The sequence below is a fragment of the Scylla paramamosain genome, chromosome 22, assembly GCF_035594125.1.
Source record: "Scylla paramamosain isolate STU-SP2022 chromosome 22, ASM3559412v1, whole genome shotgun sequence".
In the NCBI taxonomy this organism is placed as follows: Eukaryota; Metazoa; Arthropoda; class Malacostraca; order Decapoda; family Portunidae; genus Scylla; species Scylla paramamosain.
Genome location: NC_087172.1, coordinates 14082430 through 14304929, shown reverse-complemented (window position 1 = coordinate 14304929; position 222500 = coordinate 14082430). Strand labels below are relative to the sequence as shown.

Sequence of the window (222500 nt, the reverse complement as noted above, 5' to 3'; positions counted from 1 at the left end):
TTACGTATTTCCTCTTCATCTTCTTTATTTTGTGCGTATTCCTCCCTCCTCTTCTTCTTCATCTTTGTATTACTTTTTCTCCTTCTTCTTTTAGACAATTCCTGTTGTTCTTTCTCTTCTTCCATTTCTTGCTCTTGTTCTTGTTCCATGTTCCTGTTATTTTCTTTTTCATCCTTATTTTATTAACTCTTCCACTGCAACGTGTAACACAAATATCCACGGCGTAAAAGGCAATGTACAAAATCCTCACAAGCAACTGTACAAGCGAAGAAAACCCGTTAAAGGAAGTGGCAGGCTTTTCAGTATCCAGCCATTGTGGTGATCAAAGGTGGCTGCAGAACTACAAGGAAATATCTGAGAGTGGTTTGTGATTCAGGAAAAAAAAAAAAATGTATCTTTATAATAACAATGTGAGAAGACTTCATAAAGAGCGGTAATAAGAATATAAAGAAATAAGGGAAACTACAAGAAGCCTATCTACCTGGTATTTCTGTCATCCCTATCCATAAATTTGTCTAAGCTTCTTTTAAAAGCTCCCTAAGGACTCACCACTTAGAAGAGCCTGACTGCTGAATCTTTCCCATCCATTCACCCCTCTATTTAAGAACCAATTCATTCCTACCTCTATTATAAATCCAACTTTTCAATCTTGACTATAATGTAAGGGAATATTTTGAACGAAGGCAGTGATGCATGACAACGACAAAACTAACATGATACTACGATTCTACTTATTAAAAAAAAAAAAAAAAATAGTAACCAAAGCAAGAGGACGATACGAGGAAATATATGGATAGGCTTCATATAAGGACTATCATTGCTCTACTACGCTACCTAACTCTCGGCAAACTGTCTCCGCATGACTGCTTTCCTACACCGCCAGTACAGAATAAGGTCCTCTAATCGTTTCCCATAAACAAAGAATATTGAAGAAAACGCGGTTCACGTTTGAAAGAGCCTTGAAATTCCTTTTTTAAACAAGGTCAGGATTATCAACAGCGACATCAGAAGATTCATTTTATAATATCGTGATTTGCCTGTGAGATTTTTGTTTTCGCAGTTCCTTCAAGTCTTTATATTCCCGCCTTCCATTACACGCTATTATTTCATTTATAAATGCGTGTTGTGGCGGGAGGTAACGAGAGATGATGAAGTAAATTAAGCTGAAATATTGTATTCATCAGGCCAATAACGCCTTCAACTACGTAATTATCTTGTTCATTTATTTATTTTTTTTTTTTTTTATGCATACAACTGCCGGAGTTTTATTTTGCATATTTATAAACGTGTTCTGGCAAGCGTCGCGAGGTGGTGAAGTGAATGATCTATAGTGCTGTATCTGTCAACCCAATAACACTTTCAACTATCTAAATATGTTGTTGCTGTTGTTGTTGTTGTTGTTGTTTAAAACCGCAGGACTTCATTTACACGTGTTCGGAAAGAAAATAACGTGAGATGATGAGGTGAACAATCTATAAGGCTGAATTTACCCCAAGCCAACAAAACTTTTAACTAAGTAACTATGTAGCTGTTATTGATACTGTTTTGTTTTTGTTTTGTTTTTTCACGTATATAATTACCGAACTTCCTTGATAAACACGTGATGTGGCAGAAGGTGGCGTGATATGATGAAATTAATAGTCCGTAATTCTGTATACATCAAGATAACAACACCTCAGATTGTTCAATTATATCTTTCTGTTCTTTTCTTTTCTGTGTATACAACAAGCGATCTTCATTTGCACGTTGGGGAGGAGAGTGGGGGGATGGTGATGTGAGGTGATGTGATAAAATAACCCGTAATGTTGTGTTCGTGAAGCCAACAACACCCTAAACTGTTTAATTATCTTGTTGTTGTTGTAATTGTTACTTGTTTGCATATATGTAACTACTGCACTTCAGTTACGCGTGTTCTGGCGGGAGGTGACGCGAGGTAATGAAGTTAATAATCTGTAATAAAATGTAATGTAATTTAAGCCAGTAACACCTTTAACTATATGTAATTATCTCTTTTTTATATATAATTACCGGTATTCATTTATAAACTCGTGTTCTGGCGGAAGGTAACGTGAGGCGGTGAGGTAAATATTGTGAAATTCTTTATACGTCAAGTCAACACCTTTAACCATGTAATCATCATGTTGTTGCTGCTGCTGTTATTGTTTTGATGTCTATAATCACCGGCTTTCATTGGTATTAGTATCATGGCGGAAAACAATGTACAATGACGCGGTAAATAATATGTAACGTTGTATTCATCAAGCAAACAGCACTTCTATGTAATTATCTTTTCTTTTTTCTTTTTTAATGTATATATTTACCTGTTTTCATTTACACGTGTTATAGCGGGTGCTGTGAGATGACGTGGTAAACAGTTAAACAGTCTGTAATGTATTTCTCAAGCTAACAACACCTTCTACTGCCTAATTACCTTGTTTCAATATAGATTAACCCAAGTGTCTCTATTTTACTGGATTTTTTTTCACATTTTTTTTAATCTTCTCTTTATTTTCTGGATCATTCACGATTACTGTTATTATTTTGTCAGGCGTGGTACAAATAACTGATACACAGCTACCCGGCGTGTGTGTGTGTGTGTGTGTGTGTGTGTGTTTACTGCGCCATTCATGCTTCTGGCTATCACTGGTGGGAGAAATAACAATAATTTTCACCAACACTTCTCGCCGATATCAAACTTTGCAACATAAATAAATACATAAATAAATACACGAACAAATACGGAGGGTAAAAAAAACTAATGAAAATTCTGTATAAGACGAGAATTCATTGATGTGGAAAGGAACATATTCAATTTGGATCATAATAAAATAAAGGTGTTTGTGATTGTAGCAAGATATTGAAGTCTATGTGCTGAAAATAAATATATAAAGAAAGTAAAAGCAGAAATTGCGTTCATCATCATTTCGGTATTGTTTATATATCCAATACAATTAATTCTCACCTTTATGAAGTGGGTGATGAAAGGAGAGGGAGTGATAAGAACATAAGAACATAAGAAATAAGGGAAGCTGCAAGAAACACCAGGCTTACACGTGGCAGTCCCTGTATGAAGTATACCTACCTATTTCCACCTATCATCCCCATCCATAAACCCGTCTAATCTTCTCTTAAAGCTCCCTAATGTCTTAGCACTAACAACATGATAACTGAGTCCATTCCACTCATCTACCACTCTGTTTGAGAACCAATTTCTTCGTATCTCTTTCCTAAACCTAAATTTTTCAAGCTTGAACCCGTTATTTCTTGTTCTGTCCTGGTTGCTGATGAGAGATGGCTGATGAACAGGTTTTATTTCTTCTTCTTTCTTTTCTCTTTTATTTTTATGTATTAACCCTTTCACTGTGATACGAAACCATTAACAGTACCGGAAGTAAGGCATGGAATCTTTATAAACCATCTCCAGAAAAGTAAGGGATGAAAAAGAATAGATTTTGCAATTTCTACCCAGTTTAAGGATTGGAGGTGGCCGCAGAACAAGTAAAGATGTCTCACAGTCATTAGTAATTAAGGAAAGATGTACCAAATTGCAGAAGGCTTAAAAAAATAAATAAATAAATAAAAGAATGATTTTAGGTTCTGCTTAAGTGTGAGTGTGTGTGTGTGGGGGGGGGGAAATACCCAAAATAAAAAAGGATAATACCGTATGCCTATAATCTTAACTTTTTTTTTTTCCATATTCTCACAATGATTTTTGTTCTTTCTTTTTTACTCTTAACACCCCCGCTCTTTTTTTTTTTTTTCGAGTTCATGGTATCTGTTGAGTTACACGCGTACAATCTTACATTCAATCAATTTTCACTCCATTTTCTTTGCAATTCCCTCAACTGATATTTATTTTCCCTCAGTTTAATGAAAAAAAAAATAATAATAACTAATATATATGTACATTGTAAGATATACTAAAATAAACCACTTCTAATGTAATTGTAATGACTTCGACTCTAGAACTGCTACTGTATAAAGATTTTCAGTTATTTATTACTTAACTCACAATATTTACTCTCATTCACGTTGCAGTTTACTTATTTATGTCTGTTTGACTTGTCTGTTCCCTCCGTGTAAGATTGCCGGCCTGGTATACAGATAGATAGTAGGTAGATAGATAAATAGATAGATGGATAGATAGACAGACAGATAGATAAATAGACGGAAAGATAAATAAACAGACAGCAGGTTATTAATTCATTACCATTATTATCATGTAGTTTAATATTGCACCAATCGTTAGTGAGGCATTGAATTCTATATAAGTGTACTCAGGACGTGCATTCAGTCCTGTATTCATTTCAGTATCAGCGATCCCATAATGTTCACTGTAAGAATTGTTGTTATCGTTGATTCTGGAGGTGAAAATTGTTACCGTTGATGCCTGGGCTAAAAATTTCTGGAGGTGAAAATTGATTCTGATTCTGGAGGTGAAAATTGTTACCGTTGATGCCTGGGCTAAAAATTTCTGGAGGTGAAAACTGATTCTGATTCTGGAGGTGAAAATTGTTACCGTTGATGCTTGGACTAAAACCTGCTGCTATTGTTTTATTCCTGAGGCACTGAATCCTATAACTATACTAAAGGAAGTGTATTAATTCCTGTATTCTAATCAGTGTCGCCGACTTTATAATTTTCTGTGTTAATATTGGTGGCGATGGAAGGAAGCGACCCGAGCTGAAGTGATGCAGGCGTTAGCGAGCCCTACACACACACACACACACACACACACACACATATATAATTGCTTCTTTTAAGTTCATTATCAGTAGTAGTAGTAGTAGTAGTAGTAGTACCGTAGCTGTTTTTGTTATATAAGTAGTAACAAGAGAAGGAACAAAAGTAGTAAAAGAAATTGTAGTAAGAGTGAAAGAAGAAGAAGAAGAGGAGAAGAAGAAGAAGAAGAAGAAGAAGAAGAAGAAGAAGAAGAAGAAGAAGAAGAAGAAGAAGAAGAAGAAGAAGAAGAAGAAGAAAAAAAGGAAGAGAAAGAAGAGGAAAGACAGAAAAGAAAAAGAAAAGAAAAAAAATAGAAAAAGAAAAAAAATAGTATAGTAGTAGCAGTAGTAGTAGTAGTAGGAGGAGGAGGAGGAGGAGGAGGAGGAGGAGGAGGAGGAGGAGGAGGAGGAGTAGCAGCAGCAGTAGAGGAAGGAACAGACAGCAGCACCATCACTATCATTACCATCACTATTTTCGAGGCACAGGTTACTGAAACACGTCTTATCATTCATTGCTTGTTGGAAAAGGCGACGTACACAAATACAAGCGAAGGTCGACCGAAAAATCTTCTTATTCTAGTAAAGTGATTTGCTTCCCATTCATTTTTCTATCGTTTTCATTATTTTCTTTGTTTACTTCCCTTTGTGCTTATTGTTATCATCCGTTTTTATTATTATTATTATTATTACTATTATTATTATTATTATTATTATTATTATTATTATTATCATCATCATTATTACTATTCTTATCTTCATCATTTATCATCAGCATCAAAATTCCCATCCTTTTCGTCTACTTTTTTATTATTCTCCTTTTCTTTACTTTCCTTTCTCCATACTGTTGTTATTCCTTTGATTTTTATTATTATCACTACTATTATTATTATCATTCTTACAACCATCATCATCATTTATCATTATCACCACATCTCTTGTCATTATCACTCATTATCACTTACTGGAACTTATGGCTCTTATTTTCAAGCACTTTTGGTTCTCATTGGCAATTTTCACGAGCCACAGAAATGATGTATCAGATTTTCCTGTATTTTTTTTCCCCCATTGTTAAGTCAGAATCCTTATTAAACTTCAACCAGAATCATGGAAACACCTTTGAAAATTCGATACTTTCTTTTCCACTAGAGGCTGTTACAATTAACACGCAGCCTAAAACATTTGACATTCCCCGACTTAGTCTACAGTTAGTTACAAGTTGTGAAATCTTGAAATTCTGCCTATCTACTTATTTATCTATTCATTTATTTATTCATTTATTTAACTATTTTCATTCTGTTTTACTATTTTTGTTTATTATTACCCCTATTTACTTTTATTTCTATTTATTCTTTTTTTCTTTTTTTTCTTTTCACAGACAGCATGTAGAGGAAGGATTAGAATTGATTTAGACATTTAGCTTCTTGTACAGCACCACACGACGAATTTACATAACATGAGAGGCAACACAACTTCTCTTAGTGAGGCTGGGACCGTATTTTCAAAAGCCGTGACCCCATACCGCTTCTGTTGAAAGTTATTAGGGTTCTCAAGGACGTGTTCATGAAGTTAGTAGCAGCTGAAGACAAAATAAGCATTCTTAGGGGAAAACAAACATGAAAATCTGATTAATAGTCCCTGTAGCCTTTGAAAATAGTATCTATCTCGAGTGCTTAGCTTCTAGTGAGTCATTTGGGTTCTCAAGGGCGTGTCCATGTCAATGCTGAGTGAAGAAAAACTGAGCAACTAATGGGAAACAACAGTTTGGAATCCTGACAAACCATCCCTGTAGCTAAGCGTTTCAGAACACACGAGTCCTGCATCACTGTAACACAAGCTGGGAATGGAGTCTTATTGGTGTTGTCTTGAAAACACTGCATTTTTTCCCCAAGGCAGAGTCAGAGCATCTTAATCTACACATGTATCATAACAGAAACGGCAAAATTGTAAGAAAGAAAGAAAGTATGAAGAAAAATGCGGTATATCAAAATAAAACTTGTATAATGGTAAGGAAAACGTATTCAGATCACCAGTGCCAATAAAAGAAGCATTAAGGTGGACACATCTACTAGAATTTCCCGTTTTCCCTAGTAACATATGAGGAAGCCGTTTTCCTCCGGACACACCTCAGTGGTAACCATACGTTATCAAGACCAAGTTTAATATTTATTAGAAGAAAACTTTCACCTTTAGCGCAGCACAACCTTTCTCTCACAGCCCACGAGGTTCATCACAACACAGCACAGCACAGCACAGCACACAGCACCGCGGCGCCACGCACGCCAGGCACGCCTCGCCTCCATGTCATGCAAACAAAGAGAGTGTCGTAACCATTCCTCACTGCGTCATTGCCTGCCATCCAACACACCACATACAAATCCCGTGCGCCGCCTCCGTCCTGCTCCACATTATGCAAGCCTCGCACAGTCAACACAGACACTGACGCACAACACAGCCGCACACATCACATCAAGTAAATCACCACATACATAAACTTTTATCCGCCAAGATGAGATTTTCGTGACACAGAAATCCACTTATCTACGAACTACGCGTGATTTCCACTAAGCTATCTACTGAGTACCTGCAGCCCTCCGCCAGGCACTCCCTCCCTCAGCCGCGGTGCTCCAAAAGACACGTCCTGTCCGTGGGTTCTTCATCAGGCGACACTCCGGCAGTAGTGATCCGCGCCCTGGTTCTCGCAGCGCCATCTTGCTCCCCGGGATGGTCCGCTTGCTCTACCGTGACATCTTGAGCGGGGGACGGATGCGATGGCTTCTCTGCCCCGTTTTCTGTCTTCACGGAAACAAACACGACTGCTTTCTCTCCACTTGCGACTTCCTCTGGCTGGCTGGCCTCACACGCCCCAGCACCGAGGTCTTGTAGCGCCATAGTTCCTTTTGACACCAATGCGTCGTCGGATGTGTCTGGTGGTGCCGTGGCCGCGTCTGTGTCTCCCTCAGGTTCGCAGGCCTGGGTTCTTTCGGCGCCGCACACCTCACTCTCGCCGCCTACGCCTTGTGTCTCCTGTTCCTTGAAGGATTCGCATTCATGGGGCGAGACACCGCTACAGCCAGCGTCACCTGTAGATGGCGCTGTGCATAATAAGGTGCTAAGGAATGCCAGTTTACTTAATGTAGGAATGGATGAGCGAAATGTCTTTTTGAGAGAGATGTCAAATTATGAAGTTAAGTCCAAGAAATAGAAATTAAGCATCTTCTCACTCATTTCTTGACACATGATGTATCTGCGTGTCAAACTGTGAAGTCGAGCTCGGGGATTAGGGCAAGAAATGGTGTAAAATATTAAGAATGTCTCAGAATGTAAGAGACTCAGAAATTTATCAAACCTATGAGACTTAAATATGTCAGAGGAGTGTGTGTCTTACCAACCTGTCATATTTACAAGACTCAAAAGTTGTCAGGTTAATAAAGCTATATAATAAATAAATAAATAAAAGGAAAATAGAATAACAACAACAACAACAACAACAACAACAACATAGCTCCCATACCTGCAGAGTCCCTGTGTCGCGTGCCTCCTGAACTGCTGACGGAGGAGAGAAGGGCGTGCGGGGAGCAGGACAGGCAGCACTCCCTCTCATAGCATTGTTCGTACTTGCACCGCAGCAGGCACGCCGAGGGGTCCTCCAGCGTGCCCGTGTTGGTGGTGAGACACTCTGGCTGGATGGTGACCTGGGGGAGGTGGAGGAAACCAGGTCTTTAAGTGGTTAGTTCTTTAAGAGGTAGGGACATAACAAGGATGACGTAAGCAAAATTCTCAGCATCAGTAGTCAGGATGGAACAAGAAACAATGGGTTTAAGCCTGAAAAAGTGAGATTTAAGAAAGAGGTAGGAAGAAATTGATTTTCAAATAGAGTGGTGGATGAATTGACTCCGTAATCAGGTTGTTAGTGCTGAGTCATTACGGAGCTTTAAATGATATATAGACAGACAGACAAACAAGAGAGATACATCGACAAGAAGACAGACAGACAGACAGAGGCACAGCGATAATGACAGACAGAAATAGATAGATAGATAGAAAGAGATAGACAGACAGACAGACAGCGACAAAAGGACAAACAGAGAGACAGAGATAGACAGAGACGGGCGGACAAATACAGGGACAAAACGACAAGGAGACAGAGACTAGAAGACAGAGAAATGAAGAGGCGAACAGACAGACAGACAGGCCCCCTACATGCGTGATGCCCTCGTCCAAGAAGAATTGACTGAGGGCGGCCTTGGTGGCGAGGTAGACGCGGGGACACACAAACACCACGTGCGCCGTCGCCACCACCTGCAGGAGAAACAAAAGACTGTGTCAGTGCGTCGCAGCGAGAACAACTAAAAGACAAATGAATAAATAAATAAATGAATAGTTAAATAGCTAGAAATTAATAAATATAGAAACAAAAGACTGTCTCAGTGCGTCGCAGCGAGAACCAATGACAAAAATTAAGTAAGTAAAAATAGATAAATAGATTACTCTCTCTCTCTCTCTCTCTCTCTCTCTCTCTCTCTCTCTCTCTCTCTCTCTCTCTCTCTCTCTCTGTGTGTGTGTGTCACTTTACGTGAATCTAAATACTTGTGGAATGTTTATTTTTCAAGCAAATTAAGTAAATAATTAACTACTAACTAACCAGTAAATAATTAACTAACTAAATAAATAAATAAATAAATAAATAAGAAAACTACTAATTTCATTCACTTAACTTCTCTCAATTCAATGATTTATACAAGAACTCATAACTAAGCTTAATTCAATATACCCAGGTGGCGCTCACACACACACACACACACACACACACACCTTGCTGGGCGTGAGGGTCCAGATGTGGAGGTGGTGGACGTTGACAATGGCCGGGAACTCCTTCATGACGCGGCTCTGGAAGTCCTCCACGTCGATGTGCCCCGGGATGGTCTGCAGCAGGATGTGGCAGCACTCCTTGCCTGCCGGAGTGTACCGCGTCAGGACTCCACGTGTAATTAATTGATGTCTGGCTTCAAGTATTCCCACGCTTATTAGTATTGTCATATTTATTCTTTCTTTTTATTTTTATTCATTTTTATTATTATTATTATTTTTACAAGGGAGTTTAGGTATGATAGTAGGCAGAAATACAAATAGATCGGCAGATTATTATTATTATTATTATGAAACACGTTGCTCTCTTATCACGATTATTTCCAAAGGCTACAGAGATTATCAGCCGGGTTGTCAAGAATGTTTCTCCCCTTAACAACGTAGAAATCTTGTTAGTCTCTCGTTAGAAACATAAAAACATCCTTTAAAAATTGTCTAACTTCAACTAGTATTCTGAAACACTGCTCTCTCACCATATTTTTTTTTTTCAAACGCCACGAATATTATCAGCCAGTTATTTAAGAATATTTCTCCCCTTAATAATGTTAGAAATCATGTAAACCTGTCACTAAAACCGTAAAAACACCCTTAAAAACCTGTGTAACTTTAATTATATAGGATCTTTATAAGGTAATCGGTTGTGCTGCGCAGATGCCTTTCAAAATATGGCCCTGATCTCCTCTCAGGACCTGTCTTACCTATAATATTAGAGATAAAACCCGCAATTCAAATGTGTTATTCCCTCAGCTGTGTTTCCTTCCTTAACACAACAAACGTGTCTTATTAACTACCATCGCAACACCTGCATGATCAAGACACTTTTTTATGGTGAGTTTTGATATGACTCTAATTAACTAACAAAAGGCAGTTGATCTATAACAATGTCTTTCCTAATGACACGCTATAACTCTGTCCATAATACTTAGCTTAGTCTGTCTTAAAATCCATTTCTACTATGTGTCAAAGAAAACGTTCCTACCATAGGGGTGACTGAGCCAAATGAGGAGCGCCGCGGAGGTGACGGCCAGGGCAGGATCTATGTAGAGCGCCACCACGCCGCCGTTGTCCCAGTGTACCAGTGCTGCACACACCTCCATGATCACCAGCCCTGCCACGTGTACACCTCAATAACATGCAACACCGATATTTAAACTCCTAGAATCATAACAGTCATCCAGTAAGTACATATATTTATATTCTTGTTTACCCCTTATCGAGTTCAGTGACATTAATACGATGACTCGTAAGGAAGAATATCTTTACCTCTAAGTCTTTATTGGAAAGAAAAAGGGTAGCAAAAAAAAAAAACGGTGATAGGAGCATTTTCCTTACGCACTTCAGATTCCAACGATAGATAAATATATAGATAGATATATAAACCAGTTGATAGGTAGCCATATAAACAGACTGGAAGATTGATAGATGGACAGAATGACAGGCAAATAGATAGACAGATAGACAGATAGATAGATGGATAGATAGATAGAGGTAAATAGAGAGGTAGTGTGATAGATGGATACACTGACTGATAAACTGATTAACAGGAAGCTATATAAACAGAGAGAGAGAGAGAGAGAGAGAGAGAGAGAGAGAGAGAGAGAGAGAGAGAGAGCATCGTCTTTCAAGTACGAGTATAGGTAGCACGTACAACTAAGGAACCTATACTGATAAGACAAGACTGAGATTGCAAGTGTAAGTACGTATGTAGCTTATCAATGCGTTGCTTTTAATATTCTTTTTTTACTTTACTGCTGAAGGACATCGCTAAGTTGTTTATGATGTTAGGGTAAGTGTGTGTTATTACTCCAAGCTGAAAGAGAGTTTATCTTATCACCTCTTTACCTTTCCATCAGTTATATGTTAGGGATCGCATCAGTGTTGTCCTTACGTTCCTGTCCTACTTGCTCCTACTTGCTGTATTGAGTCTTAAGTCCTTTCGTTGAGCCGAGTTGAATTTGAAACACCACACACACACACACACACACACACACACATACAGTTTTACGTTTTTGTCACTCAGTCTTATACCAGGTTAGAGTTTTCTTAACAGTACACGACGCCAACCCGTGACTCTAGGGATACGACGAAAGAAGAAGAAGAAGAAGAAGAAGAAGAAGAAGAAGAAGAAGAAGAAGAAGAAGAAGAAGAAGAAGAAGAAGAAGAAGAAGAAGAAGAAGAAGAAGAAGAAGAAGAAGAAGAAGATCAACTATACTTACCACAAGTGTCGCGTACCACCTCTTTGCAGATTTGCCGCGCCCTATTAGTCCTGCCCCGAGACAAGGCGTCGCTGGAGAGGGTGCGCCGCCCTGCTTGCACCGCCTCCTGCGTCACCTGCCTGCCGACCCACACGCTGCCAGAGTCCCGCATCTCCAGGAAGCAGCCTTGGTGGTGCGTGTAGCCTGGGGGAGGAGCGGCAGTGAGGGGGTTGCTGTGATTTGTGGGGGGGGGGTTCCATAGTCACTATTTTTCGTTTGTTAGCCAATCAACAAAGCCACTTCAGCTCTAATCGGGTTCCACAGTCACCTCCGGCCGCTGGTTTTCGTTAGAGGGTGTACGAAAAATTGAAATCTTGGTGAGGAGATTTTCGGGAAGGCTAGGACAGACAAATGCACAATACCTGTCTATATTTTCAGAATTTTTAAGGTCATGACTCGTAAAAAGATACAACAGCTTTTCAATTAAATAACATCCCTCTACACTACATTATTTCAAAATATAAAAAAGTACGAGAAAAACTGGATATAAAAAGCCTATACAAAGCGAAACAGGTCCCCCCCAAAAAAGAACAAGAACAAGAAGAAAAAGAAACAACAACAACAACAACAACACCCTGCAGTACCCCGTGACCGCCCACATACCATCACTACACACACACACACACACACACACACACACTGCACCTCACTCCACACCCCCACAAGGTCACTCCATGTAAACACAACCAGACCATTACGCAAGACCTCTTTGTTTGCGCTTGGACTCATCTGTCTCTTGATAAGCGGCAGTCTGAGGGAGCTGTACTACTGATAGGCGCTCTGTGTTCCATATCTCAATACAAGCATCGTCTACACCCCCCCTTCCCTCCCCAACTTGCTCCCCCACCCGGCCTTTGTATCCCACCCCCCTCCTCCTCCTCCTCTCTAAGTTCAAATGTCCTCCCCGTGGCTTCCTGTTGCTTAGCGCTCTGTTTTGGGCACTGTGTGTTGATTTGTTTTGCAGGGAGTAAATCTTTTCACTGCAGCGGTCCTTTTTTTGTTAATAATGAAGTAGAGCGTGAAGTGGCGGGAGGTTAAAGAAGAAAACGGGAACTTGGCAGCTTAGAGTACTGAAGAAAATGGTGTGCATGGGTTTTATATACACACACAAGGCACAGAGAGTTTTGAGTTGATTTATTTATTTATTTATTTTTTTTTTTTGCAATGATATTATCTAAGTTATTAAAGTCAAAATGTTACTACTACTACTACTACTACTACTACTACTACTACTACTACTACTACTACTACAAGGAGGAGGAGGAGGAGGAAAAAGAGGAGGAGGAGGAGAACTTCTATTATTATGTGAGAGAGAGAGAGAGAGAGAGAGAGAGAGAGAGAGAGAGAGAGAGAGAGAGAGAGAGAGATAACAGAATCATAAACTTGTCGGGTAAAGTACAAGGTCCATCTCTCTCTCTCTCTCTCTCTCTCTCTCTCTCTCTCTCTCTCTCTCTCTCTCTCTCTCTCTCTCTCTCTCTCTCTCTCTCTCAAATTAATATAAGTTCTCCCCCTTCTCCTCCTCCTCGTTATAGTAGTAGTAGTAGTAGTAGTAGTAGTAGTAGTAGTAGTAGTAGTAGTAGTAGTAGTAGTAGTAGTAGTAGTAACAGTAGAAGAAATAGTAGTAATCATAACAACAACAACAACAACAACAACAACAGCAGTACTCGTAGCACCAGCAGCACCACCAGCAGTAGCAGCAGGAGCAGTAATATTAACCCAAAACACACCTCCACAACAGTACAGTCTCCACGCCCCTGCATGGTGTGGTAAGGGAGAGTACTCACCGCCAATAAGACAGAAGACCAGGCCGTTGAGAGCCAGCCCCACCCCGCCCAGGGCCATCACGGGGAGGGGGTGGTGCATGGCGTCCTGTAAGGCACCGCGAGTATTAGTTTCTCTCTCTCTCTCTCTCTCTCTCTCTCTCTCTCTCTCTCTCTCTCTCTCTCTCTCTCTCTCTCTCTGAATCTTTGTCTCTCTACGTGTTATTCTGTATGTTCGTCTCTGTCTCTTTGTCTCTCTGTTTTATTTATTATTCTCTCTATCTATTCTTTTATTTCTTTCTCTCTGTCTGTCTGTTATTCTCTGTATGTATGTATCTACGGATCTACCTTTCTAATTATCTATCTGTCTATCTATCTATCTATATATATATCTGCAGTACCTGATGGCCCACGTGGAGGGCAGTCTGCACGGAGTCGATGGACACACTGAAGCAAAGGGCGGTGAGAAAGAGCAGAGTGAACAGCATGGACAGCACCTCCAGCCGCGCCCACCCGAACGTGTTGTGCAGCGACTGGGGGCCGGAGCTCACCTGTGGAGAGTCACCTGTGCCGTAGGTCATCGCCAGTAATAGTTTAAAGGTGTTAAATATTTCATGATTAAAATAAACTTATTCGTTTTTCTCTGTATGTCCAAGTAACTTTTATTTCCATGCTGCTTTGAATGTTGCCAAAGACGACCATTGCAGTGGAAGGGTTAAAGTTGTCGCAACTGTAGAAATAAAAGACGGGATTGTAAAGAGACAGTCTGAGAAGTGTTCGCTTTACTATATTTTACCGTCCGGAGTTAAATGGAGGTGTTAAATTGTTGCGGTTATTCAAAGCCACATGTGAAGAGTCGCTCAATGGTTTCTCTCCCTGTTCAAAGTCCATTAATCCATCCAGTGCCGCACACCATTTCCAAGCTTCATGAAATCGTTTTACAATGGTCAGTCTGGAGTAAACAAAATGATAATTGTAGCGGATAAGTAACTGAAGATCATTTTTAACCCCTTGATTATAAAAAAATATATATATAATCCTAAACTTAGTGGGGATCTTTACTGATACACAAAGCAATATTACTATAATGCTTTGTGACTGGAAGGGTTAAGGGCGCTACGATTCCAAATATTACCAGGATTCCAAATGACACATCTGTAGTGCTAGATATGCCTCATTACCGTCATGTATGGTACCTGAGCGTGTTATTTGGACAGAATTTTAATATGAAGTGTCGCCTGATTCATAAACAGCCATAAAGATAATTAGTGACGTTGTTAAGATCGAAAAACACCTGTGGGAGCTAATGCGTGTCAGTGTGGGGAGGTACATTCATTAGAAATTCATTGAGGCTCCCACACACCTGAGCGGATCACGTATGTTAGCGTTAATTAATCAAATAACAAGTAGGATCAGGTGCACCTTCTTTTGAGAGTTACCTGGCCTTTGCTATTAACCATATGCGTCAGATCTCAAAGAGTGGTAGCATTCCTGCGCACACCTGAGCCTTTTAAGAACACCTGCATGTCACCTGTGTTTCTCCGCGGCGCCAGGGTGAGGCAATGAGTGTCACCGGTGGAGGGAGGGAAGGGCTGCAAGTGTCTTTCGTCTCTCCCAATACTCTACCGTGATCTGTAGCTTCATACACAAAACTTATGAAAAAGGCACGAAATTTAACATAACGTAACTTCCACACGCAAATATCATTCTTTCCTCGTGCCGTATTACGCACCGCCGAAAAAAATAAACAAATGAAGCGAAAATAAGATAGACTGATGCATAAACAAATAAATAAGTAGGTAAAATGACAAGCAAAAAGCATTTCCATGAATAAATATAAAGAAATAAATAATAATCACTTGCATAAATAAGCTAAGTCCATTTTTTGGCATTTTCTTTTTTTTTTTTTTTTCCATAGATCAGTTTTCCATCAAGTGACGCATCTTGCGGTTCTGTCCTGCCCACGGTGTGTGTCTGACATCGGCCTTAACTTTTCTCAATCTCTTATGAAAGTTAAGAGAATGGGAGAGTTTTCATCTCGCCTTCCGGAAAAGTTACATAAAAATACTTTGTGAAAGTGACTATAAAATCTTCCGGAGCTTGAGTGGTCTAGAATTTAACTTATTTTTCCCCTTTTAGATATGAAAGTTTATGAAATGAGACGGTTTTTCATCTCGACTTCCGGAAAAGTTAAAAAAAATTGTTGTTTATGAAGGTGACAGCATGATATTTACCTTAACTTTCCTTCCTTCAATATCAAATTTAGGAAAATAAGACAGGCGACTTCTACAAAAGTGAAAAAGGACTTTGTTTGCGAAGGTGACGACACAACATTGCGGTGACGTTAATACAACCAGGAAGGCGGCACCGGGGCAGTGACACTTGGGCGACACGTGAGGGTCCCGTGCGTACCAACTGGCGGGGTCTCGTCCTCACACGCTACTCGAATCTGTTACCAAGGTTTTGATGAGCATATTCTGAGACACCTCAGCGCCATCTCCATTATATTCACAAACTTCTACTAATTGAAGTCTAAGAGTTTTAAGGATTTTTTTTTATGGTTTTCCTGACAGATTAACGAGACTTCTATATTATGAACAGGAGAAACACTATTGAGAACCAGGCTAAACGTCTCTGTGGCCTTGGAAAATAGACGTGGTGAGAGTAAATTGTTTCTGAATAAGGCTTGAGGTTAACTGAAGATTGCCCGTAAGTAAACTAAAAAAAGTTAGTGAGGGTCCGTGAGTGTGCGTGTGAGACTGCATTCCCCACCTCTTCCTACACGGCGAGTTTGTCTAACGACGCAACGACACACACACACACACACACACACACACACACACACACAACAGAACTATGACTTGACGTAACAGAGTAAGAAAGGACACAGTCAATCACGTTCTCGTAGTCATGATCAGTTACATATTCAGTGTCGTGTAACATATGAAACTTAAGAGGCCTCTCGATATGTAAACTTCCATTTGGTAAGCGAGTACAAGATGCAGTTCATTCGTATCGGGAGAGTATTATTCGTTTCTATTACTCGCCGTGTGGAAAGGGAAGGGAATGCACGGGTCCGCACACACACACACACACACACGGACCCCACCACCCCACAAACCATCATTTACGAGTGACTGTAGGTACATTTCTTCCAAGGCCGTTTAATTAATCTATCGCGTTTCGTTTGGGAGTGTACAGGGGAGGTGATGAGACGTGATGGGAGACCAAAGCACAACACGAGGCTTGAAATAAAATTGCGTGGAACAGGAGAGAGAGAGAGAGAGAGAGAGAGAGAGAGAGAGAGAGAGAGAGAGAGAGAGAGAGAGAGAGAGATTAAATAAGAAGGAAAGAAAGAACTAAAGAAAGAAAGAAAGAAAGAAAGAAAGAAACAGTATCACAAACAATCACAAACAAACACCATCAGAACGAGATTTACAAATAAAACCGTACACACTAAGAAAGAGAGAAAGAAAAGAAAAAAGAAAGAATGAAAGAGACAGTATCACACAGAACCACAAACACCACGTGAGAGAGAGAGAGAGAGAGAGAGAGAGAGAGAGAGAGAGAGAGAGAGAGAGAGAGCAACGCACCTTCATAGCCAACAAGCAGCCACAGAGGGTGAGAACGTTGTACAGGGTATGGTAAGCCTCGACGCGCAATGTGAGGGAGTGCGTGAGGTGGGCGGCCACGAGCAGTACCGCGGAGAAGGCAAGAGTTAGCGTCAGCACCAACCACAGCTTCACGCGCGGTATCTGACGCAGCAGGTCCTTCTTTGCCTCCGCCATGGCCAAGAACGAGTGCTTCCCTCCTGCGTGCCTCGCCTCACCGCTTCTCACTCACTTACTCGCGGTGCCTGTAAAAAAAAAAAAAGTATGGGATAGGTTTTTCAGTGGGTTTGGTGTTGTTTACTGTTTCATGTTGGTGTGTGTTTGGATGTTGGTGCAGCAGTTTGTGTCACCGTTCACTGGTTCCTGGTGTGGGCTTAGTTAGGTGCTGGTGCAGTGGTTTGTGTCATTCCTTCAGCAGCGTCAGTGATGGAGTGTGCTTAGTTGATCGTTTGTAGCTCGTTCGTGTTACGGATTGTTTGGTTAATAGTAGTACATTCTCAAACTTTATGTGTGTATATACGAGTACATTCTCTCTCTCTCTCTCTCTCTCTCTCTCTCTCTCTCTCTCTCTCTCTCTCTCTCTCTCTCTCTCTCTCTCTCTCTCTCTGTGTGTGTGTGTGTGTGCTGTCCTCTGCTGACACATTTTACTTCAAGTTTAATTTATGACATACTAAATACTGATAACTTTTTTTTACACTGGGTTACATAAACACACATTAAAGTCAATAAAATAAAATCTAAGAGCTGAGTGCAGAGATAAAAAGAGAAAAGTTTAAGAAAATAACAGCCAAGTAACAACCCAGTCACCACCGCAGGCCAGGCAGCGGCGGGGGACAGAGGTCACTTCATCCGTCACCCTGTAATGAAAACTTCCCCTCCCGCACCTGCCGCGCGCCCTAATGTGCCTCACACCAGCGAGAAAGAACTTCTTTACCACGAAAAAAATGTGTAATTCTTGGAAGAAAGAGCCAACAAGGGATCCTTAATGAAGGCGAGAGTATTTGGTAATCCCCGGCGCGGCGCAGTAGCTCTGGCACAGCAGCGGAGAGCCGAACCCCCAAGGGAGCCACGCCTGGACGCCCACTACAAAATAGATCGACTGTAGTGCAGCCTGTGCCCCACCCAGCACCACAGCCTGATGCACCACCCAGCACCACAGCTTCACGCCCACCCCACACAACAATAAGTCTATATATGTGCGTGTTATTTATAGCCTCCACCACTGCTGACGCCCGCGCCTCGCACTCGCCATGCGGCACCTCCATGGAGCTCAGCCTCGGCCATCTGGTACAAGCAAGCGACAACCACGCACACACCGCCACCCACTACAGGGCCTGTTCAGAAACGCTTTGCTCTCTCATCAACACTACTTTCAACGGCCTCAGTGGCAGATGTCACGAATGGTCGAGTTTTCTGTGTTCGCCGGCTGGTTTAATTCAGAAGTTGGTCAACATCGCCCCGCGGAGCAGAGTAGTCATCTCAAAACACTATATTATGTTGTACTATTCATTTCCCGTACTTAAATTCCTTCTAATATAATTCCATTGTTATGTTACGATGTTATTTGTTGATATTTACTTGAGTTTATACGACTAACATGATTTTATAGAGCAAAATATAGTCGCCTTGGTGTACCAAGCTCTCTAATTTCTATAGTTTAATATAGCAAATATACCGTAACACACATTTTACTTTGCCTTTGCAGATATTAATGCTTCTCATAAAACGTCCAGAGCAAATTTCGTTCAGTTTTCTTTATGAGAAAAAGGAAAATCTGTGGCCAAACCGAGTGTTGCGGTGCTTTTAGTGCCACGTCCCTCAGCTGTGTCTTGTCATATCCAGAACATGGTGCACCTTTTGACTTTATAAAGCTTCTCAGGGCGGGCACTGTCCATTTGCTTACTCTGTTAGGTGTGTCCATGATGCTGAATAACTTCTGTGTTCGCCAAGGCCGAGCATCAGTTTGTTTTGTCATTGTTTTGGTGGCAAAAGACAATCTCAGTATCAGACTTTGGTTTCTAAGATACGAAAATAAACTATTTTAGGGAGCATTATATATTAATGTCTTCTGAAAGTCTGCTACAAGAGAAATAATTTTGAGTTTCATCAATTAAGATGAATTAAGATGAATTCATCAATTAAGATACAGATTGTATAACACACACTGCATGTGTATAACCTTAATTCTGCTATCAAAAGCGTACGTATCGTAGATACATATTTAAAAATACTCCTGTTATTTTGCTATTTCGGTAGGTAATAACAATAATAAAAAAAAATAAAAAATCAGTATGCTAACTTGTGAAATTTTATAATACCCGGTGAATCTGGCACCTGCAACTTCAGTTCGTGACTTCTCCCATTGGCCGATTCTTAAGAGAGTTTCTCCTGCTCATAATGTAGAAATCTTGCTAATCTGTCATTATGAGCATAGTGCTGCTATTCTGCAGTGAGCGTTCAGGCGCGCCCCCGTGTGGATTCTCCAGCCCAGTGCCCGTCATGCCGCGTAGGTTACAACACTCATCTTTTACGTCTGACACCTGAACTATATATTGCTTCAACATATATCTGAATACATTCATTCCTCTAATAAGGATAAAAAATATTAATGTTTCGTTCATTTGAGGATAACAACAATGATCTTGGTGTGTATTCCACGACACTTGACAACGCTGCTTCCCGACGTTGTCAAGGTCATACAGTGACAGGCCACGGCCACGCACCACAGGTCAGGCAGAAGCAGGGGACAGAGGTCACTTCATCTGTTACCCTGCAATGAAAACTTCCCCTCTCGCACCTGCCACGCGCCATCGTTTGCTTCACAGGAGGGAGAAAGGAAGAAAAAAATGTGTATTTCTTGGAAGAAAACCAACAGAGGACCCTTATTGAAGGCGAGGGTGTTCTCTGATCATCCCAGACGCGGTGCGGCGCGGCAAATTTGGCAGGACAGCAGTAAGCCACACCTAAACGCTCGCTACAGAACAGACTGACTATATATAGAACCATGTAAACACCATTAATAAACACTGTCACTTCAACTAAAGCCTTTGGAAAGTATTGGAGGTGTGGCGCAGAAGTGTTTCAGAACATGGTCTTCAGTTTCATGCCCACACGCAGCACACCACAGCGCAGCACAGCACAGCACAGCACAGGACAGCTCCGTGCTTTACCACGCCACAACCACACCACATTACCACCATAACCACCCACCTATCGTTAACACCTCACTCACTAGTCACCACAACACAAGCAGTGCCTCAGAGTGCCACGCGGTACAGTGCCAAGTGCCTATTCCTGTGCATGTTGCTAGTTACGTAACGAGAGACACTGTTCCCTGGCACGTAACACACTATCACTGTATCATTATATCGCACTGGCCTCGCTCGTGTTGTTATCCAGCGCGTGGGGGGCGACTGACTGAGTGACTGATGTTCCCGAGCCGCCGCGATGAGCCAGAGTCTTGATAAATGCCAATACTCGCCATTAATATTAAAAAAACAACCACCGATGAATAAGTTCTTGGCGTGGAGGAAAAAGCATTCACTCCACGTCATCACTTTTTCTCCTTATCGCGCTTGTCAATACACTGCTTCGTTCTTGCCTTCAGGGTAGTGTTGGTGTGTCAACCTCCTCTCAGCGTTGCCAAGCCGCGGCTCAGCATAGGCCGTGGGAGCCGCACTGATTGCTAGAGCGCTACCTGTTACCACGAGGATATGCCCTAGCCACCCTCGCCTGATGGAAAACAATAGTAGTGGTGGTGGTGGTGGTGATGGCTGTCCCTGTTGCTGTCTTAATGGTAATATAGTAGTAGTAGTAGTTGTAGTAGTACTAGTAGTAGTAGTAGTAGTAGTAGTAGTCATAGTAGTGATAGTTATTCAATACGTTGGTGCGCGTCACTGTCGGTGTAATGTGCGGCTGGGTGGTCTTGATGCAGGGAACACCGCACCAGGGCACCATTGCTCGGGGCCCCTACAGACGCTCAATTGGGTCTTCCTGTGCCTTGTTAAGCGGCAGGGCATGAGGGTATAGAAAGGACCAGGGAGTCTAGATGGGCGGAGGGGCTGGTATGTGGGTGAACGGGTGAAGGGGGTCATGATGTTGCTCTGTCACTGTGGCGTGTTTGTGACGGAGTGACAGGGAGAGACAGGGAGAGACAGAGTGGGACAGGGTGACAGGACAGGTGAAATGCATTAGGTGTGATGGAGTCTTCTTCTTTTATTTCTGTACTTCAAGGAGATTAGCCAGGGGCACAAGGATAATAATAATAAAAAATATATAAAAAAAAAACTTATAGTCGCCCCACTCCTTTTTTGGCCGCTGGGGTGGGGTGGGGTGAAGTCAGCAGCGGGAATTCCCCCTCGGTTGTCACCTGTGCGCCACCACAATGACAACTAAATGTCTCTCATGGTGTTAAGTTGTATTTCAGTATGTTCTAATTACTCACTTCTAAAATAATATTGTATATATTTATGACCGACTGAGTTTTTTGATGGGAAAACAATTACTGAATATATTTTTCATTAGATTTGGCAGGTGTGCTGTCGAGGCTGCACTGATCTGATCCAGCCTGAGAGAGAGAGAGAGAGAGAGAGAGAGAGAGAGAGAGAGAGAGAGAGAGAGAGAGAGAGAGAGAGAGAGAGAGAGAGAGGGAGGGAGAAAAAACCAAGGGGGGGAGTGGGAGATTAGCAAGTATGGGCGAGGTGAAGCTATGTATAGGACAAGAGAAGTTGGGAAAACTTCCCGCTTCGTGACAGCCGCCGCCAGAATGGCCAAAAAAGGAGCTGGACGAGTATAGCCGCTTCCAAAAAGTAAAAAATAAAAAAATAAATAAACAAAAACTGAAAAAATATATAGAAGGTACATTATAATTTTTATTTTAATATTGTGCAGGTTTATTACTTTTACAGCCCTTGTAGTGTAGTGCAATACAATAGTGAAGTCTCAAGGCCCTGCTCACACGAGACGATTTCTTTCACTCGCGGGTTTTGTATCGCGGAGTGCGAGGCCATTGGCAGTGTGTGGGAGTGCTCACGTGTAGTCACTTGTCGCTGGACCAAACGCGAGAGTTGATATTTTCTTTGCTCTCGCGCGTTTTCTTAGCAACTTGAGGTAGTAAATCACGTGTTTTAAATTTATATGTTAATTTATGTGTTAGTATGGAGCCGTACACACGAGGCGACAAGCGCCGCGATTTCATGATGACTTGGCGCTTCACTGGCTGGCGAGACGAGCACGACGGCCAATCCCCTGCGGCCACTCCACGTGGACAGCGGAGTCGGAGGAGTCAGCTGATCACGAGGAATGTGACTTCTTCATGGTGCTTGCTGGACATGTCATCTTGAATTTGTGCAAGCAGGTCGTGGCATGATTTGATTGACATTCTTAGGTAGCTGAAGGATTTGGGTTCATGTTCTCGCAACTTCTGGTACAATGTTGTGAACCTGCCACAGGCAAGTATGTTATGTAAAACAGGATGAACACAATGTCGCCTTTGATTCATCCCCTTCAGACGCTTCCTGCCACGATACGATACCCAGGCACATGCTACTACTTTAGTGACCAGGCTGCTAATGACACACACACACACACACACACACACACGAGAGAGAGAGAGAGAATAACACTACAAGAAACGCCTCGTGTGAACACTCCCCGAGTTTGCAGTCGCGCGAGTCAGATCGCCTCTTTATACAAGACCTGTGTTCTGAGTTGACGGTTTATTAAAGATGATATAAGTGTAAGTGGTAATTGTTCTAGACAGTATATAAAAGGTTGCTTTCTTCTGATTTTTTTTTTCTCGGGCCAACCCTACCTGCGTGCCGAAAAAGTCATCTAACATTAAAAAAAATGAATAAATAAATAGATTTTACACGCTAAAAAAAAAAAAAAAAAAAACTTAAACTTCACGAGGTATAATTTACTTATCCAGCTCAGATTTTGGGGACAACTAATTATCCTTTTACAATGCCAAGACTTGACTGAGTTCATGACTTACGGAGAGCAGGTAGACAGGTATGAGGCGGCAAACAAACACATAGATGAAGGTAGATGGACAACTCGTAGTTAACAGTAAATAATAAATCTAAAACTCAACAAATTAGTGACAATAAACTTGCCTTCCAGATGCCACTGCTTGTACTGCTGGCTGGAGGCCCACCCACCCTGGAGGACGTCTGGTGACAGTCGCCCGCTAACAGGGAAGCTACGGCGAGCACTTCCAAAGCTTGCATTCCTCCCCTGGCAGACCACTGCTCCTCTTGCCATCACGAACACGCGCTTTAGGTCTGATCTACCTGAAACCACAACATTTTGCATAACAGTAAATTTTATAAGTGGAAAATTATGTGTTAGATTACCTGACGCCTTAATTTCCTACACAAAATACGAAACCAAAAGCAGAGTTACTCACATATATCTTTCTGTGCACGTGGTTCTTGTTACTGTTTTCTTTATCAGGCTTTAAAGTACACGGAACTAACTTTAAAGAGAAACATTCACATCCCTGGCTTAGTCCATATGGCACAGTAATTTCACACACAACTTATGTTAGTTTATGCTTACAAAAATATGGCGGAAACATTAATATAAACTTGCTGTCGCCTACCTTGAATAAACTTTGACGCCTGAAGTAAGTTCTGAACCTATTCATAAACATTGATCTCTTCTTAAAATATTCGATCCCTTTCTTCCTTAAAAAAAAACACAGAAATTATGTTTTTTAGCACACTTTCAGGCACGCGAATCAATGTGCTTCTAAGTAACGGGGCTGTGATGCTGCAGACACGCCTTTTCATGGGGATTCCTTACCAAATACTGTAAATGTGTTAGATAGGTAGATAGGTAGATAGGTAGGTAGGTACGTAGGCAGGTAGGTAGATAGGCAGGCATAGGTAGGTAGATAGGTGGATAGATAGATACAGTTTGTGCTTCGAAATTAGTGTTCATATATTCTTAATAATGACCAAGAATAAACTCAACACTCCAGACTTACCTTAGACGTTAGACACTCTGTGATATGACCTTTGTTCCTCGTGAGTGGTTGGGTCCTAAGGGGAAGGGAAGGCGGCCAAGGTAAGACATCAGGGTGCTTTGTACTGTTCTCGCCGGATCATCCTTTATTGCTTATCATAATGCTTCCTGGGTTAACTGACGAGCTCTTGTGACATCAGAGTTCCTTCATGATTCACCTTTGTCCTTGGTTTCATGGTTAGTCAATACAATACGGGAATAAAGTCCACCCTGTCGCCGCTCACCTGCCATCACTCCATCAGCTGATCGTTTGCCGCACACCTCACGCCTTCTTCCTCCTCTTGTGACCTCTGGATTGAAATACGCAAAACAAGTGGCAATTACCAACTGAAAATCATTACCAAATATTAGATGATCGATTTTAAGCCAATTTAATGTAAAAGTATTAAGATTCTTCTACTTTACGAGATGCAGCAAAGCGAAGTGGACAATTTGAACCGAAACGTTGTAGCGGCGAGAAGAATGAAAACAAACACATCACCGCCAAGCTGAGGGAACTCCAAACTTGACCCAGTGACGAAAAACTAATGCACGGTGGAAGGAGACGAGATCCTAAGGTGATGCAAGGTGTATTATATAACAGATGAGAGGGGGAGAGAACCAAACTAAAGGATGTCATAGTGATAAGCGTGTTTGTCTGCCGAGTGAAATATATTTGTCTTTTATACTTATTTATTGTGAAAGAGTTGTTATCCAAACCTGAACCTTAACTTCAAAATTCTTACTAATTCCTGCTTCTGTTTTGTAAAGTGTATACCATAAATTGCTTGTCTTTATTCATTATGTCGTGCTATTTTATTTTTCCTTCCTTAAAATAATAAAAAAAAAATATATATATATATATATATATATATATATATATATATATATATATATATATATATATATATATATATATATATATATATGCACTACATCCTGACAGGAACATGTATGCATGGATTATAATTGTAGGCTGTGTGATTCATTTCCAGGCTGGACATTGATGTAGAAAGTGAAGATGTCATCTGGGGAGGGTCCGCCAGCCCATCTGGTGCGGGTGCTGGAGTGCAAGCAGGGAGCAGTGAGGGCTGTCAGGTTCAATGGTGAGTATGTCTTGTGTGTAGTGTGTGGTGTCCAGCAGACAAAAGATGATGTGCCATGTCTGCCTGTCTAGATTAGGTAGTTCTGATACACTCATGGGCTGCACACTTCATACTCAGACTAGATGTGTTCTGTGAGTCATGTATTCTTTGTTTCAGTGGATGGTGGCTACTGTCTGACCTGTGGTTCAGATAAATCAGTCAAGCTGTGGAACCCCCACAAGGGAACCCTCTTACACTCCTATGCTGGCCATGGATATGAGGTCCTGGATGCCAGGGGCTCCTGTGACAACTCGTAAGTATTACCACTGTTCTGAAAGGCAGGTTCAGTGTGGCTTTACCGTCTGATGGCAGCTCATCAGGCTGCATGGCTGTCAATTCCTTTGCTTCCCAAGGGCTTCTTTTAAACCTCATCCATCAATGAGTAAAATCTGTTGTGTCCTGTCTTTCAATAATATAATTTTCTTTAAGGGCATGAGAGTTTTTACAAAAGCACAGATGTTTTCTTCCAATAATATCTTCCATTGAGCTTTCAGGCTGCTTGGGAAACCTAAAATTTTCTCACATTCTAGAATGTCATGTCCATTTGTACTCCCTTCCAGACTCATTGGGTCCTGTGGTCTGGATAAATCAGTGATGATGTGGAATGTGAGCACTGGAGAGTCACTGCGCAAGTTTCGAGGTCATGCAGCAAGGGTGAATTGTGTTTGTTTCAATGAGGAGTCCACAGTCATACTCTCTGGCTCCATGGATGGCAAGGTCAAGGTCTGGGACTTGCGCAGCCGCAGGAACGACCCCATTCAGGTGAGTGGCCTTGGTGGAGACTAGACACAAACATCTTTGTTGTTTGTTTCATGTTCTTGTTCTGTTGCTCTGTTCCATATTTTTTTCCCAGTTATATATATCTATATCAGATGCTGCTCCCATGAGCTGCTTTGAATCTTTATCACCGCTTGGAGAACAGGAAAAAATGGACAAGGATGAACAAGACCCCAGCCCACCACCACCCTTGGGTACAGTGGAGAATAAAGAGAAAGAATACAAAGAGATCAGCAGTCATCAATAATGGAAGAAATAATAAAAGCAATATATATATATATATATATATATATATATATATATATATATATATATATATATATATATATATATATATATATATATATATATATATATATATTTATTTATTTATATATTTATTTATTTATTTATTTAATTTTATTTAATTTTATTTTTTTATTATTATTATTGTTATATTTATTTTATTTTTTTTTTTAGGTGCTAAAGTGTTATGCCATTTTTTCAGGACTTGGATGAAGCCAAGGACTCAGTGATGACAGTGAGCATTTCATCCCACCTAATCCTGACAGCGTCTCTGGATGGCTACACCAGAGTGTATGACCTTCGCAATGGTCAGCTTACCTCAAACTGCATTGGTGGTATGGACTGTTGCTTGTTCTTGTATATCTGTATCTTGCACACCCAGGATCCTAAAGATTATTGCATACAGTTCTTCCTTGAGTCCCTCTAAGGGATAGAGAAAGTTTGTTTTGTAAGGAAATATTCAAGTCATCAGGCTGTGTGGCACTCCTGTTGATAGCATTAACATGACAGTTAAATCTACAGTGTGTTAATTCATAAGTACCCTTCTCTACTTAGTGTGGGATGGATATTAGTTTGTGCTGTGCACTAAAGTAATTAATGCAAAAATGTTTGCCCTTGATATTTGTGACATTGTTCCAGAGAGTGTGACATGTGCCTCCCTCAGCGGGGACAGCCAGTGCATTCTGAGCTCCACCCTCGGCTCCTCACTGAGACTCATGGACAGGGAGACGGGGGAGCTCCTTGCCCAGTACTCAGGACACAACAGCAAAGATTATAAGGTATCAATAAAGACAATCCTGTGTGATGTAATAATCATGAGATCTCATGTAGAGGAAAGTTATAGTGTTTGATGAACTGGCTTGTCTGGTGGTCATAACCAAAGATTTGTCAGGAAAGTCTTGGTATTAGCCATCCAGATTGGAATTCTTTTCTATTTTTTTATAAATGGCAATTCAGCATTTTTTTTCTTCTAAAGCCTCCTTTACACATGACAACTGTTTTTAAGTATGAAGTGAAAAAATAATGTTTTGTGTGAAATAGATTTCTAGAATAAATGGAGCTTGAGATTGGTTTGACCATGTGTCATGTGCAGCAGTGCTGAGTGACAGGCTGGGGGCAGCATGCTAGTGTGTGGTCCAGCATGCCGTGGAGGTTTGCTGTGTTACTTATGAGTGTACTGCAATGAAACTTTTTTTTTTTTTTTTCATATGTATGGTGTTTTCTTTTGGCCAAAGCTTGTTCCAATGAGTGGTATGAACTATATACTTCCCTTTGATGATAGAAATCCAAGTTTATAATTAGATCTTTTTAATAACCACAGTTTCTATCAAGTGTTCATGACCTGCCACAGCATGCCAGTGTATGCACCCTGTCACAGGTGGCATGTATTACATGAGGTCATGTAATACGTGCTTTTCAGGTGGAGAGTTGCTTCACATCGTCTGACACCCACGTGATGTCAGGCTCTGAGGACGGCTATGTCTACTGCTGGGACCTTGTACAGTCTACTCTCACCAATAAGTAAGTAAAGCAACACCAGAAAGTAAGAGGTGTGGTTCATTATAATCAGTAATCTCGTTACTATCATAATTTTTAAATAGATGCCTGTTCATCTCATGGCAGCTTGCCAAGCTGTATGCTCTCTAAGTCTCCCTGCATATGAGAAGATCAATAAGGTTCCTCTGGATTACATAATTCCAAGTTTTTGTGGAAGTTTCTCTCAGAACTGTACCAACCTCATTCAAACTTCACTCTTTTCATCCAGTCACTTCATCATCCCATTAGTGCATACTTACTAAATTGTTATATATATCATGAAACATTTTCTTTTTGTGATAGTTTCCTTATATAACAACTAAGTCATTCTGTCACTTTGTTCTGCTTTTTGCTAACACATTTGGGTAAATCCAGTAAAATTCAGACTTTCCTCTTTGACAGACTAGAGCATCGAGGCAGTACAGTGGTGCACTCCCTGAGCCCACACCCCTCCCAGCCCCTGCTGCTCACTGCCTCCCTGGGCCAGGTGTGGCTGTGGTCAGCACACCCTCAGACCTGAACACTACAGATGTGCATGTGTGCATTTGTACTGTGTGGTGAGGTGAGGACAATTTTATGCCATGATTTTCTTCATCAGTTCCATCATTAGTTCCAATGCATCAGGTTGAAATCCATACAAATCAGGGTAGCTGGGTGAAAATAAACAAAAGAGTTCCCAGTTCTCATGCTCTATCCCTTTTTTGATATGCAACCAACTATGCATGACCTACCCTTCTGTCCCCCATCACCCAACTGTCACTATGACTCTTACTTGAAGCAAAGCTCTCAGCTACAGCAGCTTGCCTTTATAGCCAGACAAGTAAATAATTCGGCAACTTTTTTCACAAGACCTTCAGCTTTATTGGCAGTGAAGCTCTACTCTAAGCAACATGGTGGAATGATAGGGGATGGCTGAAAATAATGCTATACAACCCATTTTAAATTATTCTGAAACATCACTTGCACATTCCTCCACACAGTGCCTCATGCAGTATCAGGATACTGATATGGAACCAGAGGCAATAGTATGGTTTTTATAGAATTAGAATTTGGCATTCATTAATATGCCACATTTATATAGTGATTAGTCTCTGAACTCAAGACTGTCATGAAGGTAGGAAACTGAAAAACCTTTCCACGTTAATAAATAATGAAAGACAAGTATGTTATTCATGTTTATTTGTGCAAAGTGAGAGTACCATACAATAACAAACCTTCCCTAGATAACACACAATTGGGAGTGATGTAGGAAGCAGGTAAAAAAAAAGTGTAGTCTGTAACTAATGTGCAAAAAGTGTACTCTAGAAATGTTTAAACATTAATGTAAAACTAAAAATTACTTTATGACAGAAGAGTATTGACATGAACACAGTAAACAATCACTGATATCTTTTTTTTTCCCTTTTCTTTCTTTTTTTTTTTTTTTTCAAAGGGGAGTTGAACAATGTTTAATGTTTCCTTTTGTTGTCACATTTCACCTGCTGATATTAAATATTTCATGGCGCAAAGAATACACTGATTTTTTTTAGGTTACATTACACAGTATATAATGCACACAGTCCCCAAGTCAACTTCAGAAAACACTTCTAAAAAACACTTTGGAACCTTTCTTCAGCAATGTGAGACCACTGGACAGCCAATTAGTGTCACTCAGGGAGCACAGCAGCTCCTGTCATACATGTTGAATTAGCTTATACTTTGAAGTCACTGCTCACCTGCATCAGATAACACAGTGAGAGTTAGAATAGCTCTGCAAAGTTAACCTTGTCTCATGTTCATAACATGCCCTGGAATAAGCAGAACAATTCTAGTCTTCCTTCATAAGGGGTCTGTCCAGGTGAACCATTGCAAAGACACAGGCAAATCTAATTGTCATTATCAGACCTCAAGTGCAGGTTCCAAAAAAACAAAACCTATACTTTGGAAACACCTCACACAATATACTTCAAGGAATTCCTAACAACCCAAACAGTATCAACCTTACAATGCTCCCAATGCTACAAGACAGATTCCTGTCACACAGGTTTATTTTGATGTGAGAGGGGAGGAAAAGGTAATGTGCTGGGAGGGTGATGCAAGCCTTTGTAAGGTCTTCAGCAGTGTCGGCATTTCAGTGAATGATGAAGACGAGAGGCCCTGCTGGAAGGCTTATGTCTTCTTGCTGGCTGTTGATTATGGACTGTTTTCTAATGGGTAGTATAATTATTCTTATTCTTTAACACAGGAGGCTGTATAAATCTTGATATATTTTGACCAACACTGGTCACCAGTTTAGTTATGTCTAGGGTAGGTAGACTAGAGGTATGCATTTGCATATTATGTTATGCATATAAATATAGATTAGATCTTGCTGATTAATATTACAAAGTAATCTTGTTGATTAATATTACAAAGTAGAATAAGTATCAGTACAAAGAAAAATATATAAAGTATTGGGATTGTAACAATGTAACTGTAATAAATACACAAGTAATATTTTTAAAGTCATTTGGTGACTAAACACCGGGTGGCAGTGTGGCACCTTGGGAAGGCTGCTTGGCAGGTCCAGTGCATAATGCCATTGTAATTATTCACTGGAAAGACAGATAAGTACTTGGGACAGTTCTTTTGAACTGTCACCAAAGCTGTTCTGAAATCTGTTTCTGAAATCTTAGTAAAGCTTTGGAATTAATGGTATTTGAAGCATTCTTAACATTGTACACATGTGGATGAGAGAACCTGCAATATCACAACCTTGCCAGTGTTGGGAAGTGCCACTGCCACAGTGGATCCTGAGCCACATGACACAGGCAGCAGCACTCCAGCCTTGCAGGAAGTTTTTTTTTTATTCATTTTGTGTTCCATGTATTTAGTAAACCTTGGGGGAGACAGAAGTAAGTTAGGAGTAACAAAAATGTGTGGTATTCTTGTGATAGTCAGGTGTCGATGTATCTGGAGAGTGTGAGAGACGTATGTGGAACGAAGGTCACTTAGGGTTGAGGGTGAATCTGGAGCCAAGTGAGCGCAGGTGTTAGTTGGCTGTCGGAGGGGAGGGAGGAGCACCATCATCCTGAGGTGAGGGAGAAAGATGGACTGATCAGGCAAAGAATATTCTCCAGGCAGCAAACCATGTGTTGCTCAACAAAGTGGCAACCAACTGAGGTCTAGTGACATGTCATGGCTAGATCATGTTATTACAAGATAAGAGACTTGCAACATATGTAAGAATTGAATACTCAGGCAACATTTATGTATGTTGTGATATCTTGCAAAAAAAAAACCTACATCATCTTATTTAAAATCTTTAACATGACTCTTTCTTGTCAAGTTTTTGGAATAAAGATTACTGATATTGCTAATATTAAATAACTAAGATATATACAGTCTACATTTCCCATCAAATTATATGTAAAATAATTTGCACAAAACCAAATAATAACTTGTTTCCTGAATTTTGTATGGCATAATGTTGTAATGGAATGAAAGAACAGTGTAAGTTTAATTCCTTCACACAGAAGGGGGGGAAGAGAGCAATCCCTCACCTGGTTACTGTTTGCAGGCTTGGTGTTGGGGTCAGAGCGCAGGGAGCTGGGTCTCATGAGGAAGAGAACAAAAGCCAGGAAGGTCCACATCACAGCCAGCAGTGTGGTGTTCTCCATACCACCTGCTGTGATGGAAGACCTCGGCCCTGGCACTGAAGCAAAAATGAAGTACCGTTACCATCTTTCTCTCAAGAGCAAGCCACGTGCATTACTTAATGTAGCATTATCACACCGCTTCATTTGGCTGTCATGTATGGCCTGCTTGTGTCTGCTACCTCATCAAGGCTTCCATTTTTTAACCTACAAGAAACACAGGACTTTTATACACTGGAAGCAAACGTCATTATCTCAAATTATATGCAAGACTGTTCTATAGGAAGATAATCATTTAGAGGATAACAGAACCACTTTTCTTCCCTATAATATCTATAAAATAAACACTTGGTTTAAATAAAAAAAAAATTCTCTCATTCACATCCAGCACTTGCATGACTATTCACTGCTGCTTTACTTACACTCTGTGAAGCACTCATTATCTGTGCAGTAGCTTTGGGATTGCCGCAGCTGCAAGGAAAATCACAATGATCAGAGCACATGGTGACATTAAAAGTATATGTACATACTCTGTACATGGAAGATATACATAAAAGATTTCCATAACAAAAAGAAGTAAATATTTAATTATGAAAAAGAATCTGTAAGTGACTTCCAGTGACAAAAGTGAGCAAAGAGACACATAAAACACTCACATTGTGGGCACACCATGCAGTGCCTCACAAATACACCACCACAGCACAAAATAACTGATACACGAGGCAGGTGTCCAGTAAAGTGTTGCTAAAAACATTGCCACTTGCCACTTTTTAGCAAGTACTTGTCATGATCACCTAACTACCAAGCAGTGTAAATTGTCAACTGCTGTATAGTGAGAGCTCACCAAGTACTGCTGCTCTGTATTCATCCCCTGCTGTCCTGGTCTCCCTACTGCCACTCTGTCTTCCACCTCAAATTGCACACTTACCCCAATCCTCCTCCTCCTCCTGTTCCTCTACAAAGCTTGACAATATGATCTGTCCCTTCACAATGCTTCACTCACATCCTCAATCCCATGTCTGCCTTTTAATTATATGTTTGTTTGACAATTTTTCATGATGCTCCTGCATTTCTACCTCACTATATTCTTTTCTGCAGTTTCCAGCCTCTTTACATCTTAATGGACTGTTTTACAACCATTAAACATGATCACACCCACTCTTACACCAGCTACTTCTGTTCCATCTCATGCACCATAACAAACAGCCAAAGAAAAGTGTGAACTGTAACATTAATTAGTGTGGAAGAAGAATAAGATATAACAAGCTATGTGTCCCACTCCTAAAATATGAATCACTACAAGTTGGGTAAAACAGCAGCATAGTTGTTCAACAAACAGTGCAAAGAGGCCAACACTGAGTACAGATGTCCTCTGTTATCACTGCCACATGACCCTCAACCATCCATACTGAAGCCAACATGTTGTCTCATTTCATTGTGTTCTGTATTCATTAACAAAATACTTCTTTGAAAAATTAACTTCTAAAACTTAGAAATACAAGAAATGACAAAGGAAAGTTAATACAAGTTACTGATATTCATAACTTAGTGACAGCCGATACAGGGGGGAACAACATTTGTAGATTCAAAAGCTATCTAACCACCATGACTATATTCAACCTCTATGAGTTTACTGCAGGTTAAAGGCCTTCCTGACCATCTCTATTCATCTCTGTTGGCTGAGAGGCACAGTAAGTATGTGGAGCCTTGGCTGAGTGGTATTAAGCCAACAAAACACCATGCTGGCTTAGGGTGTCTTGGCAGGACACACTGGTCTGATCCCTCTTATCAGACCTGCCAATGAAGAGCTACCGATCCTGAAGTACTCAAGCCTCTTCATGAAAACAACGTAGTGTTAAATTTAGCAATAAATGGCTTAAAATACAAAGCTCTTTATAGTGGTACCTAGTGCAGCCTTCTTGTGACATATCACAACACAAATCAAGGGAAATGACAGGTGGTGGGAGGCCATCAGGTGTGCCACTGATGTGTTATTCTGAAGAGACCAGTCTAAACTACCAAATTGAATATATATATATATATATATATATATATATATATATATATATATATATATATATATATATATATATATATATATATATATATATATATATATATATATATACACATCATTCCCCTATATCAATGCACTTTGTTAAATATGCACAAAACATTCTTGCAAGCTAGATACTGATGTCAAGAGTGTGGATAAAAATTATAAGTATCATGTGTATGTTTGTTGGCCCAGCAGGCCCCAACTATTGAAACACCACCTGTTGAGGGTAATGAGGGCCCAGCACCTGGTGACTCACCAAAGATAGGAGTCGCCTCATGGCCATCTCGTGGCTCCACACACACTCGCATGGATCAAATCCTCCATCAGCCATTTTGCCGTTCTGAAAGTAAAATAAATCTCACTTAATGCTTAGTGATGTTTTTGAATGCTTGTCTTCACTCCATTATTTTAATGGTTGTGTGTGCACAATTTTTATGATCTCAAACCACGTTTAATTTTATTAAAGGCCAGTGTTAAGGGAAATAATAAACTTGCCTCTGTTGGAACAGGATAGAGAAGGAAGTAAAATTAGAACAATGTACAGACTATTGAAAGGCTTGGAGGTACTGTGCATAAAGTATCTATCAAAAGACCAGACCTGCAATGTTCAGGAAGAAGGTGGATCAGTCAAATGCATCACAATCTTCAAGATAAATTAGACTGTAACAGAAAGAAGAGACATCAGGGGCACAGTTCATTTCCTTGATGTTGTTACTGCTGGATAAAACTAGGAATACACACACACACACACACACACACACACACATTTCCTGTACATCACACCAGGGTAGAACATTACATACACACAATGGAAAGAACAAGGCAAGTGCGGCAATGATTCAACCCAGACTATCAGGAAAACTCTAATGTGGTATAAGAAAACCATAAAAAAAAAGCAGAAAACAGTACAGGTGTTAAGCCTTAAGTAATAAAAAGTCTCTCATTCTCTCTCTGCCACACACACACACACACACACACACTACAAGAGGAACAAAGAACTCATTAACACCAGCCAAAGAAACAAGGAAGAAACAAGATGTAGGAAGAGAAGGAGTGGAGGCTGGAGAAAGATGATGGTGATTAAGAAAGGAAGCTAAAGGAAGAATATGTCACTGAGGGAAGAGGGAGGGAGGGAGGGAGGTAGGGAGAAATGAGGTCACATGGTGGGGAGAGAAGGTAAGTAGGGAGAGGGAAGAGTGGGTGGACTGAGGGGCAGTAAGAAGGGAAATGAGTGGGAAGTGGGAGAGAGAAGGAAGGTGGGATGAGAGAGAGAGAGAGAGAGAGAGAGAGAGAGAGAGAGAGAGAGAGAGAGAGAGAGAGAGAGAGAGAGAGAGAGAGAGAGAGAGAGAGAGAGAGAGAGAGAGAGAGAGAGAGAGAGAGTTGGGAATTGTAGGGGAGGGATGCACATCTTCAAAAGGTAGCAAGGTTCTTACATTCACTGGCCCACATGGTGCATCATTGTTCAGGTACTATAATGATACTAATGATTATCGAGTACAAAGCTATGCACAAGGAATTCATTATTACATTATACATAACACAGTAGTTTGATTTCCAGCTTGAATAAAAGGTCAGGATGGATATTAGAAGATGCACAGTTCAGTTTTCAGCTTCTATGGAATATTGCAAGAAATTATTTTTCAGTGTACATCATGACTTTAATTTTCCAACAGAATAAAAAGACCAGGACAAACAGTTTCTGGAGGGAGATACACATTCATTTAATACACAGACTAAATAAAATAGGATGAATACAGCCTGATGTTATGTGTACAGATTAGGTTGTTAAGTTAATGTGCCTGTGGTGCTGAATCTTGCACCCCAACCATGGATGGAGGAAGGAGGAAGCAATATTGTCACAGGAAAACAAGACAATAATTCTGTAAGCCACATCAGCAAGGGCACTTTTCCTACACCAGTTCCTAGCTGTCAGAGTAAGGCAAAGAAATCTGCAGTTTCAATGAATACTGAAATCATCACTTTACATATAACTGAAATTGCAAGGTCAGAAAAATACTCTCCTGAGGTGTAACATTTAAGAATGGTATAACAATGTTCTTGATTTCTGGCACCCCATATTCTATTTACTAATACCAATATCTTTTGATTTATTTATTTATTCTCTTGTACAATACATTAGCTTAAAGTAAAACCCGTGGTGACTAAAGGGGCACTTTTTTTTTTCCTTATTCTTACAGTTCTTGTTTTTAGTTCTTGAGATCTTGGGGTAAAAAATATACCAATAGCGAAATACAGGAATACTAAAAAATAAAACAGTAATACCTTTAAATAGTTAATTTTCCGAAAACACCCATCCAAAAACAAAACATTATTTATTTTCTTGTTTCCTGATAACACGAGAAAAAGGAAAGGATGAAGTTCATTATTCCGTTATCTCTCCGTTATCTCTCAATCTACCGCTTTGGCATTAAATGGGCACTCAAAATGTAGCACACGACGATGTGAACGAGGAACTGACCGGAGGATGCTGCTTACGGAGACAACACCAAGAGCGCAAGACAACCGCGAACCTGAACCACCCATGGCCACCAATTACCGTAATGTGGAGGCGGGTGACAGGCGCGGCTCCACTCGACCTTCACATCCACTCCTTGAATGCACCATAAAAACAGGAAAACATATTTAACGCTACTCTGAAGCACAACAGTACACAACCAGCACGCAAAGCCACTGGCACGTGTAACACCACCACCAAGGGGGAGAAGATAAGAAACACACACGATAGAACGCCATTAACAAGTATAAATCAACAAAAACAATGATCATCTGACAGATATTTCATCGCCCACTTCTTTCTCGCTAGTAACCTCCTTAATTTCCACCCCCCACAGATATTAACCCGTTGCCCAGTCATCTCAGGTGTTGCGAGCTTGTGTTCTACCTTTAATCAACGCAGGTGTGAGGCCAGGTGAGCGAGAGGGGTGTAGGGAAGCACGAAACAGGTACAAGTTGCCAGGGCCGCCCCTCTGTTTACTACCAGCTGACGTTGCAATACTCCCCCAGTTCCTGCCTCTGATGTGCCGACCTCTGGCAACTCTCTCCTCTTTTCTCTCTTATCTCATCTCTTCTCGCCTTATTTTTCTCCCCCACGTTGGTCTGTTATCATTGCCCTTTTTCCCTAAGTCATCTATTTATTGATTTTGTATATCTTTTGGTTATTTCAGCCCAGTTTCTTAAACCGTTCTTCGCTTTTCTCCTTTTCCTCATGATGGCTTGTTTTCGTTATTACTAATATGCCATTCTGTATATATTTTATTCATTTTCAGACTCTTCCTCTCATTTTCTCTTTTCCCTCTCTCTTCCCCTATCCATATCCAACGTTAGTTAAAATTCGTGTGTGTTTATCCATCTCTAATTTGCTAGTTTTGCAGTTCGATGAGATCTGTATGCCTTTATATAATGTCCTTTTCAGTTTTCTTTTCGTGTAATTTCTTTTCCTTTCTTTTCATTGATTTATTATCTTATACAATCGCGTCCTGTTTATTACTGCCACCTGTTTTACAATTTTGCAGGATTTCAGACCAATATTTGTTTAATGTTTCGTGAATCACATGTTATCTTCCTCCCCTCCTCCTGTTTTCTCTTTTAGTTGCCAGTTTCTCATTTTATTTATCTAATACCTACGTGGTTTTCCAACTCAGTGTAATTTTTTATCTTATGTTTCCGTCGGCTATTCTTCTTCTAATAATCATCATTCCACATGTTCTGTGCATCTTTTGGTCTTAATTACAACAGCTGGTATTAGATAAATTTGATGTCTTAACTGTTGTTCATTGTTTTTAACTGATAATAAAGATAAACTTATTCATCACACTTCCACGAAATTAAACAAGTTAATCTATATTTCCGTCATTTAATACATAGTTATCTCCGTAATCTATAACATTACTAAAGATAATTATAACGTAAGCAAGTGTTTGGCAATGGTAACTCGTTTGATGTGCTGTAAAGATGACGTTTTGTAGAGATTGCATTAGTGTGTTCAATATACAATGAAAAATACTGATAATAAGGAAAGGAAAATATGTGAAAAAAATGTCTTCTTAAATTTCGAAGGCTTAAATGAATAATAATGGAGAGAGAGAGAGAGAGAGAGAGAGAGAGAGAGAGATTGGTATGTAGTCTTTATTCTTGAGGCTCCTCTTCAGAACAATATAAACACTACTTGTTACTAATAAGGGAGCGAAAACCTGATTCACCGTTAGAGAGAGAGAGAGAGAGAGAGAGAGAGAGAGAGAGAGAGAGAGAGAGAGAGAGAGAGAGAGACTTTGCCATGGTACACAAATATACACAGGAAACATAAATTAATGAAATAAAATACTAGGAAAATTCGAGCCAGACCGAAAATCATCCAAATCTCTCTCCTTCTCCACTACTCATTCATTACCTTTTCTCCTCTCTTATCCTTATCCCTTTCATTTACCCTCCTTCATAATCTCTCTCTCTCTCTCTCTCACATTGTTTCTGTCCTCCCTTGACACTTACGGCCAGTCTGAAACCCACTCCAGCCCTGCCATGCATCCCTCCACTGACATATTTCGTTCCATACTGCTGTGTGGTGCGGTAACTCAGAAGTGACATACTCTTCCTGTGTCAGTCTCCCCATAACACACACACACACAGAGAGAGAGAGAGAGAGAGAGAGAGAGAGAGAGAGAGAGAGAGAGAGAGAGAGAGAGAGAGAGAGAGAGAGAGAGAGAGAGAGAGAGAGAGAGTATTCTTCTGAGTTCTGGCTTTCATCACAAGCTGGTAAGGTAAGAATCATCACAAGCTGGGTAGGGTAAGAATCATCACAAGGAGCAGGAGGAAGATAAAGTTGCAATAAGACACATCAGTTCAGCAAAGTATTTATCGACCATCACTGTAACAACGTTGAACTTAACAGGTAATCAACACCCCCTCTTGGACATCCCACAAGTTTGATTCATTATCTGATCTACCTACTTAGCTATATCTGTGGTATCTCTCTGTCTACCTATCTAATCTCCTTACTTGTCTGTACATCTATGTATAGGCACGGAATCACAAGTATTAACCTGCAACAAACAACCATGGTGTTGCTTAATTAATATTTAGCATAAACCCCTTTAAGTATATTTTTCATAATAAATTAAAAAGATTCATGGAAGACCTACCTTATTTCTCACAATAGGAAACCTTCCATGTCCTGCACATCTGCTCTCTGATCATTGTAACAGTTTTTACAACCTTCAACAAGCAGGCAAACACACACACACACACACACACACACACACACACACACACACACACACACACACACACACACACACACACACACACTCACATTCACTTCTTCACTTTGGTAATGTGTGGGGCTGACACTTTGACCTTCCCTGGGAGGTTCTTGGCCAAGTCTTGTTCCTTGACCGCCCTGAGCAGGTCTCTTTCTCGACCTGAGGCTGTTTTGTCCCCCATGAAGAGAGCCAAGGCTGTCTTACATGCCTTGCCCTTCTTTCCTGGCCCTGGTGTCAGCTTTACCTTGTACCTGTGTGATCCAACAGTGGAGGAGGAAGGATAAAGTATTAAATAGCAACAGCTTTCCTAAATATCATAACAAATGGACATTTTAAAAAAAAAAATCAAGAGAGAAAGTTGAAGGATACTGTCTTTCACACCAACAGACAATGTGAGGATGTTTTGAAAAGTTTTTATCATTGGCAATGGAAGGGGGGGAGAGGAGTGGACAGACAATGTGTGGGATGACACACTCACTTGTAGTTAGTCATTGTGTTGTATGGTGCACACACTGGCACTGCAAACAGCAGCTCATCCTCAGCCACAGGCAGGGCTGTCAAGGCATCCAGAATGGCCAAGTCATCAGCCACCTGCAATAATCCTCTGTGTAGCAACTCTTACCAAAATCAAGATTTTCTTCCTCATTTTCTAGTTCACAATATTTAACAGATTTATCTTCTTTGTGGGAGGATTTTGAAGAGAACAAATAAATAAAAGTGATAGATACAATGTAAGCATGTGAAAACAATATTTATGAAAATAAAGGAATGGAAAAGAAATATAATGTACAAATAAGAGAAGCAAGTGAAATCTGAAAGTGAGAAGACACAAAAAAATACAATTACTTCATTTGTCATAAGTTCCGACAACCATCTTCTGAAGAAAGGCAACGTGTCATGGAAATACAGTGGTCCTTCACCATGTACTTTCCTATCAACACATTCCACTAACAGAATGTACCTCCTGATGCAAGGCATGAACACCATCCACAAACCTGCGCTGCCTCCTCATCCTCCTCCTCTTCCTCCTCCTGCGCTGCCTTCTCCTTCTTGACAGCGGGTGTCTGGGTGTTGGCAGCCTCAGGGGGAGGTTTGGGGCCCTCTCTACCCCCTGGCACATTATTCTTGGGGCCTGCACGTGTGGGTTGAGGTGCTTTACCCTTCCCCTCCTTGCCTCCCTTCTTGCCTGCCTTGCCCTTCTTGTATTCCTTGTTGCTGCCTGCTGACTGGGGGAAGAGAATTTGGAGGATCAAAAGGTGTGAAAATCCATAACTTTCATTATTTTCACCCAGTAGAAATTATCTCAGATGTGGACCAAACTATCCTATTATGAACAAATATAACTTTTTCACACACACACACACACACACACACACACATACACACTTTGTAGATACACAGACAGGGCAATATGTCACTCAAATTCTGCATCTATCTACACACACACACACACACACCTGTAGCAGACTCATCCTTAAGTTTCGCTCTTCTTCATCCTGGTCACGGTACTTCTCCCTCTTCTTCATCTTGCCTTTCTGGCCACGCTTGGGGGGTCCTCCCTTGCTGCTCTCATTCATCCCCTCCTCCACCTCCTTCAGCTGATTAGTGTGACCAGGTGCTCCCTTCTGTCCTTCACCACCTTTCTTTCCTCCCTTCTTACCTTTAGGGACACAAGAGTACATATAAAATCTCATCTTAACCTAAAATCTGTTGCTAAATAATTAAATAATTAAATCCTGTTTTTCCTCTGATTAATAAGATGCACACTCTTCTTTCTGGCATCATTCTCATCAAATAAACAATGACACTGAAAGGTGAATACACTACCACACAACAGTCTGACACTCACCCTTGCCACCAGATGAAGACACTGAGTTGTTTTTCCTTCTCTGCACAACAACTGGCTTGTCATCCCCCAGGAACACCACCTCTTGCCCTTCCCCTCCCTCATCATCTTGCCCTCCGGACTGCCCTGAGGTGTGGGAGACGGTGGACACTGTTCTGGTGCGCAGTGAGAATCTGCAACAAGGATATCAATGAACAACTTTTCCTTACTAAGATTGTTGTCTTTAATTCATATCCTCTTTTGCTATCTGGGTTCCTCACTGGTACTGCTATATTCATAGGCTACTAACACTCTAGAGAGGCTCCCATTTAGCCTTATGCAATAATAATAATACTAATCTTTCATTATACCAGGCAGCCATCCTTCAGAAAGCAGGAGAGCCAAGCAGAGTGCCTGTGTGCATACATTTGCAATTACATTCACATGTGTGCTTCAAATCTTAGTTTTTATCATGCTGCTAATAAGAACTGTCTTCATGTCACAAGCAGTATTATATTGGATTACTTAAATTTGTGAAGGGAGAGTCACTAGCTTCAGTCAATTAAACAAAAAAAGTTGCTTTAAATTAATGAAACTGAGAAAATTAGTTGCTACAAATTACAGCACACAGAGGAAATGAAGATGGGACACTGGTGGAATGGTGTGGTCACTGGGAGGGAAAGACCACACTGGCATCCCAACACAACACTCACTGGGCGCCTCCTATGTGGGACATCTCCACCATTGTATCGGGAAACTCCACAGCCTCCTCTTGGTGCTTTTCTTCTGCATCCTCTTCCTCACTCTTGACATCTTCTGTGCCTTTCTCACTGCCTTCATCCTTGTCTTCAGCCTCCTCTCCTGAGATGGTTGCAGTCAGTGAATTCCTCAGACCTTCTAGTAGGACTTTCAGATGCATACAAAATATATTCATATCCATCTTTACATGGCTATATATGGTAACCTAAAATATCTACTTAATCTTACATGAAATATCAAACTGGTCATAGAGGAGAGATGTAACAATGAACATCCTTACAAATGAAAGCTTTGAAGTCAAGAAGAATCAGAGATGTGCTTGTATCTCAAATAAAATCTAGTCAATACAAAGGTGTGAGGCACAAAATGATAGATGGCTTTACATGACTCTGAATGACAAGGGAACCTCAATCAAACCACCACTGCAACACTCCTTTATCGCACTCACAACTTTAACACAAGCTGGGAAATAATATAATGGAGAGCCAATTAACTTCCACAAACCATTTTCTTCATCATTCTCTTCTTTCTTCACAGTTTCGTTTCCTTCCTCCTTAATTTTTCCATCCTTGGATGACTCCTCTTCTTCCTCATCCTCCCCCTCTTCCTCAATCAAGGGAATGTCGTTTTGGGCATCAATCTCCTCCACGTGCTCATCATCTTGGGTGCGGACCTTCCTCTCCCCTGCGTGCCTGACAAAGGTAGATGTAAAAGACTGGCTTATGTACTTGTTCTGAGACTCATAAAAGGTGAGGTGAGAAGAGGACTGGCAATAGATTTATTTATTTTTACACTTATTCATTCTGAGCCAAGTAATAAGAAGAATGAGAGAAAGAGAGTGAGAGTGAGCACTATTTTCAGAGGCTAAAATAGATGCATAAATTGGCAGTTATGGAGGTGAAAAAGAAGAAACCAAAAAAGAAGGTACAGTGCCACAACAAGATAACAAAGCACTGGCAAGGGTTACAAGTGAGCCCAATCTACAGGACAATAAGGCAGCGTCACCACACCTGGGGATCGAGTCGTCCTCCAGCCTAAAGAGGAAGCCAAAGCCATAGACAAGGTGGGAGGGCGGCAGGAAGTTCTTCTTGCCCCTCACCATGAATGAGCCGGTGGTGAGGTACTCTCCAGAAGGGGCCGTCTTGCTCACCTGGTTACCCCACACCCACCATGCTGACGTCACCACCTTCTCGTCCCACGCCCGGCTGTGCAAGGTGTCCCGTTACATTCATTTGTCCACATAAGTTTAGGCTAAATATATCTGATGTGGTCACAGTAAGGTTCCACTAGACAGCATTCAATCTTTGTGTTGCACATAAGGGAAACACTGCCTCTTCATAAGATGACACAGAAATTGTGGTGTCACACTCAGAACACTGCTCATATGATCTTCATGGTTACTTATCTTTTTGTCACCCAAACATCACTTATCTACTAAATACTTCATGCAGATTCTGGCCAAGTGGGTCTTTGCAATGCACATCAATATGTTAGAGACTGACGCAATGAAACTTTTAAGAAACCATGGAATTAAAAATGTTCTCTCATGTAGTTAAAGCTAAAAAAAAAAAAAAAGTAACAATAATCTAACAAAGAAAACTCACTTAGCAACACAAACACACATACACACACAAAAAAAATAATATAAAAGAAAAAAATAGTTTCCCTCATAAAGGCAGTACCTGTAGCAGAGTGCCATGATGCCAGCCTCATGCAGGGACTTGGGGGGAGGTTCCCGGCCACTGGGGTTCTTGATCACCACGCTGGCTGCCCCATGCATGTCAGCGTGCACATACACGTCTCCCGGCCGCAGGTGTCGCTTCACCAGCAGCTCGTTCTGTTGGCTGTCCCGTCCTGCCAGCACTGGACACAGAACACTTACTTAGACCTGTGCTATTTTATGCTTTGGTTCCTTATTACAACTACTTTTAATATGTCCTACAGGATGCTATTGATGTCTTTTCGTGATCCTAGTGATAGTTGGATCCCGTCCTGCCAGCACTGGACACAACACACATTCACTTGGCCCTGCACTCTCAAATGCTTTGGTGCCTCAATGCAACTTTTTGATAGGCTCTAGGCTATTGGTGTTTTCATGATCCTAGTGATAATTTAATAAGAATTCTGCATCAGCATTGAGAAAATTATCCATATGAACCTGGTTAGTAGTTTCTGTTGGCTTAAAAACAATCCTAATTAGAACCCTTAGTGCTACAGAAAGCCACAGCACTTGCCAAGGTAGTTTTCTGAGGAGATGAACCACAGGAATTTTTCAAACCAGAACACCTTCCTGGCCTTGTTGATGTTGGTGATGGCAGCCACCTCCTTCAGGGTCTGCTGGGTCTTCCTGGCTGTCAGCTGCACCACCTTGTGAGACGCACTGATAGTCTTCTGCTCCTTCTGCGCTGCTTGACGCTTCTGGTCAAAGTACCTGGATGGGCCCACTGTCACTATTAATTGCTAGTCAGACATACACACACACACACACACACACATCATGTAGTGTAGTGGTCAATATGTCGGTCCTACTCAAAGATCAGTTACTATGAGCTCTTAGCTATTTCTATGGCTGGTTGAGTGACCAGCAAATGACCACAGGTGAATTACACACACACACACACACACACACACACACACACACCTCCGAGCATTGGCCATGGCTGAGAGGTCAAGGTCAATTTCCACCATCATTGGCCGCATCTTGGTGGACTCATTGCCTTCCTCTCGCTCCTCGTCTGAGTCCAGGAACAGGTCGTCCTCCTCACAGTCATATGGATCACTGCAAAAATACAATAACATTACAAAGGACCAGAAAACACGAAGGAGAAAAGAACCATCCTAAAGTTTCCACACATCAGGCAGCCCACAGACGACTCCTCTGAGACCACCTGACCCACCTCAGGAGAAGAGTCATGCTGTTGGTCTTGAGTTTCAGCTGCCGGATCACCAAGGCCACAGGATCCCCTCGTGCCTGGGCCTCGGCTAGCAACTCGTCAATCTGTCTCCAGTCAATCTGGTTGGCAACGGTGCTCCTCACTACAAAGATTGCCTTGTCCACCAGGTCCTTGTTGAGCTCTTGTTGTTGTGAGAAGGGAGGGTAAGATTGAAGTCTTGAATATCCATGTTATTTTTTCTCACTGTTACTCATCTACCAATACAAATACTTATATCTAATTCTTTAACATTTGCAATTAAGCATTCCACTCTCATCATTCACACTACTACACACTCTCTCTCTAACACATGCACATCCAACATACACATACCAGCACTCACCAATCAGCCAGCCGCACACACCTCACACTTGGCAATCACGTATTCCAACACACCTTGACAACTCACCAATCAATCTTCCCCGCTCCTCATTCTCCCTCTGATGCTCCACTAACTCCTGCAGTCGCCTCTCGTGGTCTCTCTTCACATTCTCCAGCTTGCGATGCACCTCCTTCTCCTTCTGTACAGCCTTCTGGTCTATCTTAATTGACTCTAACTTGGAGAAGAAGTCGTCACAAGCTGTGGAAAAGGCCAAGCATGCACTGAAGTAAAGAAGTAATTCTTTGTTTATATATCAGGCCAGCAATACTACACTAGGTGACCCAGACAAAGCACCACACACTCATAGATAGACAGATAGATAGATGGATATCTTATTGACCACGAGGACATATCACTGTAACAAATACATTTTCTTTGCTCCAATTTACAACTCATCATTGTAGGCTCAACAGGAAATATTCATATGAACATAAAAAGAATTATAAGCGCTGTATGATAATAAGTAAAAATTTGTGTGTTAATAGTAAACAAATAAAGAACTAAATACAAATGTCATTCACACTCTTTGCCCTGTCGGATGTAATTAAGGGGAGGTAAATACAAGTCTTAGCATAGAGTTTAGTTCTCAGGCGCATGTGAGGAGTAACTTGTAGCATTTATGTATGAAAATGTTCCTAATTGTGTTAGTGCTTTATCTCACTTGCAGTTTTAAAATGTATGGAAACTTGAGTACATGAAAACTTAAAACATAACCTTGACTGAGTAAAGGAAAATTGTTCAAATAATGTTGGAAGATGCAATATCAAAAGTAATGTGGTTAATGTTCTTTACAGTTTTAGATCCCTGACAACTACATACCTTGGTTGAATGATGGAAATGTTTCTACCGGCACATCAGCATACTGTCTGAAGAGCATTGGAATGAACTCTTGATAGATGGGAACATCCTCCAGTGTACCATCCACCTTGCTTCTTTTCTCTATCTTCTTAATGATGTATCCCTGCAACACACACACCACCTAGAGTCAATGTTTCCCTTGCCACACACCACAACTTCTTTGAACTGCTCTTCTACCTCAACTGCTTTATTTCTTGGTATTCTCTCTTCATCTTAATTCCTGTGATTTGCTGACAGTCTCCTTGCAAAAGTTTACAACTGACAGGTTCTCAGCAGACCAGAGGACTTGCTGAGGAATATTGCTAAGCACAGTGGAAATAATGAAAGAAGTGTGAAAGGTTATCTGACTACTGACCAGGACTACAAAAGTCTCCCAAGGACTGACCTGAGATGCTGGTCTCTTGGCCCAGTCTGTGACCACTTCCTGGGCATGGCAGGCAGCAGTGTGCAGACGGGCCAGGTCTTCCTCTGTCCTGAGGCACTGAGTCACCTTGGTATTGGGTGGCAGGCCTGCCTCCAGCAGCTCATGCTCCACCACTCCACCACCACAATCTGCAATGCCCACCCATTGCTCATAAAACATAAGATATGGAAACAAAACAATGCAAAAACTACAGTACACAAAACATAATGTGTACAAAGAGGTGAACCTCAATTTAAGCATGAGCTACATTTCTTATAATATGTTTGCAATTCTAAAACTTGTGAATTACAAACAATGGTAAGCATGATTCTTTTTATTCAATGCATTTTATGATAATCATAAGGTAATCTATAAATTGTTATTTATATATGTGAATTCCACATTTGTAAACTTGGAGGAGCAAAATTATTTTCTTTTATTTGTAATTCTGAAAATTCATAAACTAAATGTCTGTGAATCGTGATTCACGTATTTATCAATGAAGCACGGAAAGCAAGGAGTGAGTATCTGATTGCTTTTCCTTTCTGTTTGCAGAAACTACTTCTTGACTGCAGCAACAGAAGTAACAAAGAAAGGAACTAACCCAGCATGGGGATGAGAACTTTCTTCACGGTGGTGTTCTCCTTGGCGGTGGAGAGTGCTGTGCGCAGGTCCTCCACAGATGGGGTGGGGCGGGCCTGGCGTGCACGGTCTAGAGGGTACTTTTCATGCACTGCCAATCTGGGAATTGTGAATTAGTCATTTTCATACTCTTAGCTCCATCAGCTCCTGGTTTAAATTCGAAATAACAATAAAATCATAGAAATCTGCAAGAAGACATTTTAATCAGAATGAAACCTAGGAACCTACCTCACCTCCTCTCCTTCCTTCCTGGGCCTCAAGATGTTCAGGATGGTGTAAGTGTTGTCCGTGAGCACAATGTTGCCTCGATCATACAGCTCAACAATGATGTGGTGCTCGGCCTCCTGCGACCCAAACTTGAGGTCCAACACTCGGTCAACACCAAGCTGCTGCACCTCCTCCAGCCTCTTGTTACGCAGGTGCTTCCGCAGCTGTGGGGGAGATGCACACCTTAGAATCATGTCATTACTTTATATTGTCAATTGCCTCACTTCAATGGCTTCTCCTTAAGCTTCATAAAATGGTCAGTGTGAAAGTGTGAGTGATTAACTGGCAATGAGGTGATTTGATGCTATCCTTGCTTCTCTCCTGTCCATGCCCAGACAGACATAGTGCCACATAGAGTATTATTTTATCTATCATTAATTACAGCCATGTTATCCTTGTGTAATGTTTATCAATAAATCACCTGTCCATTGATATCAATCATCTTGTTGTGGATACTGTAATGCACCAAAACTTGTAGAAATCATGATAGAATAATGAACAATTTTGTTAACTGACATCCAGCGTCCACATATCCTGCCAGTGTATGTCTCCTTCCTATACTTGAATCTCAAAACATGGCTAAACAAGAACTCAAAATGCATGTATATGTGTATAGAACCTTTTCCACTCAGAACAACCTGTACTCTCACCTCTACCAATATCCACAGAAACTTGTGTTACACCCTGTATGTGTGTAAAGACAAAAATATTGCTGCACTCTTGAAACTGAAGACATGGAAAGCAAGACTGGGATACATCTCACTTATACACAGTCATCAGTGGTGCCACAAGCAGGTCACCTTCATGGAGAAGCCGGACGGTGCAGGACTCTTGGGCCACTCATATTCTGTGGTGTGGACACGAGAACCGGACTCCAGCAGTAACACACACTTCTGGTCCGGCTTCTGTAGCTTGATGAGGTACGTCTTGGAGTCCACATCATATACCTGGGCCACCCTCAGCCCCACCACCCTGCACAGGAGGACTGATTAAGTGAATGGTTCAATGGTGAATGCCTCAACAATGCCACCACAGAATACAGGAGCTCATCACTGTACCTTTGTGGTAATAAATCTGACTTATAGGAGATAAACTGACTGACTGGTTTAGTGTGCTACAACAATAGGATCAAATGACAAAGGATCATGTTACTCTCTTTTGGGAGACTAGCTTAACCCAGCATTCATAAATAATTTTCAACAGTGCTGTGTGTGTTGATCACTTCATACTGAGCAACTTTGAGTACAGATTTTTTTTGTAACCCATCACGCCTCAAGCACTGATTTATTCTGCATGTAATTCATCCTCATTATGTTGTATATAACTCCTACTCTCAATACTGTCATTATCTTCCAACTAGAAACACTGTCTCCACTGTTTCAAATTCATTATAGTTCAACAGTACACAAGATAAGAACAGCTATGCCTAAAGGTCACGAGTGGGTTGATCTGCAAATAGAGGACTGGCATGTGAGCTGAGGTCGGGTTACCTCTGCTTGAGCTCAGCCACCACGGCCAGCAGGTCCACCGTGGTGAAGGTGGTCTTCATGGCTGCTGCTGTTGCTGCTCACCTCCGTAAAACTGCAAGAAATAAGCACTATGTCAGAATTAAAGCCAAGCATACAAAATGTTGGGCTAAATCTTCAAGATAATGCCAAAAAGATGACAGTACTTTACAATGACTAAACAAGTGCCCTTGAGATTATTAACATTCATGAAGGTATTTGTACTAATTTTACCAATATGTCTTGTTTTTTATGTATTACACCTAAATATCCTTTACGTTCAAGGTTGATGAAGCTCCACCTGGGAAAAGACAACCACCACAGCTTGACAGGCAGTGTGTTGTGTAACCTCAATGTCCTGCTGTGGGTTCAATCCCATGTCACCTGTCAGGTTAGAACAGGCATCGTTCCACCCTGGGTCACCATCTAGAGCACAGGATGGTTAGGCAGCGTCACCCCTTGGCCTGGCTGCTTAGGGCTTCCTACCCAACCATAATTTATTTATATTTTTGTATTTTTTGTGAAGTAAACCACCAAAATCACCACTCCTTATTATCTCATCACCCCGTTGGCAATGAACCTTCTGATTTGGTTGTTTGGCTGCGTGTTTGTTAGTCACTGGTCATTCCCTACACATCATTTGGTAATTTCTCACAAGTGAGAAATTGTCTTGGGTAAGTCAGGACAGAACCACCATTGGCAACACACAGGAACTGATCTCAAAGATTACCATTAGAGGGAATGACCATGCATCAAACACCAAACATCCTGACAAGTTTAACAGGTTACCAATCAGGGCAAAATCACCAGGGCTCGTCTGGACACTTGCCGGCCTTGGCTATCTGCTGTCAGTGGTTAGAATATCTTAGCAACACTGGCTGGCAAATATAACACGTACATTACTAACATAAATTGTGTATGAAATCAGTAAAAAAAAAAAAAAATAAATAAATAATAATAATAATAATAAAAATACTGCAACAGCCTTATCCAGGAAATAAGGCCAAGCTAACTAACAACTACCACTGTTTGTCTGAAGTAAAGCCAACACAGTAAATGAAGATCGTAAACACACAACTCACTGACACACGAAGAGAAGGAAAGACAGCCACCACCTGCTAACAGAAACCAGCCCTAGAAATCTGCACCCAGTCATGCCACTCGTCACTAAGTTCTGCCAACATCACCAAATATTTCCTTCTTCAGCCCTCCCGTGTCCCTTCACCTCTCCTCGTCTGATGAAACGCTCCTACCCACATGTGTCTGACAGAAGCTGGTGGTTATTTAAAGCAGCATAAGGGCGTAATCAGTACGTACACTCGGACACACACGTGCTGGTATGATTTGTTGTGGAGGGGATACCATTACGAAAAAAAAAGATGGGGGGGAAAAAAAAAATAAACTTGTACCTTGTCACCCTTCCCTCTCTTCCCCTCCCTCGTCCTTGCAAAGTTGGTTGGCGACGTAAATGTACAGGAAAATACAGGAAATTATGTAATAACAGAAAAATATAGTTTAAGTTGAGTGTTAATGGTGAAATGGTGCCTTGGTTACAGAGCTGAAAACTGAAAAAAATGACGCTTTACTTGTGTTTCGCATGCCCAAACACTATAGTAGTATCAGCAAATTCAACTATGAAAAATTAGAAGCCTTTATCCTATATCACAACTAATTATAAATAGAATAAAGAATTAATCTATTTCATGGTTTACATTTACTACTACTAGAAAATTCTCTCGAAAGCCTGAATCTCTAATTAAAAACCATACAAAAACAAATTACCGCAGAAAAAAATATTATTAACTATATAAAAATTAGAAAAACGTGTTTATAGTCCCTCCGAGGGCCTTGCCGCCTTACACTCACCATCTCTGTGAAGCGTCTCCAGACACCAAAACATCTAGCAGAGGTGAGCTGCCGCAACATAATCTCCATTTCCCAGCTGTTTTTAGGTGTAACTCAATAACTCCGGAAGTGCAGACACGTAAGAAGATCCCGAGAGTAGCTGTGTGCGCTGTATGAACGCCGTACGAGGGCCAAAAGGGGTAGTTTTGGACCCAGAAGTGGATGCGGTGTGTGGCGGTTCCTGGACGCATAATTGTCCTTCGGCGGCGCGGTTCTGAAAGGTTCCCTTCCCTGTGTCCCGGCCGGCCTAGTTCATTCTCCCCGCCTCCTCCTGCTCCTGCTGCCTCGAGTGAAGAGGAAGAGTTGCCTGCAGAAGGAGGTTTTGTTGTAGTGTGGGCGTAGGAACGAAGGAGTTTAAATGCCCGGGAAAGATTCGGCGTGGGGCGTCCCGGTGTGTCCGGTTTGCTTGTTTACTCGTTATTTGGCCGAGCTTGTGTTCTTTTGACTCTTCCTTTTCTTAAGTATTGCCAGGCCAGGAAAACAATGTGGTTCTTCCTTCGTGCCCGCTACTGGGCACAAGTACAGCGGGAGGAGGGGAGGTGGTGCGACCGCTTAGCTGGCCCTGCCTGGACTGACGTTTGATTGACACTGCGCGGCTACCCTACTTCCTCCCTCACACCCGGAACATATTTCATATACACACACACACACACACACACACACATACATAACAATATTGTTATTTTTTATTTTATTTTATTATTATTTTTTTTTTGCATGTATCTCAACTTGTTTGCTCATTCACTTGTTATCAGCAGTGCTTGTTATTTGCTGTATGGTTTGTTTATTTTCTTTGTTGGTTCACTTATCATCCTAGCCTTTGTCTGTTCCCCGTGTCTGGTTGTTAGCTCGCTTGTTATTACTTCTGTGAAAAAACATTTATGCAACAAAGTGTTACATTGCATTATTGGAAAATTAGAGATTGCATTATTGTGTTGCTGCTCATGGAAGGTGCTAAGTTTTGGAACCACAAAGGGATACCTTGGGAAATAAGCTACAGGCCACACTTTCTCTCTCCATTTATTTATTTAATTAGCCCATTAGATTTGGTCATTCTTTTTTCTAATTGTGCTATTTTTTCAGAATAGTTACTGAGCTTTTGTGTAAAATGCTGCACTCTCATTATTCTGGCAGCCATTTCTTGAGTGAGATGTCTTGCTGGCTACTTGTCCACATTTAAAGTCAAGATGTGTAGTGGGTTAGTTTGTCTGTTCCCCTTGCATTACACACTGAGTCTTAACTTCTCTTTGCTTGGAATGTGATTAATCTTGACAGCAGCACCAGTGTCACCAGCCTGTGTTATCTGCAGGTTTGATGCAGGACACGAGCATCACATCCTGTTAAAACACTCTTATGGCATGTAGTGACTCGCTGCTTCTTTTCCACACATACATTCTTCTTTTGGAATTGTTGAAGATTTTTTTCTTTAATCATTATCAAGAGTGGTGGGTCCATATGTCACATTTTCACAGTAATAAGGTCAAATGTTAAGGATTAGATCAATGAAAAATGATCAACAAATTACTAAAAAAGAAAAAAAAGAAAAATTTTGTAACATTGCACCATTGATAAAACATATTAAGAAAGATTTCAAAAAGTTTTAATGTCTGACTTTTAAAGTTTACAAGAAATTATTCCTGGAATCTCCTGACATTGCAAGGAAACATGATTTATATTCCTTGCATACACATTGCCTGTTGTTGTCTTACACCATTTGCATGTTTGTGTTGTGTTCTGCATAATACATATTCAGGGATGGTGCTCGTTCCTAACACTTGCAGTATCACCACCTGCAGTCTGCTTCTGTACGTGAGAAGGTGTGACAGCAGACATAGAGACAGAGTAATAGCCAGACAGTACCTCCTCCAAGTACCATCATGTCTGTCATGAAACCTCATCAGAATCATAACACAAGATTGAAATTCTAAAGTTCTGACAACTTTGATGGTATTTGTTGATTGTTGAAAAAAAAAAAAAAAACAGTTTGTAATACAGGTATAGGACTTGAACTTGCCTTTTTGTGTTCTGTGGGAGTGTCTTTCATTAGTTTGTTTCCTCGTGTTTATGTTTTGATCATGTGACTGGCAGTGTGTTTATGTGGCTTTATATTTGCTTCCATACACTTTTTCAAGACTGCCACTTTTAGTGGTAGGCGCTGTTTTGATGACTACTGCCAGCAACATTGAAATGCTCGTTATGGTGATATGACAGTGTGCACATACTTGACATTGCATTATATGATGTATTTGTGTTTGTTCATTGTCCATAGGTGTGAGTATTTACAAATATTGAAATCTGTTTACTAACAAGGACTTCAAAGCAGCAAAATATCACAGAGGAAGGACAGTGAGTCAGTGAAAGGAATTACATTACAGCAAATATAGTCACACAGCACCAGTGATGAGACACAAGCACAGCAAAAGACACCACAGAACACACAAACAAGTATATAAACACACGTTGCCTTTTCCCAGATGGAGGACGAGGGCTCCTTGGACTGCTACTCGGCTGGTGAGGACATCGTGGAAAACGGCAAGGGTCAGAAGGGTGGGGAGCAGCACGCCAGTGAGGACGGGGACGAGGTGGTGGATCTGGAGGCCAACAACCAGGATGTGGAGTTCACAGAGGAGATCATCAATGTGGAGGGCAAGGACAAGGACGCCAAGGACAAGAAGGACGGGGACGACAAGGACGACAAGGACGGGGGTGACAAGTCCAAGAAGAAGAAGAAGCTGCCGTCCATGGAGGAGGACATCGGCATTACCACCTTTGCCGGGGAACACAAGGGCTTCTTCGGCATCATCAAGCAGAGGTGGGTGGTGCAGGTGATGGTGCTGGATACTCTTATTAATATTACTGGTTTTCTTTTTACATATTTATTTATGGAACTCTTTGCCTTCTTCTTCTTCTTCTTCTTCTTCTTCTTCTTCTTCTTCTTCTTCTTCTTCTTCTTCTTTTTTCTTCTTTTTTCTCCTGTGACTTAAGTTCTTTCAAATGGGAGGTTTCAAAACACTTATTCTGTAATTTTGGATGATCCTTTTTGGCCTCTCTAATGACTGGCACTCTGAGTAGCCCTTTTCCTTTCACACTTTTTGTTGCCCTAGGTCAGTGCCCCTCTTCCAAAAAAAATAAATAAAAATACATGTATGTGTGTTTGTATGTTTCCATCTTTTTCTAATCCATTTCATTCCTTCATTTTTTTTTATTTAGCGGTTTTGTCGTTGAGGGGCAGGGCAGTGAATGCAGCCAGCATTCATGGGGGGCTTAATAAATATTCATAACCTAATTAGTAATGAGTGTCTTGTCAGGTGTTCAGGCCCTATCTGTTACCTCTTGCATCAGTTTGTCAGTGTTTTAAAATTTGGGGCGTTACATGGTACAGTTATTATTTTTTATTGTTTTGTGGTTTGTAACTATTATTGCTTATTGCCTTTCCTCAATTGATTTTTCTTGATTTTTTTTTCTTGGTTCTCATATCTCCGTTCCATGTGGTTGTCTCAGGAAGTCTGCTCTTTTCTTTCCTCCATGTTGTCCTATCTTGGGCATTTCCTCTCCCTCCAGACTTGCCACATCCTCTCTCTCTCTCTCTCTCTCTCTCTCTCTCTCTCTCTCTCTCTCTCTCTCTCTCTCTCTCTCTCTCTCTCTCTCTCTCTCTCTCTCTCTCTCTCTCTCTCTCTCTCTCTCTCTCTCAAGTGGTGCATTGTTACTTTTACTACATTTTAAATTTTTATTTTTCAGTAGTGAGCAAGTTTTTGTTTTTGAAAATCAGTTTATTGAATTGTTTGTTTGTTTGTTTTCTATTACTGTGTTTTGTATGTTTCATGAATGTTCCTTTTTACCACTAACTACTGTAATGAGGGTACAGGCAATGCAATTTATTCTTTATTAGGTATATCTTTGAAGCTTTTAAAAGTGAATTATCAGCAGATCATTGTCTTCACCATGTCCATGTGTCTGACTGTCTGTTTGTCTGGCTTTCTAGTAATCCACAAGTTTTTCCTGGAATCACATGAGATGTTTATTTGTTCTTTCATCCTTATCATTTAATTTATTATCTTTTTTATTCTCATTCATTTTCCTTTCAATTCATCAATTTATAGAATGTCTGTCCCCACTATTCACCCATGTACTACTAATCTTTCTGTTTTATCCACTTACCTGTTTTCACTTATTTACATTACCACTAGAGAGAGAGAGTAATTCGACCTCTCCCAACAGGTACTCAGACTTCCAGGTCAATGAGGTGGACAGCCAGGGGAAGATCATCTCGGTGACCACCCAGACCATACCTGATGACCCTGAGGAAATACCAGGTGGGGCCCTCATTGCACCTGTCACTGGGCTGCTAGGGAAGTCAAGGGGGCCAGAGGACAGGTTTTGTTGTTTATTGTGCTTGTTGTTAGATCAGATGTTGCATGTTCATTGTTGAATAGTTGATTACTAGGCTCAGATTTCTTATGGTGACTTGGGAGGCGAAAAATTTTGAAAGTACATGAAGTGTCTGTGGATAGTTCTGTCAGTGGGCATTAAGGTAGTAAAGATCTTGTAGTGGTCAGGATTGTCTATCCAAGTATTGCTTTTAGGTGGTTTCAGTACTGAGAAATAGTCTTAAAAGTGAAGCAGCCTGGTGGTGTGTGGGTTCATGCATGGTTAAGTGGACAAAGATTCATGTTCTTGGTTGGATAGAGACAATTTATGCTCTGTTATCATACTCTGGGACTCCGCCAAGACATTCTAAGCCAGTACTGTTTACCTTCATTCTTCTCACCATTGAATCTGAATAGGGTGATAACGGTGATGCAAATAAGAATCAAGTTCATATTTTCCCAACATTTCTACTGTCCTTGAAGCATCACAGTCTCTCCCTCTCTCATCACCATGTCCTTCTTACAGACATGCCCGAGTGTGTGCCAGAGATGCTGGATGACACAAAGCTGCGTGAGCTGGAGAGGCTGCTAGGGAAGCTGAAGCCCAAGAAGGAGGCAGAAGAGGGTGAGCAGAAGGAGCCCATTGAGAAGCAAGCCAAGCAGGATGAGGAAGAGGAAATAGAGGCAGAGGTGGAGGAAGTAGAGGATGGGAAGCAGAATTCCACCAAGGAGGATGGTGTGAAGGATAAGGAGGAGGAAGAGAAGGTAGATGGAGAGAAGAAGGAAGGGGACCAAGAGCAAGATCAAGATGAAGAGAAGAAGAAGGAGAAGAAAGGTCCAGAGATTGAGCGTAAGTAAAGTTGCGTTGGAATGTTATAGCAGAAGAATATAGAGAAAAAATAATTAGACCCAGAAAAGGAAAGATAGTGAATGTAACACCATAGATAGGACCTGGTTGAAGGTTTTGTAAGGTATAATGCATCACAGTAGATGATATTGCACTTGCTTGATAGGCAGAGTGTTTGATAGTTGCAGCTCATCATGTGACTTGCCCTTTGTGGAATGATATACCCAACATGAAGGAAGCACAAAAGTCTTGTTTGCTGCTCCCAGTGCCATAACTGAATGAACTTGCAACATGTGCCCCTCCATCCCTCAGATCTGCCATCACTCAGTGAGATTTGGATCAACGTGGACCTTGCCTCCCCGGAGGACATTAGCAACGTGCACCAGGCCATCAAGCACAAGTACCGTGGAGTGGACACTGTGTATGGTGAGACTCCTGATGGAGGAAAGTACATCGTGGCACGGAAGAGGAAAGGTGGGTGTTTGGTGGTGTGTGGGCATGTTTGCGTGTACACATACATCAAGCTTTATGTTTTCTTGATACAACCTAGCTTTCTTATCTAATTTAACTAAGGATTCAGTTCTTTTCTTCTATGGCTTGTTACCAATTAGCCTGCCGTATTGGAAAAGTCTCACTGTTGATGGTGGTTTGTTCCTGTACCTTTCAAGCTCCACCAGAGGATAGAGTGTCATGTTACCATTAATGTGAGATCCTTTGTGACATGCAGCATTCGTTTTCATTCAGCTAATCTCAAGATGTGATAATTCCTTTCTCTCTGTTCAGTTATATTGAAGGTAGGTTGTTTCATCATCTCAGTTATATTGAAGGTAGCTTGTCTCTCCTCAGGTGGACTTCAGAAGGAGAGAACGCCTTGGCCCAAGGACCAGATGTACACCACGTTTGTACTCTTCAAGGAAAACGTTGAAACAGTGGAGGCCATCAACCAGATTGCATGGAAGGCCAGGTGTGGAGGCAGTGGTGATGTAGGGGTTGGCTTGGAGTTTTGCAAACAGGGAACTCCATTTCAGATCAGATCAGATGATGTTTTGCGGTACAGCCTTTGCAATGGCACCCTTTTATCCTTCCATGTCTGCTTTTTTTCTTTTGCATATTGGTTCTGTGCTTTATTTTTTTAGAGATTTTCTTCTAGTTTATCTACTTTTCCAGAATATGTTCTGTCAAAGTCTACATTCAGTCCTTTGTTTCTTAACTTGAATGTTTTCCATGTCAAACAAAAATCTTCCCATAATTTCACTCTTGTTTTCTATGTAAGCTCTTTGCAACTTCAGGCACTCCCTTCCTTCACTATCATACTCCACTGAGGTGTGATAGTGCATTAGCTTGTCCATGATCAGCTCATTTGTGCCTTGCTGAATGATACAGGAAGATGAGGCATCCTAGGGGCTTGTACTCCTTATACATAGGAGAGAAGATCATGATTGTTACAGTGGAAAAATTCAGGTAGCAGCCTCTCTCTTTATCACTCCCTTGTAGCTTGTGGTAATGTAACAAGGAAAAATGTGCATGTGTGGTGATGAATTTGCCTCCCTCCTTTTAGGGTGAAGCCCAGCTGTTTCGCATATGCTGGAACCAAGGACAAGCGAGCCAAGACAAGCCAGCTGGTGTCCGTCAAGGAGGTGAGTATAAGCCTGCCTTTCTGATCTTGCCTATTTTGCTTCGGGTATATGAGAAATTCTACAACCTTAGCAAATTATTCATCTTTCCAAACATTCTTTCATCCCTCTTACTAGTTAAAGATCCCTTACCTTCATTTAATCTTCCTAAATTTGTATTTAGCTACAGTTGTGTCTAGTTCATCAAGCCTGTTTCCTATATAAATGCATTCTTGTGGACATATCCAGATCATGGGTGAAAATAGTTTTGTGAGTGAAGAGAGTGGTGTAGATGAAAGGGAGGCAATCCATGTTTATCCCAAGCATGAGAGCTCCTGGGATAAACCATTCTCTCTTGTTAGTTTAAGGCAGATGTCAGGTAATTACATGTAAGCATCACCTGCTATTCCCTTGAGATGTGCACAGCTGCAGTATATCACTTGGTTAAGTGTGGGGGAAAAGTTGAACAGTGTGCAGGTGAAGTGTGTTGATTGCTGGGAATCAGAGAAGCATGTCTGGATAATGTGTCTTAGAGATATGTGTATTATGCTGACCTTTGGCTTTCCAGAAAATATCAAAGTATCAAGGAATGATGTCAGGTTTTCCTGTATTACCTTTATTGAGACAGGGTGTCTGAGGAGGGCAGTGAGAAATAAGGATGTATAAAGGAGACAGTTGGTTTTGGGAAAGAGTAGACTGATGGACTAGAGCATGAAGTATTTTGATGTTTCAGGCATGTGGAGATGATAAAAGAAGAACAATTGGCGGAAAATCTTGATTGTATGTTAGATGTGTAAGGCAAAGGATACTACTTCAAATAGGATGGATGGACAATGTGAAGAGAGTGTTAAATGCTAGACAGGTGTATGTGAAGCAAGAGGGAGTGGCTGGATGTAGAGTATTTATAAATGCATATCCTATGTTGATATAGTCTTGAGGGCCTTGACTGGAGGTTCTTGCATCTGGTCAGATGTGGGAAGGAATATGGGCCTATTATGGTGCTGTAGATAGAGAGTGAGATGGAGGGATGGAATTGCATTATAACTGCAAAGAAAGAGAGTCACAGAGGAAGATGCAAGGGACAGAAACAACTGGAGAAAACTTGTACATGGTACAAACCCTTGACTCTAGGGAAACAGCAAAAAAGAGATGGTGCTGTAGGATTGAAGCAGTTTTGCTGTCAGGCTCTTATGCTGAAAAAATCTGGTATGTTGAGCAACTGATCCTTGCACTGTATGGTTTGGGAGGATCTGTCTTCTCTCACTTTGAAGCTTATAAGCTAAGATGTGACTTTATTTTAAAGGAATATTTATGGGTGTTAGAGTGCAAGTATGGCATTTTGTCTCCTTTCTGCTTTTATGGATAATTTCAGCAAAATGTGTTGAAAGAAAAGGTATGCCTAAACTCCTGGGGTGGAGTAAAGTGGTCCATGAGACATCCATCTCCATCAGGAGCTTGATGGGACTAAAAGTGTGAGTGATGTGTGTATGAATGTTTGGTGCTTGTCTAGACCATCCCTTGTGGGATTACCAGCCTGCTGCATAGATAGATATCGAAAGATATATTTTCTTCTCAGTTTGTATGACTAGTGTGTTCTCTTTAGGTGTCCCCGCAGCGGCTGTGGTTGGCCACCAAGAACCTCCGCTCGGTGCACATTGGTAACTTCCACTTCACGGACAAACCCCAGAGAATCAATCTCCAGTTTGGCAACCACTATCGGATTGTCTTAAGGTGACCACCTGACCCTCCTTCAGGCTAGAGGTCGGCACTCTTCTCATTTTGGACTGAGCTGCTGCCTCTCACACTACACACTAGCTGTCTTATTTATTTTTACTTTTATTTATTATTATATTTTATTATTTTACTCTACAGATCAACATGTTAATCCACCAGTCACCAGATACACTACCACAACACCACCATACCAAACCATCTCCACCACCACCACTACCACCACCACCAGTGTTTATGAAATACCTCAGTAGTAGGCTGTAAAAGGCAATGTGTCCAGACTGTCATAAAGTGTTCCCCTCAAGTTCTATGTGTTGGCAGCTTGGGGTCTGCCTCTAATGAATGATTGCCTGCATGTGACAAACAACAACTAGCAATAAGCGCCCATGTGCAGAGTACGTGGGGAGGCATGGGGAGAGGCGATATCTAACTTGGCTCTGGTGTTCTTTTTGACAGGGAGGTTGATGGGGCAGATGATGAGGTGTTAGAAGCTGTTGAGTCTTTGAAGACTAAAGGTTTTATCAATTTCTATGGCACACAACCTTTTGGCAACAACAGCGTCTTTTTGCGTGGTGTTGGTTGTGAATTACTCAAAGGCAACTGGCAACAGGTGAGAAAGTTTGGGAAGTGGCGGTGGTAGGCTGCTTCATGGGTGGCTAGGCAAAGGTACAGGTATGGAGGAGGCGGAGTGTAAGTTGAAGGTAATGGAGTGGAGTATGGTACTTAACTACATAGATATAGTGCTGAGTATTACGATTAAGACATAGCGAGGAGACGAGGAGGAGGAGGAAGGATGTGTGAATGCAATTTAAGTGTGTTGATTTCTCTATTTCTTTCACCAAGCAGTTGGAGAAATGCAAGTTTCATGTGTGCTTTTTTTATTTTATTTTTTTTTTATATATACTCCAATAATTACTGTATAGTCTCCCTACCATACCCTACCACACTGAGGACCCTCCACTTGAACACCAACACTCACCACTCACACTTGTCCAACCCAGCCAGTATTCAGACTCCCATCATACTTACTGGTACATGGCATGTGTGTAAGTCACAGTTGTTATACTGGTACACCTGTTCATGCTTTTCACATGCTCTGTATTCATTGTTCAGGTTCTGCTCACATTTCTCTGTGGCTATTGGTAGTTAGGGAGGCACCCAAAAGAATTTGAATTTTAGTTTGCATTAGAAGCAGGAGGAATTGTATAAAAAGGCATATGGCTCTGATTACTACATAGTATTGACCTATTTAATTTACTTTGCATTGCCTATAGTATTCATTGCCATTACCTATTCAGCTTCTTTGCATACTCAGGGTATTGTAACAGATTGTTTTTCCAAAATGTAGAGTGTCATGTAATTCATGTGTATGGCACATGAATCTCCACAGATTTAGTTGAACAGACCAAGATTTTATGCTCATGTGCATGGCTCATTATAATTTAACAGTATTTCTTTAAAGTTTGTAGATTCCTGTATTGTGTTCTTTTCATTTGTGCTACTTCTCAGCCAGACATGGTAGAAGAGGTTAAGTGCAGCACTCTCAGATAGGTTGGGTTGGCTGTGTGGAGAGAGGGGATTCAATGAAACAATGTAGATGAGTGCATTCTGTGAATTGGAGAGGGTGTTGGAGTGTGCATGATGGAACGGATTGACAGTAAGAAATGGAGACTTCTGTCATGGCCATCCCCTAAAGAGAGAGTCCCAAGAAATGAGTATCAGAATAAGAGTCATATGTGAAAAATTTTTAGTTTAATGAGTGTTAGAGGAGTTAGAGGTGAAGACAGTGTGCTGGAGTGTGTGGGAGATATGGATGAGAGAATTATCGCATGCAAGCATTGGAATAAATGGAGACATTTCTGTCTTGGCCTCTCCCTTTGTGGAAGTCTTAGGAAGAGGATATGTTAAGGCTATTACATTAGTTGGCAAAGCTCAGCAGGGCATAATCTTGGCTGTATTCAAGTTACAATCAGTAGGAATTTCCATTGAATTTTCTTGCAGGTTATATAGTGATACCTGAACAATAACAATGAAGCAATTGTGCTTAGTGACATGGCACCATTGGTTCAAGTAGTGAGAGTGGGGTGACAGGTGCCGTGGATTGAGACGAGCATAGCCACAGAGGGAATGCAGCAGTAGGAAATAACCATAGCTGTATTTAAGCCTTAAATAAGAACTATAGAAGTATATATGTTTATCTGTTAAGAAATCATTTGGTAATACAGGTCTGCTTTAATTTACTGATGTCTGCTCAAAATTTTGTGAGGGCACACCCTAAGTGTTATTGCAGGATAAAGTGTGATGGTTTAGAAAGATGAAGAGTGTGGTAAGGAGAGTGTCTTCCGTGTGTGATGTGGATATTCAAGGGAGGTAGTTGATGGTGAAGACCATGGCTGTGGTATTGCACTGGTCATTGAAGGATAATACAGCAAGGCAATGGCAATTTCTTATGGAAATGAGGTTGATTTGTAATGATATTGTTAGACAGTGATCTCAAGGCTTGAATGGTGTGTGATGGATAGCTCAGTTCAGTCACTGGTAGGTGTAAGTAGCATACTGATGTGTTTTGTTCCTCTAACCAGAACTCCCCCTTATTGTGGGAAATGGAGATGTGATGAGGTTAACAGTACTGTGGATGTGCTTCACAACACAGTGTTTGTGTTCTGCCTTTATGCAAAATTTTGCAGTCTTGCATTGATCAGCTTTTTTTTTATTATTTATTTACTTATTTATTATTTGCAGTTGTCAGGTGAACATGCTTTTCTCAGAAAAAAATGTCATAACAAAGATGTGTTGCCCGTCACAAAGTGAAGAGTGTGGACTTGATGATTGAAATTGATTGATGAAATCTAAAGAGAAACTTGCTGCTAAATTGAACCAGACCTGTATTTGTACTTTTTAACATATTTATGATGATTTAATTTAAGTGTAACACTGTTTATTCTCCAATTATTTATGCCCAGGAAATATTTTTTCCAAAGTTTTGTAATTGTTTTCAGCTTATTACAAAATCACAGATAATTTCTGTGTAATCCCTAAATTTTGTGGGCTTTAGTGCTTCCTCTGGCCATTAACCTGTGTTTGGGCCCCATAGCAGGTGTGCTGACCGGCCATCAGCTTTGTTGTGGCATTCACTCTAAGTGTCTTGCCCATGCTTTCTGCACTGTGCTTTTTCTCCCACGCAGTGAGTTCTTAACAATTAGGTTATGTAAAAAAGCACCAATATTTTTCCTCCATATATTTTTTTATATGGTAGCATTTCTATGAATGTTGTATAGTATTTATGTAATAGAAAACAAAAATTAAGATTATAAGTTAATAGACAATTGGAGCATTGTCATTTTTGCTGTATTTTTGTGGCTGTAAATTGAAATATGTATATAGAATTTTTTATTACACTGGAGAATCAGTTTCATAAATATGAGTGCAGATCATTTATCCATTCTTTCACCATGCAGTGACTCATCCTGTGTTTCTTCTCTTCTCCCCCGACCCTGTTTCCCTCCCTCAGGCAGTGAACAAGATTCTTGCCCCACGGGACTCTGATGTGCCAGACCTTCACCGCTGTCATACCACGTGGAAGGAGACTGGTGATGCAGAGGCGGCCCTCAAGATGCTGTGCAAGGGCTGGGAGGCCACAGTTGAGTCTCAGCTGCTGACTGGCCTTGTCCAACAAACCGGCAATGACCTGGTGGAGGCTCTCAACCGGGTAATAAGACAAGGCCTTCTGTTGAAGTGTGTGTTTCTTTGTCTTGTTAATGTGCTTTGGTCTTCTCTCAAATTTTCAAAATCTCCCATTTTCAGCTTTTTTTGAGCAGCATGCATGAGGGATTTCCACTGTAACCAAAAGATTTCTACTGTAACCCTTTGCTCATCTCATTTCTTCAAAAAATAGAAAATATGTGGTTCAAGCATCCTTTATTACCATTCTCTTACCTCACTGCAGATTCCACGAACCACCCGCTCCCTCTATCTCCACGCCTACCAGAGCTGGATCTGGAACACCATTGCCTCTCGTAGAGTCAAGAAGTATGGCTTGAAGGTGCTGCCCGGCGACATAGTGCGTCGTAAGGGCTCGGATATGGAAGGTAAGTTCAAATACTATAAAATCATCATTCACTTTTATAGATAAAGTTTTTAAGTGTGAGGAATGGGAAGTGTTAATCATACATATTTTCAAAGTCAAGTTGTGTCTTCTGTGATGCTGCATATTATTAGATAAAACTATCATAACTGTGTGTGGGTGGAGATGTGGGGTAAAGTGCAAATTGTTTAGGTTACCTTTTGTGGTGACACTGATCTGATATATGGAAGAATATATCTGTACGAGTAACTTGGGTAATAGGAGTGATCCTTGAATTTCTTTTGATTAATGCTATTTTCTCTTCAAATTACCTTCCTCACTGTGTAGGCAGAGATACAGAATTGCATGCTGGGGGTGAACTTAACTAGATCACTCTGATAATTTTGCTACATTCTCAGAAATGGAGGAAGACGCACCTGAGGCCGAGGGTGAAGAGGGCAAGAGTGGAGATGAGGCTGAGGTCAAGACGGAGATGGAATCTAATGGACAGAATATGTCTGGCTTCCACTTCCTAACAGAAGAAGAGGCTGAGACAACAGACATAACTGATGTAAGCAAAAATGAGATTAGATTGAGAGAACAAATCCCATTCAAATCATTGGGAGGATGTGCTTCACTCATGGGTACAGTTTTTATTGCAATTATTTATCATTCTTTTTCCCTTAAAAGTGTAATGTATTTTTGTGATTGTTGTAGAGTGTAGGTCTCTTACTTCCTTTGGTTTGTCATGTTTATGAAAGCTATCAGCATTGATTGAATGATGGTATGCTGGGTAAGTGAAATTACTTAGTGTTCTTGTGCATATGCTAGACTGATGTAATATAGTTAATGGGTAGAGTATTTATGTTGGAGATATTTAGTTTCCATAAGTGAATGTTCATGCATATGAGTGGTTAACAGAGTTATGGAATTCAAGTCTGTTGAAGTGTGTTAACTCATACAGAGACACTTCGTATGATGCTAATATTCTCAGTCTTGTGATGGACCATACATGTTGTTTTCTTGCTTTCTTGCAAGTTTGTGGCCAATAATGCATTCACCAATGTACAAGACAGTGCCAGAAGCAGTGAGACAGTGGAATCCAGAACTTATAAAGGTGTTTGACATTTCAGGTGGTGCTGCCTTTGCCTGGCTACAATGTGGAGTACCCCAACAATGAGATCAAGGAGTGGTATGCCGAGATGCTGGAAGCTGATGGACTCTCCTTCAATGCCCTCAAGCATGAGATCAAGTGAGTCACTTAATTTTTTGTTAGTGTTTCTGCTGAAAAGGAAGTTAAACATAAGTATCACCATCTTCTCCCAGAGTAAAGGTTTGTTTTATTTCCTTTATTAGTCTCTCTCTCTCTCTCTCTCTCTCTCTCTCTCTCTCTCTCTCTCTCTCTCTCTCTCTCTCTCTCTCTCTCTCTCTCTCATCTTTCTTTTATAGCATCAGCATTGATCATTTGCACTACATTAAAGATATAGCTCAGTAACTAATTACTTCTTTGTGCAAATGGAAACAGAGCGAAAGTTCTTAAATTCCATGTGTAGAATAATCTCCATGTGTAGATTGCATCATAATATATTTCTTGGGACTGTTCCAATGAGGAGAGCTATGGTGACAGAGACACCTTCCACAGGGCCTATGCTGCACGTGGTGTGTACCGGCGGATGGTGGTGGTGCCCACAATGGTGGCAGGCCAAGTATGCTACTACAGGGATGCCACCAAGCCGCTCCTCCAGTCTGACATGGACAAGCTGTGGTCAGTCAAGGTGGAAGACAACATCTTGAAAGGTACTTGTTCTGCAAATGAACCAGTTGACCTGGACTAAATGTATTATTCTGTTATCCACAAATTTTTATTCACATTCCTTTCACTTCCATAAGTCTAGAGTCATTCCTTGTACATGGTCCTTTGCTCCCAGATCTCAGTCTGTGGGCTTGATTTGTAATGCATTTTTCTCTCTCCTCTGCAGAAGGTCCAAATAAGTCTGCTATTGTGGAGATGACTCTTCCTACGTCCTCTTATATTTCTGTAGCTCTGCGAGAACTTCTCAAGCGAGACACTTCTTGGCAGGTAAAGTCAATGTTTTCATTTTTTAGTTTGACTGTCGATGCCTCATTTTTATATTCTGGTTTGACAGTGGTTGCCTGCTTCCTCATCCTGCCTCCCCCAATGGTGATGCAAGATCTTTGACTTGATGGCAGCACAAACTGGGTGAAAACTTGCTTCCATGTCTGTTAGCAAATTATTATTATTATTTTATTTACTTTTTCCCCAAAGTTTATTGAAATGTGATATATTTGCCTTAGTTCCTGTGGCAGAAAGGTTTAGCAGTGATAGTAATTCATAAATGAATAATTGCTGTGAATTTCAGTTCCAGGCGGCCCAGAACATGCCCAGTAATGTGATCGACCGAAGCAGAGACCTGAGCCGTGGCGGCCGTGGACGTGGAGGACCCTGGAGGGGCGGTGACCGAGGCTCCTGGAAGCCCACACCTTGGGCCAACACTTGGAGGGACGACCGCGCTCCTGGCTGGCAGCAGGGCCGAGGTGGGAGGGGCAACTTCAGTCCGTGGGCAGACCAGGGCAGCTTCAGAGGCCGAGACTATGGCTGGAACAGAGACCGCATGGGGTATGGAGCCCATGTGACCAGTCCTGGATCCTGGGGTCGAGGAGATAAGCGCCCCTGGAGGGGGGGAGACAGCTGGGCCAATAAGAGAGGGAGATACTGAGTATGCGCTGGCTAACGTCACAGGCATGGCAGTGGTGTTCTGCAGATCATGAGTTTGGTGTCCATAGGCTGGTGTTGTCTGACCTCATTGTACTTAGTGTTGGTCTGCAGAGGCAATCAGAAGGCATAGATGTTCAAAAAGTTAATGTATTAAGTTCAATTGATGAATGTTTTCATGATGGTGAACTGACTTGTTTATTTCAGAGCATCTCTTACATTTAGCAGAGCACTAGTGTTATAAGGAAAGTAAAGCTATCATACATTATCTTGAGATGTAATTTAACTAGTTTCAGTATGAGAGTTCAGCATTGTCAGAGGAGAGGTGAGGTACCATTATGATTTCCCTGTTTTATAAACTTTTAAACGTGTCTTTTTGAGACAAATATAGAAAGGCTTTATCAGTAGTAAACTTGACTGTCTTCATTTCAGTTAACTTGTTTTTATACTGGCATTATGCTGTTAACTGGTTGTGTGGTTAAACCAGCCACATGATACTCAGATTATGTAGATCTTATGAGAAGATCAAGTGGAAGGAGCTAAGTTCCAAGCACCAAGTTTGTATAAGTTGTGTATTACCTAAAGTTCTTGAATGTTTACATTTTAAGAAAATAATCTCTTTTGTCTGGTAATTTTAGAAGATTTTCAACATTTAATGAAATCAATAATCATGTATGTATTAGTAAATATCTTTGTTTTGTTACTACACACAAAGGTGCTAGTGATACCCAGGAGCTAGCACATACCTCGCACTTGCTTACCGAGAGCCTGAAGAACGGGCACATGTCCCTGAGAGCAGCAGCGTGCTCACTTGCCCTGTCTTGATCATGAGAACTTTCATATTTGTTTGAACTGGCAAGGAATCCAGCACACATGAGATGCAGTCAGGTAAGCATGACTTCGGAACTCACGGCCTAGAAGGTAGCGAGGCAAGTAGCACTGATTGGGTGTGTGGGATTGGAGAAGCTCAGTTAATGTAGGGCACTGGTGAGACCACAAACCTTCAATCCATTGTCATCATCTCAAGAATATTTTTTCTCCCTCACAATGCTCCCATTCATTCCACATTACCTTTCTTCACTCCTTTACATGTTACTGCACTCTCCACCTTTATTAAAACAGACTTGTTTCCATTACTTTAGTCAGCTTCTTGGTATTCTGTCAATATTCTCTCCCAGGATGTCTCCCACCACCTCCTTACCTAGTCGTCTGCTCTCCCACACTCTTGTTGCCATACCCTTCCTGTCCTGTAACACCCAAAGCCACTCTGAGGAGGATAATCTCTTTTGTCTTAATCCCTGTCCAAGTTTTATTGCCAGACCAGTATAGGTAGCAGTACTTTCTTATAGACTTATCCATCGATTTTTCAATGTGCTATCAAGTTCACTAATAATTTTTGTTTCCATATTTATCTTTCCTGCAATTTGCATTCCATCTTTCTCTGTTTGATTGTTTGATGAATGTTGCTTATCCAGAATAGTTAATAGTAGTCCATGTGACATTCATTATCAGCTGTAGGTGTGCTTTTATGTTCACTGTTATTTTATATGAACACTTCAGTAAGTTTTGTAACACCTGCTGAGTTACCCATTTTTTGCTGCTGCTTACTTTGAATTATTTACACACTATTTCCTATTCATTTTGCATTTCACATTTAGGTCTCTCTCTCTCTCTCTCTCTCTCTCTCTCTCTCTCTCTCTCTCTCTCTCTCTCTCTCTCTCTCTCTCTCTCTCTCTCTCTCTCTCTCTCTCTCTCTCTCTCTCTCTCTCTCTCTCTCTCTCTCTCTCTCTCTCTCTCTCTCTCTCTCTCTCTCTCTCTCTCTCTCTCTCTCTCTCTCTCTCATCCCTGTAGGGGGAATCAGCTGCCAGGCAGCAGAGTATAGGCAGTATTCCTGAAGGCCATGAAGTTTTTTCCATGCCACTCCAGAATATTTTTTGCCATAAAATGTGACTGAAAAGGATGGAGTGAAAAGACAGAGGATTGGGAACTCCCTCCTTTTGTATTCATATTCTTACGATTAAACATGGCATGGTCTATGTGGCTACCCACCTTCAAGGGGCACATCAGCCTGGTAAAGACCTGCATTAGACTGCCCAGTACTGTAGGGTTTAGCATACGGCTCCCCCATGTGTGAATGCTAGGCCAGGAGGAGACAAATCAGATTTGATGCAATGGCTCATATTCACCTAGCACTGGATATGTGTGGAATGTTGAACAAGTCTTGCCTTCCTGGTACAGGTGGAAAGTTTGCAATCCTACCCTCTTATTTAGTGAGTGCTTAGGCCAAGATAGCAGATGGGATTCAAGGCACACCCTGAGGAGTGAACAAGGCAAGGTGCTGAGAAAAGTTTAAATAACTTCATACCAGGCTGAGATACTCCTTGAGAGGTTGACAAAGTGGCATAGTTTCCATTCCCTTTTTTCTATCTTTTCAGTTGCCTTTTACAACATGCAGCAAGTATGGTGGTAGCATTTTTCCAACCCAGCTGCTGAATGTGATGCCAGGCTAGAAATATTGTTGGATAAGAGAATAAGTGTTGGTGATATACTTAACAGGTTAGTAGTAAAAGGAAAAAAAAAAGTAAGTGACAAGAAAACCAGTGTCAGTACAAGTAGTCCTGGTCAAGGTGGAGAATGTAAGTAAAAAAAGGTTAGCATGTTTGTCACAGATGCTTGATGTGTTCACTTGGGTACAGCAGCGCTAGTCTGGCTGTGGTGCAATGAGGGTGATATGGACAATAATAGCTGGTCTGATATCTTCTCAGTAACTCTACAGGTTCTTTCCAATTATTCATTCTAGCTGAGGCCTCAGGATCTTTTGATTCCCACTTATCAGTGAATAGGACAGTATTACAAGAGTATTTTAACTTTCTTTGAAACAACTCAGTCTGCATATACTCGTACAAGTACTAATATGTAATGCAGTGACAAAGAGAAAAATGCAGGGGAGTGGATTTAGGTCTGCTTCATGTGTTAATGCATCTTTTCTTAAATGCAATAGCATATATTTTGATAAAACAAAGAAGGGAAGTTGAAGAGGCCCAATATACCCCAATGTTAAGTGCATCTATGAAATTTTGTTAGTCTACCTTCATCTCCATCAGTTTGCTTCACAGGTTAGCTTAGGCCTTGGCATTTTCCTGTATGTAGGATTTGCATTTGCTGTGCACTAGGGTGAAATGATGTAATGACACCAGCAAGGACATAATACTTGTAGTTTAATATTACTTGGACCTTGAGAGCACAGATTAATTTCTCATTGCATTGTCAGGCAACTAAGTATTTCTCTCCTTGAGAGTTGTGTGCCTCAGCTGCTCACCATGGCATTACAGAGGCAGGTGCTAAAGTGTGCCTGTTATCTTAAGGGTGACAGAGCTGGCCACTCACTACTGAGCTCGCAGGGAAGCAGGATGTGCAAAATGAAACACCACAAAAAGTTGGTCCAGGACTGTGCAGTTGTCCTCTGTGATGGTGTGTATAGTTATCTTGCAAAAGTGGATCAAGATAATCCATTCATGCTGCATCACTCTTCACCCAGCAACAAATATACATCGATGCTCAGCTCAAGAGGTTGGATGTTCAGGGGAGGAATGTGTGTGTGAGTGTGTGTGTGTGTGTGTGAGCATGGTGTGTGTGTGTGTGTGCAGGACTTGCACCATCTCTGCAGAGGAAATGAGTCACAGGAGCCTGCACATAGTTGAGCACTTCACTTACATGAATTCCTCAGCTTTGATTTATTAGGTGGAAGTCTTTAAAACAGGTAAGACAAGCTTTGGGAGAAATTACAGCTAACGTGTTGAGTCGGGTACATGCAAGTAAGTTCTGGCCAGCTTCTTAGCCATCCATGGTAAGGTGTTGCAGGAGTCATACATACTAGTTAGTGTTGTAGTCATTGGTTCTACTTGGACATGAAGGTGAAACTTATGTCAAGCATAGTGTAACTGTTGTAGGTAGAGCTACTTTTTAAATTCTTCCAAGTATCAATTATAAGTGAGTTATATGGGATAAGTATAAAAAATATATTACTTCATTTTATTATAAACAACTTCCTTACATGCTCAGAAAAACACGATACTTCACATAACCTGTATTCACCAAGACACTCATTTGTAACGATAAAACTTTGAACCATAACATCCATCAATGGTCCCACACACTTTCTTGCACAGATTCACTCTTATCCAGGGAAGTTCAAACCTTCAATGCCACTCTCACACAAGACACTTGTACTAACGTATCTGACTTTGGCGTAACCTTCATGTAATGTACAACTTTCCGCGTGATTTTGCTTAATTTATATTAAAACAAAGACAAGCTACTTGTAGATTCTTATCAGAAATGATGAAATACAAAATAATATCCTTAGCTGATTCCCTTCAGTTCTACAAGAAAGGAGAGTGTTGCGTTCCCAGGGATGGCCGGAGGAGCCCCCTTCTTGCCATAACTGTTGGGACAAAATAGAAACTTGACATATTTTCAACAAAATACATGTTTGTAAATTAATCAAAAGAATTTTTCTTTCTTAAGTAAGACTTCTTAGCTGTAACTTTTCTTTCTGAATGAATGCCAAAATAACATTGTAACATTTTAAGAAATGTTCACTGTAATAAAAATATTCTTTTCACTGCATATTTGTATATTTATACTATGTGCATCTATAATTCTAGTTTTGTGTGTGTGTGTGTGTGTGTGTGTGTGTGTGTGTGTGTGTGTGCGCGCGCAAACAAATATCAACTTACACAAAAGGCATTAAAAAAAATAACAAAATAATTCCACCATACAAAGCAACTTACGCCATGTGGGGAGGACAAGTAATTTTTCTCTTGCCACCAATCCTCATGCCACCGACTCCAATGTCCCAGCCCTTGATGACCTCACCACTCCCAAGGCGGAACTTGAACCCTTTGCCAGTGTCACACTTATCAAAAATCTTCTTGTTGTTCATCAAACGGCCCACGTAGTAAACGGACACCTGAAGTAAAGGCGGTGTTAAAGGGAGACAAACACTTGCTTATTCACAAAAGGACATAAAGATGTACACAAAAGAAGTAATGTTTATTTTTTGGCATTAAAGCTGACAACTTACCATCTTGCCACTCTTTGCCTCGGGTCCTTTGCCCACCACCAGATCTTCACACACCACTCCGCCCGGCTTCACCGTCTTGGGCGTCTGAGGTGACTTGCCTAAAGAGGAAAAGTTGGCATGTAATAAACCACCTTGGAAATAAGAAAAGTTCAATATAACAAAAGTTTAATAAGTTTTTACTACCATGTACTTTCTTAACTCTCTGCCCTTTAGCCTGCATTAAAACATGACAAGTGATATCTTCCACCAGCCCACAGTGCTTGTGGGAGCAAAAGGTCCAGTAAATTATTCTAGAAACTATTTCATCAGTGTTTTGTGCAAACCATAGTTCTAGTTTGGTTTGGCAGTTCTGCAAGTTTCTGCAGGCGGTTTTATACATGGTATTGTGCTGTGATTAAATCCTCGTCATCTTCATAAGAGAATTTTGTGCAATTTTCTACTGGATTTGGACTAGATAAGTCATGAATTACAAAGATCACAGCACTGGGGAATACACAGCATCTTATGGAATGTTTCTGTGTAACACTTAGGATTTTAACTTCAGTTACTGAGTTGACTTTGCATGGTGCTATAATACTAGTGAATAAAGTAAAACAGTAACACTTACTTGGCTCCTTGGCTGGGATCTCTGATTTTGGAGTTTTCTAAAATAGAAAATAAGGCTGTAATTCCACTATTCTTCATTAAGATCTTGAATAGGATTATCCTTCATTGATACATAGCTTGGTGAATATGATTATTCTTCATTAATATATACCTTGATGAATGTACTTCACTTCTGGGATTTTTTTTTTTAACAACAAACCAAACACAAATGGGAAATCCACCAAGAACTAAGTTGTTAAAAGCAAACAAACAGCACACGACAGTTAACACGAGGTGCTCACCCCATTCTGTGTCGCTGTTGCATTGGCTCCCTGAGGTTTATTGGGAGTCTTCTTGGCTTTGTTTGGTGCCCCACCCTCACCACCAGGAGTCTTGGGAGTCGTGGGTGTTTTAGCATCCTTGGGGGTCTTTGGTGCTTTGGGTGTTTTGGCACCCTCACTACCTGGAGTCTTGGCACCTTTGGGAGTCTTCTCTGCCTTGAAAACAGCAACTGGTTCTTTTGTTGGGAATGCGTCTTTTTTGGAAGCTGAAAATGGATTCCAAGAGATCTTTACATGTATATTCAATGAAAAAGGAAGTATTTAACCTATGAATGAGTTAATAATCCTGATGTTAGGAATATTAATGCCTACTTACCAACCAACAAGCAACAGTCTGACAAACTAAATGGTTGGACAAACTGCTGATGGTTCAATCAATACAATGATATCCGATTCCATCTTACTTTACAAAAAGGCACCTACACAATACATCTGCCTGCCTCAGGTGGCTTTGTTCAGGAAAACTTTGCAATGTTTCAGAAAATCCCTACATCAAAACTGGCCTAGATGATGCAGACCTCTCTCAAATACTTCAAATGAGATAGTACATGAGATTGAGTCATGTGTGGGCAAAGGATACAGCAAGATATTATGATGCCTCACGTCTCACATTGCTTACTTTATTAACGTGTAGGACAGGGTTGTGTTGCATGCCAGCTGCACTTATAAATGCAGCTACTCACCCATATTGTTTGCCTTCTTTGTCTTCTTTTGTTCATTTATCATCGTTATTTCTTCCTCCTCTTCATCACTCTCTTCCTCCTCCATCTCATCTTCCTCATCTTCATCCTCCTCCTCCTCATCATCATCATCATCATCATCTATGTCTTCCTCCTCTAGCTCATCCTCCTCTTCCTCACTGTCGTCTAGCCCATCCTCATCCTTGTCATCCAAGGCCACTGTTTCTGGTTTCTTCACCGTCACTGTAGCATTGGCCTTCTTCTCGGGTTTAGTGATGCTCACCTTGCCCGCTACTATAAAGACGTGGTTGATCAGAGTCTCTGCATCACCAACAATTCCATGAAATTGCACAACATACCAATATCAACAGACTATAAGTGCAATTATCAATAACTAATGTAAGAATAAACACACTGAGACATGATTCTATATTTCTAACCATAGAGATACTTGCATTATTTTCAAGAATGCAGATAATACAACTCTCATTGTACATCCTGAGGAAAATACAGCCTAACATGAAGACCAATGCATGAGGGAAGTAAATTGAAAGAGCAAGAGGCTACATATATGTAAATACAGTAGTGAGGCACAGTACACATGGAGGTTGAGGATGTGTCAGTGCCCAAGGTATACTGCAGGAATAAAGATTGTCTTAATTAGATGTGGTGAAGATTGCCATGGTGGTGAAGTCTAAGGTGCTGCCCTTCTGTCAAGGATGGGGTTTTGGTACCTCAGTAAAAGTCTCATATGGCTGAAGATTTATCCTACTTTCAGATCAATTTCTCAGTGCCTCTATGAGTGCTCTAAGAGAGAGAGAGAGAGAGAGAGAGAGAGAAATCCAAAATACATTTAAAATGATTCAAGACAAAGCACACTGCTCCTTCAAGTCACATGCCTGGTACAACATCCTTGTTAGGAGTCACTGGAGTGATTTTCTGCAGTTTTGCCTTTTTGTTGCCTGGCGAGGAGCTCTCTTCTGGCTTCCTCTTGGTAGACACATTAATTAATGTTGGCACTTCTGGAAAAATGTACAATATTCAACTTGTGGGACCACAAAATTGTAAACAATGCAAAATGCAAGAACAAAAACAAATTGAAAATGATGTTGTTTACAAAAGATTTATGCTGAGTGCTTTTTGATATAATGATACATTTACCTGAAATGGCTAAGTAATCAAGAGGAGACAGAACAGGCTTGTTCAACTGAAAATATTAACTTAAAGAACTTTAAGTACACAAAATTTATGAGAAGAAAAATAAAAAATAAGGATTATTCATCTTGAAAGCATTTAATATACCAAACTACTGTTATAAACTACACTAATATTAATCCACCCTTTCATACAGAAGACTCCTTCACGACATTTAAAAGTGTGTTAAAAAAAAGGGACTCGCCTTCCTCATCACTACTCCCTTCGTCGTCATCCTCCGAGAAGAGCTCCTCGTCGTACGTCACATAGCCAGACAGGTGCACGTTGCTCTTGGCTCCCGTGGTGTAGAAAGAAATGCGACTCCCAGAATCAAACTGGAGGTCGAGAGGGAACTGGAGAATGCCGTGCTTGTAGCTCAGGTTGGCAATGAGTGCCTCCGTGTCCCCTATGTCCACAATAACCTGTGGGAAACACAAGGTCAGCAATGTGTCTGGCAGGATTCAGGTGCATGGCGAGCTGGCAGACTTTATTATGAGAAGAATTAAAGCTCTGACACCACATGAGTCACCTCATGACCCTGCGTCCCACCTTTTCGGGATCAATATAACGTCTGGAGTACAGACATGCTTCTGAAACAAATATAATAATCTTGTTACTAAAAGCATATATACATATTTTTTTTAATAGGACATGCAAAACTCACCCTAACAATGCCATGGTCCTGGGTGGAGGTGTCAAGGACAGCAGCTGAGATGTGGAAGGGGCTGTCCACCACCTTAGTGTAACGCTTGCCAGGCTCAAGCAGCAAACCTGTGACATGCACCAGACCACATTATATGAGAGACTGCAACAAGCAAGAACAAATATGTATATACAGTCATTTAGTTTAAATGGGAGAAAATTTACTACAAGAATAACAACATAGATTAATTAATTTTAGGATGACTTTATGCCAATTCAGTATTAGTCATTAAATGCTAAGTTGCCATACAGAGATTCCTTGCATATAAATATTTCTTTATACAAAAGTCCTTTTATTGTAGAAGGTACTTCAACAACTTTATGCATATGGGCTGACTTGTAGCACGATGAAAAAAACTTATTGTGATAGTCATGACACAAGACTGAACTTGGCTGCGGATACCTCTGACTGAGAACTGACTGCACCTTTCAATAAACTTTCAATGCTGCTCCAAACAAAATCATACTCAAACTCAGAATGAAACAAGGAAAATTATATGCTAATGTACTGCGATTTCATCATTAGTTACCCAAAAAACTTCCCACTTCCTTACCAATCTCCTATTCAAGTTGTGTATAATTTAACTAGACTAGCGAGAGTCTGTGTTCAGGATTAATCCACAAATGGATTACCTGTGATAATGAGGGGAGGGGAGGGGGCAGTTATGTTAGGTTTATGTCCTTAAGGGTGGGGGGGGTCCAGGAGGGGCAAAGCCCCCCAGTTAGGCTTAATAATGTTACAGTAGTGTCCTTAAGGGGGGATCCTGGGGGGACAAAGCCCTCCAAGTAGGTTAGGTTGGGCTAGAATTTCAAGCTTTCAAAATAAGGTATATCATCCCTATACTTTTCATTAATGTTCAAATTTAGCTTAATTTGGCTTCCCTCAGCCTAAAAACCCCGATTTCCCACGAGGTTTGTTGGGGATTGAGAAAAGAATAAAGGATGCATTGTGTTAAACTGCAATTTTACTCTCTTACCTAACACTACTTACAATGGACTGCCACAGCTGCATATCTAAGATACCTTGATATTTCACATGCAATTTCTTCTACTTAGTTGACTGGCCTGAGTAATGGGGAAGCCAACCAGGTTGGTAAGCCTAGGTTGGTAGGTATGTTGGGGTGCATACACCCCAACATACCTACCAACACCCATATTGCTATACTCCCCACAACACTAACACTCTAATAAAGCCATCCGCAACACATAATGACACATAAATAACACTAGGTGCAGGAACAATAAACCTCCGAGACAGGTGGCAGGCAAGCGTACCTCGGGTCTCAACACACGAAACCCTCTATTTGCATTTGCTTCATATTTAACCTAATCAACTTTGCACCACACGCTTACCCAACACGCACAAGACAAGCTGAATTAATTACTACGTTAGATGTAGGGGTATTGGGAGCAGGAAGCGGTATTATTTGTGTACTCACTCCAGAACATGGTGGCGGTGCACGTGGATCAGCTGAGAGGAACAGCTCGTGTTTACCGCCCTCGCCCCGCCCTGGTTCCTCATTACCTTGCCCTCATATATTGCATTACAACTAAATTTTTATCTCCATGTGCTTGTCTTTTAATCCTGTTTGCTATTTTGTAACAATATCTGCCACATGTGCATTTTTTTTCACGTGTTCAGTGCGCAGTGAGGTACTGTAACTTGGGATATTTGTAATAATTCCTGTCTATAAAACGTATCATCTTTTTTCAGCTATTTATCTCTTCGAATATTCATAATTTAATACTTAGATCTAAATAATCGTCCTTAACTAAAACATTAAACTTCGAATACCTGCATGTAGTGAAGCACCACAAAACGCCTTCATAAACACGTAAAATCTCACGATAACAAATAACTATACTGTTTAAGTAGCGTACTAGAAGCGTGGCTGTAAACTATAATGGTATGTAGGCAGCAGTAAGGGTGAAATGAGTGGTTGACGAGGGCGAAGCCAGGGGCGGTGCGAGGGTGGGGACAGGTTGTTGTGTGTAGCGGCGGCAGGCTGAGGCAGCAGGCGGGCAGCAGCAGGCCAGGCAGGCGGCGTGAGGCGTGTGTCTGCTCAGCCCGCTGGCTGCTTATTAACACCACCAGCACTTTCAACACCTTGCCCCATGCCGTCCAGCAGTGACACGGACAAGGTGAGTGTAGTGTCGTGGTCTGGAGTGGCTGGGTGAGGGAAAGCCGTGGCTACGGTAAGGTGCCAGTGCCCTTACTCCTGACTGACTTTTATTCCACGCAACCCAACCACAACGCTTACAGAAATTTAAGACTTCGAACTCGAAACTCGAAGCAGCAACACTACAGTGAGGAGGTGTGGCCTGACGTGGTGTGTGGTGTGCGTGTTGCAGACAGGAGTGTGTGCGCGTGTTGACCAAGGTGTGTGATGAATTGTCTTCATTAAACCCGACCAGCCTTAGCCTATCGCACCAGAGCTGCCGCAGTGTTCTCTGTTCTGCCGTAGTTACATACAGAGGAGGCACCTAGCCTGTTGCAATGAGGCAGGTGTGTCCTCTGCCTTCTGCACATATACACTCCCCTGTGGCCAAAACAATTAATAGCACAGCACAGTTAAGTCATGCATCTTGTATAACTTTTTAAACCTCTCTCACCATGTTCTCTTACTTGGCGGGGTCTCTCCAACCAATGTGTAGTCAAGACTGGGCAAGGAGAGGGAACTCAGAACTCAGAACTGTCTAAGTCAGATAGTAGTCAGTGTAGCAAGCAGTGCGGCAGTGTAATGTCACTGCAATAGAGACTGGTTTAATGTATCTTCCATTGAGATCTGTCATGGGGTCTGGTAAATGTCAGTTGCAGTCAAGTCTTGAAGAAAATGGGAAAGAAAGACAGTAAGGAATGAAAATAGTGTGTAGTTAAAAGCTATAAATTTCATCACCCCAAATAAGAATGGAACTTTGACTTGAACAGTGCCAAACTAGTGGATTCAACTCACACTTGCTGTCAGCTCCATTTGTTGTCTGTACTGGTGACAATCTCCCAAAACTAAATTGTCAGCACACCAGACGACTTAAGACTGAAAGAAAACACTTGACACAGTGGAGGTAAGCTATGTAGGTCAGGTCACCAGTAATAAAACCTTATACATAACAAGGTTGTATGACTGACATGAACTGAAATCAAATAAAATATTCTAAATGTCATGTTCATTTCATTAAGTTTGTGAATTGTACATACCTGTACATGACAGACTTCAAGATAAAATAAATATGTAATAATTTACTTTTTTATTCTTTGCAAAGATGGAAGGAGTGGAAGCAGTGGATTCAGTGTCACAGGGAACAGAAGCGGCAGAGGCAGGAACAGAGGTAGTAACACAGGATGATGTGGTAGGAGGTACTGCAGCCTGTGTGAAGACAGAAGGCAAGGCTACTGCACCCAGTGTGAAGGCAGAAGGCAAGGCTTGTGAACCCAGTGTGAAGGCAGAAGGTGAGGCTAGTGAACCCAGTGAGAAGGCAGAAGGTGAAGATGAGGCGTCCTCAGAGAACACAGACAACCCAGGTTCCTCAACACAGACGCTCAAGAAGGAGGTGGATGAAGAGAAAGGTGATGGTGAAGGAAAAGGAGAAGAAGTGGAGGGAACAACCAAGAAAGATGCAAAGCCAGAACCCAGGAAATCTGTTGAGAAGAACGTGGGCATCACAGAGTATGCTGGTGATCATGCCGGCTTCTTTGGCATCATCAAGCAGAGGTGAGAGGTTGGTCCAAGTATAATGGCAGACTCCAGTCAGTGCTTGCTTCTTCATCAATACACACACAAGAAAAAAAATATACTTGTAAAATGCATCAACACACACACACACACACACACACACACACACACACACACACACACACACACACACACACACACACACACACACACACACACACACACAGCATGTATAAGTCTTTCATGGCATGCTTCTTGGCAAAATGTATTATCTTGGGACTTGCCAACAACCCCACCTCCACCCTTACCTCCCTAGCTGCTAGAGACGTCATTGTATAATCCTGAGAGTTCAGTCATGTGACAGAATCTCACAAAGTGTCTGTGTTACCAGGCAGAATGCAAAGAGGAGAAGGGCTGCTGTTGTTTTCTGGTGTCATTTAAACATCATAGTGTTCAAATGAAATGTAAATGTCTCTTTCTGGAATATTTCTACATTTTTCAAAGTTACTTGCTATAATTTCATAGAATCTTAACTCAGAAAATAGTAAGAAACTCTGTATACATTGTTCCCAAATGCTGATGCCTGGTATCATGCTCTTAATGCCTTTTAATACCCATTGGGTGTGTTTCTTTTTAAATTTTTGTAAATTGTTTGCACCACATGTGCCTTCCTTTGATAAAGCATTCCTTTGTCCTGTTGCTGTATTTGGAAAACTGTATTTCTGCACATATTTACCTATTTCTTCTTTGCTTGGTTTGGTTTCTCTGGTATCTCAAGCTTTTTATTTTATTAAACTTTTGTAAACCATAATCATATATTTTCTTTCTTCTTCCAACTTCAGTAATTGCAACTCTAATCTTCCCTCAGCTTTAACTCTGAAGGCTTGGTACCCATTTTATAGCTGCTCTTTGTATTTTCTAGTTTAGTTTCCTTAAATATAGATTTTACACCACTGCTGCATATTCCAGTGTGGGTCTTATAAAAGATGTCATTGTTTTGTTTACCATATCACCATATATATGTGTTCAACAGGTATTGTGACTTCATTGTAAATGAAGTGAACAGTGGTGGTGAGATTGTCTGCATCACCGAGCAGATGGTTCCTCACGAGCCAGAGGAAATTCCATGTAAGTCTTGAGATACTGACAGACTTTTTGCATATCTCCTTTCATTAGTGAGATGAGCACAATAACTGCTACACTAGAGTACAGGTTTGGCCTCAGGGGCAGTCAAGGATGAATGAGATCTAATTCAACCTGCTGCTGCCCCACTTTACAAAATTAATTTCTTTTCCCAGGTGAGCCTGTTGATCTTCCTCCAGAGCTTACCCCAGAAAAGATTAAAGAGCTGAACAAACTGGCGGGTGTGAGGGAGCCACTCAGGCTGTCCAGAGTGCCCCCACCATCCCTGGGATCTGAGGCAGTGGGGGGAGCTGATGAAGAGGCAGGGAAGGCAGATGAAAGCCTAGACACAGACACAGAGAAAGTATTGGAGGACCAAGACACATCCATGAAAGACGAGAGTGAGAAGGAAAAGGAATACACATCCATGGAGGAGGAAGGAGAGAAAGAATATGAGGAGAAAGAGAAAATGGAGGAACATGAGGATGATGATGACGAAGAGGATCATGAGAATGAGGAGGAGGAGGAGGAGCACATGCAGGATGAAGATGAAGAGGCAGGCATGAAGGAAAAGAGTGAGGAGTCTGAAGCACAAGCCAAGGACAGTGACCAGAAGGAGAGGACGGAGAGAGAAAATGGAGAAAGCGTCAAACCCAAGACTTCCCCCAAACCTCGTGAGTCTCCCAAACCATTGCTGATAATTCACTCTGTTGATCCTCACTGCTCATTACTCTACAATAAAAGGGACCCTAGTCATTACTGTGGAACATAAGGGAACTTATGTATGAGAAGCCAGTGAGTCTACACATGGCAGTCATTATGTAGTAGATACATATGATCATGCGTTATTTCTATCAATAAAATGTCTAATATTCTCTTAAACCTATCCAAATAACTCTACATCAATGTAATTGAATCTACTCCACTCATCTTCCAGTCCTATGGTTTAAGCTTACGTATATCTTTCCATCTTTTTTTTTAAATCTGCATCATACCTGAGCTCATTATTTGTCATATTGTAATCATTAACCCTAAGAACCTTGTCCACATCTGTGCTGTTGAATAACATGAATATCTGGTCTCAACTATCATATTTTATTATTATTGTTATTTGGATATCAGAAAGTGCAAGGTTAGTAAAAGCACCATCTTTCCATCAGGTGCTCACGAGGTGCTGATCAATGTGGACAAGATAGACAAAGAAGGCCGCACTGCTATCCACCGAGCAGTGAAGGCCAAGTACCGCACGGTGGACAGTGTGTACCGGGAGCTGCCGGACGGGAGCCGCTACATCGTGGTGCGCAGAAAGAAAGGTGAGTCAGGTACAGTACAATTTGCTCTGTTTTGTTTAGTACTACATAACTTTTCTTGCATGTGTGTGTTCAGAAGACAAAGAGAAAGAAGGGTGTCACAGAATTTTTGCTCCATTTTATTTAGTACATAACTTCTCTTGCATGTGTGGTGTGTTTCGAAAAGAAATAGAATCACCAAATAAAGAAACGAATAGCCCTTTGTTCTATTGAGGGAGTGACGAAGTGGTTCCTCAGTAGGGGATTCCCAGCCCTCTACCCTTACTCTCTTTAGTTTTCCTTCACAGCCTATAGAAAACACAAACATACATTCTAAGTACCTTTTTGGAGATAACTATTGTGTAACTACTCTGTGAATATCTGTAAAATGTGTCCAGCACCCTATTCTCAACTGAATGGCTGGTGGAATGAGCCGTAGCCAGAAGTGAAGTAGGGTTCACGTCCTTCAATGATGGTAATGATGATGACTCCACCACAGCAAGTGCAATACGGCGAGACAAGAGTCTGTGGCCCAAGGCTCAGATGTACACCACCTTTGTACTCTACAAGGAGAATGTGGACACCATGGAGGCCATCAACCACATTGCCTGGAAGATCAGGTGAGTGCAGTGCAGTGGTACACCTGCCACTGCCTGGTGGCTGTGTAGGCACAGAACCTGGGATCTCTACATCTACGCATTGAGTTGAGGGGTTTTTCTTTCCCAATTAGTTATTTCTCTGATTTTGTTACTTTCTTTACTTTTTCCACAAATTGTTTCACATGCAATGTTAATTTGTTGTTTGTTGATATGTAATAGTATTATGTAAGTGCTTGTGTGACTATGCATGCCAGTGTGGATTTTTCAGTTCTTGGTGTGGAGGAGCCTTAAGGGATTTGTTGAATAATGAAATTTGAGTGTAGATAAAGCATATAGTAAAATTTTGCAGACTCCAGTAATGCACCTGTTAATGGATGAGGCTGATGCAAATGTTGTTTCACAGAGTGAAGCCCAATAACTTTGGCTACGCAGGGACCAAGGACAAGCGAGCGAAGACAAGCCAGCTGGTGTCTGTGAGCCGAGTGAGTCCTTCCTCTGGTTGTGTGGCCCTTCACATTTTCCTGTGTGTTTGAATAGCAAGAAATTGGGATTTGTATATGTAGTGTAAATTATTTGTCTTGAGATAGTTAATTGTCTTCAGTTTATTTATCAATTGTTTTTGTAGCTAGAGTGCATGATGGGTAAACTGTATTACATTGTTAGTATATTATGATAGAATGCCTCTCAACTGTCTCCTGTCCTAGAGGGTGTCCACAAAAGAATATTTTGTCAGACATCACCTTTCCATGCCCCATTTCACCATCACTTTCCCTAACGCTGCCCTTCACCTCCATGTGTTTATATCAGACTTCATCCTTTCTTCCATCACCTTCTCTGCATCTCTTCCCTGAGCTTCCCTTCGTCTCCATCACCACAACCTCTGTGGCCACGGGGCAGCCGAGGCAAGTAGTCTCAGTGTGGTAACCTTGTGTGTGATGTGTGGCCAGGTTCCACCACACAAGCTGTGGAATGCCACCAGATTCCACAGAGGCATCGAGCTAGGGAACTTCCGCTTCCGACCAACCCCTCAGAAGCTCGGCCAGCTGCGGGGCAACCACTTCAGAATTGTGCTCAGGTAGGATGCTCACCTGTGCCCACATTCACTTGCCTGTCTTTGATTGGGTGCTTGTCATTCTGTACTACCTCACATAAGAAATTCTAGAACCTCAGATTAAGTAACAATTTTATGTCCTTTTATCTGTCAGAGAGGTGAAGGGGGCTGATGAATTGATCACCTCAGCCATTGAGTCCCTGAAGGTGCGTGGCTTTATCAACTACTATGGCCCACAGAGGTTTGGCACCACCAGCATCCCCACACACACAATCGGCAAGGAGCTTCTCAAGAGCAACTGGCAGCAGGTAGAGGAAACTTTTTGATGCTATGGCTTTCCTGTAATGATTCTTCTCTCTCTCTCTCTCTCTCTCTCTCTCTCTCTCTCTCTCTCTCTCTCTCTCTCTCTCTCTCTCTCTCTCTCTCTCTCTCTCTTAAGCATTAGGTGGTAGCTTTATATTTATGTTGATGAACCTTCACTCTCTCATGCCCCTCCCAGTCCCTCCTTCCATTTGTTTTCTCCATTCTGTTCCTACTACATTAATTTTTTGTCTGTTTCCTTCAATCCCTTCCCCTTCTCCATCTTTCCGTACCTTATTCTCTTGCTCCTTCCCTTAATCCTTGCTGTCCTCCTTAATTTGCCCTACCACATTTCTTTTTCCTCTCTCATTTCTTTAATTCCCTCCTTTCCCTACTATATCTTCTATTTCTGCTGCCATTCCTCACTTTCTAAAGTATTTCCTTCCCTTGTTGCTTTTTTAACTCTGTCTTCTACTTCATCTCTCAATTTTTCACTCCCTCATTCACCTGTATGTCAGTCCATCCTTGCTTTTTTCTAAATTCTATCAGCCTTTTTTTAACTTCAGTGTTCTCCCCCACCAGGCCATCAATCTCATTCTCTTACCCCGGGAGAATGACATCCCCGAGCTGAACCGCTGCCGCAAGAAGTGGAAGAAGACAGGAGATGCAGATGCTGCCCTGCGTTCTCTGCCGAAGGGTTGGGAGTCTTCTGTGGAAGCTCAGTTGCTCAAGGGTCTGGTGCAGCTCAATAGCAATGACCTCGTGGGGGCTCTTGGCCGGGTGAGGCACTGACTGGACTGGTCTTTGGTGTGTGAGGGAGGAGCATAAGGTGGGAAGGTGATGTGTGTCATAAGAACATAACACAAGGGTAACTGCACAAAGTCATCAGGCCTACTAGTAGCAGTCCTTGTTACAACAGCCCTTTACCACACTGAGATGTGAGAACGATGCTGAACTAAGCTTGGTTCCCATACAGCTGCTGAAGGAGGGAAAAGGGATGAAAAACTATGGAGAACCAAGCTGGGTTCAGCATGACTCCCACAGAAAGAAGGAAAAAGAAAAGGAAACTATTGTATAATATTCCCTACCCTACATGTTTAGTGGGTATAGAGGACTTGCACAGATGTTCAGGAAAGATTTTACTTGGTCATTATAGAATATCATTAGTTACTTGCTTCATCATCTTTGGGTGTTTATAATAGTGACTCAGGCTTATAATATTTACATATCCTTAAAACTCACACATGTACTGCTGAAGGTTATCATAGCACATAATTGCTTCCTCAGGCTTTTATCTTCATCAAGTTGTAATGTCTGCTGCAGATCCCACGAAACACCCGACTGCTGTACCTCCACGCCTACCAGAGCTTCCTTTGGAACACTGTGGCCTCGCGTCGTATACAGAAGTATGGGCTGAAGGTGCTGCCGGGGGACATTGTGCGTGTGAAGGACCACACGGCGGTGGAGGAAGGTCAGGCAGAAGTGCTCAGTTGTTCAGGGTTGAGATGATATTGGTGATGGGCTATGACAAAGTATGCACTTCATTGAGAAAGAAATATAATGATGATCAAAGAATTACCATTTGTCTCATAGTGGAAATTTTCTCTCACCTAGAAAAAACATTCTAGTAACACTTGTCACTGCATCATTCAAACTGTGAGATCTTTGGTCATTTACAAAAAGAAACAAGTAGATTATCAACATTGTAATTAATTTTCTCAGAAAATTCCAATACATGAAAAATGACTAGAGAATAAAGGCTCCCTGCCCCTCTCATCTTCCCCAGAACTCCCAGTGACGACACCATTTGACTCGCAGGGCAGCGGGGGCGAGGGGGAGAAGGTAGGCACTCACTGGTGGAATGAGGAGGTGACCAGAGCTGTGCAGGAGAAGAAGGAGGCATATGCACTGAAGATGCAGACAGAGGGGGTGAGTGAGGAGGAACAGAAAGAACGGCGGAGAAGGTACCAGGAGGCCAAGCAAAGGGCCAAGAAGGTAGTGAGAGAGAGCAAGCGTAAGTCAGAGGAGGAGCTCAGAAAGTATTGGGCCAAGCTCGAGACTCTCCCCCCACAGGCATTGGAGGACGAGAGCAACGACGGCAATGAGTCTGATGCGGAGAATGGCACCAAGGAAGACAAGGTGGCCGTGGAAGGGGAGGCGTCCACCAAGCCTCCGAACCTCCACTTTCTGACAGAAGAGGAAGCGGAAAAGACAGATATTTGTGAGGTGAGTTTGGGAGAATCCACTAGTACTTATCTTGTTTTAATTTGCTGACGTCTGGCAAAAGAAGGTAAATGACACACAGCACACATCAGTGCACTGTCTTACTTGTGGTTTAGTGGCGACTTGGCAAGAACAAGGGATGTTTTGAGTGAGTTGGCTGGATGGGCAGATTAGTGTGTGTTGAGATGGTTTTGGCATGTGGAGGGAAAGGAAGACAGTAAACTAGTAAAGAGAATAATGCAGTCAGATGTGCATGGTGAAAGGTCAAAAAGAAGGGCACACCTGGAGTTGATGAAATATGTGAAGAGAATAGTATTGGGAGAATCCAGATACCTATGTTTCCAATGACAGGTGGAAGCAGCATCTTGGTAACATCTTGGGCATTTCAGGTCTTGCTGCCACTGCCCGGGTACAATGTAGAGTACCCAAAAAACGAAATGAAGGAATGGTATGAAGAGTTACTGCAAGCTGATGGACTCTCATTTGATTCCTTAAAACATCGAGTCAAGTGAGCACCTCTCATGTTATTATTTAATGTAGTAGTTGCTCCCTTGATATGTGGGATGAAGAACAAAATGGCGATCATGATTGTTGCAAATACAGAACTGACTATTAGTTAGTATTCATCACAAAACTTATTCTCATCATTACTTATTTCTTGATTTATTTCCCCCAATTATTTATGAAGTTTATTTATAATTTCTAATTGAAATTATGCAACCCTGATTCTTAGTTGGTTTGTGTCAGGCTTGTGTAATGTGTGTGGTTGTTCAACTTGTACATGGATGGGTAAATATAAAGGTGTTAGTCAGAGGACAGGTTTCATCTGTAGGGAAGGAAAGAATGTGGGATCTGAGTCACCTACTATTTGCTGATGATACAGCTCTGGTGCCTGACTCAGAGAGGAAGTTGAAGAGTGGTGGAGTTTGCGTGTGCTTGTGGGAAGAGGAAGCTAAGAGTGAATGTTAGTAAAAGTAAAGTAAGAGAGAGATAGATGGGGAAAGGATGGATGTAAGATTGAATGGAGAAGAGATGGATTGTTTCAACTATTTGGGATCAACAGCTGTATTGGGTGGAAGAGTTGAAACAGGTGAAGTGTACATGAAAGAAGCAGTAAAAGTACTTAGTGGACTGAGAAAGATCCTAAAACATAGGACACTGGGTATGAGTGTAAAGAGAGGATTACATGAGGGAATAATGGTGCCAACTGAAACGTGGAACATGGGAACTGCAGAGAAGAGACGGGTGAATGTTATGGAAACAAAGTGTTTGAGGAGTATGTATGGAGTAACACGGGGGGACAGATTAAGAAATGAGGAGGCAAGAAGAAGAACTGATGTTTTGAGAGAGTTGGCTGGACAGGCAGATCATTGTATGTTGAGATGGTTTGGGCATGTGGAGAGAATGGAAGATGCTGGCTCCCTGTGACAATGCCTAGTGATGGTGTACTGCAGAGCATATGCCGTGGGTGGGGTGTACCGGCGGCTCCTGGTGCGTCCCAGCAATGTGGCTGGCACCATCTGTTACTACCGGGATCCCACCAAGCCACTCATCCAGTCTGACATCGACAAGCTGCGGGGCATTGACGTGAAGGACAATGTTTTAACAGGTGAGTGGGGACTGCTATTGCAGGGACCATTTATATTCTGAAACACTTCTGGCTGCATCTCCACTATTTTCAGAAGGCTCTAGTCAAAGTGACACAAGGTTTTTTAAGGGTGTTTTTATGGTTCTAGTGACAGATTAACAAGATTTCTACATTATCAACTGGAGAAACACCCTTGAAAACATGACTAATCATCTCTGTAGTCTTTGAAAACAGCTGCAGTGAGAAAATAAAACATTTCTGAATACGGCCCCAGGCTGTCATGTGAGGTGCTGCTCCTCATTGTGCTATACTGCCATGCCAAGTCTGAGGATTTCACCACCTGAGGACATGCAGATTTGGTAACACTGTTGTTTGGAGATGCCCTGATGATGATTGGCTGAAGTATTGATGTTTCTTTTTAAATGTGCAGCATGCTGACTGTGTATTCTGATGTAAACCTTTTATTGTGAAATTCCTGACTATTTGTACAAATCTAATCCAATTCCTTGTAAGTAAGTAAATGTTTTGCCAAGAACATTAAGTCAGTTCATAGCTTATTTTAAAACACGCTGAAATAAATTGGGTAATGAACTGGTGAGAGCAATGCCTGGTGACATTGTTACCAAGTTCATGTGTCTTAGAGTGGTGAGGTCACCATGATAGGCCTGGCATTTCAGAATAGGGTCAGAAGCAATGTTTGATTTATGAAGTAATGCAATCAAGTTATAGTGAAATTATCAAAAATAACTGAAATTGATATCATAGTAGAGGTCCACACAGCTGGAAACCACTTTGTGGGGGTCTTGGCACTGCAACAATGAGATGATATGGTGCCAGTCTTGCTTGTGGAATGTGGAAAGAAAGATTGTATATCCTTGTCCGACAGAGGGACCCAACAAGGGAGTCATTGTGGAGATGACACTGCCTTCCTCCTCCTATGCTACCGTGGCCCTCAGAGAGTTGCTCAAGATGGAGACGTCCTCACAGGTTGGTAGGCAGGTCCCCTTGTGTGTGTTCTTACTTAATTTTCCTTACCTGTTTTTACAGGACTGAATCAAGCTAGTAGTGTCCTGCCTTTTTAAAGTTAATTTATCATATTTATCTTTGAAGCTATGAATGCTCTTTGCACACACAACCTTGTCAGTCAGTGCATTCCATTGACTGATTTCTCTGTATTTTCTCACATCTTTCTTCATTCATTTTTTGCACAACTTCTCACTGTGTCTTCTTAGTGTTGATTGTTGTGGCATCACAAAATATGTGATATCAATCTTTTCTTTTTCCTTCTACACATTTGTACACACATTTGTTTGTGTGTGTGTGTATATATATGTCACAAATGGATATATATGTATGTATTAGATTCCTATTCTTTACCCTTACTGTATTCTGTTTTTTCACAGTTCCAAGCAACCCTGAACACTGTAGAATACACTCCACGGAACAGGGACTTCAGCAGCCGGCGGGGGCGTGGTGGAGGCAGGGAGGATGTCGGAGTGTGGAGAGTCCAGGGCCAGGGCTATCGAGGCTCCTGGAGGGGCCATGGCGATGGGGGACCATGGCACCAGGGGCGGGGCAGGGGTGGTGACAGGGGAGGGTACAGAGGGGGGTTCAGGGGAGGACGTGACTATGGCTGGGGTGGAGGAAGAGGTGGGTGGAGAGGAAGAGGAGAGAAGAGGCCGAGGAGAGGTGGGGACATGTGGAATCCGAAGAGGGGGCGGTTCTGATCAGCCGCCTCGTGTGGCTTCGCTGGCTGCCTGTGGCTACGTCTCACTCGGCTCTGGAACCTTGGAGGGGCTACGTATTGAAGTTTTTCTAATTCCACATTTTATTCTGGATACATGCAGTTGAATTATGTTTGTAGCGTTGACATATTCCTTCCGTAAAATAGAGCTAAGTTTCTCAACAGACTCATGTGCTGGCTGGAGTAACACACACACACACACACACACACACACACACACACACACACACACACACACACACACACACACACACACACACACACACACACACAGTTTCATTCAGAATTGCATCAATGAATGTGTTGCATAATTAGTCAAACAAAATGTTAGAAGTTTTTAAAATTTAATATTAGCGTAGGGCATTCTTTGTGTATTTTTGCATAGGTATGTATGAATGTATAATTGCACATTACCTTGTTTTGTATTTAGGAAATGTCTAATTATGCATATTTCTGGTACAGATTGGTTGAGATGATTAACCCCTAAGCTTCAGGTATGAGCACAATTTTCATTTCCCCAATATGGGAGGTTTTGTGATTAATGCCACAAATTAGGTGTTTTTCATTGATGTCCTGTAAAGGAATTTTAATTAAAAACATTATAGATTTTATCGTGTAGTCACGGCCAATCCTTTTTTCTCTGTGATAAAACAAACTGGAAGCATTTAGGTTATACCATGCCATGGATACAGAGTTTGAGAGGTGCTACTTTCAGCTGAGATGGTGCACATGTTCTTGTGAGCAGTAACCAACTACAGCTCCTGCCCTGCACAGGGAAGAGGAGGGGCTGGCTGCAGCACTGCATCCTTTCATGCATTCAGGCATGGGGAAATCATTCTCACCATTGTCATCCATCATGATGGTGAGTTACACTCCAGTAAGGGGTGATTGGTACACTAGGATTGCCATTAAACTTTGAACACATTTTTCCAGCACTATTGTGTGTTCCCTTGATTGTGCCTCTTGACATAAATCTGTAAGTTGTGTGGGCACCTCAGAGATCCATTACAGGCAATGGAAAAATTTTAACCATGCTTATGGTGGAGCTGGATGTGAATAGCTGTGCTGTGATGTGACAGCTAGTGTGAAAATTGCTGGGTTTGATTTTAGAACATTGATATGCCTCAGCCTGACCAGTCATTGAACACTGGTTGTTGCTAAGATGAGCATAGCTGCAGCATAAGTCTGTCACCTTAGGTTATTGTGGTCACAGTTTTCCCAATGTTTCCCAAGCTCACTTGTGAGGCAGTTTGTTGCCATCTTGTGGAACTCTTTCAAGGCCATCCCCTTGGGGAAGTTCTTATGAACAGGCAGCTAGTGTAAATAAATAGGTAGCACAAAGGATGGCACTTGACAACATGAAGCAAGCAGAAAGAGGAGTTATTGGTGTCACCCAAAGCTTAGGGGTTAACACTATATACACCAGCTGGTGAACGTGTGCACATCAGGTAAGTGTTCAATGAGCAGTGCTGAACGGTAGACTGGACCGGTGGTGAAGTGAGGCAGACAGCAGAGTAAGGACTCAGCTTGGCTTCCATCTTTAATCAGTAAAGGACTGTGACTCATTTTTAATTCAATCTTGAACATTTTATACAAGGTTGGTGTGGCCTTCACACATCCAGTGTTATTTATACCAGGTGAAAAAAAAAAAATTTAAACGATGCAGGAACAATTAAAGCCATATCATGTACATCCTACATTTTATTCTTGGACTTTGTAAAGTACAAGCTGAATCATCTTAATATTCAGACTTAAATCCATTCCATATAACCTGCATTTACATTTGTTTATTTAACATATTTCATTACTTTTATAGCTATACAAGACATTTATTCATGTGACAAACCTGAGCAGTACTGAATGGACACCACATGGCTTGACATGTTTAGATGTCCAAGAAAATTTCACGTGGTTTTGCTTTGTAGGCTTGACCGAAGACAAAAAAAATGGTGCTAAAGCTCATTCTTCAATGGGTATTTTGTAGATTCTTAAAGTTATTTGAGTTTGGTAGCTAAGAACACTTAGTGAAATACTGTATGTTTTGTCTTCAACACTTTGTACTAAATAAGGTAATACTGTAACAATTTTGATGTATCATTCAGTATAGACTGTAAATGCTCCTCAAAATGAAGCTATAAATGGACTGGTTTGAGAAACCTAGTGTTTTCTAATGCTTTCCTTCAGGATTTGAGAAACGAAACCAAAGCATTCAGCAATAGCTGTAGTGTATGCATGCACGCATCTGTGCACACGCATTGTGTGAAAGAGAAGTCATCACTACTAATGGTTATACACACAGCTGTCCTTTAAGCACATAGTTATTAACTTTTATGTGACAAAGACAATGTGGGTTGCAAAAAGCATATGCTTATGTATGCAGCACCCAAATGTGTTACACAAATGTTTGAGGGGGCTATAGTGTAGTCTACACCTTAAACTTTACCTTATGCTGGGACATGAAGTGTACATGCATAATTTTACAATCACAAACCTTCTCACACATTATTTATGATCAAATAAAAGAGAGATACCTCTAAACAATATCTTGAAAACAGCTCCTAATGTTTAGATGGCTCTACACTAAAATAGATAAATAGTGGACAAGCAATGAAGAGAAAAGAGCCAAGACTAACTGCACAATGAGGGAATGCTATAAGAGGAAAGGACTTGAGACCTTCCTGTCATTGCCAACTGCTTGAAGGATATTCTGGGATGGAAGAGGGCCAGACATAAGGGATACATATGAGAATATAGTATGTATTGTAGATGTCATTCAGCTCAGTTCGTCCACATCCATTATCAGAGCAGTACTGCAGTTGTGAAGGATTTTGATCTTGTTGAGGCAAAGACCTCAATGCTTTTTTCCATGGATGGCCAGCAATGCTCTGGTTTTCTGTGCCTCAGGTGCCAGGGACTTGGTCACTGTGATCACACACCCATCATGCAACATGTGGCTGATGAGTGTTGCTGTGTTGCGGGCGTCACAGATTCCTGAATGCTCACGCCCCTGGAAGGTCAAGCCCAGGTCCTGCAGGGCACCCGCCAAACCTTTTGGGCTCCGCCTGTAGAACTTCTGCAAAAGATGATGATGATGATACTGATACATAATGCTGACTGTAATTAGTATGTATGTATATTTTTGGGCCACAGCAATGGAGTAATACAACTCCAACATGCAGGAGAGGCAAGCAAGGAATATTTATGTACAAACACTTTAAGGTCAGCTAAAGTGAAAGTATATACTACTTATAAAAGAAGCTTCCCACCTTGTACAGGAGCTTCACATCAGCCCATTGATTAAAGAAATCAGGTTTTCTAATCCTTTTGCGTGTGCATTCCCGCTGTAGGCAAATCTCAAGGTCCCAGTCTAGTAGGCAGAAAGAAAAAAAAATGGAAGAATTAAATTGTGCCATTAGTAAAGTAGGAGGAGGCAGTAGACACCTGCCGAAACAATAATTACTCCCAGTGAGGTCTAAAGCACTGTTCAGGGGGTGCTGTGAACTTATCATTAAACCCAGCTGTGACCTCACTGAACGTTTCCCTTTGTGTTTCACAACACAAGGGGGCAGTCACAGCCTGCCCTCTAAAGACAACTCTCTTCCTCCACACAAAACTACAAGCACCTAATAACACACACACCCTTCACTCAAAAATTTTAAAATCATGTAGAACACCACCTCTCCTCTTCTAAACCTCATCTTCTTTTCCTCACTGAAACTCAGGTGTCTGAGGCAACTGGCAGTAGCCCCTTTTCTGTTTCCTACTACTTTCTCTATCCTCATTTTCGATCCAAAGCTGGATGCTGCGTTTATGTGCGCAATGACTTAACCTGCTCTCGTGCCCACGCTCTTGAATCTTCCGAGTTTTCCACCATCTGGCTACGACTACAGAGTCACTCTCATACTAAGTTTATCTGTGCTGTATACCTCTCACCTAACTCCTCTGATTATAAGAAATTCTTTGACTACTTAACTTCCAAAGTGGAGCACATTCTGACCCTCTGCCCTTTTGCAGAGATCTCCATTCTTGGAGACTTCAATGTTCACCACCAGCTTTGGCTTTCCTCTCCCTTCACTGACTATCCTGGTGAACTAGCCTACAACTTTGCTATCCTCCATGACCTAGAGCAGTTGGTGCAACACCCTACTCGTATTCCTGACCGTCTTGGAGATACGCCCAACATTCTTGACCTTTTCCTGACCTCTAATCCTTCTGCTTATGCTGTCACCCTTTCTTCTCCGTTGGGCTCCTCCGATCACAATCTCATATCTTTATCTTGTCCTATCGCTCCAATCCCTCCTCTGGATCCCCCTAAGCGAAGGTGCCTCTGGCGTTTTGCCTCTGCTAGTTGGGGGGACCTGAGGAGGTATTTTGCTGATTTTCCTTGGAATGACTACTGCTTCCGTGTCAGAGACCTGTCTTTGTGTGCTGAGCGCATAACAGAGATGATAGTGTCTGGCATGGAGGCGTACATTCCTCACTCTTTTTCTTGTCCTAAACCTTCTAAACCTTGGTTTAACACAGCTTGTTCTCGTGCTATACATGATAGAGAGGTGGCCCACAAAAGATACTTAAGCCTTCCATCACCAGAATCTCATGCATTTTATATTTCTGCCCGGAACCATGCCAAGTCTGTTCTCCAACTAGCCAAAACTCCTTCATTAACAGAAAATGTCAAAACCTTTCAAGATCTAACTCCCCTCATGTTTTCTGGCATCTAGCCAAAAATATCTCCAATAACTTTGCTTCTTCTTCTTTCCTTCCTCTATTTCAACCAGATGGCACCACTGCTATCACATCTATTTCTAAAGCTGAACTCTTCGCTCAAACCTTTGCTAAAAACTCTACCTTGGACGATTCTGGGCTTGTTCCTCCCTCTCCTCCACCCTCTGACTACTTCATGCCACGTATTAAAATTCTTCACAATGATGTTTTCCATGCCCTCGCTGGCCTAAACCCTTGGAAGGCTTATGGTCCTGATGGAGTCCCTCCTATTGTTCTCCGAAACTGTGCCTCCGTGCTTGCACCTTCCCTAGTCAAACTCTTTCAGCTCTGTCTGTCAACATCTACCTTTCCTTCTTGCTGGAAGTTTGCCTACATTCAACCTGTTCCTAAAAAAAGGTGACCGTTCTAATCCCTCAAACTACCGTCCTATTGCTTTAATTTCCTGCCTATCTAAAGTTTTTGAATCTATCCTCAACAGGAAGATTCTTAAACATCTATCACTTTACAACCTTCTATCTGATCGCCAGTATGGGTTCTGTCAAGGCCGCTGTACTGGTGATCTTCTGGCTTTCCTTACTGAGTCTTGGTCGTCCACTTTTAGAGATTTTGGTGAAACTTTTGCTGTTGCCTTGGACATATCAAAAGCTTTTGACAGAGTCTGGCACAAAGCTTTGATTTCCAAACTACCCTCCTACGGTTTCTATCCTTCTCTCTGTAACTTCATCTCAAGTTGCCTTTCTGACCATTCTATTGCTGCTGTGGTAGACGGTCACTGTTCTTCTCCTAAATCTATAAACAGTGTTCCTCAGGGTTCTGTCCTGTCACCCACTCTCTTCTTATTATTCATTAATGATCTTCCAAAGCAAACTTCTTGTCCTATCCACTCCTACACCGATGATACCACCCTGCACTTTTCCACGTCTTTTCATAGACGTCCAACCCTTCAGGAGGTAAACATATCACGCAGGGAAGCCACAGAACACTTGACTTCTGATCTTTCTAAAATTTCTGATTGGGGCAGAGCAAACTTGGTACTGTTCAATGCCTCAAAAACTCAATTCCTCCATCTATCAACTCGACACAACCTTCCAGACAACTATCCCCTCTTCTTCAATGACACTCAACTGTCCCCCTCTTCTACACTGAACATCCTCGGTCTGTCCCTTACTTATAATCTGAACTGGAAACTTCACATCTCATCTCTAGCTAAAACAGCTTCTATGAAGTTAGGCGTTCTGAGACGTCTCCGCCAGTTTTTCTCACCCCCCCAGCTGCTAGACAGCGTGGAATCAAAAGCTTTTCGTCTCATCAACTCCTCTCCTCTAACTGACTGTCTTCAGCCTCTCTCTCACCGCCACAATGTTGCATATCTAGCTGTCTTCTACTGCTATTTTCATGCTAACTGCTCTTCTGATCTTGCTAACTGCATGCCTCCCCTCCTTCCGCGGCCTCGCTGCACAAGATTTTCTTCTTTCTCTCATCCCTATTCTGTCCACCTCTCTAACACAAGAGTTAACCAGTATTCTCAATCATTCATCCCTTTCTCTGGTAAACTCTGGAACTCCCTGCCTGCTTCTGTATTTCCACCTTCCTATGACTTGAATTCCTTCAAGAGGGAGGTTTCAAGACACTTGTTCATCAATTTTTGACCACTGCTTTGACCCTTTTATGGGACTGGCATTTCAGTGGGCATTTTTTTTATTAGATTTTTGTAGCCCTTGGCCAGTGTCCTTCCTACATAAAAAAAAGTGAATGATATTAAACCAGAAGTAGATGTGATGAAAAGTACTTGTAGTAAGGTATGGTGTGGCTTTTTTCTTTTAATAAAATGCACCCTTGCAAAAAATAATACATGGACAAATAAACAAATGACCAAAAAAGATTCCATGTTTCACCTGACCATGTAGCAAATGTTACACGGTTCCCTGGCACAGCAGCACAGAAGGACATCTTATGCTGCTCACACAGGTGTTGCATCCACTTAGAGAAGAGGCAAATACAGGTCCCTAGAGGAACACCAGCATCTACTTGTTCCTGGGTTATGCCTGTAAAATTGAGAAGCATAAGTAAATTTTGCCTTAAAAAGTGTCTCCATGTATGACTGCTTTTGTTCTTAGAACAACTTTATGAGCCAGAAGCTTTCTTAATGATAAGCTCCTTCAGTGAATGTATACCTAGATTGCCCAGTGGAAGCCAATGACAACCAAAGCTAGAGGTGAGGACTGAAACCTCCCACAACATCAGGTATCTGTCTAATCCTCCTGTCTAACCAGTCCATAGTTTGTGTACCAGTCAAGTTGGTGCAGAAGGATGAAAGGACAGGCTGCTCCATGGGCATCACATATTGCTGGAACTCAGAGATGACCTCCCCAGACTGCAGGTTGAGTAGCACGGCAGGAAACTCAATGATCTCGTGTTGGGGTGCATTCCACTTCCCCTCCCAGCAGGTGGATTCAAAATCAAGTACCACCAGATACTGAAACTCCTGCTCTGAAAGAAGAGAGAAAAAAAAAAAAAAAAAAAAAAAAAAAATAAAATAAAAAAAAAAAAAAAAAAAAAAAAAATATATATATATATATATATATATATATATATATATATATATATATATATATATATATATATATACCCTCCTACGGTTTCTATCCTTCTCTGTAACTTCATCTCAAGTTTCCTTTCTGACCGTTCTATTGCTGCTGTGGTAGACGGTCACTGTTCTTCTCCTAAATCTATTAACAGTGGTGTTCCTCAGGGTTCTGTCCTGTCACTCACTCTCTTCTTCTTATTCATTAATGACCTTCTAAACCAAACTTCTTGTCCTATCCACTCTTACGCTGATGATACCACCCTGCACTTTTCTACGTCTTTTCATAGACGTCCAACCCTTCAGGAGGTAAATATATCACGCAGGGAAGCCACAGAACGTTTCACTTCTGATCTTTCTAAAATTTCTGATTGGGGCAGAGCAAACTTGGTATTGTTCAATGCCTCAAAAACTCAATTCCTCCATCTATCAACTCAACACAACCTTCCAGACAACTATACCCTCTTCTTTAATGACACTCAACTGTCCCCCTCTTCTACACTGAACATCCTCGGTCTGTCCTTTATTTATAATCTGAACTGGAAACTTCACATCTCATCTCTAGCTAAAACAGCTTCTATGAAGTTAGGCATTCTGAGACGTCTCTGCCAGTTTTTCTCACCCCCCCCCAGCTGCTAACTCTGTACAAGGGCCTTATCTGTCCATGTATGGAGTATGCTTCACTTGTCTGGGGGGGTTTCACTCATACTGCTCTTCTAGACAGGGTGGAATCAAAAGCTTTTCGTCTCATCAACTCTCCTCTAACTGACTGTCCTCAGCCTCTCTCTCACCGCCACAATGTTGCATATCTAGCTGTCTTCTACCGCTATTTTCATGCTAACTGCTCTTCTGATCTTGCTAACTGCATGCCTCCCCTCCTTCTGCGGCCTCGCTGCACAAGACTTTCTTCTTTCTCTCACCCCTATTGTGTCCACCTCTCTAATGCAGTATTCTCAATCATTCATCCCTTTCTCTGGTAAACTCTAGAACTCCCTGCCTGCTTCTGTATTTCCACCTTCCTATGACTTGAATTCCTTCAAGAGGGAGGTTTCAAGACACTTACTCATCAATTTTTGACCACTGCTTTGACCCTTTTATGGGACTGGCATTTAGGTGGGCATATTTTTTTATTGGATTTTTGTTGCCCTTGGCCAGTGTCCTTCCTACATAAAAAAAAAAATAAATAAATAAATAAAAAAGATTATATATATATATATATATATATATATATATATATATATATATATATATATATATATATATATATATATATATATATATATATATATATATATAATTTTAAATATAGATGACTTGCATTACAGCAATGGCAAAGTATCACTGCTCTGCAACTCAAATTACACAGTAGAATACAAGTATTTTTTAACCTATGTATTATTTTCTAGCACTTGTACAATGACCCTAGGTGTACACACATACTTGGTTCATGATACATACACATCACCAGTTCTAGTAACTAATATTACGGTGCATAACAATACTGATTAATGTCAGTATTTATCTTGGATTTTTCCATAAATGTATTGCCAAGCAAAACCACTCATTAAAGGCCACTCCACCAGCAATCCCAGACAATGATCACTCAACACACCAACAGCAGGCTTCCTGGAGGTGGTGACATTCTGCTGCCGCTTCTGTACCAACCCCAGCTCCCTGCAAGAGAAACGCACCCAACCTTTCAGTAGTAGTTGAGGCAAAACTGCAGAGTCAAAGCTAGCACCCTGCCACTGAGGGTGGAGGGCTGAATGGCAGCTCTGGTGGAATCAGCCATCCTCATCCATAAATGCATCTAAAGGTGAGTATGGAATTAACCTTAGTCATCTAAATTTCAGACATTACTTAATTTACCTGCAAAATATGACGCAATGAATAAAATGAAGTGATCAGCAGACATGAAATGAATCAATTTAAACCTAACCTCACTTAACTTAACCCTATGATGAAAATACTATTTCTATATCGATATCCTATTCACCCTCCTGACACTATCTAAAATGTGTGCATTTACTTTATTCCACTCATCCTCAACCGTACTTATAAACCAATTCCTGTCGGTATTCTCTTAGTTGAGCTAGACAGAACTGACAAGTGGTTACATAGCGAGTCGTTTGGTGGCCATGGGTGTGATGAGGCACGGGATCCTGGCAGGAACATCCAGCAGGCACAAGGCGGAGTGTTGCTTTCAAGTTTCCCTCCTCAGTCCTCACCAGTGTTTTGACCACATTTTCAGTTTCGGCGCATCGCAAGTTCGGCTCATAATGATCAAAATCATTGTTATTCTGATACGTTTCCATCAATTTTTATGCATTGTTTACTTATAAAATTATGGCTTACACATTAGAGTAGTTAGAAGTATCATGTAATAGATAAAGCATTTTGGCTGAGACTGACATATCAACCTCTGAATTTAATGTTTTAAATTTACGTTGGAGAATGCAGTTTGTGCAGTTTGAGCCTTTGGATCGGCAACTCCTGTAGAAGAAAAACGAATAAAATAAGCACCGCTCGCCCTTTCTCGGCTTTTTACTACTCAGACGGATATTTCACTAAGAATACGCGCAAGTACTTATTTTTGTCTCAGGTCTGTGCTGGTGGGTGCTTAGCTCAACATATGTCCGTCTAAATATAAAGTAATTATCAACTACAACCTGGCATTGGCTCATATATGTAATTCACCATACATTCGTCTCTCCACACAGTCCCAGTAGCACCACCATCCATTCCCTTCCTATCTGCTCCACTCTTTCATTTCCATCAAGGATTCTGACACACACACACACACACACACACACACACACACACACACACACACACCAGCTGTTAAACGAGATAGCGCAACACACACACACACACACACACACACTCCATCACCATCTCTAAAACGAGAGAAAGGGCAACACACACACACACACACACACACACACACACACATTCCATCACCATCTGTAAAACGAGAGACAGGGCAACACACACACACACACACACACACACACACACACACACACACACACACACACACACTCCATCACCATCTGTAAAACGAGAGACAGGGCAACACACACACACACACACACACACACACACACACACACACACACTCACCATCGCCATCTGTAAAACGAGACAGGGCAACACACACACACACACACACACACACACACACACACACACACACACTGCATGTCTAGAAACACCTCGAAATATCTGGAAGAAACATTCGATATCAAGCTATTGATGAAAAAATAAAAAAAAATGGAATGGAGCTAGGAAGGTGCCGCTATGATGACGTCACGGCTGATGATGTCACGGCTGATGACGTCATAGAGGGCCGTTAGCTACGTGCGTACGTATTTTATTTTGAAAATGACCCCTCGAAAAAACGCAGCTAGACTCAAATGCTTTACATTTTATATTCCGACTTGCCACATACTTTAACTAACATCAAAAATATCAAGAGATTTCAAAGCTCAGTAATAATAAAGAAAAATAAGAAGAACAATTTGGAAAAAAGTTGGAACCTTGATCCCCATAAAAACCATTGAAAAGTCCGCCCATTTTGACATAACAAGAATAAAAAAACACTTTAAAAAATATGAACTATTCTTTAAAACATTTTGAAGTTAGTTAGAAGCAGAAATAAACCATTCACCAAAAGAAAATTAAAAACATTGTTGGAACATCAACACGAAAAAGAAAAAGTTCTACAGTTCACAGTTTTGACTGAATAAGAGTGAAAACACTTTAAAAATCATAAGCATTTTTTTTAGAAGTAATAAGAACCTAATAAAGGCTGAAATAAAGAATAAAACTTTGACGACCGTTAAAAAAGTGCCAAAAATACTCCTTATTTATACAAAAACAACGCCAAAATCAACATGTTTCACGTAACACACACATGGAAAACTCTTAAAAAGCAGCTAAATATTTTTAGAGACCATACAGTCTTAGTTATAAGCCGAAATAAAACAGTTATGAAATAAAGAAAAATAATATTGGAACAGGCTGGAACAGGCATATCCAAGATGGCGGCCAGTAAAGAGGACGACCACCATATTGTCTCATTTAACCTTTTTCAAACTCAAACAAGGCAATGACAGTTATGTTTGAACAGCGGATATGAAAGCTTAGTCATGGGGTTCCATTTTGTGACAGGATTGGCTTGATTGGCTTGTAATAGTGAGAGATGAAGCAAGTAATTGCTGGTAAAGAGGGACCAGTCAGTTTGTTTACATTTTCAAAAGTTAATTTTGGCAGTTTTTAATTTTCTGTCAGGGTTGATTCATTGATATTTTGTGCTGGAGGTTAGGTTTGAGTAGGTTAGGACGACTTAACATCGTCAAATATTGAGCTATTCATTAATAGTCAGGTTAAGTAAGGAACGTGGAATATTGAGCTACATAAATATATTCGTAGCGTTTCCCTACCTTATCGTCCCCCTGTGGCTGTGGTGGCAGTGATGGTGCAGGGGCGGCAGGCCGGCTGGTGACCTACCCTGGCAGCAGTTCATGGCCCAAATCTTTCTTTATTTTGCTTGTTTTCAGCCACTACTGTCTCCAGGCGTTCACTGATAGAGTCCACACCTTCCTCAGCACCAACCAACGAAGGTTCAAATCATGTGGAACCCTTGGCGGCAACTGTACAGGCGTGGCCACACACACACGTACACACACGAGATATACAGGCAAGGAACTGAAACGGCCGCGTACAACCACCCGTAACAGGAGCAACACTGACTGGTCTCAACTTGGCAACTTTTGTTTATTTTCCTGCTTTAAATGTTTCAAGACCTTTTGTTATTTATTTTCTTATTTTCACGTTTTATTAAGTTTCTTTGGACACTTTCAGAAAGTTTATTACGATTTTGTGAGTATTTTGTTTTGTTGTTTTCATACCGCTGATAGGTTCCACTATTTTCCTTTACAAGTTAGATTACATGATTTTGATTGACTTATAAAGCTCTAATTCGTTTTAAATATACTTTTTTTTCTTTTATTTCCAGAGAACTATCACAGTCCCCCCTTAAACACTCCAGAACCTTTTATTTTACCTCCAGCACACCACTTCTACCCTCAAAGACCCAGTACTTATCTGCAACATGCCTATAACATAACCAAAACACCTCAAAAGCAACTCCAACCACACTAAAACACCTTAAAACACCTTAAACACTCCTAAACGCACAAAAAACACCCTAAACACATCGAAAGTGCACCAAAATATCCCCAAACACACTTAAAATACTCCAAAACTCACCCAATTGACTTAAAACGCATCGAAAACACACCGTACCTACCCAAAACACACTCAAACTCATCCATAACATTCTAAAACACACTTAAAACATCCCAAAACACTGAAAACGGCCCAAAACACACTTAAAACACCCCAAAACACCCAGACTGACCTAAAATACCCACAAACGCACCCAAAATTCCCCGGTATCCACACAAAACACACCCAAACTCGTCCATAACATCCTAAAATACACTTGAAACATCACAAAACATTGAAAACAGTCCCAAACACACTTAAAGCACTCCTAAACAAGCCTAAGACACCCCAAAACACACCAGGAACGCTAAATATTGACTCAAACATCACCAAATCCCTAAAACACACACTTCAACACCCTTTCAACACCTCCAGACACACTGCAACACTCCCTAAACACCTCCAGACACACTCCAACACCTCTTAAATACACCAAATACACTGGAAGCACTGTCAGGGAAGACAAATACTACCAAGACAGACAGGGCAGCAGGGAAAATTAAGCTAAATATTGTTTTCTTATCATTTTTCTGTTTTACCACCTCCTCTATTCCTTCTCCCTTCCTCTTCCTCCTCTATTTCTCTTATTTTCTTACTCATTCTACTCTTATCTACACGTCTGAGTTTAGAAACACGTGGAAACACCAGGAAAACACTGCAAAGTACGATAATTATTACCGAGGAGACAGCGGAGCCGATCAAGGTCCCTGGTCCATGATGGCGGCCGTGACGTCACGGCAATTTTACGTACCGTAACGGATTTCATTTCGAAATTGACCCCTCGAAAAAATGGAGCTAGGCTGGAATGCCTTATATATTCTGACTTGACAAATACTTAAACTAATATTCACAATATTAAAACAGCTCTAGCCTGAGTAGTATTTAAAAAATATCCAAATGAAATATGGAAAAAGTGTTGAAATATTCGGCACCATTTAAATCATTGAAAAGTCCACAACATTTGAATTTTTAGGAACGTAAAAATTTTTAAAAAATCTGAACTATCATCTTACACAATCAAAAGTGACCTGGAACAAGAAGTAAACAAATAAAACCGAAATTGTGTAAAAACCAAGTGTTGAACCTAAATACGATTAAAAACCACTGAAAAGTCAACCTATTTTCATTCAACAACAAGATAAAACACTTTAAAACATACAAACAATTTTTTCAAGCAATGAAAAGTTAGTTACAAGCTCAAATAGAGAGACAATAACACAAAAAGTGTTGTAATAACAACTTTTAACAGGACCATAAACCATTTTTAAAGTCCACTTATTTCTCTCAACAGGAACCAAAAAACAATTTAAAAATCATAAGCAATTTTTAGAAATACAAAAGACGTAGTTAGAACGTGAAATAAAAAATCAAGTTTGTCAAAATACTGCTAAAAAAACACCCCGCATTTTCGGCAAGCAACACAAAATTCAACACAACTCAACACAAGCCACGAAAATACTTCTAAAGCAAATAATTATTTTTATAAACCATAAAAAACATGCTATACCAGCAGAATAAAGAAGTTAAGAAAAAAATAAAAAAATATTGGAACCCACAGGTTGAAGCAGGTTGGCAGAGGTAGCCAGGCATCATGGTGGCCCTTGTCAGTGGAGAGAACGGCCGCTATTTTGCCTGTTATTCTTCCATCGTAACTAAATGAGGCAATGGCAGATATATCTAGCTAGCGGATATGAAAGCCTAGTTATGTGGCTCCACTTAGTGACGTGTTAGGCTTACAATAAGTGACAAATGAAGCAGATATTGGCGGACAAATGGGGAAGGCTGCCTCCACCTCAGCTGATAACATTAGATAAGTGTATTTTTTTGACGTTTTTATAATTCCTGTCATGGTTAATTAGTAAGAGTTTTGTGGTGGAGGCTTGGAGCGCTTGTGGCACCGTGGAATGCTGGGTCACGTCAATATATTCCTAACCAGGTGCAAAAACATGAAATACGAGGCTCAACAATAAACAGTAAGGTTAACCACTGACCTGACAGCCCTGTGTTGTTGTTGTTGTTGTTGTGGGTGACACGTAACAACACTATCACAGTTACCGCCTGTTACATCACACTGTGCAAATTAGCTGGCTGGACAAGTGGTGGGCCGGTTTCTTACCAATATTATCCCTTGTGGCACTGCAGGCACCTCCCGGCAGGCACCAAGCTTGCACCAGCACACGCAGGCACCCACCACGGCCCCTGTCACTGTCTTGTTCTGCGAAAATACGTTAAATAAAGCACCAGTTTATGGCACCCTTTTAACCTAGTGCCTTGTGTCTGACGTCTGGTTGTGTCGTCCGTCCCAGCCTGCTCCGCACAGTACGCAGGCAAACCTATCCACAACACACTTAGCTTTCAATAACAAGCACCAACTTCTTTTATATTATACTAAACTAATAGAAAATTAAATATAAAGAATTATAAGCGTGTAAAAATAAATCTCAGGCCATTATAACTGTAATTGTCAAAGTATCTAGATGTTACTGATTGAAGCGCCAAATTCAAACTGGTCCTGGCGGGACTTACACTGCAATGTCTCGTCCCTTGTGTGGCGTAATGTGAAATCATTGAAAAGCTTGTGTGAATTGAAGGCTTGGCTTAATACTGTGTTATATCTCAGCTTATCATTATTAAGTATTTACCATTTGACGTTAAAAAACAACAATACTTCACAGAGATATCCAAGTATAACAGAGGCTTCCATACTGTAGCTAATGATCAACAGAGAATTACCAGCCTTTCTCTGTGTGTCAAAGAGAGCCCTTAGGGAAACGTTCGTGTGCGTGTGTGTGTGTGTGTGTGTGTGTGTGGGTGTGTGTGTGTGTGGTATGGAAAGATATAATTGCTTAAGTACAGCCTCTCTCTCTCTCTCTCTCTCTCTCTCTCTCTCTCTCTCTCTCTCTCTCTCTCTCTCTCTCTCTCTCTCTCTCTATGTATTTTGCCTGTCTGCCCTCGTGTGTGTGTGTGTGTGTGTGTGTGTATCTCATTTATTTATTTAAGTTATTTTTCTTCTTCACGCAGATAGTAATTGACGAACACAACACACCACGTGGAGAGAAGCAAGGTGTGGAGTACCCAAGCCTCTCACAGTCCATGCTAGTAGACTCACCCTGCATGTGGAGATCTCCCAAAATGCACGGAGGTTATTCCAGAGCTGCAGGACAGAGTACTTGAGGCCATTGGTGAACAGAAAGCTGAGGTTGAACAAAGGTAGAGTAAAGATTACACTGACATTTGGGACATTGACATTGTTTGTTACCAGTATTATATTGATTCCTTTTATTTCAGCCAAGAATTGATAGCTGCCCAAGGTGTAAGCAAGATTCACAATGATGAGGTCATTGTGACGTGTGCAATGTGTCCACTGGTCTTGGCCTTCCTGACCAAGGCAGCCACACAAAGGAAATTCCACGTTATTGTTGCCGAACGTGCCCCTAAATATGATGTAAGGTGTTTTATGCGTCTCTTTCACGTCATCGTGTCTGATGTGCACAATACATAACACAGGGACTGCCACATGTAGGGGTGATGGCTTCTTGCAGCTTCCTTTATTTTATTATGTTCTTATGTTCTCAATACATCTTTTACTTGTGCAGGGTCACCCAGTGGCAAAAGCTTTATGTACTGCTGGAATTGAGACAACATTAATTCAAGACTCTGCAGTGTTCCCCATCATGTCACGTGTCAACAAGGTCATCAAAGGTCATCGTTGGCACCGAGACGGTGGTGACCAACGGAGGCATTGAGACCTTTGTTGGTGCAGCCTCTCTTGCCTCACCACCAAAGTTTTATTCTGTTCCAGTAAGTTTTATTTGTTAGTCATTATCCTGATACCTCTTTCAGTGGGGCAGTATTTGAAACATATTTACTGTTGCAAATTGAACAGGGAAGGTATCACAAAAGTACATACCATTTTATTCTCACAGAAATTCTTGATTCCAGTTTTTGATACATTCCTTTTCCACATGTTTATTTCGTGTAGGTGGATATACATTCCTCGTGTTGAGTGTTGGATGGTCCTTTCTCAAACCTCAACCTATTGTTGTCTCATGTGGAGCTAGATACTATCAGATCAGTACCTATATAATATTGAAAATCATGGCATGAATTGTGCATTTTGCTTATTGTCACAAATCTTCATTTTCAGCTGTATGTGTGCACTCCCACATACAAATTTAGCTTGATGGGCTGTGAAGAAATAAGCCACCAAACCACCACTTCTATTATCCCAGAGGGAACAAAGTTTTGGCTGTCTCTAAATACTGCGCTGACTCAGCTAGATTACGTTCCTCCAGAAAATGTCACCAGTTTGATAAATAACAAGTGAGTTTGTGTTGTTCATATGACTGTGTGGTCCTTTCAAGGTGTGATGTTGGGGGATCATTTAATTTTTTCATTTGCTTTCCTTGTTGGGCCTGGGCTGACCTCAGGAGACATCAGTATTTGTCAGCTTTATGCACAAACTGTTATTTAGCACTGTACTTCATCTCCCAGTAAAACTTCTGATCCTAAATGCATCAAATGAAAGGCCTTTATGTTTTACTTATGAGTGAGATAAACAACTTACTCAATTTATTATACAGTAAAATCCCTCTCATCCGGCAGCTTCAAGTATCCGGCACATTTTTCTCCGAGCCTTAAAATCAATAAAAAATCAATGTGTACTCAGAAAATCAATTAAAATTCCCACGCGAGGCATACTCCGTCCCCTTGTCACCACAGCGCACTGCTTCGCGCCACCCGCAGCCCACTGCACTGTGTTTACTCAGTGACTCAGTCCCGCGTGTGCACTGTTTATCGCCCGACGCCTTCATCACGCCTAAAGTTGTAGAAAAAAGGAAGTGTGTTGTGCTTACATTTAAGCAGCTGATCAGATCAGCTGATCATTGTTGTGGTAAGATGCGTGAGTGTAGGGTGGTCGTTGTGGACATAATTTCACTTCTATTCAAGTATCCAGCGCGTCGGCGGTCCCGTTGATGCCGGATAAGAGGGATTTTACTGTACCCTGTTTATCTTGCACATCTACTCACTTAGCTTTAAATAATGGCTGCTGACCATTTAAATCTCTTTTATTTCAGTCGAGGTACTGCACCATCCTACGTGTACCGGCAGCTTAGCGAACTGTACCGTCCCACTTCTTGTGTAACAAGAAGGTAACAGCTTTAATCCTTGCAAATAAGGAATAAGAGAAAAGAGACACACCTGCCATTTGTACTGTTATGCTGTAGTGTTCTGTCATTTTTTTCCTCTTTTATCCTAGAACCATTTTTGGTCATTCATGTTTCTAAAAATTATTATACAAAAATGTTGAGCTTAATATGTTTGGTGTAGTTTTTTGTAACATGTGTTATTGTTAATGTGTGTGGTTCCCCTCAGGAAGAATGTTGCAGTATTAGCAGTAATGTTACAGCCAATGGAAGTGTCTGTATTGTGGTTTGGTGGGAGGTTAATTTGATGTATTTTTAGAGTTGTGCAGGATATTATAGCAAGCCCTCAAAATAAAGAAAATAACTATAGAAAACACTCCTTGTATTGAAAACACCACTGCAGAGAAATCTCTAATGAAACAGGAAACCCTACATTCAGTACTGTGTGGTTGTTGCAGTAACACTGAGCTAAATGCCTTTTGGATGGTTGTACACTAAAAATAATGTAAAAATGCCTATAAACAACTGTCCGTCCCTGCATTAAAAACCTTTCATCATAAAATTACACACAAGATACTCAACCAGTGCATGAATGTTCAAGCGGTACCATTTGCTCCCTTCTGCACAGCTTGCAGCAACACTTCTGGCGCTGCATAGTGAACAGTGAAGCACGGTGTCTTCGTGCTGCCATCCTTTTCCTTGTCAGGCATCAAATGTGCAAACCCAAAATCCACAATCTTAATAACTGAATCTTCAGAAGAATCCTTGAACAAGAGATTCCGTGAAAAGATGTTTAGATTAGAATGGCCTCGGAGAAGGATAATATCTGAATGGAATAAATTCATACTTTTTATTATAAAGGCCATACAAATGATGGAGATCAATAATATTCCATGCAATAAATTCTTTAAAATAAGCAGATGGAAAATCAATGCAAAAAAACTTCCTTTTTTTACCTTTCCTTTCTTTTCTTTTCTGTCTATCCTCAACACCAACCCTTTTCACCCCTGTCTGGCTTTAGGTCTCCGTGAACACTGATGCTTTTCCTGTGCACGTAGTGAACTGCTGACACCAGGTTCCTCACGACGACCGAAGCCCGAGGCGAGCCTCTGTGAACCTCTCGTGTTTCCTGATCCTCTGGGGCAGCCAGCTCTCCACCTCCAAGGAGCTGCATCACAATGTAGGTGTGTGCCTGTGAAACCAACATGAATTAGATACAGGCATACAATGATTAAATGCAAGGAAAAGAAAATAATATGATCTTAAACTAATTGTTACTTAAACTGTTACTGATAAATCCTGTTGTTTTATATTGTAATTCTACACAGTAAAAATATAGATTTGAAAATATACTTTGTAAACCTCAGTAACTTCCACTACAGCCCATTAAACTAGAACCATGAAAACATCCTTGAAAACCCCAGTAACTTGCACTACAGCCTGTTAGACTAGAACCATGAAAACACCCTTGAAAACCCCAGTAACTTCCACTACACCCTGTTAAACAAAAACCATGAAAACACCCTTGAAAACCCCAGTAACTTCCACTACACCCTGTTAAACAAGAACCATGAAAAACACCCTTGAAAACCTCAGTAACTTCCACTACACCCTGTTAAACTCGAACCATGAAAACACCCTTGAAAACACACACACAGGCAACCCTTTCCCGGCCACACACACACACAAACCCTCTCCAACACACACACACACACACACACACACACACACACACACACACACACACACACACACACACACACACACACACACACACACACACCCCAGAACACACCATACCTAATTGGCAGTTGCTTTTTCAGTTCCAGTCTTAACACTTCGCATAAACCCTCTCTGTGTAATTGCCATGACCAGGCCCAGGAAGGAAAACTTGCGGTCCTGCGCCAACGAGTCGTAACTATGCTTGTGGTGGGTCGCGAAGATCAGCGTTAACTCCAGGCTGGAATACAGGAACAGGTAGAGGAAGTAAACTCGGCTAAGTTGTATTAATTTCATGCGTTCTACAGAGAGAGAGAAAGACAGATGTTTATGAATGAAGGGAGAGGAGGAGGAGGAGGAACGGGAGGTAGTGTGTGTGTGTGTGTGTGTGTGTGTGTGTGTGTGTGTGTGTGTGTGTGTGTGTGTGTGTGTGTGTGTGTGTGTGTGTGTGTGTGTGTGTGTGTGTGTGTGTGTGTGTGTGTGTGTGTGTGTGTGTGTGTGTGTATGAATGAAGGGAGAGGGGGAGGAGGAGGAACGGGAGGTGGTGTGTGTGTGTGTGTGTGTGTGTGTGTGTGTGTGTGTGTGTGTGTGTGTGTGTGTGTGTGTTTCAGGAGTAAACATAAGGGAATATTTGCTAGTACACACACACACACACACACACACACACACAATACTACAAACACGAACAAACACACAATACTGAACATACAAACACACACACACACACCTTCTCTGCCCAGGCCCTTGACACAGCTGACGGAGAACAGAGCCCTAGGATTGATCACCTCCCAAGCCTCGGTCAAACTGGCACCGATGTCCCTCCTCCTTCTGCCCTGCGGTGGAAGAACAAGACACAAATCTGACTCACACACGACGAGACAACAGCGAACGTAAACAAACAGTGTTGCCAACTCAGGGAAAGGGAGTTTTACTGTACAAGGGATAAAATACAAGTGAATCACCATGGAAACACCCTTTGAAAACCCACAGTAACTTCCACTACAGCCTTGATAACACTACTTACCCTAGATCACCCCCAAACACCCCTATATAACCCTGAAACACCACCAAGACACCATTAAACACCCCAAAACAAACTATTTACCTCAAAACACTTGCAAAACACTCCCAAAACAAAATTAAACACCCCAAAACACACTATTTACCTCAAAACACTTGCAAAACACTCTCAAAACACCATTAAACACCCCAAAACACACTATTTACCTCAAAAACTTGCAAAACACTCCCAAAACACCATTAAACACCCAAAAACAGACAATTTACCTCAAAACACTTGAAAAAACACCCCCAAAACACCTCCAAAACCCCAATAATACCCAAAAAAAGACAATTTACCTCAAAACACTTGAAAAAACACCTCCAAAACCCCAATAATACCCAAAAAAGACAATTTACCTCAAAACACTTGCAAAAACACCCCCAAAACATCTCCAAAACCCAAAAAATACCCAAAAAAGACAATTTACCTCAAAACACTTGCAAAAACACCCCCAAAACACCTCCAAAACCCCAATAATACCCAAAAAACAGACAAAAACAGACAAATATACCCAAAAACAGACAATTTACCTCAAAACACTTGAAAAAACACCCCAAAACACCTCCAAAACACCCCAAAATATCTCAAAACATTCCTAAACACACAAACAGGAGTGTAATGAATTAATAAGTGAAAGAAAGCAAGAGAATGTAAACAAACAGATGATAATGAAAAGAAAAGTGATTTAAATGAGATTGTTAAGATGTTTTGATGGTTTATGGTAAGGAAAATGAGAGAAAGGGTTTGTAATGAATAGAAAGGGTTTGTAATGATGACAGAAAGGAAGGAATAAGAGGGAAAAGTAAAGAAATGAGGAAAGGAAAGAGAAAATGATGCTTTACTCACAATGCACCTCTCTTTAACAACATTCAGAGACACAAGGAAATACAAACAAATTACAAAATAAGCAAAGAAAGAAAAAATGAAAGGAAAAAAAAATAAGCAAAAATTATACAAAAACAAAAAAAATATACATAATAAAAAAAATAAATGAGAGACACACACACACACACACCTCAGGCAGCGATTCCTGGAAGAAGACAGCAAAGAATATTATGTTAGCCACAGTGAGAGTGCGTGCGTAGACAGCCGAGGCCGCGAACCACCCAGTACTTCCCCAGCGGGAGAACGCAGCCCCCACAGTGTGCCCGACGGTGAAGCCTATGCTGAATGTCACGCCAATCAGTGCCTGTGGGTTGAGGGGAGGTTAGGAGAGGGTAGGCTGGTTAGGTTAGGTTAGGACACACCGACAACACACCACAATATAAATAAGAAATAAAATAATGCATAAGAAAATAAAAAGTTAAAAAAAAGTAAACTAACAATATATTTTAAACTACCACAACACCTTTAAACACCCTCAAAATACTCCAAAACACCCAGAAACACTCCAAAAACACACCAAAACACTCTCAAAATAACCCAAAACACACCAAAACATCCCAAAATACCCCAAAACACTCCAAAAACACACCAAAACACCTTCAAAATACCCCAAAACACCCCAAAACACTACAAACACATCCCAAAACACTCCAAAAACACACCAAAATACTCCAAAAATACTCCTAAACATCTCAAAACACATCAAAACATTCCAAAAACATCCCAAAACACTTTAAAACACACCAAAAATCCCAAAACACCTCCACAACACCACAAAACACTTCAAAACACCCCTTAACCACCCCAAAACACATCAAAACACTTCACAACACACCAAAAACACCCCAAAACACTCCAAAAACACCCCAAAACACCCCAAAAACACCTGAAGACTCCCTCAGAACACTGAAATAGAATAAAACACAAAATAACAATAATAAAGAAAACAAGCTGCAATATTGAACAGCAGGAACACAAACAAACACACACACACCCTGTAAACAAACAAACAAACAAAAAATAAATAAATAGATAATAGGATAAAAAAATTGAAAAAATAATAATAAAAACAAGCTAAAAATATATAAACCAATACAAAACACAACAAACCCACTTAATTACCAAACAAGACAGAATGGAACCTCGCAGCGAAACCGATGATATGCTGGTAATAAGTCACACAGGAGAGCTGAGAGGAATACAAGCCGCTGGTGTTGTGCTTGGAGTAACAGTCGAGGAGAGCAGGAGACACGGGCAGCACCACCTTCAAGCCGAGCAGGTCCAGGATCAGACTGCCGAATAACACCTTGCTTGTCCGTGCGTTCCTCTGTGGGTGATAGGTTAGGTTAGGTTACGTTAGGTTAAGTGAGGTTAGGTTATGTTAGGTTAAGTGAGGTTAGGTTAAGTGAGGTTAGGTTAAGTGAGGTTAGGTTAGGTTAGGTTAAGTTACGTTAGGTTAGGTTAAGTGAGGTTAAGTGAGGTTAGGTTAAGTTAGGTTAGGTTAAGTTAGCTTATGTTAGGTTAGGTTAGGTTAAGTGAGGTCTTTTTTATCTTTTATTTTTTCTCAGTATTTTTTTCTTATTGTACTTAGTTCCCTTTGACCAGTGTCCCTCCTATATATACAAAAAATAAAACAAAATAAATAAATAAATAAATAAAGTAAAACAAGAACATTTTTACGACTTTAAATCATTTTCCCGACACACTTGTGCATGGAGGCAGTGTTGCACGAGTGTTGAGTGACAAATATTGCATCTCAGCTTAGCAACACACACCAACACACACCAACACAACACCCTGCTCACCTTCTCCTTGATGTCCGCAGCCTGTACTGCCCCTCTGTCCCTGCCGTCCACCTCACCACCACTGCCGCCGCCACCGCCATCGCTGCCGCCAACTTGCTTGCCGGATCGGAGGGTTGCCGTTGCTCTGAAAGTTACATTAGGTTTGGTTAAGTGGGGCCGTGGGAAGAGGATGTAGGTTAGGTTAGGTTTGGTTAGGCTAGGTTATGTTAGGTTTGGCTAGGTTTCTTTAGGTTAGGTTAGGTGAGGTTAGGTTAGGTTAGGTAAGGCTTGGCTAGGTTAGGCTTGCTTAGGTAAGGTTTGGCTAGGTTAGGTTAGGTTAGGTTAGGTAAGGCTTGGCTAGGTTAGGCTTGCTTAGGTAAGGTTTGGCTAGGTTAGAATTGCTTAGGTTAGGTTAGGTAAAGTTTGGTTAGGCCAGCTTGGGATTAAGACACGAGATAGCCAGTCTTGGGGAGGAGGAAGCACCAGACAGAAGTTAGGGTAGGCTTCTTTGGGTTAGGCTTGGTTTGATTAGGGTCAGCTGAGGAGTGTGAAGCTCCACCACGTTTGGTTAAATTTGAGGTAATATTTTAGTCATTTTCTCTCTCACCACCAAAATTTTCCCACTGTGTAAACTTTGTTAATATTTTTTATCTGAAGGCTACAAAACACATCACTCGCTTTCCATCCCAGACCCCTAAACACCACCCCTTTCTTCCTTCCTTAGCATCAGCCAGCCAGCCTCTTTGGACTTAAATGAAGGAAACTTTTAAACACGTAGATATAATATAACATTTTCTTCTTCACACACACACACACACACACACACACACACACACTGCTTCCGTGACGTGGGAGAGTGAGGAAGAGCGAGAAAGAGTTTTATCACCAGCTGGAAGGAAATTACCGCTTTGTTTACATCTGACAAGAGAAAACGCGGCTGTCACTTCTGTCAACGGGTAACTAATACAAAGCTGAGAGAGAGAGAGAGAGAGAGAGAGAGAGAGAGAGAGAGAGAGAGAGAGAGAGAGAGAGAGAGAGAGAGAGAGAGAGAGAGAGAGAGAGAGAGAGAGAGAGAGAGAGAGAGAGATTGTCATATAACCATTTTATACTCAAGATAATAAAAGACAGCAAGCGTTTAATTATTAATTTTCCAACTTTCTTCGCTTGCCTAAACTTTCTTCCACACTGCTGGTGGTGATGGTGGTGGTGGTGGTGGTCTTCCTGCTTCCCTATTTCGTCCCTCTACATTTGTATCTTAAAAGAAAAAAAGATCGTATTACTGAATCAACACCAATGAACACTTAACCTTACCTAACCTAAAGTGTACCTCTGTTTTTACCCTCTACCCATCACTACAACCTCCAGTACCTTCCCCTGCTAGGACTCCAACACCACAACACCTCGTACAGACCCAGACATCCCACAAACGTGCATCTAGAAGCTTCATACATCACAACACACGCTATAACACCCCTGACACGCTTCTACTATCACAGTCCCCCCCTTAAACACTCCAGAACCTTTTATTTTACCTCCAGCACACCACTTCTACCCTCAAAGACCCAGTACTTATCTGCAACATGCCTATAACATAACCAAAACACCTCAAAAGCAACTCCAACCACACTAAAACACCTTAAAACACCTTAAACACTCCTAAACGCACAAAAAACACCCTAAACACATCGAAAGTGCACCAAAATATCCCCAAACACACTTAAAATACTCCAAAACTCACCCCATTGACTTTAAACGCATCGAAAACACACCGTACCTACCCAAAACACACTCAAACTCATCCATAACATTCTAAAACACACTTAAAACATCCCAAAACACTGAAAACGGCCCAAAACACACTTAAAACACCCCAAAACACCCAGACTGACCTAAAATACCCACAAACGCACCCAAAATTCCCCGGTATCCACACAAAACACACCCAAACTCGTCCATAACATCCTAAAATACACTTGAAACATCACAAAACATTGAAAACAGTCCAAAACACACTTAAAGCACTCCTAAACAAGCCTAAGACACCCCAAAACACACCAGGAACGCTAAATATTGACTCAAACATCACCAAATCCCTAAAACACACACTTCAACACCCTTTCAACACCTCCAGACACACTGCAACACTCCCTAAACACCTCCAGACACACTCCAACACCTCTTAAACACACCAAATACACTGGAAGCACTGTCAGGGAAGACAAATACTACCAAGACAGACAGGGCAGCAGGGAAAATTAAGCTAAATATTGTTTTCTTATAATTTTTCTGTTTTACCACCTCCTCTATTCCTTCTCCCTTCCTCTTCCTCCTCTATTTCTCTTATTTTCTTACTCATTCTACTCTTATCTACACGTCTGAGTTTAGAAACACGTGGAAACACCAGGAAAACACTGCAAAGTACGATAATTATTACCGAGGAGACGGCGGAGCCGATCAAGGTCCCTGGTCCATGATGGCGGCCGTGACGTCACGGCAATTTTACGTACCGTAACGGATTTCATTTCGAAATTGACCCCTCGAAAAAATGGAGCTAGGCTGGAATGCCTTATATATTCTGACTTGACAAATACTTAAAATAATATTCACAATATTAAAACAGCTCTAGCCTGAGTAGTATTTAAAAAATATCCAAATGAAATATGGAAAAAGTGTTGAAATATTCGGCACCATTTAAATCATTGAAAAGTCCACAACATTTGAATTTTTAGGAACGTAAAAATTTTTAAAAAATCTGAACTATCATCTTACACAATCAAAAGTGACCTGGAACAAGAAGTAAACAAATAAAACCGAAATTGTGTAAAAACCAAGTGTTGAACCTAAATACGATTAAAAACCACTGAAAAGTCCACCTATTTTGACTCAACAACAAGATAAAACACTTTAAAACATACAAACAATTTTTTCAAGCAATGAAAAGTTAGTTACAAGCTCAAATAGAGAGACAATAACACAAAAAGTGTTGTAATAACAACTTTTAACAGGACCATAAACCATTTTTAAAGTCCACTTATTTCTCTCAACAGGAACCAAAAAACAATTTAAAAATCATAAGCAATTTTTAGAAATACAAAAGACGTAGTTAGAACGTGAAATAAAAAATCAAGTTTGTCAAAATACTGCTAAAAAAACACCCCGCATTTTCGGCAAGCAACACAAAATTGAACACAACTCAACACAAGCCACGAAAATACTTCTAAAGCATATAATTATTTTTATAAACCATAAAAAACATGCTATACCAGCAGAATAAAGAAGTTAAGAAAAAAATAAAAAAATATTGGAACCCACAGGTTGAAGCAGGTTGGCAGAGGTAGCCAGGCATCATGGCGGCCCTTGTCAGTGGAGAGAACGGCCGCTATTTTGCCTGTTATTCTTCCATCGTAACTAAATGAGGCAATGGCAGATATATCTAGCTAGCGGATATGAAAGCCTAGTTATGTGGCTCCACTTAGTGACGTGTTAGGCTTACAATAAGTGAGAAATGAAGCAGATATTGGCGGACAAATGGGGAAGGCTGCCTCCACCTCAGCTGATAACATTAAGTGTATTTTTTTGACGTTTTTATAATTCCTGTCATGGTTAATTAGTAAGAGTTTTGTGGTGGAGGCTTGGAGCGCTTGTGGCACCGTGGAATGCTGGGTCACGTCAATATATTCCTAACCAGGTGCAAAAACATGAAATACGAGGCTCAACAATAAACAGTAAGGTTAACCACTGACCTGACAGCCCTGTGTTGTTGTTGTGGGTGACACGTAACAACACTATCACAGTTACCGCCTGTTACATCACACTGTGCAAATTAGCTGGCTGGACAAGTGGTGGGCGGGTTTCTTACCAATATTAGCCTTGGTGGCCCTGTAGGCACCTCCCTGTAGGCACCTCCAGGCAGGCACCAAGCTTGCACCAGCACACGCAGGCACCCACGGCCCTGTCACTGTCTTGTTCTGCCAAAATACATTAAATGAAGCCACAGTTTATGGCACCCTTTGAACACAGTGCCTTTCTGTGTTACGTCTGGTGCTGTGTTGTCCTCCCTTGGCCTGCTCTGCACAGTACGGACACAAACCTATCCACAACACACTTTTAGCTTTCAATAACAACCACCAACTTCTTTTATATTATACTAAACTAATGGAAAATTAAATATAAAGAATTATAAGCGTGTAAAAATAAATCTCAGGCCATTATAACTGTAATTGTCAAAGTATCTAGATGTTACTGATTGAAGCGCCAAATTCAAACTGGTCCTGGCGGGCCTTACACTGCAATGTCTCGTCCCTTGTGTGGCGTAATGTGAAATCATTGAAAAGCTTGTGTGAATTGAAGGCTTGGCTTAATACTGTGTTATATCTCAGCTTATCATTATTAAGTATTTACCATTTGACGTTAAAAAACAACAATACTTCACAGAGATATCCAAGTATAACAGAGGCTTCCATACTGTAGCTAATGATCAACAGAGAATTACCAGCCTTTATCTGTGTGTCAAGGAGAGCCCTTAGGGAAACGTTCGTGTGCGTGTGTGTGTGTGTGTGTGTGTGTGGTATGGAAAGATATAATTGCTTAAGTACAGCCTCTCTCTCTCTCTCTCTCTCTCTCTCTCTCTCTCTCTCTCTCTCTCTCTCTACGTATTTTGCCTGTCTGCCCTCGTGTGTGTGTGTGTGTGTGTGTGTGTGTGTGTGTATCTCATTTATTTATTTAAGTTATTTTTCTTCTTCACGCAGATAGTAATTGACGAACACAACACACCACGTGGAGAGAAGCAAGGTGTGGAGTACCCAAGCCTCTCACAGTCCATGCTAGTAGACTCACCCTGCATGTGGAGATCTCCCAAAATGCACGGAGGTTATTCCAGAGCTGCAGGACAGAGTACTTGAGGCCATTGGTGAACAGAAAGCTGAGGTTGAACAAAGGTAGAGTAAAGATTACACTGACATTTGGGACATTGACATTGTTTGTTACCAGTATTATATTGATTCCTTTTATTTCAGCCAAGAATTGATAGCTGCCCAAGGTGTAAGCAAGATTCACAATGATGAGGTCATTGTGACGTGTGCAATGTGTCCACTGGTCTTGGCCTTCCTGACCAAGGCAGCCACACAAAGGAAATTCCACGTTATTGTTGCCGAACGTGCCCCTAAATATGATGTAAGGTGTTTTATGCGTCTCTTTCACGTCATCGTGTCTGATGTGCACAATACATAACACAGGGACTGCCACATGTAGGGGTGATGGCTTCTTGCAGCTTCCTTTATTTTATTATGTTCTTATGTTCTCAATACATCTTTTACTTGTGCAGGGTCACCCAGTGGCAAAAGCTTTATGTACTGCTGGAATTGAGACAACATTAATTCAAGACTCTGCAGTGTTCCCCATCATGTCACGTGTCAACAAGGTCATCAAAGGTCATCGTTGGCACCGAGACGGTGGTGACCAACGGAGGCATTGAGACCTTTGTTGGTGCAGCCTCTCTTGCCTCACCACCAAAGTTTTATTCTGTTTCAGTAAGTTTTATTTGTTAGTCATTATCCTGATACCTCTTTCAGTGGGGCAGTATTTGAAACATATTTACTGTTGCAAATTGAACAGGGAAGGTATCACAAAAGTACATACCATTTTATTCTCACAGAAATTCTTGATTCCAGTTTTTGATACATTCCTTTTCCACATGTTTATTTCGTGTAGGTGGATATACATTCCTCGTGTTGAGTGTTGGATGGTCCTTTCTCAAACCTCAACCTGTTGTCTCATGTGGAGCTAGATACTATCAGATCAGTACCTATATAATATTGAAAATCATGGCATGAATTGTGCATTTTGCTTATTGTCACAAATCTTCATTTTCAGCTGTATGTGTGCACTCCCACATACAAATTTAGCTTGATGGGCTGTGAAGAAATAAGCCACCAAACCACCACTTCTATTATCCCAGAGGGAACAAAGTTTTGGCCGTCTGTAAATACTGCGCTGACTCAGCTAGATTACGTTCCTCCAGAAAATGTCACCAGTTTGATAACTAACAAGTGAGTTTGTGTTGTTCATATGACTGTGTGGTCCTTTCAAGGTGTGATGTTGGGGGTTCATTTAATTTTTTCATTTGCTTTCCTTGTTGGGCCTGGGCTGACCTCAGGAGACATCAGTATTTGTCAGCTTTATGCACAAACTGTTATTTAGCACTGTACTTCATCTCCCAGTAAAACTTCTGATCCTAAATGCATCAAATGAAAGGCCTTTATGTTTTACTTATGAGTGAGATAAACAACTTACTCAATTTATTATACAGTAAAATCCCTCTCATCCGGCATTCCAGTATCCGGCAGCTTCAAGTATCCGGCACATTTTTCCCCGAGCCTTAAAATCAATAAAAAATCAATGTGTACTCAGAAAATCAATTAAAATTCCCACGCGAGGCATACTCCGTCCCCTTGCCACCACAGCGCACTGCTTCGCGCCACCCGCAGCCCACTGCACTGTGTTTACTCAGTGACTCAGTCCCGCGTGTGCACTGTTTATCGCCTGACGCCTTCATCACGCCTAAAGTTGTAGAAAAAAGGAAGTGTGTTGTGCTTACACTTAAGCAGCTGATCAGATCAGCTGATCATTGTTGTGGTAAGATGCGTGAGTGTAGGGTGGTCATTGTGGACATAATTTCACTTCTATTCAAGTATCCGGCACGTCGGCGGTCCCGTTGATGCCGGATAAGAGGGATTTTACTGTACCCTGTTTATCTTGCACATCTACTCACTTAGCTTTAAATAATGGCTGCTGACCATTTAAATCTCTTTTATTTCAGTCGAGGTACTGCACCATCCTACGTGTACCGGCAGCTTAGCGAACTGTACCGTCCCACTTCTTGTGATCTCTAAGGTAACAGCTTTAATCCTTGCAAATAAGGAATAAGAGAAAAGAGACACACCTGCCATTTGTACTGTTATGCTGTAGTGTTCTGTCATTTTTTTCCTCTTTTATCCTAGAACCATTTTTGGTCATTCATGTTTCTAAAAATTATTATACAAAAATGTTGAGCTTAATATGTTTGGTGTAGTTTTTTGTAACATGTGTTATTGTTAATGTGTGTGGTTCCCCTCAGGAAGAATGTTGCAGTATTAGCAGTAATGTTACAGCCAATGGAAGTGTCTGTATTGTGCTTTGGTGGGAGGTTAATTTGATGTATTTTTAGAGTTGTGCAGGATATTATAGCAAGCCCTCAAAATAAAGAAAATAACTATAGAAAACACTCCTTGTATTGAAAACACCACTGCAGAGAAATCTCTAATGAAACAGGAAACCCTACATTCAGTACTGTGTGGTTGTTGCAGTAACACTGAGCTAAATGCCTTTTGGATGGTTGTACACTAAAAATAATGTAAAAATGCCTATAAACAACTGTCCCTGCATTAAAAACCTTTCATCATAAAATTACACACAAGATACTCAACCAGTGCATGAATGTTCAAGCGGTACCATTTGCTCCCTTCTGCACAGCTTGCAGCAACACTTCTGGCGCTGCATAGTGAACAGTGAAGCACGGTGTCTTCGTGCTGCCATCCTTTTCCTTGTCAGGCATCAAATGTGCAAACCCAAAATCCACAATCTTAATAACTGAATCTTCAGAAGAATCCTTGAACAAGAGATTCCGTGAAAAGATGTTTAGATTAGAATGGCCTCGGAGAAGGATAATATCTGAATGGAATAAATTCATACTTTTTATTATAAAGGCCATACAAATGATGGAGATCAATAATATTCCATGCAATAAATTCTTTAAAATAAGCAGATGGAAAATCAATGCAAAAAAACTTCCTTTTTTTACCTTTCCTTTCTTTTCTTTTCTGTCTATCCTCAACACCAACCCTTTTCACCCCTGTCTGGCTTTAGGTCTCCGTGAACACTGATGCTTTTCCTGTGCACGTAGTGAACTGCTGACACCAGGTTCCTCACGACGACCGAAGCCCGAGGCGAGCCTCTGTGAACCTCTCGTGTTTCCTGATCCTCTGAGGCAGCCAGCTCTCCACCTCCAAGGAGCTGCATCACAATGTAGGTGTGTGCCTGTGAAACCAACATGAATTAGATACAGGCATACAATGATTAAATGCAAGGAAAAGAAAATAATATGATCTTAAACTAATTGTTACTTAAACTGTTACTGATAAATCCTGTTGTTTTATATTGTAATTCTACACAGTAAAAATATAGATTTGAAAATATACTTTGTAAACCTCAGTAACTTCCACTACAGCCCATTAAACTAGAACCATGAAAACATCCTTGAAAACCCCAGTAACTTGCACTACAGCCTGTTAGACTAGAACCATGAAAACACCCTTGAAAACCCCAGTAACTTCCACTACACCCTGTTAAACAAAAACCATGAAAACACCCTTGAAAACCCCAGTAACTTCCACTACACCCTGTTAAACAAGAACCATGAAAAACACCCTTGAAAACCTCAGTAACTTCCACTACACCCTGTTAAACTCGAACCATGAAAACACCCTTGAAAACACACACACAGGCAACCCTTTCCCGGCCACACACACACACAAACCCTCTCCAACACACACACACACACACACACACACACACACCCCAGAACACACCATACCTAATTGGCAGGTGCTTTTTCAGTTCCAGTCTTAACACTTCGCATAAACCCTCTCTGTGTAATTGCCATGACCAGGCCCAGGAAGGAAAACTTGCGGTCCTGCGCCAACGAGTCGTAACTATGCTTGTGGTGGGTCGCGAAGATCAGCGTTAACTCCAGGCTGGAATACAGGAACAGGTAGAGGAAGTAAACTCGGCTAAGTTGTATTAATTTCATGCGTTCTACAGAGAGAGAGAAAGACAGATGTTTATGAATAAAGGGAGAGGAGGAGGAGGAGGAACGGGAGGTAGTGTGTGTGTGTGTGTGTGTGTGTGTGTGTGTGTGTGTGTGTGTGTGTGTGTGTGTGTGTGTGTGTGTGTGTGTGTGTGTGTGTGTGTGTGTGTGTGTGTGTGTGTGTGTGTGTGTATGAATGAAGGGAGAGGGGGAGGAGGAGGAACAGGAGGTGGTGTGTGTGTGTGTGTGTGTGTGTGTGTGTGTGTGTGTGTGTGTGTGTGTGTGTGTGTGTGTGTGTGTGTGTGTGTGTGTGTGTGTGTGTGTGTGTATGAATGAAGGGAGAGGAGGAGGAGGAGGAACGGGAGGTGGTGTGTGTGTGTGTGTGTGTGTGTGTGTGTGTGTGTGTGTGTGTGTGTGTGTGTGTGTGTGTGTGTGTGTGTGTGTGTGTGTGTGTGTGTGTGTGTTTCAGGAGTAAACATAAGGGAATATTTGCTAGTACACACACACACACACACACACACACACACACACAATACTACAAACACGAACAAACACACAATACTGAACATACAAACACACACACACACACCTTCTCTGCCCAGGCCCTTGACACAGCTGATGGAGAACAGAGCCCTAGGATTGATCACCTCCCAAGCCTCGGTCAAACTGGCACCGATGTCCCTCCTCCTTCTGCCCTGCGGTGGAAGAACAAGACACAAATCTGACTCACACACGACGAGACAACAGCGAACGTAAACAAACAGTGTTGCCAACTCAGGGAAAGGGAGTTTTACTGTACAAGGGATAAAATACAAGTGAATCACCATGGAAACACCCTTTGAAAACCCACAGTAACTTCCACTACAGCCTTGATAACACTACTTACCCTAGATCACCCCCAAACACCCCTATATAACCCTGAAACACCACCAAGACACCATTAAACACCCCAAAACAAACTATTTACCTCAAAACACTTGCAAAACACTCCCAAAACAAAATTAAACACCCCAAAACACACTATTTACCTCAAAACACTTGCAAAATCAGTGCCTGTGGGTTGAGGGGAGGTTAGGAGAGGGTAGGCTGGTTAAGTTAGGTTAGGACACACCGACAACACACCACAATATAAATAAGAAATAAAATAATGCATAAGAAAATAAAGTTAAAAAAAAGTAAACTAACAATATATTTTAAACTACAACAACACCTTTAAACATCCTCAAAATACTCCAAAACACCCAGAAACACTCCAAAAACACACCAAAACACTCTCAAAATAACCCAAAACACACCAAAACATCCCAAAATACCCCAAAACACTCCAAAAACACACCAAAACACCTTCAAAATACCCCAAAACACCCCAAAACACTACAAACACATCCCAAAACACTCCAAAAACACACCAAAATACTCCAAAAATACTCCTAAACATCTCAAAACACATCAAAACATTCCAAAAACATCCCAAAACACTTTAAAACACACCAAAAATCCCAAAACACCTCCACAACACCACAAACCACTTCAAAACACCCCTTAACCACCCCAAAACACATCAAAACACTTCACAACACACCAAAAACACCCCAAAACACTCCAAAAACACCCCAAAACACCCCAAAAACACCTGAAGACTCCCTCAGAACACTGAAATAGAATAAAACACAAAATAACAATAATAAAGAAAACAAGCTGCAATATTGAACAGCAGGAACACAAACAAACACACACACACCCTGTAAACAAACAAACAAACAAAAAATAAATAAATAGATAATAGGATAAAAAAATTGAAAAAAATAACAATAAAAACAAGCTAAAAATATATAAACCAATACAAAACACAACAAACCCACTCAATTACCAAACAAGACAGAAAGGAACCTCGCAGCGAAACCGATGATATGCTGGTAATAAGTCACACAGGAGAGCTGAGAGGAATACAAGCCGCTGGTGTTGTGCTTGGAGTAACAGTCGAGGAGAGCAGGAGACACGGGCAGCACCACCTTCAAGCCGAGCAGGTCCAGGATCAGACTGCCGAATAACACCTTGCTTGTCCGTGCGTTCCTCTGTGGGTGTTAGGTTAGGTTAGGTTACGTTAGGTTAAGTGAGGTTAGGTTATGTTAGGTTAAGTGAGGTTAGGTTAAGTGAGGTTAGATTAGGTTAGGTTAAGTTACGTTAGGTTAGGTTAAGTGAGGTTAAGTGAGGTTAGGTTAAGTTAGGTTAGGTTAAGTTAAGTTAGGTTAGGTTAGGTTAAAAGAGGTTAGGTTAAAAGAGGTTAGGTTAAGTTAGGTTAGGTTAGGTTAAGTTAAGTTAGGTTAAGTTATGTTAGGTTAAAAGAGGTTAGGCTAAGTTATGTTAAGTTAGCTTATGTTAGGTTAGGTTAGGTTAAGTGAGGTCTTTTTTATCTTTTATTTTTTTCTTATTGTACTTAGTTCCCTTTGACCAGTGTCCCTCCTATATATACAAAAAATAAAACAAAATCAATCAATAAATAAATAAAGTAAAACAAGAACATTTTTATGACTTTAAATCATTTTCCCGACACACTTGTGCATGGAGGCAGTGTTGCACGAGTGTTGAGTGACAAATATTGCATCTCAGCTTAGCAACACACACCAACACAACACCCTGCTCACCTTCTCCTTGATGTCCGCAGCCTGTACTGCCCCTCTGTCCCTGCCGTCCACCTCACCACCACTGCCGCCGCCACCGCCATCGCTGCCGCCAACTTGCTTGCCGGATCGGAGGGTTGCCGTTGCTCTGAAAGTTACATTAGGTTTGGTTAAGTGGGGCCGTGGGAAGAGGATGTAGGTTAGGTTAGGTTTGGTTAGGCTAGGTTATGTTAGGTTTGGCTAGGTTTCTTTAGGTTAGGTTAGGTGAGGTTAGGTTAGGTTAGGTTAGGTAAGGCTTGGCTAGGTTAGGCTTGCTTAGGTAAGGTTTGGCTAGGTTAGGTTAGGTTAGGTAAGGCTTGGCTAGGTTAGGCTTGCTTAGGTAAGGTTTGGCTAGGTTAGAATTGCTTAGGTTAGGTTAGGTAAAGTTTGGTTAGGCCAGCTTGGGATTAAGACACGAGATAGCCAGTCTTGGGGAGGAGGAAGCACCAGACAGAAGTTAGGGTAGGCTTCTTTGGGATAGGCTTGGTTTGATTAGGGTCAGCTGAGGAGTGTGAAGCTCCACCACGTTTGGTTAAATTTGAGGTAATATTTTAGTCATTTTCTCTCTCACCACCAAAATTTTCCCACTGTGTAAATTTTGTTAATATTTTTTATCTGAAGGCTACAAAACACATCACTCGCTTTCCATCCCAGACCCCTAAACACCACCCCTTTCTTCCTTCCTTAGCATCAGCCAGCCAGCCTCTTTGGACTTAAATGAAGGAAACTTTTAAACACGTAGATATAATATAACATTTTCTTCTTCACACACACACACACACACACTGCTTCCGTGACGTGGGAGAGTGAGGAAGAGCGAGAAAGAGTTTTATCACCAGCTGGAAGGAAACTACCGCTTTGTTTACATCTGACAAGAGAAAACGCGGCTGTCACTTCTGTCAACGGGTAACTAATACAAAGCTGAGAGAGAGAGAGAGAGAGAGAGAGAGAGAGAGAGAGAGAGAGAGAGAGAGAGAGAGAGAGAGAGAGAGAGAGAGAGAGAGAGAGAGAGAGAGAGAGAGAGATTGTCATATAACCATTTTATACTCAAGATAATAAAAGACAGCAAGCGTTTAATTATTAATTTTCCAACTTTCTTCGCTTGCCTAAACTTTCTTCCACACTGCTGGTGGTGATGGTGGTGGTGGTCTTCCTGCTTCCCTATTTCGTCCCTCTACATTTGTATCTTAAAAGAAAAAAAGATCGTATTACTGAATCAACACCAATGAACGCTTAACCTTACCTAACCTAAAGTGTACCTCTGTTTTTACCCTCTACCCATCACTACAACCTCCAGTACCTTCCCCTGCTAGGACTCCAACACCACAACACCTCGTACAGACCCAGACATCCCACACACGTGCATCTAGAAGCTTCATACATCACAACACACGCTATAACACCCCTGACACGCTTCTACTATCACAGTCCCCCCTTAAACACTCCAGAACCTTTTATTTTACCTCCAGCACACCACTTCTACCCTCAAAGACCCAGTACTTATCTGCAACATGCCTATAACATAACCAAAACACCTCAAAAGCAACTCCAACCACACTAAAACACCTTAAAACACCTTAAACACTCCTAAACGCACAAAAAACACCCTAAACACATCGAAAGTGCACCAAAATATCCCTAAACACACTTAAAATACTCCAAAACTCACCCAATTGACTTTAAACGCATCGAAAACACACCGTACCTACCCAAAACACACTCAAACTCATCCATAACATTCTAAAACACACTTAAAACATCCCAAAACACTGAAAACGGCCCAAAACACACTTAAAACACCCCAAAACACCCAGACTGACCTAAAATACCCACAAACGCACCCAAAATTCCCTGGTATCCACACAAAACACACCCAAACTCGTCCATAACATCCTAAAATACACTTGAAACATCACAAAACATTGAAAACAGTCCCAAACACACTTAAAGCACTCCTAAACAAGCCTAAGACACCCCAAAACACACCAGGAACGCTAAATATTGACTCAAACATCACCAAATCCCTAAAACACACACTTCAACACCCTTTCAACACCTCCAGACACACTGCAACACTCCCTAAACACCTCCAGACACACTCCAACACCTCTTAAACACACCAAATACACTGGAAGCACTGTCAGGGAAGACAAATACTACCAAGACAGACAGGGCAGCAGGGAAAATTAAGCTAAATATTGTTTTCTTATCATTTTTCTGTTTTACCACCTCCTCTATTCCTTCTCCCTTCCTCTTCCTCCTCTATTTCTCTTATTTTCTTACTCATTCTACTCTTATCTACACGTCTGAGTTTAGAAACACGTGGAAACACCAGGAAAACACTGCAAATTACGATAATTATTACCGAGGAGACAGCGGAGCCGATCAAGGTCCCTGGTCCATGATGGCGGCCGTGACGTCACGGCAATTTTACGTACCGTAACGGATTCCATTTCGAAATTGACCCCTCGAAAAAATGGAGCTAGGCTGGAATGCCTTATATATTCTGACTTGACAAATACTTAAAATAATATTCACAATATTAAAACAGCTCTAGCCTGAGTAGTATTTAAAAAATATCCAAATGAAATATGGAAAAAGTGTTGAAATATTCGGCACCATTTAAATCATTGAAAAGTCCACAACATTTGAATTTTTAGGAACGTAAAAATTTTTAAAAAATCTGAACTATCATCTTACACAATCAAAAGTGACCTGGAACAAGAAGTAAACAAATAAAACCGAAATTGTGTAAAAACCAAGTGTTGAACCTAAATACGATTAAAAACCACTGAAAAGTCCACCTATTTTCACTCAACAACAAGATAAAACACTTTAAAACATACAAACAATTTTTTCAAGCAATGAAAAGTTAGTTACAAGCTCAAATAGAGAGACAATAACACAAAAAGTGTTGTAATAACAACTTTTAACAGGACCATAAACCATTTTTAAAGTCCACTTATTTCTCTCAACAGGAACCAAAAAACAATTTAAAAATCATAAGCAATTTTTAGAAATACAAAAGACGTAGTTAGAACGTAAAATAAAAAATCAAGTTTGTCAAAATACTGCTAAAAAAACACCCAGCATTTTCGGCAAGCAACACAAAATTCAACACAACTCAACACAAGCCACGAAAATACTTCTAAAGCAAATAATTATTTTTATAAACCATAAAAAACATGCTATACCAGCAGAATAAAGAAGTTAAGAAAAAAATAAAAAAATATTGGAACCCACAGGTTGAAGCAGGTTGGCAGAGGTAGCCAGGCATCATGGCGGCCCTTGTCAGTGGAGAGAACGGCCGCTATTTTGCCTGTTATTCTTCCATCGTAACTAAATGAGGCAATGGCAGATATATCTAGCTAGCGGATATGAAAGCCTAGTTATGTGGCTCCACTTAGTGACGTGTTAGGCTTACAATAAGTGAGAAATGAAGCAGATATTGGCGGACAAATGGGGAAGGCTGCCTCCACCTCAGCTGATAACATTAGATAAGTGTATTTTTTTGACGTTTTTATAATTCCTGTCATGGTTAATTAGTAAGAGTTTTGTGGTGGAGGCTTGGAGCGCTTGTGGCACCGTGGAATGCTGGGTCACGTCAATATATTCCTAACCAGGTGCAAAAACATGAAATACGAGGCTCAACAATAAACAGTAAGGTTAACCACTGACCTGACAGCCCTGTGTTGTTGTTGTTGTGGGTGACACGTAACAACACTATCACAGTTACCGCCTGTTACATCACACTGTGCAAATTAGCTGGCTGGACAAGTGGTGGGCCGGTTTCTTACCAATATTATCCCTTGTGGCACTGCAGGCACCTCCCGGCAGGCACCAAGCTTGCACCAGCACACGCAGGCACCCACCACGGCCCCTGTCACTGTCTTGTTCTGCGAAAATACGTTAAATAAAGCACCAGTTTATGGCACCCTTTTAACCTAGTGCCTTGTGTCTGACGTCTGGTTGTGTCGTCCGTCCCAGCCTGCTCCGCACAGTACGCAGGCAAACCTATCCACAACACACTTAGCTTTCAATAACAAGCACCAACTTCTTTTATATTATACTAAACTAATAGAAAATTAAATATAAAGAATTATAAGCGTGTAAAAATAAATCTCAGGCCATTATAACTGTAATTGTCAAAGTATCTAGATGTTACTGATTGAAGCGCCAAATTCAAACTGGTCCTGGCGGGACTTACACTGCAATGTCTCGTCCCTTGTGTGGCGTAATGTGAAATCATTGAAAAGCTTGTGTGAATTGAAGGCTTGGCTTAATACTGTGTTATATCTCAGCTTATCATTATTAAGTATTTACCATTTCACGTTAAAAAACAACAATACTTCACAGAGATATCCAAGTATAACAGAGGCTTCCATACTGTAGCTAATGATCAACAGAGAATTACCAGCCTTTCTCTGTGTGTCAGAGAGAGCCCTTAGGGAAACGTTCGTGTGCGTGTGTGTGTGTGTGGTATGGAAAGATATAATTGCTTAAGTACAGCCTCTCTCTCTCTCTCTCTCTCTCTCTCTCTCTCTCTCTCTCTCTCTCTCTCTCTCTCTCTCTCTCTCTCTCTCTCTCTCTATGTATTTTGCCTGTCTGCCCTCGTGTGTGTGTGTATCTCATTTATTTATTTAAGTTATTTTTCTTCTTCACGCAGATAGTAATTGACGAACACAACACACCACGTGGAGAGAAGCAAGGTGTGGAGTACCCAAGCCTCTCACAGTCCATGCTAGTAGACTCACCCTGCATGTGGAGATCTCCCAAAATGCACGGAGGTTATTCCAGAGCTGCAGGACAGAGTACTTGAGACCATTGGTGAACAGAAAGCTGAGGTTGAACAAAGGTAGAGTAAAGATTACACTGACATTTGGGACATTGACATTGTTTGTTACCAGTATTATATTGATTCCTTTTATTTCAGCCAAGAATTGATAGCTGCCCAAGGTGTAAGCAAGATTCACAATGATGAGGTCATTGTGACGTGTGCAATGTGTCCACTGGTCTTGGCCTTCCTGACCAAGGCAGCCACACAAAGGAAATTCCACGTTATTGTTGCCGAACGTGCCCCTAAATATGATGTAAGGTGTTTTATGCGTCTCTTTCACGTCATCGTGTCTGATGTGCACAATACATAACACAGGGACTGCCACATGTAGGGGTGATGGCTTCTTGCAGCTTCCTTTATTTTATTATGTTCTTATGTTCTCAATACATCTTTTACTTGTGCAGGGTCACCCAGTGGCAAAAGCTTTATGTACTGCTGGAATTGAGACAACATTAATTCAAGACTCTGCAGTGTTCCCCATCATGTCACGTGTCAACAAGGTCATCAAAGGTCATCGTTGGCACCGAGACGGTGGTGACCAACGGGGGCATTGAGACCTTTGTTGGTGCAGCCTCTCTTGCCTCACCACCAAAGTTTTATTCTGTTCCAGTAAGTTTTATTTGTTAGTCATTATCCTGATACCTCTTTCAGTGGGGCAGTATTTGAAACATATTTACTGTTGCAAATTGAACAGGGAAGGTATCACAAAAGTACATACCATTTTATTCTCACAGAAATTCTTGATTCCAGTTTTTGATACATTCCTTTTCCACATGTTTATTTCGTGTAGGTGGATATACATTCCTCGTGTTGAGTGTTGGATGGTCCTTTCTCAAACCTCAACCTGTTGTTGTCTCATGTGGAGCTAGATACTATCAGATCAGTACCTATATAATATTGAAAATCATGGCATGAATTGTGCATTTTGCTTATTGTCACAAATCTTCATTTTCAGCTGTATGTGTGCACTCCCACATACAAATTTAGCTTGATGGGCTGTGAAGAAATAAGCCACCAAACCACCACTTCTATTATCCCAGAGGGAACAAAGTTTTGGCCGTCTGTAAATACTGCGCTGACTCAGCTAGATTACGTTCCTCCAGAAAATGTCACCAGTTTGATAACTAACAAGTGAGTTTGTGTTGTTCATATGACTGTGTGGTCCTTTCAAGGTGTGATGTTGGGGGTTCATTTAATTTTTTCATTTGCTTTCCTTGTTGGGCCTGGGCTGACCTCAGGAGACATCAGTATTTGTCAGCTTTATGCACAAACTGTTATTTAGCACTGTACTTCATCTCCCAGTAAAACTTCTGATCCTAAATGCATCAAATGAAAGGCCTTTATGTTTTACTTATGAGTGAGATAAACAACTTACTCAATTTATTATACAGTAAAATCCCTCTCATCCGGCAGCTTCAAGTATCCGGCACATTTTTCCCCGAGCCTTAAAATCAATAAAAAATCAATGTGTACTCAGAAAATCAATTAAAATTCCCACGCGAGGCATACTCCGTCCCCTTGTCACCACAGCGCACTGCTTCGCGCCACCCGCAGCCCACTGCACTGTGTTTACTCAGTGACTCAGTCCCGCGTGTGCACTGTTTATCGCCCGACGCCTTCATCACGCCTAAAGTTGTAGAAAAAAGGAAGTGTGTTGTGCTTACACTTAAGCAGCTGATCAGATCAGCTGATCATTGTTGTGGTAAGATGCGTGAGTGTAGGGTGGTCGTTGTGGACATAATTTCACTTCTATTCAAGTATCCGGCACGTCGGCGGTCCCGTTGATGCCGGATAAGAGGGATTTTACTGTACCCTGTTTATCTTGCACATCTACTCACTTAGCTTTAAATAATGGCTGCTGACCATTTAAATCTCTTTTATTTCAGTCGAGGTACTGCACCATCCTACGTGTACCGGCAGCTTAGCGAACTGTACCGTCCCACTTCTTGTGTAACAAGAAGGTAACAGCTTTAATCCTTGCAAATAAGGAATAAGAGAAAAGAGACACACCTGCCATTTGTACTGTTATGCTGTAGTGTTCTGTCATTTTTTTCCTCTTTTATCCTAGAACCATTTTTGGTCATTCATGTTTCTAAAAATTATTATACAAAAATGTTGAGCTTAATATGTTTGGTGTAGTTTTTTGTAACATGTGTTATTGTTAATGTGTGTGGTTCCCCTCAGGAAGAATGTTGCAGTATTAGCAGTAATGTTACAGCCAATGGAAGTGTCTGTATTGTGGTTTGGTGGGAGGTTAATTTGATGTATTTTTAGAGTTGTGCAGGATATTATAGCAAGCCCTCAAAATAAAGAAAATAACTATAGAAAACACTCCTTGTATTGAAAACACCACTGCAGAGAAATCTCTAATGAAACAGGAAACCCTACATTCAGTACTGTGTGGTTGTTGCAGTAACACTGAGCTAAATGCCTTTTGGATGGTTGTACACTAAAAATAATGTAAAAATGCCTATAAACAACTGTCCGTCCCTGCATTAAAAACCTTTCATCATAAAATTACACACAAGATACTCAACCAGTGCATGAATGTTCAAGCGGTACCATTTGCTCCCTTCTGCACAGCTTGCAGCAACACTTCTGGCGCTGCATAGTGAACAGTGAAGCACGGTGTCTTCGTGCTGCCATCCTTTTCCTTGTCAGGCATCAAATGTGCAAACCCAAAATCCACAATCTTAATAACTGAATCTTCAGAAGAATCCTTGAACAAGAGATTCCGTGAAAAGATGTTTAGATTAGAATGGCCTCGGAGAAGGATAATATCTGAATGGAATAAATTCATACTTTTTATTATAAAGGCCATACAAATGATGGAGATCAATAATATTCCATGCAATAAATTCTTTAAAATAAGCAGATGGAAAATCAATGCAAAAAAACTTCCTTTTTTTACCTTTCCTTTCTTTTCTTTTCTGTCTATCCTCAACACCAACCCTTTTCACCCCTGTCTGGCTTTAGGTCTCCGTGAACACTGATGCTTTTCCTGTGCACGTAGTGAACTGCTGACACCAGGTTCCTCACGACGACCGAAGCCCGAGGCGAGCCTCTGTGAACCTCTCGTGTTTCCTGATCCTCTGAGGCAGCCAGCTCTCCACCTCCAAGGAGCTGCATCACAATGTAGGTGTGTGCCTGTGAAACCAACATGAATTAGATACAGGCATACAATGATTAAATGCAAGGAAAAGAAAATAATATGATCTTAAACTAATTGTTACTTAAACTGTTACTGATAAATCCTGTTGTTTTATATTGTAATTCTACACAGTAAAAATATAGATTTGAAAATATACTTTGTAAACCTCAGTAACTTCCACTACAGCCCATTAAACTAGAACCATGAAAACATCCTTGAAAACCCCAGTAACTTGCACTACAGCCTGTTAGACTAGAACCATGAAAACACCCTTGAAAACCCCAGTAACTTCCACTACACCCTGTTAAACAAAAACCATGAAAACACCCTTGAAAACCCCAGTAACTTCCACTACACCCTGTTAAACAAGAACCATGAAAAACACCCTTGAAAACCTCAGTAACTTCCACTACACCCTGTTAAACTCGAACCATGAAAACACCCTTGAAAACACACACACAGGCAACCCTTTCCCGGCCACACACACACACAAACCCTCTCCAACACACACACACACACACACACACACACACACACACACACACACACACACACACACACACACACACCCCAGAACACACCATACCTAATTGGCAGGTGCTTTTTCAGTTCCAGTCTTAACACTTCGCATAAACCCTCTCTGTGTAATTGCCATGACCAGGCCCAGGAAGGAAAACTTGCGGTCCTGCGCCAACGAGTCGTAACTATGCTTGTGGTGGGTCGCGAAGATCAGCGTTAACTCCAGGCTGGAATACAGGAACAGGTAGAGGAAGTAAACTCGGCTAAGTTGTATTAATTTCATGCGTTCTACAGAGAGAGAGAAAGACAGATGTTTATGAATGAAGGGAGAGGAGGAGGAGGAGGAACGGGAGGTAGTGTGTGTGTGTGTGTGTGTGTGTGTGTGTGTGTGTGTGTGTGTGTGTGTGTGTGTGTGTGTGTGTGTGTGTGTGTGTGTGTGTGTGTGTGTGTGTGTGTGTGTATGAATGAAGGGAGAGGGGGAGGAGGAGGAACAGGAGGTGGTGTGTGTGTGTGTGTGTGTGTGTGTGTGTGTGTGTGTGTGTGTGTGTGTGTGTGTGTGTGTGTATGAATGAAGGGAGAGGAGGAGGAGGAGGAACGGGAGGTGGTGTGTGTGTGTGTGTGTGTGTGTGTGTGTGTGTGTGTGTGTGTGTGTGTGTGTGTGTGTGTGTGTGTGTGTGTGTGTGTGTGTGTGTGTGTGTGTATGTGTGTTTCAGGAGTAAACATAAGGGAATATTTGCTAGTACACACACACACACACACACACAATACTACAAACACGAACAAACACACAATACTGAACATACAAACACACACACACACACCTTCTCTGCCCAGGCCCTTGACACAGCTGATGGAGAACAGAGCCCTAGGATTGATCACCTCCCAAGCCTCGGTCAAACTGGCACCGATGTCCCTCCTCCTTCTGCCCTGCGGTGGAAGAACAAGACACAAATCTGACTCACACACGACGAGACAACAGCGAACGTAAACAAACAGTGTTGCCAACTCAGGGAAAGGGAGTTTTACTGTACAAGGGATAAAATACAAGTGAATCACCATGGAAACACCCTTTGAAAACCCACAGTAACTTCCACTACAGCCTTGATAACACTACTTACCCTAGATCACCCCCAAACACCCCTATATAACCCTGAAACACCACCAAGACACCATTAAACACCCCAAAACAAACTATTTACCTCAAAACACTTGCAAAACACTCCCAAAACAAAATTAAACACCCCAAAACACACTATTTACCTCAAAACACTTGCAAAATCAGTGCCTGTGGGTTGAGGGGAGGTTAGGAGAGGGTAGGCTGGTTAAGTTAGGTTAGGACACACCGACAACACACCACAATATAAATAAGAAATAAAATAATGCATAAGAAAATAAAGTTAAAAAAAAGTAAACTAACAATATATTTTAAACTACAACAACACCTTTAAACATCCTCAAAATACTCCAAAACACCCAGAAACACTCCAAAAACACACCAAAACACTCTCAAAATAACCCAAAACACACCAAAACATCCCAAAATACCCCAAAACACTCCAAAAACACACCAAAACACCTTCAAAATACCCCAAAACACCCCAAAACACTACAAACACATCCCAAAACACTCCAAAAACACACCAAAATACTCCAAAAATACTCCTAAACATCTCAAAACACATCAAAACATTCCAAAAACATCCCAAAACACTTTAAAACACACCAAAAATCCCAAAACACCTCCACAACACCACAAACCACTTCAAAACACCCCTTAACCACCCCAAAACACATCAAAACACTTCACAACACACCAAAAACACCCCAAAACACTCCAAAAACACCCCAAAACACCCCAAAAACACCTGAAGACTCCCTCAGAACACTGAAATAGAATAAAACACAAAATAACAATAATAAAGAAAACAAGCTGCAATATTGAACAGCAGGAACACAAACAAACACACACACACCCTGTAAACAAACAAACAAACAAAAAATAAATAAATAGATAATAGGATAAAAAAATTGAAAAAAATAACAATAAAAACAAGCTAAAAATATATAAACCAATACAAAACACAACAAACCCACTCAATTACCAAACAAGACAGAAAGGAACCTCGCAGCGAAACCGATGATATGCTGGTAATAAGTCACACAGGAGAGCTGAGAGGAATACAAGCCGCTGGTGTTGTGCTTGGAGTAACAGTCGAGGAGAGCAGGAGACACGGGCAGCACCACCTTCAAGCCGAGCAGGTCCAGGATCAGACTGCCGAATAACACCTTGCTTGTCCGTGCGTTCCTCTGTGGGTGTTAGGTTAGGTTAGGTTACGTTAGGTTAAGTGAGGTTAGGTTATGTTAGGTTAAGTGAGGTTAGGTTAAGTGAGGTTAGGTTAGGTTAGGTTAAGTTACGTTAGGTTAGGTTAAGTGAGGTTAAGTGAGGTTAGGTTAAGTTAGGTTAGGTTAAGTTAAGTTAGGTTAGGTTAGGTTAAAAGAGGTTAGGTTAAAAGAGGTTAGGTTAAGTTAGGTTAGGTTAGGTTAAGTTAAGTTAGGTTAAGTTATGTTAGGTTAAAAGAGGTTAGGCTAAGTTATGTTAAGTTAGCTTATGTTAGGTTAGGTTAGGTTAAGTGAGGTCTTTTTTATCTTTTATTTTTTTCTTATTGTACTTAGTTCCCTTTGACCAGTGTCCCTCCTATATATACAAAAAATAAAACAAAATCAATCAATAAATAAATAAAGTAAAACAAGAACATTTTTATGACTTTAAATCATTTTCCCGACACACTTGTGCATGGAGGCAGTGTTGCACGAGTGTTGAGTGACAAATATTGCATCTCAGCTTAGCAACACACACCAACACAACACCCTGCTCACCTTCTCCTTGATGTCCGCAGCCTGTACTGCCCCTCTGTCCCTGCCGTCCACCTCACCACCACTGCCGCCGCCACCGCCATCGCTGCCGCCAACTTGCTTGCCGGATCGGAGGGTTGCCGTTGCTCTGAAAGTTACATTAGGTTTGGTTAAGTGGGGCCGTGGGAAGAGGATGTAGGTTAGGTTAGGTTTGGTTAGGCTAGGTTATGTTAGGTTTGGCTAGGTTTCTTTAGGTTAGGTTAGGTGAGGTTAGGTTAGGTTAGGTTAGGTAAGGCTTGGCTAGGTTAGGCTTGCTTAGGTAAGGTTTGGCTAGGTTAGGTTAGGTTAGGTAAGGCTTGGCTAGGTTAGGCTTGCTTAGGTAAGGTTTGGCTAGGTTAGAATTGCTTAGGTTAGGTTAGGTAAAGTTTGGTTAGGCCAGCTTGGGATTAAGACACGAGATAGCCAGTCTTGGGGAGGAGGAAGCACCAGACAGAAGTTAGGGTAGGCTTCTTTGGGATAGGCTTGGTTTGATTAGGGTCAGCTGAGGAGTGTGAAGCTCCACCACGTTTGGTTAAATTTGAGGTAATATTTTAGTCATTTTCTCTCTCACCACCAAAATTTTCCCACTGTGTAAACTTTGTTAATATTTTTTATCTGAAGGCTACAAAACACATCACTCGCTTTCCATCCCAGACCCCTAAACACCACCCCTTTCTTCCTTCCTTAGCATCAGCCAGCCAGCCTCTTTGGACTTAAATGAAGGAAACTTTTAAACACGTAGATATAATATAACATTTTCTTCTTCACACACACACACACACACACACACACACTGCTTCCGTGACGTGGGAGAGTGAGGAAGAGCGAGAAAGAGTTTTATCACCAGCTGGAAGGAAACTACCGATTTGTTTACATCTGACAAGAGAAAACGCGGCTGTCACTTCTGTCAACGGGTAACTAATACAAAGCTGAGAGAGAGAGAGAGAGAGAGAGAGAGAGAGAGAGAGAGAGAGAGAGAGAGAGAGAGAGAGAGAGAGAGAGAGAGAGAGAGAGAGAGAGAGAGAGAGAGAGAGAGAGAGAGATTGTCATATAACCATTTTATACTCAAGATAATAAAAGACAGCAAGCGTTTAATTATTAATTTTCCAACTTTCTTCGCTTGCCTAAACTTTCTTCCACACTGCTGGTGGTGATGGTGGTGGTGGTCTTCCTGCTTCCCTATTTCGTCCCTCTACATTTGTATCTTAAAAGAAAAAAAGATCGTATTACTGAATCAACACCAATGAACGCTTAACCTTACCTAACCTAAAGTGTACCTCTGTTTTTACCCTCTACCCATCACTACAACCTCCAGTACCTTCCCCTGCTAGGACTCCAACACCACAACACCTCGTACAGACCCAGACATCCCACACACGTGCATCTAGAAGCTTCATACATCACAACACACGCTATAACACCCCTGACACGCTTCTACTATCACAGTCCCCCCTTAAACACTCCAGAACCTTTTATTTTACCTCCAGCACACCACTTCTACCCTCAAAGACCCAGTACTTATCTGCAACATGCCTATAACATAACCAAAACACCTCAAAAGCAACTCCAACCACACTAAAACACCTTAAAACACCTTAAACACTCCTAAACGCACAAAAAACACCCTAAACACATCGAAAGTGCACCAAAATATCCCTAAACACACTTAAAATACTCCAAAACTCACCCAATTGACTTTAAACGCATCGAAAACACACCGTACCTACCCAAAACACACTCAAACTCATCCATAACATTCTAAAACACACTTAAAACATCCCAAAACACTGAAAACGGCCCAAAACACACTTAAAACACCCCAAAACACCCAGACTGACCTAAAATACCCACAAACGCACCCAAAATTCCCCGGTATCCACACAAAACACACCCAAACTCGTCCATAACATCCTAAAATACACTTGAAACATCACAAAACATTGAAAACAGTCCCAAACACACTTAAAGCACTCCTAAACAAGCCTAAGACACCCCAAAACACACCAGGAACGCTAAATATTGACTCAAACATCACCAAATCCCTAAAACACACACTTCAACACCCTTTCAACACCTCCAGACACACTGCAACACTCCCTAAACACCTCCAGACACACTCCAACACCTCTTAAACACACCAAATACACTGGAAGCACTGTCAGGGAAGACAAATACTACCAAGACAGACAGGGCAGCAGGGAAAATTAAGCTAAATATTGTTTTCTTATCATTTTTCTGTTTTACCACCTCCTCTATTCCTTCTCCCTTCCTCTTCCTCCTCTATTTCTCTTATTTTCTTACTCATTCTACTCTTATCTACACGTCTGAGTTTAGAAACACGTGGAAACACCAGGAAAACACTGCAAAGTACGATAATTATTACCGAGGAGACAGCGGAGCCGATCAAGGTCCCTGGTCCATGATGGCGGCCGTGACGTCACGGCAATTTTACGTACCGTAACGGATTTCATTTCGAAATTGACCCCTCGAAAAAATGGAGCTAGGCTGGAATGCCTTATATATTCTGACTTGACAAATACTTAAAATAATATTCACAATATTAAAACAGCTCTAGCCTGAGTAGTATTTAAAAAATATCCAAATGAAATATGGAAAAAGTGTTGAAATATTCGGCACCATTTAAATCATTGAAAAGTCCACAACATTTGAATTTTTAGGAACGTAAAAATTTTTAAAAAATCTGAACTATCATCTTACACAATCAAAAGTGACCTGGAACAAGAAGTAAACAAATAAAACCGAAATTGTGTAAAAACCAAGTGTTGAACCTAAATACGATTAAAAACCACTGAAAAGTCCACCTATTTTCACTCAACAACAAGATAAAACACTTTAAAACATACAAACAATTTTTTCAAGCAATGAAAAGTTAGTTACAAGCTCAAATAGAGAGACAATAACACAAAAAGTGTTGTAATAACAACTTTTAACAGGACCATAAACCATTTTTAAAGTCCACTTATTTCTCTCAACAGGAACCAAAAAACAATTTAAAAATCATAAGCAATTTTTAGAAATACAAAAGACGTAGTTAGAACGTGAAATAAAAAATCAAGTTTGTCAAAATACTGCTAAAAAAACACCCCGCATTTTCGGCAAGCAACACAAAATTCAACACAACTCAACACAAGCCACGAAAATACTTCTAAAGCAAATAATTATTTTTATAAACCATAAAAAACATGCTATACCAGCAGAATAAAGAAGTTAAGAAAAAAATAAAAAAATATTGGAACCCACAGGTTGAAGCAGGTTGGCAGAGGTAGCCAGGCATCATGGCGGCCCTTGTCAGTGGAGAGAACGGCCGCTATTTTGCCTGTTATTCTTCCATCGTAACTAAATGAGGCAATGGCAGATATATCTAGCTAGCGGATATGAAAGCCTAGTTATGTGGCTCCACTTAGTGACGTGTTAGGCTTACAATAAGTGAGAAATGAAGCAGATATTGGCGGACAAATGGGGAAGGCTGCCTCCACCTCAGCTGATAACATTAGATAAGTGTATTTTTTTGACGTTTTTATAATTCCTGTCATGGTTAATTAGTAAGAGTTTTGTGGTGGAGGCTTGGAGCGCTTGTGGCACCGTGGAATGCTGGGTCACGTCAATATATTCCTAACCAGGTGCAAAAACATGAAATACGAGGCTCAACAATAAACAGTAAGGTTAACCACTGACCTGACAGCCCTGTGTTGTTGTTGTTGTGGGTGACACGTAACAACACTATCACAGTTACCGCCTGTTACATCACACTGTGCAAATTAGCTGGCTGGACAAGTGGTGGGCCGGTTTCTTACCAATATTATCCCTTGTGGCACTGCAGGCACCTCCCGGCAGGCACCAAGCTTGCACCAGCACACGCAGGCACCCACCACGGCCCCTGTCACTGTCTTGTTCTGCGAAAATACGTTAAATAAAGCACCAGTTTATGGCACCCTTTTAACCTAGTGCCTTGTGTCTGACGTCTGGTTGTGTCGTCCGTCCCAGCCTGCTCCGCACAGTACGCAGGCAAACCTATCCACAACACACTTAGCTTTCAATAACAAGCACCAACTTCTTTTATATTATACTAAACTAATAGAAAATTAAATATAAAGAATTATAAGCGTGTAAAAATAAATCTCAGGCCATTATAACTGTAATTGTCAAAGTATCTAGATGTTACTGATTGAAGCGCCAAATTCAAACTGGTCCTGGCGGGACTTACACTGCAATGTCTCGTCCCTTGTGTGGCGTAATGTGAAATCATTGAAAAGCTTGTGTGAATTGAAGGCTTGGCTTAATACTGTGTTATATCTCAGCTTATCATTATTAAGTATTTACCATTTGACGTTAAAAAACAACAATACTTCACAGAGATATCCAAGTATAACAGAGGCTTCCATACTGTAGCTAATGATCAACAGAGAATTACCAGCCTTTCTCTGTGTGTCAAAGAGAGCCCTTAGGGAAACGTTCGTGTGCGTGTGTGTGTGTGTGTGTGTGTGGTATGGAAAGATATAATTGCTTAAGTACAGCCTCTCTCTCTCTCTCTCTCTCTCTCTCTCTCTCTCTCTCTCTCTCTCTCTCTCTCTCTCTCTCTCTCTCTCTCTCTCTCTCTCTCTCTCTCTCTCTACGTATTTTGCCTGTCTGCCCTCGTGTGTGTGTGTATCTCATTTATTTATTTAAGTTATTTTTCTTCTTCACGCAGATAGTAATTGACGAACACAACACACCACGTGGAGAGAAGCAAGGTGTGGAGTACCCAAGCCTCTCACAGTCCATGCTAGTAGACTCACCCTGCATGTGGAGATCTCCCAAAATGCACGGAGGTTATTCCAGAGCTGCAGGACAGAGTACTTGAGACCATTGGTGAACAGAAAGCTGAGGTTGAACAAAGGTAGAGTAAAGATTACACTGACATTTGGGACATTGACATTGTTTGTTACCAGTATTATATTGATTCCTTTTATTTCAGCCAAGAATTGATAGCTGCCCAAGGTGTAAGCAAGATTCACAATGATGAGGTCATTGTGACGTGTGCAATGTGTCCACTGGTCTTGGCCTTCCTGACCAAGGCAGCCACACAAAGGAAATTCCACGTTATTGTTGCCGAACGTGCCCCTAAATATGATGTAAGGTGTTTTATGCGTCTCTTTCACGTCATCGTGTCTGATGTGCACAATACATAACACAGGGACTGCCACATGTAGGGGTGATGGCTTCTTGCAGCTTCCTTTATTTTATTATGTTCTTATGTTCTCAATACATCTTTTACTTGTGCAGGGTCACCCAGTGGCAAAAGCTTTATGTACTGCTGGAATTGAGACAACATTAATTCAAGACTCTGCAGTGTTCCCCATCATGTCACGTGTCAACAAGGTCATCAAAGGTCATCGTTGGCACCGAGACGGTGGTGACCAACGGAGGCATTGAGACCTTTGTTGGTGCAGCCTCTCTTGCCTCACCACCAAAGTTTTATTCTGTTCCAGTAAGTTTTATTTGTTAGTCATTATCCTGATACCTCTTTCAGTGGGGCAGTATTTGAAACATATTTACTGTTGCAAATTGAACAGGGAAGGTATCACAAAAGTACATACCATTTTATTCTCACAGAAATTCTTGATTCCAGTTTTTGATACATTCCTTTTCCACATGTTTATTTCGTGTAGGTGGATATACATTCCTCGTGTTGAGTGTTGGATGGTCCTTTCTCAAACCTCAACCTGTTGTTGTCTCATGTGGAGCTAGATACTATCAGATCAGTACCTATATAATATTGAAAATCATGGCATGAATTGTGCATTTTGCTTATTGTCACAAATCTTCATTTTCAGCTGTATGTGTGCACTCCCACATACAAATTTAGCTTGATGGGCTGTGAAGAAATAAGCCACCAAACCACCACTTCTATTATCCCAGAGGGAACAAAGTTTTGGCCGTCTGTAAATACTGCGCTGACTCAGCTAGATTACGTTCCTCCAGAAAATGTCACCAGTTTGATAACTAACAAGTGAGTTTGTGTTGTTCATATGACTGTGTGGTCCTTTCAAGGTGTGATGTTGGGGGTTCATTTAATTTTTTCATTTGCTTTCCTTGTTGGGCCTGGGCTGACCTCAGGAGACATCAGTATTTGTCAGCTTTATGCACAAACTGTTATTTAGCACTGTACTTCATCTCCCAGTAAAACTTCTGATCCTAAATGCATCAAATGAAAGGCCTTTATGTTTTACTTATGAGTGAGATAAACAACTTACTCAATTTATTATACAGTAAAATCCCTCTCATCCGGCAGCTTCAAGTATCCGGCACATTTTTCCCCGAGCCTTAAAATCAATAAAAAATCAATGTGTACTCAGAAAATCAATTAAAATTCCCACGCGAGGCATACTCCGTCCCCTTGTCACCACAGCGCACTGCTTCGCGCCACCCGCAGCCCACTGCACTGTGTTTACTCAGTGACTCAGTCCCGCGTGTGCACTGTTTATCGCCCGACGCCTTCATCACGCCTAAAGTTGTAGAAAAAAGGAAGTGTGTTGTGCTTACACTTAAGCAGCTGATCAGATCAGCTGATCATTGTTGTGGTAAGATGCGTGAGTGTAGGGTGGTCGTTGTGGACATAATTTCACTTCTATTCAAGTATCCGGCACGTCGGCGGTCCCGTTGATGCCGGATAAGAGGGATTTTACTGTACCCTGTTTATCTTGCACATCTACTCACTTAGCTTTAAATAATGGCTGCTGACCATTTAAATCTCTTTTATTTCAGTCGAGGTACTGCACCATCCTACGTGTACCGGCAGCTTAGCGAACTGTACCGTCCCACTTCTTGTGTAACAAGAAGGTAACAGCTTTAATCCTTGCAAATAAGGAATAAGAGAAAAGAGACACACCTGCCATTTGTACTGTTATGCTGTAGTGTTCTGTCATTTTTTTCCTCTTTTATCCTAGAACCATTTTTGGTCATTCATGTTTCTAAAAATTATTATACAAAAATGTTGAGCTTAATATGTTTGGTGTAGTTTTTTGTAACATGTGTTATTGTTAATGTGTGTGGTTCCCCTCAGGAAGAATGTTGCAGTATTAGCAGTAATGTTACAGCCAATGGAAGTGTCTGTATTGTGGTTTGGTGGGAGGTTAATTTGATGTATTTTTAGAGTTGTGCAGGATATTATAGCAAGCCCTCAAAATAAAGAAAATAACTATAGAAAACACTCCTTGTATTGAAAACACCACTGCAGAGAAATCTCTAATGAAACAGGAAACCCTACATTCAGTACTGTGTGGTTGTTGCAGTAACACTGAGCTAAATGCCTTTTGGATGGTTGTACACTAAAAATAATGTAAAAATGCCTATAAACAACTGTCCGTCCCTGCATTAAAAACCTTTCATCATAAAATTACACACAAGATACTCAACCAGTGCATGAATGTTCAAGCGGTACCATTTGCTCCCTTCTGCACAGCTTGCAGCAACACTTCTGGCGCTGCATAGTGAACAGTGAAGCACGGTGTCTTCGTGCTGCCATCCTTTTCCTTGTCAGGCATCAAATGTGCAAACCCAAAATCCACAATCTTAATAACTGAATCTTCAGAAGAATCCTTGAACAAGAGATTCCGTGAAAAGATGTTTAGATTAGAATGGCCTCGGAGAAGGATAATATCTGAATGGAATAAATTCATACTTTTTATTATAAAGGCCATACAAATGATGGAGATCAATAATATTCCATGCAATAAATTCTTTAAAATAAGCAGATGGAAAATCAATGCAAAAAAACTTCCTTTTTTTACCTTTCCTTTCTTTTCTTTTCTGTCTATCCTCAACACCAACCCTTTTCACCCCTGTCTGGCTTTAGGTCTCCGTGAACACTGATGCTTTTCCTGTGCACGTAGTGAACTGCTGACACCAGGTTCCTCACGACGACCGAAGCCCGAGGCGAGCCTCTGTGAACCTCTCGTGTTTCCTGATCCTCTGAGGCAGCCAGCTCTCCACCTCCAAGGAGCTGCATCACAATGTAGGTGTGTGCCTGTGAAACCAACATGAATTAGATACAGGCATACAATGATTAAATGCAAGGAAAAGAAAATAATATGATCTTAAACTAATTGTTACTTAAACTGTTACTGATAAATCCTGTTGTTTTATATTGTAATTCTACACAGTAAAAATATAGATTTGAAAATATACTTTGTAAACCTCAGTAACTTCCACTACAGCCCATTAAACTAGAACCATGAAAACATCCTTGAAAACCCCAGTAACTTGCACTACAGCCTGTTAGACTAGAACCATGAAAACACCCTTGAAAACCCCAGTAACTTCCACTACACCCTGTTAAACAAAAACCATGAAAACACCCTTGAAAACCCCAGTAACTTCCACTACACCCTGTTAAACAAGAACCATGAAAAACACCCTTGAAAACCTCAGTAACTTCCACTACACCCTGTTAAACTCGAACCATGAAAACACCCTTGAAAACACACACACAGGCAACCCTTTCCCGGCCACACACACACACAAACCCTCTCCAACACACACACACACACACACACACACACACACACACACACACACACACACACACACACCCCAGAACACACCATACCTAATTGGCAGGTGCTTTTTCAGTTCCAGTCTTAACACTTCGCATAAACCCTCTCTGTGTAATTGCCATGACCAGGCCCAGGAAGGAAAACTTGCGGTCCTGCGCCAACGAGTCGTAACTATGCTTGTGGTGGGTCGCGAAGATCAGCGTTAACTCCAGGCTGGAATACAGGAACAGGTAGAGGAAGTAAACTCGGCTAAGTTGTATTAATTTCATGCGTTCTACAGAGAGAGAGAAAGACAGATGTTTATGAATGAAGGGAGAGGAGGAGGAGGAGGAACGGGAGGTAGTGTGTGTGTGTGTGTGTGTGTGTGTGTGTGTGTGTGTGTGTGTGTGTGTGTGTGTGTGTGTGTGTGTGTGTGTGTGTGTGTGTGTGTGTGTGTGTGTGTGTGTGTGTGTATGAATGAAGGGAGAGGAGGAGGAGGAGGAACAGGAGGTGGTGTGTGTCTGTGTGTGTGTGTGTGTGTGTGTGTGTGTGTGTGTGTGTGTGTGTGTGTGTGTGTGTGTGTGTGTGTGTGTGTGTGTGTGTGTGTGTGTGTTTCAGGAGTAAACATAAGGGAATATTTGCTAGTACACACACACACACACACACACAATACTACAAACACGAACAAACACACAATACTGAACATACAAACACACACACACACACCTTCTCTGCCCAGGCCCTTGACACAGCTGATGGAGAACAGAGCCCTAGGATTGATCACCTCCCAAGCCTCGGTCAAACTGGCACCGATGTCCCTCCTCCTTCTGCCCTGCGGTGGAAGAACAAGACACAAATCTGACTCACACACGACGAGACAACAGCGAACGTAAACAAACAGTGTTGCCAACTCAGGGAAAGGGAGTTTTACTGTACAAGGGATAAAATACAAGTGAATCACCATGGAAACACCCTTTGAAAACCCACAGTAACTTCCACTACAGCCTTGATAACACTACTTACCCTAGATCACCCCCAAACACCCCTATATAACCCTGAAACACCACCAAGACACCATTAAACACCCCAAAACAAACTATTTACCTCAAAACACTTGCAAAACACTCCCAAAACAAAATTAAACACCCCAAAACACACTATTTACCTCAAAACACTTGCAAAACACTCTCAAAACACCATTAAACACCCCAAAACACACTATTTACCTCAAAAACTTGCAAAACACTCCCAAAACACCATTAAACACCCAAAAACAGACAATTTACCTCAAAACACTTGAAAAAACACCCCCAAAACACCTCCAAAACCCCAATAATACCCAAAAAAAGACAATTTACCTCAAAACACTTGAAAAAACACCTCCAAAACCCCAATAATACCCAAAAAAGACAATTTACCTCAAAACACTTGCAAAAACACCCCCAAAACATCTCCAAAACCCAAAAAATACCCAAAAAAGACAATTTACCTCAAAACACTTGCAAAAACACCCCCAAAACACCTCCAAAACCCCAATAATACCCAAAAAACAGACAAAAACAAATATACCCAAAAACAGACAATTTACCTCAAAACACTTGAAAAAACACCCCAAAACACCTCCAAAACACCCCAAAATATCTCAAAACATTCCTAAACACACAAACAGGAGTGTAATGAATTAATAAGTGAAAGAAAGCAAGAGAATGTAAACAAACAGATGATAATGAAAAGAAAAGTGATTTAAATGAGATTGTTAAGATGTTTTGATGGTTTATGGTAAGGAAAATGAGAGAAAGGGTTTGTAATGATGACAGAAAGGAAGGAATAAGAGGGAAAAGTAAAGAAATGAGGAAAGGAAAGAGAAAATGATGCTTTACTCACAATGCACCTCTCTTTAACAACATTGAAAGACACAAGGAAATACAAACAAATTACAAAATAAGCAAAGAAAGAAAAAATGAAAGGAAAAAAAAAATAAGCAAAAATTATACAAAAACAAAAAAAAATATACATAATAAAAAAAAAAAATGAGAGACACACACACACACACACACACACACACACCTCAGGCAGCGATTCCTGGAAGAAGACAGCAAAGAATATTATGTTAGCCACAGTGAGAGTGCGTGCGTAGACAGCCGAGGCCGCGAACCACCCAGTACTTCCCCAGCGGGAGAACGCAGCCCCCACAGTGTGCCCGACGGTGAAGCCTATGCTGAATGTCACGCCAATCAGTGCCTGTGGGTTGAGGGGAGGTTAGGAGAGGGTAGGCTGGTTAGGTTAGGTTAGGACACACCGACAACACACCACAATATAAATAAGAAATAAAATAATGCATAAGAAAATAAAAAGTTAAAAAAAAGTAAACTAACAATATATTTTAAACTACCACAACACCTTTAAACACCCTCAAAATACTCCAAAACACCCAGAAACACTCCAAAAACACACCAAAACACTCTCAAAATAACCCAAAACACACCAAAACATCCCAAAATACCCCAAAACACTCCAAAAACACACCAAAACACCTTCAAAATACCCCAAAACACCCCAAAACACTACAAACACATCCCAAAACACTCCAAAAACACACCAAAATACTCCAAAAATACTCCTAAACATCTCAAAACACATCAAAACATTCCAAAAACATCCCAAAACACTTTAAAACACACCAAAAATCCCAAAACACCTCCACAACACCACAAACCACTTCAAAACACCCCTTAACCACCCCAAAACACATCAAAACACTTCACAACACACCAAAAACACCCCAAAACACTCCAAAAACACCCCAAAACACCCCAAAAACACCTGAAGACTCCCTCAGAACACTGAAATAGAATAAAACACAAAATAACAATAATAAAGAAAACAAGCTGCAATATTGAACAGCAGGAACACAAACAAACACACACACACCCTGTAAACAAACAAACAAACAAAAAATAAATAAATAGATAATAGGATAAAAAAATTGAAAAAAATAATAATAAAAACAAGCTAAAAATATATAAACCAATACAAAACACAACAAACCCACTCAATTACCAAACAAGACAGAATGGAACCTCGCAGCGAAACCGATGATATGCTGGTAATAAGTCACACAGGAGAGCTGAGAGGAATACAAGCCGCTGGTGTTGTGCTTGGAGTAACAGTCGAGGAGAGCAGGAGACACGGGCAGCACCACCTTCAAGCCGAGCAGGTCCAGGATCAGACTGCCGAATAACACCTTGCTTGTCCGTGCGTTCCTCTGTGGGTGTTAGGTTAGGTTAGGTTACGTTAGGTTAAGTGAGGTTAGGTTATGTTAGGTTAAGTGAGGTTAGGTTAAGTGAGGTTAGGTTAGGTTAGGTTAAGTTACGTTAGGTTAGGTTAAGTGAGGTTAAGTGAGGTTAGGTTAAGTTAGGTTAGGTTAAGTTAAGTTAGGTTAGGTTAGGTTAAAAGAAATTAGGTTAAAAGAGGTTAGGTTAAGTTAGGTTAAGTTAAGTTAGGTTAAGTTATGTTAGGTTAAAAGAGGTTAGGCTAAGTTATGTTAGGTTAAGTTAGCTTATGTTAGGTTAGGTTAGGTTAAGTGAGGTCTTTTTTATCTTTTATTTTTTTCTCAGTATTTTTTTCTTATTGTACTTAGTTCCCTTTGACCAGTGTCCCTCCTATATATACAAAAAATAAAACAAAATCAATAAATAAATAAATAAAGTAAAACAAGAACATTTTTACGACTTTAAATCATTTTCCCGACACACTTGTGCATGGAGGCAGTGTTGCACGAGTGTTGAGTGACAAATATTGCATCTCAGCTTAGCAACACACACCAACACAACACCCTGCTCACCTTCTCCTTGATGTCCGCAGCCTGTACTGCCCCTCTGTCCCTGCCGTCCACCTCACCACCACTGCCGCCGCCACCGCCATCGCTGCCGCCAACTTGCTTGCCGGATCGGAGGGTTGCCGTTGCTCTGAAAGTTACATTAGGTTTGGTTAAGTGGGGCCGTGGGAAGAGGATGTAGGTTAGATTAGGTTTGGTTAGGCTAGGTTATGTTAGGTTTGGCTAGGTTTCTTTAGGTTAGGTTAGGTGAGGTTAGGTTAGGTTAGGTTAGGTAAGGCTTGGCTAGGTTAGGCTTGCTTAGGTAAGGTTTGGCTAGGTTAGGTTAGGTTAGGTTAGGTTAGGTTAGGTAAGGCTTGGCTAGGTTAGGCTTGCTTAGGTAAGGTTTGGCTAGGTTAGGTTAGGTTAGGTTAGGTAAGGCTTGGCTAGGTTAGGCTTGCTTAGGTAAGGTTTGGCTAGGTTAGAATTGCTTAGGTTAGGTTAGGTAAAGTTTGGTTAGGCCAGCTTGGGATTAAGACACGAGATAGCCAGTCTTGGGGAGGAGGAAGCACCAGACAGAAGTTAGGGTAGGCTTCTTTGGGTTAGGCTTGGTTTGATTAGGGTCAGCTGAGGAGTGTGAAGCTCCACCACGTTTGGTTAAATTTGAGGTAATATTTTAGTCATTTTCTCTCTCACCACCAAAATTTTCCCACTGTGTAAACTTTGTTAATATTTTTTATCTGAAGGCTACAAAACACATCACTCGCTTTCCATCCCAGACCCCTAAACACCACCCCTTTCTTCCTTCCTTAGCATCAGCCAGCCAGCCTCTTTGGACTTAAATGAAGGAAACTTTTAAACACGTAGATATAATATAACATTTTCTTCTTCACACACACACACACACACACACACACTGCTTCCGTGACGTGGGAGAGTGAGGAAGAGCGAGAAAGAGTTTTATCACCAGCTGGAAGGAAACTACCGCTTTGTTTACATCTGACAAGAGAAAACGCGGCTGTCACTTCTGTCAACGGGTAACTAATACAAAGCTGAGAGAGAGAGAGAGAGAGAGAGAGAGAGAGAGAGAGAGAGAGAGAGAGAGAGAGAGAGAGAGAGAGAGAGAGAGAGAGAGAGAGAGAGAGAGAGAGAGATTGTCATATAACCATTTTATACTCAAGATAATAAAAGACAGCAAGCGTTTAATTATTAATTTTCCAACTTTCTTCGCTTGCCTAAACTTTCTTCCACACTGCTGGTGGTGATGGTGGTGGTGGTGGTGGTCTTCCTGCTTCCCTATTTCGTCCCTCTACATTTGTATCTTAAAAGAAAAAAAGATCGTATTACTGAATCAACACCAATGAACGCTTAACCTTACCTAACCTAAAGTGTACCTCTGTTTTTACCCTCTACCCATCACTACAACCTCCAGTACCTTCCCCTGCTAGGACTCCAACACCACAACACCTCGTACAGACCCAGACATCCCACACACGTGCATCTAGAAGCTTCATACATCACAACACACGCTATAACACCCCTGACACGCTTCTACTATCACAGTCCCCCCTTAAACACTCCAGAACCTTTTATTTTACCTCCAGCACACCACTTCTACCCTCAAAGACCCAGTACTTATCTGCAACATGCCTATAACATAACCAAAACACCTCAAAAGCAACTCCAACCACACTAAAACACCTTAAAACACCTTAAACACTCCTAAACGCACAAAAAAAAACACCCTAAACACATCGAAAGTGCACCAAAATATCCCTAAACACACTTAAAATACTCCAAAACTCACCCAATTGACTTTAAACGCATCGAAAACACACCGTACCTACCCAAAACACACTCAAACTCATCCATAACATTCTAAAACACACTTAAAACATCCCAAAACACTGAAAACGGCCCAAAACACACTTAAAACACCCCAAAACACCCAGACTGACCTAAAATACCCACAAACGCACCCAAAATTCCCCGGTATCCACACAAAACACACCCAAACTCGTCCATAACATCCTAAAATACACTTGAAACATCACAAAACATTGAAAACAGTCCCAAACACACTTAAAGCACTCCTAAACAAGCCTAAGACACCCCAAAACACACCAGGAACGCTAAATATTGACTCAAACATCACCAAATCCCTAAAACACACACTTCAACACCCTTTCAACACCTCCAGACACACTGCAACACTCCCTAAACACCTCCAGACACACTCCAACACCTCTTAAACACACCAAATACACTGGAAGCACTGTCAGGGAAGACAAATACTACCAAGACAGACAGGGCAGCAGGGAAAATTAAGCTAAATATTGTTTTCTTATCATTTTTCTGTTTTACCACCTCCTCTATTCCTTCTCCCTTCCTCTTCCTCCTCTATTTCTCTTATTTTCTTACTCATTCTACTCTTATCTACACGTCTGAGTTTAGAAACACGTGGAAACACCAGGAAAACACTGCAAAGTACGATAATTATTACCGAGGAGACAGCGGAGCCGATCAAGGTCCCTGGTCCATGATGGCGGCCGTGACGTCACGGCAATTTTACGTACCGTAACGGATTTCATTTCGAAATTGACCCCTCGAAAAAATGGAGCTAGGCTGGAATGCCTTATATATTCTGACTTGACAAATACTTAAACTAATATTCACAATATTAAAACAGCTCTAGCCTGAGTAGTATTTAAAAAATATCCAAATGAAATATGGAAAAAGTGTTGAAATATTCGGCACCATTTAAATCATTGAAAAGTCCACAACATTTGAATTTTTAGGAACGTAAAAATTTTTAAAAAATCTGAACTATCATCTTACACAATCAAAAGTGACCTGGAACAAGAAGTAAACAAATAAAACCGAAATTGTGTAAAAACCAAGTGTTGAACCTAAATACGATTAAAAACCACTGAAAAGTCCACCTATTTTCACTCAACAACAAGATAAAACACTTTAAAACATACAAACAATTTTTTCAAGCAATGAAAAGTTAGTTACAAGCTCAAATAGAGAGACAATAACACAAAAAGTGTTGTAATAACAACTTTTAACAGGACCATAAACCATTTTTAAAGTCCACTTATTTCTCTCAACAGGAACCAAAAAACAATTTAAAAATCATAAGCAATTTTTAGAAATACAAAAGACGTAGTTAGAACGTGAAATAAAAAATCAAGTTTGTCAAAATACTGCTAAAAAAACACCCCGCATTTTCGGCAAGCAACACAAAATTCAACACAACTCAACACAAGCCACGAAAATACTTCTAAAGCAAATAATTATTTTTATAAACCATAAAAAACATGCTATACCAGCAGAATAAAGAAGTTAAGAAAAAAATAAAAAAATATTGGAACCCACAGGTTGAAGCAGGTTGGCAGAGGTAGCCAGGCATCATGGCGGCCCTTGTCAGTGGAGAGAACGGCCGCTATTTTGCCTGTTATTCTTCCATCGTAACTAAATGAGGCAATGGCAGATATATCTAGCTAGCGGATATGAAAGCCTAGTTATGTGGCTCCACTTAGTGACGTGTTAGGCTTACAATAAGTGAGAAATGAAGCAGATATTGGCGGACAAATGGGGAAGGCTGCCTCCACCTCAGCTGATAACATTAGATAAGTGTATTTTTTTGACGTTTTTATAATTCCTGTCATGGTTAATTAGTAAGAGTTTTGTGGTGGAGGCTTGGAGCGCTTGTGGCACCGTGGAATGCTGGGTCACGTCAATATATTCCTAACCAGGTGCAAAAACATGAAATACGAGGCTCAACAATAAACAGTAAGGTTAACCACTGACCTGACAGCCCTGTGTTGTTGTTGTTGTGGGTGACACGTAACAACACTATCACAGTTACCGCCTGTTACATCACACTGTGCAAATTAGCTGGCTGGACAAGTGGTGGGCCGGTTTCTTACCAATATTATCCCTTGTGGCACTGCAGGCACCTCCCGGCAGGCACCAAGCTTGCACCAGCACACGCAGGCACCCACCACGGCCCCTGTCACTGTCTTGTTCTGCGAAAATACGTTAAATAAAGCACCAGTTTATGGCACCCTTTTAACCTAGTGCCTTGTGTCTGACGTCTGGTTGTGTCGTCCGTCCCAGCCTGCTCCGCACAGTACGCAGGCAAACCTATCCACAACACACTTAGCTTTCAATAACAAGCACCAACTTCTTTTATATTATACTAAACTAATAGAAAATTAAATATAAAGAATTATAAGCGTGTAAAAATAAATCTCAGGCCATTATAACTGTAATTGTCAAAGTATCTAGATGTTACTGATTGAAGCGCCAAATTCAAACTGGTCCTGGCGGGACTTACACTGCAATGTCTCGTCCCTTGTGTGGCGTAATGTGAAATCATTGAAAAGCTTGTGTGAATTGAAGGCTTGGCTTAATACTGTGTTATATCTCAGCTTATCATTATTAAGTATTTACCATTTGACGTTAAAAAACAACAATACTTCACAGAGATATCCAAGTATAACAGAGGCTTCCATACTGTAGCTAATGATCAACAGAGAATTACCAGCCTTTCTCTGTGTGTCAAAGAGAGCCCTTAGGGAAACGTTCGTGTGCGTGTGTGTGTGTGTGTGTGTGTGTGGTATGGAAAGATATAATTGCTTAAGTACAGCTCTCTCTCTCTCTCTCTCTCTCTCTCTCTCTCTCTCTCTCTCTCTCTCTCTCTCTCTCTCTCTCTCTCTCTCTCTCTCTCTCTCTACGTATTTTGCCTGTCTGCCCTCGTGTGTGTGTGTGTGTGTGTGTGTGTGTGTATCTCATTTATTTATTTAAGTTATTTTTCTTCTTCACGCAGATAGTAATTGACGAACACAACACACCACGTGGAGAGAAGCAAGGTGTGGAGTACCCAAGCCTCTCACAGTCCATGCTAGTAGACTCACCCTGCATGTGGAGATCTCCCAAAATGCACGGAGGTTATTCCAGAGCTGCAGGACAGAGTACTTGAGGCCATTGGTGAACAGAAAGCTGAGGTTGAACAAAGGTAGAGTAAAGATTACACTGACATTTGGGACATTGACATTGTTTGTTACCAGTATTATATTGATTCCTTTTATTTCAGCCAAGAATTGATAGCTGCCCAAGGTGTAAGCAAGATTCACAATGATGAGGTCATTGTGACGTGTGCAATGTGTCCACTGGTCTTGGCCTTCCTGACCAAGGCAGCCACACAAAGGAAATTCCACGTTATTGTTGCCGAACGTGCCCCTAAATATGATGTAAGGTGTTTTATGCGTCTCTTTCACGTCATCGTGTCTGATGTGCACAATACATAACACAGGGACTGCCACATGTAGGGGTGATGGCTTCTTGCAGCTTCCTTTATTTTATTATGTTCTTATGTTCTCAATACATCTTTTACTTGTGCAGGGTCACCCAGTGGCAAAAGCTTTATGTACTGCTGGAATTGAGACAACATTAATTCAAGACTCTGCAGTGTTCCCCATCATGTCACGTGTCAACAAGGTCATCAAAGGTCATCGTTGGCACCGAGACGGTGGTGACCAACGGAGGCATTGAGACCTTTGTTGGTGCAGCCTCTCTTGCCTCACCACCAAAGTTTTATTCTGTTCCAGTAAGTTTTATTTGTTAGTCATTATCCTGATACCTCTTTCAGTGGGGCAGTATTTGAAACATATTTACTGTTGCAAATTGAACAGGGAAGGTATCACAAAAGTACATACCATTTTATTCTCACAGAAATTCTTGATTCCAGTTTTTGATACATTCCTTTTCCACATGTTTATTTCGTGTAGGTGGATATACATTCCTCGTGTTGAGTGTTGGATGGTCCTTTCTCAAACCTCAACCTGTTGTTGTCTCATGTGGAGCTAGATACTATCAGATCAGTACCTATATAATATTGAAAATCATGGCATGAATTGTGCATTTTGCTTATTGTCACAAATCTTCATTTTCAGCTGTATGTGTGCACTCCCACATACAAATTTAGCTTGATGGGCTGTGAAGAAATAAGCCACCAAACCACCACTTCTATTATCCCAGAGGGAACAAAGTTTTGGCCGTCTGTAAATACTGCGCTGACTCAGCTAGATTACGTTCCTCCAGAAAATGTCACCAGTTTGATAACTAACAAGTGAGTTTGTGTTGTTCATATGACTGTGTGGTCCTTTCAAGGTGTGATGTTGGGGGTTCATTTAATTTTTTCATTTGCTTTCCTTGTTGGGCCTGGGCTGACCTCAGGAGACATCAGTATTTGTCAGCTTTATGCACAAACTGTTATTTAGCACTGTACTTCATCTCCCAGTAAAACTTCTGATCCTAAATGCATCAAATGAAAGGCCTTTATGTTTTACTTATGAGTGAGATAAACAACTTACTCAATTTATTATACAGTAAAATCCCTCTCATCCGGCAGCTTCAAGTATCCGGCACATTTTTCCCCGAGCCTTAAAATCAATAAAAAATCAATGTGTACTCAGAAAATCAATTAAAATTCCCACGCGAGGCATACTCCGTCCCCTTGTCACCACAGCGCACTGCTTCGCGCCACCCGCAGCCCACTGCACTGTGTTTACTCAGTGACTCAGTCCCGCGTGTGCACTGTTTATCGCCCGACGCCTTCATCACGCCTAAAGTTGTAGAAAAAAGGAAGTGTGTTGTGCTTACACTTAAGCAGCTGATCAGATCAGCTGATCATTGTTGTGGTAAGATGCGTGAGTGTAGGGTGGTCGTTGTGGACATAATTTCACTTCTATTCAAGTATCCGGCACGTCGGCGGTCCCGTTGATGCCGGATAAGAGGGATTTTACTGTACCCTGTTTATCTTGCACATCTACTCACTTAGCTTTAAATAATGGCTGCTGACCATTTAAATCTCTTTTATTTCAGTCGAGGTACTGCACCATCCTACGTGTACCGGCAGCTTAGCGAACTGTACCGTCCCACTTCTTGTGTAACAAGAAGGTAACAGCTTTAATCCTTGCAAATAAGGAATAAGAGAAAAGAGACACACCTGCCATTTGTACTGTTATGCTGTAGTGTTCTGTCATTTTTTTCCTCTTTTATCCTAGAACCATTTTTGGTCATTCATGTTTCTAAAAATTATTATACAAAAATGTTGAGCTTAATATGTTTGGTGTAGTTTTTTGTAACATGTGTTATTGTTAATGTGTGTGGTTCCCCTCAGGAAGAATGTTGCAGTATTAGCAGTAATGTTACAGCCAATGGAAGTGTCTGTATTGTGGTTTGGTGGGAGGTTAATTTGATGTATTTTTAGAGTTGTGCAGGATATTATAGCAAGCCCTCAAAATAAAGAAAATAACTATAGAAAACACTCCTTGTATTGAAAACACCACTGCAGAGAAATCTCTAATGAAACAGGAAACCCTACATTCAGTACTGTGTGGTTGTTGCAGTAACACTGAGCTAAATGCCTTTTGGATGGTTGTACACTAAAAATAATGTAAAAATGCCTATAAACAACTGTCCGTCCCTGCATTAAAAACCTTTCATCATAAAATTACACACAAGATACTCAACCAGTGCATGAATGTTCAAGCGGTACCATTTGCTCCCTTCTGCACAGCTTGCAGCAACACTTCTGGCGCTGCATAGTGAACAGTGAAGCACGGTGTCTTCGTGCTGCCATCCTTTTCCTTGTCAGGCATCAAATGTGCAAACCCAAAATCCACAATCTTAATAACTGAATCTTCAGAAGAATCCTTGAACAAGAGATTCCGTGAAAAGATGTTTAGATTAGAATGGCCTCGGAGAAGGATAATATCTGAATGGAATAAATTCATACTTTTTATTATAAAGGCCATACAAATGATGGAGATCAATAATATTCCATGCAATAAATTCTTTAAAATAAGCAGATGGAAAATCAATGCAAAAAAACTTCCTTTTTTTACCTTTCCTTTCTTTTCTTTTCTGTCTATCCTCAACACCAACCCTTTTCACCCCTGTCTGGCTTTAGGTCTCCGTGAACACTGATGCTTTTCCTGTGCACGTAGTGAACTGCTGACACCAGGTTCCTCACGACGACCGAAGCCCGAGGCGAGCCTCTGTGAACCTCTCGTGTTTCCTGATCCTCTGAGGCAGCCAGCTCTCCACCTCCAAGGAGCTGCATCACAATGTAGGTGTGTGCCTGTGAAACCAACATGAATTAGATACAGGCATACAATGATTAAATGCAAGGAAAAGAAAATAATATGATCTTAAACTAATTGTTACTTAAACTGTTACTGATAAATCCTGTTGTTTTATATTGTAATTCTACACAGTAAAAATATAGATTTGAAAATATACTTTGTAAACCTCAGTAACTTCCACTACAGCCCATTAAACTAGAACCATGAAAACATCCTTGAAAACCCCAGTAACTTGCACTACAGCCTGTTAGACTAGAACCATGAAAACACCCTTGAAAACCCCAGTAACTTCCACTACACCCTGTTAAACAAAAACCATGAAAACACCCTTGAAAACCCCAGTAACTTCCACTACACCCTGTTAAACAAGAACCATGAAAAACACCCTTGAAAACCTCAGTAACTTCCACTACACCCTGTTAAACTCGAACCATGAAAACACCCTTGAAAACACACACACAGGCAACCCTTTCCCGGCCACACACACACACAAACCCTCTCCAACACACACACACACACACCCCAGAACACACCATACCTAATTGGCAGGTGCTTTTTCAGTTCCAGTCTTAACACTTCGCATAAACCCTCTCTGTGTAATTGCCATGACCAGGCCCAGGAAGGAAAACTTGCGGTCCTGCGCCAACGAGTCGTAACTATGCTTGTGGTGGGTCGCGAAGATCAGCGTTAACTCCAGGCTGGAATACAGGAACAGGTAGAGGAAGTAAACTCGGCTAAGTTGTATTAATTTCATGCGTTCTACAGAGAGAGAGAAAGACAGATGTTTATGAATGAAGGGAGAGGAGGAGGAGGAGGAACGGGAGGTAGTGTGTGTGTGTGTGTGTGTGTGTGTGTGTGTGTGTGTGTGTGTGTGTGTGTGTGTGTGTGTGTGTGTGTGTGTGTGTGTGTGTGTGTGTGTGTGTATGAATGAAGGGAGAGGGGGAGGAGGAGGAACAGGAGGTGTGTGTGTGTGTGTGTGTGTGTGTGTGTGTGTGTGTGTGTGTGTGTGTGTGTGTGTGTGTGTGTGTGTGTGTGTGTGTGTGTGTGTGTGTGTGTGTGTGTGTGTGTGTATGAATGAAGGGAGAGGAGGAGGAGGAGGAACGGGAGGTGGTGTGTGTGTGTGTGTGTGTGTGTGTGTGTGTGTGTGTGTGTGTGTGTGTGTGTGTGTGTGTGTGTGTGTGTGTGTGTTTCAGGAGTAAACATAAGGGAATATTTGCTAGTACACACACACACACACACACACACACACAATACTACAAACACGAACAAACACACAATACTGAACATACAAACACACACACACACACCTTCTCTGCCCAGGCCCTTGACACAGCTGACGGAGAACAGAGCCCTAGGATTGATCACCTCCCAAGCCTCGGTCAAACTGGCACCGATGTCCCTCCTCCTTCTGCCCTGCGGTGGAAGAACAAGACACAAATCTGACTCACACACGACGAGACAACAGCGAACGTAAACAAACAGTGTTGCCAACTCAGGGAAAGGGAGTTTTACTGTACAAGGGATAAAATACAAGTGAATCACCATGGAAACACCCTTTGAAAACCCACAGTAACTTCCACTACAGCCTTGATAACACTACTTACCCTAGATCACCCCCAAACACCCCTATATAACCCTGAAACACCACCAAGACACCATTAAACACCCCAAAACAAACTATTTACCTCAAAACACTTGCAAAACACTCCCAAAACAAAATTAAACACCCCAAAACACACTATTTACCTCAAAACACTTGCAAAACACTCTCAAAACACCATTAAACACCCCAAAACACACTATTTACCTCAAAAACTTGCAAAACACTCCCAAAACACCATTAAACACCCAAAAACAGACAATTTACCTCAAAACACTTGAAAAAACACCCCCAAAACACCTCCAAAACCCCAATAATACCCAAAAAAAGACAATTTACCTCAAAACACTTGAAAAAACACCTCCAAAACCCCAATAATACCCAAAAAAGACAATTTACCTCAAAACACTTGCAAAAACACCCCCAAAACATCTCCAAAACCCAAAAAATACCCAAAAAAGACAATTTACCTCAAAACACTTGCAAAAACACCCCCAAAACACCTCCAAAACCCCAATAATACCCAAAAAACAGACAAAAACAAATATACCCAAAAACAGACAATTTACCTCAAAACACTTGAAAAAACACCCCAAAACACCTCCAAAACACCCCAAAATATCTCAAAACATTCCTAAACACACAAACAGGAGTGTAATGAATTAATAAGTGAAAGAAAGCAAGAGAATGTAAACAAACAGATGATAATGAAAAGAAAAGTGATTTAAATGAGATTGTTAAGATGTTTTGATGGTTTATGGTAAGGAAAATGAGAGAAAGGGTTTGTAATGATGACAGAAAGGAAGGAATAAGAGGGAAAAGTAAAGAAATGAGGAAAGGAAAGAGAAAATGATGCTTTACTCACAATGCACCTCTCTTTAACAACATTGAAAGACACAAGGAAATACAAACAAATTACAAAATAAGCAAAGAAAGAAAAAATGAAAGGAAAAAAAAAATAAGCAAAAATTATACAAAAACAAAAAAAAATATACATAATAAAAAAAAAAAATCACACACACACACACACACACACACACACACACCTCAGGCAGCGATTCCTGGAAGAAGACAGCAAAGAATATTATGTTAGCCACAGTGAGAGTGCGTGCGTAGACAGCCGAGGCCGCGAACCACCCAGTACTTCCCCAGCGGGAGAACGCAGCCCCCACAGTGTGCCCGACGGTGAAGCCTATGCTGAATGTCACGCCAATCAGTGCCTGTGGGTTGAGGGGAGGTTAGGAGAGGGTAGGCTGGTTAGGTTAGGTTAGGACACACCGACAACACACCACAATATAAATAAGAAATAAAATAATGCATAAGAAAATAAAAAGTTAAAAAAAAGTAAACTAACAATATATTTTAAACTACCACAACACCTTTAAACACCCTCAAAATACTCCAAAACACCCAGAAACACTCCAAAAACACACCAAAACACTCTCAAAATAACCCAAAACACACCAAAACATCCCAAAATACCCCAAAACACTCCAAAAACACACCAAAACACCTTCAAAATACCCCAAAACACCCCAAAACACTACAAACACATCCCAAAACACTCCAAAAACACACCAAAATACTCCAAAAATACTCCTAAACATCTCAAAACACATCAAAACATTCCAAAAACATCCCAAAACACTTTAAAACACACCAAAAATCCCAAAACACCTCCACAACACCACAAACCACTTCAAAACACCCCTTAACCACCCCAAAACACATCAAAACACTTCACAACACACCAAAAACACCCCAAAACACTCCAAAAACACCCCAAAACACCCCAAAAACACCTGAAGACTCCCTCAGAACACTGAAATAGAATAAAACACAAAATAACAATAATAAAGAAAACAAGCTGCAATATTGAACAGCAGGAACACAAACAAACACACACACACCCTGTAAACAAACAAACAAACAAAAAATAAATAAATAGATAATAGGATAAAAAAATTGAAAAAAATAATAATAAAAACAAGCTAAAAATATATAAACCAATACAAAACACAACAAACCCACTCAATTACCAAACAAGACAGAATGGAACCTCGCAGCGAAACCGATGATATGCTGGTAATAAGTCACACAGGAGAGCTGAGAGGAATACAAGCCGCTGGTGTTGTGCTTGGAGTAACAGTCGAGGAGAGCAGGAGACACGGGCAGCACCACCTTCAAGCCGAGCAGGTCCAGGATCAGACTGCCGAATAACACCTTGCTTGTCCGTGCGTTCCTCTGTGGGTGTTAGGTTAGGTTAGGTTACGTTAGGTTAAGTGAGGTTAGGTTATGTTAGGTTAAGTGAGGTTAGGTTAAGTGAGGTTAGGTTAGGTTAGGTTAAGTTACGTTAGGTTAGGTTAAGTGAGGTTAAGTGAGGTTAGGTTAAGTTAGGTTAGGTTAAGTTAAGTTAGGTTAGGTTAGGTTAAAAGAGGTTAGGTTAAAAGAGGTTAGGTTAAGTTAGGTTAGGTTAGGTTAAGTTAAGTTAGGTTAAGTTATGTTAGGTTAAAAGAGGTTAGGCTAAGTTATGTTAGGTTAAGTTAGCTTATGTTAGGTTAGGTTAGGTTAAGTGAGGTCTTTTTTATCTTTTATTTTTTCTCAGTATTTTTTTCTTATTGTACTTAGTTCCCTTTGACCAGTGTCCCTCCTATATATACAAAAAATAAAACAAAATCAATAAATAAATAAATAAAGTAAAACAAGAACATTTTTACGACTTTAAATCATTTTCCCGACACACTTGTGCATGGAGGCAGTGTTGCACGAGTGTTGAGTGACAAATATTGCATCTCAGCTTAGCAACACACACCAACACAACACCCTGCTCACCTTCTCCTTGATGTCCGCAGCCTGTACTGCCCCTCTGTCCCTGCCGTCCACCTCACCACCACTGCCGCCGCCACCGCCATCGCTGCCGCCAACTTGCTTGCCGGATCGGAGGGTTGCCGTTGCTCTGAAAGTTACATTAGGTTTGGTTAAGTGGGGCCGTGGGAAGAGGATGTAGGTTAGATTAGGTTTGGTTAGGCTAGGTTATGTTAGGTTTGGCTAGGTTTCTTTAGGTTAGGTTAGGTTAGGTAAGGCTTGGCTAGGTTAGGCTTGCTTAGGTAAGGTTTGGCTAGGTTAGGTTAGGTTAGGTTAGGTAAGGCTTGGCTAGGTTAGGCTTGCTTAGGTAAGGTTTGGCTAGGTTAGAATTGCTTAGGTTAGGTTAGGTAAAGTTTGGTTAGGCCAGCTTGGGATTAAGACACGAGATAGCCAGTCTTGGGGAGGAGGAAGCACCAGACAGAAGTTAGGGTAGGCTTCTTTGGGTTAGGCTTGGTTTGATTAGGGTCAGCTGAGGAGTGTGAAGCTCCACCACGTTTGGTTAAATTTGAGGTAATATTTTAGTCATTTTCTCTCTCACCACCAAAATTTTCCCACTGTGTAAACTTTGTTAATATTTTTTATCTGAAGGCTACAAAACACATCACTCGCTTTCCATCCCAGACCCCTAAACACCACCCCTTTCTTCCTTCCTTAGCATCAGCCAGCCAGCCTCTTTGGACTTAAATGAAGGAAACTTTTAAACACGTAGATATAATATAACATTTTCTTCTTCACACACACACACACACACACACACACACACACACTGCTTCCGTGACGTGGGAGAGTGAGGAAGAGCGAGAAAGAGTTTTATCACCAGCTGGAAGGAAACTACCGCTTTGTTTACATCTGACAAGAGAAAACGCGGCTGTCACTTCTGTCAACGGGTAACTAATACAAAGCTGAGAGAGAGAGAGAGAGAGAGAGAGAGAGAGAGAGAGAGAGAGAGAGAGAGAGAGAGAGAGAGAGAGAGAGAGAGAGAGAGAGAGAGAGAGAGAGAGAGAGAGATTGTCATATAACCATTTTATACTCAAGATAATAAAAGACAGCAAGCGTTTAATTATTAATTTTCCAACTTTCTTCGCTTGCCTAAACTTTCTTCCACACTGCTGGTGGTGATGGTGGTGGTGGTGGTGGTCTTCCTGCTTCCCTATTTCGTCCCTCTACATTTGTATCTTAAAAGAAAAAAAGATCGTATTACTGAATCAACACCAATGAACGCTTAACCTTACCTAACCTAAAGTGTACCTCTGTTTTTACCCTCTACCCATCACTACAACCTCCAGTACCTTCCCCTGCTAGGACTCCAACACCACAACACCTCGTACAGACCCAGACATCCCACACACGTGCATCTAGAAGCTTCATACATCACAACACACGCTATAACACCCCTGACACGCTTCTACTATCACAGTCCCCCCTTAAACACTCCAGAACCTTTTATTTTACCTCCAGCACACCACTTCTACCCTCAAAGACCCAGTACTTATCTGCAACATGCCTATAACATAACCAAAACACCTCAAAAGCAACTCCAACCACACTAAAACACCTTAAAACACCTTAAACACTCCTAAACGCACAAAAAAAACACCCTAAACACATCGAAAGTGCACCAAAATATCCCCAAACACACTTAAAATACTCCAAAACTCACCCAATTGACTTTAAACGCATCGAAAACACACCGTACCTACCCAAAACACACTCAAACTCATCCATAACATTCTAAAACACACTTAAAACATCCCAAAACACTGAAAACGGCCCAAAACACACTTAAAACACCCCAAAACACCCAGACTGACCTAAAATACCCACAAACGCACCCAAAATTCCCCGGTATCCACACAAAACACACCCAAACTCGTCCATAACATCCTAAAATACACTTGAAACATCACAAAACATTGAAAACAGTCCCAAACACACTTAAAGCACTCCTAAACAAGCCTAAGACACCCCAAAACACACCAGGAACGCTAAATATTGACTCAAACATCACCAAATCCCTAAAACACACACTTCAACACCCTTTCAACACCTCCAGACACACTGCAACACTCCCTAAACACCTCCAGACACACTCCAACACCTCTTAAACACACCAAATACACTGGAAGCACTGTCAGGGAAGACAAATACTACCAAGACAGACAGGGCAGCAGGGAAAATTAAGCTAAATATTGTTTTCTTATCATTTTTCTGTTTTACCACCTCCTCTATTCCTTCTCCCTTCCTCTTCCTCCTCTATTTCTCTTATTTTCTTACTCATTCTACTCTTATCTACACGTCTGAGTTTAGAAACACGTGGAAACACCAGGAAAACACTGCAAAGTACGATAATTATTACCGAGGAGACAGCGGAGCCGATCAAGGTCCCTGGTCCATGATGGCGGCCGTGACGTCACGGCAATTTTACGTACCGTAACGGATTTCATTTCGAAATTGACCCCTCGAAAAAATGGAGCTAGGCTGGAATGCCTTATATATTCTGACTTGACAAATACTTAAAATAATATTCACAATATTAAAACAGCTCTAGCCTGAGTAGTATTTAAAAAATATCCAAATGAAATATGGAAAAAGTGTTGAAATATTCGGCACCATTTAAATCATTGAAAAGTCCACAACATTTGAATTTTTAGGAACGTAAAAATTTTTAAAAAATCTGAACTATCATCTTACACAATCAAAAGTGACCTGGAACAAGAAGTAAACAAATAAAACCGAAATTGTGTAAAAACCAAGTGTTGAACCTAAATACGATTAAAAACCACTGAAAAGTCCACCTATTTTCACTCAACAACAAGATAAAACACTTTAAAACATACAAACAATTTTTTCAAGCAATGAAAAGTTAGTTACAAGCTCAAATAGAGAGACAATAACACAAAAAGTGTTGTAATAACAACTTTTAACAGGACCATAAACCATTTTTAAAGTCCACTTATTTCTCTCAACAGGAACCAAAAAACAATTTAAAAATCATAAGCAATTTTTAGAAATACAAAAGACGTAGTTAGAACGTGAAATAAAAAATCAAGTTTGTCAAAATACTGCTAAAAAAACACCCCGCATTTTCGGCAAGCAACACAAAATTCAACACAACTCAACACAAGCCACGAAAATACTTCTAAAGCAAATAATTATTTTTATAAACCATAAAAAACATGCTATACCAGCAGAATAAAGAAGTTAAGAAAAAAATAAAAAAATATTGGAACCCACAGGTTGAAGCAGGTTGGCAGAGGTAGCCAGGCATCATGGCGGCCCTTGTCAGTGGAGAGAACGGCCGCTATTTTGCCTGTTATTCTTCCATCGTAACTAAATGAGGCAATGGCAGATATATCTAGCTAGCGGATATGAAAGCCTAGTTATGTGGCTCCACTTAGTGACGTGTTAGGCTTACAATAAGTGAGAAATGAAGCAGATATTGGCGGACAAATGGGGAAGGCTGCCTCCACCTCAGCTGATAACATTAGATAAGTGTATTTTTTTGACGTTTTTATAATTCCTGTCATGGTTAATTAGTAAGAGTTTTGTGGTGGAGGCTTGGAGCGCTTGTGGCACCGTGGAATGCTGGGTCACGTCAATATATTCCTAACCAGGTGCAAAAACATGAAATACGAGGCTCAACAATAAACAGTAAGGTTAACCACTGACCTGACAGCCCTGTGTTGTTGTTGTTGTGGGTGACACGTAACAACACTATCACAGTTACCGCCTGTTACATCACACTGTGCAAATTAGCTGGCTGGACAAGTGGTGGGCCGGTTTCTTACCAATATTATCCCTTGTGGCACTGCAGGCACCTCCCGGCAGGCACCAAGCTTGCACCAGCACACGCAGGCACCCACCACGGCCCCTGTCACTGTCTTGTTCTGCGAAAATACGTTAAATAAAGCACCAGTTTATGGCACCCTTTTAACCTAGTGCCTTGTGTCTGACGTCTGGTTGTGTCGTCCGTCCCAGCCTGCTCCGCACAGTACGCAGGCAAACCTATCCACAACACACTTAGCTTTCAATAACAAGCACCAACTTCTTTTATATTATACTAAACTAATAGAAAATTAAATATAAAGAATTATAAGCGTGTAAAAATAAATCTCAGGCCATTATAACTGTAATTGTCAAAGTATCTAGATGTTACTGATTGAAGCGCCAAATTCAAACTGGTCCTGGCGGGACTTACACTGCAATGTCTCGTCCCTTGTGTGGCGTAATGTGAAATCATTGAAAAGCTTGTGTGAATTGAAGGCTTGGCTTAATACTGTGTTATATCTCAGCTTATCATTATTAAGTATTTACCATTTGACGTTAAAAAACAACAATACTTCACAGAGATATCCAAGTATAACAGAGGCTTCCATACTGTAGCTAATGATCAACAGAGAATTACCAGCCTTTCTCTGTGTGTCAAAGAGAGCCCTTAGGGAAACGTTCGTGTGCGTGTGTGTGTGTGTGTGTGTGTGGTATGGAAAGATATAATTGCTTAAGTACAGCCTCTCTCTCTCTCTCTCTACGTATTTTGCCTGTCTGCCCTCGTGTGTGTGTGTGTGTGTGTGTGTGTGTGTATCTCATTTATTTATTTAAGTTATTTTTCTTCTTCACGCAGATAGTAATTGACGAACACAACACACCACGTGGAGAGAAGCAAGGTGTGGAGTACCCAAGCCTCTCACAGTCCATGCTAGTAGACTCACCCTGCATGTGGAGATCTCCCAAAATGCACGGAGGTTATTCCAGAGCTGCAGGACAGAGTACTTGAGGCCATTGGTGAACAGAAAGCTGAGGTTGAACAAAGGTAGAGTAAAGATTACACTGACATTTGGGACATTGACATTGTTTGTTACCAGTATTATATTGATTCCTTTTATTTCAGCCAAGAATTGATAGCTGCCCAAGGTGTAAGCAAGATTCACAATGATGAGGTCATTGTGACGTGTGCAATGTGTCCACTGGTCTTGGCCTTCCTGACCAAGGCAGCCACACAAAGGAAATTCCACGTTATTGTTGCCGAACGTGCCCCTAAATATGATGTAAGGTGTTTTATGCGTCTCTTTCACGTCATCGTGTCTGATGTGCACAATACATAACACAGGGACTGCCACATGTAGGGGTGATGGCTTCTTGCAGCTTCCTTTATTTTATTATGTTCTTATGTTCTCAATACATCTTTTACTTGTGCAGGGTCACCCAGTGGCAAAAGCTTTATGTACTGCTGGAATTGAGACAACATTAATTCAAGACTCTGCAGTGTTCCCCATCATGTCACGTGTCAACAAGGTCATCAAAGGTCATCGTTGGCACCGAGACGGTGGTGACCAACGGAGGCATTGAGACCTTTGTTGGTGCAGCCTCTCTTGCCTCACCACCAAAGTTTTATTCTGTTCCAGTAAGTTTTATTTGTTAGTCATTATCCTGATACCTCTTTCAGTGGGGCAGTATTTGAAACATATTTACTGTTGCAAATTGAACAGGGAAGGTATCACAAAAGTACATACCATTTTATTCTCACAGAAATTCTTGATTCCAGTTTTTGATACATTCCTTTTCCACATGTTTATTTCGTGTAGGTGGATATACATTCCTCGTGTTGAGTGTTGGATGGTCCTTTCTCAAACCTCAACCTGTTGTTGTCTCATGTGGAGCTAGATACTATCAGATCAGTACCTATATAATATTGAAAATCATGGCATGAATTGTGCATTTTGCTTATTGTCACAAATCTTCATTTTCAGCTGTATGTGTGCACTCCCACATACAAATTTAGCTTGATGGGCTGTGAAGAAATAAGCCACCAAACCACCACTTCTATTATCCCAGAGGGAACAAAGTTTTGGCCGTCTGTAAATACTGCGCTGACTCAGCTAGATTACGTTCCTCCAGAAAATGTCACCAGTTTGATAACTAACAAGTGAGTTTGTGTTGTTCATATGACTGTGTGGTCCTTTCAAGGTGTGATGTTGGGGGTTCATTTAATTTTTTCATTTGCTTTCCTTGTTGGGCCTGGGCTGACCTCAGGAGACATCAGTATTTGTCAGCTTTATGCACAAACTGTTATTTAGCACTGTACTTCATCTCCCAGTAAAACTTCTGATCCTAAATGCATCAAATGAAAGGCCTTTATGTTTTACTTATGAGTGAGATAAACAACTTACTCAATTTATTATACAGTAAAATCCCTCTCATCCGGCAGCTTCAAGTATCCGGCACATTTTTCCCCGAGCCTTAAAATCAATAAAAAATCAATGTGTACTCAGAAAATCAATTAAAATTCCCACGCGAGGCATACTCCGTCCCCTTGTCACCACAGCGCACTGCTTCGCGCCACCCGCAGCCCACTGCACTGTGTTTACTCAGTGACTCAGTCCCGCGTGTGCACTGTTTATCGCCCGACGCCTTCATCACGCCTAAAGTTGTAGAAAAAAGGAAGTGTGTTGTGCTTACACTTAAGCAGCTGATCAGATCAGCTGATCATTGTTGTGGTAAGATGCGTGAGTGTAGGGTGGTCGTTGTGGACATAATTTCACTTCTATTCAAGTATCCGGCACGTCGGCGGTCCCGTTGATGCCGGATAAGAGGGATTTTACTGTACCCTGTTTATCTTGCACATCTACTCACTTAGCTTTAAATAATGGCTGCTGACCATTTAAATCTCTTTTATTTCAGTCGAGGTACTGCACCATCCTACGTGTACCGGCAGCTTAGCGAACTGTACCGTCCCACTTCTTGTGTAACAAGAAGGTAACAGCTTTAATCCTTGCAAATAAGGAATAAGAGAAAAGAGACACACCTGCCATTTGTACTGTTATGCTGTAGTGTTCTGTCATTTTTTTCCTCTTTTATCCTAGAACCATTTTTGGTCATTCATGTTTCTAAAAATTATTATACAAAAATGTTGAGCTTAATATGTTTGGTGTAGTTTTTTGTAACATGTGTTATTGTTAATGTGTGTGGTTCCCCTCAGGAAGAATGTTGCAGTATTAGCAGTAATGTTACAGCCAATGGAAGTGTCTGTATTGTGGTTTGGTGGGAGGTTAATTTGATGTATTTTTAGAGTTGTGCAGGATATTATAGCAAGCCCTCAAAATAAAGAAAATAACTATAGAAAACACTCCTTGTATTGAAAACACCACTGCAGAGAAATCTCTAATGAAACAGGAAACCCTACATTCAGTACTGTGTGGTTGTTGCAGTAACACTGAGCTAAATGCCTTTTGGATGGTTGTACACTAAAAATAATGTAAAAATGCCTATAAACAACTGTCCGTCCCTGCATTAAAAACCTTTCATCATAAAATTACACACAAGATACTCAACCAGTGCATGAATGTTCAAGCGGTACCATTTGCTCCCTTCTGCACAGCTTGCAGCAACACTTCTGGCGCTGCATAGTGAACAGTGAAGCACGGTGTCTTCGTGCTGCCATCCTTTTCCTTGTCAGGCATCAAATGTGCAAACCCAAAATCCACAATCTTAATAACTGAATCTTCAGAAGAATCCTTGAACAAGAGATTCCGTGAAAAGATGTTTAGATTAGAATGGCCTCGGAGAAGGATAATATCTGAATGGAATAAATTCATACTTTTTATTATAAAGGCCATACAAATGATGGAGATCAATAATATTCCATGCAATAAATTCTTTAAAATAAGCAGATGGAAAATCAATGCAAAAAAACTTCCTTTTTTTACCTTTCCTTTCTTTTCTTTTCTGTCTATCCTCAACACCAACCCTTTTCACCCCTGTCTGGCTTTAGGTCTCCGTGAACACTGATGCTTTTCCTGTGCACGTAGTGAACTGCTGACACCAGGTTCCTCACGACGACCGAAGCCCGAGGCGAGCCTCTGTGAACCTCTCGTGTTTCCTGATCCTCTGAGGCAGCCAGCTCTCCACCTCCAAGGAGCTGCATCACAATGTAGGTGTGTGCCTGTGAAACCAACATGAATTAGATACAGGCATACAATGATTAAATGCAAGGAAAAGAAAATAATATGATCTTAAACTAATTGTTACTTAAACTGTTACTGATAAATCCTGTTGTTTTATATTGTAATTCTACACAGTAAAAATATAGATTTGAAAATATACTTTGTAAACCTCAGTAACTTCCACTACAGCCCATTAAACTAGAACCATGAAAACATCCTTGAAAACCCCAGTAACTTGCACTACAGCCTGTTAGACTAGAACCATGAAAACACCCTTGAAAACCCCAGTAACTTCCACTACACCCTGTTAAACAAAAACCATGAAAACACCCTTGAAAACCCCAGTAACTTCCACTACACCCTGTTAAACAAGAACCATGAAAAACACCCTTGAAAACCTCAGTAACTTCCACTACACCCTGTTAAACTCGAACCATGAAAACACCCTTGAAAACACACACACAGGCAACCCTTTCCCGGCCACACACACACACAAACCCTCTCCAACACACACACACACACACACACACACCCCAGAACACACCATACCTAATTGGCAGGTGCTTTTTCAGTTCCAGTCTTAACACTTCGCATAAACCCTCTCTGTGTAATTGCCATGACCAGGCCCAGGAAGGAAAACTTGCGGTCCTGCGCCAACGAGTCGTAACTATGCTTGTGGTGGGTCGCGAAGATCAGCGTTAACTCCAGGCTGGAATACAGGAACAGGTAGAGGAAGTAAACTCGGCTAAGTTGTATTAATTTCATGCGTTCTACAGAGAGAGAGAAAGACAGATGTTTATGAATGAAGGGAGAGGAGGAGGAGGAGGAACGGGAGGTAGTGTGTGTGTGTGTGTGTGTGTGTGTGTGTGTGTGTGTGTGTGTGTGTGTGTGTGTGTGTGTGTGTGTGTGTGTGTGTGTGTGTGTGTGTGTGTGTGTATGAATGAAGGGAGAGGGGGAGGAGGAGGAACAGGAGGTGGTGTGTGTGTGTGTGTGTGTGTGTGTGTGTGTGTGTGTGTGTGTGTGTGTGTGTGTGTGTGTGTGTGTGTGTGTGTGTGTGTGTGTGTGTGTGTGTGTGTGTGTGTGTGTGTATGAATGAAGGGAGAGGAGGAGGAGGAGGAACGGGAGGTGGTGTGTGTGTGTGTGTGTGTGTGTGTGTGTGTTTCAGGAGTAAACATAAGGGAATATTTGCTAGTACACACACACACACACACACACACACACACACAATACTACAAACACGAACAAACACACAATACTGAACATACAAACACACACACACACACCTTCTCTGCCCAGGCCCTTGACACAGCTGATGGAGAACAGAGCCCTAGGATTGATCACCTCCCAAGCCTCGGTCAAACTGGCACCGATGTCCCTCCTCCTTCTGCCCTGCGGTGGAAGAACAAGACACAAATCTGACTCACACACGACGAGACAACAGCGAACGTAAACAAACAGTGTTGCCAACTCAGGGAAAGGGAGTTTTACTGTACAAGGGATAAAATACAAGTGAATCACCATGGAAACACCCTTTGAAAACCCACAGTAACTTCCACTACAGCCTTGATAACACTACTTACCCTAGATCACCCCCAAACACCCCTATATAACCCTGAAACACCACCAAGACACCATTAAACACCCCAAAACAAACTATTTACCTCAAAACACTTGCAAAACACTCCCAAAACAAAATTAAACACCCCAAAACACACTATTTACCTCAAAACACTTGCAAAACACTCTCAAAACACCATTAAACACCCCAAAACACACTATTTACCTCAAAAACTTGCAAAACACTCCCAAAACACCATTAAACACCCAAAAACAGACAATTTACCTCAAAACACTTGAAAAAACACCCCCAAAACACCTCCAAAACCCCAATAATACCCAAAAAAAGACAATTTACCTCAAAACACTTGAAAAAACACCTCCAAAACCCCAATAATACCCAAAAAAGACAATTTACCTCAAAACACTTGCAAAAACACCCCCAAAACATCTCCAAAACCCAAAAAATACCCAAAAAAGACAATTTACCTCAAAACACTTGCAAAAACACCCCCAAAACACCTCCAAAACCCCAATAATACCCAAAAAACAGACAAAAACAAATATACCCAAAAACAGACAATTTACCTCAAAACACTTGAAAAAACACCCCAAAACACCTCCAAAACACCCCAAAATATCTCAAAACATTCCTAAACACACAAACAGGAGTGTAATGAATTAATAAGTGAAAGAAAGCAAGAGAATGTAAACAAACAGATGATAATGAAAAGAAAAGTGATTTAAATGAGATTGTTAAGATGTTTTGATGGTTTATGGTAAGGAAAATGAGAGAAAGGGTTTGTAATGATGACAGAAAGGAAGGAATAAGAGGGAAAAGTAAAGAAATGAGGAAAGGAAAGAGAAAATGATGCTTTACTCACAATGCACCTCTCTTTAACAACATTGAAAGACACAAGGAAATACAAACAAATTACAAAATAAGCAAAGAAAGAAAAAATGAAAGGAAAAAAAAAATAAGCAAAAATTATACAAAAACAAAAAAATATACATAATAAAAAAAAAAATGAGACACACACACACACACACACACACACACACACACACACACACACACACACACACACACCTCAGGCAGCGATTCCTGGAAGAAGACAGCAAAGAATATTATGTTAGCCACAGTGAGAGTGCGTGCGTAGACAGCCGAGGCCGCGAACCACCCAGTACTTCCCCAGCGGGAGAACGCAGCCCCCACAGTGTGCCCGACGGTGAAGCCTATGCTGAATGTCACGCCAATCAGTGCCTGTGGGTTGAGGGGAGGTTAGGAGAGGGTAGGCTGGTTAGGTTAGGTTAGGACACACCGACAACACACCACAATATAAATAAGAAATAAAATAATGCATAAGAAAATAAAAAGTTAAAAAAAAGTAAACTAACAATATATTTTAAACTACCACAACACCTTTAAACACCCTCAAAATACTCCAAAACACCCAGAAACACTCCAAAAACACACCAAAACACTCAAAATAACCCAAAACACACCAAAACATCCCAAAATACCCCAAAACACTCCAAAAACACACCAAAACACCTTCAAAATACCCCAAAACACCCCAAAACACTACAAACACATCCCAAAACACTCCAAAAACACACCAAAATACTCCAAAAATACTCCTAAACATCTCAAAACACATCAAAACATTCCAAAAACATCCCAAAACACTTTAAAACACACCAAAAATCCCAAAACACCTCCACAACACCACAAACCACTTCAAAACACCCCTTAACCACCCCAAAACACATCAAAACACTTCACAACACACCAAAAACACCCCAAAACACTCCAAAAACACCCCAAAACACCCCAAAAACACCTGAAGACTCCCTCAGAACACTGAAATAGAATAAAACACAAAATAACAATAATAAAGAAAACAAGCTGCAATATTGAACAGCAGGAACACAAACAAACACACACACACCCTGTAAACAAACAAACAAACAAAAAATAAATAAATAGATAATAGGATAAAAAAATTGAAAAAAATAATAATAAAAACAAGCTAAAAATATATAAACCAATACAAAACACAACAAACCCACTCAATTACCAAACAAGACAGAATGGAACCTCGCAGCGAAACCGATGATATGCTGGTAATAAGTCACACAGGAGAGCTGAGAGGAATACAAGCCGCTGGTGTTGTGCTTGGAGTAACAGTCGAGGAGAGCAGGAGACACGGGCAGCACCACCTTCAAGCCGAGCAGGTCCAGGATCAGACTGCCGAATAACACCTTGCTTGTCCGTGCGTTCCTCTGTGGGTGTTAGGTTAGGTTAGGTTACGTTAGGTTAAGTGAGGTTAGGTTATGTTAGGTTAAGTGAGGTTAGGTTAAGTGAGGTTAGGTTAGGTTAGGTTAAGTTACGTTAGGTTAGGTTAAGTGAGGTTAAGTGAGGTTAGGTTAAGTTAGGTTAGGTTAAGTTAAGTTAGGTTAGGTTAGGTTAAAAGAAATTAGGTTAAAAGAGGTTAGGTTAAGTTAGGTTAAGTTAAGTTAGGTTAAGTTATGTTAGGTTAAAAGAGGTTAGGCTAAGTTATGTTAGGTTAAGTTAGCTTATGTTAGGTTAGGTTAGGTTAAGTGAGGTCTTTTTTATCTTTTATTTTTTTCTCAGTATTTTTTTCTTATTGTACTTAGTTCCCTTTGACCAGTGTCCCTCCTATATATACAAAAAATAAAACAAAATCAATAAATAAATAAATAAAGTAAAACAAGAACATTTTTACGACTTTAAATCATTTTCCCGACACACTTGTGCATGGAGGCAGTGTTGCACGAGTGTTGAGTGACAAATATTGCATCTCAGCTTAGCAACACACACCAACACAACACCCTGCTCACCTTCTCCTTGATGTCCGCAGCCTGTACTGCCCCTCTGTCCCTGCCGTCCACCTCACCACCACTGCCGCCGCCACCGCCATCGCTGCCGCCAACTTGCTTGCCGGATCGGAGGGTTGCCGTTGCTCTGAAAGTTACATTAGGTTTGGTTAAGTGGGGCCGTGGGAAGAGGATGTAGGTTAGATTAGGTTTGGTTAGGCTAGGTTATGTTAGGTTTGGCTAGGTTTCTTTAGGTTAGGTTAGGTGAGGTTAGGTTAGGTTAGGTTAGGTTAGGTTAGGTAAGGCTTGGCTAGGTTAGGCTTGCTTAGGTAAGGTTTGGCTAGGTTAGGTTAGGTTAGGTTAGGTTAGGTTAGGTAAGGCTTGGCTAGGTTAGGCTTGCTTAGGTAAGGTTTGGCTAGGTTAGGTTAGGTTAGGTTAGGTAAGGCTTGGCTAGGTTAGGCTTGCTTAGGTAAGGTTTGGCTAGGTTAGAATTGCTTAGGTTAGGTTAGGTAAAGTTTGGTTAGGCCAGCTTGGGATTAAGACACGAGATAGCCAGTCTTGGGGAGGAGGAAGCACCAGACAGAAGTTAGGGTAGGCTTCTTTGGGTTAGGCTTGGTTTGATTAGGGTCAGCTGAGGAGTGTGAAGCTCCACCACGTTTGGTTAAATTTGAGGTAATATTTTAGTCATTTTCTCTCTCACCACCAAAATTTTCCCACTGTGTAAACTTTGTTAATATTTTTTATCTGAAGGCTACAAAACACATCACTCGCTTTCCATCCCAGACCCCTAAACACCACCCCTTTCTTCCTTCCTTAGCATCAGCCAGCCAGCCTCTTTGGACTTAAATGAAGGAAACTTTTAAACACGTAGATATAATATAACATTTTCTTCTTCACACACACACACACACACACACACTGCTTCCGTGACGTGGGAGAGTGAGGAAGAGCGAGAAAGAGTTTTATCACCAGCTGGAAGGAAACTACCGATTTGTTTACATCTGACAAGAGAAAACGCGGCTGTCACTTCTGTCAACGGGTAACTAATACAAAGCTGAGAGAGAGAGAGAGAGAGAGAGAGAGAGAGAGAGAGAGAGAGAGAGAGAGAGAGAGAGAGAGAGAGAGAGAGAGAGAGAGAGAGAGAGAGAGAGAGAGAGATTGTCATATAACCATTTTATACTCAAGATAATAAAAGACAGCAAGCGTTTAATTATTAATTTTCCAACTTTCTTCGCTTGCCTAAACTTTCTTCCACACTGCTGGTGGTGATGGTGGTGGTGGTCTTCCTGCTTCCCTATTTCGTCCCTCTACATTTGTATCTTAAAAGAAAAAAAGATCGTATTACTGAATCAACACCAATGAACGCTTAACCTTACCTAACCTAAAGTGTACCTCTGTTTTTACCCTCTACCCATCACTACAACCTCCAGTACCTTCCCCTGCTAGGACTCCAACACCACAACACCTCGTACAGACCCAGACATCCCACACACGTGCATCTAGAAGCTTCATACATCACAACACACGCTATAACACCCCTGACACGCTTCTACTATCACAGTCCCCCCTTAAACACTCCAGAACCTTTTATTTTACCTCCAGCACACCACTTCTACCCTCAAAGACCCAGTACTTATCTGCAACATGCCTATAACATAACCAAAACACCTCAAAAGCAACTCCAACCACACTAAAACACCTTAAAACACCTTAAACACTCCTAAACGCACAAAAAACACCCTAAACACATCGAAAGTGCACCAAAATATCCCCAAACACACTTAAAATACTCCAAAACTCACCCAATTGACTTTAAACGCATCGAAAACACACCGTACCTACCCAAAACACACTCAAACTCATCCATAACATTCTAAAACACACTTAAAACATCCCAAAACACTGAAAACGGCCCAAAACACACTTAAAACACCCCAAAACACCCAGACTGACCTAAAATACCCACAAACGCACCCAAAATTCCCCGGTATCCACACAAAACACACCCAAACTCGTCCATAACATCCTAAAATACACTTGAAACATCACAAAACATTGAAAACAGTCCCAAACACACTTAAAGCACTCCTAAACAAGCCTAAGACACCCCAAAACACACCAGGAACGCTAAATATTGACTCAAACATCACCAAATCCCTAAAACACACACTTCAACACCCTTTCAACACCTCCAGACACACTGCAACACTCCCTAAACACCTCCAGACACACTCCAACACCTCTTAAACACACCAAATACACTGGAAGCACTGTCAGGGAAGACAAATACTACCAAGACAGACAGGGCAGCAGGGAAAATTAAGCTAAATATTGTTTTCTTATCATTTTTCTGTTTTACCACCTCCTCTATTCCTTCTCCCTTCCTCTTCCTCCTCTATTTCTCTTATTTTCTTACTCATTCTACTCTTATCTACACGTCTGAGTTTAGAAACACGTGGAAACACCAGGAAAACACTGCAAAGTACGATAATTATTACCGAGGAGACAGCGGAGCCGATCAAGGTCCCTGGTCCATGATGGCGGCCGTGACGTCACGGCAATTTTACGTACCGTAACGGATTTCATTTCGAAATTGACCCCTCGAAAAAATGGAGCTAGGCTGGAATGCCTTATATATTCTGACTTGACAAATACTTAAAATAATATTCACAATATTAAAACAGCTCTAGCCTGAGTAGTATTTAAAAAATATCCAAATGAAATATGGAAAAAGTGTTGAAATATTCGGCACCATTTAAATCATTGAAAAGTCCACAACATTTGAATTTTTAGGAACGTAAAAATTTTTAAAAAATCTGAACTATCATCTTACACAATCAAAAGTGACCTGGAACAAGAAGTAAACAAATAAAACCGAAATTGTGTAAAAACCAAGTGTTGAACCTAAATACGATTAAAAACCACTGAAAAGTCCACCTATTTTCACTCAACAACAAGATAAAACACTTTAAAACATACAAACAATTTTTTCAAGCAATGAAAAGTTAGTTACAAGCTCAAATAGAGAGACAATAACACAAAAAGTGTTGTAATAACAACTTTTAACAGGACCATAAACCATTTTTAAAGTCCACTTATTTCTCTCAACAGGAACCAAAAAACAATTTAAAAATCATAAGCAATTTTTAGAAATACAAAAGACGTAGTTAGAACGTGAAATAAAAAATCAAGTTTGTCAAAATACTGCTAAAAAAACACCCCGCATTTTCGGCAAGCAACACAAAATTCAACACAACTCAACACAAGCCACGAAAATACTTCTAAAGCAAATAATTATTTTTATAAACCATAAAAAACATGCTATACCAGCAGAATAAAGAAGTTAAGAAAAAAATAAAAAAATATTGGAACCCACAGGTTGAAGCAGGTTGGCAGAGGTAGCCAGGCATCATGGCGGCCCTTGTCAGTGGAGAGAACGGCCGCTATTTTGCCTGTTATTCTTCCATCGTAACTAAATGAGGCAATGGCAGATATATCTAGCTAGCGGATATGAAAGCCTAGTTATGTGGCTCCACTTAGTGACGTGTTAGGCTTACAATAAGTGAGAAATGAAGCAGATATTGGCGGACAAATGGGGAAGGCTGCCTCCACCTCAGCTGATAACATTAGATAAGTGTATTTTTTTGACGTTTTTATAATTCCTGTCATGGTTAATTAGTAAGAGTTTTGTGGTGGAGGCTTGGAGCGCTTGTGGCACCGTGGAATGCTGGGTCACGTCAATATATTCCTAACCAGGTGCAAAAACATGAAATACGAGGCTCAACAATAAACAGTAAGGTTAACCACTGACCTGACAGCCCTGTGTTGTTGTTGTTGTGGGTGACACGTAACAACACTATCACAGTTACCGCCTGTTACATCACACTGTGCAAATTAGCTGGCTGGACAAGTGGTGGGCCGGTTTCTTACCAATATTATCCCTTGTGGCACTGCAGGCACCTCCCGGCAGGCACCAAGCTTGCACCAGCACACGCAGGCACCCACCACGGCCCCTGTCACTGTCTTGTTCTGCGAAAATACGTTAAATAAAGCACCAGTTTATGGCACCCTTTTAACCTAGTGCCTTGTGTCTGACGTCTGGTTGTGTCGTCCGTCCCAGCCTGCTCCGCACAGTACGCAGGCAAACCTATCCACAACACACTTAGCTTTCAATAACAAGCACCAACTTCTTTTATATTATACTAAACTAATAGAAAATTAAATATAAAGAATTATAAGCGTGTAAAAATAAATCTCAGGCCATTATAACTGTAATTGTCAAAGTATCTAGATGTTACTGATTGAAGCGCCAAATTCAAACTGGTCCTGGCGGGACTTACACTGCAATGTCTCGTCCCTTGTGTGGCGTAATGTGAAATCATTGAAAAGCTTGTGTGAATTGAAGGCTTGGCTTAATACTGTGTTATATCTCAGCTTATCATTATTAAGTATTTACCATTTGACGTTAAAAAACAACAATACTTCACAGAGATATCCAAGTATAACAGAGGCTTCCATACTGTAGCTAATGATCAACAGAGAATTACCAGCCTTTCTCTGTGTGTCAAAGAGAGCCCTTAGGGAAACGTTCGTGTGCGTGTGTGTGTGTGTGTGTGTGGTATGGAAAGATATAATTGCTTAAGTACAGCCTCTCTCTCTCTCTCTCTCTCTCTCTCTCTCTCTCTACGTATTTTGCCTGTCTGCCCTCGTGTGTGTGTGTGTGTGTGTGTGTGTGTATCTCATTTATTTATTTAAGTTATTTTTCTTCTTCACGCAGATAGTAATTGACGAACACAACACACCACGTGGAGAGAAGCAAGGTGTGGAGTACCCAAGCCTCTCACAGTCCATGCTAGTAGACTCACCCTGCATGTGGAGATCTCCCAAAATGCACGGAGGTTATTCCAGAGCTGCAGGACAGAGTACTTGAGGCCATTGGTGAACAGAAAGCTGAGGTTGAACAAAGGTAGAGTAAAGATTACACTGACATTTGGGACATTGACATTGTTTGTTACCAGTATTATATTGATTCCTTTTATTTCAGCCAAGAATTGATAGCTGCCCAAGGTGTAAGCAAGATTCACAATGATGAGGTCATTGTGACGTGTGCAATGTGTCCACTGGTCTTGGCCTTCCTGACCAAGGCAGCCACACAAAGGAAATTCCACGTTATTGTTGCCGAACGTGCCCCTAAATATGATGTAAGGTGTTTTATGCGTCTCTTTCACGTCATCGTGTCTGATGTGCACAATACATAACACAGGGACTGCCACATGTAGGGGTGATGGCTTCTTGCAGCTTCCTTTATTTTATTATGTTCTTATGTTCTCAATACATCTTTTACTTGTGCAGGGTCACCCAGTGGCAAAAGCTTTATGTACTGCTGGAATTGAGACAACATTAATTCAAGACTCTGCAGTGTTCCCCATCATGTCACGTGTCAACAAGGTCATCAAAGGTCATCGTTGGCACCGAGACGGTGGTGACCAACGGAGGCATTGAGACCTTTGTTGGTGCAGCCTCTCTTGCCTCACCACCAAAGTTTTATTCTGTTCCAGTAAGTTTTATTTGTTAGTCATTATCCTGATACCTCTTTCAGTGGGGCAGTATTTGAAACATATTTACTGTTGCAAATTGAACAGGGAAGGTATCACAAAAGTACATACCATTTTATTCTCACAGAAATTCTTGATTCCAGTTTTTGATACATTCCTTTTCCACATGTTTATTTCGTGTAGGTGGATATACATTCCTCGTGTTGAGTGTTGGATGGTCCTTTCTCAAACCTCAACCTGTTGTTGTCTCATGTGGAGCTAGATACTATCAGATCAGTACCTATATAATATTGAAAATCATGGCATGAATTGTGCATTTTGCTTATTGTCACAAATCTTCATTTTCAGCTGTATGTGTGCACTCCCACATACAAATTTAGCTTGATGGGCTGTGAAGAAATAAGCCACCAAACCACCACTTCTATTATCCCAGAGGGAACAAAGTTTTGGCCGTCTGTAAATACTGCGCTGACTCAGCTAGATTACGTTCCTCCAGAAAATGTCACCAGTTTGATAACTAACAAGTGAGTTTGTGTTGTTCATATGACTGTGTGGTCCTTTCAAGGTGTGATGTTGGGGGTTCATTTAATTTTTTCATTTGCTTTCCTTGTTGGGCCTGGGCTGACCTCAGGAGACATCAGTATTTGTCAGCTTTATGCACAAACTGTTATTTAGCACTGTACTTCATCTCCCAGTAAAACTTCTGATCCTAAATGCATCAAATGAAAGGCCTTTATGTTTTACTTATGAGTGAGATAAACAACTTACTCAATTTATTATACAGTAAAATCCCTCTCATCCGGCAGCTTCAAGTATCCGGCACATTTTTCCCCGAGCCTTAAAATCAATAAAAAATCAATGTGTACTCAGAAAATCAATTAAAATTCCCACGCGAGGCATACTCCGTCCCCTTGTCACCACAGCGCACTGCTTCGCGCCACCCGCAGCCCACTGCACTGTGTTTACTCAGTGACTCAGTCCCGCGTGTGCACTGTTTATCGCCCGACGCCTTCATCACGCCTAAAGTTGTAGAAAAAAGGAAGTGTGTTGTGCTTACACTTAAGCAGCTGATCAGATCAGCTGATCATTGTTGTGGTAAGATGCGTGAGTGTAGGGTGGTCGTTGTGGACATAATTTCACTTCTATTCAAGTATCCGGCACGTCGGCGGTCCCGTTGATGCCGGATAAGAGGGATTTTACTGTACCCTGTTTATCTTGCACATCTACTCACTTAGCTTTAAATAATGGCTGCTGACCATTTAAATCTCTTTTATTTCAGTCGAGGTACTGCACCATCCTACGTGTACCGGCAGCTTAGCGAACTGTACCGTCCCACTTCTTGTGTAACAAGAAGGTAACAGCTTTAATCCTTGCAAATAAGGAATAAGAGAAAAGAGACACACCTGCCATTTGTACTGTTATGCTGTAGTGTTCTGTCATTTTTTTCCTCTTTTATCCTAGAACCATTTTTGGTCATTCATGTTTCTAAAAATTATTATACAAAAATGTTGAGCTTAATATGTTTGGTGTAGTTTTTTGTAACATGTGTTATTGTTAATGTGTGTGGTTCCCCTCAGGAAGAATGTTGCAGTATTAGCAGTAATGTTACAGCCAATGGAAGTGTCTGTATTGTGCTTTGGTGGGAGGTTAATTTGATGTATTTTTAGAGTTGTGCAGGATATTATAGCAAGCCCTCAAAATAAAGAAAATAACTATAGAAAACACTCCTTGTATTGAAAACACCACTGCAGAGAAATCTCTAATGAAACAGGAAACCCTACATTCAGTACTGTGTGGTTGTTGCAGTAACACTGAGCTAAATGCCTTTTGGATGGTTGTACACTAAAAATAATGTAAAAATGCCTATAAACAACTGTCCGTCCCTGCATTAAAAACCTTTCATCATAAAATTACACACAAGATACTCAACCAGTGCATGAATGTTCAAGCGGTACCATTTGCTCCCTTCTGCACAGCTTGCAGCAACACTTCTGGCGCTGCATAGTGAACAGTGAAGCACGGTGTCTTCGTGCTGCCATCCTTTTCCTTGTCAGGCATCAAATGTGCAAACCCAAAATCCACAATCTTAATAACTGAATCTTCAGAAGAATCCTTGAACAAGAGATTCCGTGAAAAGATGTTTAGATTAGAATGGCCTCGGAGAAGGATAATATCTGAATGGAATAAATTCATACTTTTTATTATAAAGGCCATACAAATGATGGAGATCAATAATATTCCATGCAATAAATTCTTTAAAATAAGCAGATGGAAAATCAATGCAAAAAAACTTCCTTTTTTTACCTTTCCTTTCTTTTCTTTTCTGTCTATCCTCAACACCAACCCTTTTCACCCCTGTCTGGCTTTAGGTCTCCGTGAACACTGATGCTTTTCCTGTGCACGTAGTGAACTGCTGACACCAGGTTCCTCACGACGACCGAAGCCCGAGGCGAGCCTCTGTGAACCTCTCGTGTTTCCTGATCCTCTGAGGCAGCCAGCTCTCCACCTCCAAGGAGCTGCATCACAATGTAGGTGTGTGCCTGTGAAACCAACATGAATTAGATACAGGCATACAATGATTAAATGCAAGGAAAAGAAAATAATATGATCTTAAACTAATTGTTACTTAAACTGTTACTGATAAATCCTGTTGTTTTATATTGTAATTCTACACAGTAAAAATATAGATTTGAAAATATACTTTGTAAACCTCAGTAACTTCCACTACAGCCCATTAAACTAGAACCATGAAAACATCCTTGAAAACCCCAGTAACTTGCACTACAGCCTGTTAGACTAGAACCATGAAAACACCCTTGAAAACCCCAGTAACTTCCACTACACCCTGTTAAACAAAAACCATGAAAACACCCTTGAAAACCCCAGTAACTTCCACTACACCCTGTTAAACAAGAACCATGAAAAACACCCTTGAAAACCTCAGTAACTTCCACTACACCCTGTTAAACTCGAACCATGAAAACACCCTTGAAAACACACACACAGGCAACCCTTTCCCGGCCACACACACACACAAACCCTCTCCAACACACACACACACACACACACACACACACACCCCAGAACACACCATACCTAATTGGCAGGTGCTTTTTCAGTTCCAGTCTTAACACTTCGCATAAACCCTCTCTGTGTAATTGCCATGACCAGGCCCAGGAAGGAAAACTTGCGGTCCTGCGCCAACGAGTCGTAACTATGCTTGTGGTGGGTCGCGAAGATCAGCGTTAACTCCAGGCTGGAATACAGGAACAGGTAGAGGAAGTAAACTCGGCTAAGTTGTATTAATTTCATGCGTTCTACAGAGAGAGAGAAAGACAGATGTTTATGAATGAAGGGAGAGGAGGAGGAGGAGGAACGGGAGGTAGTGTGTGTGTGTGTGTGTGTGTGTATGAATGAAGGGAGAGGGGGAGGAGGAGGAACAGGAGGTGGTGTGTGTGTGTGTGTGTGTGTGTGTGTGTGTGTGTGTGTGTGTGTGTGTGTGTGTGTGTGTGTGTGTGTGTGTGTGTGTGTGTGTGTGTGTGTGTGTGTGTGTGTGTGTGTGTGTATGAATGAAGGGAGAGGAGGAGGAGGAGGAACGGGAGGTGTGTGTGTGTGTGTGTGTGTGTGTGTGTGTGTGTGTGTGTGTGTGTGTGTGTGTGTGTGTGTGTGTGTGTGTGTTTCAGGAGTAAACATAAGGGAATATTTGCTAGTACACACACACACACACACACACACACACACAATACTACAAACACGAACAAACACACAATACTGAACATACAAACACACACACACACACCTTCTCTGCCCAGGCCCTTGACACAGCTGACGGAGAACAGAGCCCTAGGATTGATCACCTCCCAAGCCTCGGTCAAACTGGCACCGATGTCCCTCCTCCTTCTGCCCTGCGGTGGAAGAACAAGACACAAATCTGACTCACACACGACGAGACAACAGCGAACGTAAACAAACAGTGTTGCCAACTCAGGGAAAGGGAGTTTTACTGTACAAGGGATAAAATACAAGTGAATCACCATGGAAACACCCTTTGAAAACCCACAGTAACTTCCACTACAGCCTTGATAACACTACTTACCCTAGATCACCCCCAAACACCCCTATATAACCCTGAAACACCACCAAGACACCATTAAACACCCCAAAACAAACTATTTACCTCAAAACACTTGCAAAACACTCCCAAAACAAAATTAAACACCCCAAAACACACTATTTACCTCAAAACACTTGCAAAACACTCTCAAAACACCATTAAACACCCCAAAACACACTATTTACCTCAAAAACTTGCAAAACACTCCCAAAACACCATTAAACACCCAAAAACAGACAATTTACCTCAAAACACTTGAAAAAACACCCCCAAAACACCTCCAAAACCCCAATAATACCCAAAAAAAGACAATTTACCTCAAAACACTTGAAAAAACACCTCCAAAACCCCAATAATACCCAAAAAAGACAATTTACCTCAAAACACTTGCAAAAACACCCCCAAAACATCTCCAAAACCCAAAAAATACCCAAAAAAGACAATTTACCTCAAAACACTTGCAAAAACACCCCCAAAACACCTCCAAAACCCCAATAATACCCAAAAAACAGACAAAAACAGACAAATATACCCAAAAACAGACAATTTACCTCAAAACACTTGAAAAAACACCCCAAAACACCTCCAAAACACCCCAAAATATCTCAAAACATTCCTAAACACACAAACAGGAGTGTAATGAATTAATAAGTGAAAGAAAGCAAGAGAATGTAAACAAACAGATGATAATGAAAAGAAAAGTGATTTAAATGAGATTGTTAAGATGTTTTGATGGTTTATGGTAAGGAAAATGAGAGAAAGGGTTTGTAATGAATAGAAAGGGTTTGTAATGATGACAGAAAGGAAGGAATAAGAGGGAAAAGTAAAGAAATGAGGAAAGGAAAGAGAAAATGATGCTTTACTCACAATGCACCTCTCTTTAACAACATTCAGAGACACAAGGAAATACAAACAAATTACAAAATAAGCAAAGAAAGAAAAAATGAAAGGAAAAAAAAATAAGCAAAAATTATACAAAAACAAAAAAAATATACATAATAAAAAAAATAAATGAGACACACACACACACACACACACACACACACACACACCTCAGGCAGCGATTCCTGGAAGAAGACAGCAAAGAATATTATGTTAGCCACAGTGAGAGTGCGTGCGTAGACAGCCGAGGCCGCGAACCACCCAGTACTTCCCCAGCGGGAGAACGCAGCCCCCACAGTGTGCCCGACGGTGAAGCCTATGCTGAATGTCACGCCAATCAGTGCCTGTGGGTTGAGGGGAGGTTAGGAGAGGGTAGGCTGGTTAGGTTAGGTTAGGACACACCGACAACACACCACAATATAAATAAGAAATAAAATAATGCATAAGAAAATAAAAAGTTAAAAAAAAGTAAACTAACAATATATTTTAAACTACCACAACACCTTTAAACACCCTCAAAATACTCCAAAACACCCAGAAACACTCCAAAAACACACCAAAACACTCTCAAAATAACCCAAAACACACCAAAACATCCCAAAATACCCCAAAACACTCCAAAAACACACCAAAACACCTTCAAAATACCCCAAAACACCCCAAAACACTACAAACACATCCCAAAACACTCCAAAAACACACCAAAATACTCCAAAAATACTCCTAAACATCTCAAAACACATCAAAACATTCCAAAAACATCCCAAAACACTTTAAAACACACCAAAAATCCCAAAACACCTCCACAACACCACAAAACACTTCAAAACACCCCTTAACCACCCCAAAACACATCAAAACACTTCACAACACACCAAAAACACCCCAAAACACTCCAAAAACACCCCAAAACACCCCAAAAACACCTGAAGACTCCCTCAGAACACTGAAATAGAATAAAACACAAAATAACAATAATAAAGAAAACAAGCTGCAATATTGAACAGCAGGAACACAAACAAACACACACACACCCTGTAAACAAACAAACAAACAAAAAATAAATAAATAGATAATAGGATAAAAAAATTGAAAAAAATAATAATAAAAACAAGCTAAAAATATATAAACCAATACAAAACACAACAAACCCACTTAATTACCAAACAAGACAGAATGGAACCTCGCAGCGAAACCGATGATATGCTGGTAATAAGTCACACAGGAGAGCTGAGAGGAATACAAGCCGCTGGTGTTGTGCTTGGAGTAACAGTCGAGGAGAGCAGGAGACACGGGCAGCACCACCTTCAAGCCGAGCAGGTCCAGGATCAGACTGCCGAATAACACCTTGCTTGTCCGTGCGTTCCTCTGTGGGTGTTAGGTTAGGTTAGGTTACGTTAGGTTAAGTGAGGTTAGGTTATGTTAGGTTAAGTGAGGTTAGGTTAAGTGAGGTTAGGTTAGGTTAGGTTAAGTTACGTTAGGTTAGGTTAAGTGAGGTTAAGTGAGGTTAGGTTAAGTTAGGTTAGGTTAAGTTAAGTTAGGTTAGGTTAGGTTAAAAGAGGTTAGGTTAAAAGAGGTTAGGTTAAGTTAGGTTAGGTTAGGTTAAGTTAAGTTAGGTTAAGTTATGTTAGGTTAAAAGAGGTTAGGCTAAGTTATGTTAGGTTAAGTTAGCTTATGTTAGGTTAGGTTAGGTTAAGTGAGGTCTTTTTTATCTTTTATTTTTTCTCAGTATTTTTTTCTTATTGTACTTAGTTCCCTTTGACCAGTGTCCCTCCTATATATACAAAAAATAAAACAAAATCAATAAATAAATAAATAAAGTAAAACAAGAACATTTTTACGACTTTAAATCATTTTCCCGACACACTTGTGCATGGAGGCAGTGTTGCACGAGTGTTGAGTGACAAATATTGCATCTCAGCTTAGCAACACACACCAACACACACCAACACAACACCCTGCTCACCTTCTCCTTGATGTCCGCAGCCTGTACTGCCCCTCTGTCCCTGCCGTCCACCTCACCACCACTGCCGCCGCCACCGCCATCGCTGCCGCCAACTTGCTTGCCGGATCGGAGGGTTGCCGTTGCTCTGAAAGTTACATTAGGTTTGGTTAAGTGGGGCCGTGGGAAGAGGATGTAGGTTAGGTTAGGTTTGGTTAGGCTAGGTTATGTTAGGTTTGGCTAGGTTTCTTTAGGTTAGGTTAGGTGAGGTTAGGTTAGGTTAGGTTAGGTAAGGCTTGGCTAGGTTAGGCTTGCTTAGGTAAGGTTTGGCTAGGTTAGGTTAGGTTAGGTTAGGTTAGGTAAGGCTTGGCTAGGTTAGGCTTGCTTAGGTAAGGTTTGGCTAGGTTAGGTTAGGTTAGGTTAGGTAAGGCTTGGCTAGGTTAGGCTTGCTTAGGTAAGGTTTGGCTAGGTTAGAATTGCTTAGGTTAGGTTAGGTAAAGTTTGGTTAGGCCAGCTTGGGATTAAGACACGAGATAGCCAGTCTTGGGGAGGAGGAAGCACCAGACAGAAGTTAGGGTAGGCTTCTTTGGGTTAGGCTTGGTTTGATTAGGGTCAGCTGAGGAGTGTGAAGCTCCACCACGTTTGGTTAAATTTGAGGTAATATTTTAGTCATTTTCTCTCTCACCACCAAAATTTTCCCACTGTGTAAACTTTGTTAATATTTTTTATCTGAAGGCTACAAAACACATCACTCGCTTTCCATCCCAGACCCCTAAACACCACCCCTTTCTTCCTTCCTTAGCATCAGCCAGCCAGCCTCTTTGGACTTAAATGAAGGAAACTTTTAAACACGTAGATATAATATAACATTTTCTTCTTCACACACACACACACACACACACACACACACTGCTTCCGTGACGTGGGAGAGTGAGGAAGAGCGAGAAAGAGTTTTATCACCAGCTGGAAGGAAACTACCGCTTTGTTTACATCTGACAAGAGAAAACGCGGCTGTCACTTCTGTCAACGGGTAACTAATACAAAGCTGAGAGAGAGAGAGAGAGAGAGAGAGAGAGAGAGAGAGAGAGAGAGAGAGAGAGAGAGAGAGAGAGAGAGAGAGAGAGAGAGAGAGAGAGAGAGATTGTCATATAACCATTTTATACTCAAGATAATAAAAGACAGCAAGCGTTTAATTATTAATTTTCCAACTTTCTTCGCTTGCCTAAACTTTCTTCCACACTGCTGGTGGTGATGGTGGTGGTGGTGGTGGTCTTCCTGCTTCCCTATTTCGTCCCTCTACATTTGTATCTTAAAAGAAAAAAAGATCGTATTACTGAATCAACACCAATGAACGCTTAACCTTACCTAACCTAAAGTGTACCTCTGTTTTTACCCTCTACCCATCACTACAACCTCCAGTACCTTCCCCTGCTAGGACTCCAACACCACAACACCTCGTACAGACAAAGACATCCCACACACGTGCATCTAGAAGCTTCATACATCACAACACACGCTATAACACCCCTGACACGCTTCTACTATCACAGTCCCCCCTTAAACACTCCAGAACCTTTTATTTTACCTCCAGCACACCACTTCTACCCTCAAAGACCCAGTACTTATCTGCAACATGCCTATAACATAACCAAAACACCTCAAAAGCAACTCCAACCACACTAAAACACCTTAAAACACCTTAAACACTCCTAAACGCACAAAAAAAAAACACCCTAAACACATCGAAAGTGCACCAAAATATCCCCAAACACACTTAAAATACTCCAAAACTCACCCAATTGACTTTAAACGCATCGAAAACACACCGTACCTACCCAAAACACACTCAAACTCATCCATAACATTCTAAAACACACTTAAAACATCCCAAAACACTGAAAACGGCCCAAAACACACTTAAAACACCCCAAAACACCCAGACTGACCTAAAATACCCACAAACGCACCCAAAATTCCCCGGTATCCACACAAAACACACCCAAACTCGTCCATAACATCCTAAAATACACTTGAAACATCACAAAACATTGAAAACAGTCCCAAACACACTTAAAGCACTCCTAAACAAGCCTAAGACACCCCAAAACACACCAGGAACGCTAAATATTGACTCAAACATCACCAAATCCCTAAAACACACACTTCAACACCCTTTCAACACCTCCAGACACACTGCAACACTCCCTAAACACCTCCAGACACACTCCAACACCTCTTAAACACACCAAATACACTGGAAGCACTGTCAGGGAAGACAAATACTACCAAGACAGACAGGGCAGCAGGGAAAATTAAGCTAAATATTGTTTTCTTATCATTTTTCTGTTTTACCACCTCCTCTATTCCTTCTCCCTTCCTCTTCCTCCTCTATTTCTCTTATTTTCTTACTCATTCTACTCTTATCTACACGTCTGAGTTTAGAAACACGTGGAAACACCAGGAAAACACTGCAAAGTACGATAATTATTACCGAGGAGACAGCGGAGCCGATCAAGGTCCCTGGTCCATGATGGCGGCCGTGACGTCACGGCAATTTTACGTACCGTAACGGATTTCATTTCGAAATTGACCCCTCGAAAAAATGGAGCTAGGCTGGAATGCCTTATATATTCTGACTTGACAAATACTTAAACTAATATTCACAATATTAAAACAGCTCTAGCCTGAGTAGTATTTAAAAAATATCCAAATGAAATATGGAAAAAGTGTTGAAATATTCGGCACCATTTAAATCATTGAAAAGTCCACAACATTTGAATTTTTAGGAACGTAAAAATTTTTAAAAAATCTGAACTATCATCTTACACAATCAAAAGTGACCTGGAACAAGAAGTAAACAAATAAAACCGAAATTGTGTAAAAACCAAGTGTTGAACCTAAATACGATTAAAAACCACTGAAAAGTCCACCTATTTTCACTCAACAACAAGATAAAACACTTTAAAACATACAAACAATTTTTTCAAGCAATGAAAAGTTAGTTACAAGCTCAAATAGAGAGACAATAACACAAAAAGTGTTGTAATAACAACTTTTAACAGGACCATAAACCATTTTTAAAGTCCACTTATTTCTCTCAACAGGAACCAAAAAACAATTTAAAAATCATAAGCAATTTTTAGAAATACAAAAGACGTAGTTAGAACGTGAAATAAAAAATCAAGTTTGTCAAAATACTGCTAAAAAAACACCCCGCATTTTCGGCAAGCAACACAAAATTCAACACAACTCAACACAAGCCACGAAAATACTTCTAAAGCAAATAATTATTTTTATAAACCATAAAAAACATGCTATACCAGCAGAATAAAGAAGTTAAGAAAAAAATAAAAAAATATTGGAACCCACAGGTTGAAGCAGGTTGGCAGAGGTAGCCAGGCATCATGGCGGCCCTTGTCAGTGGAGAGAACGGCCGCTATTTTGCCTGTTATTCTTCCATCGTAACTAAATGAGGCAATGGCAGATATATCTAGCTAGCGGATATGAAAGCCTAGTTATGTGGCTCCACTTAGTGACGTGTTAGGCTTACAATAAGTGAGAAATGAAGCAGATATTGGCGGACAAATGGGGAAGGCTGCCTCCACCTCAGCTGATAACATTAGATAAGTGTATTTTTTTGACGTTTTTATAATTCCTGTCATGGTTAATTAGTAAGAGTTTTGTGGTGGAGGCTTGGAGCGCTTGTGGCACCGTGGAATGCTGGGTCACGTCAATATATTCCTAACCAGGTGCAAAAACATGAAATACGAGGCTCAACAATAAACAGTAAGGTTAACCACTGACCTGACAGCCCTGTGTTGTTGTTGTTGTGGGTGACACGTAACAACACTATCACAGTTACCGCCTGTTACATCACACTGTGCAAATTAGCTGGCTGGACAAGTGGTGGGCCGGTTTCTTACCAATATTATCCCTTGTGGCACTGCAGGCACCTCCCGGCAGGCACCAAGCTTGCACCAGCACACGCAGGCACCCACCACGGCCCCTGTCACTGTCTTGTTCTGCGAAAATACGTTAAATAAAGCACCAGTTTATGGCACCCTTTTAACCTAGTGCCTTGTGTCTGACGTCTGGTTGTGTCGTCCGTCCCAGCCTGCTCCGCACAGTACGCAGGCAAACCTATCCACAACACACTTAGCTTTCAATAACAAGCACCAACTTCTTTTATATTATACTAAACTAATAGAAAATTAAATATAAAGAATTATAAGCGTGTAAAAATAAATCTCAGGCCATTATAACTGTAATTGTCAAAGTATCTAGATGTTACTGATTGAAGCGCCAAATTCAAACTGGTCCTGGCGGGACTTACACTGCAATGTCTCGTCCCTTGTGTGGCGTAATGTGAAATCATTGAAAAGCTTGTGTGAATTGAAGGCTTGGCTTAATACTGTGTTATATCTCAGCTTATCATTATTAAGTATTTACCATTTGACGTTAAAAAACAACAATACTTCACAGAGATATCCAAGTATAACAGAGGCTTCCATACTGTAGCTAATGATCAACAGAGAATTACCAGCCTTTCTCTGTGTGTCAAAGAGAGCCCTTAGGGAAACGTTCGTGTGCGTGTGTGTGTGTGTGTGTGTGTGTGGTATGGAAAGATATAATTGCTTAAGTACAGCCTCTCTCTCTCTCTCTCTCTCTCTCTCTCTCTCTCTCTCTCTCTCTCTCTCTACGTATTTTGCCTGTCTGCCCTCGTGTGTGTGTGTGTGTGTGTGTGTGTGTATCTCATTTATTTATTTAAGTTATTTTTCTTCTTCACGCAGATAGTAATTGACGAACACAACACACCACGTGGAGAGAAGCAAGGTGTGGAGTACCCAAGCCTCTCACAGTCCATGCTAGTAGACTCACCCTGCATGTGGAGATCTCCCAAAATGCACGGAGGTTATTCCAGAGCTGCAGGACAGAGTACTTGAGGCCATTGGTGAACAGAAAGCTGAGGTTGAACAAAGGTAGAGTAAAGATTACACTGACATTTGGGACATTGACATTGTTTGTTACCAGTATTATATTGATTCCTTTTATTTCAGCCAAGAATTGATAGCTGCCCAAGGTGTAAGCAAGATTCACAATGATGAGGTCATTGTGACGTGTGCAATGTGTCCACTGGTCTTGGCCTTCCTGACCAAGGCAGCCACACAAAGGAAATTCCACGTTATTGTTGCCGAACGTGCCCCTAAATATGATGTAAGGTGTTTTATGCGTCTCTTTCACGTCATCGTGTCTGATGTGCACAATACATAACACAGGGACTGCCACATGTAGGGGTGATGGCTTCTTGCAGCTTCCTTTATTTTATTATGTTCTTATGTTCTCAATACATCTTTTACTTGTGCAGGGTCACCCAGTGGCAAAAGCTTTATGTACTGCTGGAATTGAGACAACATTAATTCAAGACTCTGCAGTGTTCCCCATCATGTCACGTGTCAACAAGGTCATCAAAGGTCATCGTTGGCACCGAGACGGTGGTGACCAACGGAGGCATTGAGACCTTTGTTGGTGCAGCCTCTCTTGCCTCACCACCAAAGTTTTATTCTGTTCCAGTAAGTTTTATTTGTTAGTCATTATCCTGATACCTCTTTCAGTGGGGCAGTATTTGAAACATATTTACTGTTGCAAATTGAACAGGGAAGGTATCACAAAAGTACATACCATTTTATTCTCACAGAAATTCTTGATTCCAGTTTTTGATACATTCCTTTTCCACATGTTTATTTCGTGTAGGTGGATATACATTCCTCGTGTTGAGTGTTGGATGGTCCTTTCTCAAACCTCAACCTGTTGTTGTCTCATGTGGAGCTAGATACTATCAGATCAGTACCTATATAATATTGAAAATCATGGCATGAATTGTGCATTTTGCTTATTGTCACAAATCTTCATTTTCAGCTGTATGTGTGCACTCCCACATACAAATTTAGCTTGATGGGCTGTGAAGAAATAAGCCACCAAACCACCACTTCTATTATCCCAGAGGGAACAAAGTTTTGGCCGTCTGTAAATACTGCGCTGACTCAGCTAGATTACGTTCCTCCAGAAAATGTCACCAGTTTGATAACTAACAAGTGAGTTTGTGTTGTTCATATGACTGTGTGGTCCTTTCAAGGTGTGATGTTGGGGGTTCATTTAATTTTTTCATTTGCTTTCCTTGTTGGGCCTGGGCTGACCTCAGGAGACATCAGTATTTGTCAGCTTTATGCACAAACTGTTATTTAGCACTGTACTTCATCTCCCAGTAAAACTTCTGATCCTAAATGCATCAAATGAAAGGCCTTTATGTTTTACTTATGAGTGAGATAAACAACTTACTCAATTTATTATACAGTAAAATCCCTCTCATCCGGCAGCTTCAAGTATCCGGCACATTTTTCCCCGAGCCTTAAAATCAATAAAAAATCAATGTGTACTCAGAAAATCAATTAAAATTCCCACGCGAGGCATACTCCGTCCCCTTGTCACCACAGCGCACTGCTTCGCGCCACCCGCAGCCCACTGCACTGTGTTTACTCAGTGACTCAGTCCCGCGTGTGCACTGTTTATCGCCCGACGCCTTCATCACGCCTAAAGTTGTAGAAAAAAGGAAGTGTGTTGTGCTTACACTTAAGCAGCTGATCAGATCAGCTGATCATTGTTGTGGTAAGATGCGTGAGTGTAGGGTGGTCGTTGTGGACATAATTTCACTTCTATTCAAGTATCCGGCACGTCGGCGGTCCCGTTGATGCCGGATAAGAGGGATTTTACTGTACCCTGTTTATCTTGCACATCTACTCACTTAGCTTTAAATAATGGCTGCTGACCATTTAAATCTCTTTTATTTCAGTCGAGGTACTGCACCATCCTACGTGTACCGGCAGCTTAGCGAACTGTACCGTCCCACTTCTTGTGTAACAAGAAGGTAACAGCTTTAATCCTTGCAAATAAGGAATAAGAGAAAAGAGACACACCTGCCATTTGTACTGTTATGCTGTAGTGTTCTGTCATTTTTTTCCTCTTTTATCCTAGAACCATTTTTGGTCATTCATGTTTCTAAAAATTATTATACAAAAATGTTGAGCTTAATATGTTTGGTGTAGTTTTTTGTAACATGTGTTATTGTTAATGTGTGTGGTTCCCCTCAGGAAGAATGTTGCAGTATTAGCAGTAATGTTACAGCCAATGGAAGTGTCTGTATTGTGGTTTGGTGGGAGGTTAATTTGATGTATTTTTAGAGTTGTGCAGGATATTATAGCAAGCCCTCAAAATAAAGAAAATAACTATAGAAAACACTCCTTGTATTGAAAACACCACTGCAGAGAAATCTCTAATGAAACAGGAAACCCTACATTCAGTACTGTGTGGTTGTTGCAGTAACACTGAGCTAAATGCCTTTTGGATGGTTGTACACTAAAAATAATGTAAAAATGCCTATAAACAACTGTCCGTCCCTGCATTAAAAACCTTTCATCATAAAATTACACACAAGATACTCAACCAGTGCATGAATGTTCAAGCGGTACCATTTGCTCCCTTCTGCACAGCTTGCAGCAACACTTCTGGCGCTGCATAGTGAACAGTGAAGCACGGTGTCTTCGTGCTGCCATCCTTTTCCTTGTCAGGCATCAAATGTGCAAACCCAAAATCCACAATCTTAATAACTGAATCTTCAGAAGAATCCTTGAACAAGAGATTCCGTGAAAAGATGTTTAGATTAGAATGGCCTCGGAGAAGGATAATATCTGAATGGAATAAATTCATACTTTTTATTATAAAGGCCATACAAATGATGGAGATCAATAATATTCCATGCAATAAATTCTTTAAAATAAGCAGATGGAAAATCAATGCAAAAAAACTTCCTTTTTTTACCTTTCCTTTCTTTTCTTTTCTGTCTATCCTCAACACCAACCCTTTTCACCCCTGTCTGGCTTTAGGTCTCCGTGAACACTGATGCTTTTCCTGTGCACGTAGTGAACTGCTGACACCAGGTTCCTCACGACGACCGAAGCCCGAGGCGAGCCTCTGTGAACCTCTCGTGTTTCCTGATCCTCTGAGGCAGCCAGCTCTCCACCTCCAAGGAGCTGCATCACAATGTAGGTGTGTGCCTGTGAAACCAACATGAATTAGATACAGGCATACAATGATTAAATGCAAGGAAAAGAAAATAATATGATCTTAAACTAATTGTTACTTAAACTGTTACTGATAAATCCTGTTGTTTTATATTGTAATTCTACACAGTAAAAATATAGATTTGAAAATATACTTTGTAAACCTCAGTAACTTCCACTACAGCCCATTAAACTAGAACCATGAAAACATCCTTGAAAACCCCAGTAACTTGCACTACAGCCTGTTAGACTAGAACCATGAAAACACCCTTGAAAACCCCAGTAACTTCCACTACACCCTGTTAAACAAAAACCATGAAAACACCCTTGAAAACCCCAGTAACTTCCACTACACCCTGTTAAACAAGAACCATGAAAAACACCCTTGAAAACCTCAGTAACTTCCACTACACCCTGTTAAACTCGAACCATGAAAACACCCTTGAAAACACACACACAGGCAACCCTTTCCCGGCCACACACACACACAAACCCTCTCCAACACACACACACACACACACACACACACACAAACCCCAGAACACACCATACCTAATTGGCAGTTGCTTTTTCAGTTCCAGTCTTAACACTTCGCATAAACCCTCTCTGTGTAATTGCCATGACCAGGCCCAGGAAGGAAAACTTGCGGTCCTGCGCCAACGAGTCGTAACTATGCTTGTGGTGGGTCGCGAAGATCAGCGTTAACTCCAGGCTGGAATACAGGAACAGGTAGAGGAAGTAAACTCGGCTAAGTTGTATTAATTTCATGCGTTCTACAGAGAGAGAGAAAGACAGATGTTTATGAATGAAGGGAGAGGAGGAGGAGGAGGAACGGGAGGTAGTGTGTGTGTGTGTGTGTGTGTGTGTGTGTGTGTGTGTGTGTGTGTGTGTGTGTGTGTGTGTGTGTGTGTGTGTGTGTGTGTGTGTGTGTGTGTGTGTGTGTGTGTGTGTGTGTGTGTGTATGAATGAAGGGAGAGGGGGAGGAGGAGGAAGAGGAGGTGGTGTGTGTGTGTGTGTGTGTGTGTGTGTGTGTGTGTGTGTGTGTGTGTGTGTGTGTGTGTGTGTGTGTGTGTGTGTGTGTGTGTGTGTGTGTGTGTGTGTGTGTGTGTGTGTGTGTGTGTGTGTGTGTGTGTGTGTGTGTGTGTGTGTGTGTGTGTGTGTGTGTGTGTGTGTGTGTGTGTGTGTGTGTGTGTGTGTGTGTGTGTGTGTGTTTCAGGAGTAAACATAAGGGAATATTTGCTAGTACACACACACACAGACACACACACACACACACACACACACACACACACACAATACTACAAACACGAACAAACACACAATACTGAACATACAAACACACACACACACACCTTCTCTGCCCAGGCCCTTGACACAGCTGACGGAGAACAGAGCCCTAGGATTGATCACCTCCCAAGCCTCGGTCAAACTGGCACCGATGTCCCTCCTCCTTCTGCCCTGCGGTGGAAGAACAAGACACAAATCTGACTCACACACGACGAGACAACAGCGAACGTAAACAAACAGTGTTGCCAACTCAGGGAAAGGGAGTTTTACTGTACAAGGGATAAAATACAAGTGAATCACCATGGAAACACCCTTTGAAAACCCACAGTAACTTCCACTACAGCCTTGATAACACTACTTACCCTAGATCACCCCCAAACACCCCTATATAACCCTGAAACACCATCAAGACACCATTAAACACCCCAAAACAAACTATTTACCTCAAAACACTTGCAAAACACTCCCAAAACAAAATTAAACACCCCAAAACACACTATTTACCTCAAAAACTTGCAAAACACTCCCAAAACACCATTAAACACCCAAAAACAGACAATTTACCTCAAAACACTTGAAAAAACACCCCCAAAACACCTCCAAAACCCCAATAATACCCAAAAAAAAAGACAATTTACCTCAAAACACTTGAAAAAACACCTCCAAAATCCCAATAATACCCAAAAAAGACAATTTACCTCAAAACACTTGCAAAAACACCCCCAAAACATCTCCAAAACCCCAAAAATACCAAAAATTATACAATAACAAAAAAAATATACATAATAAAAAAAAAAAAAATGAGACACACACACACACACACACCTCAGGCAGCAATTCCTGGAAGAAGAGAGCAAAGAATATTATGTTAGCCACAGTGAGAGTGCGTGCATAGACAGCCGAGGCCACGAACCACCCAGTACTTCCCCAGCCGGAGAACGCAGCCCCCACAGTGTGCCCGACGGTGAAGCCTATGCTGAATGTCACGCCAATCAGTGCCTGTGGGTTGAGGGGAGGTTAGGAGAGGGTAGGCTGGTTAGGTTAGGTTAGGACACACCGACAACACACCACAATATAAATAAGAAATAAAATAATGCATAAGAAAATAAAGTTAAAAAAAAGTAAACTAACAATATATTTTAAACTACCACAACACCTTTAAACACCCTCAAAATACTCCAAAACACCCAGAAACACTCCAAAAAACACACCAAAACACTCTCAAAATAACCCAAAACACACCAAAACATCCCAAAATACCCCAAAACACTCCAAAAACACACCAAAACACCTTCAAAATACCCCAAAACACCCCAAAACACTACAAACACATCCCAAAACACTCCAAAAACACACCAAAATACTCCAAAAATACTCCTAAACATCTCAAAATACATCAAAACATTCCAAAAACATCCCAAAACACTTTAAAACACACCAAAAATCCCAAAACACCTCCACAACACCACAAAACACTTCAAAACACCCCTTAACCACCCCAAAACACATCAAAACACTTCACAACACACCAAAAACACCCCAAAACACTCCAAAAACACCCCAAAAACACCTGAAGACTCCCTCAGAACACTGAAATAGAATAAAACACAAAATAACAATAAGAAAGAAAACAAGCTGCAATATTGAACAGCAGGAACACAAACAAACACACACACACCCTGTAAACAAACAAACAAAAAATAAATAAATAGATAATAGGATAAAAAAATTGAAAAAAATAATAATAAAAACAAGCTAAAAATATATAAACCAATACAAAACACAACAAACCCACTCAATTACCAAACAAGACAGAATGGAACCTCGCAGCGAAACCGATGATATGCTGGTAATAAGTCACACAGGAGAGCTGAGAGGAATACAAGCCGCTGGTGTTGTGCTTGGAGTAACATTCGAGGAGAGCAGGAGACACGGGCAGCACCACCTTCAAGCCGAGCAGGTCCAGGATCAGACTGCCGAATAACACCTTGCTTGTCCGTGCGTTCCTCTGTGGGTGTTAGGTTAGGTTAGGTTACGTTAGGTTAAGTGAGGTTAGGTTATGTTAGGTTAAGTGAGGTTAGGTTAAGTGAGGTTAGGTTAGGTTAGGTTAAGTTACGTTAGGTTAGGTTAAGTGAGGTTAAGTGAGGTTAGGTTAAGTTAGGTTAGGTTAAGTTAAGTTAGGTTAGGTTAGGTTAAAAGAAATTAGGTTAAAAGAGGTTAGGTTAAGTTAGGTTAAGTTAAGTTAGGTTAAGTTATGTTAGGTTAAAAGAGGTTAGGCTAAGTTATGTTAGGTTAAGTTAGCTTATGTTAGGTTAGGTTAGGTTAAGTGAGGTCTTTTTTATCTTTTATTTTTTCTCAGTATTTTTTTCTTATTGTACTTAGTTCCCTTTGACCAGTGTCCCTCCTATATATACAAAAAATAAAACAAAATCAATAAATAAATAAATAAAGTAAAACAAGAACATTTTTACGACTTTAAATCATTTTCCCGACACACTTGTGCATGGAGGCAGTGTTGCACGAGTGTTGAGTGACAAATATTGCATCTCAGCTTAGCAACACACACCAACACAACACCCTGCTCACCTTCTCCTTGATGTCCGCAGCCTGTACTGCCCCTCTGTCCCTGCCGTCCACCTCACCACCACTGCCGCCGCCACCGCCATCGCTGCCGCCAACTTGCTTGCCGGATCGGAGGGTTGCCGTTGCTCTGAAAGTTACATTAGGTTTGGTTAAGTGGGGCCGTGGGAAGAGGATGTAGGTTAGATTAGGTTTGGTTAGGCTAGGTTATGTTAGGTTTGGCTAGGTTTCTTTAGGTTAGGTTAGGTGAAGTTAGGTTAGGTTAGGTTAGGTTAGGTTAGGTAAGGCTTGGCTAGGTTAGGCTTGCTTAGGTAAGGTTAGGTTAGGTTAGGTTAGGTTAGGTAAGGCTTGGCTAGGTTAGGCTTGCATAGGTAAGGTTTGGCTAGGTTAGGTTAGGTTAGGTTAGGTAAGGCTTGGCTAGGTTAGGCTTGCTTAGGTAAGGTTTGGCTAGGTTAGAATTGCTTAGGTTAGGTTAGGTAAAGTTTGGTTAGGCCAGCTTGGGATTAAGACACGAGATAGCCAGTCTTGGGGAGGAGGAAGCACCAGACAGAAGTTAGGGTAGGCTTCTTTGGGTTAGGCTTGGTTTGATTAGGGTCAGCTGAGGAGTGTGAAGCTCCACCACGTTTGGTTAAATTTGAGGTAATATTTTAGTCATTTTCTCTCTCACCACCAAAATTTTCCCACTGTGTAAACTTTGTTAATATTTTTTATCTGAAGGCTACAAAACACATCACTCGCTTTCCATCCCAGACCCCTAAACACCACCCCTTTCTTCCTTCCTTAGCATCAGCCAGCCAGCCTCTTTGGACTTAAATGAAGGAAACTTTTAAACACGTAGATATAATATAACATTTTCTTCTTCACACACACACACACACACACACACACACACACACACACTGCTTCCGTGACGTAGGAGAGTGAGGAAGAGCGAGAAAGAGTTTTATCACCAGCTGGAAGGAAACTACCGATTTGTTTACATCTGACAAGAGAAAACGCGGCTGTCACTTCTGTCAACGGGTAACTAATACAAAGCTGAGAGAGAGAGAGAGAGAGAGAGAGAGAGAGAGAGAGAGAGAGAGAGAGAGAGAGAGAGAGAGAGAGAGAGAGAGAGAGAGAGAGAGAGAGAGAGAGAAAGAGAAAGAGAGAGAGATTGTCATATAACCATTTTATACTCAAGATAATAAAAGACAGCAAGCGTTTAATTATTAATTTTCCAACTTTCTTCGCTTGCCTAAACTTTCTTCCACACTGCTGGTGGTGGTGGTGGTGGTCTTCCTGCTTCCCTATTTCGTCCCTCTACATTTGTATCTTAAAAGAAAAAAAGATCGTATTACTGAATCAACACCAATGAACGCTTAACCTTACCTAACCTAAAGTGTACCTCTGTTTTTACCCTCTACCCATCACTACAACCTCCAGTACCTTCCCCTGCTAGGACTCCAACACCACAACACCTCGTACAGACAAAGACATCCCACACACGTGCATCTAGAAGCTTCATACATCACAACACACGCTATAACACCCCTGACACGCTTCTACTATCACAGTCCCCCCTTAAACACTCCAGAACCTTTTATTTTACCTCCAGCACACCACTTCTACCCTCAAAGACCCAGTACTTATCTGCAACATGCCTATAACATAACCAAAACACCTCAAAAGCAACTCCAACCACACTAAAACACCTTAAAACACCTTAAACACTCCTAAACGCACAAAAAAAACACCCTAAACACATCGAAAGTGCACCAAAATATCCCTAAACACACTTAAAATACTCCAAAACTCACCCAATTGACTTTAAACGCATCGAAAACACACCGTACCTACCCAAAACACACTCAAACTCATCCATAACATTCTAAAACACACTTAAAACATCCCAAAACACTGAAAACGGCCCAAAACACACTTAAAACACCCCAAAACACCCAGACTGACCTAAAATACCCACAAACGCACCCAAAATTCCCCGGTATCCACACAAAACACACCCAAACTCGTCCATAACATCCTAAAATACACTTGAAACATCACAAAACATTGAAAACAGTCCCAAACACACTTAAAGCACTCCTAAACAAGCCTAAGACACCCCAAAACACACCAGGAACGCTAAATATTGACTCAAACATCACCAAATCCCTAAAACACACACTTCAACACCCTTTCAACACCTCCAGACACACTGCAACACTCCCTAAACACCTCCAGACACACTCCAACACCTCTTAAACACACCAAATACACTGGAAGCACTGTCAGGGAAGACAAATACTACCAAGACAGACAGGGCAGCAGGGAAAATTAAGCTAAATATTGTTTTCTTATCATTTTTCTGTTTTACCACCTCCTCTATTCCTTCTCCCTTCCTCTTCCTCCTCTATTTCTCTTATTTTCTTACTCATTCTACTCCAATCTACACGTCTGAGTTTAGAAACACGTGGAAACACCAGGAAAACACTGCAAAGTACGATAATTATTACCGAGGAGACAGCGGAGCCGATCAAGGTCCCTGGTCCATGATGGCGGCCGTGACGTCACGGCAATTTTACGTACCGTAACGGATTTCATTTCGAAATTGACCCCTCGAAAAAATGGAGCTAGGCTGGAATGCCTTATATATTCTGACTTGACAAATACTTAAACTAATATTCACAATATTAAAACAGCTCTAGCCTGAGTAGTATTTAAAAAATATCCACATGAAATATGGAAAAAGTGTTGAAATATTCGGCACCATTTAAATCATTGAAAAGTCCACAACATTTGAATTTTTAGGAACGTAAAAATTTTTAAAAAATCTGAACTATCATCTTACACAATCAAAAGTGACCTGGAACAAGAAGTAAACAAATAAAACCGAAATTGTGTAAAAACCAAGTGTTGAACCTAAATACGATTAAAAACCACTGAAAAGTCAACCTATTTTCATTCAACAACAAGATAAAACACTTTAAAACATACAAACAATTTTTTCAAGCAATGAAAAGTTAGTTACAAGCTCAAATAGAGAGACAATAACACAAAAAGTGTTGTAATAACAACTTTTAACAGGACCATAAACCATTTTTAAAGTCCACTTATTTCTCTCAACAGGAACCAAAAAACAATTTAAAAATCATAAGCAATTTTTAGAAATACAAAAGACGTAGTTAGAACGTGAAATAAAAAATCAAGTTTGTCAAAATACTGCTAAAAAAACACCCCGCATTTTCGGCAAGCAACACAAAATTCAACACAACACAAGCCACGAAAATACTTCTAAAGCAAATAATTATTTTTATAAACCATAAAAAACATGCTATACCAGCAGAATAAAGAAGTTAAGAAAAAAATAAAAAAATATTGGAACCCACAGGTTGAAGCAGGTTGGCAGAGGTAGCCAGGCATCATGGCGGCCCTTGTCAGTGGAGAGAACGGCCGCTATTTTGCCTGTTATTCTTCCATCGTAACTAAATGAGGCAATGGCAGATATATCTAGCTAGCGGATATGAAAGCCTAGTTATGTGGCTCCACTTAGTGACGTGTTAGGCTTACAATAAGTGAGAAATGAAGCAGATATTGGCGGACAAATGGGGAAGGCTGCCTCCACCTCAGCTGATAACATTAGATAAGTGTATTTTTTTGACGTTTTTATAATTCCTGTCATGGTTAATTAGTAAGAGTTTTGTGGTGGAGGCTTGGAGCGCTTGTGGCACCGTGGAATGCTGGGTCACGTCAATATATTCTTAACCAGGTGCAAAAACATGAAATACGAGGCTCAACAATAAACAGTAAGGTTAACCACTGACCTGACAGCCCTGTGTTGTTGTTGTTGTGGGTGACACGTAACAACACTATCACAGTTACCGCCTGTTACATCACACTGTGCAAATTAGCTGGCTGGACAAGCGGTGGGCCGGTTTCTTACCAATATTATCCCTTGTGGCACTGCAGGCACCTCCCGGCAGGCACCAAGCTTGCACCAGCACACGCAGGCACCCACCACGGCCCCTGTCACTGTCTTGTTCTGCGAAAATACGTTAAATAAAGCACCAGTTTATGGCACCCTTTTAACCTAGTGCCTTGTGTCTGACGTCTGGTTGTGTCGTCCGTCCCAGCCTGCTCCGCACAGTACGCAGGCAAACCTATCCACAACACACTTAGCTTTCAATAACAAGCACCAACTTCTTTTATATTATACTAAACTAATAGAAAATTAAATATAAAGAATTATAAGCGTGTAAAAATAAATCTCAGGCCATTATAACTGTAATTGTCAAAATATCTAGATGTTACTGATTGAAGCGCCAAATTCAAACTAGTCCTGGCGGGACTTACACTGCAATGTCTCGTCCCTTGTGTGGCGTAATGTGAAATCATTGAAAAGCTTGTGTGAATTGAAGGCTTGGCTTAATACTGTGTTATATCTCAGCTTATCATTATTATATATTATTATATATTATATTATTATATTATTATTTATCTGCCTTCTCACACACCTCTCCACTTCATCCCTACTGATTCTTTCATCCAGTTCATCTGCATTCTTCCTTTCCAGTGTTACACATTCTTCTCTCACACTAAACATCTCACCTACCCCACCTACTTCTTCCCAGAACCCTTTGATTGCCTCCCTGATTCCATCCTTCTCTGTTATAACTACACCCTCCACTTTCAGACTCTCCACACCAACACTGCCTGACATATTCTCACCTCTCATGAACTTGTACCATTCACGGCCACCTTCCATACCTTTCTCCCTTAAAGATTGAATCACTCTCCTTTCACTCTTCACTTTAGCATTCATTATCATTCGTCTTGTCAACCGCTGCTGCTTCACATACGCTGTCCATGCATTCTGATACTCATTCTCTGCCTCATCGCTTTCATGCCTCTTTTTCCCTAGCCATCTACACTGTCTACTCATTCTCTTTCGCTCCTTCCTAGCTGCTCTGGTTTCATCATTCCACCATGGTTTACATACATTCTTTCTTCTACCTACTCTCACAAACCCTATCTGGTTCTCAGCAGCATCCCTCACGTCCTCAACCAGTTTCTCATTCAGACGCTCCACGTCATGCACACTTTCGTCGTCCCAGCTTCTCTCACTCAGATCAACCTGAAAGTTCTCCCACCCTACATCTCTCAGTCTCCACTTCTTTTTCTTACTTGCCACTTTCACTTCATTCCCACCATGCATCAAGCACTCCACCACCAGCATGTTGTGATCGGACACAATATCAACCAAACCATCCTCATCTATCCACATGTGCGACACAATTTCACGCATTCTTCCATTCACCAACATGTAGTCAATTGCCGATTCCTTTTCTCTTGCACTCCAAGTCACACGCCCCTCAGCCAAAGTAACATTCAGATTTTCCAGCTCCAGTTCATCAATAAACTCTCCAAGCATTTCACCATTCCTGTTCACCTGTTCCCCCAGTATTCCCACATGTGCATTCATGTCACCCATAACTAGCACTCTCTCCTCTCCATGCTCTCTCACAACTTTCTTAAGTATGTCATACTTCCTCCTATTTTCCCTCTCTGCTCTTTCACCCATGACAGTCATGTATGCTACCACCAGTACCACCTTCTCTGGTCTGCCACGACCATCCATGCATTCCACTCTGACTGCAAGCACATCCTCACTACAGCTGGATAGATCTTCATCTTGATTTTGATGCTACAGGTGACTCAGGCCGCTCCTGAGCCATGCCTCTGGAATGGCAACTCCTGCAGGAAGAAGAGAAAGAGAGAGAACACACACACACACACACACACACACACACACACACGCACACAGGAATTTCAATCCACTCCCCTTCTGTCATCCACAAAGTGTTCCGTATCAGTCCAACTTTCTTGTCCAGCAGGCACTGGTTCTTCAGTCTGAGTCCTCTGTTCCTCAACAGTCATAAGATCTTTAGTCGCAGTCCAGTCTTTTTCATAAGGAGCGATTTCTCTCTCTTCATTGTACCCGTGCCTGAAAATATTTTTGGCTCCTTGGATCACTCCTTCAAGCGTGAAGTGTGTGGTCGCTTTGCAAGTATTTTCTGCATGCAGCGTTGTGGAAGCTGTGGTGAAGCCATTATCTTGTGTTGACGGGCATTTCAGACTTCTCTGCTCATCACTGGTCTTCTTACTTTTTTTTTTTTTTTTTTTTTTTGCGTTTGTGACCGCGATCATACAGGCGCATGAGTTCGTCAAATGCTTTATTTCCCAATTCATGCAACAGCTCTTTGATGTGCAGGTTGCGCTCTGTTGCCGTGACAATTTCCATGAAAGGATTGGAATGCGCATCATGTTCATCCTGTTCTTCAGTAGTGTGCATCTCGTCACGTTCATGGTTGAAGTCGGGATTGTCCAAAACTTTGTCTACCAGATCACGAAACCGTTGCACGGCGTTGTTGTCGTGCTCTCGTACAATGGCGTGAAGGTTCCATTTATTCTCGGATTTGTTTTCACCTTCATCTTGTTTCCCTGTTCTGCGCATCTCTTTTCGTTCATGCTTGGCGTCGGTCACCAGACCGCTGACCGCCTCTGTCCCGTAACACGCTGCGAACCTTTCTTGCGTTCTTGTATTTCTGTCTACGCTTTTTCTGTTTTTTTTTTTTTCTGCTCTAAGTTTATCTTTGCGTGCATCTTCGCGATATGGGCCGGCCAGAAGTTTCTTTTCGAGAGCAAGAATGAATTTTGAGTGAGGATGCTCTTCTTGTCCTTCTATCGCGTCCTCATATTCCTTGTCTGGTTCGTGATGCATTTCGTTGTGCTCTCGTTGCGCTGGCTGACGTCTTCTCCATTGTTCACTTTTGTCCTGGAGTTGTGTGTTGGCCCTCGCTCGTGTTTCTGTTTTTGTCTCATGTAGGTATTCCTGTGGTGTGTTCTCTGAATTGGTCTGCTGTAGGTCGTACAATCCCACTGAGAAAAAAATCACAAAATATACGAAGGAGAACACAACAATGCACTTCAACACTCGGCGCACGGTGTGTGTGTGTGTGTGTGTGTGTATACACACACACAAATTTGTGGTGCATAGAAGCCGCCGTCGTGAAAGCAAGTGAAGACACACACAGTAGTTAGGCGCGTCATGTGCATACTGTGGCCTGCGGCAGGGGACGACACGGGGCCTTGAGGCAGCTCATTTTGTTATTATTAAGGCGTACTAAGATACTGTTTACGTGTAAATAGATGAGGGATTTAATGTTTCATATATCTTGCTACTCCAAGTGCAGTAAAGAGAGCGAGTCATGCTGCAGTGAACGATACTAGACACACACCAATCACATGACACCACCATTATACAACCGTGACAGACACACTCAACTCTCATATTTAATGTTTATTATGGCCTTCCCATCAAGTCTTTCTATACATACATTTTACAGACAAATTTTTTTTTTTTTTACATCAGCTCTCTCTCTCTCTCTCTCTCTCTCTCTCTCTCTCTCTCTCTCTCTCTCTCTCTCTCTCTCTCTCTCTCTCTCTCTCTCTCTCGGAAAACATTTCAAATTAATTTCTTCACTTTTTTTTTAAGCACACTTTCACAAACTAATTTCTTCATATATATATATATATATATATATATATATATATATATATATATATATATATATATATATATATATATATATATATATATATATATATATATATATATATATATATATATATATATATATATATATATATATATATATTTCATAAATTCATTTCCTTACAATCTCTCTCTCTCTCTCTCTCCTAAATGGGAGTCTCAGTTCAATACTTCCTTTTTATTTTCCTGCAGGGTGAGGAGAAAGCCATATTAAGAACCCTTGTCTGTGTCACTCTGGCCTTACCAAACCCTCGCAGGCACTAACACTGCACAATGATGGCAGCTATAATACTAAAGACCAAACCCTCGCAGGCACTAACACTGCACAATGATGGCAGCTATAATCCTAAAGACACGAGGCAGATGCTTTCACTTCCCTTTATTATACAACTTTGATAAGGGTCCATATTTAGAAGCACTCTGCTCTCTCACCACGACTATTTTTCAAGGCCACAGAGATAAACAGCCAGGTTCTCAAGAATGCTTCTCATATTCATAATGCAGAAACATTGTTAATCTGTCACTAGAATCTTGAAAACAGCCTTAAAAATGCTTTGGTTTCTCACCATGGCTATTTCCTAAGGCCACTGAGATGATTTTGAAAGGAGTGGGGTGCAGAACAGAAGTGTTTTAGAATATGGTAAAAGAGATGGTGATCGTGGTAATGATGATGGTGATAAAAGTGAAAACTACAGTATGATGATGAGGGTGGTGGTGGTGGTGGTGGTGGTGGTGATGTAAGCTAGCTATTGCTATTATTGGTTAGTCAAGACATCCATACACACTCTCAGCCTCAAAAAAGTGAAGTGAGTCATTCCACAATTCATGTAGCCCATTGTATTGTTACCATCACACGCTACATAATAACAATAAATGGAACAAAAATGTCAGAAATGAATGACAAATAGAATACATGTGATAAATTGAAAATTACAAGTATTAAAGTAAATAAATGGATGAAAAATAAACACTACATAATCATGAAAGCAGCGTGACACATTAGTATTTTCTACACCAGTGAAAATTTAAATACATAAAAAATAACTAAATAACTAAATGCACAGAATAGAACCCACATAAAACTAACTAGTAACTGAGTAAATAAATAAATGAATAAATACAACAAATAAACAAGCAAAAGATAAATAAATAAGAAAAAAAACATAGCACCCACATAAACCTAAATAAATAAATAAATAAATAAAACAAATGAATAAATAAATAAAATAAAAAAGCAACCACAGCACACATAACACAAACCTAAATAAACAAATAGATAAATAAACAAGCAACACCCACAAAAACTTCAATAAACAAACAACAACAAAATAATGAAAACAAACACCCCACAGACACTGACCTCTATCACCTTCGGAAAACAAAACTCCCAACAAGGATAACAACAAGACAAGGCATTCTGGCACCCTTCAATGGCACTCTCACTGGCACTCTCACACCTCAGCCATCAACCTTTGTACTTGCCCTGCACTCTTCCAGGCAGTTCACAAGAGGCACTTGTACAGCTGAATATAGGTATTCAAGGCACATCTTACATAGAGATGACTCAAAATCAAGATTCCGTTACCATCACACTCTTGTTTTCTGATGGACTTGTAAATGTAGGGAGCTTTTACAGTGATTAACCTTTTTTTTTCTGAGTGTTATGTGAGGTCTTGATTCTTAAATGTTAGGTTTATGAAAATATATCTCTTAGTTATATCATAAATATACATAAGCTTTGTCAGGGTTTCTTATAAGCTTGTGAAAAAAATGTTGAGAATACCTACATAATTTCTTTTGATGACATTATAATACAGCCAAACAATAGGTTTGCATGAGGTAAAACCCATATATAACCTGGCCTTGGCATTTGCTAAGTAGCCATACTCGTATTTCCTAAAACTCTGAAAACTGAACATATAAAATTGAGGCAGTGTGAAATGAAGAAAAGCAGAGCCGTTAAGAAATCAGACGTGGCGCAGTGAGGGGGCGGGGCGAGCATGGACAACAGAACACGGGAGATGGAGCGTTCCCGAGTTAATTTTTATAAATGTGATGGTTCAGACGCGATACACGTGTGCTGTGGTATGGAAGGCGACAACCAGCAGTGCCTAGGGAAGCCGTCACCAAGTGGAATCACGCAACACAACACCAGTCAGCAACCATCCTGGTAAGTGTTATGACTGGCTGCTGTAATGACTTGTTAACTGCTAATATCTACAATTTCCTTCATTTCCTGTAATCTAAGGAACGTAAAGCTACAATTGAAAACAAACATCATCGAATTGCATTGTATCGTTCAGTAGATAACGCAGGAAACGATAAGAAGATGCAGTATGTGAACATTACGAATTACCTTGTTTACTTGTTAGGAGAGAGAGAGAGAGAGAGAGAGAGAGAGAGAGAGAGAGAGAGCGTGTTATGAGATCGTGTATTAAACTTATTCCTTGTTTATATTTCCCCGCCGATGCGAAGGAGAGGAAGGAGGCGACGCATACCTATCGTTCACTTGTTTCTGTTCCTGACGATTTGCGCAGCGTTGTCTTGGCTACGGCACTGTGTCCTGGCGAATTCTTATATATATATTTTTTTGTCTTCGTTCACAATTTTAGTCAATTTAGAGTTCGTGTACCATGGTTTAGAAGAGGAAGAGGAGGCATGCATCTCAAAATCTTAACACTAAACGGACTGTACTTCTTTCGTGCAGTGCCGTCTTTATCACATCCTCTCCGTCTGTCATAGCTCCATCACACTTCCAGCTCTCAGCACCACACCTTCCTCCGCCCATCACACTCACAGTAACCCTTAGCATTCCTCCACCATCTCCTCATCATCGCATCCCAGCTATCAACATCCATCTACATCTCTCCACCACTCCATATCAGCATTCCACATCATTCTTCCTCTACCCACCACCTTTGCATCACCACATCTCAGGTATCCATCCACATCTCTCCACCTCTCCACGTCTCAGCATTCCACAGCATTCCTCCTCTGTCCACCTTCTCTATTACTCCGCACCACCTCATACCCTCACAAGCACGTATGCCAAGCCAGCAGGAAAATCGTAGTGTCTTGGATGGTTTCCCTGCTTGTGTGAAGTTGTGGAAACTGAAAGGGTGTTGTGGGGTGTCTGCGAGGAAGTTTGAGCCCAGTCCCTTCCTCCCACGCCAGCTGAGTGTTGAGTTTGGGTGTATGATCAGTGTTAGGGGGAGCGACTCCATGTATTGCGTGCATGACTGCTTGTGTATGTGTGTGTTGTTGTTGGTGGTGGTGGTGGTGGTGGTGTTGAGATAGTGTTGTTGTTGTTGTAGTTCCTGTCATCTCTCTCATCACTACTATCATTAGTTATCACCATCATCATTACACGCCAGTCTCCATGTAGCCTTCCCCCTCCCTCTCTCTCTCACTCTCTGCGTTCTCTTCCATCACCGAGCTAAGCAATTATCTATCCACACCCTGCATTATTATTATTATTATTATTATTATTATTATTATTATTATTATTATCATTATTATTATTATTACTATCATTATTATTATTTGGTTCTCTCTCTTGTTCAATATATCAAGTTTCCAGAGAGAGAGAGAGAGAGAGAGAGAGAGAGAGAGAGAGAGAGAGAGAGAGAGAGAGAGAGAGAGAGACTGATAGTTTACGTGCCTTCCCTCAGTGAGTAAGTAAAGTTTGCATTTTTGAGAGTAAACAAAGCAGAGAAAACTCTCGGTTGCTTGTCGGCAGTCTGCTAACAACTCACTCTCTCTCTCTCTCTCTCTCTCTCTCTCTCTCTCTCTCTCTCTCTCTGCTGTCATTTCCCTACACGCTTCCCCTCTTCCTACGTATTCTCCCTCTCCCTCCTCTCACATTATCATTACTCTCCCTTTCTCTCACCTCCCCTCCCCCTCCTCCACATCACTCCCCTTCCTCCTCTTCCTCCCTCCCATCCACACTGGCATCCTCGTCTCCCTATCCCTTCCTCCTTTCTCTCTCTCCCTTCTCTGCATTGTCTTCCTTTAATCTTCTTCCACATCTCCGTCTTTACCCCTTCCTCTTTTCCTCAGTCCCCTCTACTGTTTCCTCCACCTTCTCCTCACCTCTCCCTCTCTCTCTCTCTCTCTCTCTCCCCCATTCCTTAGCCTTCCACATCTCCATCCTTCCCCCTTTCCCTTTCCTCACCACCCAATTTGTTTCCTTTACCTTGCTATCTCCCCCCTCTCCTCCCCCGCCCCTCTCCCACCATCCTCTCTACCTCTCCCAACAAACGCAATAAAAGCCGTGCGGTCGAGGCAGGGAGGGAGAGAGGGAGGGAGAGGGAGGAAGAGGAGCAATGATTATAGTCAATACAAAATTCTGAATACAGGGGCAAAAAAGAAGGAATTTGTAATTAGGAACTTGCGTGTGTTGGTGGTGGTGGTGGTGATGGTGGTGGTGGTGGTGGTGGTGGTGGTGGTGGTGGTGGTCTAATTAATGCCATGTATCAGTGATTCTATCCGTCTATGTATGTATTAAATGAACGCACCAGGCTTGTCTATTTGAATTTATTAGTATATATATATATTTTTTTCCCCCCCTTCTTTAGTGTGGTGGTGGTGGTGGTGGTGGCGGTGGTAGTGATTTAAACCCTGTCACTCTGGTACACGGATGTTCGAATATAATGAAGCACAGGCTGGTTAATTTACTGATGTAGCCCTTTTGTGAGGCCTGTCCTGTATGTATGCACAGTATGTATGTATGTATGTATGTATGTATGGCTTGTGTGGTTTTGGTAATACTGAAGTGGCAGTGGTGGTGGTGGTGGTGGTGGACAGTGTGGTGAGGGGGGAGGGGTGGAGCAAAGGCGGGGGACATGGGAAGTGGATAGAAATGTGGAGATATTGTGGATAGTAGCATTTTATTGATGTGGAAGAGTGGAAGAGGTAAAAAGTTTAGAAGGGATAATGGTGAAAGGAGGGGAGGAGGAGGAGGAGGAGGAAGAGGAGGAGGAGGAGGTGAAGGGTTCCTGTCAGTGGTGGATATGAGGGAAAGAAAGATGGGCTGTGGGAGGAGTGGATACAGACTAGTGGATGGGCGAGAGGATGTGGTGACGGAAGGGAGGAGTGGAGAGCCAGGTGGTGCTGGGAGCTGGCTAGGAGTGGATGATTGGTTGCTGATTGACAGACAGACAGACAGACAGACAGAGACAAATATTGGTAGAGAGTGGAGTGGAGGTAAGTGGATGTGATGTAGGAAATGAGTGGAGGACGAGTTAGTTGTGGAAGTATAATTAGACTAAAGAACAGATATTAGTGGGGTAGATGAGACAGACAGACGCACAGGCAGGCAGGCAGACAGACAGACACGGCTAGTTAGGGCAAAGTAGACGGAGGAACCAGGTGACGGAAGTGCTGGTGATGGTGGTGTTGATGATGATGGCGGAGGTGAGGAACAGACTGACAGACAGACAGACAGACAGACAGACAGACAAACGTATGGATGTAAGTAGAGGATCTGAGTGGCGTCAGACGAAAAGCGGCAAAGTGGTGCCAGTGGTGGTGGTGGTGGTGGTAGTGGCATAGATGAAGAACAGACACACAGACAGACAGAGGTAGGTAGATAGGTAGGCAGAAGAGCTAAGTGGCGTAAGATGAGAGGCGGCTGGCTGGCTGGCTGGCTAGTGGTGGCAGCGGCTGGTGCCTGGACGTGGCCCTGAGCGGCTCTCGCGGTGCCAGCTCATTCCCTCGCCAGCCACGGGGCGGAGAGGGTCACTCCGCGCCGCCGCTGCAGCCCCGCCCACCAGGCATCATGGGGCGCCTCACGCTCCTCGCACGCCCCGCAGCGCCCGCCTTCTGACGCCCGCTCAGGCCGCACGCACCTCTCGCCGCCCATGACAGGCTGGCACCGTGGGCGTGGAAGGCAGTGGGCTAAGGCAAGCGTTCAGACTGAGCTCCGTCACTTGTAGATGGTTCGCGATAAAAGGCCGCTGGTAGGCGTGGTGGTGTGCTGCTGCCGTGCTGGCGTGTGCTGGTGACGAGCGGTGGTGTGTGCGACAGGAAAAAGTCGGGTCACTCTAGTGGTGTTTTCTGTAGCCTTTACTTTTGTTTTGTTGACAGCGTGTGGCTTCAGTAATATCCGCACTTGTCGAGCCCTTCCTGAGGCTCCGCGGGACGTGAGGAAAGAGAGAAAGAAAAAAAGCATCATTATCAGAAAAACAGAAAGATAGGAGAGAGGAGTAACACTGAAATTCAAATCTACCGTGTGGATGCTGCTCATACCAAAACACGAATTAAGAGGAAAATACGAGTGAAAGCCGCGTGATCCAAGTGCTTATCTGATCCTTCGTGAGCAGCACCGCCACGCAAACCCAAGGACGCGTCACTGCTGAAGGAGAAATAAGGCAAGAGAGAAAGCATTACCAAGGGGGAGAGTATACACGTCACTGCTAACAGGACTGACGGGGACTGTCACGTCTACCACGCCAGCACGTCAGATTTCTTGAGGAGCTTCGCCCTGTACTGCTGCCGAGGTGAGTAATGCATCGTCATTACCTTCATCGTCATCATCAGCATAGTCACCATCGTCATCATCACCACAGGCATTAGGTAGATGTTTCGTTGACGCATATTTGTCAACGGAAAGTCACATGACGTAAAATATTCATACAGCGTTACGTATTCATATCCGACACACACACACACACACACACACACACACACACACACACACACGTCAGATATTCCATATTTGTTATCTCACTGCGTATTATACTTTTTCTTACTTTTCGTTATTTTCTTTTAATTCTTCGTCTTAGATTTGTTTTCGCCTGCGTTGACATAATTCTGTCTTCATCCATCCCTCGTCCTCTCTGATTTTAACTGTTCTATAGTTTGTTTCATCTTTTAATCGTTTCTTTATTAAACTGCACCTGGATTTTTCCTCACCTTTCGTCTATTTCCCTTTAATTCTTTCGTTTATCTTAGTTTTCGTTTTCGTTCTTTCATCGTTTTACTCTTCCAGTGTTCTTTGATCTTAACTACTCCACATTTTGTATTTACTTTTAATTACCTTGTATTAATTAATCGTTTTATTATAGAGTGGTTTTTCCCTTCTATTTGTCTTTAATTCTTCGTCTTATCTTCGTTGACCTATTTCGTCCTTCGTCTTTATCTTGGTGTCCTTAGATTTTAATTGCTGTATAGATTGTATTTACCTTTCACCATCTTCTGTTAACTGATCCTTATTACATTTTCTATCTGGCTTTAGTTCGCGTCCCACGTTGATTTACCTTCTACTTTTACGTATTCGGTAACTTGATAGCCCCGATGAGAGAAAGGAATTAAGAACGCGAGAGAAGGTAGACGCAATGAAAGGGAATACTAGAGTTCTAAGACTGTACTGGACTTTAATGCACTGATGGCAGACCTGTTTAAATAGTTGGAGGTTGTTTATATCACTCATGCATGGATATAGACGATAGACGGTTTTGTTTACTACGCAGGGCTGCCACGTGTAGGTCCGCTGGCTTGCTGCAACTCCCCTTTATGTCTTTCCACGTTCTTCACGCTCATTTATTTGTTTTTTTGATCGTTTTTTTTTTTTTTTTGCTGTCATTGAGTCTGGCCATAGACACTCACACACACACACTCACACACACACACACACACACACACACACACACACACACACACACACACACACACACAGAAAACGAAAAAAAGAATGAGCTCACTTTATATTGTGGTGCCTAAACGGATGATTGTGGGGGATTTGAAAAAGTTGGTTAATTTAGTTTGCTTAGGAGAGGAGATCCTGGAGAGGTTGCTTGTCACTGGTTCTCAGCTCGTCCCGGCCCACGCACCGCCTGCCAAAATGAATAGATGGGTAAAACAAATGAATAAATAAAATAAATGATAAGGAAATAATTAATAACTATAAAAAAACGAATTAGAGTAAAAATAAGGAAAAGAACAAGAAAAAAATAATAGGGAAATAGACGAAAAATATCATAGGCTACTAATTTTTGAGTATATAGAGTAAAAACAGCTTGATTTGAACAGCATCCCTCACAAACCAAACTCCGAAAAAAACTTACATGAAACAATAGACAAATAATATTTTTACCTCATTTTCCTTCCCTGGCAGACGTTTTTCTTATTTATTTATTTTTATTTTTTTGGCTTGGCTTCTCACTGACCCGCTTTCCAACCCCAAAAGCGCTATTTGATATTGCCCGGAGAATATCACTTTTCCCCAGCAAGCCGTTGCCTCTGTCTGGGCGTCATGCGCGACAAATATGAAAATATGCACCAAAGCACACAGTCACCAAGTACAGTGGGCGTGTAGCATTCAAAGGTCCGTATTCTGAGACTGCGCCGCACCTTCAGTACATTCAAAAGTCTCTAGTTGAAATTACAAGGTACAAAGGGCTCTACTTGAAGTTACACGGGTTTTTAAGGGTGTTTTTACGGTTCTAAAGACTCTAGTTGAAATTACAAGGTACAAAGGGCTCTACTTGAAGTTACACGGGTTTTTAAGGGTGTTTTTACGCTTCTAAAGACTCTAGTTGAAGTTTCACGGGTTTCAAAGACTCTAGTCGAAGTTACACGGGTTTTTAAGGGTATTTTACGGTTCGACAGATTCTAATTGAAGTTATATGGGCTTCTAAAGGTGTTTTATGGTTTAAAAGGCTCTAGTTGAAGTTTCATGGGTTTCTAAAGGTGTTTTTTAACGGTTCAAAAGGCTTTAGTTAAAGTTACACGGGTTTCTAAAGGTGTTTACGGTTCAAAATTTTCTAATCGAAGTTACTTTGGTAGAATAAGGATGTATATATCGTTAAAAAGGCTCTAATTGAAATTACACGGGCTTCTAGGGATGTTTTTACGATTCAGAAGGTTGTAGATGAAGTCTTTAAAGATATTTTTAAAGTTCGAGTGACAGATTAACAAAATTTCTACATTATCAACAGGAGAAACACCCTTGAGAACCCGGCTAACCATCTCTGTGGCCTTTGGAAATAGTCGTGGTGAGAGAGCAAGGGATTTCAGAGTACTTGCCTGTGTAATTTAGTGGTATAATCAAGTGTCATGAGCCCTCAGAGGTACCGTGTCATCTCGTTACCCGGCTAGTCTCTGTGAGGCGTTAGTTGTTGTTGTTGTTATCAGTGAAGAAGGAAAACCCATCTCCCGTCCAGCGATATTACTGAGGTGTTTTTGACGCGTCTCTCTGTGTCTCCTCCAGGCCTCGAGTTTTAATTACCGTGAGTGGCTGGTGATTCTAGGGAAGCTGGCCTGAATTAGATGGGTGTTAGTGTTGCTGTTGTTGTTGTTGTTGTTGGTGGTGGTGGTGTTGTGCTGGTAGTGGTTCTTCTTCGTCACTGTCTTCTTGTTCTTGTTCTTGTTCTTCGTTTTCTTTGCCCCATTATTTTCTTTTTGTTGTTTTCTATTTTTCTTCTCTTTCCTTCCTCGCCGCTTCGTTTTCTCTCCTCGCAGTTAGTAGTAGCAGTATTAGTATTAGTAGTAGTAGTAGTAGTAGTTGTTGTTGTTGTTGTTGTTCTTGTTCTTGTTCTCTTTGTTCTTGTTTTGTTCTCGTTCTTTTGTTCTTGTTCCTGTTCATCATCATCATCATCCTCATCATCTTCTTCTTCTACTTCTTTTTCTCTACCCCCGTCCTCCTCCTCCTCCTCCTCCTCCTCCTCCTCCTCCTCCTCCTCCTCCACGTCCTCCCACTCCTCATTTTGTTCACCTCAAGATTATAGTCATAGTTTCAACTCAACTTTCACGCTCTAACGTTCTTTTGAAAGTTCCCAGTACTAATTTGTGGGTCGTCTCTGCCTCTTCTCTCTTCTCCCTCTTCTAATGATGTGGCTTTTGAAATTTGGGGCGGGAATTCTCAGGTTGTCTCAGTACGTGTTAGATTTCACTTTGTTCGTTATAATGAGGCTAATTGGTTATAGAGTACTTTTTTTTCCATTTTTCCATCGTTTTTTTTCCTTTTTTGTTATTTTTTTCCAGTTGTTTTATTTTTATTTTAGTTTATTTTATTTGTTTATTTTAGGTTTTGGTTCCATTTCTAGTTCAGTTTTTATTTATTTTTTTTTTTCATTTCGTTTGGTTAAGTCAGTTGTTTGCGTAGTGAGGGTAGTTAGCTAATTTTTATGCTTTTTTTCTTTTTCTTTTCTTGTTCTTCTTGTATTATGATTTTTCTTGTTCCTACTACAATTCTTGTTCTTGTTCTTGTTCTCCTGGTTTCGTTTTTGTTCTTGTTCTTGTCCTTGTTCTTCTTATTCTTATTCTTATTCATATCATCATCATCATCATTATTATCACTACTACCACTATTCAAGCAGAGCAGTGTTCCCTCCCTCAGGACACGCCTCTCGCCATGCAGCAATGGGGGGAGGGAGAGAGGGAGGGAGGGAGGGAGGGAGTCACGAAGCGGAAAGACTGTCACATCAACTACCACCACCAGCCTAATGAACCACGAAGCAGCTGTGTAGTCGGTGGCAGTTCAAAGTCCTAGCAGCATTGAAAAGCTTGCTATCCAGTTTCCCTCATTTTTTCCCCCTAGACGAGCCTACTGAAGACTTACACCTTGAGAAGCGGAAAAAAAAGAACTGGTTTAATTGCCTCTCTCTGGAAAGTTGGGCAGAAAATAGAGTAAGGATGGTCGAGGTTGCTACTTTGGTTCCACGTGGGGTGTCTTGATACAGCTCCTCTCTTAATTAAACCAGTTTGTGTCATACCAAGGTGGAGGAGACAAAGCAGAGTGTTCCAAAGTTTGCCAGTGGAAAGGGTGGAGGAGTGAGGGTTGCTGGTTAAGTCTAGCATCAGTGAGGTGGACGAAAGTAAGAGTGGGGTGGGTGAAGGGGTGAGGTGTTGTGTAGCAGAGTGGATAAGACCGAATCAGGCAGAGTAGTATTCCATAGTTTACCAGTGAGAAGGGTGAAAGAGTGAAGGTAAAGGTGAAGTCTTGCATTAGTGAGGTGAACAGAATACAAATGAGACTGAAATGAAAGCGTTAACAGATTTAAAAGCACACTCAGGTAGAAGTTCCCTGAGTTAACCAGTGAAAGAGATGAGAGAGTGAAGATGCTTGTTAAGTCTTGCATCAGTGAGTTGGGCAGAATAAGAATGAGATTAATATGAAAGTCTTTATTTACCAGATTGAAGAGGGAAAAGTTAGGCAGAGAATCCTACAGTTTACCAGCGAAAGGGATGAGAGAGTGAAGATGCTGGTGAAGTCCTGCATCAGTGAGGTGGAGAAGATAGGAATGAGATTGGGATGAAAGCCTTACAAGATTTAAAAGGACAAAGCCGGGCAGAAGTTCCAATAGTTTACCAGTGAAAGGGGTGAGAGAGTGAAGGTATTGGTTAAGTCTTGCATTAGAAAGGTGGACAAAATAAGTGGCGAAAGTAAGCAGAAAGTTGTGAATAAAAATAAATAAATCAAAACTAGACAAAGAATTCCGGAGTTATAAGTGAAATGAATGAAGGAGTACAGATACTGGTTAAGTCTTGCATTAGGAAGGTGATCACAACAGATGGTGAGAGTAATCAGAGGGAGTGGAAGGTGTTGAGTGGCGGAGTGGTGGTGATCGCTATGTCGAGAGTCGTGTGCCGGTGTTGTGGCGGTGAGCGGATGTGGCGTGTGGCGGTGTGGTGTGTGGTGTCAGTATATCTAACACGCCTTGTTTTCTCATAAGAGTCACGAATTTTCAAAGGACACGGGGATGATCAGTTGAATTCCCGTTGGTGTTTTTCCCTCAGTAGTGGCGCAGATGGCTTATTAAACTATCACTGGAACCCTTATCCCTCTCAGACCTCCTAAGATTAATTACCCTTCAGAGAGATATGAAAATAGAGTACGTGTAAGTGGAGATGATGTTTAGTGCCGTCACTGGGAAGAATGTCATCTAAAGCTTAATACAGTCTTGTTACGATGCCAAGAAGATTAATCTCAAACTGACGTCGTGGTACTGATAGGCTTAAAGACTTGGAAACCCCCCTGTAACTTAATGATGTAATGATATCAAGAGTAATTTTGAACCGACGTCGCAGTGCTGACAGTGGTGCTCTTGAAAATCCCGGTAAATTAATTTTGTAATATGAGGAATGAAAATAGAACTGTTATTGTGGTACTGATAGGGTTAAAGACTCTTGGAAACCCTTATAACTTAACCTGATAGTGATATCAATAGTAATTTTAAACTGACGTCTTGGTAGTGACAAGGTTAAAACACTCTTGAAAACCCCAGTAACTTCATCTTGTAGTGATATGAAGAATGAAAATTAAACTATTATTGTGGTACTGATAGAGTAGAAACACTCTTAAAACCCCCTTAATTTAATCTTGTAATGTTATCAAGAATGAAATTAAATTAACGTTGCTATAGTAATAGGCTTAAACCACTCTTGGAAATCCCTGAATCCCTGGTATAAGAATAAATGTTAGACTGATATTGTGCTGCAGACAAGAGCAGAATCCTCTCGCAGACCCCGATAACTTAATATAAAACTGGTGATAGAATTCAAAACACACTCGGAAACCCCGATATAATGTCTTGTAAAGTAAAGTAAAGAAAGAACAAACGAGATAAGAAGCAAAGTCACAAATGTAATGCCTTGTAAAGTAAAGTAACAAAGAATAAGTGAGATAAGTAGCAAAGTCACAAATGTAATGTCTTGTAAAGTAAGTCAAGTAACAAAGAATAAGTGAGATAAGTAGCAAAGTCACAAATCCATGAACTTGCGTCACTCACATCCATTGTTATTATTATTATTATTTTTTCCCGGCAACGTTAAGCCCTTTAATCTGGTGACGATACCCTCACAGGACGTGGCGACTCAGAGGTGATCAGCAGAACAGAGGACAGAGGGCCGTATTCAGACACACTTTGCTCTCTCACCACAACTATTTTCAAAGGCCATAAAGATGATTAGCAGGGTTCTCAAGAGTGTTTCTCCTGTTAGTAACGTAGAAATTTTGTTAAAACTGTCATTAGAACCAATAAAAAAACTTGAAACATTTTGCTCTCTCACCAGGACAATTTTCAAAGGCCATGGAGGTGACTGGCCGAGTTCTCAAGAATGCTTCTGCTGTTAATAATGTAGAAATCTTGTTAATCTATCACCAGAACCATAAAAAACCCTGTTAATAATGTAGAAATCTTGTTAATCTATCACCAGAACCATAAAAAACCCTGTTAATAATATATAAATCTTGTTATTTCTTGTAGTGACAGTGATTCTCTTGAAAAAATCCAAGTAACTTAATTTCGTAATATGAGGAATGAAAATAAAACTGTTATTGTGGTACTGATAGGCTTAAAGACTCTTGGAAACCCTTATAACTTAACCTTGAAATAATATCAAGAGTAATTTTTGAACCGACGTCATGGTACTGATAGAGGTTTCCAAAGATCATTAGTTAGGTTTTCAAGAGTAGAAATCTTGTAAATCATTCACTAGAACCATAAAAAAACACCCTTAAAAACCCGTGTCACGTCAACTAGAGGGATTTGAAAACAGTGGAGGTGCGGCGCAGTGTTTCAGAATACGGTCGCTGAGTGAACGTATATGAACCGCTTCAGTCGTCACGCTGTGGTTCACTTTTACGGTTCATCGCGTTGATTCTGCCATTTTTCGGTTTGCAGGTTTCCATAACGGTTTTAGGAGTGCTATTTTTAGAGGTAAGCGTCCTTTTTTTTTATGGTTTCATGTGTGTGTGTGTGTGTGTGTGTTTGTGTGTAGTCGTCCATGAAAATCCCAGGCAAAATAATACGCCGTGATGAACTCCCTTCCAGACTTCACCTAAACTAACCTAATTTATCGTGACATGATTTTTTTTTTATTATTATTTTTAGGGGGATGAAAGTTGAATCTCGTGAGTGGAATGCTGGTGGGTATAGGGGTGGTGGTGGTGGTGGAATAGATAGAGAGAGAGAGAGAGAGAGAGTGTGTACGTTGTTGTTGTTGTTGTTGTTGTTGTTGCTGCTGCTGCTCTCCTTTTTTTTTCTTTTCTCCTCTTCTTCTTTTTCTTTTTTTCATTTCATTTTTTCTTCTTTTTCTTTTACTTCTTCCTCCCTCTCTTCTTCTTCCTCACTCTCTTCTTCTTTTCTTCTTCGTCTTCTTCCTCCTCCTCTTCTTTTCTTCTTTTTCTTTTCTTTATCATCATCATCATCATCATCATCATCATCATCATCTTCTTCTTCTTGTTCTTGTTCTTGTTCTTGTTCTTCTTCTTCTTCTTCTTCTTCTTCTTCTTCGTCTTCTTCTTCTTCTTCTCCTTTTCTTCTTCCTATTATTATAACGCTGGCCTGGGGTGGGCTGTATGTAGCTATTAAGAAGGGATGAACAGACACACAAATAAATAGACGAGTAAAATACATAAATAGATGAACAAACAGATAGACAGTTAGATAGACAGATACTAAATAAAGACAAAACAAACTTTTCCCGCTGACCAAAAAAAAAAAAAAAAAATTGTATGCGTGTGTGTGAGGCAGAATCGAACCTATAACATTAGACAAGCACTTTACCACATAGCCACTCGGACCCGCTGGCAGGAATATGAAAAAAGGAGGAGGAGGAGGAGGAGGAGGAGGAGGAGGTGGATGATGTGAGAGGAGAGAGGAGAGGAAAGCACCTATAAAGTGAGAGAACAGAGTGTTGGAATACGTAATAGAGGGAGGAAGGGAGAGAGGGAGAGAGAGAGGGAGAGGGAAAGAGGGAGAGTGGTGGTGAGTGTGAGAGATCGGGTGTGTGGACAGGAGGCAGAGAGAGGGAAAGAGAAAGAGGGAAGGAGGGAGGAGTGGTTTGAGGAATAGAGGGAGGGAGTGAGGGGAGGAGGGGGGTGGTGTGTGAGGGATGGGGTGTGTGGACAGGATCGAATGACCGGTTTCCTATCTGTGGTCGCTGCCCTTGGGGATTGAAGATGGTGACAGAGAACGTAAACTGATAAAGAGATAGATAGCCAGCCAGCCAGCCAGCCAGCCAGCAAGACAACCATCAGCTAGTTAGTTAGTTAAAGAGATAGATAGATAGATAGATGGATAAATAGACAGATAGACAGTTATTAAGCTAGTGAGATAGATAGACAGATAGATAGATAGATAGACAGACAGAGCCAGACAGTCATCAAGCTAGTTAGAGAGAGAGAGAGAGAGAGAGAGAGAGAGAGAGAGAGAGAGAGAGAGAGAGAGAGAGAGAGAGAGAGAGAGGCTGCTAAGTGAATAAAAAAGATATAGACAGATGGATTAACAAAACGAATTATAGATTAACAGATAGATTGATAAAAAAAATAGAAAGATAAAAATGTAGATAGAGGAAAATAGATTGATGATGACGAGATGACGAGGCTGATGATGATGATGGTGGTGATGAATATGATGATGGTGATGATGGTGACTACGAAGACAGTGATGATGATAAGGGAGATTTTTTTTTGTTTTGATTTTATTTTTCTCCCTATGATGATGATGATGATGATGATGATGATGAAATAACAAGACGTGCATGAACATTATTTTTGTCTCATTTGGTTGGCGTTCATTAAAGAGCCACACACACACACACTCACACACACACACACACACACACACACACACACACACACACACACAGGCATCATTTGGACAGCTGCTGCTCCATGGAAACATTAATATGTATAACACTGCAATATTTATGTCCGGTTCAATGCCTAGATTAATTTATGTTGAAGTTGTTTTGTTTGTTTTAATTTTACGACTCTTTTTTTTTTTTTTTCTTTTTCTTTCTTTTTTTTTTTTTTTTTTAGCTTAGTTCTTGTTTGGTGTTTATTGGATATTTGGAAGTGAAAATAGTAAGTAAGGAGGTTTTTTTTTTTCTTTTTTTTTTTAGATAACTTTATTTTGAGTGTTTGTTTTATTTATTTATTTGTTTTCTTATCGTATTTATTTATTTATTTGTTTGTTTGTTTTATTTCATTATTATTATTATTATTTTTGTGGGTGACTTTCGTTTTTTTTTTTTTTTTGCTTCTGTTTGTCATTCGTTGGAAAATTTGGAAGTGAGAAAAAAATATTAGGAAGATAATTTTATTTATAACTAACTTCTTTTTTTTGTATTTGTTTCGTTTGATTTTATCGTTCTATTTTATATTATTACTTTATTCTGTTTCTTAAGACTTTATTCACTGCTGTATGGAAATAAAGAAAAAAAATCAGGAAGGTAATTTAATTTATAACTTTTTTTATTTTTTTCTGTTTATTTGTGTATTTATTTATTTATTTATTTATCCAATTTATTTATTTATTCATTTATTTATTTATTGGTGGCATTTTACCTCCTGTTTGTTATTGGTGGAGGTTTGGACATAAAAATAAAACAAGGAAGGGCATTTTTAGTAACTTTTAAACCTTATATTCATTTTTTAGTTAATCTTGTTATTTTTTTACCATTTACTGAAGTTTAAAATCTAATTCTTTCGTGTCATTAGATAAATAGAAGAAAAAAAAAATGAACAAGACATAAAACAATAACGAAGAGAGAGAGAGAAAAAAAAATAATAATAACCTTGAGATTCTAATACAATAAACAGGAAAGGGAAGCAACACACCACGAAAGAGAAACGTTTATGGGAATATATTAATGAAAGACTGGCTGACATAGAGAAACGTTTTGGCTCCCTCACTGTGACATTCAACCACCCACAGCACTACAGGCGATGAATTCCTTATGAGCATCGACAGGAAATTGGGGGGGGGGGAAGGGAGGGGGACTAAAAAAATGTATATAGCCATTTCTAGTCTGTATAATGACTGGAAATGGCTGTAGGGGAGGAAGAAATGGTGAATGGTCAGAGAGAGAGAGAGAGAGAGAGAGAGAGAGAGAGAGAGAGAGAGAACATACCAAATAATGAAAAAAAAGTGTAAATTCAGTTTATTTTATACTTCATGTTCATTGATAAAAGGGAGTACGAAGGGAGAGAGAGGAGGAAAGAAAGGAAGAATAAGGAAAAAATATAGATTAGGGTAGTAATTAAAGGAACATGTACGAAATATGTATGTATGTATATGTATGTATGTATGTATGTATGTATGTAGGTTAGGTGTTGATTTCAATGTATTTCATCCAAGTTTATTGAGGAAAGGAAAAGAGGAAGGAGAGAGAGACGCAAAAGAAAAAGAAAGAAGAAGAAGAAGAAAGAAGTAGGCATAGGGAAGAAAAAAAGCGCCAATTATAGTTAGATTAATAAGGCGAAGAAGAAGAAGAAGAAGAAGAAGAAGAAGAAGAAGAAGAAGAAGAAGAAGAACTGGTTAGACAAATAGATGATGAGAAAAATTTAATGGCCGTGAGAAAACAAAGAATAAATCAGATCTCTCTCTCTCTCTCTCTCTCTCTCTCTCCTCTCTCTCTCTCTCTCTCTCTCTCTCTCTCTCTCTCTCTCTCTCTCTCTCTCTCTCTCTCTAAGGATCATCTGCTTCATCTTATGTTTTCCCCACCACCTCCTCTTTCCACAGACTCACGCAACAGCAGTCATGGAAACAGAGAGAGGGAAGGAGAGAAAGAGGGGGGAGAGGAAGAGGAAAAAAAGAGGAGGGAGGAAAGAGGAGGGAAGACAGATGATTTATAGAGAGAAGTAAGGAAAGAGGAAGGAAAGGAAGATTGAAGGAAAGAAAGGGAGGATGTAATTGTGAAGGAAGGAGGAAGAGAGGGGATAAAGAAAGAAATGAAGGAAGTAAAAGGAGAGAAGACAAGAGGATTGGAGAGGAAGAGGAGGAAGAGGGAAGGAGGGGAGGGAGGTAAGGGAAGGTAATGAATAGAATGGGGGAGTGAAAGAGAATTGAAGGAGAGGAAGAAGAGGAAGAGGGAAGGAATGAGGGAGATGATATAGAAAAATAACAGAAGAAGCAATGATAGGTGGACGAAAAGAGGATTGAAAGAAAGGAGGAAAGGTGAAATAGTGAATGAAGGAGGAAGAGAAGAGAGAAAGGGAGGAAGGAAAGAGAGGAAGTAAGGATGTAAGAAAGACTGAACAGATAAAAGTAAAGAAAGAAGGAGAGAATGAAAGAAAGAAATGAAGGAAAAAGAAAAGAGGAGGAAGTAGAATATAAGGAAGAAGGGAAGAGAAAATGAGGAAGACGAAGTGAGGAAAAGAAGGAAAGAGAAAATAAAGACAGCAAGAATAAAAAGTGGAGGAAGAAAGGAAAGAAGGAAGACGAATAAAAAAAAAGAAGTAACGAAGAAAGAAAGAAAAAAAAAGAAGGGAAAAGAAGAAAGTGAGGAGGAAGGAAGGAAGGAAGGAGAAGAAAAAAGTTAAAAAGAAGAAAGAAAAAAGAAACGAAAGAAAGAAAGAAAAAATAAGAGAGAAATGAATAAGAAAGTGTAATACGCGAAGATGAAAAACTAAAAGAAAAAAAAATGAGAAAAGAAAGAGAATTAGTAGTAACTGAAGCATTACCGTCGATTATTAAGCCTGGTGTTGAATATTTGATGGTGTGTGCAATGCGTGAGTGGCGGGAAGGAGGAGGGAGGAAGGAGAGAGGCGGAACAAAGCTGGTGGGGACGCGAGACGGGTGTAAGGGTGAGAGACACAGCACTCAGAAATTCAGTAACTTGCTACGCTTAGTCCCCAATATAACCGCCAATATACTTACTGTTCTTCCCTCCCAGCACCTCCACTACTTTTCAGAGGTTGCACAGGTTTTTAAGGATGCTTTTATGGTTCCAGTGACAGATTAACAAGATTTCTGCGTTGTTAACAGGAGAAACAAGCTTGAAAACCTCCACCACTTTCAAAAGGCTCTGGTTGAAGTTGCACAGGTTTTTTCAGGGTGTTTTTAAGATTCCAGTGACAGATGAGCAAGATTTCTGCGTTGTTAACAGGAGAAACAAGCACGAGAACCTCCACTATTTTCAAAAGGCTCTAGTTGAAGTTGCACAGGTTTTTTTCAGGGTGTTTTTATGATACCAGTGACAGATTAACAAGATTTCTGCATTGTTAACAAGAAAAACAGTCTTGAGAACCGGGCTAATCATCTCCGTGGCCTTTGAAAATAGTCATGGTGAGAAACCAAAGTGTTTCTGAATACCTATCTATCTATCTACCCATCCACCCATCAGTCAACCAGTCTATCCAGCAACTTATTACA

At 41.0% G+C, this 222500-nt stretch overlaps 9 protein-coding genes and 17 long non-coding RNA genes across 78 annotated transcripts in view; 13 read left to right on the top strand and 13 right to left on the bottom strand.

Moving 5' to 3' along the window:
- Positions 1 to 5223: 5223 nt before the first annotated feature.
- Positions 5224 to 24508, bottom strand: LOC135111620 (proton-coupled zinc antiporter SLC30A1-like). 6 transcript variants are annotated; one of them, XM_064025133.1, is made up of 11 exons: positions 24205 to 24508; positions 23330 to 23506; positions 17196 to 17458; positions 14004 to 14153; positions 13627 to 13711; positions 11804 to 11986; positions 10567 to 10695; positions 9534 to 9673; positions 8922 to 9020; positions 8233 to 8413; positions 5224 to 7801 (listed from the first exon to the last, which is right to left on the bottom strand). In XM_064025133.1, the coding sequence occupies exons 3-11, from the start codon at positions 17388 to 17390 to the stop codon at positions 7332 to 7334; spliced, it is 1632 nt and encodes a 543-aa protein (XP_063881203.1). In that variant the 5' UTR covers positions 17391 to 17458; positions 23330 to 23506; positions 24205 to 24508; the 3' UTR covers positions 5224 to 7331. The 6 variants fall into 6 exon arrangements, with proteins under 6 accessions (XP_063881203.1, XP_063881204.1, XP_063881202.1 ...); XM_064025134.1 differs by lacking the exons at positions 23330 to 23506; positions 24205 to 24508 and adding an exon at positions 20592 to 20736; XM_064025132.1 differs by lacking the exons at positions 23330 to 23506; positions 24205 to 24508 and adding an exon at positions 20424 to 20581.
- LOC135111637 (uncharacterized) lies at positions 10623 to 14250 on the top strand. The gene is made up of 3 exons (XR_010273846.1): positions 10623 to 10764; positions 11833 to 11975; positions 14001 to 14250. It is a non-coding gene; the product is annotated as an uncharacterized LOC135111637 (long non-coding RNA).
- Positions 24509 to 24577: 69 nt separating the features above from the next.
- LOC135111623 (WD repeat domain-containing protein 83-like) lies at positions 24578 to 31016 on the top strand. The gene is made up of 8 exons (XM_064025142.1): positions 24578 to 24799; positions 25217 to 25327; positions 25484 to 25619; positions 25927 to 26128; positions 26631 to 26763; positions 27068 to 27207; positions 27849 to 27949; positions 28367 to 31016. The coding sequence occupies exons 2-8, from the start codon at positions 25243 to 25245 to the stop codon at positions 28482 to 28484; spliced, it is 915 nt and encodes a 304-aa protein (XP_063881212.1). The 5' UTR covers positions 24578 to 24799; positions 25217 to 25242; the 3' UTR covers positions 28485 to 31016.
- Positions 29129 to 36698, bottom strand: LOC135111625 (small integral membrane protein 14-like). Of its 3 annotated transcripts, none has more exons than XM_064025152.1 (5): positions 36540 to 36698; positions 33894 to 33977; positions 32001 to 32049; positions 31486 to 31637; positions 29129 to 31013 (listed from the first exon to the last, which is right to left on the bottom strand). In XM_064025152.1, exons 2-5 carry the CDS (start codon positions 33966 to 33968, stop codon positions 30975 to 30977), a joined length of 315 nt encoding a protein of 104 aa, XP_063881222.1. In that variant the 5' UTR covers positions 33969 to 33977; positions 36540 to 36698; the 3' UTR covers positions 29129 to 30974. The 3 variants fall into 3 exon arrangements, with proteins under 3 accessions (XP_063881222.1, XP_063881223.1, XP_063881225.1); XM_064025153.1 differs by lacking the exon at positions 36540 to 36698 and adding an exon at positions 36195 to 36218; XM_064025155.1 differs by lacking the exon at positions 36540 to 36698 and adding an exon at positions 36117 to 36194.
- A 1795-nt stretch (positions 36699 to 38493) lies between these two features.
- Positions 38494 to 49873, bottom strand: LOC135111618 (ribosome quality control complex subunit NEMF-like). 4 transcript variants are annotated; one of them, XM_064025122.1, is made up of 20 exons: positions 49805 to 49873; positions 48473 to 48563; positions 47783 to 47954; positions 46944 to 47146; positions 46678 to 46814; positions 46056 to 46222; positions 45632 to 45773; positions 44840 to 45010; positions 44395 to 44572; positions 44139 to 44276; positions 43732 to 43928; positions 43180 to 43360; positions 42508 to 42702; positions 42002 to 42189; positions 41452 to 41599; positions 40763 to 40932; positions 40371 to 40573; positions 39909 to 40139; positions 39392 to 39504; positions 38494 to 39164 (listed from the first exon to the last, which is right to left on the bottom strand). In XM_064025122.1, the coding sequence occupies exons 2-20, from the start codon at positions 48529 to 48531 to the stop codon at positions 38966 to 38968; spliced, it is 3192 nt and encodes a 1063-aa protein (XP_063881192.1). In that variant the 5' UTR covers positions 48532 to 48563; positions 49805 to 49873; the 3' UTR covers positions 38494 to 38965. The 4 variants fall into 4 exon arrangements, with proteins under 4 accessions (XP_063881192.1, XP_063881195.1, XP_063881193.1 ...); XM_064025125.1 differs by lacking the exon at positions 49805 to 49873 and adding an exon at positions 49745 to 49796; XM_064025123.1 differs by lacking the exon at positions 49805 to 49873 and adding an exon at positions 49570 to 49698.
- A 386-nt stretch (positions 49874 to 50259) lies between these two features.
- On the top strand, positions 50260 to 66434 carry LOC135111619 (pseudouridylate synthase 7 homolog). Of its 5 annotated transcripts, none has more exons than XM_064025130.1 (16): positions 50260 to 50396; positions 52867 to 53204; positions 54611 to 54705; positions 55286 to 55609; positions 55919 to 56080; positions 56453 to 56570; positions 57165 to 57243; positions 58823 to 58950; positions 59407 to 59560; positions 62462 to 62659; positions 62897 to 63038; positions 63433 to 63584; positions 64147 to 64265; positions 64656 to 64810; positions 64993 to 65093; positions 65395 to 66434. In XM_064025130.1, the coding sequence occupies exons 2-16, from the start codon at positions 52867 to 52869 to the stop codon at positions 65749 to 65751; spliced, it is 2622 nt and encodes an 873-aa protein (XP_063881200.1). In that variant the 5' UTR covers positions 50260 to 50396; the 3' UTR covers positions 65752 to 66434. The 5 variants fall into 5 exon arrangements, with proteins under 5 accessions (XP_063881200.1, XP_063881201.1, XP_063881198.1 ...); XM_064025131.1 differs by lacking the exon at positions 50260 to 50396 and adding an exon at positions 50602 to 50711; XM_064025128.1 differs by lacking the exon at positions 50260 to 50396 and adding an exon at positions 50736 to 50783.
- Positions 66435 to 69767: 3333 nt separating this feature from the next.
- Positions 69768 to 75922, bottom strand: LOC135111621 (46 kDa FK506-binding nuclear protein-like). 3 transcript variants are annotated; one of them, XM_064025138.1, is made up of 10 exons: positions 75775 to 75922; positions 74298 to 74404; positions 73839 to 74055; positions 73339 to 73461; positions 72443 to 72760; positions 71721 to 71965; positions 71441 to 71477; positions 70834 to 70931; positions 70541 to 70719; positions 69768 to 70191 (listed from the first exon to the last, which is right to left on the bottom strand). In XM_064025138.1, the coding sequence occupies exons 1-10, from the start codon at positions 75782 to 75784 to the stop codon at positions 70110 to 70112; spliced, it is 1416 nt and encodes a 471-aa protein (XP_063881208.1). In that variant the 5' UTR covers positions 75785 to 75922; the 3' UTR covers positions 69768 to 70109. The 3 variants fall into 3 exon arrangements, with proteins under 3 accessions (XP_063881208.1, XP_063881211.1, XP_063881210.1); XM_064025141.1 differs by having other exon boundaries at positions 72443 to 72730; XM_064025140.1 differs by having other exon boundaries at positions 72443 to 72733; positions 75775 to 75921.
- A 390-nt stretch (positions 75923 to 76312) lies between these two features.
- On the top strand, positions 76313 to 88196 carry LOC135111617 (pseudouridylate synthase 7 homolog). 4 transcript variants are annotated; one of them, XM_064025121.1, is made up of 17 exons: positions 76313 to 76477; positions 77597 to 78045; positions 79040 to 79134; positions 79305 to 79802; positions 80289 to 80450; positions 80917 to 81037; positions 81420 to 81498; positions 81964 to 82091; positions 82222 to 82375; positions 82950 to 83147; positions 83691 to 83838; positions 84154 to 84296; positions 84441 to 84593; positions 84980 to 85098; positions 86045 to 86199; positions 87065 to 87165; positions 87582 to 88196. In XM_064025121.1, exons 1-17 carry the CDS (start codon positions 76451 to 76453, stop codon positions 87903 to 87905), a joined length of 3054 nt encoding a protein of 1017 aa, XP_063881191.1. In that variant the 5' UTR covers positions 76313 to 76450; the 3' UTR covers positions 87906 to 88196. The 4 variants fall into 4 exon arrangements, with proteins under 4 accessions (XP_063881191.1, XP_063881188.1, XP_063881187.1 ...); XM_064025118.1 differs by having other exon boundaries at positions 80289 to 80441; positions 84154 to 84593; XM_064025117.1 differs by having other exon boundaries at positions 84154 to 84593.
- A 1412-nt stretch (positions 88197 to 89608) lies between these two features.
- On the bottom strand, positions 89609 to 103243 carry LOC135111624 (ERI1 exoribonuclease 2-like). Of its 8 annotated transcripts, none has more exons than XM_064025146.1 (7): positions 102640 to 103243; positions 97349 to 97724; positions 96844 to 96905; positions 94937 to 95132; positions 94543 to 94692; positions 91189 to 91289; positions 89609 to 90995 (listed from the first exon to the last, which is right to left on the bottom strand). In XM_064025146.1, exons 2-7 carry the CDS (start codon positions 97404 to 97406, stop codon positions 90774 to 90776), a joined length of 789 nt encoding a protein of 262 aa, XP_063881216.1. In that variant the 5' UTR covers positions 97407 to 97724; positions 102640 to 103243; the 3' UTR covers positions 89609 to 90773. The 8 variants fall into 8 exon arrangements, with proteins under 8 accessions (XP_063881216.1, XP_063881217.1, XP_063881215.1 ...); XM_064025147.1 differs by lacking the exon at positions 102640 to 103243 and adding an exon at positions 102515 to 102535; XM_064025145.1 differs by lacking the exon at positions 102640 to 103243 and adding an exon at positions 99677 to 100503.
- Positions 103244 to 103546: 303 nt separating this feature from the next.
- LOC135111642 (uncharacterized) lies at positions 103547 to 106046 on the top strand. Its single transcript, XR_010273852.1, has 5 exons — positions 103547 to 103733; positions 103812 to 103968; positions 104120 to 104324; positions 104671 to 104846; positions 105602 to 106046. It is a non-coding gene; the product is annotated as an uncharacterized LOC135111642 (long non-coding RNA).
- A 463-nt stretch (positions 106047 to 106509) lies between these two features.
- LOC135111634 (uncharacterized) lies at positions 106510 to 115339 on the bottom strand. Of its 4 annotated transcripts, none has more exons than XR_010273840.1 (7): positions 114865 to 115339; positions 112290 to 112375; positions 111143 to 111266; positions 109468 to 110664; positions 108117 to 108222; positions 107471 to 107630; positions 106510 to 106862 (listed from the first exon to the last, which is right to left on the bottom strand). It is a non-coding gene; the product is annotated as an uncharacterized LOC135111634 (long non-coding RNA). The 4 variants fall into 4 exon arrangements; XR_010273843.1 differs by having other exon boundaries at positions 114981 to 115339; XR_010273842.1 differs by lacking the exon at positions 112290 to 112375 and having other exon boundaries at positions 114865 to 115338.
- Positions 114452 to 119350, top strand: LOC135111643 (uncharacterized). 2 transcript variants are annotated; one of them, XR_010273854.1, is made up of 6 exons: positions 114452 to 114538; positions 115870 to 116058; positions 116137 to 116293; positions 116445 to 116649; positions 116993 to 117168; positions 117939 to 119350. It is a non-coding gene; the product is annotated as an uncharacterized LOC135111643 (long non-coding RNA). The 2 variants fall into 2 exon arrangements; XR_010273853.1 differs by having other exon boundaries at positions 114452 to 114689.
- LOC135111629 (uncharacterized) lies at positions 118842 to 126926 on the bottom strand. Of its 4 annotated transcripts, none has more exons than XR_010273823.1 (6): positions 126302 to 126926; positions 122609 to 123809; positions 121834 to 122038; positions 120553 to 120658; positions 119751 to 119910; positions 118842 to 119194 (listed from the first exon to the last, which is right to left on the bottom strand). It is a non-coding gene; the product is annotated as an uncharacterized LOC135111629 (long non-coding RNA). The 4 variants fall into 4 exon arrangements; XR_010273824.1 differs by lacking the exon at positions 126302 to 126926 and adding an exon at positions 124989 to 125003; XR_010273825.1 differs by lacking the exons at positions 121834 to 122038; positions 126302 to 126926 and having other exon boundaries at positions 122609 to 122627.
- On the top strand, positions 125867 to 129791 carry LOC135111632 (uncharacterized). Its single transcript, XR_010273838.1, has 6 exons — positions 125867 to 125971; positions 127290 to 127478; positions 127557 to 127713; positions 127865 to 128069; positions 128416 to 128591; positions 129347 to 129791. It is a non-coding gene; the product is annotated as an uncharacterized LOC135111632 (long non-coding RNA).
- A 463-nt stretch (positions 129792 to 130254) lies between these two features.
- Positions 130255 to 138373, bottom strand: LOC135111628 (uncharacterized). 5 transcript variants are annotated; one of them, XR_010273819.1, is made up of 6 exons: positions 137719 to 138373; positions 134008 to 135226; positions 133233 to 133437; positions 131952 to 132057; positions 131198 to 131357; positions 130255 to 130607 (listed from the first exon to the last, which is right to left on the bottom strand). It is a non-coding gene; the product is annotated as an uncharacterized LOC135111628 (long non-coding RNA). The 5 variants fall into 5 exon arrangements; XR_010273821.1 differs by having other exon boundaries at positions 134008 to 134131; positions 137719 to 138250; XR_010273818.1 differs by lacking the exon at positions 137719 to 138373 and adding an exon at positions 136406 to 136444.
- Positions 137283 to 141418, top strand: LOC135111633 (uncharacterized). The gene is made up of 6 exons (XR_010273839.1): positions 137283 to 137388; positions 138731 to 138919; positions 138998 to 139154; positions 139306 to 139510; positions 139857 to 140032; positions 140788 to 141418. It is a non-coding gene; the product is annotated as an uncharacterized LOC135111633 (long non-coding RNA).
- A 274-nt stretch (positions 141419 to 141692) lies between these two features.
- On the bottom strand, positions 141693 to 145569 carry LOC135111627 (uncharacterized). The gene is made up of 4 exons (XR_010273816.1): positions 144624 to 145569; positions 143283 to 143388; positions 142631 to 142790; positions 141693 to 142048 (listed from the first exon to the last, which is right to left on the bottom strand). It is a non-coding gene; the product is annotated as an uncharacterized LOC135111627 (long non-coding RNA).
- Positions 145570 to 150087: 4518 nt separating this feature from the next.
- LOC135111638 (uncharacterized) lies at positions 150088 to 153895 on the top strand. Its single transcript, XR_010273847.1, has 5 exons — positions 150088 to 151396; positions 151475 to 151631; positions 151783 to 151987; positions 152334 to 152509; positions 153265 to 153895. It is a non-coding gene; the product is annotated as an uncharacterized LOC135111638 (long non-coding RNA).
- A 277-nt stretch (positions 153896 to 154172) lies between these two features.
- Positions 154173 to 163114, bottom strand: LOC135111630 (uncharacterized). 5 transcript variants are annotated; one of them, XR_010273826.1, is made up of 5 exons: positions 162664 to 163114; positions 157176 to 160169; positions 155837 to 155942; positions 155068 to 155227; positions 154173 to 154525 (listed from the first exon to the last, which is right to left on the bottom strand). It is a non-coding gene; the product is annotated as an uncharacterized LOC135111630 (long non-coding RNA). The 5 variants fall into 5 exon arrangements; XR_010273828.1 differs by having other exon boundaries at positions 157176 to 159085; positions 162664 to 163107; XR_010273827.1 differs by lacking the exon at positions 162664 to 163114 and adding an exon at positions 161351 to 161365.
- Positions 163115 to 163546: 432 nt separating this feature from the next.
- On the top strand, positions 163547 to 166303 carry LOC135111639 (uncharacterized). Its single transcript, XR_010273848.1, has 5 exons — positions 163547 to 163804; positions 163883 to 164039; positions 164191 to 164395; positions 164742 to 164917; positions 165673 to 166303. It is a non-coding gene; the product is annotated as an uncharacterized LOC135111639 (long non-coding RNA).
- A 274-nt stretch (positions 166304 to 166577) lies between these two features.
- On the bottom strand, positions 166578 to 175541 carry LOC135111626 (uncharacterized). Of its 4 annotated transcripts, none has more exons than XR_010273813.1 (7): positions 175144 to 175541; positions 171357 to 172651; positions 170573 to 170777; positions 169582 to 169755; positions 168218 to 168323; positions 167484 to 167643; positions 166578 to 166933 (listed from the first exon to the last, which is right to left on the bottom strand). It is a non-coding gene; the product is annotated as an uncharacterized LOC135111626 (long non-coding RNA). The 4 variants fall into 4 exon arrangements; XR_010273815.1 differs by having other exon boundaries at positions 171357 to 171480; positions 175144 to 175470; XR_010273814.1 differs by lacking the exon at positions 175144 to 175541 and having other exon boundaries at positions 171357 to 171480; positions 172250 to 172332.
- On the top strand, positions 174176 to 178611 carry LOC135111640 (uncharacterized). Of its 2 annotated transcripts, XR_010273850.1 has the most exons (6): positions 174176 to 174813; positions 176110 to 176298; positions 176377 to 176533; positions 176685 to 176889; positions 177236 to 177411; positions 178167 to 178611. It is a non-coding gene; the product is annotated as an uncharacterized LOC135111640 (long non-coding RNA). The 2 variants fall into 2 exon arrangements; XR_010273849.1 differs by lacking the exon at positions 174176 to 174813 and having other exon boundaries at positions 175880 to 176298.
- Positions 178612 to 179074: 463 nt separating this feature from the next.
- On the bottom strand, positions 179075 to 196783 carry LOC135111631 (uncharacterized). 7 transcript variants are annotated; one of them, XR_010273834.1, is made up of 7 exons: positions 196705 to 196719; positions 195813 to 195936; positions 195214 to 195234; positions 182054 to 183941; positions 180687 to 180792; positions 179984 to 180143; positions 179075 to 179427 (listed from the first exon to the last, which is right to left on the bottom strand). It is a non-coding gene; the product is annotated as an uncharacterized LOC135111631 (long non-coding RNA). The 7 variants fall into 7 exon arrangements; XR_010273833.1 differs by having other exon boundaries at positions 195813 to 196783; XR_010273831.1 differs by lacking the exons at positions 195214 to 195234; positions 195813 to 195936; positions 196705 to 196719 and adding an exon at positions 187630 to 188085 and having other exon boundaries at positions 182054 to 185133.
- LOC135111641 (uncharacterized) lies at positions 188366 to 191303 on the top strand. The gene is made up of 5 exons (XR_010273851.1): positions 188366 to 188804; positions 188883 to 189039; positions 189191 to 189395; positions 189742 to 189917; positions 190673 to 191303. It is a non-coding gene; the product is annotated as an uncharacterized LOC135111641 (long non-coding RNA).
- LOC135111636 (uncharacterized) lies at positions 191578 to 195022 on the bottom strand. Of its 2 annotated transcripts, none has more exons than XR_010273845.1 (4): positions 194052 to 195022; positions 193292 to 193397; positions 192487 to 192651; positions 191578 to 191933 (listed from the first exon to the last, which is right to left on the bottom strand). It is a non-coding gene; the product is annotated as an uncharacterized LOC135111636 (long non-coding RNA). The 2 variants fall into 2 exon arrangements; XR_010273844.1 differs by having other exon boundaries at positions 192492 to 192651.
- A 12301-nt stretch (positions 196784 to 209084) lies between the features above and the next one.
- Positions 209085 to 222500, top strand: part of LOC135111615 (probable G-protein coupled receptor CG31760) — a 109531-nt gene continuing 96115 nt past the window's right edge. Inside the window, 1 exon segment of the mRNA XM_064025116.1 lies at positions 209085 to 209897. The gene's annotated coding sequence lies outside the window, so the exon portion shown is untranslated.

Coding starts and splice junctions, on each gene's coding strand:
- LOC135111618 (XM_064025122.1), bottom strand. CDS start 48,531: ATGAAGACCACCTTCACCACGGTGGACCTGCTGGCCGTGGTGGCTGAG. Junction 46,815..46,943: donor AAGGAAGGAGAGGAGGTGAG/GTAGGTTCCTAG, acceptor CACAATTCCCAG/ATTGGCAGTGCATGAAAAGT. Junction 45,774..46,055: donor CCAAGAGACCAGCATCTCAG/GTCAGTCCTTGG, acceptor TGTGTGTTGCAG/GGATACATCATTAAGAAGAT.
- LOC135111624 (XM_064025143.1), bottom strand. CDS start 99,759: ATGAACTGCTGCCAGGGTAGGTCACCAGCCGGCCTGCCGCCCCTGCAC. Junction 94,693..94,936: donor CTTCTGCACCAACTTGACTG/GTACACAAACTA, acceptor TCAATTTTACAG/GCATAACCCAGGAACAAGTA. Junction 90,996..91,188: donor ATGTGAAGCTCCTGTACAAG/GTGGGAAGCTTC, acceptor CATCTTTTGCAG/AAGTTCTACAGGCGGAGCCC.
- LOC135111625 (XM_064025152.1), bottom strand. CDS start 33,968: ATGGCTGATGGAGGATTTGATCCATGCGAGTGTGTGTGGAGCCACGAG. Junction 32,050..33,893: donor TGAGGCGACTCCTATCTTTG/GTGAGTCACCAG, acceptor TTTTCCTTGCAG/CTGCGGCAATCCCAAAGCTA. Junction 31,638..32,000: donor TAATGAGTGCTTCACAGAGT/GTAAGTAAAGCA, acceptor TTTTTGCTTCAG/TGCCAGGGCCGAGGTCTTCC.
- LOC135111619 (XM_064025126.1), top strand. CDS start 52,148: ATGGTGCTCGTTCCTAACACTTGCAGTATCACCACCTGCAGTCTGCTT. Junction 56,081..56,452: donor CGTGGCACGGAAGAGGAAAG/GTGGGTGTTTGG, acceptor GTCTCTCCTCAG/GTGGACTTCAGAAGGAGAGA. Junction 62,660..62,896: donor TGGTGGAGGCTCTCAACCGG/GTAATAAGACAA, acceptor ACCTCACTGCAG/ATTCCACGAACCACCCGCTC.
- LOC135111623 (XM_064025142.1), top strand. CDS start 25,243: ATGTCATCTGGGGAGGGTCCGCCAGCCCATCTGGTGCGGGTGCTGGAG. Junction 25,328..25,483: donor GAGGGCTGTCAGGTTCAATG/GTGAGTATGTCT, acceptor TCTTTGTTTCAG/TGGATGGTGGCTACTGTCTG. Junction 25,620..25,926: donor AGGGGCTCCTGTGACAACTC/GTAAGTATTACC, acceptor ACTCCCTTCCAG/ACTCATTGGGTCCTGTGGTC.
- LOC135111617 (XM_064025117.1), top strand. CDS start 76,451: ATGCCGTCCAGCAGTGACACGGACAAG. Junction 82,376..82,949: donor TCAAGAGCAACTGGCAGCAG/GTAGAGGAAACT, acceptor CTCCCCCACCAG/GCCATCAATCTCATTCTCTT. Junction 85,099..86,044: donor TCCTTAAAACATCGAGTCAA/GTGAGCACCTCT, acceptor GGTGTACTGCAG/AGCATATGCCGTGGGTGGGG.
- LOC135111621 (XM_064025138.1), bottom strand. Junction 70,720..70,833: donor AGGCAAAGAGTGGCAAGATG/GTAAGTTGTCAG, acceptor CCTTTACTTCAG/GTGTCCGTTTACTACGTGGG. Junction 70,192..70,540: donor ACTTGTCCTCCCCACATGGC/GTAAGTTGCTTT, acceptor TTGTCCCAACAG/TTATGGCAAGAAGGGGGCTC.
- LOC135111620 (XM_064025133.1), bottom strand. CDS start 17,390: ATGGCGGAGGCAAAGAAGGACCTGCTGCGTCAGATACCGCGCGTGAAG. Junction 10,696..11,803: donor GGTGGTACGCGACACTTGTG/GTAAGTATAGTT, acceptor TACACGTGGCAG/GGCTGGTGATCATGGAGGTG. Junction 9,674..10,566: donor TTGGCTCAGTCACCCCTATG/GTAGGAACGTTT, acceptor ACACTCCGGCAG/GCAAGGAGTGCTGCCACATC.